Source organism: Anser anser (assembly GCF_964211835.1).
Source record: "Anser anser genome assembly, chromosome: 2".
Classification (NCBI taxonomy): Eukaryota; Metazoa; Chordata; class Aves; order Anseriformes; family Anatidae; genus Anser; species Anser anser.
The window spans coordinates 146,991,862-147,252,070 of NC_139721.1; the positions used below are offsets into that span (position 1 = coordinate 146,991,862).

Genomic DNA, 260,209 nt, shown 5'->3' on the forward strand with positions numbered 1-260,209 from the left:
AAGGAAGGAAAAGATCTTTTGAAGATGAAGTACAGCGTTGGCACAAGAACAAATGGGCATAAGCTGCCCATGAATGTGTTTTGACTGGAAGCTGAAAGGCAGTTTTCTAGCCAGTTGAGCAATCGACGCTGGACTTCCAACGCAAGTATGGAGGCACAGAAGGGGCTGTACGACGGAGAGCGAACAACTGATGAAAGGCATTGTGTGATGTGGCCTGGGGCTGGCGGGGGACTGGGCTCAGAGACACAGGGGGTCCCTTCCAGCCCTCTGTTCCTTTGTTTTAATTTTCCTCAAAGGTATTTGGAGATTCCGCATGGTGATGTCTCACAGCTGGGAAAGGATACGGCTCTGAGAAGAAAAAGAAATAAGCAACGTCTTAGCTCGCCAGATGTATGTTATTACTTTATTCCCAATTCGCAGGAAATGAACAATCATTTAGTACTGACAGGTACATACTGAAACTTGCTATCTTTCCTTTAAACCTTAAAATAATGTGCTACAGAAGTTTAGCATTAACCTTAAAGAAGACTGCACATTTTTGCCAAGGTTACTGTGATATCTTGTGAAACCTTTTGGGGAAAACAGAAGAAGAAGGAGGCAGCAGGCAGAAACTATATAAATTGCTGCCAGCAAGGCTGAAATGTTAGTAAGGTTAAGAAAAAAAAATCATCCAAAGCTCATAGAGATACCTTAGTGAAAGGTCTTCTGGGAGCCACAGCAGGTTAGGTATGTCTGACTTTAATTGGGGTGTAACCCAAATCACCTTGTTAATAGACAATTAGACCTAACACAAAAGTAATGGTAAAAGCAGCAAGTGCCTCGCTGAATCAAAGCACTCCGGATTGTTAACTGCATGAAATAAAGAGGGTTACAGCTATGCAAGGGGAGGTCATCGCAAGATCTAAGAAGAGGTCAGTATGTTTTGCATTTGTTTTGCATTTGTTTACGGGGATGATTCATTCTGGCTTTGCATATAACTTTGTAGCGTTCGCCTCGGAAGAGGTGAAGGTTATGTATGATATCGACTACACAAAAAGTCAGGCCAATACCTTACAGTGTTGCTAGAGAGTTCAGCGTGCCTCTCTTTAAAAACAGGGAAGGCTGGACTCCCCTCAGGAGCAGGCAAGTATCCAGCTCCACCAGCACTGTTTGTCTAAAGAAGGAATCTGAACGGCATCTGAAACCCAGCAGACCAGAGTACCACCGCCTCAAACTGGACACTTTATTTCACACAAGGTCCCACTAGGGCCACGCAGAGGGGAATAGTCAATTCTTTTGACCCGATGGCTGTACTCTTCCTAATGCAACCCCGTATGCCGATGGGCACGCTGCCAATGCTTGTTCAACGTGTTGTTCACCAGGGATGCCAGCTCCTGTCCTGCCAAGCCACCACCTACCCAGTCGAATCCATCCTGTCTTGCTGCATGGAGTTATTTCAGCCCCGGGGCAGGACTTGCATCTCCTTCTGTTGAACTTCATGAGTTTCCTCATAGCCCTTTTCTCTCTCTCCCCAGTTTGACTACAAGTACGCTGTGGTAGAAAATCTTCAAAATCATGCTAAAAGTTCAACTGAATGACATCAGTTGCGCTCCGTTCATCTACAGAGCCAGTCATCTCCTCAAAGAAAATGATGTTTTAGCACATTTTATCCTTAAACAGTATAACTTCTTTTTCATTCTGAACTTCACGATTAAGTTCTGAGATTATTTTACCACCTTTTTAACACCATCCCTCCAACACTATCACTATATATAATTTCCAGTATATCACTAACATGACTGGTTTTCATTTTTTGAGACAGGTTCAGCTACCCAAGACTTTCAGATCTCAGAAGGTGTCCTGAAAAATCATCCTGATCTTACGTGGTTCACAACTGCCTGCAAACACCTTTAAAAAGAAGGTAAGCAGAGGCCATAGCCCTTCTTTATTAATTCATTTTAGGTGAGCTAGACTAACAAGATACAGGTAAGAAAGCCAATTTTGCTTTTCGCTTTCCTTCCTTGTACTTGTCCCCTGTGTGTACTTACATTTGTTTCACTAGAATCTGTAGTCTATATTCCTCTTTTTATGCTGTGCTAGGAGGAATATAAATGGACTAGCACCTTTTTTTAAGCTTATGCACATTCTCATTTTCTTTTCAGGACTTTTTTTAATGGATATTCACGTGGCTTTAACCAAAATGCAGTCTTGCAAATAACTGTAAGGCTGAACTACCTGCAGGTAATTTTTAGTACCCTCAGAGGAATGCAGTTAACTTCAACGCATCTCCAGTCTGAGTTGGTGCTTTTTGAAGTAGGTCTTCATGGGGTGAACAGGAAGACTATGAGGGTTTTATTATAGTTGGCTTCCTTTACTGCATTAGCGTTTATATTTTCCCAGTAGAAATCCCCAAATTGAAAATATAGAGGTGTCAGCTAGCACCACTTTAGTTAAGGTTGTGTCAACATTTCCTATAAACGTTGTTTTTCTAGGGTTTATAACTAGACCGTAAAAATGTGCTCAGCACTGAAACTTGGCGCAGAACAGTTCAGCCTGGGAGAGAATTTTCACAATTAAAAAATTAAAAAAGTTGGTTCAGCTGTTTTTAACTAATATCCATGTAATTAAATAGAAATTAGTTGATTTAGAGATGCATTATTCTTCAGCATAATTCAAAGCCAGCTTTTATTTAAAAAATAAATTCATCATTGGATTATTCTATTGATGTTGTCTTGTTGTACTTGGTAATTTTGAAAAAGTCAGAATTACTGAGCTATTGCACACTAGGAAATGGTGACTACATCTGCAAATACTGGTTTGTATAAAATTCTGTGCTACACATAAGGAAATATTTTTAATAGGCGGAGCTAATACGGCATAATATGAAGTTTGCCCAATATTTCCTATTATAAAACCACATTTTCAGACATTGCCAAACTTTAACATTTGTGGATGAAACTTTATATTCCAGGTGTATGCCTAGGGCTGAATTTTTGGAAAAATTTTAGTCAAAACTCTTTACCAGATTCTGAGAACTGGAATCAAGAAAATGTTTTGTTTTGTTCCTATTACAAAAAAAAAAAAAAAAGCTAACAAACTGCTTTTCAGAGAAGTCTAATTTCCTGGGGTTTTGTACCAGTGACTCAAAATGCTTGAGCAGAGGCAAAGTGATGTCTTCAGTTGTGAGATGCCTCTTGTTTTCTTGTAGAAGACTGTCTTATTTAAGCCAAGTCAGAAACTTGTGAAATAAAACCACGTTTTTCCCATGCTCAGTAGAGACGTTTTTATTTGAGCAACTAACATCTCCATACATCCCGTCTTTCAGGAGCATATGCAGGTTTCTCAATGCTTCTGGAGCCAAGCAGAGAAAATGTTGATCATCCCCAAAGAGTGAGGGCACACGCTCTGTCCCCTCACAGCTCCTCCTGGGACCAAGCTAATGTGTCCATCTTCACCATGGGCTGAACATACTAAAGCCAAAGGCAAAAAAAAAAAGTGGATTGCTCCAGTAATGGTCGCTCCAGGTAGAAGTAGGGGATGGGTGCTTGCTCTCAAAGCAGCACTTCCAGTAATGTCCTTGCTGGCATCTGGGCAGGGTAAACAAGGAATTATTCATAGAAACTGGAAAAGACATAAAAACTTGACTGAGATAAAGAAAAAACACAAATAGATGGTGGGAGAAAGAAGCAGCAGAAACTGGTTGTGAATGGGGATTCACTGGCCAAAAACAAAGGGAGGGAGGTGATCATGAGAGCGTCAGGGCTGTTCCATTAAGAAGACTAAGGCTGGGAGCCAGGATCTTGTACTATACTGAATGTTGCATTACTTTCAAGAAGCCAAAACTTCATTAGAGCATACTATTAGTGTCATTTTTACATATGCAATTGATGTAACTGAAGTAAAGATATTCAGCCAACACTGAAGAAGAATTTCTCCACACCTGTGAGGAGACAAAGATGGTCTTCTGAGTGCAAGCAGAGGACGAATGCTCATAGGGCAGCCTCATATAAAGCTTAAGTCCAAGCTATGGATTGTCCTAGAATCTTCATTCCAGGTGAAACACCAGAATTCGGTGTCCTAAATGTCTTTCTTTTTTTCTGAGCAAATAGCAGAACAATAGCAGAGTGAAAGATCTAACAGAAACCTTCTTTGGTGTTGAGCTGTGTGAGTTGGAAATACTGTATATCCCAATTAAATACAGCCAGGCTGTTTGAACTGCTCTGTTTCAGTAAGCAAGCGATGTATCACAGCAACACCTGAGGGTACTGCTTTGATCACAGCCTGTCAGCATTTCCACTGTGAACTTTGTTTATTAGAGGTTGGCTGCAAAAAATCCCTATATCCTGAAATTTCAGTGCAAAGCCTGTGACAGTAACCAGTTAAGGGAATCAGGATGACAGCGGCTCACCCAACAGTATTCCTCTATGGTATTTTTGTTTTAAAATCTGAGGGTTTTTTCTCTTCTGAAAACTAAAGTTTCTATTTCATCCCAGAAGTGCATTAATCCTTACTGCATACTGACGAAGAAAATCAAACATCTGAATTATTAAGAGAAGTGCTTGAATGGATGAAAAAACTCCTCATCAAATTTTCATTCATTCATTTTGTACAGTTTTCAGGACACAAACGAAGCATTCCTCATCCTGTCTTCATACTGGACTCTAAGGTGGTTAAACCACATCTAACCAGCATAAAAGACCGGGTGGGGGAGAGAAGAGAAAGGAAGTGTCACATCCTCCGCTGTGAATAGCTAACACGCTAGCAGCCGTGCTGTGATGAATGCTTAAATCCTTCCTCTGCCTGCTTTGGAGCAGGGCCCTGGGATCAGGTCCTTCTGCTGAGTACCTTAATCAGTGGGTCTCACTGCCTGGGTCTCTCTCAGCCTTCCCTGCTGAAACTGCTCTGCTTTGTATGAACTAATTAAATATTCAGAGGATTGGAGTGAAAAGGGATCTGCGGCTTGGGGTGGGGGTGCTCATCCAAGAGGCCTGCTTCTAGTCCCTGTTCCCATGAATATTTAATCACTTTATACAAAGTGGAAGAGTTTCAAAAGGAATCCCTGAAATTCGTGGCTCAGCAGCTTGGGTATTTAACACAGGAGAACCTTGGGTTCGAGCCCCTTTTCGGTATTATGCAGGAGAAGGGATTTACAAGTAAAACCCTGAGAAGTGCTTTGACCACTACGCTCTTCTGGACACAGCTTCAGAGCCCATGTGTGAGATGTGCCATTCATCTGGCTTAGGTACCCAGCTGAGTGGAAGGAGGGATGTCATGCTCACCTCGAATCAGCCGTGCAGCATGTCTCCTGCAGGCCTGTGCAGGCGCTGCCAGGCTTCCTTTGCTGGTGCCCAGCACTGTGATACAGCATGAGGAAAGCAAGGTACCCACCCAGGCTGTGCATTGCAAAAGGGACAGAAGGGAGCTAAAATTTCAGAACTGCAGTACTGCTACAGCTAGGTCTGTCTGAGACTTCTGCGTTGGGGCTGTCATTTAGTGACGTAGTTTTGCACCTACCTGATGAGAGTTCAGCTTTTTCCCTCGACAGCAGTGATGTTGTTTGCTTGCTTCTAGTAATGCACTACTTGAGGAGAAGACAGGGTCGGAGTGGATCCCCTTGGATTGCATGGGAACATTGCACCGGGCAGCTGGTATTGCAGTATGCTCTGTACTGTATTTATCCTTAAGGGACTTTAGAGAGCCTGGGATCTTTTGTCACTGTAATATTCATGGAAAAATAAAGAAATATAGCTGTAGGTGTTTGGCCTCCTGTTCTGGGATTGCAGCAACCTTCCCAATATATTTTTATAACTGCACAGGAAAAGGTAACCATGTTATAGGCTGAGTCAATTCTACCTATACCTTAATCTGTATAGAATGTAGATACAAACATGTTATATATGTACCTGTATCAATGAAAATCTAGTGTTTACACAGTCTAGAAATGATCATGCCTTGACATAATAAAGCTTTCCTCCCTGGCTTCCTGCCAAAGATTGTTTATCCTATCACTTCAGCAATTAAAGAAGAAATTCATTATGGATGGAACTGTAGCCTGGATTCAGAGAAATACTTACAGATGTGCTTAACTTTCTATGAGTGAAATCCCGCCCCTTTTCAATAACATGCTCGATTTCAGCAAGTTTCTGAACCAGGACCCATATCTTGATGCTGGTGGTTTGCTGAAGCAGTCAGGGCACACCAGTATTACCTGGGGATTACTGGTTTTGTACCGGAGCTTGATAAAAGCGGACTATGGTTTTCTGCTGTGGGAGGCAGAGGCAGCCAGGATGGTGTAGGGGGCCCAGACGGGCTCCCCCACCCCGCAGTGCCCTGCCCTGCCATGGCACGATCCCTTCGGGCCATGCTGGGCAGCGCTCACAGCCCTGCCCAGCTGCAGGGCACGGCCTCTGTGCCACTCTGCAGACCCCCAAAATCTGGCCCTCGGGGAGCATCGTCGCCAGCCCTCACTCCTCCTCTGCCGGCTGCAAGTTTCTGTGTGAGAAAGTCATCGTGTTATCGGGTGAAACCGGACCCGTCGCGCCAAACGGAGGTGACCAGATGTCGCGGTCGTGCCAGGCAGCGCAGGCCTCAGAGGGGACTCGCCGGGACACCACCATGGCGCCCCGAGCCACCGGTCCCCCCTTGCGCAGATGGCCCACTTGGAAATCCCGCCCCGCCGCCGCCGCATGGGAGATGCCGGTCGCGAAATCTGCTGCAATCAGCAGAAGACAAAACCTCTCGCAAGCCGTGCGACCGGCGATAAAAGGGAGAGGGAGCGGGAGCGGCCCCACGGAGGCCCCTCAGGAACAATGGCAATCCTTCAGGGAGCCCGCGGCCAAGCGCCTGACAAAGGCGCTCGCTGCCCCCAGACCCCAGCTGCTGCCTCGCCACAAAACAAGGGAGCGCAAATTTGGTTACTTTCATCTAAATCCTCTTAGGCGGCGTGAATGTGAGGAGTGGGTGAGCACCCTCGCGCTTTGCACGCCCTCCCTCCGCCATCGGCGCGGGCAGCCCGGAGGTCTGGGTGACCATTTACTGAAGGTTTGTTCGACCATTTCACGCTGCAGCTTGGTAGAAACGAGGCCCTTTCTATACGCTGCAGCGGGCACAGAGCGGGGAGACAGGCAGCAGAGGGGCACGGAGAGAAATCTTGCTCGCTATGTGCTGTTTTGCCGGGAAGACGCTGAACTTTTCGTGTGCTGAGGAGCCAGATGAGCAGCACAAGTCATTAGTCACCCAGGTATTTACAGTGTTTTTCCTATTTCCTTTCTCCCATGGCCTCTGTGGTCAGCAGTATAAAATTCCTAGGCACTCCCACCTAAACACAAGTTTCCTGTTTATGCTCTCAGTGGCTTTTATGTTTAGCTGTTAAAACCCGTTGTCTAAAGTACCATAAAACAATATGAACAGAGTCTGCAGGTGAGCAAGTAAAAAGAAAAAAAAAGAAGGAAAAAAAGAAAAGCCACCATGACCAAGCTGCACAGACGCTCGCCCTGACAGGGAAGCCAGGGCCACGGAGAACAAAGGAACAAAGGCCGCACAGGCCGGGGCGAGCGCGCTGCCCGAGTGCTGCGGGACGTGGTGGCAGCAGGGCTCTGCCAAAGGGCTGGGGTGGCCGGGCTTCGGCGCCCCCGACAAGGTGGAAGTGCCTGATAAGAAAAACTAGAAGTATCAATGGCTAGCAAAAGTTAATCGATATTTGTGTTAACAACCAGTGGAGTTATTACACAGATCTTTAAGCATTACGTATGTAAGTCCCTCTTTATTTTTCCCAAATCTAGGCTTAAAGCTGCCAGTGAGAACAACGCTGAGATTCTCTGGACCTGGAGCAAGGGAGAAGCCCCAGCTAATCATCAAAGTTGTCCTAGGAGCCAGTGGATATTCCTCTTCTGCTGCAGATTTTTGTACAGCTTGGTCAGTCTGCAAGAACATTTTCATGTTGTGCTGACATCAGAACAGCCAGTTAAAGGCAGTTTGTTGTGATCGCACGTGGCCGATATCACTGAATACGCAAAATTTGGTAGCAGTCACACTACATGTTTAGGCAGCTCTTCTCAGAGACTTCAGGTAAATGGTATCAGAATATATATACATATATCATATTGTATATATAAAACAAGGTGATATTACACATTGATAGACGCATTTTTATTTTCCCCCGAATATGCCAACTGTTCAATAATAACATTCTCATTGGCTTTTATTGCCATAGAATTAAAAATAAATAATCATAAAAAAAATCAAAATAAACCCTAATCTACCAAAAATATCGTAATTAAGACTTACATGATTTCTGTGACAAACTTTTATTCATGACAGTGTGATGTAAGGGCAAAGTGTCAATATTGTCTTTGAATTTTTGGTTGATTTGGCTTGCCAGACACTTACAGCTATTTAAACATAGCTCTGTGTATTTAATTATATCATACATGATGTCATTTTTTACTACAGACACACTTGACATTTAATTTATTTCAGCCAGTAATTACTAAACAATAATTAAGCTTTTACAACTATAACTGCTTTTCACTATCCTTGTATCCTGTAGAGCAAGTTACAGCAGAAGCAGCAAAGTTTATGTTTCAGATATCAAGATTTATTTGCCTTCAGGTTATACATCAGTAATTTTATGGAGTTTCTATATACAAAGGAAGGACTGGGACCAAAACAACACGTTAAAGAATCTGTGTAATCCCTTACAGAGATTAGAGGGAGTAAAGAATAGACTGACTGTGTTAAAAATAATGACATACATAGGGAGGCTGTTTTATTATATATATGTGAAATGCATATTAGCTGTGTATTACATGTATATTATCTATGTATCAAATATAAATTTATATATATGTGCAGAGTCTAATGGGGTTCTGAGATGCCTAAGAGGGCTTCATATGCAATAAGGTTAGCATCTTTTGGACATCTCTGTAAGGGTAACTCATATAAGTGGTATCTCACATCACAATTTTATTTTCTTTTTTCTAAACGCAATTGTAGACAACAGATGATCTTTTTTTTCCCAAACATTATTAGGTTTTCTATGTATGGTGCGTAGTGGAGCAGTGGCTGTTCTTAGTTCATGTTGAATGCTTGATTTTTCCCTATGCTAAGCCTAAAATTGTGCCCCTCAGACACTGCCCTATGGAAATGGCGTGCTATCTGAGGCGTGGCATGGACTAAATACCCGTCTGTGGCTGGAGTGCACCAGGTGGGCTCCTGGAGCGTGTTTTCAAGCATGTGTTTCATCTGAAAGGCGTTGGGTTCATCTCTTCCAGAGCTGCTCCGCAATTCGGAACAAAGCACGGTCAGTGGGAACTACTGGGAGATTTGCTTTGAAAGTTGGTTCCTGATCCAAACTAAGTAATGCTGATGCACCAAAGTGTTCCAGCTTGGATCTTAGTGTCACAGTGGTTTGGGATCTTCCATTTAAGAACACTGACGTCACAACAGTTTCCAAACCTCAACTTTTGATAACTTCTTCATAGCCATAATCACATGAGTTCCTTCCCTGTCTTCCACACAGCGGTCCTCTGGTCCCCAGCTGGCATCGCACTCTCTAAGAGAGAAAAAAGTCTATTTGAAAGCACGTCTCTGGCCTGGCCATCAATGGAAAACAAACACAGACTCTGCAGACCAAGCTAATTTGTAGATGTGATGAATCATTACAAAAAGTGAGGGAGGAAAAGAAAAAGAGACAGGAAATTTTTAAAAAAGTCAACAGAAAGGAAATGCTTGAACACAGTCTTGATTCAGCAAATCCCTTTGGTTTCGTGCTCAACATCACAGCGAAGCCGTCGGCACCTCGGCTCTGCGTAGGCAGAAGGTAGCTGGGAAGTGACTCACGGGCACAGGAATACTGAGGGGAAGCCACTGAGCAGCGGGTGTGGGAAATTTTGCAGGGAAAAGAAAGTCTCTCGGCTCGCAAAAGGCTACAAAGCTCCATGCCTGTTGAAGGGACAGTTCTGGATATTTTCAAGCTAATAAGAAGCAGCTCCGCGTGCAGTGCTGTGCACATCTGAGCAGCAGCACCATTCTAACAGCAGCTGAGAAAGTAGGCAGGGAAAAGGCTACTTTAAGGAGAGCAATCAGAAAGCTATACTGAATTCTACAGGCAATAAAACTTTTTCCTGTGCTGAGCCAAAAGCAGACCTGACAGACAGCCTTGCCTTACTGCTAGTTCTCCAGAGAAAGCAAACAGGAGTTTCCAGCAGAGTGCATTTTGTTTCCTCTACGGTTTACAGGGCTGCTTTGTGGTGAGTGAGGACCCTTCTGGTGGCTCTCCCACTGGTACCAGTGACAATATGTGAGCACGTCCTTCACTCCTCAGCCCTTTAGAAAGCACGACCTGTCACAGAACTCCTAGTGCCAGTAAAAATACAAACCGGGAATAGCCAATCTGTCGTTTCTCTGTCAGGTCCCTAACGTGCTGCACTCTGGGGAGTCAGAAGGCCCCCTGCAACGTCGGGTGGTCTCCAGGTGGGCAATGCCAACGTGTGAGTTGGGGCAGAGGAAGGCAGACCCTGGATTACCCTGTAACCTAGGGTCCCACCTGGTTTACAGTGTCCCTGCTGTGGCCATGCTCCCCACCCATCCCATTTTCTAGGAGGGTTTCCTACCTCTCAGCGTGCTGCGAGGGCCCATGTCTCTCTTCTGTGCTCTGGGATGGCACTTCCATGTCCATCTCAGCCCCAGAGGTGCAGCAGCACCAGCTTGAAGGGTCCAGCCGTGGCCTCCCTGGAAAGCAAGCAGTTTAGAGGGAGAGCAACATCTTTTCCCCATCCCATATTCCCTGACGGTCTAGAGGCTCATCCCAGGTGAGGGGTTTGTGTGGGCAGGCAGGAAGGAGGTGAGGGGCAGCTCCAGCTAACGCTGCAGCAGACAGCCGCTGCACCCACAGAGGGGAAGCCGTGCTCCCCCGTGCGCAGGCACCTCTACAAAGAGGGCATTCATTCATCCACTTCCTCCCCAGGCGGCATGATCATCCACGGCAGCTCACGAGACTTCCTCCCTCTTCTCTTGCTCACCACAGAGCTGCTTCTCACAGCACCACGGCTGGCAGTTTCAAAGAAGAACATTGTTTTCGGTTCCACTGACACGGGAAAATGGAACACCAAGAGGGGTTTGGAGACAGATTGGATCTCCCCTAGAGGTGCTTGGCCTGGGCCCATTTTTTAACTGTAAAAAGTGAAATGAGTAAATACACATCCCCTCCTTCATATAGACACACTACCCTTTCATCCCTGAACTTCGCAGATAAAGAGGAAAACACAGAATTTCCACTATTCCCTATGATTATGACTATTATTTTCACATTTTGACTCAACTGATATTGCGGGTGGTCCAGCTCATACACGATGCTTGTCTTGTTCTACCCCTGAGCTACAGCTGGGAGGATCTTCTGCAATGAGACATGAAGCCAGGTGGACACCGATATGGAGCCAAGTTTGACTCAAGTTTGTAGAGTCACAAACCTTTCAGCAGACATGAAACAATTTCTGCTTCCAGGTGGGAGTCAGACAAAACTCTGTGGCTTTGTCTATTTTTCTGAAAATCCCCAAACAAGGCATAGCTCAGCAGTTTGAGAGAAGCTTGGCTCCATCCTGGTGAATTTAATAGGGAACAAATCCGTGCAACCCAAAACTTCACAAAATAGCTTCAAGAACCCCTGAAGCTAGGACTGCTGAGATTAATTTAGTGTCCCAGATTACTTCCCTAGTCTAAGCGCACAGTGGTGTCTGCCGGCCAGCTCCCATGAAGTCAATAGGAGTTTTGTAACACGTTCCATTGCTACTTTCCATTATCCATGGGTGGCTTCTCCGTTGGCAGATAAGCTGCATCCCAGGCCTGCGCCAGCTGAGCTGGCTCCAAGCAGCTCAGCGGAGCCGGGGCTCGCAGCTCAGCCCTGACCCACACTGCTCCGGGCAACCACGGCGCAGACACTGGAGCTGGCTGCTCCGCTCTGCTGTGAAGCCCAGGGAAGCTTTCAGAGGATTGGGAAAGGGGAAGGGAGGGTGACAGAAAGCAGTTTGATGAGAGATGGGCATGGGAGAATTCACTCTTCACTCAATTCACAATCGGCTGCATTTATTTTTAAACTGGAAGGAAAGGATGAAATGCAAAAAACATCTGTTGGCCAAGCTCAAGCTGATGCTGAACGGCTCTAATGTATACGGTCCTGCCTTGATAAAGGATACCACATACACTGTATATACATTTATACATACACAGCCACATGTTGCATGGCAGGTTATCTGTGGGATGGTGTCTTGGAGCTCTGTCAAGTCAAGGAGGAAAGCAACTGCACAGATCCTGTGGCAATTCAAGAAGAGATTTTATTGATAACGAATCCAAAGGAAAGAGTGCTAACAAATACTTGGAGTAAAGTGAAGGATAAAAAATAGTAAGCACAGAAAAGAGAGGAGCTCAACATGTCAAAGACATATGAAATAGATCCCTTTAATCATGTATTTTTATTTCCAAGCAGTGAAGCTCATGGAGCTCTGCACCTCCCAGCCTCCAGTCTCCTTGCTTTCCATGAGTTTGCATGACAAGAGAGCTGTCTCTACCAGTATTGCACAGACCTATTTTTCATGAGTGGCACTAGCAGCCTTACTCCAGTCCCCCAACTGCAGCAGTATAATGTTTTTTTCCCTCTAGACTTTTATATCATACAAGATTTTCCAAAGATGCATAACTGCTCTAAAAATATCAACCCACAGCTAGCCAACTTTCAAATGAGACAGACACCAAAAATTGCCTGGGCTAAGATATCCTGGCTTTTGCTGCATTTTACTGAGCATGCAGGAGCTCTGAATTGTTCCCCGCTGAATTCAGAGCCGAAGTGCCAGATCTGCACAGAGGTCCATTTTAGGGCCAGATCTGGCACCTTCTGTCTCTCAGAGATGTACAGCTGCCGACACTGGTGCCTTCTCAAACCAAATTGTGGGATAAAAGAGAAAGGCACCAGTGAAAGCAGGTCTCCCCTTCCAGCACGGTGCAGGGTTCACACCCTGGGGATGTTGTGGGGCAGGAGGAAGGGTTGGGAACTGCCCTGCGCCTGTGGGCAGCGGTGACCCTCAAAAGGGCTCCTCTTGTCATTGCTCCAGGCTTCAATCCACAAAGCTGCAAGAAAGCTCAGTAAAAATTCTGAAATTGCCTGTGAGGGAGCAGCTCACGATCCCAATCACAGACACCCAGGAGAAGACAGAGAAGGTGACTTGGGGCTCTGTAGCAATTTCACCAGCAGGTCCTGGGAGCGTGTTCTGCAAAGTGCTATTGAGCTACAATTGCTTTCTGCTTTCTGTGTGGGATGGGGCACGCTAAATCCTAAGAACAAGGGTGAGCCAAAAGTGTCCCCAGACTGCAGCAGCGAAAGATCATCCTAACAAAACCACTCCAAACTGAGTGAGCCCACAGGAGAAAGCTGTAACCCTTCAGTAACCTCACGTGCACAACTTATGTCAGATTTTTTGAACAGAAAGACTTAAATCACCTCGAGCTGAAAACTTAATTCAGGGTCAAGCAACAGACAGAATCCCTCTTCTGTCCCTGTTCTCTCCTCCCAAACAAGTTTCTCCTTAATACATGGCTCCCAAAGTATCAAGAGCAAGAGGGAGCACAAGTAACCATCGGCTCTAGGTGTGTGGGACAAGAGGAAAAAGAGCCTCAGCCACAGACGCTGCCAGAGAGCTGGCGGTGAGTCCTGTCAAGCAGAGTGAAAATTTCAGACATCAGCAGTTTGGTCTAAACCCACTGTTTTGCATGTGGGTTTTACAAACCCAAGCTTGTACAACAGATGTCACAAATAGTCCCCAGACATGTCTGAGAGACAATTCGCAGGCAGCTCCTGCCTTCCTACACATTTTATGGATTAAATCCATAATCCGAGAGTTTGATCTCAGTCGTGTAAATGTTTGAACTAAATGCTTGATTTGGACCTGGCTCCCCATCCTGTCTTATTTCTGCTTGGGTTTGTTGGGAATACAAACCTTCAGACTGTGGATGTGTCATCTATTTTGTTTCTGCTGACTTTGGCATGTGAACGTATCCTGCTTGTAAAGATGACAAGGCCGGCCCCCGCTGTGGCCAGCTGGATGTATCTCATAAGGGACTACCTCCTGTTGAAGTAAATTGTTTTTTTTCTTCAACAGAAGCCAGGAGACTTCTACAATAAATGGCCCGAAATATCGGAATGCCTGAAATCTCAAAGAAAATAAGTTGTCAGAGCAGTACACGTTGGGTCTGGGGAGTGAGCAGTGGCCTGCTGAATTAGGCCTCCCTAATTATGGAGGACCCATAATTTTGGACTGTGGGTTCATACTAACTGTTAGGGATAATTTTGACAAAACCCCCAATAAGTAAATAAGTAGAGTAAATAAAAAGTAAATAAAAGTAAATAAAAAGTAAATAAACCATCTGTATGTATGGACGTACTGCAAGGTGCTGGACCTACATAGATGCCTTGCAGAATGAAGAGCATGCTGAGAACCAAACTGTTGTGTTGGGTGTGGTAAATGGCTCCTGCATCCCAGCAGTCCTGCTCAAACCCTGTGTGCCTGGGAATAGCAGTGGCCATAGTACATTAATTAGTATAATTTCTAAATGTATAGCTACCATTTTATCTTAACAGAAACCACGACTGTGCACTCCTCGCTTGTATGTCGGACACCTCTCCGTAAGGGCAGTGTCTCTACATCTCAGGGCAAACAGCCCTGCTTTTGAGTGAGGTTTTGGGGAGGGAGCGGTGTGATCGTTCTACATGAGAAGTGGGGCCAGGCTGCTTCAAGCGAAATGGGAAGCGGCTGAAGCTCTGGCAGAGCTAGGTACTGCTGGTTCTCAAAGGACTCATACTCACAGAGGAAGACTGCATGGTCTCCTATGCACTGTAACCTGGCTGACCTTTTCTTCTTTGAAACCCACAGGGGCACATCAACCAGATATGCATCCCTGACCATGTCACAGCTCCAGGTAGGCCTGTCCTATACGAGTTTATATGGCTCTGAAAGCAGAGAAAGATGTTCTGCCTTGGTGGGACTTCCAGGAGTCTGGAAGAGAGCTAATGTAGCTACTGTAACAGAGATGAGCACCATAGCTCACCGTGCCTCAACTTCCCCAAGTCAAAAGCAGTACAGCCACCCACCAAATCAACAGTATGTTCAATACGTTCACATTTTCTCCTCTTCTGTTTTTTTTTTTGTGTGTGCTAGATACAAAATGCAAATGGCTCCAAGAGTAATGGCCCGGATAAGAGGCAGATGTTTAAGCCCATGTGCACATCCCTCTCATCCTCACTCTGTTTCATGGTGGCTATGTTACCAGTTAGAGGAGCTCAAGGAAGGTCTGAGAGAGTGCAAAGGATCCAGATGAAATTGTACTTAACGCATATTTGAGTAATTATTTCTGCAGTGACATGATTCACTTTTCATTCTTTGTAAATTCCTCCATGATGTACTCCTAGGAGTCCACTATCTGTTCCAGAAGCTTTTGCATCCTCTCTTTAATGAGGATCAGATGCATCCTTGTAATTTGGACCAGCTCATTCAAGTTTGGTCTGCTGCAACCCAACTCTTAGAAATATGTTCTACATTCATTTGGGAAGAAAACGACACAGTAATCGAAAGCACAAAGAGGACTTGGCCCATTGGGCCAGTGCCGCGTTGAACCTAGAAGCAGCTGAACAAAAAACCTAAAAGTTTTTTTTTATGTAAAGGGTGAAGGTACCTGCCCGAGTCACCTGTGTTTCAGCATGTGTCTGTACCCTGAATTAGTCCCGTCACTTTCTAAGCTGAGCTGGATCCCAGCTTCTCTTTCTCCTCTCTTTTCCTCTCCCTGGCGTGGAGCGGTCAGCCCCACGGACTCAGGCCCTGGAAGCCCTGATTTGTCTGGAAACAAACCAACCCTTCTTTTCTGCCATTTTGCCTCTAAATTTCCCTTCTGCATTGACGACCCGCTGTGAATACAGACATATGTTTTTAAAGAGACACAGTTTTGTTTTGCTGATCGCAATGTAATTAGAAAGCTATTTGGCACATACAGGAACTTCTGTACTAATTTGGCACTGTCCCATCCTGCTACTGGCAGCATTGGTTCTGCTCCCCGTTGGCGAGTCTCCTAGATGTCTTACAGCTCCTGGAAACATCAGCCATGCCTATTCAGGGAATAAGTCTGGCAGGATGCTGACACCTTGTGCAGTACATCCAGCAGCAATGTGTCTGTGTGATGTTGGCTCATTATCAGACTCCACCACTGTATCTTCTGACGGGGTATAGCAGCATAGAGACAGGTGCATGGCTTGCATTATGAAAGCCAGCGTGACATTTCCCATTGACTCAGCTTCAATTACAGTGCTTTATCTGAGTTATGCTTCAAAACGGGGTCCTATTTCAATTCCTCGTTATGTTTTTGCTAAGGAACTTCCAGGAGAAAGGCAGGATTTTCCCCTTGGTCCTTACTTGATTTAGTGGGACAGGACACGTCCAGCTCCTGTCTTATGATGTTTCAGATTTCAAAGGTCTCAGACCTTCATTGATGACCCATGGGGACATGGGTCCCTCTAACCTAATGCAGTCTCTGGCGGCCCCCTATCACTTAAACTAGCAATGAAAAACCATGCGTTGCTGTTTCCTGTGTGGCAATTCTGGAAGAGAAGAGCACATAACCTTCACAGGATAATGCTCATATCACGATAACTTGGACAATTGCTATTTTCTTCCTGCTATTTGGATATTCTAGCTGTCCCACTAATTCAAAGAGTCAATGCTCTCCATGTGAGCGCACATTCAACACATGAACTAATCCAGTGTGCTGAAGTCTTTGCCTGCTCTTCTGCAGGACCGAACCCTCCTTCTTGGGGTTTTTGAGTTTCACTGTCAACAGTCCCTTGATATCCATCTTCCCTGGTTGTCTGCTGGGTTATTTGAGCTTCTTCCAGAGAGTCCTCACTGCCTTCTTCAGAGAATTTTGGAACAAGGACATTTTGAGCTATTTTCTCTTTCCCAGCCCTTCCCTCCATTTTCCCAGTCTCAACTTGCTGTGATCACCTATTTGTGCCGCCTCGTGCCCACTGAAACACTCTTCTTGCAGCTCCCATCAGCTGCAGGAGCTTTTCTCAGTACTACCGACACCAACCACTCACATATCAAGATCTATCAAAACCAAACACATGCAGATTTCATTAGATATGTTCCTTTTGCCTTTTTTTTTTTGAGACTTTAGCAGTCAGATTTTCAAGCTTCTTTCAACAGGTATGAAAACAAACAATTTACTTCCTTCTTTTAATGAACTTTGATTTTCACACAGGATTACTGTCAATGGTAAGTGCCACAGCAACCAATACTGGGATAAGGTTGCTAATAAATGAGGAAGGTCACACAGTGGAGTTTAACTCCTAGCACCCCCCAGCTCAATCTAAGCCCAAACCCCTGGGCCGGGCCAGGCCTGTGCTTCTTCCAAGGGAAAGCACCAGTAACTTTCATCACCCAATTCTACAGGTTTGCTCTACCCTATATAATTCATGATTCTCTCTATCTGCTTTAAATGCACTGCCTTTTAAATGCAGGCGTCCCCTTGTTTGCCAGGACAGGCGGAACAGGAGTGTCTGACTTGCTAAGATGTTGATCCCCTGTGCTCATGGAAATGTGGGAGGAATTAGGTCCTTCCTGCAGATTTGACTGCCTTCTCCAGGAACCTAAGCTTTCATTTAAAAAGCTAATGAAGTGTTTAGCCCTTCTGGTTGCAAAGATAACCATGCTGCAGTTTGCGTTGTGAGGTGGTTATCTTGTTGCGTCAAAGCCAGGGAGACTGCAACAAAACCACAGAGTTATGAGCTTCCCCTATTCATCTTAAAAGCTGTAAAACGATGCATCGGGGATGCTGGCGCACCACAGACCTGGAGACGGAGGAAAACTTTGCAGAGGAGAGGCTGTCTGAGCGGTTGACACAGCCCGGAAGGGGCGTCCCATGCAGTTGTGCTCTCTCCTGCCTCCTCTCCGCTCCTTGCTCCTCGCCGGCACCACTCTCCTGCAGCTTCGTCCCTCAGCCCTTCCTCACATGGCTCCTTTATGAGGCCTGGCTGACACCGCTTCACACATGGGTTTATGAATCCAGACCATAAATATGGCAGCAATTAATAAATAGGAGAGGGAAGGTAGGCCATGACCCTGGTTGGAAAATGACAGAGGGGGAAACTTTGGCAGAAGCAATTGGAAATATCCTGAAAAGGGGAAACGGGGCCAATGCTAATGAAGAGTCTGAGTGCTCAGACACCCCTTATGCCAACCCAAATCTTTCCAGGCTCCCAGCTCCTGGTGCACCGCCAGAGAGACTGGCGGGCTCCTAGATGCAAGTGACCAATTTCATCATCCTCATCTCATCTACTCACTTTGGAAAGGTGAACTACTCAAATATCCTTTTGTCGCGCTCACATTTTACAAGCAGTATCCGAAGCCACGTGCAGTACCACGGCTGAGAAGTGCACGTGTGGCTACGCACGCAGCCACCTCTGCGCACCAGGGTAGGCGCACTCTGCTTCTCTTCTCAGCGTGTCTCTCCTCTTCAGCATCTCAGGCACATTTGCTGCTGCTGCTGCTTAGTATCTTCACCGAGCTGCTCACAATAATGCTCGGCTCTTTTCCCCAGAGATTACAGTTAATTCAGAAGCCATCAGTGTGTCAGAGTAGTTTAAATTATTTCTTTCAAATGCATTACCTTTTATTTCAAGTTCATCTGCCATCATGTTAGGACAACCACCGGTGGTATTAGAGTTGCCTGGTGTTTCAGACAATCCTTTGCAGCTTTTCCTTCTCTGATCAAGCTTTTATCAGCAGCATACTTTGACATTTCATCGTTCATCTAATTCTTAGCACTATTAGTAAATGCAGTGCTTAAACAAATGCACTGAAACTATGATCACAGTCTTGAGACATAGGAAATAATTCTAAAAATCTCTTTTTAAAAAAGCAAATTTGCATATTCCTTATCTGAAAGTCTTTACTTGCCTCCTCTTGGTTGTAAACAGATCTCAGAGTAACCAGGAAATTACTGCAATGTATGTAAAACATAGTCACCCGCATATGGATTGATACAAAATAGTCCTTATAGACTTCCTTAGGGCACTTCACTCCTAATGTTTTTCAGCCTCAGGCTTCAGACATTTATTCCCACTGCCAGCTTGTCTCTTCAGCAGTTGTTAATCCAGGACAAGACTTTACCTCACCTTCTTGTTACCAGACTTCTCACGTAGTCTCATGGGCAGAATCCTATTGAAGGCTTTTCAACACCCTAAATAAATTATATCCATCATCTTGCCTTAATGCACTTTTTTTTTTTTTAATTCAGAGAATTCTAGTTTAGAAGAAGCATAATTTACTTCTGTATATACTGATATTTTTCTATCAAATTATAAGGATTCTTCTGCTTACAGTTTTCTCAGTTTTCTATGTGCTGAAGAATTTGATTCAAAAATTATCCTTAGCTCCTTTTTTAAACATGGGCTTCCATCAGTAGCTCAGCTTCTACTTTGTGTGAAGCAAAATTCTTCCAGCTTTTTAATCCCTGCCTTCAGATATTACTGTAGCCTGGTCAGCTTTTGGAACCGACTACTGCGGGGAAAGATACATAAATTGAACTGAGGGCTTTCGATATTTTTTTTAACAAAAGATCATTTACAGATGACTATTATACTTCAAACGTTCTCCACAGTTTTAACAAATCTTGTTATAATAATTCACTGGGTGTTATGCACAAGCTGCTGTGGCACAGTCGTTTTTGTAAATGGCTTTATTGGGAACATTACTGCAAACTGAGGAAAACAAAAGCTCTGTGGGAACTTTAACTATACCAGGTAGAGTACTGTTCTTAGCTATGAGGACTATTATTAACCCAGTTACAGAAGCAGTTACTTGAATAATGAATGAGCTATTACTGCATGCTGTAGGCTGTGAGATTTGAAAAGAGAAGTTGAAAGTGTTCACTCAGAGCAGTGGAGGAAAAACAAGGAAAAGGGAAGGCTGGCGTTTTCTTTTGTCAAATATTTAAATTGTCTTTTAGGTTAGTTTTGGAAGGGTATTGATCACCATCTGAGGACAGTGATCTTCTTCCCAAAGACTATGATAAAAACTACTCCATGTGGGGAGCTGCACCACTGAGAGGCTAGGATATAGGTGGTTAGCAATCAAACATAAAACTCCTAAATTCTTCTTCCCTGCAGAAATGGACCCTCTCTCCTCTCCTTCACTTTTATCCCACACAAAACAATTTTTTATCCAACCCCAGGAATGCCACAGTCAGGCTGTGCCAAGGCAATCACTGGGCAGTCTGGAATTAGAGCTGGGTCTGAGCCCCACTGCCTAGAAAGATGCCCAACAGCACCAAAGTGTCAGAAATTCAAGAACTCCAATGCTCCAGCTGGCTCTGGGCAGAGCAAATGATGCAGAGGACCCAGGGATATCCTGACCCCAAGCCTCAGGTGCTCTCTTCAGGCCACGTCTGGTCACTTTTGGTTGCACTTTCCTCCCAGTGATCACCTGGCCATCCTGGTTCTGTTTCAGGAGCTGCCCAAAGGCTGTATATTTAATATTTAGTCCCATAAACCCTCAATGTGCCATTTATGAGAAAGGACCAATGCCATTTGCACCCGCCATACATAAACAAGTTCTGGCTGGAAGGCGATGGGCATTGGTGTGTCCTCCCACCAGGAGACGTTTGTTCATGCGTTTTGTGCAGAGTGACAAGACTCACCTGGGGACTGAGGGCGCCCTGCCCTGGCCATTAGCAGAGGGGTCACCCAAGAAGAGGAGGATCTGCATCAGCTCAGCTGGTGGCCTGATCTACAGGAGGAACGTGAATGGGATCTCCTATCTTGTGGCCTGTAACCCTCTCCAGAGATCCTCTGCTGCTGGTATGGTTCTGCTTCACACAAAAGTTTTAAACCATCATGGAGGCAGTGTGAGGATGACTCTTGACGTCTGGTCAGACATCCACCTGAGGCCTCAGTCCCACAGATCTTTCAACACAACAAGCTGAGAGTCCCCTTGAGTACTTCATGGCCATCTCTTTGGGCATTTCTGTGACGTCTGGTCTTTTCAGAAGGAGAAAGGAACTGGATCTAGAGCTCACATGTCCCAGACAGAGGCCAAGCTCAGGAAGAATAAGATGAGGATGAAATAACCTCTTACCTTTCTGGCTCCTTCCTTCCTTCACTCCTTATCCCTATCACCTAGCAAAAAAAAAAAAAAAAAAAAGAACCAAGGTGAAACAATTTGAGTGCCTCGAGCTAAATTCACAGACCTTTTTGGGGCATTCAAAACCACATTTCCACGTAAATTTACTCTTCCTACAAAGATTTCACCCATTTCTCACCCATCCCAGGTTTTTCTTCTGACTGGTTATGGCACATTTAAAGCCCACCAATGAGTCAGTTATTAACACTGCTCTGCCTTGGATTTTTTGGAAACCCTTCTTTGTAGGGCTGTCCTTTAACTGTCCTGAGATATTTCAAGCTCCATGCAATCTCATCTGCACCCTGCCTGCCTTTTACCTTTTGCCATCTCTCCGTTGACATCACTCATGCACACTGCAATCGTCCCTTTTACTAGCACAGCATCACATTTTAACTCAACAGTTAAACTTTTGCGCAGGTGAAAAATAACCGTTTACACCCATTTGTTATTTTTGATTAGGCTGAATTCACACACAGCAGTTTTGCACTCATAAAACTGTCAGTGAGGAGGAAAGTTTTCCTAACTTAAAGTGGCATTATAATTTCTCCCTTCCCTGTCCACATGGTAATAAAGTATCGTGTTCACTTCCCAATGGATTCACTGAACACCTTGAAGGCAGCCTGTTGCCAACGGGCTGAAAAAAAATCCCTTTTTAGTCTTTTTTCTCTGTGTTTTTATATCTAGGACTGCTTCTCCTGCAAACACTCCCTACAATAATTTCATATTTACTGTACTTTTTAATCCGATATTGTTTATGTTTCTTCTTGTGGATTCACAAAGGAAGGATTTCCACTTTCCAGAGAACACCTGGTTGGCCCCAAAAACCTGCTCAGTCTTTCTGTTTACCCGTGCGGCAATGGGAGCTGCAGGGACCCAGCCCTGCTCCGTGTGTTTATACCTCGCCAAATACGGTGCCTGCTCCTCTCAGTGGGAAACACCCTGCCATGTCCCACGGCCAGCTTTAGCTTCATATTTATGCTCTCGTAGCTCGTTCCCCTGAAGAGGCCGACATAAACATTCACCAAACAGGATGTGTTAGACAGCAATCTAGATCAGATCAAATGTGATGTAGAAAGCAGAGGAGCTGCACTGCACGTCACTGGGAAGACCTCATTGCTTTGAAACTTCTGGCTTCGATGCACATTTTTATTAGGTTCACTTGCCAGGTTTTTCTTCTCCCATCTAAACTCATCTTGCCTCCTAGAAAAGAACTCAGAGTTTATACAGTGACACAAAAGTGGTTTAAAGTAAGACTAGATTAATTTTTATATCGCAGTCATTCCAAGAAACAGCGTAGCTAATATTATGCCTGAGGGTAAAACATATTTGGACTGCTTTCATATTTTAATGAAAAGTATATTCCACTGAGTATTAACACTAAACAACATTACCTAGAGATATGTTAATAATAGTTTTGTAGCTTACCGGAAGATTAAGATTTGACAATTCCCACAGAAGCACAGCATTCTATGTAAATTCCTCTTAAACCCTGACAACAGAACTACAGAACTGATAATTTATTTATTTTAAAAATGTCAGCAGGGTATGACCACTGAGATGAAACATCTCATTTTCAAGAACATCTTCAGGGATGATGGCAAATTACAGGCACTCACAGTGATGCACTTGGCATTAAAGAATACAGTGTATGATCAAATATGACAAGTAGAGGACTGTGTTTTTTGTTGTTGTTGTGTTTTTTTATATAAACAGAACAATAAATTTGCTTAAAAGCTGGGTAAATTGTGATAGGACGCAATATTCTGTACTATGATGTTCTAGTCCAGTGGCTCAGAATAACCAAAGAATCTTATTTGGTTTTTACTTTAGATAATTTATATTCTGTCATCTTCACAGTTCTCAGACTGTGTTAGTTATCAAACACGATCTGGTATTGCACTAGACAAAGAAATAATAACCTAATAAACAGCAAAACAGTTTTATGCAACTGGATTTCTTTCACTCCTACCTCCTAGGGAAGCTGTCCTGGAATTTCCTGCTGCTACTTTATATAAGACATTGGTGTGGATTTTATATCTTTTCTCTTATATAAAGTACATTTTTTTCCCATTTTATCATAAATTTTTATTCAAGATTTTTTTTTTCAAATTAAAAATCTCAGACTTTCCACTGTGTCACAGAAATAATCCTGTGACCAAAACATACCAATGACACACATAAGGTTTCATTTGCTGAAATAAAAAACACAGACACTAAAAAAAACAATCCTCTTTCCATCAGAGCAACAATAAGCTGAGAATTACCCCTTTGGTAAATGTGCACCCAAGGATCACAGAAGATACAGCACCATTTTAGGGGCTCAGTGTAAGATTTCCCTTACGAAGAGTGACATACCCTACAGTTTTATTCCTTTTGGCAATACTGGCTTTGCAGAAAATACCTTTTTGCCAAAAAATTTAGACACAGAGAAAGAAGTGCACAGTGCTGTGCAGCTCCCAGGTAAAGACCCTCTCACATTTTAAAGGTTTTTGGGTCAGCCCTTCACTAGGGGCAGGTCGGCATGGCCCCACTGAGCAGTGCCAGATGGTACCCACTGGGGCTTCGGCTTTCCGTACTTCAGCGATGTCTCTATACTGTACAGGGGGTTACAGGTTAGAAATACTTTTAGCTTTATTGAGTACATGATTGCATGGAAAATGCCTGATGCTGAAACACAAGTGTGCTGCCTGCAGAATGATGTTTCCCTGTTAGGCCACCACCATGACACAGGAAGACGATTGCAGGGCTACAATAAAGATATCTTGGGTTTAAAATCCTGTTTCATTAATCTTTAGCGTCTCACGCCCACACAACAGCCAGGTGAACCTTGTGTACTCTGCCCAAACACTGCCTCGTGTACTCACACCCAAACACAGAGCCCAGACGGCTGAGAAAATGCTTCTCCATGGCTTCTGCCTTCATTTCAAGGCAAAGGGCTGGCTGGGACGAGGCATACACACCTGGGAGGGTGGCAGCATCCCCGTGAGGGCTGACTCCTTCAGCAGGCAGCTGCAGCAATTGCCTGGAGAACGGATCTGTACAATGAGTGGAGGGAGGGCCCGCATGTGAAGACAGAGGAACAGAGCTGTCTTAGTACTTCCAAAGACAATCTGAGATTGTACAGAGATTGATGCAAAAGAGCAAAACGTTCTTCAGCAGCATAAAACAGGGAAAATACAAGCGAGACACTATGGATCCAGACTTGACGGTTTCCCACAAGGGCGATGAGCTCAATCATGACAGACGATGGGAACAAGAGCTGGAAATCATGGTGGAAACAAAACTCAAGGAGTTCAATGCACTTGGTTCAGAGAAACTGGATGATCTCATCCCTGTGTTCTGAAAAATACTGGCACAAAAAAATGGCAAGACGGGTGCTTGAGAAAGAAAACAAAGTGCTCAGATCAAGTCTAGACTCATTAGTCTGTCTCAGCAGTATTCAGGGTTTAAAACAGATTCTGAAGAAAATCATAATTAAAGGCATGAATGTGAAGGGAAAATGTGATAAAACGCAACAGGCGTGATTTTAAGGCAGCTTCTGCCAGATTGTCTTTGATAAGACATTAAATCTACCTAAGAAAGAAAAGGTTCCAGTTACGTTCTCTGGAGTTCAGTGGGTTATTTTGCTATGGGTCGTATGGAAATTCTTTCTTCAGACTGGACAAGATGGGGTCAATTGCAAAAGCAAAAGGTGAGTAAGAAACTGGCTTAGAGATAGGAGCGTGGAAGGAAAAGGAGGCAATGAGTAATCCTGCAAGAAGTATGTGGCTGGAGGGAGGTTACTAGGCGAGACTCCAAAGCCTTAATATTTTGATAATGACCTTGTCAAAACCTTTGGAACTGTGCTGATAAATTAGCTAGTGACCTAATGTTAGGGAACATCATGAATACAGAGGAATAGCAGAGTGCCGTACAAAAAGACGTAAATGACTCTCGGGGCTGGACTAAAGGAAAGGGATGAAATCCTGTAGTACCAAAAATGAGATCATGCACTTGGGAACAAATTCCCCAGTCTTCACACAGACCCAGTGCTGGTTTCAAACTGAGGGATTTGCACAGTCATGCCAGCCTAACACAAATATTATCTAATTCTAATTAATAAGAGCAGGAAGGAGTCTCCAAACCATGCTTAAATTATGGAACATGAACCAGATAGACATCAAAACCCAGTTTCCCACCTCTAGCGTGCATGTTTCACTGGCAAAGCCAGAGGAGGGAACATGTGGTGCTCTGCTCCAGGGTGAAAGGGCAGCCCTCAGCAGCACCTTCATCAACCTCCTGCAGATCACAGCCTCGAACCCAGGACCAGCATGGCCACTGGAGCCCCAGCCTGTCACCACTCACTGGATGGGCACCAGGCAGCCATGGAAGACTTGGGGGTGTCGGGACTGCAAGGACAGTCTTACCCCAAGTTTCTTGACAGTTCTGCTCAGGAATAGGGGCTTTGGAACGGTTCAGTAACAACACGTGGTCAAAACCAGAGCTCTCACAAGCCCCCAGTAAGAAATAGCAATAGCTATTTTTCTCCCCTAAGTAGACATGGCAACTTTCATTGCTTGGCTTTTTTTTTTTTTTTTTTTTTGTTAGTTTTCGTGTGCCATGGAGGGCATGGGCACAGATGACATTTTGCAGAGCAGTTTCTCTCGAGGCCCTGTAAAGCCTCAAGGAGAACCACTAGCCAAAACTGAAGTGGAAGCAGACTCTGAATTTGTTCTGTTGACATATTGCCTTGCCACCACAGAGGCAAGCAATTGAATCCAGATCTAAGCATATGTGTTTGCAAAACAACAAATGCATTTCCCAGAGCTAGAAATACTTTGCATAAGCTGAATGGAGGCGGTTTGGGTTAGCTTAGCTATAGATCCACCAGAAAGCCAGAATTTGGGTCTTCACACATGTTAGAGTAGAGGAAAATGAGCTTCCTTTTAGCTTGCTGAGTAGCTACTGAATTGTATTTTAAATACTCTTTATAGAACATCTGTAATAAGTAAATCTGATTCTATAAAATAGAATATCAAGTTCTTGCAAGGTGTGGAAAGAATCAGCTGTGTACATGAATAAACCACCAAGGCATTTGTAACAAGTCACAGAATAACCCACCCAAAATTCTTGGGTCAGGAAAATAAATTTAGAGGATATTTTTCAGCTTTGAAGGGAAGAGCGTCATAGCTTTATCCAATTTCCACATGTTAAGACCTCAAAATTAGAGTAAAAAATGGCTGTGCGTTACTGCTGCAATACTAAGCCTTGTCTATAAAAAATGAGCAGAAAGAGTTTGTCTTAAGAACGGGAATTCTGATGACATGGTATCAGCAAGGAGCTTAGTAAAGACCCCGCCACATCTATAATACATGGGCTGAAATCATGGCTTAAATTTATTGTTCAATTACAGCTTCAGGCTCTTGGAGTTCACTGCTGCCAAGAAATATATATGACATTAAATTAGGGAATATTTTGTTAAATATTTTAATACATTTAAGTACTTGTAGCATTTTATTTAAGCATATTATTCAAAGAACAGAAAACATTGCTCTTTCCTAATTAAAGGTGTGAGTCAGCAAAACTAATGAAATGCTTACTCCGATGTTGGAGGAAACTGAAGAGGGAGAGAAATCCTATTAGAAAGTACCCTATTATCCTGGCAATGCCTGCCTGAGTGACATCTCAATGTATTTTTGCTGAGTTAAGCCCTACAAGGCCCATCCACTTATGGCACAAGATTTCATTTCACCATTAATTTATTTGATTTATCCAGAGATTAATAAGTGTGTGAGATGTTAGTTAAAATTTCAGAGCACATTGGGAGGCTCTGTCAACTGGAGGAAGGCTATATTAGCAGGAGCTTAGATGCTGTTTGAAGGGTGGAGGGCCACAAAATTCAGGTGGGACTGATTACCAGTGGCGTGGGATGGACCATTTTTGGTCAATGGAGCCTGTAGTGAAACTTATAAAAAAATAATAATAATAATAAAATATATACTGAGATTTTGAGGTTTTTTTGTTTTTGTTTTTGTTTTTTTACTTCTTATGATCGCAGAAGCAAGACGTGCAGCTCTGGAGAAGTATAAGGAGTGCTAAACTCTCAGTTTGATCTCTTACTCATTAGGTTGGTCACACACTGGAAGACCTCGACAAGTGTATGGTTGGCCAACTACATCTAGACTAAGCAGGTGTGCTCCTCCATGCACTCATGATTTGTCACCCAGAGCACCGAGATGCTCGTTACCTTTTTCTTCCTTTGGAAACCAGAGCAAACCAAGAGGGCTGGTGTGCCTCCAGGTCTCACTCCTGTATGGTTTTAGGGTAACAAGAGGCTGTTGTAGCTAGATGTGAGGGGTAGGAAGTGCCCTTGGTCCTGCAGCCTAGATGGAGGTCTATGGAACAGCTAAGCCAATGCACAGGAGTGGAAAAAGAGTTTCACAATTACCCTAGCTCTTTCAGTTGCTGGCTGAATCAATCATTAAAGCAGCTTGGATGGGATTTCTGAACGTTAATGATTTGCAAGCATCCAACTTCCTTCATGGTGTTCAAGGAGGAGGCATGGTGTTATACAGGATTTCTGCGATCTAAGCTCTGTTAATGGGAATCCAGCATTTAAACTGGGAACGCCTCTCACATGCAAATTTTTAATAGGACTTCCAAATGGCAACATTATTGTCATTCGTAATGAAGTACATACAATTACTGCTAAATGACCAGTCAATACAAATTAATAGCATCTCATTCAAACATTCAGGAAAGTTGCATTAGTTCCAGAACATATCCTGCAGGGAACAATCTCTCACAGCTGGGAGGCCAGATTCCCATCTTTCTCAAGCCCACACAACTGCAGGAACAACTCTGCTCACTTCTGATAGGCCTGAGAGAAACACATTTTCAACAACCTGCCCCAAACCGAGGCTCCTACCCTGTGTAATTGAGGAGTAAAACCACAATGCAGTATTGCCACTGGAGTGCTATGCACAGCCATATCTACTTCATAGCCTCCCTGACACTCTCCATAACCTGTCACCCTAAGCTATAATGGGGTTATGCTTTAAAGCTGAAGAGGATGGGCAGAACCTCTTCAGACAGAGACAAGCAAAAACCAGATTTCTCCTTCTTGGAGGGTTTTCTAAACACTACAACAGAGGGTGACACAACCACCTGATTCTCAAGCCCTACCCATTTTATTTATTTATTTATTTATTTGTATGGCACCACAGCACATCAGTGAGCGCCACAGACTTTTGCATCTACAAGTGCTTCATCTGCCTTGGAAGAACTGAACTCAGATCCTCTGCAATAAAGGACAATTTGAACCAGAGGTATGTTCTTTAATTGCAGTTACAGGCATCTCAACGCAATAAGTGTCTGGTTTGTGTTCAAGATAATCAGCTTTTGTGGAAAAGTGTGTATCTTTCCCTTGGGTTTCAGTAACACTCTCTTGACTGTGAGGGCCACATACAGAGGGGATGATGCTGTTCACTGTAGCCGTCCTTCTAGGAGACTTTCCAGAGTCCAGCAGTGTTGCTACTGTACAGATCTCCTCCTGAAAATAGCTATATTCTGAAGTTTAATTTATCTTCAAATATTTTATGAAAACCTTAAAGAAGCTGCTCCTGAAAGTAAAGCTGGTAGAAGAGTCTGGTAGGATTTGAAATGCACAATTCACTGAGAGTCGGGAGAGTCACTTGAAGCAAACCTCTCTGAAGTGGGTACGGCCATTGCTCTGGATGAACAGATGTTTGCCTTGTCCCTGTAGGAGTGGAGCACATTCCCCACCAACGCAAAGTCTCATCTTTCTGAAGAGGGATTTTCTGAACATCAGCAGCTTGTCCAAATGCTAATCCTGAAATTACTGAAGTGATTCTCTAAAGACTGTTATTTTTCCATGCATGCTAGAGTGTTGTCCTGAACACTGTTTGTCTTTTCATTTATCCACAAACCACACATGAGATTTTCCTGTTTCAGGCATGATTCTGTACTTTTGAACTTAGTAAGAATGTTATTATTGAAACAATGTATATATATTATATATATATATATAAATACATTTTTTACAGTGTAGAATTGCAGTGTAACAACTTAGAGTTCAGAAAATACCTAAAGCTGTAAAAATGTTGGACTAGAAACAGGCAGGAAGAGCTTCTGATTTGCTCAGCACTGACCATGAGTGCTGCAGTGACAGAAGATAGACATGGAGAGTGCAGTGAGAGACCAGAAATCTCTTTAGTGAACTCTTCCTCACTGTAACTGAAAATATTCCAGATAGCACGTATCCCCAAATCCATTTAGGCTGAGACATCGATCTCCTCCTCCTAGCACCAGAGCTGGATTTCTTCGCATTGACAGGATCAGTGTTAGTGCTATAAGCCATCATAACTGTTAGCATAAAGCCATATTTCAGATCTGAAGAAGGTCACCTTTATCTCACAGTTAAAAGACTCAGTAGAATGTTTTCAGGGGATCAGCAATGCAGGATTTACCTGGAAGTCAGAAGAGCCGATGGTAAATGCCACGGACTAGGCAGACGGGTCCAAACATCAAGGTTTTCACTGTATGCGTGTGAGCACTGCATCCCCGGTGCCATAGCTTCCACCATGTTCCACATCTTCCCTTTGCACCATGTTTTGCTTTCATAACCTCTAACTTCCCTCTTCAAACATCACCATTGCATGGACATGGGTTGGTTTTACACAGTCCTTGTAATTCCTCTGTTGTCCATCAGAGGAACACCAACACCAACACATTTCTCCATAATGGATTTTCTTAGGAGTTTCATTGAAGACCAACCTATCTATATGGCCAGACATCTGACTTGAGCTTCTCATCATCAGCATCAGCAGAATGTATTAGAACAAGGCAGGAAATATCTCAACATCTTACCTGCATTGCTTTTCTCACAATACAATGAGAATGGTGTGGATTCAAGACACTGTTACGCTCCATGATTTGCAAGCAGAATCCTATCGTTTCTGGAGTTCTGGTTTCATATGCTAAATATTGCCTCCCTTAATCCTGAAGACTTTCCCATACATTTTGTATGAGAAAATGTCTTTCAGACAGGTGAATTTACTTACTGCTTGAAGAATACATCTGTTAATGGGGTTGTTTTCCCATAGGAACCACCAGGATGCTGCTGCTCTGCACCCCCACCTTTAAAATACTCATAGTCTATGCTAAAGGTGAATGTGCAGGAAGCAGTGACCCATAATGATTCATAATTTTCTGGGAATAAGCAACCCAAGACAGAGTAATCAGCACGGGCAAATACCTCAAGCACAGCAGGTTTGCTAGTAGCCACCTGAAAGGTTAAATACTTTCCATCAGTCTTGAACCTCATCCAAGCAACCCTGCCACCACCGTGAAGCCACCATGACAAATGAGACATGTGAGTCCTGAGCTTTACGTGCTTTGTTCCTGGTGAAGAGTCAAGGATATTCCTTATTGATCTCATCACTACCCCAACATGAGAGTGGGAAAATTGGGAAATAATCAATGCGATGAATTTCTCAGAAGAGATGATCTGAGTGAAGAGCTTTTGTAGTCCTTCTTAACTGATAGGGTCAAATAACACTGCAAATTTTCCTTTGCATTTCCTGTTTATTCATTTATTTCTTTGCTCTTTTGCCGGTATTGGAAAATGGAAACATTTCCTGAGAACAAGAAGGATCCTAAAGGGAAGTAACTGCATTGTTCCTGCTGCTGGAACCTCAGAGCCTTCCACAAACATTTTTGCAGGCTGAAGGGGTAGCCAGGCAATAGGCATTTTCAAATAACTGCTATCTACCTTAAATCATCCAGCCTCCCGAGCAGCTCCGTGTACTCCCAGCCTCAAGTTTTTGGCCCAGGGCGTGGGTTTCTTGGGCCTCCTGGAGCGACTCCAAATCCTCGCCGAGATGACGGTGCCAAGGCCTTAAGTGCTGCAGCCCTGCTTCTATCCCTGCACAGAGCAGGGGAAGAAAAGTGATCTGGATGCTGCCAGGCAGACCACAGCGGCTTGCTGAGCCCACTGTTGTTTCATTTCCCTGAAAATAGGAGTTTGCTTGTTTTCCCAACTGTGTTTTGTACTTGCCTGTAACGCTGAGTTGTTCCCAGACATAAAAAGGAGACCCGGGGTGCTCCAAAGCTGTGGGGCAGGTGGCTCATCAGGAAAAAGGAAGACCTCACGCTTGCTTTCCCGAGCTGGCAGCAGTCCCGCAGCAGGTGGATCGCCTCCCACCCGATGCACACAGCGCCTCAGGTTTGGACATCCCTGGGATCCCGGCGCACTGGGGACGAAAACGACAGCAGCAAGAAGCATATCTTTCTGCTGCACTTTCCTTTCTTCATCACACTTTCCACCTCCCACTGCAACGTGTCTGTGGCACAAGCTTTGCCAGGCTGGATGAAGAGAGTGAAAGCATTAGGGGCACGTTAAAAATTACCGCCATCACTCAAAAACCTCAGAGATGGAACACTATCAGCCTTTAAAGGTTATTATGCAGAAGTAAACTGCTGAGTGCATAAATATTGTATAGACCTTAAACTATTGAACAGTTATTGGAGCTGGGATTTAATCTCTTTCAGCCTGACTTGACAAAATAACAAAAAAGGGATCGTAGTATGAAAACAGACTGCAAACCAGTATGATGAAACCCTGGAGTTGATCCAGGGAGCCCATTCTCCTCCCACACTGGTAACTGTTATCAGTGTAATTCGCTGACTTTAATGAAGTTGCTTTTTATTCACGCCCATAGTAAGTGGGGAAAGAATGGTGTGCGAAGCTTTTTGCTGATCTCTGAAAGGCAGCACAACTTGCAGTGGCTGGACCTCTTCACCTGGGATGCTGTTGGCATCTTCCACATCGGAAATATTCCCAGTGCCCTTCCTCTGCACATACAGGGTCCGAGAGATTTTTCATTTCATCAGAATGAATTTGATATTTGCAGTCCCAACAATCCCTGTGTATTTTCCCCCAGAATACACAGGAAAATTCCCTGTGTTTTCCTGAAGGAGTGATTTCTACTGACAATACAACCTTTTCCATCACAGTAATGGCTTTATTCGATGTGTGAATTCTCAGAAATGTTGGGGCAGACCCCAGTGTGGTTTTCCACCTCGTGTGGTAGAGCTTCTCCCAGCTGCTCAGAAATCCCCACACCATTTCTCAGCTGTAAAAACCTAGGACGAAGCCACTCATCTACAAACTGGGCTTTGCAAACTCTTCCCTTTTCTCCCTCTTTCTGTGTACCCGGGGATGAGGCTCTGCTGGCAGCCTCCAGACAGCTAAAATTTGCTGCCTGCTGCTAAAGATACTAAAGTGCTTCCACCTTCTCAGTGTAGAAGGAAGCTGCAGAACAGAAAACAGCCTGCTTTTAAGCACAGGCCAACAAATATATCTTTTTCCCCCCTTCCTCTTTTTTTTATTTTATTTTTTATTTTTGTTTTTTAATCCATGTGTAGTGTAAGCAGAAAGGTCTGCTTTCTTGGAGTCACTCTGTCAATGAGCTGACAAGCTCTGACCCTCTGATAGGAAGGCAAACTCCTCTAATCTATGAGAAAATAGTCTTGCTCAGGTTAAAATGAGGCTTGTTTCTAGTTCCTATTTTCACTGCATAGACAAACTGGGTTTTCTAATAAAAAACACAGGAGCAGACTTTGCAGTAAAGTTTAAAAATCCTTTTGTTTAGAAGAAATGTCCCGTTCCATTACTCTTAAGAGCTATCAGCCTTGGTCACGTTGAGGAGATGTGCCCAAGGAGCACTTGTAGCAGCACTGCTTGCAGAAACATTGGGCAGGATTAGACCACGTCTGTATGATGGTAGTGTAGCTTAGAGCTCATTGCTTGAAATTAGACTCCAACTTACTTCTTGGGTTCTCCTGGTAAAAAAAAAAAGGAAAATGAACTGCTGTGATTTACAAGGTGCTTCAGCTTGTAGCATCTTTCAGCCTCCTGATATGTAAGATATGCACACATTTAAATCTATGTAAACTGAAGTAAACGAAGGTGGGTTGAAGGATACACAAAAAGGATACAACTTTCACCAGCTTGTACATGAGGGTTGAATATGCCCCGTGGGTCTCAGCCCTGGCAAAGGGGAGAAGCCTCAGAGGGTGCAGCATCTCCACCCTTCCCCTTGCCAGGACAGGACAAATCCCTTCCCTTCTCTAGCAGACCTAGCCCCATTGCCACTTCTGGGTTTCTCTGCCTTCCCTGAGGAATGGGGAAAGGTTTTTATATTCGCCACCTCACACCTTCATCTTTCCTTACAAGGACAAAATAATATTTCTTTTAATACCACTGAAGAAAAATCTGAATATTTCATTTGCTCATTACCAACTTCTGGTGTTTCCTTCCTTCCTGTGTATCTCTGAACTTGGGTAAAGAGAGCAACTGCTTCATTTTGACTTTCTGCCTACTTAATATCCCTCTCCTGTTCTCATGCAACACAGCATTGAAAATATTAAGACATATTTTCTGCACTGGAGCGCCTGTTTCCAGAAGCAGCTGGTGCAGAAACATTCTGTTAAACTTAGGCTGTGTTTTATTTTTAAAGATACTTCTACCCAATGTAAATTTTGACTCTGGAAATTTCCTTCCAATGTTTAATCAGCCCTTGAGAAATGCACTCACAGCAGCTGTTCTTTTGAAGCTGGCACAGCAGATCGAGCTCTGCGTTAGATAAAGTTTGTTTCTCATATCTCCCTTCAAAATAGTCAACATTTAAAGGCTGAGTTAGATATCTTCCAGTGTCAGCAGTGCTAACAACAGCCCACTCAGCCTGTGCCTTCAGCTGTATACTTTCAGCCTTTCAGGACTTTATAGTGCTTGAGGGGTTCAGTACTGAATCATGTACTAATTATAAAATTGGCATGGCCTTACTATCTTGTTCAGGTTTTGCTTTTTGTCTGATTTTCCTTCCTTCGGTTTCTTCTTTTGTTCATAGACACCTGCTTGCTAATGTCTACATATTTGAGGGGGATGTTTCCTCTATGTCCACGTCATATGTGCTCAGGAACAGTTCCACGTAACACTGAAGTTTTTTGAAAAAAAAAAATAAAAAAAAAGCCTCAGCCCTGGGTTGTGAGAAATCCTACACTGCTAAAGTTTGTCTGACAATCCTGCTGAATCAGGCTCCACGTCAACGATGCTGGAGGCAGCTCAGTCTTCTTCAGGCCAGATCCCTGCCTGTGTAGGGCACTGCTGGGAGAGGTACTGCATGCCCACAACCTCAGCCCCAGGGAGCTGGAGGTACCAGTCACATCACAGGAGCTTTTTTATAACAGGTCCTCTGAATCACTCATTTTTTATACAAAAATCTGAGTATAATGTAAAAGACAGCCCTATGCTCCCTCCTTGTACTATGCTCTTTCATTGTAAAATAAGTCTGGTTTTATACAACATGGCATAAGGTTGGTTTACCTTTTCTGTAATCTTAAATTCCCATAGAAGTGGCATTCAGTAATATTGATTTCGTACTTTTATTTATATTGCCCTTTCCATATCAGAACAGCTCAGTGTATCTTTATCAGCAAGGGCCAACACTTTTGGTCCTGAACAAAGCAAAATGAGTAAAAGCAGTTTTACTTTTAGAGGTACAAAGATCAAAACGCCTCTCCTGGGAGTCACCTGGGGTGGAGATGTCCAGCAGCATAAGGACTTGGAAACTTTTAAGACTGTCCAGACTCCCGGCAGTGTGTCTCTTTTGAGACAGATGAATGTAAGTAGACTACAGGTGCCAGCAAATGTTAACTATTGTTTTAGGCTGAATTTCTGTTTGGCTGCTGATCTGCAAGGTGACCAGCCGATAAGTGCTGTCTTCTCACGTATGGTCCTGCAGATAACCAACGGTCCTGCCCCCTGAGTACACAAAGCAGAAGCAGAGCCCCTCCATGCTACCCCTACGGAGGGAGATAATGGCGATGGCTGGCGAGAGCATGCCAGAGGCAGCAGAGGCCAAAGGGATGATAAAAGTGGGAGACATGAGAGCCAAAGACCTTTGGTGCAAGGCACGATCCAGGAGGACACCCTGATATTATTTTGCAAGAAGTAAACTTGCAAAGTATCTAAGAAGTCTTCTTTAAGCTTTTTTTTTTTTTTTTCCCCTAACAAGTCTTCAAAATAAATATTATTCACTCAGTGTTTTTGCATTAGAATGACATACACAGTTTAAGAAACTTAATAGGAAAATGAAATTTAGTAAAACACACTAATTCTGTTTAGGAGCTTGGCAAAAAAATTATTGCATATATGCATTTAAAGACTCCTAGCTTGGGCAAATCACAGCCTAGGATGTAGCACATGAGGACACTTAATATGCTTTGTTCTCACTCCAGCATGTGTTTTAATGGTCTGTAGTACCCAATAATCTACTTTCTGGTTTCCTTCCAGGTCTCTTCATTGCTATCTCCACTTGCTGCAGAAATCAAGTACTTCTGCACGTGGGAGGCATGGTGCAGCACGGATTTATCACGGAAAAACAGAGCACTCCTTGCTGAAGACGCACAGCTAATGCCTCTGAAAGCTACAGGGCCTGTTGGAGGGGAGCTAAATCATATACTGGTATGTATTTCATCTCACAGCCATAAAGAGTGTGGTTTGATGAATCTTTTCCTGCACTGAAATGCATTATGGATCTCTTTTGCTGCTCCTCCTAGGAGATGAGCTTTGCAGGAGGTTCGGGCTGGGATAACAGCATGGCTTGAACAAACTGCCTCATGCAGGTGTGCAATGCATGATCTCTCTCCCCTCTCCTCCTCCTCCTCCTCTCTCCTCTCCACTCAGGGAAGAAACCACGAGTGGACATTTTTGGTTGCATACCACTGGCTGCAACCTTCAAGCTTGCCTCTCATGCCAGCCCTTTGAGGGGCCTAGTCTGCCGAGGCCAGAGCTGTGGGGTCTGGCTACAAAATCCAAGACAAATCCCTTGGAGCAGCCCAGGAGCAGGGCTCAGACCAGCAGGCAGCTTTGGCCAGCACCTGTCTGCTGCTCCATGGGCTCCTCCAGCTCTGCGTGCAGGCACAGGCTTCTGGAGATAAGCTGGGGGCAGCAAGTTCATTTCTTACTGCACATGAAGTGCTGCAAGTTCACAACCGTGAGCACATTTTTGGCTTTTCTGGGGAAGCACGAGTCCGCGGGTTTACCATTCTTGCCTCACTGCGGCGCGGTTGGGAACAGTTGTTACGTATCAGCCCAGATGCTTCGTTTCAGAGGCAAACGGTGTGATTCCTGTATACATTTGCTTTCTCAGTTTGTCAAGCACTTAAGTGCCTTTCATCCTGAAGTATCCTAAATGATAATATGCACTTATATATCTCAAGTTCCTCTAATGAACGAGGTTCTCCATAAACACTAAGTAATTAGGCCTCACAACAGCCCGACAAGCTGGGAACAATTCTTTGCAGTTGTGCCAGCGATAAGCAGAGGCTGTGTACAGACAGACAGGCAGACAGACAGACAGGCAGCTGCAGAGCTCCCAGGCCTGGGCTGCCAGCTGCACCCGCACCACCACCGTGGTCCCGGCATCCCACCCAGCAGCCACGGACATGTTCCTCTCCCAAACTGGGTGAGCTGCACCCAGGATGCTCTTGTCTGCAGGAAGCCTGGTGCTGGTTGAGGCCAGCACTTCCAGGCCTGCATCTCCCGACGGTTTGTGCGGTGCTGGTGAGTCCAGGAGCTGGAGGACAGGAGCTTCGTTGCCTTGTCCAGGCCGGTCCCCAGAGCAGCACCAGAGGGAGATGCGTGCTCAGAGGAGACAGCCCCAAGCTGCAGCCAGTGTCTGCATACAGAGGCTTTGTAATTATGTTTGTCACAACACAAAATCATCAAATCACAGAGTATCCTGAGTTGGAAGGGACCCACAAGGATCACTGAGTTCAACTCCTGACTCCACACAGGACCACCCCAAAAATCAGACCCTATGTCTGAGAGCGTTGTCCAAACACTTCTTGAACCCCGGCAGCTTGGTGCTGTGACCACTGCCCTGGGGAGCCTGTCCCAGTGCCCGACCACCCTCTCAGTGAAGAAACTTTTCCTGACACCCAGCCTGACCCTCCCCTGTCCCAGCTCCATGCCGTCCCCTCGGGTCCTGTCGCTGTCCCCAGAGAGCAGAGCTCAGCGCCTGCCCCTCCGCTCCCCTCGTGAGGGAGCTGCAGGCCGCCATGAGGCCTCCCCTCAGCCTGCTCTGCTCTGGGCTGAGCAAACCCAGGGCCCTCAGCCGCTCCTCATACGCCTTCCCCTCCAGACCCTTCACCATCTTGGTAGCCCTTCTTAGGACACTCTCTAATAGTTTTATGTCCTTCTGATATCTTGCTGCCCCAAACAACTCTAGGTGAGGCCGCACCAATGCTGAGTATAATGGGACAATTGCTTCTTTCAGCTGGTTAGCCAGACTGTGCTTGGTGCACCCCAGGGTATGGTTGGCCCTTTTGGTCAGCTCCTCACGGAAAATAGCCCTCAGGTAAGAAAGAGCACAGAAGACACCATGATTTGCACAGAAATGGCTTTCCACCTTAGTTATAAGAGTGAAAACTGAAAGGTTTCTGCTTCCTCCCTGCCTGCCCACTCCCACTGCCAAGGCGCACTGGGGGGCTGTGGGGGCCCAGCCCAGCCCTCACCCACAGCACTGGCGCTGCAGGTGGTGGATGGGGCCCTGGCACCACTGCTGGGTCCAGGGGGGTTAAGGCACTGGACTTGGTCATCACAGCCCCCCCAGGTAATTCGTGTCCATTTCTGCCGGAAAGGGAACTTGGCAAGAGGCTCCTAGGCAAGCAACCAGCCTCAGACATGTACTCTTCAAGCAAATGAAAAAGGGGAAACTTCAATACAGCCAAGAGAGCATTTCCCATCAGAAAACATTGCAGCTAAAGGGGAAAAAAAGAGTCCTAAGCAGGTCTGCCTGCAAACTTCTCTTTCCCTGGCTCTTTTTCTACCTTCTCAGCACTGCTGTCATCTGTGACTGGCAGCTCTACTGTGGGAATTTCCTTTCTCTCTGGTTTTCTTGTAGCACTTTCAGCACTGTCACAATCAGGGATTGTATGTACCAAAGCTGTAGCTTTCAGCTAAAGGAAAGGACCTCTTCTGCAAGGTCTCTCTTTGTGTCTCCTGTAGTCTCTCTTCCAAAGATATAACAAAAACTATTTTCTCAAGTTAAACAAATTGGCACAGCTCAGCAGCATGCAGCTGCTACTTTTCCTCTGGTGGCATCTCACATAATTCCCAGGTACTGTATTATTTGTTGGACATTATCGTCCTATCTCCGTGCTTCTGCCACTTGCTTTTTTGCTAACTCACAGGATTGAGGTCTCCTGCTGAAACGCACAGACCAGACCATGGCATTGCCTGCCTCCCTCCTGTGATGAGTGTGAAGAAATAAACTTATCCCTTGCTCAGTTTACAAAGCCCTGAAGTTAACCCCCACCTCCCAGCCCCGTACAGCAGAAGAAGGCTCTGCCCTGCCGATTCAGCAGCAAAGCAAATGTACCAGAAAAGCAGTGCAGGGGACCTGTCCCTGTGCACTTCCCAACTCTGTTACACCTTTGCTGGTGTTGTCGCGGTGCCTTTTTGGTGGCTGGCTCCCGACTGCTCTTCTGCCCCACGGGCTCTTTGGGAGCTCCTTGCTGCAGCTTTTAATTGAGCTTGCTCTTTTGTTCCCCTGCCAGCTCCCCCCTCCGTTTCCTTCCCTCTGCCGAGGGCTTTCCTGCCCTCCCAGCCCTGTTCTCTGTCTCCGCTCAGCTCAGCGAGCCCCAGGGGCCTGCCTCTGTCCCTGGCAGCAAGGGACACCAGCCCTGTCCCCCGCCCCCGGCACACGCTCAACAGCAAAGCTGCTCTAATGCTTTTTGTTGCCTCCTTCCTCTCCCTCCCCCCCTCCCTCTCTCAAGGTGGGATCTGTCTTTCCTTATAGCAGATAGTGTGAGCGGAGAGAAACCAGACTCAAGGCAACATTCCCATTAACTTCGGAGGGGGCAGGATTTCACCCCAAGTGTTTCATGTTCTGGGCGCTGGACAACAACATGAAAGGACTCCGCACTTGTAAAACCTGAACCGCTGCAGCCATTCGAGCCAAGCAAACGCAGATGCAGTTGCTGGTGCCCCCTCCAAGCCCCTTGCCACGGCCACGCATGCTCCTTCTGAGACCAGTGAAGGTCGTTAATCTCCTCCTAGCTGTTTATTGTGCCCACGTTGGCAGCTCTTGCTGAGCGCCGAGTTCCTCCTGCACAGCCTGGGCCGGGCACTGACTTTTACTGCTGCCGCCGGGCCTTACCTCCAGCCTCACTGTCTTTCAAGCGTGCTCCCCTTCAGTCCAGTCTTCCTCATCTTGTTTGTGTTGTTGCTGCTGCTGGGGCTTTACAAGCCTCTGGCTGCTGGGGTCCTGCTGGCTGGTGCCCCGCTGCTCCTCTGTCTTCCTGGGACACCTCATTTCCCCAGCACCGATCAAACCAGTTAAAATTCCTGAGATCTCGCTGTGTCCTCTGTGCTTGCCAGCTCCCTCCTGCTGACTTGTCTCCAGTTTTGTCCTCCACTGCTGCCCCAAGAACCCAGCTGTGCCCTGCTGCAGATCACAACGAGGCCTTTTGCCTGATGGCTGTTCTTCCCCTTCACCACAGCCCTCTAGTACCTCCATATCCTCCATTTATTGTGGCGAGCTGCTGGTCTATTCCAGGATCGTCCTCCCTGTGCCTGCTGACAGCCTGTCTGTCAGCTTCCCCTGGGGTCTTGATTTTTCTACTGATCGGTCTCTTGCTGAACCAGTGTTTAGTCCCCAGGAGGGCTGCTGCAGGAGCACAGCATTTCTGAGTAGACATCCCTTCTGTCTGTGCAGTTCTTGCTCCGGGCTCTTTACTGTCATTGCTGCCTTTCACTTGTTTGTAGGTACCCGGGGGAAGATGTCTTGGGCTCAGATTCCCCTGATACTGAGCCATTTGAATTTTACTTCACTGCATTGCAACCTACTGTCTGAGAATAGCGTGTCAGGCTTTGAAAGTGTAACTTGTGCTTCGTGATCTCAATTCTTGCTTGAATGCCCTCCATTTAGCCCATTTAAAAAAAAAAAAAAAAAAAAAAAAAAAAGGATTAACAGTTTACTACTGGCATGTAGTTCCTGTCCTTAAAATGGAACAAGTCACTTCTGGCCCTTTTTTAAGGCTGTATTACCCCTGTTTGATGTACAGCAGCTGAGCGTTCCAGTCTGGTGGCAGAGCTGCTCACTGGCCTGACTGTGTGTCCATCTCCTGATGACAGCCTGTCGGGACTACTGCTCTGCAGTAGTTCCTGGTCACGGATGGCCTCATACCAAGCAGCAGGGGTGGTTTCTTTGGCAGCATCCTCTTGCAACTGGCCACGGGTTGCCTTACTCTATAGCACCCTGAGTTCTTCAGTGTTTTGTTAGATGCCTAGGCATTCCCAACACACTGTCATCGTGTGTTAAATACTATTTATTTTCCTGAGATAAATGCATTTTGGATGTTGTTGCAATGGCAGTACCTTATATGCCACAGTAGTACTAAAAATAATCGCGTAGTTGCTTGGCGCGGTTACGTGTGTCATCAGGACTTCTCTGGAATACTTATCGTGAGGCCACCCATCTACTCCATGTCCAAGGCTGAAATAAAGGACCCAGTGAAAATAGAGGGTAGAAAATCTTCTCTCAGCCTTTTTCTTTCATAGGGAACGCTGGAACTCTGCCAGCAAATGCGCAGCAAATGCTGGATTTTGCTCTGCTTAACTGCCAGGCGTCCTCCTAAGGCAGCAGGCTGGAGCTCTGGTTGCCCCACAGGGGCTGAGGCTGGCACTTCACCAAGGAGGCCCTCCAGGTGCCTGTTCCTGGGCTTTCCAGAGCGAGGAAAGACAGCAGGTTGTCGGCACAAATGGCCAGATTTCTTCTTTTGGCTGCGGCTTGTCACTCAAAGTTCTTCAGAACTCAACAGGTGTTAAACGGAGGGGATTAGCCGCGAGCTAAACCCATTTTGCCGTAATATTCTCCTCCTGACCTTCATGCTGAGGTTGCAGAGCTCAGCAACGCTTTCCCGATCGCTTCCTCCGGCGTCCGGCGCTGTCTGCAACGTGCCTGCCATGCCTGGGAGCTGCTGGTGCCGGGTCAGTTCGTGCTGCAGCTCCTCCGAGCCTGGCCGGCCGCCCAGGGCATTTCTGCCAAGCCTCCCTTGCCAGAAGCTGCGGCCGGCGCTGGTAGGTGGCTGATGGCTCATCTGTCTCGGGAAGCCAGGACGGGCACTGTGCAGCATGGCAAATGCAGCTCCATGCACTACCAGGGAGCGTCTCCTCGGCCATTAATAACTCGCAATGCTCCGTTCAGCCGCTTTGGGCCAGCGCGGATGCTTTGTTTACCTGACGGCTTTCTCGCAGCCACGGGCAGCCCCGTTCTGTGCTGGGATTAGAGGATGAATGATGCCTGTTTTTGCAGGCCTGCACGTCCTTTTTCACCGTCTCACCAAAACAAATGGCCTGCAGCTTGGCAGTCACGGGTGCACCCTGCGGAGCGGGGCAGGGGAGGCTGTGTCTGGCTGCAGCACGTATTTCGGCCTCTCAGAGGCTGTGGTCCCCCAGGGCCTCCTCCCAGGAGGACCACTCGGACCCCGCCTGGCCTCCCACCTCCTGCAGAAGCTGGGGGTGCTCCAAGCCCAGGTGGCAGCAGTTCTGGTTTGGGATTTCTGAACGGTCACCTGCATCCCCTTACTGGTGACAGGATGGGTTTGTGGTACAGCCCAGCTCTTGGTCACCCTTCTGCATCTCACTCAGCTCTTCAGCAGTGCCCCATTCACCTGGCTGCACCACCAACCTTATTCAACCATTTTTCTGACTTCGCGGGAGAGGACAGACAACTTTCTGTGGTGTCTGACACTGCAGACTGCCTCCTCTCTGATGACTTCTGTTCTTGTTGCTGTTGCTATACCTGCTGTATTAGGATATGAAGCAATATGTTTTCTCCAGCCCTTTCACCCTTACTTAATGACTAGGTATTGGGTTTTGGTCTCTGTGTTGCTTCCCACAGCAAATATCTTGGACCATGACACTGCAGTCTCAGTCTGTGTCCTTGCTATTTCCTGAGGTCTTTTAGTATTAGGCTACACAACTGTCCTGACCTGGTGTTATTAATGCTTTCATTTTTTTCCCAGGACAGACTGGTGGCCCTTACTATTTTGAGGACCACACATTTATCTATGGTTTTGAACTGTTTCTTTCTGCAATCACTCCTACAAGCTGGAAGCACATGTATCTCGAGTCATCCTGTCATTAACTGGGGAGTCTTTATCGTCTCATAGAGGATGCCAGATTTCTTATCTATGTACTAGAAATCTCAGTTTTCTTCTTAGGCAGTCACATCTGCCTGGAATAGGCTATTCATCCATCGCTGTTATCCACTGTTTCTGTGTTTTGGGAATTATTCTTTGCTGAAGTCTCACTCACTCTTTGTCTTTTAGAGTGTGTACTGAGAACAAGAGCAAAAGCAAGATAAATAAATTAAAAGGCTTTACCTTTGATTTCTTCTTTTCATGACTATGGCCATGGCTCTGTACAAACATTCGGTTTTTACTCCCACTCACCCCCTACTCGAAGTATCTTTTGCCTGGAAATTCAGCACTAATGTGTCCTGACTCTCTTCCTGCCTACTTACACTGCTTTATCTGGCATCTGTTTGTGAACCACACTGCACGCTAACAGCGTGTATCAAGCGTTGGGGCCAAAGCAGGGAAAATACAGGGGATGATCTACAAAGATGTTGCACCTGTGGCAAACATGGGGCTGTGTTCAGGGACTGACCTTCTAGTGCCTTCTCCAAAATATTCTGCCTTGCAGGCTGTTTTCCTCCCCCAGCTTCCGTGCAGGTTCATATATCCTGAGCCTAGCTTGAGACCTCCTGCCAGCATGACCTCCTACCTTGAAATCACTCGTTTTATTAAAGCCTTCCTCCAAGGTATTCTGGGTCTATTTCACAACAGGGAAACCAAAAATTCTAGAAGTTCAACCCTTTTCTCCTTTTCTCAGGGGGAAAAAAAAAATTTGAATAAAAGCAAGTGCTAAGAAAGAGTCAATTGATGTTTTATTCTTATACAGTGGTTTAAGACCAGAGTAGAGAAAGCATTAGATGGTCTGGTGCAATAGCACATTAGCAAGAATCAGCCATTCCTGATTTCTAGTTCATCCCAAGCTAAGAGCAAATATCATAGTATAATTATTTTAAGGAAAAACGAGGATAATAATTTGGGGGGGGGGGGGGGGAGTGCAATTCTGGGACAACATGTAATTTGGATTTTGAAAATATAAAGCGCTTTATAAAAGTTGTATCCACTAGACATTGTCACTTGCTCCATCTGGGCAATGGAGGTGCTTTCAGGTCCTCCTCCAAGTGGACCTGGACTTGGACTTATTGCATGCCTGTTTTTAGGGCAGAACCTTACCTAGTGTCTTAAGCTAATAGAGTTCTATCTGTCTTCTGCAATGAGGAGAAACCGCAACTTCTCAGAAGCATGTTTTGGAAAAGTAAATAAAGAAAGAAAGAAGAAATTGTAAATAAGGAAAGAAGAAATTGAGTTTCAGTGAAGAACAAGGCTGGATATGGAGATTCTTTAATTATGTATTTTTCTAACTAGCAAGGAAAAAAAATCAATATCATAAAGAAAAAAATGAGTTTCAGACTGAAGGATTTGTGTCAACATCTGGACCTGGGGCTTGAAAACTCAGCAGCTGAGGTCATTCCATTTTATAAATCCAGCTTATGAATGGTACACACAGCATCTGAACAAGTGCAAAGCCTGGAGTCACATAAACAGTGTATTTCATTCCTGGACATTGAAATAACAAAAAGGGCAGAGTCAAAGGGCTCCTCTCAACATATGTGCTTTAAATATATGTGAAAGGCCCATGTGACACTCAAATAATAACACTGGGAATATGGAAAATGAGACTAAGCAATATTTATACTACCCTTTCTTTTTTACTGGGGTGAAGTGTTAAACGTGGTTAACGATAGGTTGATTGGGTCAAGAATATGGGCTCCATCAACTTTGCAAACTGCTCTGAATAAATAAACTGAATAAGATGTTTTCATAGGGTCAAATTCTCATTGTAATCTGAAGCCATTTCTACCAGAAAAAATATGTTTACTTGTTAAGGCAAGTAAGAACTAGAGCACACTTGATTTACAGTGCAAAGGTCCACTGAAAAATGGACTTTCCTTTCAAATCCTTGGCATCCTTCTCGCCCATGCACCCTCCCATCTCGGCCAGGAGGTGAGAGCTACCTGCTATTGCACAGGGATTGATGGTGACAGCTGTGTATTTCACCTCCAACTCTACTAGCAAGACACCTGCGCTAGTCTAAATATGACAATGGAGAGCTGTATCTGCAGCCATATACTGACTGCTGAATAAGCCTCGTGCTTTTTGGTTGAAAGTAGCAATCACGGTAAGTTTAAGGGTAGATCTACAAGAAAGTGCTCCTACATCTTAGCCGATGTGTGCAGGTCTGGTTACCTCATTTCAGACAGTGACTGCAGAACTGCAGATAAGAAGGCGCCACATGAATGCTTTCATGGTCGGAACATGAGCATGCAGACCGCAGTTATTGCCAGCTTGGTGGTGGAAGGAAGGAGAGTGGAGGAAGAGGAGCTGGCCTGTCCCTGTAGCTGGTCCTCCTACACCACCAGGCCTGGCCACTGATGAATGCTCCTCTTCATGGGGGCTTTGCGTTCAGCTCAGCTTAACCCACTTTCACCTAAGTATCACAGAATGACATGGAACCGCGGAGTGGCTGAGGCTGGCAGGGAGCTCTGGGCCCAGCAGGCCCAACCCCTGCTCACACAGGGCCACCAGGAGCAGGGAGCCCACGGCCATGTCCAGGCGGCTTCTGAAGGTCTCCGAGGAGACTCCACCGCCTCTCTGGGCAGCCTGTTCCAGACTGTATCCTCACTGATGATGATATTATGATGGCAATATTTCTTTGGTAGATACTCATTACCTTCAACTGGTTGATGATCATGACTTTTTCAAAGAACATGCCAATGATTTATACGATTCATGTCACAAAGAGTCTGTTAAGTTTGTTTCACCAAGCATTGCCATAAGGCAATCTTTAGCTGAGGCTGCATTTAAAATAAAGGCTATATTCTTGTCCACTTAGACTTCAAAGCAGTTTTTCAGCTTTGAAAGTAACAATAGGAAGCTCTTTTTCCTCCTCTGTATTTGTTGCATAAAACCATTTATAACCCAGTGTTGTCTTTTCGTCAGCTTGGACCATGGTTCAGATAACAGTTCTATGACAAATAAGCCTCCCAGAAATCATGGACCAGAAAGCAAATGAGATATCATACATAAGTGATGGATGAAAGTGTGTTACTAAATGGTTACAGCCTTCAGTCCTGGTAGAAGAACTCACAATTAGCTAACACAATTTTCAAGGTGTTAATCTGGATCTGCAGAGAGAGAGGCAACCTCTGTAAGATAAATTTAATTTACCTGCATCTTCCCCATCCCCTAATTAGGGCCAAAGACAAAGTGGAAGAATTGAATGACTTGGGGGATTGTTAAGGAAAAAGGAAATCTTTCACTTACTGAGGGCTGGCGGTAGTCAAAAGCTGTTTTCATCTGATGGCTCATTTGATGGTGAACACAAACACAAGTGTGCAAATTGCAACCAACATAGCCCAGATGGCTTTCCTTGGGTCTCTGGATAAAACCAAGGGTACGGACTTAGGCAGAGAAAGAAAAATTTCCCTGTCCATTTTCTTCAAAATGTCAGACTATTTCCTTAATTCATACGTTCAAAGAAAAACAATTCTAAGAAAGCTGATGAGAGTTTTTCATACAATTTGTCACTTGAGACCTACATGCTCATTCTTTGAGTCCTGCCAGTCATTTTGAGGGTTTCAGCACTGAGAAAAACATCTTGTCTCCATAACCACAACCAAATAATGTCACAGCAAAGGGGATACCTCTTCCAGTTTCAGATTTGGTCCAAGAATTTATCAGAGCTTTTAATAAGATTTCTGAGAGATTTGTTTTTAGTCTTTGCTGCCCTGAAAGCCTTTTGTTATTTAGATTCACGGGTTCAACTTTCCTGCTAATGTTAGATCGCAGTCACTATCTGTTAGGTGGATACTTCTGCCATCACCTTGACAATATGCGCTTTAGCTAGCTAAGCTTTTTTTCTTAAAAAGGTGCCACTTACAAAAAATCTGTCCTGCTTTTCCAATGTAAAGTAGAACATGCTTGCTTAATGCATGCCTTTATTACGGTCACAAAATGTATATGTCTTCCCTGGCCAGGAAAAAAAAAACAATGAAGCTTTATCCTGCACTCAGGAGGGGCTGTACATCACTGTGATGCTACTGAGTTCAGCAAGTGTGCAATGTACAATTTTGGTTCTTCTTTTCTATTATTAATTTGAATTACATTTTTTTATTTGCCTTTTTTTCTCCACAAATCCTTGTTATGACAGCTTGCATATTTTAATATTAAGATTTATTCCCTTCCCATATCTTAATGTTCCCCAGAGACAGCAAAATGGCTTGACTATCAGTTAACATTAATTTTAAAACGGAGTCCAAATATTTAATTGAATTGGTTGTGTCAGTGACTTAATCACCTAATTGCTGGGGTTTCTATTTCTGTGGTACAGATTGTCAGTGAGTTGGTAAGACCAGTTACAGAGCTAGAGACTGGAAATAATCTTCTTCCAAATGGCATAAATAGCTGAATAACACAGTCAGACTAGGCCCCGAATGTATATCCAAATGCAAACTTTGGCTTAAACCAGTCAGAACACCATGTCTGTTTTTCTTTAAACTGATTTATGTAGAATACTAGGTGTCTATTTGAGTTATACATTAACATGATGGCATTATTAATACTATCCTTTTGCATGCATATTCTCAAAACCACATTCATGATTTTCTTTCTCCTAAACATAGTCTTCTATTACTTGGATTAAAGATATGGGAACAAACAGCTCATTTTTAAACACATGTAATCAATATCACGATCTTCAACCATCTGCAGCGCAGAAACAGAGAGAACCTGGAGGGATGAGGCTTTTTAATTCCAAAAGGAAATGTCATAAGAAGAGACTGAATTCATCTTGGGAAACTTTACATCCTGTATCTTTGCCTTAAAGATGGATTCTAGATAAAATCTCATTATCCTTTCTATTTTGATTTAACGAAAGCCTGTTCTCTAATGGTTAATAACTGTTATCACTCAGAATCTATACGTTATTATCGTTATATATTACCTGCTGTAAATGTTTTTTATAATTGCCTGTTGGTGATTCTACATCAAGCTTGGCAAACTCCGTCAGTGCTAACCCAACCCCTCAGCGCGGCTGGGGACTAAGCGTGAGCCAGAACACACACCGGGGAGCGGAGCAGGGAGCTGAGCTGTGGCACCGAGCGGGAGCCGCGGGTGTCTGTGCTTGGGCGAGAGGTGCTGCACGGGCCCTTCCAGTGCCGCCCACCTTTTAACACATTAATGGCCTTGGAAACGGCAATTCTGGGGTACATCCAGAGACGTGGACTTACCCAAGTTATGGTGTTAGGGCATGAGGAAAAGCCTTGTGGTAACACCAGGAGGACAGGCTGAGTGGGGACACTGCTGGGAAGGGGGACTTCCACGGCTCAGTGGTAGATAACTTGCTTTTGGGGTGTCCATCGCAGGCTGAAGAAGAACACCTGGCCTTGGGGACTATACAATTGCACATTCTCAACAAGTCCAGAGGCATCGAAGCCCAGCATGTGCAGCACAAGAAGCGAGGGTGAGAACCTGCCCATGTCACCTTGTGCCACCAGAGTCACCACACCTTCTGCGAGGACAAACGTGAGGCAACGCTCACGCTGTGGGGAACGATGGCACTGTTGTGCCATGTTGGCGTGATGAAGTGCGAGTGGCACAGGCACCGCTCCTCACCGCCGCAGCTGGTCCTGACGGTCTGCTTAGGAACCAAAGCTGCCCAGCAGCTCGGCTGAGCTCTGCCGCAGGAGGAGCAATGGGGCAGACTTCTGAAACCCCACCTTTTGGGTTGACCTTACCGCGTGCATGCAAAGTGTTGTGAGACACTGTAGGCTTCGACACTCTTGGCTTCACGCATTTGGTGACCTTAAAAGGGAGAGGCTGGAGTGAGGTGTCGGCCATGTGGCTGCTTCGCAGGCTTCTCTGTGTAGGCCCACTCCTTCGCTAAACAATTTTAACTTGAACACAGCCAAACAGATATTGCATTGTTCTCACATTTTGTAAAATAAATTCATTGCCAGCCTGAGACCTTGTGTGCCAAGTTTGAGATGAGAGTGCATTTTATGGCTGCGTTATAAACCCCTGAAAGAAGAGGTTTATAATGTAAATGCTGACACAGGCAGAACTATAACTGAGTGAACGATATTGCTATGATATCTTATTTACCTCCAGCAAGGAGCATATCAGGAAAACTAAATAATGTATTCCTGTTGTTACAGATCATTTCATCAGTAAAACTTATCTCTGATTTTATTTGGTAGGCTACAACTACAAAGTTCATGCATTGACTAAGGAAGAGCAACAATAGCCTGTATCATCCTATGCATCATAAGGGTTACAAACTCACACATGATAAAGTGCTCCCATATATACTTAAAATTTATTAAACACTTTTTTTTAATAGAAAAGGACAATTCAGAAAGAACAGAAAAGCAGAACACTATTCAGTGTATTCAGCAAAACTGCGGCAGCAGCTCATTACAGCCATTGCAGAAGGGACGTATAGGTGCCTGCTGTACGTGACTGAGTACCCAAATATTAGCCAGTACTGTTTCTTTTTCAGATTTGAATAATTTACAGCAGAAACACCAGAAGTACTCTGCTGTAGCATGACATCTGCTTAATTGAACAAGAAAGCATTGCATTGAGCTAGCAAGTTAAAACCAGGACGACATTCACTCATAGGTAATATGCACAAAGCAGTCTGTAAAGGGTGGCCGCTGCCTGCCAGTCTCCGCCGGTAGCTACACGCACAATATGGGTGTTGTGGATGTAACCGGTGCAGGATTTGCTTGGCCGAGTTAGCTCTAGGTTGCTCCTGTACAAGAACCAGCACCTATGCTTTGGCATTTCTCTACTGTCTTCTTTCTGATGTCCATCACTGGGTTTGGAAATCGGGCTTTGGCAAGCTGCAATACAAAATAAACCTGCTAATTCTGAGAAGTGGTTTTTCAGGTACAACTGTCACGTTCGGCCTTGTAGAGTAGACAAATAAGCCTACCCATGCAATGTGTAATGTTTTCTTTTGTCCTTTATAAAACTGAAATGACTGAAATAATATTACAGGAGAAGATTTTGATATCCTCGTTCCAGTGTGCCTTGGCAGTCCCTGCACCGTGAATAGTTTCTGCAGCTCCGATGGAATGCCTCTTGGATGGAAGGTAGCCTTTACGGTGAATTCAGCTGGTCTTCTGCTGCTGCAGGAATTCAGGGGCACACTGTTACACGTTATAGAGGGAAAATTACACAAATATGTCCAATGACAAGTGTATATCGTCGACATTGTATCCAAGAAAAACTATTGCATACATTAAAGAATGTGTCTTTTTGGCACTTGCTGGAAAAAAAAAAAAAAAAGAAAAAAAAAAAGAACAGTCAGGACTTTGTGGTCTGGTCTCTTTTTAAATCTTTACATGATGAGACAGAGCAACAGTTTCTGAGCAGTTCTGCAGCACTTCCCTGTATCAGTCCCCTTCCCCGCTCCCCTTGCCAACAATTCTGTACAGCTTGCCGAGCGTTTGCTCGAGTTCAACAGTTACTGATAAATGTTGCACTTTTCCTCTTTGGCCTCTTTTTGCTTAGGGACAGGAATCAAACAATCAAACTGGAAAAGTCAAACTTATTTTCCTTTTAGTAACTTGTTTATTTCTCCACCTACAAAGCAAATGCATTCTTTGCTCTGTAATTTAATGTCTGCCTCTTTTTCCGCCAAGGTTGATTTGGTATTTCCTTTACAAACCTCAATTGTTGGCATTAAGAACTTGGCCACTTCAGCTCGACGGGACTAAAACTTGGCAAACAAATTGTCAGCTAGCAGTTAACTTGTTTTACTAAAATTTCTTTCTTTTTATCAGTAATCCATGACCAGTCTTTATCTCTGTAGTCCCCACCACACTTCTGGGTCCCCTGAAGGTGAATCACTGGAAGTGGTTGGCTTGGAAATGCTTCTGATTGCCCTTACAAACGCTTAAATGAGAGACTGCAGGACTCGAGCTCCATACCAAAATGCAGTCACCATTCTGTCTTGCAGGCAGCCTTTCTTACACTTCTCCATATCAAGGAAAAGTGTCTCTGAAGAAGCTACAAGGTAGGATCCTCAACAAAGCAGGAAGGGCAGAGAAGCAAGAAGGCACACGGTAAGTCTCAGTGCAAAGTCTGGGCTTGGTAATCCTGCACAGAGCTGGAGCTGCAGGTGAGCATCTTGTAGGAGACAGAAGTCAGAGGGCCAGCGAGGATGGGAGCAAAGGGGTGGCCATGGGAGACCAGAGTGGGAAGCCCATGCTGGATGGATGCTTGCAGCCCTGCCGACATGGGCAACATGGCCACACAGGGGGCTGCAGCCCACTCCTTGGTGCTCTGGCATCAGAAAGGTCTTGGTCCACTGTTCATCTCAAGAAGGTCAATTACTGGCCTGAACGCTCCCTTACCCCAAAGCCCTGGAGCAGGTTGGTCCTTGTTAGAAAGGGAGAAATGCCATAAAGAACAGTTTCCGCCTGTCTAACTCACAGGAGGTTGCACCAACTAACTGCTTAAAAATAGTGGAGTGGGGAAGGGGGGGGAGGAAGCCTGGTTTAACCCCTGGGGTGGGAGCTGGAGCAGCATTTAATCGGCAACTCCTTCAAACCCTCCAGCCAAGCCCTCCTTGCTGCTAATCAAGCCCTCCCAGCAGGATTACGCCTTTTATCTGCCTTTATCTGCTTCTTGTTGCAGCAGTGGCAGCAGGCGCTCCACCATGCTGGCTTAGCACCTCCTGCTCCAACTGGGAGCTAGAGCTGGGATTTCAGCAAACATCACCCAAAACCCGTGTGTGGCCTCACCACTGGTGATGGAGCCACGCAACGCAGGAACAGCAGCATTCAGCCCCTTGTCTGCTTGCTCAGGAGCAACACTGGTATCCCAAAGAAGACCAAGTAACTGTAATGCAGAAATATAATTTAATGGGATTTGAACCAGGCTCAAGAAGAACAAACAATTTAAATACGATTCTCTTCCCTCGCATTTCTCTCTCCTGTGAAATAGCAGCAAACGTGGTGCAGGAGTGTTAAATGAGATGCGGCTGGGAAACAGCTCTTCCAGGGAAATGCTGGTTCCCACCAGGATTATATTTTGCATATATGTGAGGCTGACTTTAGGCAACTGTAGGCAGATCTAAATGCCCGAGTGAAGCAGGATGCACCACTCTCACTGCTGCAGGAGAACTTGTGAGTCAGAAAAGCAGAAAAGCAGACCAGCTTCAGCAAGCACACAGCGTGCCTCAAACCCTTCAGCTCACAACACAGCCTGAAGCTGAGCAGGGAACACCAGCTCTGCTGAAAGCCTTCCAGAGAGGCTTTCTGAGAGGCTGAAAGGGGTGCAGAGGAGTTAACAGAGACCCCTCCTCGACACAAGCATGATGTACAGGCAAAGCTAAACTTCTAAAATTGGGAAGGTTAAAAATTATTGACAAAGAATATCTGATTTGAGATTACAAAGTTAAATTACATCTAAGAAATGTTTAAGCTTGGTGAATGTGTGTTTAACTTTTTATTACACGTGACCACTGAATCCCTAATACACCAACTAAAGGACCACAGCAATTAAACTGCCTTGCCAATTTTACTGTAAGGACTATTTGGTTTAAGCCACCATCTAACATGAACATCGAAAACTCTAAAATGTCTGTGGGGAGAGAAATATCGATGTTATCTTTATCTTTAACGCATTTTGATAGTGACTATTCTGTGAAATAATATCCATAACTTATGGCTATCTGGTGAAATAGTTTTCTGATATCAAGGCCATCACTGCACTTTTTTCAGGATGCAACTGCTTCCTATTGAAAGCCACCAGATAAGCCTTCACAAGAGATTTGTGCTCATCTTTTGTCAACCTCTCATGCAAAAATAACTTTGATATTAGGAAGATTTTTGCCTAACAAGCATCTTTATTATATAAAGATTTAGTACCAGGTTTTATCTCTGTATCTGAAGCTTTGGGGACCCTTGCTCCTTGGCTGAAGACACTAGCATGAGTGGGCCATTAATCAGATTGAAATCATAATTCTTATTTTCCTGTAGAATGAATTGAAGGGAAAACACAATTTTGCCTTCCCGCAGCAAGTAGCACTGATACCGCCCCTCAAATATACAATTCATAACTTCATGGAGAGTGTGCCCAAGCCTACTCCCGTGCTGGTGAGAGTCAGTCCTGACCTTCCCTGGCCACCAGCCGACATCCTACACGTGTGTCTCGAGGCGTGGGTGGGCACTCACCCAGCCCTCCTCCCAAGTGGGCACATCACGGTAGCATCCCATCAGCACAGGCAGATCCCTTATTGTGGACAGTCCCTCTGCCAACCAAAGGGCATGGCCAAGAGCAGCACATTTGCCCAGAGCCAGCTGGTAATTAAAATCTGATCAAAGCAAAGAGAAAAAAAAAAAAAAAAAAAGGAAAAATAAATGAAGTGTTTGTCAGAGAACCGTGGTTAGAATAGGGTGGAGCTTCTCAAAGAGGCATAGTAAAAGATAATACTTTTTAGTTATGGAAAAGCAAGCGCAAATCCTGTCCTCCCCACCTCTGACCGCCACCACTACCTCGCTGAGGCTGTGCGGTCTGTGGGAGCTGGATTCACTGTGCAGGAACACAGAAATCAGAAGAAAGACTTCCCAACTCTGATCAGTTACGAGACCCCGGGAACTGTAGCAGAGACGACTGACTGCGGGCAAATTCCTGACACAGGTAATTGCAGTTTTTAAGGAAGCCTCTTTTATAACCGCAAATTTTGGAGAGGAAGGAGATACCCAGAGGCCTGTGGTTTAAATTCTGGATAGCACCTCCATTTTTGGTCTGTTAGCAATGACTCCTGGGCTGTGAGCAGCGAAAGGCCACTTGGGTTTACGGTGCACCTTAAGTTCTCTCAGAGTGGCATGGGAAAAACTGTTCAAAGCCTCGTGTGCCAGGACGGATGACATTCTTTTTCTGAATCCAACTGCACTGTATTCCCTTAGGATAGGTGGCATAGCATCTGACTCATCTGCTGGTAGGGAGTGCTGCTAAGTGACCACAAGTTAAATAAACTTAAATTCCTCAGTCATGACTGAGGGATAATGAGGAAAGTTCCCTCCTGCCCTGCAAGGAGCTCCTGCAGGTGTTGGACATCTGGAACTCCCTCAAGACCTACTCGGAACAGACTGAGTAGATTACTGTGTTTTTGGATAAAACAAGAAATCCAGAGACCTTTACGACGAACAAACGCTATTTGTAAGTGCTAGCTCCAATCATTGTTCCTATGACAAATGCGTTTTCTTTAAGAGTTACAACAAAGTCTTTGGTTCTTCACGAAACATATGTAAGCTGAATAAGTTACCTGGTCAGGACGGTCCACATAAAACACCCAAATAAATTCTCAAGCATGTTAGTCATTTATTTTATCATATGTCAGGAAAACAGAACATATAAAGCCACATAATTCTGTAAAGATAGCTTATGCTGAAATCTAGCAAGGCATGTTATTTTTAGTAGTTGCAGATCATAAGTGGACATTTTACAGAGAAACCTACAAAAGTTAGTTGTGCTTTCTGGTAGTAATTACCTCCCACAAATATGACTCACTTCTGCAGTTTGAATGCAATGGTTTAGTGTCCCAAAATCAACAGTTTTATAAATAAATCTCTGAATCACAGACTGAATGCCTGAAGTGTTTAAATATTTCTTACTGCTCTGGGAAGTAGTTTTCATTTAACTTCACAACGAATTCCCAGCGAGCAGTACTGATACTAAAAGGGAATAAATACAGATCGAGCAGGTAGGCTGCAGCGAGATCTATATAAGGCTAGCATGAGCTAAGTTTTCCCACTTTTGGCACTTCTGTTAACGTCAGCCGGGATTGCCCGGTCAGATGTGGAGGGGACGCAGGAGGAATTCATTTTGCAGCTTCTCAGCATCCCCTTCGCAGCACGTGCATTTGGAGCTGCAAGGCGGCTTGCCAAGGGGACATGGGGGCAGCTCAGAAGAGGAGCCCTCGCGTCAGCCCACCGAGTCGCCACTTTGGCTAGTCGGATTTGATGCTGTAAAAAATCACAGGGTGAACTTTAAAGACCGGCGTGAGGGGCACAGAGGGTTCTTCGCCCGCTGGAGCACAGGAGGCCGCGCTGGGCCCTGAGGCGACCCGCAGCGCTCCCGCCGAGGGCCGCGGCCTGCCCCGGGGGGCACAGCGGGATGGCGGCCGGCCGCCTGCCCGCCCCGGGCTCCTGCGGCCGCCTCTCGCCGCCCTCGGGGCTCGCTGCCCGCCCGGCTCCGGCCGCCGACGCTCGGGGCTTCAGGAGCCGGGGGGCCCGGCCCGAGGCCTGCCGGTGGTGGGGCCGCGCCGCTGCGGCCATGCTGGCAGCCTGGCCCGGGGGTAGCGCTGGGCGGAGCACGGGGGAAAAAAAAAAATGAAATAAAAAGAGCAATCTTACCTGTAGAGCTCTACCCAAAGAGAAATAAGCTCTCCCAGGAAAAAGCATGATTTGTTTCGTTGATGTCTTTGTGGGGATTCTTCTAGTTTAGCTGCATATTGCACTCGGGTTTTCCCCAGTCAGAAAAAAAAAAAAAAAAAAATCACTCCTGTAGCTGATATTGCCACATAACACAGCTTTCTTGCAAAGATGTGACCTAAATAATACTAATCTGATTGGCTATAGAAGCAGAAACAATTCTACATGTTCACATGTAAAAGTCCTGATTTACACAGTTAAGTTTGCAAAAACACCCAGAAGACAAGAAGTGCAGATACGCTGTTGGAACTTAGAGAACTTCTATCTTCATCTAATTACAAACTGTCAGCTAAAGTCATTGCTGGTGAAAAGTTATACATCGCAAGTGACAGCACAGAACGTGCAGGCTTTTTTATTTATAATTAATTAGAGAAAAAAAATGAAAGAAAAGGGAAAAGGCAAGAGAACAGAAGGCTAAGGAAATAGGAGCTAAAAAAAAAAAAAAAAAAGAAAGAAGAAAAAGAGCAGGGACATTTCTGATGTCATCCTCCAGCAATTAATCACAGATTACTAAAAAGTTCAAGCACAGAACCTGCAGCCTTATCTTGGTTTCTAAGTCTCAGTGCGATCTACAGAACAGCCCACTTAGGAGAAAATGCATTCACCTCCTGGCTGACTCATCCTCAGACATTTGCCTTTCTCCTTTATTTATATTTCAGCTACTATACATTTCAGCTACTATGAAACCTCTACTGCTTTGCAAAATAAACCTTTAAGGACTCGTGTATCACTTATTTCTGCTGCATGACGAGAGGGAGACCTGCTGGCCTGGCCCCCTAAAATAACAAATCCTCCACCTGTGATTTTTTATTTTTTATTTTTTTCATTGGGATCAGAATGGGGAAATTATATTCTCTAAGCTTACTTCCAGAAATTGGAAAGTCTGGTAACTTAGTCAGGCTCGGAGTCATATCCATTTACATTTATTTCATCTAGAGATAGATGCTCCTCTGTTATTATGCAGGCAAAGATTAGAACAAAGCACATCATTACAGATATTAGGAAGCTCCATTTTGGATGACTATGCACTGTGTCATTTAATCAATTACGTGAAAAAAGTACGGTGATTCCCTGTGAGCTGCAGACTCCGTGCATGCTGCCAGCTTCTGCAATGCTTGCTTTCCACAGCCTGTGAGCCCCTGTGCAGTGTGCAGGCATGTGCTATCTAAGATTATCTGAATTGATGCAGCCCTTGAGAAAAAAAAAAAAAAGGTTTCATGTTTCTCTTAATTCAACTTAGAGTTTGACATTACTATTTTATATAAAACAGCAGTGCCTAGAAGATATTAATGAGGATAAAGTGGCATCATCAGTATTGCATATTTTTTTCAGAAGGAATCAGAAAGAGGGAGTGAAGTAATAAAAATGATCTGGAACTCAAAAGTAGCAAGCGTGAGATTAGCAGCTTCAACCAACAGCAAGAACGAAGAGGAAACAACAGAGGAAGATGATTAACAGAAATGTGCTGATCGATGGCAGGATTACCGTAGCCCACCAGACAGCATGGTCCTGAAAAGTGACAAACATGATCATGAGTGCAATGAGGTGTTGGCAGAGCAAAGGGGAAATAAAGGCCCTTGTACAGGACGTTGATGACACCTCATCTGAAATCTTTTAAATATCTGGGTTGCTGACACTGAGAAAAGACAAAATTAAATTTTCTTAATTGTTAAACTGGGATACGTGCAGAGGAAGGCTGCAAGGTTAAGCAGTTTATTTTGCGTGAGCTACCTTGCAGGACTAAAAACCTGCTAAATAAAGCCAGATAAGATCGATGTCTTTATATCAGAGGGTAAACATTAGAAAAGGAGAAAAGTTAGCGATGCTTAAGGAAAAAAAATGGCACAGATATGGAAATACTATAACGATGAAACATGTTTGCAGAACTAAATGGGTCTGGAAACCCAGGCTGGCTTTTCTGCACGCCTGAAAGCTGTGCAGGCACTCCAGCCTAGGAAGAGCCAGGTCGGAGATCTCTGAAGCTGCCCGTTCTTGTCCCTGCGGTGCTCCCTGCCCAGCTAGCTGGGTCTAGAGACCAAGTGCATGGCAAAAAGGGTGGGCAGAAGCCGCGTACCTGCTGTGCTGCAGCCACCCAGCAGCTCACCTCTTCTACCTATCTTCCAGTCTTACAATGCGTCTGAAGCCATGGGGGTACTTTGTCAGCCTACAAATGCTCCCCATTTACTGCCGTGTCCCTCTTTAAGTGGGTTGAAGCAGGCTTTACTTAAGTAACCCTGGGAAAGACTATTTACCCTCTCTTGCATAATGAGCGTAAGAGGTGGAGGCAAAGGGCTCATAAAATACAAGCACCCCGAGCCTTAGCCCATTAGGGAGCAGAGGAAGCTCAGATTCAGCCTTCTCTGCTGCTCTTGCAGATTTCTGTTGCTCTCCCATCGCCTCCAAGAACAAACGAGTTGCTAAAGGTCACGTTTCTCGTTGGGGACTGCGAGTTCCTGCACAGGTTGTGCCCCAGGCAGAACCACGGCAGAGCACCCTGTGTCCTCACCCGCTCTCACCTCCCTGCAAAGAGGCCAGATGTAATTGGGTTCCTATTTTTGCTCTTGCTACAGAATGCCTGAAAAGGAAGAAAATTTTAATCGTGGAGAAAACGGATTTGGAAGAGAAGAAATATGCCCTGAGTCTACTGAGCTTGGTGACTATAGTGGTATGCTGCATATACATTTTTAGACACTTAATGGAGATGCTCCAAATCTTCCTCCTACTGTATGTGCCTCCCCACTGCTCTGTATAGACGCTGATCTCCTAAACCCTTCGGCTTGGAATCCCAGTCATGAAGCGCTGCAAGCAGGGAGCGTGCTGTCCCCAGTGCTGGCTGCCACCGAGGCGGGGGCAGAGACGTACCCGAGGGAGGCACGGGGCGGGTGGGCGCGGGGACAGGGGGATCCGAAGCAGAGAAGAAAATGGAGTCTGATTAATGCATCCACAACGAAAAAATGGACAGGGATTGTCCTTTGTTTCTTTATTTGTGACTTTGCAATGTGGATTTGATTACAGCACTTGAACTCAGCAGATTTCCTCCCTGCGCACAGTGGAAAACATTGATGTCCTATTTACAAAGAATTTCTGGGAAGCCTGTTGCACATACGTATCAACAACTACTTGCTTGGATGGTTTCTATTTAATAGCGTTTTGAAAAGCATATGGAGAAAATTTCTACTGTGGTGCATTTAACTTCGAAATGTGTTGTGCCTGGAGGAACAAGCTTTTAGGAGTTACAGTGCTTTTGTATCTGTGTAAAGTGTGCTGATGTATGGATGTGTATTTGGGCTCTCCTTTTATTGTAATCTCTGGGGCCCGTGTCTGGATTGTACCTTGCTGGAGATTTCGGTTTGTATGCAGGCGAGGCTTGGTAGAAGTTCGGTTTGCTAGAAATTTTTGCTCACAGCTTTGAGTTTTATAACGTTGTTTATGACATTTGCTCTTTGGAACAATATCTGCTATATGTTCATTTTTCTTTTACTCCAAGCACCAGCAATCACCCTAGAATTGTATTACGTAACAGACCACATCTGGCCTTGAAAAGGACAGTTCAAACTGTCCGTATTTGGGTCACGATCATTATTTTAATGTAGGTGCAGTGAGGGGATTTGAAGATAGGCAATGTCTCTACATTTTGAAAATGTCCTTTTATGGTATTTGTTTTAACTAACCGTTATTTATTTCTAGATCACAGTAGAAGCCTTTCAGAGCTGGCACATAGGAGCAATAGAGAGTATAAGCAAGACGTGTCTAGATTCTGTGAGGACCCAATATATCCCGCATGAGTAGGAATTATAGCCCTCGGACCCCACAGCCTTTGGCTACACTTGAATTTCTGATGATTCGCTCCTTTCCAAATATTTTCTGAATTTTTTAGCATGCAATGGCAAGCTCAAAGACACGAAAAGCAGGACATGGTTATTTGGACATTTTTAATTTCAAAATAACCCAGTATCTGATGCAATTCACTTTAAATAGTACATCCTCAAATTATTCTTTTAAAAGCTTCCTTAAAAAATCATACGGGACTTTTCTGTTTCCCTATTGAAATTTACAGTGGTCTTTTCAGCAAGGAAGAAACTAATCAGGGTGCCAAATCTAAAAGTCTTTACACGGACAGTTAACCAAAATAAAGTTAAATATACATGTTAAGTCCTTGCAGGAATCAGACTCAACTAACCATAAAAGAGAAGTTATAAAAACTGCCTATGCTGCCCAAGGCTGAGAGCAAACCAGAGAAGTGTGACTAGTTAGTAACTTATCTCAATTTCATCAAGTTACAAGCACATAAAATACAGATTTCTCAGACAACACTGCGATTTTCAGGTGGGAGGCAATCCCTCCTGATCATGCCTAACACAAGATCTTACAAGTTACTTAACAGTGCAGCGTGCATCATTTGTAACTGAAGTGTTTCTCTTCTTTCTCTTTCAGTGAAACTCATGCTCAAAATCTTTGTAGGCTTAAAAACAATCATTCAGCCTGGTTAAAAAGCTTCGTTACCCAATGAGGACTGAAAAATACCATGCCCTCACGACACAGCAGGTAAATATGCAGGACAAATGCATACTCACTACGTGTAAGGCAGCGTATCTGGGAAACGAGGGGGAACTGAAAGAGAAAAGACTGGGAAGTAGGCAGAAGAGGAAAGGAGACAAGAATAAGCACTAACAACCTGAGTCAACATTAACAAGAAAAGACTCCCTGAAGGGAAGAGGTCCCTTTCTCATGACTTCTCTGTTTATTGATTCAAATGGAAGAAGATAGATACCACATTGTGAACCTGTTTTCTAATTAGAAAACAAGCTACAAGATATCATTAAAACATCTGATTTTAAGAGTGCATGAAAAGCAACCTTACTGTTTTGACTATGACCTGTTTAGTCTGCTTTGAGCTTTTTAGAAGCTCAATATCAGAGGTTGTGGAACAGATGGAAGAAATAATGCCAGCACATTTTTTTCCTGTTAACCCAAATAATAGGACATGCAGTAGGTAGATAACACAGGAGTTGTAGACAAAAACCTTCATTTAGCTTCTAGAATTTACAAGCACCATAGCCTCTGTGATTTTTAATTACTGAAGATCAGTATTATATGTTCAGTGTGCAAACAAACAAAACTTTGCAGAAATGTGTTAAGCCTTGCGCATCAAAAAAGTCCTAGTTCACATTTTTTATTTGTCTATATCTTATATAGGAGGGATGATATCAGCATATTGCAGATCAGCTGAATATGCACTGTCATCAACTTTAACGTAGGCTTCAAAAAGGTTTTGAAGTTCTGTGGCATCCCTGGCCATGCTCACAGCTTGCAGCAATCACAGCCAAGTGGCATAACATGCTCCCACCGCGCTCTCTAGGTCCAAGGAGGCCACAAGGACGTGTGCTCGCCCTGATCCCACACCAAAGCTCAGCGCAGGAGAAGCTGCTCGGGCTTGATCTGAGCCTGCAGTTCAAGGGAAGATGACAGATACCTCCAGGGCCTGACCCCGCACCCACCATGGGCTGCATTTACAATGATTTTGGGTCTCAGGCTGTATTTACAATGATTTTTACAGTCTCGGGCTGTATTTACAGTGATTTCGTTAGGCTGTCCATCAGAGCCTTTGGTATTAGCATACAGTACGCTCAGATCTAGGAGCCATTTCCAAACCAGAAGCAGTTCGTCTATTTAAAACCTGTTGGTTTGTGAACTTATCTCTAAACACTTCCACAGGAGAACAGTGAAGTGTCAAAAGCCCGTGCCTTGAGTGACTGGCACACAGAGCATCCTGCAAAGGGAAAGCACCACATTTGTTCTCCTACTGTGAAAAGAAAAGGTTGCCACTTTTCCTGTAAAAAATTATAAGGCCATTATTTAAACAGCAGCAACATAGGATCTACACTTTTTTTTTTTTTTAATCGGAAGATTTTATCGATGACAGAAAAAGCCTCTTGGAAGGAGGGTATGTGCACGAGTAAGAGCAGAGGGGATTTTTAGTGTGGTAGAGCTGTGAGGAAGCCCCAGAGCCAGAACCTCTGGGTGCAGCACATCAGCGACAGCCCTGTCTGGTAGCGACAGGCTAGGTATTAAAAGCAGAGTTGGTGGAGAATGCAGCTAAGACATAGAGCCATATGCAGGTAATGATTGATCTCCACTGACCGAGATCCAAAAATACCATCATCTTTACACATCACAGATATTTTTATTGACATGGTTAAAAATGCCAGTACCCAAAGAGCATTGGGTAATGCCTTCTAGAAAAGCACCTAGGAAGAAGTCGGTGAGTCAGAAGGTCAGATTTTTGTTTTTACAGTGATGTTAAAGACCAGGTTCATTTATAAGAGAGAGAAGTCTACACCTCCGAAATCTTGTCTATATTAGGGAATTTTACTCGTAAAACAGGGAAGCAAAATAACTTTACACATTCCACCAGCTAAGCCCCACTAAAGTTAAAATTGCTGGGAGGTTAAATATGCACATATTTCTGCTGCCTTTCAGCATTTTTGCTGGTGGATCAATCAAATGTTCCTCAGGCTAATTCTGTCCCTGCTTTGGAGCATGCTCAGAGTAGGTGGCTTTTTTTTACACATCCATGTACTTAAATTGAACAATTTTTTTACTGCCAACGTATCAGCTGAGATTTTCCACAGAAAGAAGAAAAACCGTGCCAATGGGTGTGTGGCTTCTTTGCCAAATTTTAAGCAAGGAGTTCTGAGCTTCTCTATATGGGCAAAAAGTTGTCTTTTTGCTTAGTTGCTTTATAGACATTGATGAAAAAATTCCCCAACTTCTCACTTTTTCTACTGCATCCAAAAAAACCTCAGATTTCAAGAGATATCTAGAAAAGGAAAATTCTGCCTAAACAGTTAAAATTTAAAACAACCACCAGCTGAAATTATAGCCAAGTAAAAGCTGCCTCTTATAATGGAAATGTCAGACATCCTTAATTATAGGTCACCACCAGTTCTGCCTACAACAGAGTACGTTTATTTTCATCCATAGAAATGAATGGAGTTTAGGGGGGGGGGAAAAATCCACATCTTAAATCCAAAATCCAGGCTGCTCCTTCACTGCCGCTCTGCTTTGGGCCAGCCGAGCAGCTACAGAATTCCCACCCCACTTGTTTGCTGTGGTTACACAGCCCTGTGTTATTTCCACTATCTCACACGCGGAGCCAGAAGAACTTGGAAGATGAAAAGGCTTTTGCTTTCAAATATTTTCCTTTTAAAAGCAGAAAGCTAAGTGTAATTCTATTAATGCATTATTATTTTGGAGGGACTGCTGAAGTCAGGAAATACCAAGTCAATGCTCTATTATATTCATTGTGCAGATGTACCACTTTCTATTCCTCTTTTCCTTGTTAAATATAACCTGTTGTGTCGTATTTTTATTACGGCATGTGCACTGTGACGGTTTCTGCAGCAATGCTGGAATCACCACCCAGGGGAGATTAGTTATAACTGAAGTGGATGGGCAAAAAATGAAGTGTAAAAAATGGCAGAAAGCAAGCCAGCTTGTGACAGAAAATGATGATCGTGATCTATTGGAGCTTCGTTTCAACAGACTCAGGACACTGCTCGTTTTCGGAGAATTTCTGGGCAGTCTCACTGATGTCGCATTACTGGTAGCTTTGTAATTTATTTAGTTATATTTTTGTAAAACCGTGTATCAAAAATTCTTACCCAAAACTTATGGGGATGATGGAGTTAAAATAGTTTGCAGTTCTCTTGTTCTTTACCTGTGCTTCACTATTCTCACACTTCACCCTAAGCCACTTAGGTAGATAACGGTGCTTTAGCAAAGCAAAGCAAACCAAGCGAGAGTACTGAAGCCACTAACCCTGACTTAAAGACTAACCTTTTCCTCCCAGGCACAGACCACTGTCTTGCCTCAAGGCTCTTCCTAATTGAGGAGCATCCTTACCTATGCCTGATGCTTTGGGAGGTCTTTCAACCTGATCTCGCTGCTTTGTTCTGCTCAATAGCAGGATAATGGGTCATTTCCCCGACCTGCTTGGAAGTGGATAACAGAGAGGTGTCACGGAGGCTCCCACGTTGTCAGTGTTAGCAGGGATTAAACACTAGAAGGCAGCTTCAGTGCTTGCCATTCGAAGCCTGGTTTTAGCCAGCACCTTGCCAACAAAGCTCAATTGCTGGACTTTCTCCCCAAAGCACATTTTTTCTTCTCTACTTGTTGGCTTTTGGTTGCTTGTCTCCGCCTTTTTGTGAGCAGCCTTGCAGGCTGTGCCCGTGACACAGACTTCCACCCACCCCTCCTTCCATCTGCAAGGCTGACTCCTCGCAACATCGCCTAGGGTTCAGTTTGGGGTGATGGATTTATTTCAGCTGTGTCACTCCAAGAGAGGAGGGGAACTGCTTTTTGCTTTTTACTGCCCTGAGATGACTGAAGGACAACTGCAGGCAGATTACTCTCAACAGGTTGCACTGAAACACTTTGATAATGACACAAAATATCACGAAATGCGAAATGCTCTGAAAAAAAGCCAGATGCCACGTACATCAAGCAGGGAGAAATGGAGGCTACTCACCGGTGACTGGGTGCACAGGAGACACAGCACTGATGCTGGCTACAGACAGCTCTGCAGGGACTTGATAGTGACTAAGAGGTCACCCCAAATTCCTTCTCCAAAAGGAATCCTTCAGATGAAATCAGTGGGGAAGTTGGTTAGGGGTGCAAGAGCAGTTTTCAGGTACTGTGGGTCACGAGTCTCTCCTTTTATTTTTCATGGATATTCAAAGAAAGAGGCTCTGAAAGCACTCCAGCCCTCTTGCTTCCCTCTATAACTTCCTCAGATCCTCAGCCGTAGCTAGGACTCCCAAGGGAGAATTTGTATTCACTTAATGCTGACTTGACTCAGCACAATGAGGTGAGGCTCCAGCCAAAACCCTCCCTGCGTCCATTTCGAAAAGCACAGCTTTCAGGGTGCAGCCTCCCCTGCCTTTTCTTTAATGCCCTCTGTGGATTCCCACTGGGGGCCCAGTTCGCTGAGCCCACTGCCAGGTGAGGAGCACTGACGGTGTGCAGCTCGCCAGCGGAGCGGCTGACAGCCCGTCAGACGGCCTCTGTTTAGTAAACACACGGCTAGAGCTCGGCAGAGCTGCACTGAAAATTTCATAATGGAAAATGATAACAGGGAGATTACCTTTAGCCTGCTGGAATGCGATCTAATCCCTAACGGGAGAGGCACAGAGGCAAGCCTGACACTCTTCCACATACACCTTAACCCTGAAGATATTAAGATATTTTAATACATATCTTAACATTTGTGGGTTATTATTATTATATTTATGTTATTATTACATCACGGCTCCTTATTATTTTGTGCATACCATTAAGGCAGTGATTTCCCAAACTCCTTGATTCTGTTCAGACAGGAAGGTTATACTTACAGCATCTAACACGGGAGTTTAGCTTTCAGCTGATACTGCTTTGCATCTTGCTTCAGTATGCCCTGATTAAAGTTGGCAAGTTGAAATATTCCTTCTAATACTGGAATGATGTTTTTCTTATAAAAGGATCCCAGATGGCCAGATAACAGAAGAGATGTCTCTTGCACTGAAATGAATAGTCAAAAAAGGGAGATTGCTGTATCCAAAATCATATGGCATCTTCTAACAGGAAAGGCACAAAGATGACTGCAGCGTATCATCATGAAACACATCCTCAGGCTTCAGATCAATGGCCTGATACTAATTAATCCCATGTTTTCTTTTTGAGGTCACATCTATGGTCAGGAGGTAGCAAGTGCTCTCCATAGTCCGGCCATACATTGCAGTCCAAGGAGCACTGGACCCTCTCAAAGGAGAATGACCCTTCTCGTGACTTCTGGGGAATGACGGATCTCTGTAATGAAACAGCACATTTACCTTTTATAAACTATCTCAGAAAAATCAGGGAAAGCCATATGGCTTAAGGAGGCATCTCCTAAAATTAGACTTCACTTAACACAGTACCTAATTGTAAGGATACAGAGCCTACATCTGCTGGAACTGGGCGTAGCATGAAATGTCAAATGCAGATTTAGATGCGAGTAGGACTGCAAAAGGGAAATTAAGTGTCTTCAGCTTTCTTTTAATTGAGAAAGAGAGAGGTTTCTGATGAATGTGCTGAGATCCTGATGGAGAAGAGCAAAAGGTTTAAAGAAATATGAATCTCCTCACAGAAGGGAAGTGGAATAAAAAGGATTTGGAGCTTTTCTGTTACCTATCCCCCCACATCACTCCCCCACAGAGGAGCAGATTTATACCCCTAGCTGGTGATTACCATTAGAGTAGATGCTGACGGAGCGGAGAAGTCCAAATGCATCCTCAAAAACTCTTCTTGGTTAAGGAATTTTCCATGTCATGATCTTGGTTAGTCTCTTAAAGCATTTGGGAAAACAACTCTGAGGGACTAAAAGTTGTGGGACTAAAAGTTGTGGGACATGATGTATGGCATTCTATATACTGTATGTCAAATAACCTAAAATCAAACTTAAATACCTGCCGAGACTGCCTTCCATGAAAATTCCAAGATTATCTTCATAGTGGAGGTTTGCACAAGCTGCAGGGTTTGGAGTTGGGAACTATTTAGAAAAAGGAGGAAAGAAAAATGAATAAATCACCGAGTACACATCTTCTCAAGGCACAGAAGGAGACAGGGTAACACAATTAACGTGATATGGGATAAAAGCTAAAACTCTGACTGAAAAGGGAATCGTCAATATTCCCGTTCTGTAATGTTGCCATCCGTGCTGGACATAGCTGTAGCTATGCAAACAGCATTGGCCATACAACTGGAAGCAGTAACCTCTTCAGCCACTTCAAAGAAACAGGATGAAGACTGAGTCTGCAGTTGCGGGTGCTGCACAGTACTTTTAATTTGAACTACTGCTGTTTTCAGTTTGCTAATACACTGGGATTTGAACGGCAGCCTCGGTGGCAATGGCAGTAATCTCCCTGGGAGGGATGGGGCAGGCAGATGCAGGTATAACCAAGGGATCATGAATCTAGGCCATAGCTTTGTGACCTTCCTAATCTTTAAAAATAGCTTTATGCATGTGTGCGTGTATACAAGTATATGCTATGGAATAACAAATATACGCTACAAAGGTTATATGAAATTGCTTTGCATATTTTAATACTCTGACATGTGAGAAAAGCTAGTGAAGGAAAGGCACTCTAAGCTCTGGTGTGGTAGGACATGAGAAACAGCAGTGAGCAGCAAGAAAAAGAAGGCACAACTGAACTTACATAAAACGTTTCAATTTCAGTTTAGCTATGGGTTTTGCTCTGGCACATTTGGTGATCCCTGGCTGGCTGGATACTCTGTCCAGTATTTTCTTCTGTGGGTGAAGAACAGCCTGTTTGCTGAATTTGGCATTTAACTCTAGAGAGTCGCGGCAATGGACAGGTCTGTCTGTTTGCTTTTTATTCTCTAGCCTTGCCCAAGTCAACAGAATGGGTAATCCATCATGACACCGCAGGAAAGTGACTGGGGAAACAGCACCAAAATTGCTTGTTTAGGATTCATATCAGTACGCATCAGTTGGAGGAGAGTGGAGACCTAAGCAATGCATATGTCCTTAAAATGCATTTTCAGAGGCTGTAAAACTAATGTAGTGCATCACCATTAAAGAGAAAATGTGACCAATTCAGTCTGACTCAGATTAAGACTACATTGTAGTTGAAATGTCTCGAAACAGACTCTGAAAAATAGTTGTGCCTAAGTTGTTTTTCCACCGGAGAAATCAACTGTAGTTGCAAACATAATTTTCAGACCTTCTGGAATTAACATTTAAGCAAGCAACAATGTTAAGATTAAAAATGTCAAAGAACCTATAAATACTATTTAGGAGCAGAGTAGTCTTCACAAAGCAATCATCAAGTAAAGATAAAACAGTCTAAGGTTAAGCAAGCAAGAAAGTGCAGTAGCCCTGCATTCACACTGAAGAGTGCTATTGTAGTGAAGAGCTTTTTTACTTTGCCAATTAATCTTACTCCTAAAATTAGCAATTAATCTATGAAATTCTTGTCATTATTTAGAATAAATGGCATGGCACCAAAGTACCATTATTAACAATTAAGCAAATTTCTTCTGGCCTCTTCTTTAAGATGCTACAATGAATCCAAAATACAAGCTCACCTGGTTGTAGGAACACACATTAAAATTTTAATTATACATCTTTGCAGGGGAAGCTTTGCACAGTTAACCTCTCTGTGCTAGGAATGCCATAACGTTTTACAAACATTTGGATGGACTACAGATACTTTTTATTTTTTCCGATGGCATAACAAATGCTTTTGTTGCCTTTGGTGTTGTGTGATACATGGTACTTGATGTGAAAATCCACAGATACATGGCCTTATCAGGGAGCAGCGTCTAAAGACACTCAGCAAAAATGACAACAGCTGCATGCAAGGCAACAAACTGTAGGACTTTTCACCCTACAAAATCAGGATTAGAAGTTGGAGATAATTTCATTCAACAGAGAGATGAAGTCATCTCCATAAACCTCAGCAACCTCATGACAGGAAAACCCATCACACTGACTGGTCTGACGTCAAGAGTAAGAGACGTGCAGATGCCTGTGAGGTAGGTTCACAGCCCCAGGCGCCTCAGGCTGTACTGCCTAGATGCCCACCAACTGCCAAGGCAGTCTGGAGTGACTACACCGAGTCTGACATCCAAGCTAAAGGTGGGTAAGTCCCACGCAGGATCACCTACTACCGTTATTACACATGAATTAGTCATCACCTGCAAGAGATCAACTGCTTCAATGAATGCCTACCAACAGCTACTGAAGTGGGTAGTGAATCTTTTAAATAGAAATAAAATTACCTAAAAGACATTACAAAATCATTTTTATTACTCCAGACAGCTTTCGTTTTTGCAGGAGAGTGGTCAATGACATGATCCTGCAGGTATCTAAATGCAAACAAAGCCCTCCAGTGCCACAGAACCGCAGGGTGGCTGAGGCTGGCAGGGAGCTCTGGGCCCAGCAGGCCCAACCCCTGCTCACGCAGGGCCACCCAGAGCAGGGAGCCCAGGGCCATGTCCCGGTGGCTTTTGAAGGTCTCCGAGGAGACTCCACCGCCTCTCTGGGCAGCCTGTGCCAGGGCTCTGTCACCCCCACAGCACAGAAGGGCTTCTGGTGTTCAGACGGAGCCTCCTGTGGGCCACTTTGTGCCCATTGCCCCTTGTCCTCGCTCTGGGTGCACTGACAAGAGCCTGGCTTTGTTCTGTTTGCACCCTCCCTTCAGGTATTTCCAGATGTTGATAAGATCTCCCCAGAGCCCTCTCTTCTCCAGGCTGAGCAGTCCCAGCTCCCTCAGCCTTTCCACATCTGTCAGATGCTCCGGTCCCTTCACCATTTTTGCAGCTCTTCATTGGACTCTCTTCAGTACGTCTCCTTTCAGCTTCTGGATGATCCTAGTTAATCAAGATTTTTCAGTTAAGCTCCCCATGCATGTGAAGATATGCTTCTGGTCATCCCTACAGCTGCCTAGCTCACCACCCTACCTAACCCCCTGCAGATCTTCAAGCGAGGCTTTTTCCTCCCTGTCTCCTCTGCAGAAACTAATCTGAGACCTTCATTACATACCTTGCATCTGTGAAATGTTGGGTGTAATTAATCTTTAATATGAAAGCCCAGAAGTCGTTAAGTCCCTCCAGGCTACCAAAAGCCAAGGTTCAATTCTATCCTCTCATCAAAGAAATGTAAATCACCATCATCCACAAGCTAATTCACCTCCCTAAAGACAACAATTCAGGGGTACCAGTGAATGTTATGTTTTCTATAGAATAAAATAGTCATTGAACCAGAGAAAGATTATTTTATAGCCTAGTGGCTGAAAAAATTATCTAAGTGGTGAGAGAAGTAGAGAGCATTTCAAAATACTTCTCTTGAGATGACGCAGTTCCTGTCCTTTACTTACACAGTTAGACCACACCAATAAGAGAAAATGAGAGTTCTTCAGAATATCTAAAGCCCAGTGATATAGAGGGATATCTGCCCACCACAGAAACCTCTGTTCAGACCTTCCCAATAAGAAGAGGGAATTTTAAAATCATTGGGTTCTTGGAAACCCCGGGACCACCTGCTTTTCTTGTAGCAAATGCTCAAATCTAAGCTTTTAATACTTGGGTTAGAAAGACATTTTCAATTTGATCCCATATAAAATCTTTTTAGGCTTTTATTTTCATGAGGGAAAAAAAATATAATTATTTGGAAGGATTTGAACTAGTTTTTCCTTGCAACCAAAAATTCCTGATATGCATAACCTTACGTGAGAATTATGACTGCTTTATCAACACGTGATCATTCGTGCACTGAAATGCTGCTCCCTGCTCCAGTACACCAAACTCAGATATAACTATACCAAATTTTACACAGCTCTATAGTGCCAACGAATTTGATCTATGCATTTGACTTTCAATTATGTTCCGGTCCGCTTTAATACCATACGTTTGTATCTACCAGACAGACCCGCACATTGCCAAATACAAGAATTAAACTCACCATGCTGAGTTCACCAATGCTTCAACTCACATGTATTAGAATATAACTGTGTTTCTCCGTATGGTATTGAGCAATGATTTGTTGAGAGTTCTTAAACAAAATTAGGCTTCTATTTGGATTTATTTGTTTGACTTGGTAGACTTAATATATTCCTTTTTGTTTTCTTTACGTTAATTCTGTATATGCAGAATACACACTGCAAGCTCCAAAACTGTTACAGTTCCAAAACAACAGCTTTCCTTTACGTATTGACAAACATTTCCAGCAGAAGTATTATGCACTTTGCAGGGGAAAAAAAAAGTGACAAACAAGACATAACAAATGAATGGCATTCAATATTCGAATGTTTTCCGACAATAAAAAAAAATATATGTATATATATAAATGAGAAGACTATAAAATAGAATAATTCAGAAATGCATTTTAAGTTGCGATTTAAAGAGCTGAGTGAGCCAGCTGTACAGATATCATAACGAAGAAAATAATTCCAAACGAGAGCCAAATGAGCCATCGCAAAAAACTGCGAGACAGTAAACAGCAAGAGGGGTGTGGAGTAGAGCTAAATCAGAAACAGAGTGTAAGTTACAGAAGGAAACAAACGTGAACCATATGGAAAAATATCCACAACACATTAGTGTTTAATTAGATAATATAATGGATAAGGACACTTCTGCAGAGTCATCATAAACAAAGATGAATGGAAAATGTGCTACTAATAAAACTGGGTAATCTAACTGCGCTACAACTGTAATTTGATCAGTCACAAATTTAAAACAAAAATAATATTTTGATACAGTATTTTGCTACTGCATTTAGTAGTAGAAAAGAAAGTACAGAAGGAGACAGTCTCAACTGAAGTTCCAGGTACTGTGAAAACAAACAGAGAAATCACCACAACTGTTTGCACTCTAACGCTTGTACCCAAATTCGCGTTCCAATTCACTTGGAACACACAAAGGAGCCACCTTTTGAATAAGAGTGTGGAATGGCCTTTTCCAGTTTCTTTTCTAAAATATATTTGACTTGTGTGAAGGCCCTATAACAGAGATAACATCTAAAGTAAATATTAGCATGGGAAAACGAACCTGTAGGGCCTGGTTATGTTTTCATACATTTACCTTATATAGGAAACCAACCTGACATAAGAAGCAGCACAGGTTAATTGCTTTCAAGGGAAAAACTATATGCAACAAGTAGGGCAAACAGAGAGCAAGAGAAACAAAATGGTTTTGAAGGCCTTTGTGATCTTCACAAACACTTTCTTAATAGGGAAGATTTTTGAGAAGTTCTTTGCATGTATGCACGTCATTATGGCTATAGATAGCTACGCACACACTGATGCTTTACGAGAGACTTCAGTAAAAGGATGCCAAGCAGGTACAGTCTGTCAAGGTGTGCAAGACAAGACAATTAATTAGGAATCACAGCTTCAAGCTTTAAATGAATAAATAAAACATGGTAAAATACAGAAACAAGAAAAAATGGAAGCTGAGGAGTGTAAAGAAGGGTAACTTCTCATTGTAAGTATCTACAAACTAAGCTCTAAATGAATGTGTGAATTTCTGCTGCCTTTACCATTTTTTTGAGACTGCGTAATATCCTAACGTACACCTTCAAAATATATTAGGTTCATTTGGAAGCAAAAATGGAAATCACAAGGCCATCTGGAAAGGTGCTAAGACTGCATGATGATATCTCTAAAATTCACTTTTTATCAAGATTACTTCCCCAGATAGCTGCACTCCAGCTGCACATTTCTGGGTCATTGCTCTTCCAGTAAAGTTTTCAACTACAATTTTTATAGAGGATCAAAAACATTAAAAAAAAGCATCAATTAAAACGTAAATGTTAGGAATTGAAATTCCAAGAAAATACATGGAAGTGAAAACAAAGTTTCACTGCTAAAAATTAGAAGAAAAAAAAAAGGAAAGAAAGAAAATCTCCACAAACCATAAATGAAAAAAGAAACTATTCACTGAGTCATTTTCCACTGTAATTCTAAATTGATTCAACTAAGCGAACACCATTAGGTCTAGAATACTCAAGATAGGATGTGAAATTTCATTTCATAAACATGAATAAGGAGTAAGCATACCAATAGAAAACTGATTATTTTTATCTAATAATATATACTCAAGAGATCATAAACCATAACAACATACACGGCTATTTTTAAAATGGCAAAACCAGTCTGTAAGAATCATCAGCTGAAAAAATTCCAAGACGCTGTGGTTTTCAAGCAGCCATACTCCAGCATGACTACTGAACTATTTAAATTCCTGTCTTCAGATGATGCAAGTACATTTCAAAAAAGGTGAAGTACAGCAGGTACTATATCTATCTAACATTTCAATTACATTATGCCTGTTTAGGTAGCCTAAACTCCCCCATAAATTATGTCACTAGAGTCAAACTAACTTAGGAATGACCACTGTCTTAGAACTCCCCCTTTAAAGAATATAGATTTCCAAGCCTGCCCCATCCAGGAGAACATAGAAAATATACTGCTTTGCCTAGTTTTACAAACTAGTGCATTAATTAATTCATGCATTGACTGAAATGTCAGATTGTACCCCACAGTGAAAAAAAGGATTTTTCATTCTCACTTGCAGGGAGTACGTGTAATTTAAATCATGAATACCATGTGCTCATATGTTGCAAGACACTACAAAGACAGCAGGAATTTTAACGAGTGGATTTGCAGCTAGGATTAGAAGAAATTATTAGGCCAAAACACTGTATTTGGCAGTAGCTGTATCCTTAACTGTGATATCTTTTAGCAGGGTAAATAAAGGGAACTTTGTATACAAAGATGGGAGGTGCAAAGTTACTTGGAATTAAACATATCGCACACACACCTCACTGACATACCCGTTTGCAAGTTGTGAATGAAAAGCTTTCCAGGGTGAATAGTGGGGTAACTATACCACTATATAATAATAGTGGGGTAACTATATCCCACTATATAATAGTGGGATAACAGGGAATTGGGATAACTGATAACATGATGCAAAACACCATCCTCTGCTTCTTTAGTTTCTAGACCTCCTTGGTATCAAAGATAACATATGCCAAGATTGCTTTGATTTTCTTTTCTCGTTTCTCTGACTGCAGCAGTAAAGAGGTAGGAACGCTCCTGCCAGCTTCAGTTCTGCTCTTCAGAAACTACTGGGCAGCAGGATTTGTCACTGGCTTCTCCTAGCTGCTTGGAAACCTCACGAGACCTGTGCTCAAACAGGCGCTACGGCTATCTGTAACGGAGCAATAACACCAGGAGACTGCTCCTCTCCTCATTCTGTTGGGAAACATCACTCGCTCAAAGTGAAGAGGCAAGAATTCCTATACAGAAGTGAAAAGTGACAGGACTGAACGGAAGCAAGCTACCTGAAAGTCACTTAAAGAGGGGCCTGAAATTTTGTATGTGCTTGCAGAGTACAATTACAGATCTACCAATGTATTTACAGTTAAGTTATTATTTTTGTTTTTGCATCTACCTTGTAAAACATGAGAAGTTTTAAGGAACTGAAAAACTTAGCATAAAAAAATTGTACGTGATATTTCAGTGAAACTTATCCACAGAATTATAAAAAACATTCAAGAATCCCAAAACAACTTAAGCCTTTGTTTGCAAGCAGTTTGACAGGCACTGCTATCTTCTACACAAGAACTCAAGAAGCCAAGACGTTGAACTCTTAAAGCGGGACAAAGCCATGATTCTGCCTTACACTTTGCAATTCACTCTCTCAAGGAAGCTTTCCTGACATCTCATTTTTATCTTATCTTTCATGTTGCGGTCCTTAGCCACCTGCGTATTGGGAGTTCAGAACTCCCAGCTAACGGCGAATCAAAAACTTCTACGTGACTCCTATTAGCCCCCGAGAACACTTTGTACTGTTTGGTTTGTCACTCTGCTTTAAGCACTCTCAGGTAGATAGATCCTCATTAAATTGAGGAAGTCAACAGCCAATTCACACTGCCTAAAGATAGATATGTAAAATCCCTAAACGTACATTTACCAAATTTGGAAAGACACTAAATGAATCATCGATACCTGTAAAGAAGAGCAACAACTGTCTCCATGCAAGTACCCAAATCTATGACTAGGGTACACTTATAAGATGAATTTTGAAAAAAATCCCCCAGAACTTTACAGAACTCCGTATCCGCTTCAGCCATATTCTCCTCTCTTCCAGGCACTTCAGATTTTACTGAATTCCATGGAAGCTTCAGATGTGAGGTGCTTCTGTAAACTGCTGGTGTTGAACAGTTTTATTTCTAGAGACATGCTATGCTGCTTCCATGAGATGAGGGGATATAGCACTGTGCGCGTACATAGAGCATGTAAACACAATGTACGATAGCTAAAGGGCCTCAAACTCAGTAGCGTATCACATACTTATTAAAAGTGTCCTATTAGCAAGACTGCTTTCACTGAAATCCAATTTATTTGGATAAAAGCATCCCCCGGTAGCACAGAACTGTGACTGCAACAGAGCCATCCCAGGACAGGAAGAGGAAAAAATAAATAAATAAACCAGAAAGCCTGGAAACAAATGGAAGCGTACAAAATCGTCTTATTGCGTAGCTAAGTGAAACGAAGGGAAAGAGTAAATAAACATTACAAGCATCTGACAGCAACGCGTTCGACTTTAATATGTTAAATAAGTTTTAGTCCGTTCAAGTTTAACGCATGAAGTGCGGAGGAAGGTGTCATCCGTCAGGGAAGGGTCCCGTCGCTTGTACGTCTCAGAAGCGAGACCGTTTCTCCTCTCACAGGGGCCGGTCTCACAGGAGCAGCTCCGACGGCCCGGCGAGGCGGCAGCGCTGCCCCCTTCCCCTTCCCCTTCCCCTTCCCCTTCCCCTTCCCCTTCCCCTTCCCCTTCCCCCAGGCGCCACCTGAGGGGGCGGCGGGGGGCACCTGCCCGCTGCTCGGGGCGCTGTGAGGCGGCTCCGTGCCGCCCCCCCCCGTCACCGCGAGCCCCCCGTAAGGGGCCGGGGGCCGCGCGCCGCTACCTGCGGCCGCCGCTTTCCCCCCGCCGCCGTTTAAAGGCGCTGCCGTAAAGCGCCCGTCTCCCTTAGCAACAAGGTTGGGGCCCGGCGCTAGGTGTGGGAAGGTGATGTAAAAGTACAGCCAGTGTCGTAAACCAGGTCCGGGCGGGGAGGGGGGGGGTGGGGGGGGGGGAGGAGAGGAGGGGAGGGGAGGAGGGGAGGGAGGGGGAGGGCGGGGGAGGAGGTGACTGGAGCATTTAGACACAGGCGAGAGGATCATGGCGGATGGCCCCAGGTGTAAGCGCAGGAAGCAGGCGAACCCGCGCCGCAACAACGGTCAGTCAGCCGCCGGGGCAGCGGCCGGGGAGGGTGTGTGTGGGGGGGGGTGGGACGGCGGAGCCGGGCCGGGCAAGAACAAGCGGAGGGGGAAGGGGGGAGAACGGGGAGAGGTGGCGGGGGAGACTTTGGGGTGCGAGAAGTAGAAAGTAATGCCCCGCCGGGAGCCGGCTGGCCCCGCACCGCCAGACCCGTTATATCCGCTACCTGCCTCCCTCCTCCGCCTAGCGGCGCCTCCCCGCGCCGCCGCCTGCCCCGGACCGTTAGGCGCTGCCTGCCCCGCGCCGCCGGGGGGGAGCTGCGGGGGGGGGGGGGGGGGGGGGGGGCACGTTTTTTTTTTTTTTTAATTTTTTAGTTTTTTTTTTTTAATAAAGGGGGGACGCCTGCCTGCCTGCTGCCGCCGCCCGGGCTGGCCCCGGCTTCTCCGCCCCGCTGGGGGGCTGCGGGGGTGGGCGGGCGGGCGGCGAAGTTTCTTCCCTTCCCTTCCCCTCCCTTCCCCTCTCCTCTCCTCTCCTCTCCCCCCGGCTCTGGAGGTACCTGTTTGTATAATAATGGGTGGTAACGGTTTGGCCGGGGGCCCCCCTCTCTGCGTGTGTGCGACCCAGTGCTGCGGTCTATATAAGGAATTACATTTACGTTTCAGACTTAAGGGCTGCCGGGCTTCTTCTTTCTTTTCTTTTATTTTCTTTTTTTTTTTTTTTTCTCTTTTGGGTACGTGTGTTACTTTAAGATGCCTTCTGGAGGTACACGGGGGGGGGGGGGGGAGCGCTCCGTACACCCACTCCGCACTTATTTTCTGGGTGGGGGAAAAAAAAAAAAATAGAGAAGTAGTCGGGCGCTCGTAGCGACTCCTCGTAATACGATGTACAGCAGGAGGTTTTGTAACCTTCCTTGGCAATTTTAGGTTTTATGTGGCATTTCCTGTGCGGGGTCACAGATAGGAAGGCTCTCGCCCGCGATCCGAGACGTTTCCATACGCAGTGGACGGCCTCTGAAATATATCCGAGGCACGATTCCTGCCTCTGCTCGCCGATCCCGGCCGGTTCAGGCATAAAGTGTTTACAAACGGTGGCCTTTCCAGGGGCTAACGAGTCGATCTGATTGCTTTGAACTTAGGAGGGCTTTCTTAATTTCGCCGTGCGCGTTTCACAGCGGGTATTTTGGTTTACACGAGGGCGTTATTAATTCCTTGTTGTAGTGTAAATATTTGTATTTAGCTCAGGATTTGGCTCCGCGAAAGGTAAGTTTGGAAAGTGCTTTTCTCTTTACCTTATTTAAAATGTTGATGATCAGAAAAAGGGGCTTTTCTTCTTGCTGACGACATGTGTGTGACATGTGAGTCTGAACCACCCAGTGTCTGTGCAGGAGCTGTAAACATGTTTACCTGAACAGGAAAGAAAATGGATTTTTCTCTTAAAGATCCAGTGATACGAATATCATACTCTTAAAACATATCAACAGATGACTGGCGAGAGAGATTCTCTGAAAACCTAGCTTTTGAAGTCGACGGGGAAAAAGAGATTCTTGATCGCTGCAGCAAATGGCAACTTGTGCAGGTAGAAAAAAAGATGGTGTTTAGTTTTCTCCTGCATGCATGTCAGCCCCCTCCTGTCTGCTGCTTTCATTCTCAAGGGAGGGATTTATTTACCACGCTTGCTGTCAGTGTTTTTCCTTTGTGCTTAATATTAGAAAAACAGATTTGAGGCTGTTTAAGCACAAAACGTTTTGTCTGCGGCATGTATCACTCGCAGAAAACAAAAGGTGTGTAAGACAGGGTAGCGTTCCAGGTATCTTTCATCTTCATCACTTTTGGACCTCGTCGTTGCACCCTTCTTATTATAAAATCCCTTTGAGTCCGTATCGAGTAGTTCTGCTGTGTAAAATAGATGGCTTGTTTTAGGCTGTTTCTGGTTCCTTTTTTTTGAGGAATTAAAACCAACTTCAGTCATTGTGCACTGAAGCATCAGGATCGGTTAGATAATAGATTCTGGATAATAGAGATTTCTCAGCAGTGGGTTTTTGTTTGACTTGCAAATGTTTACTAAAGAAAATGGCTAGACAAATGTTAACCCTTTAACCTTTAAAATAGGTGTGAGACTTATTTTTCTTCTAGATCTCTAAACGCACTTTGCTCTCACGGATTAGTATCTTCCGTTAATCCAAGATCAGCGTACAGGAGATGCTTCAGCAACTGCCTTGTTTGTAGTGCACACTAAATCAGTTTTGTACTGTTCCAGTTGCCTCGTTTCTCCCTCGTACACACAGAGGGGGAGATTAGAGGGAGATGGCACTCGGTATTCAGTGTGCCAGTTAACAATGCTGGGCTGTGGCATTAAGTTATTGTACTGTAAACTTTCCCTCTGTTTATCTGTTGATAAGCTTAGCACAGCTATTCTTGTACTGTAAACTTTTTCTTTTTTTTTTTTTTTTTTTTTTGTCCCTGTGTTTGAGAGCCAGAACTTATGGCTGCCATCCTGATGCGTTAAGTGGAGCTGGGAAGACAGTCTTACCTCCTTAACCGGAGAGCTGGTCCCTTTTCTGCCTTCTTTATTGGCCGCTACAGGAGATCAGCAAACGAGCCGATTGGTGCTACCATTAGAGCCTTCGCTAACGAGAAAATCTGGCACTTCTCATACCTGAAGAAAACTATTCTGCATCGTTGTCCTTACTTCTGGCCAGTACACGAAAACCTCCACTGCACTGAAGCAGTTAGCGAAGTGTTAAGACGACAGCACCAGGCTGATAAAGCAGGAACACGGTGCTGGTTGGGAGTCTCTCTTCCTATCTACCTTCTCCCTTCTGCTGTCAAAAAATGACAGAGAAAGGGGGAGGAGAAAAGAGGGACGTGATTTTGCCAGTCATCTGCACTGTCACGCTCTGCTAATACTGTGCAAACTTAATAAATTCAGTCTCAGCAAAATTTTTTTTTTATTCTATTATGAATTGGCTGGCAGGATCAGATCAGTTGCTTTCTCAGCATTTCTCGTATGTGTTATGATTATCTTAATTCCTATTAAAAAGCAAAACTAAAAGTAAGACATCTTGTTCTTCAGCAATACCGAGACGAGTAAAATGAGCAAAATGTTTAGAGTTCCCTGGCTTAAAAAAGATGTTACCAACTGTTAGTATTTATGTTCTGAAACTGTTGTAAATATACCTTCAGTTCTTTTTACCATAGAAAATATGTATGAAGAAGAGTGTATGAAATAGTAATTTCTGCATGCTGTCAGATAGGAGAGGAGAAGGTATGAGGCAGGCTTCCCCCCCCCTTGGTAACAGTAAGTCACTAAAAGGTTACGTAGGTTGACTTGTGAGAGTGCTATTTCAGTTGCTCTACACGTGAGTTTTTCCTCTTTTACTTTTTATTTTTATTACATAATCATTTCATACGTAGTGTCGTTACGAAGCTACGGCCTGTAAGAAGAACCCAAGTGCCTTTGAATCGGCCAGAAGTACGGCGTGTCTCTGTGAGCTGCGAGGTGTTAACTACTGGCAGGATGTCAGGTGTTAGCGGCGCTGGGGATACAGCATTCCTTGTCCTGCCTTTCCTCTCGTGCCCCCCTCCCTTTCTTCTTCGCTAGGTATCGCGCTTTCACTCCAGCATTAATTTAAATTTGCATTTTGGGAATTGAGGAATGTAGCTCAAGTTAAAATTCCAGGCACAGTGAACAGGTCTACATGGACAACTGAATTAGCTGTTTGAATCTTTTCTCGTAGAAGGAAATCTTTTCTCATAGAAACCAGTAATGCTTCTGTTTTAATTTTTAGCTACTGAAGTGTGATGGGAATACTTTTTAAAGTGTTGTAATCTTTATTTTTCTCTCAGTAATCAGTGCTTGTTATTTTAATGGTCGTGAAGCAGTGTTTGAAGGCAGTTAGTTACCTGAAGCAGGATTTTTTAAGGTGGTTACCTGCCTGAAACTGTTTTCCTTGCTTGCAGGACTATCGTAAATATGCTGCTGAAACAGCAGGTGAAGAGCAGTAGGTAGGTGGGACTTTCACTCGGGACACGGCCTTACGAATTGTAGATCATTCAGATTAGGTATTTTAGTTAAGTCTGGGGCTCTGACTCTGTGAATTCAGCTGCAGTGTTCTGTTGACAGCTTCCTGTTGTACCAGATATTCCTCCCCACCGAGCCTTTCTGCTGCCTTCTCAGGGCCTTACAGCGGGTCCCGCTAATATCAGCGTCACCGAGCTGCGTGCCTGGGCCCTGGCTCTGTAACCGAACTCCTGCCTTGGTAGTGCGGAGGGAAACGAGCCCTGCAGCCAGCTACGTCTCCTTCCCAGCTGCGGGCGAGGTGGTTTTGGTGTCCTGTGACTTATTCTTGTGGAAGTTTTGCGGTGTGGGGGAGAGGAGGGGAGAGGCTGGAGTAATCTAAAGGGAAAATATCCGCGCAATGCCTCTCCTCCTGTGGAAACATCTGTTTTAATAGGGTTTAAAATGCCAGTGAGGGGTGGCAGACATTTCTAACGTGCGTGGAACTGTATCACTATGTTAAAGAAATAAAGCCTGGTTTTGTGAAGTTCGGGTTGTGTTTTTTGTTTTGTTTTTTAACTGACTTTTTTTTTGAGCAAGTGCCCTGTAGGGCAGGGAAGCTGCTAGAACTGCAGGATCTAGCCACATGGCACTTACGGATCTCTATTTCTAAACTCAGTCATGATTTACCAAAAATATAAGATCACTGCTTTCAACTCAATAGCCGTTTATGGTCACTTCGAAAACTCTAGCAAATTGATATTGCAAGCCGGTGAGCACGTGGTGTGCTTTGGTGACTGTATATCCAGGACTTTCTTCAGTTTTCAAAATGCGGTTCGAAATGAACTCTAAGTGCCTAATATCAGATTCCTGAAGTTCTCCTCCTACTTACCTACGTTTTCCAAAAGGGCTCACCAGGTAGGATCCTCGCGGTTACGGGCGAGCAAGCAGGACCCAGCTTGCAGCAATGGTCTCAAACTTTGGTGCTTCGTGCTGGCAGCTGTTTGAGGCCTGTTATTTTTGAGGCCTAAATTCTCAAGTGACTTACCCAAGGTCACACAGGAAGTCTATAGCAAGACTGAATCTCAGCCCATTTTTTAATCCTTGGGACTACCCTTGCATTTGGCTTGATCTGGAGCCTTAAAGAGAGAGAACAGATTTATCATTTAGCAGTTACTATTCCTTTCGGTTAAAGTATGTAAACTTTTTCGTGTTTACTGTGTTGAAAAACATGTACTTTCAGCAAACAGGGCAATATGCGAAACTCAGTTTTCTCTTGAGTCATTTCTAAGTGGCAATAAGATAGTATCTGCAGTGCTGGTGCTTCCTGTCTGGAGCCAATGTTGATATAATGATGAGTTAGAGAACTAGAATTGGTATTTTTGAACATTTTGGTAATCTTATCTTACAGTGTAAGTACTATGATGTGCAGGTAGTCAAATTTAAAACAGAGAATTGACTTAGGACCTATGCTGTTAAGACTGGAATCCCTACTCTGATGTGTAGGGTGTTTCTGTGGGGTTAACATCTGGGCAGACACAATTTGTTCAGATGCTGGTTTTGTTGGGACAGTAATGTCTCAGGAGAGTCTCAGCGTAGAGCTGGTATTTCTAACATTTGAAAACGACTGCTAGGCAAATAAAAAAAAAAAAAAAAAGCATAACTCCTCCTTAAAACAAAAATTCCCCCAAAGTGTGTAAATAAAGGTCAGGCTTCGAAAGCCTGCTCGAGCAAACACATGCCAAGGCCGAGCCCCAGCACTGCTGCTGGGGGCGCGGGGGCTGCTGCCCTGGCAGAGGACGTGGCAAGGGAGGAGCTGGAGGTGAGGGGCAGCTGTGGGATGGGGACCCTCTTGCCAGCGTGCACTTACAGCTGTGGGATGCTGCCATAGATGAGTTGTGATGGGGACCTTTTCTCGTGTCGGGGAAAAAAAAAGAAAAAGCAACCCGCAGAGCAATGGCATACTTGTGGGTCAGGGATGCACAGGCGAGAGAAGGTGGAACAGGAGGGATGGTGGTCTTGTTCTTGGTGAAGGTCTGGCAGACCGTGGTGGCCTTTGGGGCAGAGATGAGCACGGGTCTGGTCCCCTTTGGCTGAACGAGAAAATAGCTTGGCCCTCGATTGGCTAGGTGATGCCTTGAAACTGTGAAATTCTTGGGGATTTGTATGCTGGTGGTTTTGTACGTGTGTTTTCTGTGCCTCCTGCTCCAATGTTGCACAAGTATTTCTCATTGGTCTCGATCTGCTTTTCTGGCTGTCTTGTGTCTGGTGTCTTATTTTTAAGTTATTGGAAAGAATAACAGAAGTTTGATATTTAAAAGCTGTTCACAGTTGTAGCTTTTAATCTTTGCTTGCCCTCTTCTTTTAAAGAATGGGATTATTTTAAGCTTTCCTCTTGTGATGAGCCTTAGTTTATTTATTTAGTAATCTATTTGGCCCTTTCTTGTGTAGATGAGAAGAATTCCTGTGTGACAGTTGAGGAGAATGGAAAGCCCACTCCAGAAGAATGAGACTTATAAAATACTGACTGCTGTTAAACACAGCATAGCTTTATAGATCTATTTCAGTACTCCTGAGAAAAATACTATCCCCCTCACCACCATGTAAGCACCTTTCAGGTAGTAAAAATAAATGTATGAAGTCTTCTCTTCCAGTAACCGTGCCTATACGTCCGATTCCTTGTACGAATGTCTTACATGACAGCTTACCTTCACATCCCACGAGGGTAGGTGGTAGAGCAGAAAGAAGAAACTTGTTAAGGGTGAGTCTTTGCATATGGAGCAGCTGGGCGGTGTTCGGATGTCTCAGTTGGCTAGTGCTAGCCATGTTAACCAGCCTCCTTTAGGCTTGTGTGCTCGTCCCCCCAGGGAACCCTGAACAGGGAAGAAAGGAGGCCTTTCTTTTCCACTTTCCCTCTCCTTGTGCTCGTTTCTGATGCCGTTAAGGGAATGTGATGGTATCTTTTATTTTAACACGTTTTTTCAGAGCAACAGAAGTTAACTAAAAATATGCTCTCTCATCCTGGAGAAGTCAATACTGTTTGAAAGCAGCCTGCTTCAGCTCGCTCCTTTTTCAGCTGTCATTCCCAGCTGTCACAATCTCCTTGACGGGAGGACTTTACCCTGTTGTTGCAAAGCAGTCTGGTTAACAACTGCTGTCACCCAAAGGTTAAAACCTGAAAACTGGTATCCTTTGTCACTTCCCTTACAAACGTTTGCTTTCTGTTTGGTAGCATCTCCCTTGTTCCTTGGCCTTCAATATGTTCCACCTATCCTATTTTTGGAGAGCTGTGTAAAGCAAATGAACGCGTGTGATGATGAATGTGTTCTTCTTGGTCTGTTAGGGGGCTCAATTAGGGGAGAGAGAAGTTTGTTTTTTATTTAATAAAACAATTCTGTGCTGAGATTACACTCCATCCTGTCCAGTTAGGGTCTCTAAGCATGATTACCAACCTTGAGGAGAAGGACTCATGAAACTACTTCTTTAAGCACTAAGGAACCCATATGATTTTGCTATGAGAGAGTGGCATGAAGTGTGCCAGGAAAATAAATAACTCTCCCTTTACTGCTTAAATACACCTTTCTAGTATGTTTTTTCTTTGGGAGAGATGAAGGGGGGAGTAAATACAGATATTCCGTCTTCCTCCGTGCTTTTCTGTGTGTGTGTGGTTTTTGTTGTTGTTTCTCATGAGTCAAGTATTAGAGCTACATTGGAGGAGCTGGCAAGAGCACCAGAGGCAAACGGATTATAAACCTGGCCTTGCACCATGCTCCTGAGAGGGACTTTCATGGACAGTGCTTGGAAAAAGGGGGTTGAATATCTGATGTGGTAGAGTATTTCTTGCCTATGATCGAGCGTGCCTGGCCTTGCTAGGATCAAATGCTACTTGGGCAAGTGATGCTAGATAGTACCTTCAGTTACTGTGATATGAAATGTTTTCATTACTTCAGCTAATGTTCATTTCCAAATTCTGTCTGACAGACGACTGACAGATACTGAGGGCAATTTTCTGTTTTGTAGAGACATCTGTCCACCGAGGATATATGGGAGAAAGCAAAATGAAATTACAAAACATCACAAATGTGGCATGATTGAAAAAGGCCTGGGGAAATCTATTCCATCTGAAAAAAGTGCGAACTAAAGAACAGAATATCATACCTTAATTACAGGGCTTGGGTTGCTTTTCCTTAAACTGGTGGGTTTGACCTAAAGGTTGGGTTTTCCTGTCTGCTCTTTTAACAACTCCCCCCACCAATATCTAACACTTATTTTTTTCCTTAATGTCCAAAAACATAAGGGAGATGAGTTGTCCGTTTTTCCTAAATAACACTTGCATTTAAACAGTTTTTCCTTGATACTTTGAGGAAATTCTGCCTTATGTCCTTTTGGGTATACATCAGATTTTCCTTCTTCCCACTTTCTGTTCTGCTTTATTCTTTCTCTTAAGTTCCTGTGTAATATGTAGGGCGAAGCATGTCAAGTTCTGGACTGGAAAAGGAGATCTCATTCAGAATCTGTAGCCTATTTAGTCTTCCATCCGATTTTGCATGTCTTCCCGTAGATTTTCCCGTGTTCCTAGTATTTACCGAATAGCTGTATTGGGAATTCAAGCAAAACAGAACTAGTCACATACTACTGGATTCATTCTTATATTATTGTTCACAGGAAGGACCTAGGTACAGTTGGCCCTGCAAAGAGCGTGAGGTGGTGAACGAGGACTTTGAAGCAGAGTTGGCGTTGTAATGACTGGCTTCCTTCCCTGCTGCTGTCCCTTCCCCTTCCTTGCAAAGCGTTTTCATTTGAAAAGCTAAGGTGTGGTCATCAGGCATATCTGTTTTCAACTTCCAGTAATTTTTAGCTCACTGCAGAGCTACACCATAATTACATATGCAAATGCAGTATTTTTTTTTTCCCCTCTCACCTTGAACATGTGGGAGAGAAAGATAAGGTTGCAGAGTACCACCAGGGATGGTGCTGCCGCAGAAGTGGAGAAGTACTTCCCTGGGACTTGTACCGCAGGGGGAGTTCACAGCTTCTCTGCTTCGAAGGCAACAAAAAAACCCTGCTCTTGCCAAACTTAAACTTTAGGTGAGAGCCTTCTGAATGACTTGCTCTAATACATTGTGATACATTCTAGCTGTTCTGGGTGCTGAGAGTAAATTTGTTTGCAATAGGAATTAATTTCATAGATGTGTATTATACCCAATAACTTAATTTTTTGATGATTAATCTACTGAATGCTCCCTGTGGTAATGTAGGGTAAACTTAGTAATGGTACTATAATGCACACAGACTAATTCTGTGGAAAAGACAGTTCTGACAAGTTTTTCTCTTCATAAGACTTACTTTTGCAGATTTTAAAGTTGTCTGACATACTGTAATCCTAAAACTCTTAACTGTATTTACAACGAATACTAGAAGTAACCTGGAATCAAAATGCTGGGTAGCTGTTTCTGCCTCAAAGTGGAATAAGAGAAACAAGAACCAACATTGAATGGGTACTTGTAGCATGGGAAAACAAGAATTGTTCCCCTGACATAATACAGTATAACATGCCATAGTTTTCCACACTTCACCACGTGAGATAAAGCACGCCTTCGGTGACCAGCCTGTGTGGCTGGGGAGGGACTTCTGGGAAGGATGAACCAGACTGGTACCTGAGCGTGTGAGTGACTAAAACTGGGTGGTAGACTTTCTGTTTCTGTGAGCTAAGCCAGTTCATGCAAAAATGAGAATTTTAGCTTTCAAATTGCAAAGGGTATGAGTAGACCTAGATGAATAAACCTCTATTGTATGTCATGATTTTTATGGTCCTGACAGAGGATTCTTACAAGGTTTGCACACTGCCTGTAGATCTGATGCTCAAAAATGTTTCTTTTGCCAGTCCTATATTTGACTCTGCTGAGGGACTTCCCTTCAGAAAAGAAAAGAGTAAGAATTCTATCAAATGTGGGCATTTTCTTTATTTTGGTATGCAATTACAAGCCTTATCTATTTACTTTACGCCAACTTAAAAAAACAATACACACAAACCCACAAAAACCTCCTTGTTTGCAGTATGATATGCAAATCACTTCGCTACATTTGTTCTTGCATATTATGTAAAAATGTTTTGGGATATAGGGAAACTTTATATTTTTTAAAAAATAAGTCTGAGTTATTTTTCAAGTAGGTAAGAAAATAGAAATGCTAGAATTGAAAACTTGCCAAATGTCTTGTTCTAGTAACTTACTGTTGCTTATCACATAATATTAGGGATTGGAAGGGACCTTGAAAGATCATCTAGTCCGATTCCCCTGCCAGAGCAGGAACACCTAAATCATGTTACACAGGACATATTTATATTATTTTATATTATATTTAGCTTGTATTTAGGCTTATCTTTAGCCCTTATTTAATCTTTCTAATTATAACCAATATTTGTAAGCATTTTGAAGTTGTTGTACAGCAAATCACAAGAATAGAAAGATATTTGACTTTTCAAGTTAAGATGTGCCCTCACCATTAAGGCCTTCCAAGTTTGTGCCTCAGTGCATCTTAAGAGGAATTCTACTTAGGCTTTTTTTAATTTCTACCCAGCCCATCAACCTCTGAAGAACTTGTATGCCTTAATTTGACCGCAGAAGAGTCAAATGTCTTCTCGTTGGTCCTTGGGTCTACTGTTGGAATATTTTGTAGCCGAAGTGTGTGCGCGTGTGCACGGCCATGTGTGCTGTTCCCCTGCCTTCCCTTTTGTCTGTGGAGCTCCTGGCTGACAGCAGATTAGCCATCTGAATGTGGGCAGCACAGAGTAATAGGCTGCGCAGAATGCCCGAGGCTTCTCGCATACAATAAAATGACTCCATTAGAAAGCAAAAAATGACAAGCCTGCCACGGAGGGCATCTGTGCTGGGGAGCTGGAGAGAATAGCCTTTGGTTTATGATCATGTTAATGGGTGTAAAATAAACCTAATTTTTTTCAACTGTCAAAAGTATTCCTAGGTGCTCTACCGACTAGCGCTGAAGATCCTTCTAGTGGGAAAATACCACGAGCTAACTGGATGATGTGCTTACCGCTGACTGCTCCTGCCTGGTATATACACGTGGGGGAAGGAAGGGAGTAATAGCGTGACAGCTTGGTTTCATTTTCACTGTGCAGGTGTCTCTTTTCTCCCTTCTTGTTAATCTTTCTTTCTAGTGTTTTGATTAGTTGCAGGATTAGATAATCTACCTTGCAGAAGTGTGCTGGGTTTAAGTCTTCTGGAAGATGTGCTAATACAGACTTGAAGGAAACTGGGCCAGAAATATGGCTGGCTGAGACAGAGGGAATCCAGATGCTGGAGGAGGATTTAAAATACAAAGCTGTAGTAATCTGGATAGAGCAGAGGTACAAGTCTGTGTGCAGAGCACAGTAGCAGGAAAAATAGGTAGGAATCCTGTCAAGATTTTGACAGCTACACTTATCTGCTGTAAGAATCTGGTGTTTAAGAAAGCTGTTTTTTCTACAGTTTACTGTTTGCATAAGCAGTAGTGGCTGCTGTTGCCCTCCTAAACTCCAATTACAGTTTTCAAGACTTTCTGGATTTTGTGGCATGCAAGCTCCTAAAAGGTGCTCTACAAAAAGGCGCACTGCTTTCATTTGTCCTAAATGGAGGATCTTCCTTGATGGCTCAGGAAATGAAGACAACTTCTGGTGAACACGGACTTGCAAACTAACGCAAAAATAATTCAGCATATAGATTATGGCGGAAATGTCCAAACAGGTTAAGCTTGTCCTAAAATGCTTAAGTTTTAAGAAATCTCTTGACTGACATTTGTTTTAGCCTGTCTTGCTTGTTGGAGTCTTCTTAGTATATCGCTGTAGATACAACTGATACGGACTCTGGAAATCTACACTTTAGCAACAAAATGTACAAATTATATGGAATTGTATACAATTGTAATATATTGTACTTTTAATAAATGGGAGTACTATTGGAATAACCCTTGTGTTACTTTTTGTGTTCTGCCAGGTCTTGTGGCTGTTCTGGACATGTATTCTGTGTGCTATGTGGGCTGCGTCCCTTGGAAAAACTCCTCTTTTTCTGCACTTCGCTTTTCATACCAGCTCTTCTTCAGCCTCTTCAATTCATTTTCTTTAAGGGGTTCCCTTCTTAAAGTTATTGATAGTGTCCCTTCCTCTCCATTAATAAAGTGCTTAAACCACCCCCCCTCCAAAAAAAGGAACAAATGAGGGTGGATTTTAGATTATTCTGCAGAGCTACACAGTTACTCCTCCCTTCACAGCAGTATTAATTCACATAAAATGCATTTTGATTTCACAATTAAGAACTGTTTCTGTGATCATATGAGCTTTTTATGGCACTGTAAACTTCAGCTGCTTATGAAGGAAGCTGGTGTTAAAACAAGAGCTCGGTTAACAGTCTCTAAGAGTGGATGGTCTGTAGATGGAGACAACTAAAGTACTTTCCAGGCCAGTTTAATACGAGAGGATCTGTGGGGTTTTTCTCCTCGCCCTTCCCTGTGCTCATGTGACTGCTGAGGTGTGCCGTGGGAAGTATCTGTTCCTGAGTCACCGGTGGTCAGGGAGGCAGTCGCTGGTAGGTGGTCTGAAGGCACGGGGGTAAAAGTACGGGATAGAGGGGAAGGAGGTGACTACATATTGTTCAAGTCCTCCAGCGTCTCTAATTGAACTGGCACTGCTGAAAGCAGTGTGTTGTGCACAAATGCAACTTCCCTAAGCTGCGTTAATGAATATGAGTAGAAATTCCAGAACTGTTCTCTTCTCTTTCGACTTTTATGATCACACACGTCCTGCTGCGAGAGGGGTTGCTGCATTGGGCTGACCTGGCCCAGCACAGCTGCAACGCTGAGCTGCGGCTGGTTTTCAGGACAGATTTTGGAAAGTTACAGAGTACTGAAGACAAAGAACCGTAAAGCAGATGAAAGCTCAACTTCACTTAGCCAGAGGGAGAAGTAGGAAATATGGTTCTTGTTGTCTTAAAGGTATTTAGGTTACAGAGAAAGAAGCGTTCTTCCTCTGGCAGATAGTGTTACTCTACTCCTCTTGGTATTTAGGCTGCAGTAGTGGAGTAGCTGGTTAAAATGCGGGCGATGAGAAGTTTGCAGGTATGAAAGGATCTGTTGAATAAACTTCTCTGTGCTGAATTATTCAAAGCATTCATAAAAGAAGTCTTGTGATGGGGTATACCTTGTGCAGTAAGCGATACGGTGTGTCAGCCCGGCTGGCCAAGCCGTGGGCCATTCCCAAATGTCCCTTGTAGATATTCACTGCAGATAAATTTGGGAAGTTTATCTGGATCTTATACCCGACAGCTTCAAAACTATCATTTAGTTGGTTAGTGTGGATAAGGTTCTATATTTAAATGTAAAATATAGTCCTAGTGCACACTGCATCTTTCCACTTTTCCATCTTTTCCTTTTTTAAGCATTCTCCCTGTTACAGACCCTCATAGCTTGCTGCTCTGTATTCCGCATCTGGATGTGAAATCCTCATGGCCAGCCCTAGCCTTCAGATTGACAAATGCACCGCTGTTAACGTGCGGAAGCTGAGGTTTTATGGTGATGTGCTGTTGGTCCCTAGTTCAGTCTAGAACCACGTAATTACCTTTGCTTGATTTGTCTGCTGTTACCTGTAGGTAGAGTGCTTAAAGGCGTCTCTGCAGTAGTGAACTGCTACATGAAGAAGATGGAGGGGAGGGGGGGCAATTTCCTCATGCCTCCCTCCCCCAAACCATACACTAGTTCCAGGCCTACTTTACAAACTGGATGGATGCAAGTTTCTTGTGTCAAGAATAAGTCTAACCTGAAATCTTCTCGTCTAACCTAAAATCTTGCCCGCTACAAATATAAATGCTGCTTCTAGGGAGGTGTTTGACAAATAATAAAGACTTATGATCTCCTTGAGAAATATCTTTATTTACTGCAGAAGTACTTTTTTTCTTAAGTTGACACTGAGACGTGGGACAATAATGTCATGTACAAGGAGACGAAAGTGAACCATTTAAAAAACAGCAGAAAAAGACCCGTTAGTAGAACTAATATCGTCTAAATTGCGTTAATAACTGCAAGTGCTAACTGCACTTTGTGCAAAAGACTGACTGATGCTCAAGAACTTCAGCAGAAGAGATGATGAGGTGTTATTGTGGCTTAACAGTGGTCTCCTGAAGATTTTCAGACAAATGTCCTGGTCAAGCTATCACTTCCATTCCTCGTGGATAGCTGGCTGTATGGCAGGTGTCATTTTTAGTTGTGTGGACCATAGCTGGCATAGATCAGTTTCTGTTAGGTTCCAGATGTTCTGTGCCACTCTGATAACAACTGAAGACTAAAATACTGGTTTTAGTTTCCCATGTTCTGTAGAAATGAGAATCTTAGGGACTGGTTTTTCACTTTGAGAAAGAAAATGTGTCTTCTAGTAGGCTTATTCTTTCTTACCTCCACTGTACAAGGGGCACCTAAAATCCCAGCTTACTCGTCACTTTCAGTATTGATATTTATGTTATTCAGAGGTACTACTTAAACTTTCTCATGGTCTAATGACTCAAGTCCTTATGCCTGTGAGATAAGTGTGTTGCAGTGGTACCAAAGTAAAAACATGACTGCAAAAAAAATACTGAAATCGATGAGCTGTTTTCCTAGGTAGCTAATAAAGGGTAGGGGGGAACATCACGAGTCTCTCCCTGTTTGTAGGTTTAAAACAGGGTTCTAGTAAAGATAGAGGAAAAATCGTCACTAACGCTGGCTGGAGCATAATGAAACTTCCTGGCTGGTTCATCTTCTGTTGAATGCTTGTTCACATGTCACCAATTTGATTTAAGAAAAGAGTTACTGTTACGCCTTTCCATGGCTTTCCATACCTTTGTGTTTCTGGCTCCAAATCATCTATTTAAAACAGTGTTTTCAGAAAACCAGGTCCCCTTTAGCTTCAGTTGAGCTAGATGTTCAGGTGCAAGTGTCTACAGCCTGTTCCAGCGCTGTTAGGCTTGTGTTACACCCACGGATGTGCTTTGTAGCTTTCTTTCAAACTGGAGTACTGGGTTCTCTTCAGACTCAGACTGAGAAATGAATCTTATTCCTGAAAGGTTTTGTGCTTTGGTTGAGATACTGATTCGATTTTTGTCATCTGAGGTGCTGTTTGTTTCCATCTTTTCTGTGTGTCGTAGGGCCTATTTGAATCCCCGCGACTCCAATTTTGTGGGATTTCTTTTCCGTGAGTAGGAAGAAGATTCTCTTGGATGCGCTTCAGAGGAAAATGTTAAAAAGCCTCATGTTTATCCTAAAACAGAGTAGTACTTATGAGAAGCTAAAGGCGTCAGTACAACGTTGCTCTCCCTCCTAGGTGGGGTAGTGAACTCGGCTATCTCATCCAGCTGACCGGGAACCTCAAGGAACGAGTTATCCACATCTCTCTCTCGGGCAGCTGTGAGTTCTGGTAACCGAAGTCATGCTCTGTGTTGTTCTGCCAGGAAGATGCTTCCTGTTAATGAGGCCCCGCTGGGTTTTGCCAGGAGACAGTCCTCTCTGAAGCTGAGGTGGCTGCTGCCAGACTCGGTGAGAAACATGAGACTTGAGGCTTGGTTCAGTTGCCTCAGCGTTTGGTTGTGTCTTTTTAAACAGTGGAGGGAATCCAAATGCATGTCACCTAGAGCTGCTGCTCGAAAAGCACGCACCTTCCTTTCTCGTACCTGTGACGTGGGGTACCTGTGTCACGGAGATCTGTCAGAGATCCGGAGACATCTCGGATGGTTGCTTTAGCAACTTTCTATGCTTCTCTTTAATATGTCTGTGCGAGCAAAGTATTTATTGGAAAGTTACAGCTATGCAAAAAGTCCGTGAATTGTGAAATACTGTGACGGGAATTTACCTGGCTACAGACTTATCCTTAATTTTTTTTTTCCCCATGATGGACTGACAGAATGTTTGGGGATATGTAGACCTACAGTATATTTTCATTCCCTTTCTTTCCCTCTCCTCTACTCCCAAGCAAGACTGTTTCGGGGCGAGGGGTGCAGGGGAGGGGGTGGGGAAGGGAGGAAGCCTAATGAACAATGTTTTTCAGCTTAAATAAGGCTTATGAACGTCTCTGCTGTAACAGGTAGTTTAGGTTTCTTGAAATAATTCACGTAGTCTGTAAAACCTACAGGAATTCTGCAGCGTACTTCAGTGAAAACTGTCCGTATCTTGTAGTCACAAACTCTTCAGCAAAGGTTGAAATGTAATCCACAGCAGACCAGTCTCTCTCCAAAATTTTTTAGATCCACTCATTGCGTGTCCTTAGCTTTCCTTTCGATTTTTAAGGGTGTTTGGGAAAACCGCACAGCCAGAAGCATCCTAATATTACTGCGTTGGATGCTATTGGTGATGTCTAATCAATACCTGCGTTGCTATTTTGTATTAAATCTTACTCCTCTGTATCTTACATGTTCTTAAACCACCTTGCAGCCATCGTACCCTGCTACACAACTCAGAATGTTCTAAAACTAGTTAGGCGCTGCACCAAGATGATGAATCTGTTCACTTCCACAGCATGATAAAATAGGAAGGATTTCCATAATGTCCTGAACATGATCTGGCAGTCATTAGAAAAGTAATGTGCTTTGTTCCCACTGGGGGACAAAAGAGATTTGGAGAGATGTGAGCCTTCTCTTGATTTATGGTGTCTGTGTCGTCATCCTAGGGGTCTCACCTTAGGACGGACAAGGCCTTTTAGTCATATCTCCTGTCCCAAACCTTTTTAGAAGCGTGTCCGTATTTTTTAATGTTTTTGTCCATTTCGGTAAGTGGGACACTCATGGAAAGCTTGTTACGTATGGGTTTCCACTTAGGCGTGAGGGCCCTGGAACAAAATATTCCATCTTAAGATGACATCAGTTTTCTATTTAAATTGGGTTCTTAGTTTTTCATGGGGGAAGGGTGTAGATGGAGAAGTCATATTGGACATCTGGACATTCACGAGGACCTATTTCCTTAGCCAAAAAGAACAAGTGAAAAAAACTCTCAAGGAAGCACAAAACCTATATCTATCAAAAGGAAGAAGGCTGTCTTCTGCCTAAAGGTTGTTTAAATTGATGCTTGAGCATATGAGAGGAGGGAATGTAATGCAACTAATTTGTGTCAGCTAACGGGGCATGTCCCACCAAAAACATCCTGTCCTGCTGCTTCCTTGAGAAGCAGACTCTGGTGGGTTTGGTGTATGGGGTCACCGGAGCCTGTGCCTTTGGTGGAAACCTCAAGGAGCAGGGGCTGCTGTTTGGCAGGTGCACTTGAAATACCTTGTCATGGGAGCTAGGGGTAGTAGTGAGACATTGCTGTTTGGTGTCTGGCATCATTCAACTTTAGGGAAGGTGCTAACAGAGTTAGCTGGCAAGTAGACAGGATTCTCTATGGTACCACAATCTTTCCGTGAAACCACCTCTGGAATAAAGTGGCTCGAGATTACCTCCAGTAAAGGAGTTTGCTGTTAGTCTACCGGCGGCAACGTGCTGTATTACACGTAACGCATACAGGTAGGTACCTGTTCAAAGGGAAGCATTGCCTCAGAAATGCTGCTTTTTAGGGAGCAGAACTCTTCACCTGGCGCAGATCCAGGCGCCGTGGCTGCTGCTCTGGGACCTGTTTTGCAGTGACAGTCGCCCCGCTCGCTGAATCGACAGCTGGGCTTACCGCTGCGCCGCTCCGAACGGAGAGCACGCCTCACAAAAGCTTCGAAAGAATACGCTTGTTTTCCTGCACCGTTGTTACTTCTCAGCAGGTTTTCTGTTGCTGCTCCCCCCTTTTTTTTGTAGCCCTGAAGCTGTTCAGCCTGCTACTGTTTAAAGTTAAGTTTGAGTTATCTTCTTTAAATATCCTTAATGAACGTTCGAAGACTGATGATGTTTGATAAACTGAGAACTTCAACGGGAAATTATTAAATAAAGCTTCTTGTGCTCTCTGGTTCAGCTATGTAATTTGAATGTGACTTCTTTATACTGGAATCAACTGATCAACTTTTAGGTTAAAAAAACAACAACACCTGGGCTTTTTCCATATAAACTCTTAGTTCAAGCCTTCTTTCTAATAGTAATTCAAAATTCAATATTCTGCAGATGAATGAGGTGAGTTGTCATCAAGAATCTGGCTAAAAAGGAAGATTACTTGTCCCTCTGGAGAGTGCTGTAGGGATGAAACGGTGCCAGTTGTGGCGTTTAAATGTTTGTCCAGATATTGTTGCTGAGCTAAACTTTGCTAAACGTGCTGTGAAATATAGATTGTGCCAGCCAAGAATATGCCTGTCTGTTGTGGTGGGGGTTTAAACTAGTTCATTTCAGACCTTAGCAAGCGGCAGCTGAAATACTGCGAAGTGACCTTTGACATAGGGACCCATGAATGCCCCAAGTATGATTTCACTTTCCCCACGTTCTTTGTGAATCTGAATGCTTGTCAAATCAGATGTGTGTTTAGACCTTTTCACTGAATGTGCTTGGAGGGGAAGAACAAAGCCTGGGGTCAACTTGGCATAATCCCTGCGTTTATCTTTATTCTATTATGGGGGCTTGTGGGGGATGGAGTAACTATTCTCTGCAAGGTGAAAGTGCAAGTAGAGTGTAGGTAGGCTATCCGTCTTTCCTTCCAGACTTTCCCAACAGCCCGGCCGCTCTCCCGTGATTTACTTGCGTTAACGTACGGCTGAGTGGGCAGGCTGCTGCCGGACCCTTGTGATCCGCTGTTTGTGCTGCGCCGAGCCCTTCTGTACCTGCCGCGCCGGCTGGCCGGTGGGAACAAACACCCGCGGCTTGTCATGGCAGGAATGGGTGGACCTATAGCACCTGGTGCTTGGAGGAACGGGTGGACCTAAAGCGGTCTGTAGCATGTGGGGCTTTGTGGAACGGATGGACCTACAGCGCCTGGTGCTTTGTTCTCCCCGGCGGATACGGGAGGGGAAGTAGCATGGGTTTCTGTACCACAACTTCTCTTGCTTTGGTGCAAATGGTCGTCTTATTTTAAGAGATGATCAGCTTAATATGATTTACTGTATGGTACATATATATATATATATATAAATATATCTTCTTTTTTTTGCCTCTGCAGGCTGTTAGTCATCCCCCAGTAAGGAGTGACTAAGTCTTTTATTACACATTCAAATTGGGAGAGCCTTTGTCTCTAAGGGCAGGATTGTAGAGTTCGACTAAACTATTGTTACAGACTTTTTTTGCAGTATTTTTAGATTTTACTCCTGTGGTAGATTCACTTCACAATAAAGGATTGTTTCTGCATGGAGCTGGAGTGGTCTGAATCTGTAAACGAGCTATTGTGCGGTAAAGTACAAGTGGGTGGAGGAACTATATGACAAAAGGCCTAGTTACCTTTACAGTTTGTTCGCTGTACCTCATACACTTTGTTTCAGAAGAAAAGCACTATTCAAAGGCTCGAGTGTAAGGAGGCAGTCTTTCACACAAGGCTTGTGGGAAATTTCTCTCCAACTTGTGGGTTTTCAGCTCGTGTCGATTTTACCCTGCACGTTCTGAGACTGCCCCAAACAGCTTAACGCTGCTCTGCAGGGGAAGAAAAAACACAAACCACACCTCTTGGGGTGAGCGTTTCCTAATCTGACACTTCGACCAGTATTTTCCGATTTACATGTGCGCTTGTTTAGGGCTCTTCTGTTTACTTTTTTATCGAGCTTTGCAAGTTGATTTTTAAGTGAAGATTTTTTTAAAGGTTTCCAAGATAGGAAGTAGCTTGGCCTCTTTTAATTTTAGAAATTAAAAACAACACTAAGCGACAAGATGTATTTCTTTCTTTACTAAATCTAGTAAGATTCCAAAAGCATTAGCGTGCTTTTTATTTTTTTAACGAGACTTGGAAACTTGATGTTCTCTGTGCTAAATCTGCCGTTGCCTTTGGTTTCTCCCGTGCATATTTCACTGTTTACTTTCCCTTCTCTTTGCTTAGTGGCTAAGTGCTTAAAATCCCTTCCCTGTGCTCAAAACCAAAGCTGCTTCGCTCGGCACCCAGTTTTCAGACGTGAAGCCCTTTCACCCAGCCTTGCAGCTCGGCTGGTGTGCATTAGGGAGAACAGGGTTGCTCAAGTCCACCATCGGCGCCGCGGGACGAGGAGGGCCCTGCGGTGCGGCCGAGCCGGCTGCTTTGGCTCCTCCGTGCGCCCTGCTCCTCTGCTGGGCACCAGCAGCACGGAATGGAGTCCTCGTCCTCCCAGCTGACAGCCCAGGAACGGAGATTAACAGGCTCCAGCCCAGCTGAGTAACTCTGACACGAGGAAGCCGAGGACTGGAGCCATGCCCACGTTAGCTGTCGGCGCTGCGGAGGAGGCAGCCTCTGGCAGGAGGGCAGAGCAGGTATTTGGTGTGGGGAGGCAGTCCAGCAGCGTGTCGGTAGCAGCTTTTCTTCCCTGTCAGTGGCGTCCTTTCAAGTCTTGTGTGTGTTGGGGAGAGAAATTTTCAGCCTCCAACCTGCTCAGGGCTACCAATAACTGATTCGCGAGGGTAATTCTGGGGAACTTACTGTGATGATCAACTCTGCTGCTTTAAGGAATAAGTTTAGCCCCGTTGTTAAGTGCTGTCAAGATAATGAGCAAAATTATCTCAGGCTGAGCAGCATGGTTTGTTGTAGTTTGTTTTTTTCTTCTGATTGTTCCCCCTTCCCCTTCCCATCACAGCCTGCCATTCTCTGCTGCTTTGGGTCTTGTATTTCTGTACGTGACCATCCCAAACCTGCTTGTGATAGCGTACTTGTCACTGTGGTGTCTTTGCATGTTCCATTTAGTTGTATAATGTTAATGGCAGCAACGACTTGATCTTAAAGCTCCCTTGTTCTTGTAAGCTGTATATAGAATATCCACATATAAATATCATATGCCACAACTTTTAACATTTCACACTGTATCAAAACTAAAAAATTCCACCGTAGTTAAGTGCAACTGATTCATGTTTTGAGCTCTCTTGGGTGCTTCTAAATACCAGAAACTCCTGAGCTTGTATTAGTCAGAAGTAAAAAGCAACAGTCAAAAGTCCTCTGTTGCAATATTAAGTTCTTGAATTGGTAAATCGAGCCTGCTCTTCTTAAAATGCTATTTATACTTTTATCTACTGCCAGCTCTTCTCCTCTTCTTTCTGCCAACCTCCTCTTCTGTCAAGCTATGAAAGAGTTGCTGTTTTTTTTCCCCCCTTCTTTCTGTTCACTCTTTCAAGACTGCTCCAGTCTTGATGTCAAAGGTTTCCCAGTAACCCATGCTCCCGTGGCTAGTCCTGTTGGCTGCCAAATGTGGCGTATTCTCCTGGTTTTTGGCTTTTAGTGCTGCGAAGGCAGGATTTGGAGAAGCAGCTCGACCAGCTGGGAGGTGAAAAGGCTGAACCGGGGGAGGAATGTTGAAGGAAACAAACCTGCTATTACGTATCCAGTTGCTAAGTAGTGTGGTATTAGTTGCTCTCGGGGCCTTCCAAAGAAGGTCAGAGTAACTTCTGCCAGCTTCAGGTGGGAAGACGTGCAAGAGAGATGAAGCTGGGGAGGAAACTCGTGGCAGAGCAGGGAACAGTCAATCAGACGTACCTACTAAGCAGCGTTTCTTTAAAGCAATATGAACACTAAGGGAGTAAGCAGTCTCTCACTTTTGGAAGATACACAATGCTAAAAACCCCTCATGGAAACTGCAAAGTATTCTAGCTGCGCGCTGCTGCTGTAACTGAGCAGTTGGTCACAAACGCAGTTCAAATAGGCACCTCCATAATCTAGTGCTACCAACAGATGACAATTCACAAATGTAAACTTTTAACACGGCTGATCTCATATTCCACTTACTGTCCTAAACACAAGTGCCTGGGGGAGTAAATGAATTCTAGTGTGCCCTGAAGGCTGTCTGATTCAGAGTAGCTCAGCCCATAAAGGCACGGGCAGAAATGCCCTCAGAGCCCCAGCTCCTTGCAGAACGGGTGACCAGAAGCCTGCCGTGTGGGGGTCCTTCGGCTCATCTCCGGCTGCAACTTTCCACGCTGCAGAGATGTCTTTGTAATTTAGAGAGCCTGCCTTCCTGGGGCTGGAACCGCCGGGCACGAGTCTGTAGTGAGACGTGTGTTTGTAGGAAGCCTCAGTGCCCCGCTGTGGTCTGCAGCTCTTGAAGGATATCGTTGTTGAACGTGCTAGTGGCCAAAACTTTAAATGAAAAGGTTTCCCTTTGTCTGGGGACAGCGGGACAGAGCACTCTGCCACGTCTGGCTACTGACAGCCCCAAGTTCTTGGGCTGAGCTTTCACTAAATGCCGTAATTTGGTTATGTTGTGGCAAGCTTCCATTCTGAAAGTAAAACTAGACCTTATCTGCCTAATCTGTTCGTTTAAGCGACTTGGATCTTATTTAAGTAGCAGCTACTGAAGGCTTAAATCAGCCGACTGAGCTCCGCACTACTAATTGTGGAACACTTTGGGAGGGGTGTTATGTACGTACACTATTGGCTGCGAGAAAGAAATGTGTAAGTTGTTAAGAGGGAGTAAAAGGCAGTCGAAGTAATTACAAATCCATGTGCTAAGGTTAAATAACAGAAAGGTTGCTGCTGGGAATGACTTGAAAAATGTTGGTGAAGGAAATATAATTCCATTAAACAAAGGTTTAGAGAAATCTTTATCTCTGATCTTGATGAAATCTTAGTAAAAGTGTGCAATCAACATCTTCTGAGAGACTTCAGCAAGACAGAATAATGCAGAATCAGTGTCACGTGCTTTAACACTATTTACAGCAATACTTCATTTAACTCCGCCTGCAACGGCTTCTTCAGTTTGTGCTTTCACATCCTGATTTTAATCCTCGATTGAAAATAATTCCTAGTCAAGTCGGCTGGCGACCCAAAGTGGAAAGAGCTAATGTGCCGTACAGAGAGGTGTGCTGGTTGTGCTGGAAGGCTCTGGTCACCCAGACAGCTGGGTGCGGATGGACCAGCTGTGACATCTCAGGGGTCAGTAATGTAGCTGTACTTCTGCTCTTCTGTCCTCCTTGAGGTGCACTGATATTGTGGGGCTGAAAGAAAGGAATATTAGGCTGCATAATTGTTAAACACATGGTCCCAGCATTATTCTGCGGGCAAACGATGCAGCCCTCGGCTCTGTCAATGAGTAGGTCTGTGGAAGGTGCAAGATGTGGAGATGTCCTCTGTAGTCAATTTCTGACTGTTGGGACCAATTAAGAACAATTCGCAGCAGGTCAGGGAAGCGGTACCTTGTTTAGATGTTGTCTCATTGTCATTTCTTAACATGCCTTAATTCAACTTCTCCTGGATTTTGTGGTGTAGGTTGGTTGTTTTTGTTTTGTCTGTTTCTTTCTTTTTTTTTTTCCAGAATGGATTATCTTCTTTCACCCAACCTTTATTTAGCTTTAGTTTTTAAGTCCAGGGCCCTGTACCTAGTAGCTGGTAAAATAAATAAATAATAAAATGTGGCACAATTGTGATGCTAACTTCTTACAAAGAGCAACCCTTGTCAGCCTTTCCCTGCTCCCAGAGCTCATGAATGAAGGATATTTTTGCTGACCAGTTGCGTGCTGGAAATCACTCAGATGTGTTGCTATTTTTAAAGACAACTCTCGTAGGGCAGACTCCCTCCCTTTTTAAGTATATCTAGAAACCATTCGCTTTTCATGCAAACTGAAACTTGCATGGAACATAGGTGAAGAATTTGACTGGTGCTCCGTGAGCAGGCTTTCTTACCCTGACTCTTATTTTATCATGACAGTCCTAGTCTGGAAAACCTTTTTTTAAAGGACCGTTCTCCCAGCAGTTGCTTACAGCATGTGTACGTTTGGCCTATCAGCATGCCTATGTACTTTGGCCGTATAAGCTGTAGGGTTGGCTCACAGACTGACACCTAAATTTAGATGCCAGGGTGTGAGCTCATTGCCTGTGCTCCCGTTATAGTCTGCGGAGACCGAGTCAGTGGACCTGAAGCTCAGCTGATTAAATGCAGGTATCTACCTTAGCATGAGCAGAATTGGCCTTTAGAGACCACTGATTACAAGAGGAACTTGGGCAGCTGGTTGATTCATAAATTCCTAAATCTAGATTTTATCTGTGAACTATATCCCACTGTAATGCTGTTTTTATCTCTAACAGTTGAAAAACTGACATTCTCTTTTCTGCTGTGCTACTTTCTCTGAAAAATGAGAAATTGAAGCTCCTGAATCTAAAAACTCAATATTGAACCCAGGTATCTGTCTGAATGCATTCTCTAGTAGACTCTGAAGTGTCTTTCGGTTCCCTGGGACTGAGAGGTATCTCAGCTGAGATGGGCAGTGGGCATCCTTCTGTCCCCTTACCCTCCGTACCTCCCTGCAGGGCATCTCCGTGTTGATCTGTAGCCAGACCCATCTGACTCGAGTGACGCTTCTGCTGTCTTAAAACGGGAAGTGAATGAGCTTCTTGTGGTCACTGTGCTGACTTCGAGTCGTGTTAGGAAGCAGCAGTGGAGTTGTTTTTATTCTGTTCAGTTGCATGTGCTATCTGTTGATCGCAACTAGCTCTAGCTTAACGTGCTCCTTTCTGGTGAAATTAGGATTTCTGTTTGCTTCCGTAAATAAGGCTTTCCTGCAGAACTGATGAGCTCAACCGAAACTGGTGTGTGGTGTTTTGGAGAGGGGAGAGGTTTGGTAATAGGAAGAGCTGCTTTAAGCGCGAGATACCGCTGAAGAACTAGGAAAGCTCTTTAAATAGCAGGGCGTTTTTTCAGAGCAATGGCCTTGAGTTCAGTGTGGTCAGAGTAATTGCTAGTTGTTTCAGATCAAGGAAGGGTCAATTGCATAACTGAGCAACTTAGACACAAAAGTGTCTTTTTCTTACTCCCTCTTTTCTTCGTATTATAAGGATATTTCCCTTTTAAAAAAGGTTACTTTATAGCCGGAAAGCATCTCTCTGGCTACGCAGGCAGCTTGGACTTTGCTGTGTCCTCAATATTGAGAGTGCTTGCTAACCACAGGCTGCGTTCTGCACTTAATTAGTGAAGTGGCCGGGGGAGGACAAAAACCTGAAGGATGATGCTTAAACAAATAAATGGCTTTAGTTAAGTCCTTCACACTGTGCAAAGCTCCTGTAGAAATTCCTCTGTCTTTATGCTCATACTGTAAAGTGTTTTTACAGCCTTTGAAACTTTATGGAGATGAAGAGACTTGGGTTAGAACAGGAGTCGTTCGTAGCACTGCAGTAAGTTAGCGGAGCACCGTACACAGTAGGTGTCCTGGAGCAATTCAGCCTGTAACTGTCAGGTGGAACATTTCAGGTTCTCAGGTCAAGTGGTGGGGTTGTACGGATGCCTCAAACAGGTGCAGCATTGGCACTGTAATTAGCTGTAATACCCTTTTCTCTCAAACCTCATGCTTTTTTCTTAAATATTTTGTTCAGCAGGTACTTGCCATGCGGCATGACCAGTACCTTTGTGCTTCCTTCCCATCACTGCTTCCTTCCCAGCACTGTATCAGAGAAGTATCTATCAACTCTCAAACAGCATTTTGTATCTGTTTCTGGTTTTGCAGCTTTTATTTTGGGAATTCTCAGGTGATTTTAAAATCAGATTGTGCAGAACTGTTAGAAGTTGCATGGTCACTTCTCCAAATAGCAACTGAAGAGAGCTGTGGTTTTGCTTCATGGACTAGCAATGTATTAATCCGTTCCTGTAGAAATCAAATCTTTTAAAGCTGTACAAGATCGGTTAGTCACCACATTTCTTCAATGTGCTGAAAATGTGATGTTTGACTGAAAGAGTTAGTGTTCTCTTCTGATCCTGGTATGTTTGTGTATATTTTAAGACATTGTTTGGAAATAACTTTACAAAAAATAGCTGTTCCAAATACACCAATATCCTTTGGAAGCGTAAGTCCATATATACCATATTTTGTAAGTTTAGCTATCAATTAAAAGAAACTGGTGGCCTGGAAGTAATTTGTCCAATATGTAGCATTAAATAAATGAGACTATCTGCTCAGAAGGAGCACTAGCTTTTCCTATTGACCTTTGAGGGATCTTGGTCTTGAATAGCTACCTTCAGCTAGAGTGTAACTACAAAAAGCTAAATGGTAGACTTTTTCAGACTGTAGTTGCACACTCATGGTAATATGTGCATAGCTTTAAAAAGGAGTGATCCTGAAAGCTCATAAAGTCATCAAATGGCTTGGGTTGGAAGGGACCTTAAAGCCCATCCACTTCCAACCCCCTGCCATGGGCAGGGACACCTCCCACCAGACCAGGTTGCCCAAAGCCCCATCCAGCCTGGCCTTGAACACCTCCAGGGATGGGGCATCCACAGCTTCTCTGGGCAGCCTGGGCCAGAGCCTCACCACCCTTGTGGTTAGTTTCTTCCTAATGTCTAATCTAAATCTCTAAAACTAAAAAAACTAAACTCTTTTAGTTTAAAGCTGTTCCTTCTTGTCCTGTCACTACAGTCCCTGACACAGTCCCTCCCCAGCTTTCCTGTAGGCCCCCTTTAGGTACTGGCAGGCCGCTATAAGGTCTGCCCAGGGCCTTCTCTTCTCCAGGCTGAACAACCCCAACTCCCTCAGCCTGTCTTTGTGGGAAAGACGCTGAGGTTTGTGGTGGCTAAGTGATGGTGAGCATCCAGGGCCCTCAGAAATGGATCCTTGTTTCTTAGCAGGAAAACCCTAAGAAAGTGGTGCTATGTCGCGTATGTCACTCCTGAAGATCACACCCAGAATCATCTCTGCTTCTTGTGCCAGCTCTTCAGGGTGCTTGCCAGCTTAGCGCGATACTCAGGGAAGGCTTTGTGTTTGTATGTATTATTTAAAAAACAAACAAACAAAACCTCACATAAAAATTGTAGTAAAGCTATTAGCGCTGAGAATAAATAAGTGTAGTTTGTTTACCCAAAAGAAGGGTAGGAAGTGATGCGGGAAGTGTGATAGCTCAAAGGAAGGAAGATCTGAAAGCTGAAGTCGGGTCGCTCTAGCAGGTGAGGGTGTGCGTGTGTATGCATACACACACAGTGCTTCTCGGTACTCACTTGTAGCATTACTTCTGCTTCTGTGTGCTGGATCTTGAAAGACACTTTAGAATCAGGCAATTTACTGAAGTTTTTTTTTTTTTAAAAAAAAAAGGAAAAGAAAAAAGAAAGCTCCATAACTTCAGTTGTCTTCCATTCTTTCCTTACACCTCTCCAATCACCTCCTTTCCACCTCAGTTTTCCCCAGCAGGCAAATTGGGAAATACATTAATAGATAATTCTTAATTCTTTTTCCATTTTTCAGTTGTCTGTGGTGTCTAAAGTGTGGTCGGAGGCTGTCTGGGTTCTTTAGATAACACGAGGAGAACAGCAAGTAAAACTTCTACTCAGGCAGAAGTGTCGAGTATTTGCGTTACTTATCTGTTCAAATATTGGAGCTCTGAGTCTGGAGTAACACACCTGGTCATGCTTTCTCTGGGGATTAGATGCTGCCAGCTTCACTTTCTCGGTCGCATGTGCAGCAGACGACTCACACTAAGCTGATGCTCTCGGTCTACACCTGGAATCTCTAATTTCTTTCCAACCAGATTGTTGTATTGGAACGAAAAAATAAATATTCTCTCTGTACGGTTCTAAGGGCAATGTACAGGTCACTCTTGGTTGCTTAGAAACTCAGCAAGGAAGGGATGTATAGTTAATGTCCCTCTGTTAAAAGGTATATATAATGTATTTATTTTCCTTAAGATGTTTGAGTATGTGTTTTAAAGCCAGCTTTAAATGTGACAAGCTGTTGACTGGAGGGGAAGGGGAAAAACATACATTGCTGATACGGCAGATTTTGTTTTCTGCTGTTTATTCAGTGTATAACTGATCCAGGTGATCGGCACATGAGCAGGAATCAAACAATCCACCTTTTAATTGCTGCCATTACCAAGATAAGACAGGAAACTGCGGCCTATAGCACTGTGCAGCTCTAATACTTGTGTTTAAAAAGAAACAAACCACCCCTCGCATTGGCTAGGTGCTGCGCCTTCCAGAAGGGAAGAACAGCAGTTGCTGTGCTTCAGACATACCAGCACGGAGAAGGGGAGTGTGTGGGCAACTAGCATCCTTCCAGCTCTCCAACTGCCGGCTCTTTTGCTAAGTGATGATCCTGCAAAGTCATATTTTCTCCCCTTCCTCTCCTGAATGTAGTCACCTATGCCTGTTGCTAGCACAGTTCGTGGCCAGCGTATGATGGAGGTGGCCGGGGGTGACAGCTGCTGCAGTGCAGTAGATGGAGCACGTTTGCTTTTCCTCGGAGCTGGTGTTTTGCTGAATGTGTGTGCTCCTCAACTGCACAGCCCGTGTTTCAGCATACCTGAGGCCTTCTGGAAGCGCAGCCCGACCTGACCCCATAACTGCGTGGCTGGCAGATGGCACCGACGATGGCCAGGAGCGACTCTGGAACACGGCCAGTCCCTGGCCCCTTCCCTTGTCTGGGGATGCCGTGCGGTGATGGTGACACTGTGTGGGGCTACTCCCCATGGATCAACTGCCGCTTTACTGCATACAAACCAAGAACGTCTCGTAGCTTTGGTTAATAACATCCTTCTGTAAACGAGAGAGAATTTGGGGGGGAGGGAGAGTTACCTGGTGAGGGATGCGGCCCACATGCAAGAACATCAGCCCTTTCTAACTCTTCTCTGATATCTGCAATTTCAGTTGTTGGTTGTATCTCCACAAATTTCACTTTGCCACAAGAAGCAGTTACCCTTACTTTGAGGAAAATCTAGTTCTTTACTAACTTTATAAACCCTTGAAAATAAAAGGTTTACTTGAGGTCTGGCCTGTCTTGCACAATGTACATCACAGGCTTTCCCTGACTACTCTTATTTCAGCTGGAGCATCTCCCCATAAAGCAGTAAGTCCTACATGAAATCTTCACTTCCCAGAGAGCGTGCCATTACCTTCCTATTAAAAAAAAAAAAAGCCATATGAACAGTGTAAACCAAAAATATCTTCAAGTTGTGGATGTTGTTCGGCTTTTTTAATGCGTTTGACCTTTCCCAAGTATAAAGACATAAACGATAGGAAAATTTTTTGGTGTTCAAGTTGATTGGACTTACTCCTGTTGCCCAGTGTGATTCTTCTGGTGTCCTTTTGTTGCAATAGCGTGTAACAGTAGCTGAACTCAGTGCTAGAGGTCTCTGTTGGTATGTCTCTGTAGCATCGAGATGTTGCTAGAAGAACTCAATGCAACTTTAGACTGGGCTGCATTCATTTCACCCCAAACTTTCTCATGAGTTCACTAAATAGTTCCTTGTGTCTCTTTTTTTCTCTCCCACTTCTTGCATTGTTGCTATGCACCTTCACTGGTTTTCTCTGTAGAGTGCAAAGACACTGAAAGGTGCATATTGCTTGGTGGGGGCAAGTGGACCTGCATGGTATTTTTTTTATTTTCTCCCCTCCTTTCTCTCATCCTCTTCCCCTTCCACCTTCCAAAAAAACCCACCACACACACACAGCCTGGAGCATTCAGGTTTAGCAGTGGTGTAACCTTAATTTCTGGTGAAGTGGGAAAAAGCTTCTGCCAGCTATGCAAATGTGGAAGATCTGCGTGAAGTACTAAATGTGATGAATATACCAGTATACACAAATAGGAAATTCAGCTTTGTTTTAGGACAGTGCTCTGCTCAGGAGTTAAGCCTGTAACATTCTGGGTAGATAGATAATAATCTAACAATTAGTAGTAGTAGATGATAGTCTGTAGTCTAGCAGTAATAACCACGTGGAATTGTATATTTGTGCGTGAAGGGCTGGGGACAGGGATGTCCATACTAAATAGCTGCTTGCATGTGAACTATGTAAGTCCTTCTCATGGCTTTGAACAGATTAGGAAAATGTATGTTTTTTTTAAAGTAGAATATAAAGTTGCTTACAAACTCAGTATTTTAGTGGGTTCCTTGCTGCCAAGTAAAACAGCAAGTTACTGCTGCTGTGGAATCAAGATTAAAAGAAAAACAAAACAACCAACTAACAAGTCTTGGTAACAGATAGGCATCTCTTGTCCTCCACCTGGATTCGTTTCCAGTGACATTATCGTACCCGTCAGTGACTTCCTTTCAAGTACGTTGAGTGATTTTTGGCAAATGAAAACCTCTGCTGTCGTGTCTGCTGGTGCCTGGACTTTTGGTTGCTGTCTTCTGGTGGCTGCCCTGAACCCCCAGAAGGGCAGTTACGTGATAAGGGACCATTTAAGAGCAGCTTGGTCTGCACTTAAATTAATAGAGCTGTTCAGTCAAGTGAAGCAGCTTCAAATGAGATCACCAGGTTTTGGGTAGTTTTGAAACATTTCTGAGGAGTAAATTCTGAAAAAGACCTGTAAGGATTCATTTATTTATTTATTAATGCTTAGCAATGCTTTTTGATAGCCTGAGCATTTTCTTAGAGTAGAACACAGGCAAATGTCAGATGCAGTTTGGAAAGTTAATGGATATTAAGGGAGAGGGAAAAGGGGGGAAAAAGTTTCATTCAGGTTAAGAATTTTATCTTAAAACTCTTAGTGCTATCTTATATACAGCCCCCTTTGTAACCAGTATAAGCAGCATGGAACAAATACAGTTTTTGCCCCAAGCTTAAAATGTGTAGGAGTTTGCAAAAAGTATTATGATGAGTACTTCTGTAGCTTTGAGTTCATGCAAGAAACACTCCAATTTAAAATGTGGTTGGGACAGATGAAGCAAACTATTGCAAAGATGTCCGACAGTCTGTTTTGCAGCTCATTTTCAGGCAAAATGTGTGGTATTTAGCTGGTGGTAAGAAATTGTTCAGACTCCAATTTAGGGTTTCAGAATCGAGGTGTTTACATTTAGAAATAAATGTCACTGGTATTAGTTTTGCTATTTCTGATTCCAGGTTGCCACATGCTATTGTTATATTAACAAATAGCACAGCCAACAAAATATATTAGGTATGGCAAGAGGTGCTATTAAATGCTTCCATGTTATCCGTGGAGGTGAATCACAGAAGACACGCTCAGCTTGGGTTCCAAAATGGAGAACACAGTTTTGCTGTTGTGCTCCCAGGGCTCCAAACCTGAAAGCTGTCACCTTGTTGAATTAGCTACTTTTGCAGGGTTGCAGTGCAGCTTGCTATCAAATCATGTTTGAAGTGACCAAACTTCTCAAAATGTTGTGATGCTCCTACATTGTTGCACTATATAAACACTTGGTGCTGTCTCCTTCCCATCCTCCTGCTCTCTCTCTGTAGTGAGATTGGCAAAATCAGTAACTGTCTGCTATGGTACTCTGCCTTTGCATATTCTCAGTTGAGAGGACTACGGCAGTGTTAATTACAATATCGAAAAGTTGATCTGGTTCTATTTTGGCAGTTCTGTAGAATTTGCATGGATACTTTTTCTGCATAAACAAAAGGTACCAAAGGGCTGCACTTTCAGGATGATGCTAGTCCGGACACGGGTGGCCTCAGATGTTTTCTGCTCTTCCCCCAGCTTATTCCACTTTCACGGATGTTAGTGGAGAGGGGAGAGAGAACAGCCTGGAAGCAAGGTTGTGTATGCTTTAGCTGTTGAACTCTTGAGGTGGAGAGATGATACTTAGCCTTATCTTGAGTGGATGCTTCTGTGGTTCTTTTGTTGTGCTCTGACTGCTTTTAATGGAGTGCTTAGCAATTTGGGCCAAACTTTCTGCACAGGAATGTCTTCAGAAGCCAAGTTCTGTCATTTGCTTCTGTTATTTAAGCTCAGACCTTTCCGTTAGAAATAAGGTAAGCAATTCCAAGAGTAGCTATGTCCCAAGCTGAGAGTCATTTTCTACAGATAACGGCTTGGTCTTGTCAAGACATCCTCCTTTTTGGGGAATCTTGGAACTAATGTTTGGCAAGATCAGGAAATCATACACTGACATTCGTATTTCAAGTGACTGCATAGCATCACTTGGACAATATGAAATAAAGAGTTGGTAGAACAGTCAATAAATCCAAAATCCAGAATCTCTTGCTATGTACCGCTATGTGTCTTGGTGTTGTCTGTCTATTGCCATAAGCTTTAGGGTTTCAAATAAGTTTGTATTCTGAAGACTTTTGTATAGAAGACTTTTGTATAGTGCAGTAAGCTCTGTCTTTCAGGCATTAGGTCACTGCTGTATTTAGACAAAAAGCTTTGAAACACTGCCACCTGCTCACAAGTTGCTTTGTAAAGTGAGTATTTCATATTTACATGCAGAGATCTAAACATACATATATATATACACATAGCCTATCCTTGTACTATGTAGTACCTAATACGATAAACTTGGAATTCAGTCAGGATTCCTGTAGTTCATCTAGGAATGATCAAATTCAGAGACACTGAGTACACAAGTTCAGTTTCCTTATTCCTGTAATGTTGCAATACCTGTGAATTGCACGTCCTGAAACTTCCTGGCCTTTTTCAGGGTATGGAAGTCTCCATGGATGACTTCTCCTTACCTGTAATGTACTAATTGCTTTTTTTCTCCCACAGTGTCTGGCCTAGAGGTAGAAAAAGTCCTTATCCTGATACCAAAGTATTTTTTGTAAAGCACCTGTCCACTGTCCTGTATGAAACAATGGTTGTTTTGGTAAAGCTTTTGGTGTCATCTCTCACAAATGTCATCTCTGTTCTGGTAATATAAAGGCTTATTCTGTATATGAATTCTTGTACATGTTAAATATTTTTGAATAGGAAAAGACTTCTGCTGTTCTTTGAAATTAACTCACTCTAAGTGCACCATTTAGAAAGGAAGAAGTCTGGCAGAGTGGAAGCATTTAAATGTGAAGCACAGAGCTTGTCAGTGGAACTGTGGATGGTGGAAGCAGTGGCCTGTGTGATGGAAGTGATGGAAGCTCTGGCCTTCTGTTGTCATGTCCCAAAGCACTACTGTGCTTGAAAGTCAAGACACCGAAGCCAAGATGCTAAAATCTTGTTCTGGTTCCAGTGGTTCTAGCTGTGTTGGTGAGAGGTATGCCAGTGTGACTTGTGACTGACACAGCTATGGCAGTAAAAGTTCCCGAGATGACCTATGAGTTTATATTGACAGAACTCATAATTTTACTGTAAGAAGCTTGGAGATGCTAAGGTACACCAGTAAATATTATTAGAGCTGGCCTTTCCTTAAGCACACTGCTTGGTTTGTCACTTGGCTGGTTGTATGATACTGCCAGCACCTTTCAGTTATAAGTCTTACGCTGCCTGAAGCGGGATGGGCCTGCTGAGGGCTCCTCGGCCAGGAGCCTGCAGGTTGGCGTAGCGTGGCCTCCCGTGTGGGGCTGCAGGGCCTCCTGCCCCACTGCAAGGACCCAGGACCATACTCCGACGAAACAGGATTTTGGAGAACCAGGCTTTTCTGGTTCAAGACTGATTAACGTTAACTTCTCCTCAGTTCAACTTCTGCTGTGTCATGGCCTTTATTTTAATAGCTGTGATCCCTGTATGTGCACCAGCCTGTTTTGCTGGGTTAAAATAAGTCTTTACTCTGTCATGGTTGCGCTTCTGTATCTAGCTCTAGTTGGCTGTTAGCAGCATTTGGTTACTCATGAGAGGAAGGGCGTGGAGGAAATGTGATATGGCTTGACAAATGGACTGTAACCCTTTTAGACTGAACCTGCCAGGACATTCACGCATAGTCAAGGCCATATGCTGCTTAAAGATTATTTTATATGGGAAAAGAGAAGGGCAGCTGGCATACATAGCTGGTGTGAGGTGGCTGGTGGAGGCGAGGTGTTCCAGGCCTGAAGCTTTGGCCTTCTGGAAACCTGCCTGGTCGCTAGAGAGTTGGTATGACTTAAGGGTGTTGTCGAATTGCAAGGGAGAAAATGAGTTCTAAGTTCTTAAAATTAGCTTAGGAAAAATAATCAGAAACTTGTGCTTTACGTACAGGTGGCTGGTGTGGTATTTTTTCTGAGGGAATAGTGGCTGATAAAAGCAGAATGAAAACACTCTCAGACAAATGCAGGAACTCGTAACGTGTTTGAGCACATACTTTAAAGCTTGAATGTGGAAAAACAGCCTTGAATATTTTAATACTGTCATTTGTTTTCAACTAATAGCAAAACAAACTCAAGCCAAGTGGATTCGTGCTCTTAAGTCTCTTGGAAATAAAAAAATAATCTCCTGCCTCTATGAAGAAAGGATCCGTTATGGCAGCAGGAGAACCTAAAGAAGGATATGTGGGTAACTGTCATTAAGTGCTGCCTTGAGAGGCCAAAGGCTTTAATAAAGTCTCAGATTTTTTCTCTGACAGCCTTGTTTGCCATCATGCTGGTCAAAGAGCAGCAAAGTGTCTGACATTATGAGGGTGTGACCATAAAAGCACTGGAAGAAGGGGCCATGTGACGGATCCGTGTTCTCAAAAGCACCGATTGTGTGCATTTTACAACCATTTCCCTTAAGCTTACATGGGCTGAAAGCTTTAACTCAGTTTAAGTTCATCTTCTCTTATCCAAAATGGACCTTCTTGTCAACTGCTCACCTCCTTCTGTATTTTCCAGAGTTTGGGGTAGGTTTAGCCAGAAGTGGCTTCAGGTTGTGTTCCAGAGCTGCTGCACCCTTTCTGGGAAGGTGAGCCTAGTGCTCAGAGAAGTAGGCACGAAAAGAGACGTGCCAGACTTTGTCCTCCAAGAGGAGGGACGAGGTGCATTGGTTTTCTCTTAATTTAATGTGAGGTGTGGGAGAAGGTTGTGGAGGGGGATTGTAATTACATACATATTCTTTAATACATACTGTATTACATAAAGCTATAAGATTCTGGAGCTTAGTTTTGTGTAAATGAAATGAAAAAAAAAATGAAATGAATCTCTTCCTGTGTGTCTTCTGTACTCATCTTTTCATCTTCAATCTATTTTCTTCCTTTTTTTTTTTTTTTGGGGTGGGGAAACACATGAAGAGTAGGGAGCAGGAGAAGTGAGGGGTGTGGGTAGGTGGAGGGGAGGCAGTACACGACTTAAGTATTTGGGACTGGTTTAATATACATTAATTTTTTTTTCCATAACATTTTGTAATTGTTAACTCTTCATGATGGCTTCCCCCCCCCCTCCTCCTGAAAATACATCTTACGGTTGCACAATCTGCTGGAAATTTCACTTAAGTTTTCTGAAAGTGATTTTTAATGCTTCATTTAACTGGGGAGAGGGGGCAGCCAAAGGAGGAAATCAGTTTAGCTGCACGTTCCATGTTGGATCTGTTTTGATAACAAAGGTCAGTGCATACATTTTCACTTCAAGAGTGTTTGGAACTTGTCTTTGCAAGACCTCTGGAAGAAGCAGTTTGTTAAGCTTCATTGCCTATTGAATAGGATTTTAGTGAATGGTTAAATTGCTTTGTACGTGAACTATGACTCTTTTATGACCTGTTTAAAACTAATTAACATGACATGCTTACTGGAAGCAACTTGTGAGTTTTGACTTTGAACAAAAAAAACTTCAGCAAAGACTACACTGACTCAGTTAGACCTCAGTTCATACCAAAAAGAAAGAACAAACAAACAGTGGAAAAAAAAACAGATGACAAAAAAAATCCTCTGCATCAGGAGTGTGAAACCAATACTTGCCTTTGTTATTTTATTCATCCTTTTTTCTCAGTCGCAGCCGGTCACAATAAAAGACTGTATTATATTCTGCTACGGGAGGAATGGCAGTAGCAGCACATGTAAAAGTTTCAGGGCAGAATCATATATAGTGCTGCTTCATAATTCATGTCCAAATAAAATTCTCATGCACAACTTAAAGTCAGAAGGCCTGTACTGTAAACCGCTCAATATGCTATAGACTTTTTGTACTTCCGTGTCAATAACATGATTTCTCTGAAAAGGGTTCACTTACTCACACTTGTTCCAAAGCAGTGAATCTGAGAAAGTTGCACTTGACTTACTTCAGCATGATTATAAATTACCCCTGTAAGTGTTGAATAGTTCTCCTATGGAAGTTAAGCCTTCTGAAGACTTCTGTGAACTTCCAGAGTATTTGCTGCGTGGATCATAACAGAGCCTCTTCCCTGCCCTCTCAACCCTGTCATTAAGCAGAGAATATAGTAAAGAGAAGTGAAAATTAGTACAAAGTGCCCCAGATCAAGGTGCTAGTGGGGATATTGTTCTTCAGTTGAGCAAAGATTTTCATCATATCTGGTGGTTTAAAGAAATTTGATTTGTAGAAAATAGTAAATGAAGAATTATTACCAGATTTGAAGTCACAGCTGATGCAGTTTGATTAATTTATTTTAACTTTGGATGTTGGCTTCTTATTTCTTATACTGATCAGTTTTGTAAACCATGCATGGCACTTCAGGAGCAGTACCAAAATAGATGCCTAGGGTTTCTTTGCCTAAAATCATCATTATTTCCTTTTGCCTACTACATATGTGAAACTTACTTGTATGATCAAAATCAAGGATGTCTTGAGTTGTCTTTCCCCTGTTTCAATGTCTGTTTAGGACACATAATTTAAAACAGAGCTTCTAGTCATAGGGCTTTCAAAGTCATAGGGCTTTCCTGAGCTGTCTGCCCACAGGCAATATAGGAGAGTCAGCTCTAATCACTAGAATAGTGGGCAGGCATGGGCTGCATTATGTCCTGGAACATGCAGTTGCAGCACATACTGCAAAAAGAAAGCTGGTTTCCAGTAGCTGGGTGGCAAAGTCTGAAGCCATTACAGCTGAAAACTAAGGAAACAGAGGGGATGAAGAAAACAGACTGGGTTGTGTCACAACGTTCACTTTAAAATGTTCTTCTGCAAAGAAGTGAACATAAGTTTGGGGGAAAAAAAGTAAAGCTATTTTTAATAAGTCTTGAGACCTCATTCCAGCTTCATTAATATGCAGCATCATGGATCACTTTTCTACTCCTGTCTCATAAAAAGCCCACAAGTCATGATACCATGCCTTATAACTTTGTGATGGGGGGGATGGGATGATATCCACCTTAAAGCAGCATGTGTGCGTAAGTTCAAGATGAAAATCTAGCGGTAGTATTAAGTAAATAATGAAGGGTCACAGTTCATGTCTGTCACGTCTGAAAAGGTGAGTAAAAATACTTGGAATAGAATACCAATAGGTAGGTCTTAAAAGGTGTAAGAGCCCTCCAGTGGCTAAGTATATCTTTCATTTCTGCACATGAAAACGCAGTGGATTAATGTGGTATTATAGAGGTGGGGCTGGATACATCCATAGGATTTTCCTTGCAGTTATCTGTCCAGGCTTTTTCCTGTTTAGTGCCCTGTTGTATCGCCAGAGGGAAGAGTGGCAGTAGTGTCCCTGTAGTGGGCATCTTCCTCAGCCCTCTCCCTGCGTGTTTGTGGTTGTAGGGTTTATTGATAGTGGTAGCATTTATCTAAAACATGTAATGTTATTGCTTTTTAAGAAGTAGCTTGCATGTATTGTTCTCTTCATGTTGTGCTAGAGTGAAGCTGGATCTCTCGTTAGTGTCCGAGTGCTGCTGTTACTGGTCCAACGCTGAGCTAGGGCTGTGACTGCCACTGACCGCCGTGACACGGTGTAAGGCTCCTGCTCACCCTTATTCAAGTGGTGAACAACAAAAATACAATTGCTCAAAAAATCACAGTTCTTGCAGTCTTCTTGTTGAGTTTTCTATCTTCCGGTCTCTTCTGGAAAATAATATTATACTTCCTTTGCTCTGGGTTTGTGTGTGGATAGGGTTTTTTGGGACTTGGTGTGTCTTCCAGGAACTTCTGCGTATTCGAGACGGACAGTGGAGACAGCTGGCTGATTGCTCCTCGTGTGCTCTTCAGCAGGCAGATGCAGCAAAAAGCATGTCAGTCTCCTTGGCACTATTTCAGCTACACTTGCCCTCTGCACAGAGGACTTTTGTATTTTCCGTTGTGCTGAGGATCCTTGTACAGCAAAACAAGTCATGCCAGGAAGATTAAGTATATGGGGTTATTTGCACCCCTTGTGACTCCCCACTACTGCAATCCTTCTGTCCAATTTGGGATATGCTTCGTGATGCCTCCCAGAGAATATTGCAAGGCCCCATCTTGCATTTTACAGCAAAACGTGCAGGATCTGGAAGCCTAGAGGTCCAGAATCCAAAAAAACATGCTTCTTCCTCGTGTGCTGGGGAGTAACATCCCTCTTATCTCTGAACAAAACCAGGCAAAGCAGCCAGGAACTTGGGAGCAAGGGCTGTTGGAGGGAACTATTTATGAGACTGAATATCATTACAGGGAGATCACTTCTGTTAGGTATCAGCCTGTTATTTGGGCTAGCAGAAGATAATACCTTGAAACTTTCTGAAGGTTTGTTGTTGTGTTTTTTTGTTGTTGTTGTTGTTTTTATTGTTTTCCCTGGCCCTGTTATGGTTTTTTTTTTTTGTTTGTTTTCCCTGGCCCTATTGTGTTTTAAACTCTGCAGATTAATATCGTCAAGGTGACAAGGTAAACCTGAGATAGCATCACACCTGGAGGAAGTTGAGACTTGTTCCTTTAACTTATGGTGTGTGTGTCTGTGCGTACTTTAATCACTTAAGATCTAGAAACTCTGCCAAAGATTTACAAGAAGTGGAGAGGGTTCAGTGACTATTATAGGCAAAAACAGAGGGGTAGAAGAGTCCCAGAATATTTCTGGTGTTACATAGAAATGAGATTTGTAAGGCTATGTGTTTGACAACATTTTTTTGACTGCCATCGGTGCATCCACTTGCTGTTAGAAACCTTTAGTGGGACCACTGGCTGCTCACGTTGCTGAGAGCCTGTTACTTTAGAAGAGCAGTGCCTGTGAAAGGGATGGGATGTATCCAGAACCGCTTTTACACATGCTGAGTTACACCATTTCCTGAAGAAACGGCGTTGTTTAAAGTTTCACAGGAGGTCATGAATAGGGAATCCGGAAGCAATTACACTTTTGTCTTTTTGCATGTTAACTACATTTTGTCTCACGGAATTCATCGAACTGAACTCACTGGAGGAAGAGACTTGGGAACTTAACGCCTGGCAGGCAGAGACCGGGATCTACAGACACTTGCTGTTGAGGTTTTTTTGTTTGTTTTTGTTGCTACTCTGTTTTGTATTTCTCACCAGAGGAAAGCTGATAGTATTTTATTTTGAATCATCTGTACTTAACCATAAGGCCTATATTCCAGTATAAGATATGGTGCTTCTTTTTTCTAGCCACCACCTCGTACGCCAACTGCAGAATTTAGCCTGGTAGTAATTGTACTCTTCCCTTCATTTTGAACGTGAGATTCTGGATCTCTGAGTTCTTTAGAACAAAGCTCAGAAAACTAGAACGGTTTCATCCTCCATCTGTTCTCTGTGCAATCTGAGGAGCATGCACGCACAAATTGTGCAAGTACACCAGCATGCATTGACAGCGGGGACTCCCTCAGCGGTGTATGTGTGCGCCTGTTGCAGGGGCTTTGATGCTGAATTAATGGTGGGCAGGTGCATTGGTTCCACCGGTCCAGAACATCGTCTTCACTGTGGCAAGTGTGAAACGTGTTCAGTCACGGGGTGAACTGCTCATGCAGTACATAGTGTAACCGAGTCTTTGGACTAGACAGATGTTTTCAGTAAATAATTGAAGTATACATGCTGTTTGTTATATATTGTGCAACCAAAAAAAAAAGTGAGAGTCATGGGAAATACAGCATTGGTGTATTTGTTAAAGTGGCTTTAAGCCTGTTTAGAAAAGTTGGTTCCGACTGCTCTTCAGAGCCCAGTCTTTCTTCTACATCAGACTAAAATGAGACTTTATATATATATATGTATGTATATATATATTTAAATATATTTCCCCCCCTCAGAGTTCTTGTTTTTGTTCCTTACATACTCCTGTAGTCCAGCAGGTGTTTCTGGTGCTGAATAACTTCAGCCTGAGGATTTTTAATATTATCTGTCTCTGTGTGGGCCTGCAAGTGGTAGGGTTGTACATGAATCTGTCTGGGAAGGGATGGTATTGCTTTAATCTGTGCGTTCCTCTGAGCTACTTGTAGTCATTTGAGTTGGCTAGGTTGTTGCTGCTTGTCAGCAAGCTCCTGAGAAACCCGTTTCTATTGCTTGTGAGCCTCTGCCTTGGTTAGAAGCCTGTCCCAGTGAAGCTGGTCAGCCATCTACCCCTGAATTTAGGTTTACAGTGGCTTACAGTGCTATTTCAAACACACTAAGCAGCCCTTGCCTCATGAGCAAGGATATGTGAAAGAAATGGCCATGTCTCAGAAAATGCCCGCTTAAATTACCTTTATTCTCAAGTTGTAAGAAATAAGATAATTAGTGATAGTAGGTATCACTGGAAAGTGAAAATTGCTCTAGCAGAAGGATGAAGCATGCCATGGCCTCAGTTTTGTAAAAGCCTCAAACTAACACATAGCCAGATCATGAGAACTCGAAGTAGGCTTTTTTTCCTTGTATAAGCCTGACTCAGGTTGTTAAGGGTGAGCATCCTTTTATTAGAGCCTTAACCAACCAGTCTTTGAATAACCTTGCTCTGCCTGGTCGAAGAAATGAATGCCTATCTTGTATTGCGCTCTTCTTCAAAGAATTTCACAAGGTGCAGAAGTTGATCTCAGCTGCCTGTAAGGAAGTCTGGCTTTTCGAGTTAACCACTTCAATATTTCCACACTGAATCTCACTACTGTTGCTGGTTGCCATTTTTCCGCTCTTTTTTTTTTCTGTCTCTGCCATGTGCAGTGTGAGTATAGAACTTGCTGACAAAGCAAACCCGGTGGCTGCTCTCAACCTTGCCGGCAATGTCTAATTTGAGGGAGTTAGAGGTTTGGTGTGTGTCCTCTTCATAATAAGCAGGCATCGTTTCCGCACAAATTACACTCTTGCTCTTCCTCCCTACCCTGAAAGAACAGTAGGAAGGAAAAAGCTATCTATTCAACAGGGCAAAAATAAATCTCATCTTCTGCTTCATTTTTCTTAATGCCTTTGACTTATGGGGTGTCACCCGATTTAGAGTAGCTTTGGTAAGTTTTTGGCTCTGCTCATCAGTGATTGGAATCTTCCTCTTCAGCATGAATAACTTCTCAGCAAAACGGTAGATATGGCTTTTAGGGTTGCGTGATGGTGACCGAGGAGTGTATCTTTGTTGCCTTCATTTTATGTAGAGTCGCAATGCCTTTGGATATAACTCCGTGACTTAGTGATTTGGATAATTTGCAGCCTCTGAGTATTGTCAGCAGCACCCAAACCCCTCGCAGCAGGTAGCTGTTAGGTCACTGCGGAGAGCTCTGTACTTTCATGATCTGCTTTCCGTATTTATCAAGAGCCTACCTGTCAAATGTTTAGGATATTTCCGCTTTTAACTGCCTTATCTATCTTTAAGAGTACCAAGTAGGTTAATGTGGACTCGCTTCCTGTTTTGTTGGTAAACAAAGGGTCACCAGTTTCTTGCATCACTGCAGATAGTGGAGGAAGTTTCGTGTAGTCTGGTTAAGGTCAAATTCAAAGACTTTCCCCAGAATTGTACAGAGAGCTCTTAAATTCTGAAAATTGATTATAACTATTTTAAGCTTTTTGCCAAGACTGCTCTTAATTTATTTTGTTTATCTTATTTTTTTAAAGGTTAAAGCATTTGAGGCAGGCTATTTACCAAATGAAAGAAAGCAGGAATTTGAAGGATAGTTTTTACTGGTATTAAATCCATCTGTGACACTGGAAATGCCTGCCGTAACAAGGATGCAAGCTATCAGAGCACACACGGGCTAACTGCAGTTTCAGAAGAGAAGTTGAATCAAATTATGTTCGTGGTTTGAGTAAACACTGAGTTGGAGTGCTTCTCTGAATGTTTTGTTGAATTTTTGTGGAATACTGTGCAACTCTAAAGTAATATTCTTGATGGAGAACAACTGTACGTTGTGAACCTAACTAGAAGTGGTTTTATTAATAACTGTGGAACGATGCTTCTAACTCAAATTCAGTTTATATTAGGAAACGAATACTGTATGACAGTACAAGTTATGGTAGTTCCTGAACAGAGTAAATTTGACTGAGAAAGGCAGCTTTTGTCAGTATAAGGCTTTCAAGGTATTCATATATCTAAATCATACCTGTTGATTTAAAATTTAGATTTTCATAACAAAACCACATCCAGAAATGCTCTGGCTTGAACAATATAAAAGTGGGCATGTGCAGAAATGTATGAACCCTTTGTGCATCTGTGTGCATTAGTAACCTTGTCTCACACTGTGCAGGACAACAAATAGTGACAGCACACTCAAATAAACTCCTGAAATAATGATGAATGAATTTAGATACTTGTGCTATCAAATCTGGCAGCTCTAAAGCTTTTAGTGCATGTAAAGGTCATTAAAAGCTGAGCGGCGTAGCTGTTCAGAAAGTTAAAAGAATAATCAGCTTATGCAAGTTCTTCAAGCTGTAGTAGTTTGTGTTTGTCGGTCTTTCAAGTGCCATACTAAGGCACTTCAATACGTGAAAGGAAAACACTTCCACAGTGGACTGTGTGGTCTGCCAGCAGAATCTTGCTCATCTGATGCACTGCCAGCACTGGTACCTGCAGACGTTCCCCGTGCCTCCGTGTCCAGCAGCTCCTGCTTGTCCTTCAGGCTCCAGCTCGTGAAACACATTAATGCTAGCAGTCCTCAAGGAAGGTCTGAAACAGGAACTCAAGTTTTGCTTTTGTTTTGTTTTGACCAATTAGTTTTCTGTTAGCTGAAGCTGCTGCAGTGCTTGGGAGGCTGCTGTTGAAATTCCAGGTGAAAAGCAGCCAAAGGAGCAGCCCCTGATTAAGAGCAGGGGCACCAAGAGCATGCAAATGCCCGCCCTCCTGGGGCAGAGTGGTGCTGGGAGGCTGGATGTGCCCCCGGCCTGAGCAGGTAAGGGGGCTGGAGCACCAATTGCACTCATCCGACCTAACGTACAGAGGATCTTCGTGTTCTGGGTATCTTCCCAGACAAACAATTAACATTAAAATAGCATCCAATACATCTTGCAGCGTTCCTTAAGGAAAACTCCAGTCGAGGAAGGGTCTGGATTCAAGGAGTATTGATGAGGCTGTCCTTCTGTGGCAGGGCTCCTGTTCAGGAAAACGCCTCCCAGCAATACTGATGCTGCCTCTTGTTATCCTTGCTTTATCCTTTCAGTGGTGCAAGGACACGAACAACAGCCCCGTAGCTGAAAATACTTCTCATGACACTAGACCCTTGTTGGCCAAATGGTGTGTGTATTTCTCACCGTACTGGAAGTGAGAGAAATTTCAAATTTGATGTGTGGAAGTGTCACCACAACAGCAGCCCGACAGCACCACATGTGAAAATGACCTCTGGTCTGTAACGGGATTGTCTGGGGTGTTCAGCTGAGGGGCCTGGTAACTGATAGGGTTACGTGTAAATGCCACCAGAAAAGTCCTGCTGGTATTTAGTTAGCACAGGCGAGCATGTGTTGTGCAGTCTGAAATAATTAACTGGGTTTGGATTGGTAGCTCCATCTTAAATAGTGATGATCTGTCTCTCCTAATTTAGATGCGATGCAGGAATGAGAGGGTAGAGCGAAGGTTAGTAAATAAATTTAGATACTGAATTTCAAACTGGTATTCGACCTTTTTGTTTTTTTTTACTGCTGCCTAATTATAATGTTAGGGTTGGTTTGGTTTGTTTATAAGTTGGGAATGGTGAGTGCTTCCTTAAAGCTGACGCTGGGTTCTCTGTAAAATTCCCTTTATATCAGTTAATATTTGTCAAACCCTCCCTATGGTATTTCTTTTGGTATGAATGCGTGTAAGTGTTTAACCTAGTATGCCCACTTGGGTATTTAGAAATAGCCATCTGGATGTTAACTAAGTTGTGGTATTCACGGGGAGATGAGGAGTTAACAGGATAGAAGATGATCCTTGGAAAATTTAGTCATCTCAGAGCAGGGTTTTGATCTTTGAGTGATGGTATTTATTGCTCTCTAATTTTGGTGAATAAAGCTAAATATACACTGTATTAGGGGAGGCTGTTCGTACTTGACGGGAGTGTTTTTTAATGGGATTATTCATGTAACGCTTGCTGCCTTTCACCGTTTATTTGGGCATCTTCTGGGTATAGGTACCTTACACTTGTATGTCTGACCATTTAGCTTTTTTTTCTTTGCATCAACTTGAAAAGTGCTACCTCTTACAGTCTTTTTGCAGTCATTTAAAGGTAAGAGCTTAGTTACGAGAACTGTGTGCGCGTCTCTCCTGCCTGCAGCAGTTCTCCACGTTCTTAAGGCAGTTGTCATTGCAGAGAGGAGCGAAGAGCTGCGTATTCATCACAGATAGCAGTCGCAAATCAAGTCCCTGCAGAAGGTATCACACGCTACCAAGTGTTTATATTTTAGAGAAGAACTTTAAAAGCAGCGCAGAGCACGTGCTGCAGTGTCCTTCCTGAGCACTTGCACCTGCTGCACACAAGCAAGTGCTGTTGTACTGCTCTTACTTGAACGGGGAACAAATCAAAATTACCTGAAATTATTTTAAAAAGCAAACCAAACAAAAAAACATGACTAGCTCCCACTGTAGCAGAAACACACGAACAGTTGCAGTTGGCCTCTATCTTAAATTTTACATGGATTGCTTTATTTTCAGTGGAGCATATGGACCGGTAATGAAGCACAGTATGAAGTAAATATTTCAACTTCACAGGCATTTCGTAGTAGTGTAATAGTTTGCCCCATAGCCTGTGAAATTACTCCTGTGGTAATACTCCTGGATTTTGGTTTTGGTTGGGTGCTTTCGTTCTTAGAAATTTTCAGTATCCCTGTTTTTACTCTTCAGCTGTCTCTATTGTAATCCTTCCTCTTCTGTGGGTTTGCTCTACTTTCAAGCAACTTACTGCTCACCTGAAATGCTTCCAGTTACAGTGCAGTTACTAAGGAGCAGCTGCACTAAACAGATTTATAGAATACATAAAAAGGTAAGCTTAAAGAAGCAAAAGTTCATTCAATTATGTAGCTCAAAAGAAAAAGGTTTTGAGTAAGAATGAAGAGATCGAAAGAAAAATAGACAAATGGCAGTTGTTGTCTTGTTTGTAGCTTCCTATTTTTCACTTTAGGTAGCACAACTAGTTCCTGTAGTGTGACAGTCTAAGGTAGATTTAAATGCTGAATGTTTTTTCTTCTCTGCCTATTTCTAGTACGAACCCATACCGCATAAAGCTACTGGGCCAAACTGACACTGTTCTCTCTCAGTTCTATAAGCATCTTCCTTCATGGAGCACAGTTGCATACAACAACCAAATGTTGCTGTGAACTGGTGATATAGGTCTGTCAGTGATTCAAGCCTGTCCTGTGCATGTTTGCTGTCAGCTTGATACTACGAGGGAATTTAAAAAAACAAGTCCTTTCGGACTGAACTGTATTTCTCAGCGTAAGCTGCCACCCTTTGCACTAGCCTCCCTTTCTTTTTTGCTTCTCTCTCTTCAGTGTGTGGAGCAGTGGCAGGGAGGAGGAGGAAAGGGAGCTGGATGTAGCTCGGTTGCTTAACCACTTAGAGTGTCCTTGTGAACTATTTAAAGAGGCTAAGCTCTTGCAAGATGTGGGCAAGTGCTGGTGCTAACAGAAACTGCTGCATCATGCTTTCTGCCCCGCATAACCTGCGGCAGTGCTTCCCAGGTTCTGCTGTACAACGGCTGTTGCTGCAGGACTTCATCGGGAGAAGATTGATGCGTAATTGGCCATTGCTGTCTGGGAATGGACTAAATGTACAGTTTGAATGCGTGCTATTCCAGGTGATCTTAAATCCAGTCACCGACACGTGATGAGTTTTTAAAGCCTACTTGTTTTCAATTAAACTTGTTAACATTTGTAGCAAATCATTCATTCTTCTACGGAACAGCAGGGATGCTGTTACTGCCCTTAGGTTTGCCATATAGAAATATTTAAAATGCATGAACTTGTAGAAAGTGTGTTCTAAATTTGCTGTTAACAGAGAAACAATTTTATATCATGCATCTGTGGCTTTAATGGTTTGTAGTTGAAAATAACTGGTGGCAATAAATAAGAATATCTGGCTGCAGCTTCGTGCACTGAGTAAAGAGTCTCTATAATGCTATTGTCATACCGAGGTTAAAAAGTGTGCTAAATAAAGTTGTTCCAAGTCCAGCGCAATGATGGCATTGATTCCTATTGCTCTGCAGACCAACAATAAACCTTGCCAATCCACTCTGCTTGGGAGGGACAAAAGGGTGGGGAAGAATATCAGGCTGTTAGCGTATCTTTCCAGTCCTGCTGCAGATATTTTTTTGAGCCTGCTAGCAAATGCAAAATGAGCTGGGGTCTTATAAAAGAGAGGGGTTGGTTCCTTTTGTTGCTTTTGTGCCACTGTGTAATGTTACACAGAAGCAGGTGAGAAAAAAACCTTCCACGTTCTGTGGTCCTGAAGATTCTTCACATTACATATTGGGGACTTAAACCAAACAGGCTTCATCTAAAACCATAATCCCACCCTAGCATTTCTCATATTAGCATTGTTTTGATGGCCTCTGCTTTTTTTTTCCTAAATAGCTGCCCTGATCAGTAATCTTACAGCCTTATGAAAGGCTTGGATCCAGGATGATTGCGGGTTCAAATTCTTGGTGATTTGGCTGGGAAGAACAATCCAAAAAAAGAACAGGGTGGTTGTAACGTGGTATGTCCTGAATTGCCTTCCTCCTTTTGTCTCCTGTTTGTGTTCTTCTGTCTGCATCTTCCAACAGCAGATAGATGTCTCTGAGCTGGGGACAGCATCTCAGTGGCAGCAGTGCAGTGGGCAGTGAGGATGGACCTTCTCTTACGCTGCTGCTGTTCAAATAATAGGCAGTACATCTCTTAAGAGCAGTAAGTGCTTGGTGAATTCTGATTGACTGTATTCAGAAATGTTTATTCTGGAAACACGTGAGGAGGAGAGGTGTCACTGCTTCCTGCTGGTTCTGGTTGGGAGGACACGCAACTGAGGTGTAACCATCTCCTAGTTTTCTCCTGCTATGCTGAAGAGGTTGGGGCTGAGGGAAAAAGAGCATCCTGCTAAGTCATAATGCAAAGTGTATGCAAGAAGTTGTTCTAGTCTTAAAAAAAAAAAAAAAGAGAGAGACGTAGATATTTATTTTTATTTATATGTAATTATACTAACCAAATTCTGTTCTAGAGAGCAAAATCCTAAGTAGGCAAATGCATGGGTAGAGCAATTTTACTGAACATGAGAAGAGTTATTTATAAAGATATCTCTATATTTATAAAGCTCATATACAAATACAATAAACAGAATTGCCGGAAGACTGCATGTGCGGAGATGATACAGGGAGGGCGAGCCCGCCTGTGAGCACCCTGTGTAAGTCGCTTTCTTGCGGATGAAAGGGGCTCCACTGTTGCCTGCATCGGCTTCCAAGGGATCTTAAACCTCTCAGAGTTAGTGGAGGTCTTTATGCTACGAACTGCCAATGTGATTTTTCTTTAATTACTTCTTGTCTTTCCCTGTTGGTCACTTCATCTGTAATGTCTTTTAAGGGAATATCGGTTTTCCCTAAATATTATTTCATAACAGCACCGACCAAAAGGGAGCTTTTACAGTGTTAGCCTCCTACCCTCTCCTTCTGGATGTGACTGCCTCGTGAATGAGGTTTGTGTGTACCGGGTGGGGTTGTAACACACAGGCTCCTGGCTCCCAGTCCGTGTGCATCTTGTTGGCAGGAGCCGAAAGCACGCTGCGCTGCTTGCAGGCCTGCTGCTGCCACTGCTGCCAGCCCTCTGCTGTAAGAAGCACCGTGCCCTGCAGCTGCTTCAGGAGTGCATCCGAAAACCAGCCACGTACAGGTCTTGAATCGTTATGCTCACTGGTGTTCTTGAGATACTACGAACTGAAAACAATTTTAGCCTGAGAAGTCTAGTACCAGTGCCAAATTATCAGTTGTGCAACGTTTAGCCTCGGTGTTAATGCTCTTACAGTTCTCTAGACTTAAGCATTGCAAATCAGTGCAATCTCTCCTGGCATTTTCCGCAGGGATGTTCAGCCGTGTTTGAATGAGCAGGTACAGGCAGAGTCACGTTTGTGGAAGTCTGCTCCTGCCATCCGCTGTCTCTTGGGAGAAAGGCTAATGGCAACATGTTTTCTGGTGGGGTGTACCAGAAGATCCAAACCCATGGTTTGCCATTTTCACTGATACAGATGTACTACATGGATTGATTTTCATTTTGTATTCTTAAACCTTCCACATATACATACCCGTAAAGAAAAAAAAAAAAAAAAGTTTTCTTGCTGCTCTTTTTCTCTGTCATAATAAAAGACAAAAGCTCGAGTGAATAAATCTCAGAAAACTTGTCCTGTGGGGATATCCTACCCATCTACTTCCTAAGTTTCAGCAGTGAGTAGGTGGTGTGAGGAGCTGCTGGCATCTGCATCCTGTGCAAAACTCAGCTGCTAGGGACTGTGAACTGGAGTTCCTTCTGGAGTTGCACAGAGGGTGAGTCCGTGATGTTCTCTGTTTTTCCTGTGATAGGAAAATTACTGAGGGATAAACCTGTAGAGGAATAACATTTTTTAGGGTGTAATTTAAATGGAGATGTAGTGCTCTGGCAGTCTTCTAACTGTGTATAATGAGTAACTTCATGTTCAGGTTGTGGTGTCCAGTGCTTAAAATCTTTGCCTCTGTGAGACAATCACAGCTTGTTTTAACTTTAATCCATAGATAAGTCTTTATAGCTTCAAAACGCATTTTCTTACCGCTGTGAATTGAGGGCAGCAAACTTGATCCAGGCAATAACCCCTTACTTGGGGCTCAGGAAGGAACTGGAATAGACACCAAGAGATGCTTCTTGCAGTCTAAGAACTCCTGAGGTATAATGCTGGTTTTTTGTGTGTTTTTTTTTTTTTTTTTTTGCTCCATCCGCTGTAAGGGAAGACCGTTGTTGTTCTTCCTACTGATGTTTAGACCCTTGTGTGATGGGAGTCTGGCATAGCGTTCTCCAGGCTGACATCAAAATAACATCTCTTGTGCTCCGCTCCTCTCCAACCACCTCCCTGCCTTGCAGCTCTTCCTCTTCCTTTTTCACATAACCCTATCTGCATAGATAATACGGGTTTCCATGGGGGGGGGGGGGGGGGGGGGGGGGAGGGCAGGAAGGATTGCTGTGGGGGTTTGTTTTGTTTTGTTTTGTTTTCCCCAAACTCATATTTAAAGGCGAGTTTAAAACTTGCGCTAGTCAATGACTAAGCCATCCCTGCAAGGACGAAAGCTTCAGCTGCAAAAGCCCGGCAGGAACTTGCTCCGCAGAATCACTGTGGACTCTTTGGATGTCTGTTTTCAGGTGGCCTAGTAGGACATGTGGAAGCCCTGTATAGCAAAGAGTAGAGCAAGAACAAGTTATGGTAAAATATGTAGATTGTCCAAACAGCAAACTCCCATTTACTTCCTGCTCTTTCAAAATACAATTTTGAAGACTTTTCTGAAAATTATTTTTCAAGACATGCAAACTTCTCTGTACTAAAAGGTGATTTTTTTTTTTTTGTGGTAAAATATAGCTTCTTTAATGTGTTACCTGAGATTCTTACTTTCTTGTACTTAGCGAGTTCAAAGCCCTTTCTTAGCCATAGGGAGAACTTGGCAACGTATTTGAAAGAATTTGTATACTGATAGCCATATCTCTGGGGCTGTTGTAGGCATGTTAAAGATTACAGCCAAAATATCTCCTGCATCAGCTGTTGAGTAGAGGGTTTTTTATTGTAAACAGTCTTTTAAATCCTCAAATGCTGCAGTCTTTCCACTTTGCTAATGGCTTATTGTAGAGACAAGTGTAGGCTACAAGGAGGGGGGAGAGCTTACCTGTTTCGTTCGCACTTAGAGCTGTTAGCATTGTTCACATCCTGGTTATATACTGCAGGAGAAGTTGTGATGTTTGTGTGGCTTTGAGGTTTTTTGTTAGTCAACAGCTTGCCTGCACGTAATTGTTTCAAATGCTATTTAGCATGTTTTCAGGTTTTTTTATTTGTTTGGGTGCAAGTTGTGTTCATTGTTTTAAGGTACTTAAAAAAAAAAATACCTCTGATCCTTCAGGAAGTTTCAAGCTGTTTCCAAGAGTAACTGTACATAACAGTGCTGTCTTGACCTACTTAAGGGATTGTATGGAAATATGTATGCAACTGTTTCCTCAGCCTATGCAGAGACTTAGCAAACTTTGCCACTGCCCGTCCTTGTAGCTGTGTTGGTGTTGCTTTCGGTGACTCTGCAGAAAGAGCTTCGTGGGAGCTTCCCTTTCTCTCTTTCTCATGTTGGTCCATTTCCCTGCATGCTGAGCAAATCCTTATATATTTGTTGTTTTTCTCCTAAAGCTAGTATGTGGCTTAAAAAGTCGTTGTTGCATCTGTTGTTTGAAACTGGACCTTTTATACCAGGTGCAACTCTTACCTCTGAAACCTTTTGGTGATGGGGCTGTTCTACAGCTGTATGTGAGCAGTGCCCAGTGCTGAAGGATGGGGAATTGTAAACTTGGGTGGCAGCAGTAGTAATGATTAAACACAAGTAAGGCAGGTGTTTTTTTTAAGTTGTTTATCCTACGTAATTCAGCAACCCATGATAATCACATTGGGAAAGCATTTGAGCTTATAAGGCCCTGGTGGCATTTTAATTTTAAAATAGCCTTCGTTTTTAAGATTTAATTATTATTATTTTTTTTCTTCAGCCTCTTGGAAACGCACATGCTGTTGTTTGTGTAATACAAGTTCAAGAGCTAAGCTGTTGAGGCCAACGCCAATGTAAAAGTACCTTGTGGAGGTGGCATGCGGGAGTTCTGCTGTCACACCGAGAGCCATGTTACCTTTGAGAAGTCTCACATGATGTCTATATGCTTTCTCTTTCTATAAAGCTTACAAAGATTGTGGTTTTGTATTCTGCATATAGAACCCTGCAGTTTACTTTAAAATACTTTCTTCTGTTTTTCATATGAATTCTTGCTTACTTTATAGACCTCAAACATAGTCCTCTAGGAAAAAAAAAAAGCTTGTATACACATTGTACTCTTATTTTAATTGTCACTTACCTGTGTGAAATAAGAGCAGATTTTATTCTAATTAAGTATTGTCCTACATTTTTTATTATTAAAGGCAAGTAAAATATTTGAGAATCAGTGTCACACTTCAGTACGCTTCTGTGACCTACATACTTCCTCCACACACATTTTTCCAGAGACTACAGAAACTTAAATAAGGTAATTCAAAGGAAATTGGAAAGGTCAGGTAGAAAAAATGACTTACCAGACTTTGTAGGTAATGAATGCTAGCTCTTTGAAAATCCCCCTCTGTATTTGTGAAGATGCAGGTATCACTGTAGCACGTAGATATTTTTTAGTCCTCTTAGCCAAATGCATTTCTTTTTAAAGCATTACTTAATTTATTTCTTACCCTTTCCCCTCCCTCCGATGCCCTTTCCAAAACTGTTCTAAACCTTTGGATATAAAATACTTTTCTATTATTAACTTGTTTTGAAACCTTAATAGAACATTTTTATAAAGAAAAGCCCAGTTGCTACTTGAGATTCTTGCAAAAGATCTCTTCGTTCCTTCTTTGCAAGCTGAAAGGAAAAAGCAGACAAAGTAGAATTTGCACAATCATTCTTTCTCTTCCTCCTCTTTCAAATTCATCCAAAACAAATCCTGAGAACTAACAACTTTAACCACAGTGTTTATTGATTTCTTGCTTTCAGGTTAAAGATGAAAAGTAATTTTGCACAGCTATGGCATAGCAATGGCCTCCAGGTATTTAGATAGGAATCAACAGCACTCACAAAACTACTATCAAAGGGAGTAGGTGTTCATGGCAGTAAGTAAAGTGTTACTAAATATATGTATCTATTTACATACACAGATGTAGGTATCGAAACATCCACTACAATTGTAAAGACCAGTACAATACAGCTGGAGCGTATATTGCAAGAATTTTCTGATTACATGACTATGCAATTATGTGGCTAGTAAATGAAAATCGAATGTACATGTGGGAGGAAGAATAGATAAAGTCAAAGTTAAGTTTAAAAAATATGTATCTCTAGCCAACCTTCTAAAGTGCATGATTCGTGTGAGTTTCCTTGTGGCTGGGGTTGTTTTTTGGGGGGGTGTTGTGGTGGGGAACAGCTTCACCTATTCTTGGTGCTGTATCAAATGCCCTGCAGCCTAAATTAAACACCTCCACTCGCTTCTTATGGAAGGGCCACAGGATGCTTTAGTATAGGCATCTGGGGCAACACCTTGGACTTGCATAAACTCTGTTACTTCTTGTTTTAGTACTCGTTTGTTGTTCTGAAGTGCAGTCATGTCGGAAAGGGGTACCTACGGACCTGCACTCAGCAAAACCTTTCCCCCTTTACAAGCCATTTAGATCCCTCCGTCACGAAAGGATCTCGTATCCTTCCCATTTTCCCCTCATACCCAATGCTTACAAATTTCCAGTTAACCAGCTTTTGGCAGCCTTCCTGTTTTGCCACACCAGCAGTTAAACTCTTGCGTGTCACATTTGAAGAATGCACTGTAAACTCGGGTTAAAACATCAGTCTAAAATGGGGGTGGGACACACCAACAACAAAATACAAAAACCCCTCTTTATAGAGATTTAAAAAAAAAAATAAAGAAAAAGATGCATTAATTGCAAGATACTTCAAAATCAAATGTACACTTAAAACAGAATTGATGAACTTTGGTCAACTTCAAAACTTTTTTTGTCATCTCTAAAGCTACGCTCTGATTCCCACAGCTGGGGAGTATCTATGATTTCCACTGAAGTTGATGTAACTACCAGTATTTATCATCAAACATCATCAGTTTCCTTATTTAGTAACTTAGCCACAAGCCTACCGGACTTTTCTTTTAACCAGTAAGAAATTTAGAAATGCCCTACTTGAAAACACACCCTTCAGAAATGGGAGGAGAGCAGTGTGACTTGGCAGAATCCAGGCAACTTGAATCTAATATAAACTTGAATCTAATATGATATTCTCCTAACCTGTTAATCAAGAAAATAGTTTTCTTCAATTGCAAATCATATTAGAGTTTTCTGTGTGATAAGCATTTCCTGCTGCTAATACGGGATTGCCGAAAACTAGTAGTTTTGGTAAGGAATATGGGGTTTAATGAATATAAAATTTGTCTCCATATTTATATTTTTCTATGATCACTGAAAATAATTAGTTGTCATTGAGAGTTCAGCAGAGCATTCAAGCTTTTGTGATTCACATCAGATATTTGAAAATACGAAATTCAGAGTTTCTTCAGCTTCATTATGTCCTTCAAAAATGGATGTGAAATATTTGTATATTAACTTCTGTGCATAAAAAAATGAATTTGGATGTTAATAGATTTATTTTTAGTGTCTATTTGTTTTACAGTGACATTGATTTGGGTGAGTTGTTTCTTGTGTGTTTTTGTTGGCTTTTTTTTTAGATATAAATAATCCCTTCAGATTTTACCTCATGGCTTAAAGAAACCAAAGGAAATAAATACTTCTGAGTAACAAAACCTTAAAACAAAGGTCTGTAGAAATTATAGTTCATATTAAATTTTATCACTTCAGACTTTTTTAGTAAAACCTGGCAGGCTGTTTTAGTAGTTTTTAATCTCAGTGAGTGCTATTGAGACACATAGAAGTAATTCTAATTTTATGACTATGGCTGTTGCTAAGAATTTTTGTTTAATACAGCTGTCCCTAAAGAATTTTTTTCATGTGTGCATGGATGCCTGTGCGTTGTCTCTAGAAGGTGACATGACCTTATACCTTTTTTTGACAGTACAGCCTGGCAGTTGTGGGATTAAGGTTAAGCACATATTTGCAATGAACTCATCTTGAAATCAGACTATAGTTGTGTATATGATAATGCAAATGTTGGTATAAGGAGCTTATTACTTTGAAAAAAATCCATTTTAATCATTCACCTCAGTCAGTACCGTGCTGGGTAACTCTGAATGCAGATGGCCCTTCTCATATATATATTTCTGATATGAAATTTAATAATAGTTGCATATCTCAGTAGGAGGCATAATTTTAAAGAAAATAAAATAGAAATGCAATTAAAACATACGAGTTCCTTTGATACATTTTCTGTACTTTTATTAAGTAAGAGAATAAACATTCCTTCTGAAAACAAATTGATTTGGGTTAAGTTTGGGCATTAATAATTTAATTTAATTGTAAACATTGCTAAGTACTCAAAAACAGGAAAATGTTTCAGCAATCTTGTTTTAGCACATTATACGGTGGGGAAAAATTATGACTTACTTAATTAGGTACTTGTAGTAGAGGAAGCAGCACAGGAGTGAGCTGCAGAAGTGCAAAAAAAAAGCTGTGTTTGAAGGGGTGTGATAGAGCTTTCGGTTCAGACTGCTGTTGTGTTCTGATGTTAAAATGTAAGTATATATGCATACACACAATATAATTGTACCTGGTTGAACTTTGTTGTCCTCTCAAGGTCACAGTAAAGTTACTGCCCGTAGTGATTTTATATCTGTGTTATTCACAGATAATATAATTTGAAGGCTTCGGCAGTGCCTTGCTTAAATTACACTGGAAGACTGTCAGGCTTCAGAAAAACTGTAGACACACTTGTTCTTCTTTTTTAGAAAGAGTGGTAAGTTTGTCCAAGAAGTTGTCAGTATCCCAGTACACAATTTGACGCTTTCAACGTTAGGCAGCAAAAAATACCACAGACCAGATTGCTGGGGAGGTTGCAAGGAAAATAGGTCTTGACTTGTCCTAAACAATGTGCTGAACCAGAGTGAAGATATTTGAAATGCTGCTGTTGAGGAATGCCTCAAACAGTGATCATACTGTACTCTAGTCCTGCAGGGATGCTGCGACTGTGTAAAACAAGTCCTTTTGATCATGTTGACACCTCCCTGAAATGGGAAAGCTGAAGAATATTCCTTTAACCCTAAAAAGAAATTAAATGGGCAGCCATAAGAGGTGTGCATGTTCTGAGCCTCAAAATCTCCATGTAACCTGCAAGTAGTTGACTTTTGTGAAATTTCAAAATACAAAAGCTTATATGATTAGATGGAGCAATAAATGGACCAGGATGATACCCTTCTTTCATAAAGTTGAAATAGTGGCTAATATAGGGAATGGAAAGTGTATTAGGCAAGCTTACCCTAAAAGCACAGAAGATGAGGCCAGAAAAAAAAAAAACAGCTTGGGGAACAATTTACAAGATGCATGAAAATTAAATTTTAAAAAAAACACAACTGTGCTTTCAAATACATGGATAAAACGAAAAGTAAGTTGCCTCATCTTTCAGAGACTAAAATCTAACATGATAAATAGTATTTCTTAACAGCCTTGTTGAGAAATTAAAGAGAGTCAAACTCTATAGCAGCTACATTAAAAAAAAAAAAAGTAGTTCTATTAAAACTAGTTCTATCTCCTTACAAATTAGGTACTTTTTTAAGCAAGATGTATGAAAAGTCAAATTGCTGTTTGAAGGAGGTGGAGTGAGAATCTGAAAACTGGGAATGGCGAATAGAATAGAGTGCTGATACAGACAAAGCAGAATGGAAAAACAATTGGACTTAGACCCAAGCAAAATGGTACTTTCAGCAAAATTTCTTTTTGCTTTAATTTTTGAAACTAAGTATTACTACATTCTAACAGTTAATTGTGAGATCAAGTATGTAAAATCCTTTTTGTTTTCAAGAGTACAAACTCAGCTGATGTAAGCTGTATAGTTGCTGCCAGTGTTAAGAAAAAATCTGCAAGAACAAAGTGAGAACTGGAGAGAAGAAGGAACTGTGAAGGAAGTGAAAGACGGTAGAAATTCTGTTAGGAAAACTCCTGACTTCTTAAATGATTGTGATCAGCCTCCATCTCCAAGTGTATGGATATCACAACGTGTGAGTAAACCGAAATTGTGATAAGGGCACCCTGAGAAGGGTTTTATACTTGATTATATATCAAATGATAATATTTACTACATCACATAAAGATAAAATACCAACAAGTTTTCATCAAGTTGGTAGCCAGCATAATCTGCTTTATAAAGAGCATGATATAAGAAAAAAAAATCCAGAGTGGGAAGGAACAATGGAAGGAAAAATAACGATATAAGAAGGAAGAGAAAACCTGGAGTATAGGTGCTCTTTGCAGCTGTTTCTACCATAGAATGACTTCTCTTTTAAGAAGCACCAAAAGAACAGATTAATTCACTGTCAAATCAAATTTTCCCCTTGAGACTACACATAAGATCTAAAACGGGAACAGTGGATTTTTAGTGACTCTTCATCTGAACCAAAAAGTTCCGCAGGCTCCAGAGAGTCCATCTAGTTCCCATGAAATCTTTCTTTTTCAAGACCAGTAAGAGGCATGCTTGCCTTCAATGTTATGTTTTCTGTTACCTCTTACACGAGATGGCTTTATATTAAATATATTCTCTGTTTGGCCTTCAGCTACGGGAATGGAAATTTTCGTTTTAAATGAAGCACGCCCACTGTAAATATGCACTCTGAGTTGGATTCCAGCCTTTCTTTGGATTTCTTTTTTAGGCAGGTTCAAACCTTTAAGATCGAGCCTTTTCAGTACAGTTCAAAAGAATGCATGTAGCAAAGGGGAGAACTTGTCAGCAATTCTGTCTTGTCAGCAATACCAAATAAATTTATATTTATTCTCCAGAAATGATTGACAAGAGTTGAGGTTTATTTTTTACAAAGGGTTACTATATTTTGCAGGGAGATTCATCCTTAATCATGCCTTTGATATGCATATAAAGTGAGTCACTATCACCCGGTCTTTATTCGCTGCGTAGAGGTAGAGGAGATGACCTGTTCCCCGTGCAGCAATAGTTTCCTCCCACTTTTTGGCAGATCCGTGTATATTCTAAACAAGAAACAGCAACTTGCATCTGACCAGAAAAAGATTGCCTTTAAAATCTGTGGCTTTTTCCTGTTAATCTTACTTAGTAAACTTCTGCAGCAAAAGAAGCTTTTGATGTTTTAAGAGGGCTGTGAACATAATTTGCCACTTTGGGTTTAATTAATTGTTGATATCCAAATCTTGTCAAATGTAATTTGCTTTGAAAGAAGCACTGCAGCAAATGGAGTACCTGGAGATTGTATTCTAGGACTCCAAAGGCATGTTCTATTAAAAAGAAAAAGTACTTTAAGCAAGCCCCTCTAAGTTCCTGTCCTTCTTCATATGTCTTTTCTCGTCTCAAACATTTTTTTGACATTAAGAGAGCTTTCAGAGGTTAAAACCAGCAAATTACCCATTCAAGGTGCATCTCACCACTTCTCCCCTCCATTCTGTCTTTCTCCTCCATGGACAGTTGCCCATATCATTCAGTGTGTGTGTGTGTATGTATACGTATAATTGCAGTAAATTTCCTGCCTGCTTTTGTTTTTTTCCACGGGACCCCAGCCTCAGTGCAGATGTGTGGTATATATTTAATAAAAAGCTAGTCACAACTTTTTCCGCAGTATTGTTCAGTATGTTGCCTTGTGTCTTACAGTATAATGTTAAATGCTATTCCAAAATAAAGATTGTTCAAGTGGGTTTTTATAAGACTTCACAATTCTTGTCTCTTTTCAGTGTTTCTTTGAGATGAGATTGTAAATAGAAGTTTTTACATCAATTTTGGGTAACTTTTTACATTCTTAGATACTTAAACCTGCTTAACTTGTGACTTATGCACAAAAATAGTGTGCAGTACTAATACCAGCTCCCACTGACCAAGCTGCAGCTGATTATTCAGTAGCCGTTTTAGAAACTCTTAAGAAAAAAAAAAGTTGGATATCTGAAAAAGGATAAATAATAACTTTTAAGAAGTGTGATCTGAGTGGCCTGCTTGGCATTGGCAGAGACTCTGTAGCAAAGACAGGATAGCATGAAGTTATATCCGCTGAGAGACTTGTACTTGTTGTCATTCCCAACTTCACCTTCCAAATTTTGCACTAAATGAGCCAAAGATGCTAGTGTCACATACGGATCCCCGTTCTTTTGCAGTGGAGGTGCATTCTCTACACTGAATAGTAATATGGATTTGGTAGAAAGGACTACGTAACAGGGGTTTCACGTTACTTTATTTTCATGTGGGCTAGGAGAAGTGGAGTTCAAAGCATTAACAGCTTTCTTCTCACTTTCAGTGTCATTCTGTGAGCCTGTATGCAGCTTATCAGCAGATTGGGGACCCTTAAATTCCACAAGAGATGATACAGCTTGGGCTATCGCCACTAGTTACATTGATCACCCTAGTATAGGGAAAGACACGTTTTGCTAGCAAGCTGTGTTAAAGTTTCCTAAGAGAAAAACAGTAAGGCTGAGGAGTTATGCATTCCCACAGAAGCTTTGGAGAAGTCTTTCTAGAAACATAGATGCTTCTGCTTGTTTTCCCGCAGTTTGGATCATGAAAACTGCTCCTTTCTGCCTTTCATTCCCCCCTACCCCAGCTTCATTTTTGGGATCTTGGGTTATTCTTGTTCAGGATTATGCAATTGCATTATTCAGATTTCCTGTACTGGTAACTCACTTGGCTAAGTCAATATCTGCTTCACAAAAGCTTACCCAATTCCCTTATCTCTTTTTCTGCCTACCATGCTTTATTTCCTTCCCTGGACCTTTTTTATTTTTTTTATCTGTTCCTTCATGTTGTGCCGCCATCTCACCTGTGTCTATCAGGAGAACGGGAAAAGAGCTACATTAACCTGTCTTCATCCTGCTACCTTTCAGCACCAGTGGTGGTACCTCCTTGTTCTTTTCCTTGCATTCCCAGAGTTTCCCAGCTCTGGCGATAGTCTCTTCTAGTGCCTTTCCTTCTTTTCCCAGAGTTTCTTTTCCCAGAGCTTCCCACCTTCTCGGTGTCCCTGTTCTCACTCTTCATCCAACTGCTCGCTAGTCCTTTATCTGCTGGTTTTCTTATTGATTTTCAGTCAGTCGCCTCTTCTGTCTTCCCTCCTCTTTGCCCAAGTAATGTGTTTTTCCACTGACCCTCCCTCCCGTTCCCACTCTGCCTGCCAAGTAGGTTTAAATTCCTCCCTTGCCAGCTTCCTGTAGCTTCCCACTCACCAGATCTGTTACAATCTACTTTTTTCCCTTTTCCTTGTTTCATTCATGCCCTTTGCATTCTGGTCACATTTTCCTTTCGATGTTGCCTAGGTGTCAGCACAGAAGAGTTGAAAGCATAAGAGAAACTTTCTGGCTTCTGGGTTGTATTTTCAGTGCTTACCTAACCAAAGGGCTAAGAGTATGGGGAAAATCCATTTTTTAAAAGGACAACTTTATCCCTAGAGTCGAGTTTGTGAAACATAGAATTGCAAAACTTGTTCTAAAACATTTTGTAGCATCACCATGGCAGTACTCTTCCAGATCAGGTCAGTGCACAAAAGGTACTCGGCTGCTCGGATGCTTTCTGTTTGCTATATTAAAACCATTTGGGTGCTGTAACTTGGAAACTTTTACTCTGGGAGAAATGGAGCATGGAAATCCCTGACGTTAATGGGGGGTATCCACAATTTTTAGGAATCTTAGCTGTTAAAGTCCAAAACACCTGAGCCTTGCTATAAGATACTGTGGTTCTGAGAAATTTTTAATGTTATAGCACGTGCAAGCTTTATATTTCCACTGTCCTCTAAAGATGTATTTTGGGCCAACTGTGGGGGACAAAGACAGCAAAGGCAAATTCCTACCATATAAGTTGAACACACTTAAACTTATCAGATTCCTTCTACGAAAAGTAGAGGGGCCATCATGCTCAAAGATGAGGATTTTGTGCATGTGTTCTGCTCAAGGTTTTAATTTTTTTTCCTGTATCTGCATTTTTTTAAATGGTTGGAGCTCTTCATGACTGATAATCTCCATGTTGATTATTTGCCTCAAATTAGATCATATATCAAAAGTCTTAACAGAGTTAGCTGATGTTACTGTTATAAGCAACTGAAAATGTAGTATTCTAATAGCAACTTGAGTATTGAGCAATCTTTAAATTTCATTCAATCCTGTATAATTTTAAACAGTTCTGCTGGAATGTCAACAACTGCCTTGGTTCAGCACTGGTCAGTCAGAGAGATCCTTCAACCATGATGACAAGATAATTAAAGCCTCTCTTCTGCCTCTTGACCTCAGCTGTCTCTTTGTTCGTGCACTCTTAGTGGTGAGACTGCAGTCCAGCCAGAGCCAAACTAGTAGTCTGCTCCAGGACTCAGATTTTTAGTGTCTCCTTGGATAAAAATTACTCATCAAAATAGTCTCTTTTTCTGCAACTCAGTCCTCAAATCTGCTCTTAAGGGCTGAACTAAGTCAGACTGGGGGTCTAGCTAGTGAGCATCCTGCGCTGGTTCTCTGTGTGATTTTTGAGCCTCCTCCTGGACGGCGGGTGGGAACAGGACCTGGTCTGCATCTGCATTTGCCTTCTACCTCCAGGCTCAGCTGAGGTTCCTGTATGGTGCCTGCGGTCCTGGATGAAGCACTCCGGCATCGGCTTTACGCTGAAATCTCTGAGGGCTCCGAGGTGCCCAGCAGCTCTTTACCATCAAATCGAAAGATCTTTTCCAACTCTATTCTGAGCTGACAGTCTTCTTCCAAAAACCTCTGCAGAAGCTGAAAGCTTCTCAGAACAACGGCATCTCCCTTGTTCATTAAGAGAATGTAATGCAGCTGAGGCCCTGCGGCACAATCCTCATTCCTGTGTCAAGGAGTGAAGGCCACCTTACTTGCCACGTGCTGGCACTGGCAGGTACCAAGACTAGGGAGCTCATGGACTGTATTTAGCTAGACTTGGTGGATCCCATCCTGCTTGTCTGGCCCAACCACTGCATCTCCCTCTGCTGCAGGAATTGAGAGCTTCCTTAAGTATTGCAGTCTTCTGTCTCATGCAAGTCCTACTAGAGAGGAGCTTCTGCTTCCCCCCGACCTGACAGCCTCCACAGACACCTCCTGCACACAGAGTAGGCTGCATATGTGCAGCTACACCACCGTTGAGCTGTGCTGTGCAGACCCTCTTGTATGGAGACCCCTCCTTGCTCTGTTTCTTCCCACACCATGTTCCAAAGGCACGGTGAGACTCCTTCCCACCAGGGGAGGAACTCATACCCCAAGGTCATTCCATGGCTAAAAGCTGGAAAATCCTCCGTGGTACAAAGAGCATGACTGTGTTCACAGTGCACCCCTCACGGTCCCCTGACTCATGTTCCCTCTGTGGGGAGAAGGCCCTAGGGCATGTGTGTTTGTAACGTGCCTCAGGCTGTGGCTTGTCTTCCTCCAGTACCTCTTGCTGAGCTTCTAACGGCACTTTTTTCTCTTCGGTTTTCATTCATATTCACTCACATCCTTTCCACCTTAAGTCCCTTAAGCTCACAAGATCTCCTTCGGGCCCTGGCCAAGCTAGCCATTCATACCCACGGGGGGAAGAAGCCTTACACGGGAATCTTGGCAACCGCTGGCCTCTTGCCATTCTCACGTCGCTGGGCAGGCCGCCACGGGGCATCATCCACCGTCTCCGTGGACGTCTTTAAGGATCAGTGAGTACAGTCAGGGCTGCTCTGCTTGATGTCTCCTTCCAGATCCCTTTCCAGTCCATCTTGCAGCCTGCCGGCTGTTTCACTCACTGTTCCCATACGCCCGTTGGACTGCTTGGTTTTGCTAGGGTCGTGCTAATGCTCAACCATAAATTTAGAAGAAAAAAAAAAAAAAGAGCAAACTGACCAAATTCGGCGGTGTGTGGCTCCAGCGACTTGCTCAGTCAAAATGTCTACGTGCATTAAAAGTCAGAATAGCGAGATTTATGTATCTCCTCTCTATATAATGTCTTTTATATGATCTAGGATGCCATACTGTGTCACTCTACCAAGTTTTCTCATCATCCTTCTCATCATCCCTGTATAAAGGTGTTGGCTTTTTATTTAGATCCGGTTTTCTCTCTACATTTCACTCTGCTTTTTCTAAAGTATTGGGTTTTTGCTCTTCGGGAGAGATTTTGTAGTGGCAAAACAACAGTAATAACAGATATTTTGTAGAGTAGTAAATTACCTGAAATTCCACTTAGTTTGTTTTTAATGGATACCAACAGTTACTTCTATCTGAACTGTCACACAAAACCAAATAGTTTTGTTTAGTGTGTAAAAATAAGCGGTGATTTTCCCATCTGTTTTCACTTAGAGCTCAGTAAACGTGAACCAGCTATTATGAAATCCACTGAAAACATTCTCAAAGAATTAAGCATTGAATACGCTTGCAAAGATTTTCATTCTCTATATTAATGTAGGTGTATGAAAGAAGGTTAGACACGGAAATCAAGTGTTTTAGAAACGTCATTAACATAGTTTTGTTTTTTGCCAACAGACCAAATCAATACTCGAAAGGCATTTGATGTGGTTATTTCTGTATACCTTTACTGGAATCACACTCGCTTTTACCCAAGTTTCACTATGTGTAAATTTAATTTAACATTTCAGTGTCCTGACATTTAAATTTATCCTCTTAAATGCACACATGCAGGTATATTTGAGTGTATTTTTTTTTTACAATTATGGCTCTTTAAATACCTGATTTCCATAAGTAAAACAGTTATCCCATGACAGAGGCAAAACAGTAACATGAACCATTACCTAGAAAATACTTTAGGAAAACTGCATCTTCTATTTTTGACATGTAAAATTGTTTCTTTTCTGGATTTCTCTGCCTCCTTTTCAATACTGTACAATGAAAAAAATGTATTAGCTCTTTATGGTTTCATTGAATCTGTAAAAAAATTCAATTTGTCTTGGTGGTAGTAATTTAGGATTTCCTAACATGACACGCTAGCTGGAATTGGAAATGACAATTGGTGTAACGAACAGTCTTGATGAAATTATTTGAGTTTGCCTCTTTATCAGTTTCATACTGTTTTAAATTAGCTACACCTGTAAAACTGAAATGGAGTATACTTCAGTGCGTGACAAAATACAAAGCAGTTTAACTGAGTAGCATGGTGACTAGTCAGCTTAATCTGTTCTGCTTGGAAATTTTGCAAATTTATATTTTTCTCAACACTGCTTCTTTCTTCCTTTTTGTTTGCTCATCATTAACCTGTACAGATTGCTATTCCCTTCCCTTGTTTTTTAGAGTTCAGTTCTACAATACAGCATTAAAACCCTGACCCTTTAATGATCCTTTTAGATCCTTCCTGACTAATATAGGCTGATGCAACAGATCACTTAGGCAAAAGGAGTCAGAAGGATCCTGTTTGGGTGTTTTGTTCTTGGTTTTGTTTTTTTCTTGGAAGAACTTCAGCTTGTGAAAGTTGTCATAGTTGCAGCCTCACCCTGCAAGTGGCACTTTGATGTAAACATTGTAAGTCTGGAAAGCAGCAGGAAGCAGCAGCTAAAAATAGCTGTAAATATTTCCTTATCTTCTCAAGTATTAATTGACAAAAATCTATACTGCCCTCATCTGTTCTTTTCCTTTCAATTCTTAAACATCTGCTTTACCAACTTTTTTTTCCTAACAGCACAGCTACAGCCTGAGATCTTGAGCTACAGTTTAATCTTAGAACCAACATCTGACTAATAGTTTAAAATATGTGTTAAATATATGCAGCACCAGGGTAACACTTGACCTTGTAAAAACATTTCTTTTCTTTTTTTGGCTGCTTATTACTTTGTGAAAAGTTCAGCATTCACCCTGGAGTTTGTGCTACATTTCCACCTTCGTCTGAGTGTCTTGGTATTAAACGTTCCTCCTTGCTGTGGAACAACTTTGCAAGTTTGTTGAAGTGAAATCTGAGCAAATCATTTGTCTTAAGCTCCGAACACAATGTTCTGGGTGGTTTGATTAAGGATTTTCATCTGCTTTTAACAAAAAAAAAAGTGTTATAAAAGGAGGGCAGATGCAAGATCAGGAAAGAAGGTACTAATATGGTTCGGAAAATGTACTCTTGATGAATTCCTCTTCGAGACTCAGGGTTTTTAATTGCAGTTTAAATATACATTCTGTTAAGGCTGTTATCACCAGGGAGCTCTTCGGTAGAGTATGTTCCACGTTAAATAGTTAAATGGTAGAAATTTTTGCTACTATTTAAAATAGTTCTCATAATTACAAGTGCCCCTAAAATGATTGTTTTTAGGTGTCCTTGGTATCTCTCAGATATAATCGATAGCTGAAAAAACAGTCTACTCAGCAAGATCTTGCCACTGACCCTTAGGGATAAGTGTAATTCTGTTTAACATGATTTCCTTAACTACTTATAGCATGGGGATATCATCAAAAAAGAAAAATAATATAACAGGGATGGTTTTAAAAATTGTGAAAAACTGGCTGCAAAGCCTTAATTCAGCCTGATGATGTGTTTATTTGAAAAAAAAAAAGGCTTTGCAAAGTATTTTTTTAATTTAACATTAAATTCTGTGTGTCACTCACATCACTTCTGTAATTCTGGTATTATGCTAACTTGTTTGAATTCCCTGGGTTTAAGTGAAAAGCAGCTGTAAAGAGGGAACCTGCAAACCAAACGCTGGCGAAGAGAAGGCTCTATAAGCAATCTAAGGGGCAGGCTGCTGCTGCTTCCAGGGCTCTGGTACAAACTGAGCTTGGGTGGACAGGAGGAGCATCTGTGTTTGCAGAGAAGGCTTTTAAAGGTGCCAGAAAATCCAGTATAGGTAAAGCTTTGTCTTTGTTCACTTCTCTTGAGAACTTAGTTAACAGTATCTTGTGAAGATGTCAGTGCAAGGGTATTTCAGGTGTCTGACTGGAAACTGCTGAGAGCCAAAATAAAACTGCCATCGTTACCAGTAGTGCTGGGAAGAAAGGAAAGGTGCAACTCAGAGAGCCAGTCTGAGGGCCAGGTTATTCCAGTCATTACCCAAAGCAGCCAAGACCCAAGAAATCAGGCCGGTCACCAGCTGAAGGAGAAGGGCGCCCATAAAACGTGAGGTGTGGCCACTCGGTACTTGGGGCAGTGGTGGTTACGACGGTCTTTAATTATAGCTGTGTACTTTCCGTCACATCTGTTCCTCATTCAGTGGTCAGCAAACAGAGGTGGTTCTGGCGGCGTAGCCGCTGCTGAGGTCACTTAAGAAGAAGTACTTACTGTTCGCAGGAGTAGCTGTGCTCTATTGAAATCCCCATCTGAATATTTACGTGGCTGTCAAAATGACAAATACTTTTAAAAACCTGGACCTAAGTGCTTCAAATTGAGCTTTTGAATTAGCGAGTGCTTGGTTTTGCTTTGTTTTTCTAAATTTGGTCTTAATTTCTATGTAGAATGGAGCCAATTCTTCCTACTGTCGGGGGATGTTACGAAGGTTGTGTAAGCAGGTGGATGCAAAGAAGGAATACAAGTCTTGCAGTAGATGAAGCGAACGATCGGACACTCAGTGATACCTGTGAAAATGAGAAGTGACCAGCAGCCTAGTGAGAGAGCATGGCCTGGCCTGTGCACTGAGACAGAAGTTGTGCAGTGCTCCCAGGTGATCGTCGAAGCGAAACCTCTGTAGTAAAGCGTATCAGGGACTCCCTCTGACACTGCAGAAGCAGCCATGATTTTCCTGTCGGCTAACCCGATTGTGCAGTAATCTTTGTTTAACTTCTGATTATGATTTTTGTACGTAATCTATGCTAAGTTATTTTTATATGCTGAGTCCACTCCTGTCTCTTCTGCAAGTCTCAGTGCTTTTCAAGTTACTATACATTAACCTATCCTATGCCACTCAGAGTGAAGCTGCCAGAGGCGTTCAGTGTTCAAAAGGATTTGTAGAGCCTTTTTCTGGGGATGATGCAGGTGACTATATTATGAATTCAAGTTCATTAATATATTTCTTAGATACTGCCAGCAGAATTTAAAAGGTGACTGATCTGTAAAATAAAACCTGATGACTTTGCTCATTCTAAATGTCTTGTTTCCATCCTATACATCCAGGAAATTCTACACTTGTAGCAACATCATTTTCTTTTATTGAAAATACTAGTTTAATCTGTCCTGCGGAAAACCTCAAACTTCTAAAGAGATCTTAATTAAAGCAGAGAAATGAAGCACTGACTGAAAGAAAAATTATTTAAGGTAGACTGTCTCTCTCTCTCTTTTTTTTTGTTTGTTTTTTTTTGTTACTAAAGCAACACCTCAGATTTGCTTAAACTTTCTTTTCATGTAAATGATTTTCTGATTTTCATCTCCAAAACTAGCAGTTATGCCTGGTCATATGCCTTGTAAAATTTGGAATTTAGTAAGCTATCATAATTAATGCATTTCCAGGTATGATATTTCTTTGGATGCTAAAAATTGTCTAGTGCAATTTTCAGTTTTTATTTTAAACTGCCAACTATTTTTTGCTTCTGAATTTTCAGATCCCTTCATGTGCAGCTTGGGACAGCTTGCTCACCTAATAGCTACAGCATAGCAAGTGGTTACATGATTTTGCTTTTAGTAAGCATCTAGAACATTAATGCATTGCTATAATATGCCTTAAAATAGCTTCGTACATGAAAAGGAACAAAATAAGAGTTATGTATTGCTGTTTTGAAAACAGAATATAACAATGTTTAAAACTCCAGGACCACTTCTGTCAAACACTATTTGGAGCAGGACTGTGGTTTCTTGTTTGTTCAGGCATGGAATTCTCCCCTTAATTCAAAGATGAGGACTGATATATTTATAGAAATTTCATTGTCTAAGGAAATAAAAGGCTGCTACACACTTTTTTTTTTTTTTGATATAATACATTCTGAAAATAGTATTTAATGAAAAAGATAGAAAACAGACAGGATGTCAATAGGCAGGAAAGCACAGATTTCACTGAACTGATACTGAAACACTGAAAAGCTGTTCACACTTGAAATTGTGACCCATGTTAAGAGCTGCTTAATGTCTTGGAGAAGATATTCAGCCAGAGGTCCAGAAATTGAAAAAAGCCAAAGTAAAGAGCATTTTACTTTCTTCATTCTTGCTCACTATCTACTTTGTAATCAGGGGAGTTTGTCCAGCTACCCATAATATGTTTTCTTCAGCTTTGAAGGAGTGTAGCGTATCTCAGACTTCATTCGGGCAGTAATCATTTCCTAGCAAAATATAGGAACAAATGAGACCCTGAACCTTTAATGATCCTAGAAAGAAGGAGAAGTTGAATGAATAGCTAGAGACTATCCTCAGTGTTGATGAAAGCCAAAAATTCTGACTGGCATTGGCTTTCTTGTCAATGGGAACTCTAACATAGATGTGAAGGGAAATGGGAAACCCCACTATTCTATTGGAGGGAAAGCAAGAGACAAAATGCAGTCATGGGGAAAAGGTTTATAATGAAAATGGAGAAAGTACACACCACTACCTTTTTTTCGAGAGGGATTTGGAGAAAATGAAATTGGCTCTTGGTATTGAGAGGAACAGAGTCCTTTGCTGCCAGCGGTGAGAAGTGGATCTGGTGTAGCAGTGCTACAAGAAACCCCTTCTGGTTTTGCAGTCAGTTGAGGATGTGTGCCTGTCATTTCACTGAACTTCAGCATTTAGTACTTCACAACATGAAAAGTTGGGTGATCAGTTTTCTACTCAAGTATCTAAAGCAATATTATTTTTCAAAGTCTGTTTTGTGGTGCTTTATAGTTTAGCTCTAAGGTATGCAGTAGAAGAAACGATTGCTTTAGGAGGGTTTCTCAAGTGTGTTGTGGTTTGCTGTCATAAAGACGGTGTGTGTATAGATGGTAGGACCTAGAATCATCCAACTTTTTTTTTTTTTTACTGTTTAAATTTCACTTCATTAGATCTAATTTAATCCTCTTACCAGCTGAAATCCTTAACTGATGACAATTAGAATCTTCTAACTATTAAATGTAGTTTTAAATTCTTGCAGTCAGCTCCACTAACTCATGAGCAAAAATACTTCTCCCTCTTTGAGAAAGGCGAATGCCAGGCCCCAGCAGGCCTGTGTCCAATAGGTCATCCCACGATCAAAACCAAACAAAACTCTGCCGGTGACACCAGCCTCAGAGCCCAGGTATCAGTAAGCTAGGTCTGCCTCTTCCGTGTCATTCCCAACATCAAGAAAGACTGAGAATATCTCCTGTGCTCCTTGATCCTTTTACCAACCTGTCCAAGGGCCTGAAGTATCTTTTGAGTACCCTTAGACTTTTCATTGTGGCATTGTTGCTACCCACATGAAAAAGCAAGAGCAGATAGTAATCTGAGGGGTGTACCAGCCTGGGAAGTTTTCTGATAATGTTCTTAACCCGAGCCCTGGGGAGGAAGTAAACCTGTGGGTCTGGTGAGCAGATCAGGTCCTCTGTTCCCCTCGGAAGGGAGTCACCTGTATAGTCACCTGTAGTCACCTATAACCCTAACACACCACTTTTATTTCACGGAGGTGGTCATCATGTGAGGGTAGTCTGTCCTGACCTTGGTGACTCTTCTGGCATACAGGGGTCATCATCCACCGTATCATGTCCTTCCGATTCCGAAGCCTCGTCTCTGTTGTGTAAGGGCACCTGGGAAGGCAAGGTGGACAAGGAGGAGCTTCTCTCCTTGTTTCTGTTCACCCTCAAGTCACTGCCTTCTTCCTAGAGCAAAGAGGGTACAGGATCCCCCCGTCATGTCTTTGTCATGCGAAGAAGCCCCCTCAGACACCCCGGGTACCTCACAAGCCTCGTGTTCCTCTCAGCACACGGGGGCTGCTGGCGGTGGCTTCCCCCGAGCCTGATGGTTTCAGTTTGCAACCATTAACCTACTCTTCCCCCGCCCCAGTGTCAGATTAGGTTATTAAATCTTCTTAAGGGTATTGCACTGAAATGTATTAGACAACTGAAATTAGTCTATACATTAACAAAATGTCTCTCACAATTTAACGTTATGACAGAAGGTGGAAGATTTCTGTAACGTTAATTCCTTCGAAGGCCATGAGTGTGTTTTCTAATGTAACTAAAAGTGGTTAGGATTGTAAGACGTCCGTACAAATACTGCATTTTTGAAGGTATGTGCACATATAAATAAATGGTCTCATTTTTTTCTTTTTTTAATGTTTTATGAATAGTAAACCTAATGTTAAAGTTTTCTTTATAGTATAAGTTTTGGCAATGTGCATTCCCACCTGCCAGTTTCTGTACTTTACCTTTTTTTTATTTGTATTTTTTTATATATTTTATATTTGTATTTTTTTATATTTGAAATGCCTCATCTCTGACACAGACAGGCACAGGCACTTCTGTATCATTTTGGTTTTGAGACTCACCTTCCTGTGCTGCTTGAAGCATGACGGTGTCCTTGACAAAGCGTTGAATTTTTGGAGTTTTGTCATGGTAATACTTCACCGTTTTTGTTTCTCTTTTTCTCAGAGAACTTTATCAGAGTTGAAATGACTTCTGTGTTACTTAACGTAGAGTTGCTCCTAGCAAGTGCTGTAAGGCTGTGTCTTTATCACCTGAAGTGCCAGTCCTGATTTCCTTTTGCTGCTTTAAAATTGCTGTCACATCTTAAGGGCCGTACCGTTAAGAGTTTTGTTTTTGTTACTATTGAAAATCTAAATGGTTCTTGTTTTTTCTCAGCCATGACTTGAAATTTATAAGTGCTGTTATGGTTTGTTTTCTAAATTTCCGGGCACGTGCATGCACGTGTGTTGGGTGTTTATTCAGTGGGTGGGCTGCACCGCGAGGAGGGAACGTGCAGCATTCGGCTGCTGCAGAGGAGGTGGTTGCAGTCAGGGCATTAATGCTGATTTGTGACTGCAATGTGTTACTCAGATGCTACCTGCTGAGACGCTGCTCAAAGTTAGATGAAATTAGAAAGATCAAATGATCGGGGTGTAGAGGCTATTACTTTGCTGGAAATAATCTAATTGGCACAGCTTACAGATGGCACATTGCTGCTGCTGACCTGCTAACTGCTTGCTACTTGATTCTGGAGGAGGAATTCATCTGTTGGTATTTGTTACCATTAATCTGCCGTTGGAAACGTTCTGTGGTTAGAAAATACTTGTTGTTAATAGTTAAAGTTAATTTATAAGTAAATCTTAAATAAAACTTTTAATTTCACATGGTGCAATGCAAAAATAACTTTCTTCTTCCCTTTCCACTTCCTCTTTGCTAATCTCTAAGATCAATTTTTAGTTCCAAGTTTAAAGTTGACTTTGTATTATGAGGACTTTTTTCTCACCTTTGAACCTGTTTGTCATTTACTTCAACGGGACTATTCCAAATTTGCTTTTATAGATCATTTTAAATGAGGTTATTCTCTGCACAGATCTTTGTTAATTGACTTTGGGGGAGGAGGAGTTGTCATGCAACTTCCAGAAAAAATTCCCCCAGAGGAAGTAAAAGGTAATCTTGAGAACAATTTTTAGTCTCCATATACAAGGCTACCAAATGTATACAAAACAAACTCTTAAGGTGCTGATTAATACAGTAAACATACATCCCCAGAAAGCGGCTTCCAGACTTTATTTTTCATCTAAGTCTGTCCGACCCTGCCACCTCCACCCCAGCCTGCCCACTTCCCGCTCTCGCTTCTCGTGCTCGTGCCCTCAGCGGAGGCCAGGTGCCCCAGGAGGCCGCAGGCCCCGATGCTGACCTTTGATAAAGCCGGCAGGGCTCCGGGGAACCTCGTCTTCTGCCTCGGTGCCCCTCGGTTCTCGCCTCACCAGCAGGGAGGAAGGATTGCAGGCTCATGGCTAATTATCTTGTACATATGCTGTTCTTCGTCATTGTTCAAAGGAGACAACCTATAATGTTAGAAAACATTTTCAAAAACAAGGGTGGGAAAAGTTGTCTTTCTCTGTAACACATTTTTATACACTCTGTAAGTAAATGCAGCTCATCATTTTGTATTAACACAAGCCTTGCAAGATTAAGAAGGAGGGAACCTTGTAAGACCCTACTCGTGAAGTAATCTCAAATGTGATTATTTAAAAGTTGTCACCAGGTTTGCTGTCTGAAACATTTTATTAGGTTAAATGAACAGAAATATCTTTTGGATAGGTTAGTTAAACCTATCTGGCATAGGAGTATAGGTGAACCATTATCTAAAAGAACTACTTTCAGTATTTTTTATATAATAAAGTCCTTTTATATTCATATCAATGGACTGTTTTCTGTTCCTCATGTAATCACATTATATGAATCCTAAAACACTTGCTGACGTTGTTCAGTTTTTCTCCAGGAAGCTGTACATTAAGTTTGAGTATTGTATTAATTCACTGACATTTTCCTGCAAATAATGAGCTTTTCATAGTCTGTCTTCAGTGTATGAGCTAATCATGAGTTAAAAGAAAAATAAAATGGGTATAGAAATCACCCTTTGATGTATTTTTGTGTTGTGCATTAAGGGTGATTGAAACATGGGTCTGGGCATACATACATTCTGAGAGAGAGAGTAGGAAAAAATTGTCTTGTCATATTCGTCCTCTGCAGACCTACCCACTGCAGCAGTGTGTAGCTAATTCAGAATGACTTCAGAAAGCAAAATGGACCTTTCTGTAGATACTTTCTGACAACTGGCTCATCTTTTCAGATTATTGGCAAGAACCACGTTAAGCCGTGCTGTCACCAGTCCTTTTTTCATCATCCTAATTCCTTTGCTCTGCAGAGTAAACTCCAAATTGTCTTGGAAATACCCCACTGGTGAGTTGATAGAGCACATAGTGCCTGGGACAGGACACTGAGCATGGGTTCCTGCGCACACAGCCCAGCCAGTCTTAGGGGATGGCCTCCGTGTGCCCCAGGTCAGCTTGTATGTAGCACAGAAGAGCAAGGTTCAGAACGGAAGACTAGGGGCCACCTTTCTGTTTTGTTGTACCTAGTGGCAAATTTAAGTTCTCGTGAAATAAAGATATGCCTCGAAGTTATCATTTGGTTATCCTGTTTTGTTTCTCCAGGGATTTGATAAAGCATCCCTTGTACCTGCGCTATCTACCTGCAATCAGCAGTGTGGACGTGAAAGCAAAAGAACCAGCATCCTCTAAATCCAAGATGAACGTGGGCACTTTAGTTACTTGCAGTAGGGAACACTGAAAGCAAGCAAGTTAAACTTTAGAAAACAAAGTTGGGTAAAGGTGGTATTTTTTAGCTTAAGAAGAAGCCTGCACTAGTTAGTTCTTCAGCTCCATTGCGCCCTGTATTTCTGTAGGGGCACTTTGGCAGCCGTTGCTGTAGGCAAGGACTCCTGATATCGCTGATGCAAAACACAGTAAGAAAGCACTGCAGAGCTCCTGAAAAGAAATGCTGAACAGCAATGATGGGTGGTGAATAAAATGTTTTACATGTGTGTGAAAATCGAGGTTATGGTCACAGATACCGTGCCATGCAAGTCCATGTAACAGAGATGTCTGGTTACCTCCCAGGCTCTACCTGGGCCAAAGTCTCACCTAAATTAAAACTTCCAACATCTTCTGGTTTTAGTCTTGCTAGGAATTAAAAAACAAGGCCTGTGGTTTTGAAGAACACTTTTACATTTTGATTAGATGTAACAGAATTGAAAAATGTGTGGTCTTGTCGAAATGAGGAAACTGGCTTTAGGAAACATTATTTCTAACCAATGTTAAAATTTCTAAATAGCAAATTTTTTTTTCTGAAATCTACACTCCTAGTTATACAACAGCAGTAAAGAAAAATGGCAAAAATATTGTCCTGCATGACACTCAGGTTAGGGTCTTCAAACCCTCCTTCAATTTTAAATATGTTCTAGGCTTTATGGTGTTTCTCCCACTTTTGTTTTTAACAGTTCCTGACGGGGTTAGAGACCCAAGCACAAATATACTTATGAGGGATGATGGAGGTAGAGGCCCTGGATGAAATTAAGCTTCCCCCTACACTGAAAATCTTTTTTTTTTTTTTAAGAAATAAGATTGAATGCTCCTTTGGTGCTTTTTTTTTTTCTCTTTCAGGCTGTAAATATTTCGGAAAAGGGCTTGGAGTGGCAAATTGTGGCTTACCAAGAGAGCTCTCTGCCCAGAGCACAGCCCCTGCAGCAAAACAGTGGCTGCTCTTTGCAAGCTTTAGCAGTTCCTAGCTTTTTTTTTTCCCTTAAGCTTATTCCTAGTTACATATTATTTTTTGTATTTCGATTTGCCTGCGCTACTGCTCTGAATTAGTTTAAAACGACAGGTCGTCTACACTTCTGTAGCAGGACATCTGAACTGATAAGCCAGGCTGAATAGCAGGAGAGGTTTGCTTAATATACATTTGCCTGTGAGTGTCTGAGCAGGGGCTCCAGTACACCTTAACCCTAAAAGTTTCCTTTCAAGTGATGGCTGGGTACCTTGTGGGTGTGTTCTTCAACTTGCTGACAGGAGTCACCTGTGCTAATTAGTTGCCAGTCTTTCAGATGCTGAACTGTTCTCTCCTCATCCCGCTGCCTCTGGCCTGCCTGATCTTGGAGAGACCTCGGTGCTTCTAGAGGGCAGCTCGGCTCTCCTGGGGCGGGCGGCTGTGAGAGTACACAGGGTGTCTGCGGAAGCACCTGCTTTGCTCCAAAGACTTACAAGGGGAATCTTTTTGTGACCGTCTCCAATTCAGGCATCTAGAATTAGGTGGGAAAAAATTGCACTGCTGTGATGGTGATTTCTGTTATTGTGGATATTAAAAAAAAAAAAAAAAGAAAAGAAAACAAATAAGAAAGTCAAAGATTAAGCCTTTCCTCCCTTCCACCTCCCTGAAGTCCACATTGTTAAGATGTCTTGTCATGCAAAACTTACCTTCCCTGTATCTGTTTCTTTCTAGTGTTTCTTACCCCTACGTTCTGCTGCTGTCTCTGCTGCTCTCTGCATCCTAACTTATTTCTTTACACAGTTACTCTGAACTAGATTGATCCTTATTATTATTTTATTATTGTTTCCTTTTTCCTTCTACTTATTTCCTGATATCTGTATTTTCTGTGCGTTCTGCACTGTGAATTCTCTGCGCTGTAATTCCTATATTGTGCTGTGTGTCCTTGCATCTGCTAAACCACAATCACTCTGTTCTGTTCCTGCAGCATTCTTGGTAGGACCATTGTGTTTGCCTTTGGACTGTGTCTGTTGCTCTGTCACCTGTTCTGGTGACCTCTCACTACCAAGGAATTTCCCCCACACTTCTTTCTTCCCATTGTGCACACACCTGATTTGCTTACTTCTCTCTCTGTGCAATGGTCTTGCCAACGTGGCAGAGCTTCTATCTTATATTGTATTTTTCTTACGTTATTTTCCAGTCTCACACAAACTTTATTTTTCCTTTTATTCTGTACATTTCTTTATCCTATAAATACATGCCTTCCTCTGATGTACACCTATATTCATTAGATCTCCTTCTATATTCTCTTAGACTTACAGTTGTACTGGTATTTATTGTAGGTATTTATTTATGTACATTTATATGGTGGAATCAGAGAGTGTGCTCTTACATCCCGACCCAGGAGTTACCAATTAAAATCTTTTGGCCACAGAAGTGTATGTGTATTGAGGGAAGGTTTTTTCTGTACGTAACTGTTGATGTTTGTCCATACACTTTTAACAGCCACTTCTGTAGATTCTGAAACTTTCTTCAGTTTTCTGACATGCAGTCATTTGTTATTCTTTGAGTTTTGTCTGTTTGTTTTTATTATTTCTAAAAAAAAAAAAAAGAACGGCTTATGCTTTCTAGATTTGCTGCAGTACTAAAATCGTAAAGAGGAAATTAGGTTTATTCTGTCAAAAAAGTGTGAAATTCTTTGCATAGTCACTGAGGAGGAAAATATAACAACAAAACACAATTTTAGTTGATGTTTGCTACTGATTCTTCCAATACCAACATATTGTATCTCAATCCAGGGATTGCATCATGGGAGATAATACTGGGAAATGTGTACTGACCCTGAAGTTTAAGGAATCATTTAGACTATTTATTTCCATGTAATGTGTGTTGCATATATTTAATAAACCTTCCCAAATGTGTTATAATAATGTAGACAGTCATTTAGCAAAGCACAAGTAGCTGTTACTGATGATGCAGACCACCTTGGCTTTAACTGTGCCAGCAGGTAATTTAATAGCGTTGATTTATGTAGTTAAAATAATTTTATTTTACTAGAAAAGCAGGGCTTTGGTTTTGGGCAGTGATACTATTGGAGTGAATTCATGTTCGTGTGCAGATTCCTGTTTTTGTATGCCCCAAGATCTTCTTTGCAGTATTATCTCTAAACTTAAATTGTACTAGATGAGATTTCACCCCATGTGGGCTGCCTGCCTGCTAGTTTTTGAAGTTTTTATTGTGTAAGTATTGGTTTTCATTCTCATTTACTGTTCATATAGGCATAGCCATTGTGCTACTTTGATCTGTGCATGTGTGTTGCATTCTTTGCCACATTTTGTGTCGTGGCCCTAGCCTACTGAGCAATGTTCCTCTGTTATGTGGGAGCTGGGCTTCTGCAGGGACCATTCTGTGTAACTCTTGGTTCTTGGCTGAGTTGAACCCTTTCAGTTTTGCTGTTCCTTTTTCCGCTCCTATTTCTGTCCTCAGCTCAGACAGCTCGATTGCAAACACAGCAAGGAGAGGCCTTCCTTGTGGCTTTACAATAATGCTGTGCCCCGTCAGTGTCTTGACTGCCAGATAGGTTGCAGCGCTTGTCAAGGCTGTTAGGCACTTTGCAAACAGTTGCAGTTATTTATATTTATGTACGTGTGTGTATTCTTTATATATATTTTGTAGAACTCAAACTATATTTTTCTTTTTTACTCTTCATAGAAGTGACTTCTGTAATTAACGAATACAAATAACAGATACAGTTTTACTGTGTTTTACATCGTTCCCTTTACCTCTTATTGTTGGTTTTTGGGTTCATCCTGTTCTAGGCCCCTTTTTACTCACTTTTTGCAGTATTGGGAATATGAAGCATCTGTGTTGATACCCAAAAGTCAAGTGATTTGATCAGTTTGCTTTGCAGGATCCTTTCATTCTCTCTAGTGGAGCGCCATGGGTAGGGCTGCAACTTTTTTCATCTCCGATGACAGTGCTGAGTAACTTCATGCTGAAAGGGCACAATTCAAATCTGTCACCTTTCTGGCTCATTGAGCTTTGAGGATCTCAAGGATGCTCTTTTTGGTGTCGGAAAATGTGTCACAATTCTTTCTTTTGTTTATTGGAACTTAGTACTCCTCCATGGCTCTGCAGGGTTGTGAGGCAGCTGAAAGCAGACTAGTGCAAGACCCAGAGTAACCACCGAAGCTGCTATACACCTGACTTCTTACCAGGTTATAAATCTAGTTTCATGTTGAATGAGAAAAAAGATTTCTGTTTCATGGCAGATAGTTCAATGAAGATGTCCTCTCAGTACTGAGAAGAGTTTGAAACCCACCTCCCAAATGCTTCTACAAGTCAGAGATGATGTGGAGTTGACTCTGCTTCTTCCAGAAAAGTCTGGTTGTAAGCACATTGTACGTGTGAGAGGCTTTGTCACTATCAAAAGCTGTTAGGATGGCAGTAATGAAAAACTCTTCTACAAAACGAATGGAAAAATTGGGAAAGGAGAAAAATAGAAGATTGTATTCTTAGTGCATGTGATACAGTGCAGTTTTCTGGAGGAAAGAAAAAGAGTTTCAGACATTCATTGATTTTCCTGATACAGGTGAAAAAAGGTCAGTTAATAAAACTTAAGGGTGTCGGAAATACTGTCCTATTCGAAACAAAGTAGGGAACTCAAGGTAGACAGAAGACACACACCTAAGAAAATGAAGTTTTCGGTCTGTGGGGCATGAACCAACTTCAGTATTTTTAGGGTTAAGAATGAGTGTTTCTTTGTGTAAGCTGTGCCACAGCTGCTTGTTGATCTGTTTCCTTTCTTAAGTGTTCAGTAGAAGCTGTTGTGAGGGAGATAGCACTGAACTAGATAAAAAAGTAACATGCCTAATGTTGTTATTAATGTGGAAATTAACGTGTTCCTGAGATGCCCGTTGATATCCAAACCTCTGCTACTTTCGGGTCATCTGGGAACTGAAATAGAAAAGTTTGCTCCTTGAAGTCATACCTCGTTTTTCTGTGGATCTTGCCATGTGAGGTGCAATTTTATCCCTTCACTGCATAAGCTGCTGTAATATGCTTTATTTAGGACACGGGAATCCAGAAGTTACAGCTGCAGAGAACACAATTACTGTCTTACTGGGGGAAGAGAACACAATGTTGATGGATTTCTCGGGTGTTTCTGGTTGTAGGTTGAAGGCTTTGGTAATTACAAAGCTCTTAACTGCTCTGAATGCCATTTTTCTGGGAGGTCACCCTTGCTTCATGGCGAGAACATGAAAAGGCAAGAGGACACGGCATGGCTTCTAGGCTAGGCCGGGCCCCGTGGGGGCAGCTCCTGGGCATGGCCTGCGCGGCGTGGGCAGGGTGAACTCACACCCGCCTGCAGCCGTTCTCATACATGAAGACTTAAACGTGACACTGCCACACCAAATATTAAGGTACGTTTCTGGGCAGGAAGGTTTAGGTGTGTTGGCTTCTCATGTAAAATTTTAGCTTTTTAAGATTTGGGTGCACAGAAATGTACGAACTAAACCAAGAGATGCCAATGCCTGCTGCTAGGTGATGCAGAGGGGTGGGGTAGGCTTCACCTCACTCCCAAAATGTCCTTGAGCTAAATCTAAGAAACAGTGGGTAACAGGGCTAAAAACCTGAGAGTGGTTTGGGAAGGGACGGCATTGGGGTTCTCCCTCCCTCATCCCCGGTCAGGAAATGTGTGTTCGGGGACAAGCTGCCCATGATAGAGCAGTGAGGACTATTGATACTGGGCAGATACAGCACAGTATCAGGAGGACTTTGTTTACTGATGTTGAAAAACTCTGTCCATCTGTGTAGATGTCAAGTTAGAAAAACAAAAGCTGTAGTGGGAAGGAGCTTTCCAGTGCCTATCCCAGTAACAAGTCAGTAGAGTGTCAGTAAAATGAAAACTATGTCATTATACTTTGCTTCTAATTCTTTCTTTTTTTTCTGGTATTGCTAAATTAACTTTAAATCGCTGTCAATTTCACATCTACATTTATTGCAGTATTTCTGACAAAAATGCTACATAATTATAAGTACTTCTAATTTTTGTCTTTTTTTTCCCCTCAAGCTAGTTTGTAAAGATTAGATGTTGCCATCATTTTCTCATATTCTTATCAAGTCTTCTTGAACTTGAGAAAAATTGGTGAGGAGAGAAAAAGAAAGAACTCCTATTTGTGTAATTCCTTTCTGTTTTTTCTTTATCCTTTTAAAGTGCTTTAAAATCTCAAGAAGAGTAAAAAACGGGGTTTCCCATAAACCAGGGTTCTACTAAAATCGTTTATTTGAGTTCTGCTTCTGAGAAAGCACAGAGGAGCTGTTTCATATTCATATAAAATCTTTGCTTACTAGGTTTACTCATGTAATGCATGTATTGTATCAACTTAATTTGTGTCACTGTATGTTTTTTAATAATGCTGTTGGAGCTGGATTTTACGAGCAAATTTTAATAGTTTCATTTCTTTCAAATCTGTTTACAAACTATCACATAATTGGGCTGGTTTATTGATCTCACAGAGATTACACATCTGACACTGTTTGCACCAGTTAATAAAAGGGTTTGTTGGCTTTCTTTAAACCGAGTATTTGAGAATGCACAGATCAGTTATGCTGTAGAATTTAAATTGCTTATGTACTGGAATATTTACTACCCTCTTTGTTGTTTCATTTCAGAATGACCTTATTTAAAAATGTATGAGGCTATTTATAATCGACTCTGTGGCAGTGATTAAAGAGGTGTGAACAATAGCTTATTGGAAGTTGACAGCTCCTTGTTTGCTAAACCACTGCTAGGACGTTTATGCTGCTCAGTTGTACCTCATTTTTCTAAGGAGAAGCTGCATTTTGACAAGTGCATAGAACAGGTATATGTGGCTGACATTTTTATTATTTAAAAAAAAAATCTGATCTTACTTCTTTCACTACATTTGGTTAATGAATTGCTTACCTGTGTCTAATGATCTCTCCGCAGTGTATTATTAAAATGAGTGGTAATAAAAATAAAAAGTCCATTTTTACTTGGAAAATAGATGTTGTTTTTCACAAATGGAAATAGTTGCTCCGAAGGAATTTGATCAAGCAGTCAGAAATGACATGATGAGAGTAAAGTCTGATGAGAGTAATACTTTTTAGACTGGTCTCTGATGTTTTTGATCATAGATTAGGATTCTAACTATCTCCAGGAAGGAGATCAGGTACTTTTTCATTGCTATTCGAAAATAAGATTCAAGGAAAAAAGGACTGTGATTTATTTGATTTCAAATGGTGTTTAAGTAATTCAGGTTTTTGTAACAACATGCACAGAAATCAATAAGCTTGTAGGCAATGCTGATAATCAGATAATACTGAGTGTTTATCCATACAGCTGATAATCACAAATAACTTTATGGTTTATGCTCTGCTGTTACTGATGTCTCATTTGACCTGGTGAACTCATTTTACACGTAAATAGTAATTAAAGTCCTTGTTCACTCTTGTGTCTTGGTTCATGGGATTAAGTAGTTCATTTTAGGTCTGTAGACACCATGGTGACAGTATAGAACCTAAGACTTTTAAATGATTTTGGAGAGGTTTGTCAGAACTTTGCAAGGGCTTTCATACTCATCTTGAGTTTCTCATAACCAAAAATCAGTAGTCATTTTTCTTCACTACAGCGTGTTCTTTATCAGTGACCTGAACGTACGTTAAATCTTTCTAGGCACATCAGACACTGTGTATTCAAAGTGCTTAATGTGGTGCAGAAATTCATCTACTTTTATATTTTCACACTGGCTTATTACTAAGGAAGTTACAGATATTACTGAGCTGACATGCTTAATGGTATCAATCCCAGTAGAATAATAGAAAGAATTTGTAACTTTTTCTAGATCTTTAAAAATTCTTAATGGAATAAGTGGCTACAAATAAAATGCTGTCATACAGGAGATCTAAAATGAGATAGGGCAGAATTTGTGCACTGAATTAATAGGCTACTATAGGTATTGTTGAAATTAAATATATTGTAAAAATCTACATTACTTCTGTTCTTAAGAACTAGCTTGTGCTCGTTACAGAGTAGGGATGCAGTTTTGTAGGTGTGCTGCAGTGTCCTGTCTGCTGGTCTAGTTGGTGATAAGAGTCTTCACCCAGCTTCCTCAAAAGGCAGCTCTGAGCCCACAAGGAGCGTGGCATTCCTCTCCTGAGCTGCTTGCTTTGCGGTGCTGAGTGTTTCCATCACGGGCAGGCAGTCAAAATGCCTGGGGATTCTCCTGGAGGAAGGAACCTGAATACAGTGTGGCTTGCAGGAGAGTATGTGGCTTTGCAAAATATACAGGATTTATTTAAAAAAAAAAATCTTTGGAATAATAAAATTATGGAACTTTGCAAGTTATTCCTAAGTACTTAAAATAATTTATATTGCATTTGTGTTGCTTATATATGGTTTATTCTTATGAAAATGCCGTAAGATCTCAGTAGTCACCTGTCCTTGTTCAAATCTCCTGATCACAGACAGTATAAAATCATTTTTGTGTCAAGAAAGTTTGGTTCGTTTTGCAGTTGCTAACAGGTTTAGGCTGATAGGGGTGGTGATACGGCGTCGTTACAAGGCGGAAAAGGAGGCTGGACTGAAGCCAGGGCAGGCAACGCTCACATGCGTTTCTCTGCCACCGCGTAGTGACGCTGAGGTTGGAAAAGTTTAATTACCCTCTCTACTCCCTCTTACATTTTTTTTTTCTTTCCTTACTGAATACTTGTGTGGCCTTGAGTTTGTTAATCAGCAGACCTCATAAGCGAGCCAGATGATGCATTGTTACAGTACCTCGTACAGCTGCTGCTTTCCGGAGTACAGTGATTACCTGCGGTGGCCAAAACTAGTGGCTTCCTATTAGGGTGCAGTGGTTACTAATTGGTCTAAATTTAGCTGCTAAATCCAGGTTAATTTTTTGCTTTTATACTTTTTTTTTTTAGTTCATGTCGTATTGAGATTGTAATATGAAACTTTGTGGGTCTGCTATCAATTTTTTGTTCTTTATCTCCCCGTGTTCCTAATCTTTAAAAAAAAAAAAAAAGGGTCATTTAGATCAGCTTGTAAAAAGATGGATGTTCTGAAGGCAGGGCTAAATGTACTAACTCATCTTTTTATGAAGGAATATTTATTTCACCTCACATGTCTCATGTTAGGCTTTAAAAAAAAACTGTCAGGAAGAATTTTTACCGGTCCACAACAGATGTCTCAAACCTCTACACAGTGTCTTTAATCACAGACGTTCAGCCTGGAATTTCTCCTCCTTAACGGTGCAGGAGCAGAGCGGTTGTTGGGCTGGCTTTGGATCCCAAGAGCAGCATGGACGTACTTGGTTGTTACTGCTCTTTACCACGGTATTTTCAGCTATTTCCCGAGACTCTCAGCGGGCAGCAGGTCGTGCAATACGTTGGGGTGCTGAACACTGCTGCGAAGGAAGGTCAGGATGACTGGTGGCCACGGAGTCTTTCCGCACCCTCCTCAGCATGGTGAAAACGGATCTTTTTCCCTGATCTGCCTTTTCCAGAAGTGCTATTTCTGTCAGGCTACCTTGCGTGGTTGTGATTTTCTTTGTAAGGGTTGCTCATCCCATCCTGCTACCTCCGTTTTGGCTGTTTGTCTTTCATGGGCATCTGATTGCCTATTCAGTGACTTCTTCTCAGTAGCCCTTCGCTGACTGACTGTGCTCATGTTGTAACCCTCGATATGCTTCCCTGCAGCTCCCTTCCACTAATAGCATGGTGGCTTTCAAAAATCTGAATTCCCCTGCAGAAGGAGTTATGGGGTGGTTTAGTCCCTTCCCTGATCCTGATCATTTTAGCTCATGATCGTTTTAGTTATACTTGTAATCATAAAGATGTCTCAGCTATTTTTAGGAGAACCAGAGTGTTAGATACACCTTGAAAATGGATGTAAGTATCTTCTTGGAAAACTTATCACTGATTAGAATAAGTATTTTTCCTGTTTAAGAAGTCCCCAAAATCAGATCTGATCACACTTTAATCCTTCATTCTTTTTCAAATTCCATGTTTCCTTGCACTTTTCCCTCAGGAGATAAAGAGTTGCAAGCCAAGAGAGATGTTTAGTATCTGAGATACCATCAGACAAGTGCTCATTATTAAGATTCATGAATGGAATAATTAGGTTAAAATGCTTTGTATTTATTAGCTTTATTATTATTGCTGTTGGTCCTTTTGGCAGCATGTGAGTGAATTGCAGTTGGGCTGATCTGATAGAGCATGTAAGATTCTTAAAACTTAAAATCTGCCAAAAATATACTGTATTTAAAATTAAAGGTTTACATATTCTAGAATAGCTACAGGTAACACCAGGCCTTTGTTATCTTCAGTATCTCTCTGGCTTGCAATTTTAATCAAACAGCTCTGGCAAAATTTAAAGAGACTGCCTGTGAAGCAATAAAAACAATTAGCGAGGTATTTGAAAGTTTTTCTCCCTTTTTAGAAGTTCTGTCACTTTATAATGCAATCCAAACCTATGCAGTTTGTTTGGATTATTTCTTGTCTTTGCATAGAGATCCCTCTTCACAATATAAGAGCCAGTGGAAGAGTGTAAGAAGGAGGAATCTACCCAAAAAAAAAAAAGAAAAAAACATTTTTTTCATCCTTCAGTAGAAGGGAAGAAGGTTGAGCTCCCTTTTGCAGCAAATTACTTGATTTCATTGTCTCATTTGACCTCAGGGAGAAGTTTAATGAAATAGCACTATATACAGTGAGGTTGTTGTAGACCACATACAGTAAGATTGAAGATCATTTGTCCCCTAAACAAAACATTTTTAATTTTAAGCCAGATGTTCCCATTGTGGTTTATTAGTGCTCAGCTGTTTGTTTTTTTTTCAGTAGCCTTTCCAAAGAGACAGCCTCTTGAAGTGCCCAGCAGGTGTTTCTTACTGTCTTCCTCAGTAGTCATCTGAAATCGGGCTTGTCTGTCTTACTTTCATACTGTCATTCCCATTCACTCAGGAAAGGCTGGCAGGATTAAATTTCAGAATGCCTGTAATGCATGTCTGCTCATTTATGTGAATAAATACAGGTCTGGGTATTTTCTCCTTTTTTGGGAAAGCAGTCTCTTTATTTAAGCTACCCTTAGGTGATCCTTCGTTAGATTCTTCTTCATTGCAATTCATTTACCTTACATATGAATTTCAATGTCAAATGGAGCTGATAAGCTCTTTTAAATTAAAGTCTCAAAATATCTAACTTCATCCTTGTGTAGACAGTGAGAATTCAGAGGTGTTGGACTAAATTTACTACAGCTACTCACAACCATTAACAAGTCTTGGAGCATGCCTGCCGTACAATCAATTCCAATATAATAGTTAAAATCTCTTTTATGCACTGGTATTTTAAATCATCTGCATTTGCTGGGCTCTTTTTTAACATACTTATTTCTTGGGAACTTTTCATAAGCTTTACAGTGCTGCATGTTGATCCTGTACAAACGAGTACCTGATTTCTTGGAAATACAGTGTAACATGTAGCTTCGTACTATAAAAGTTATTAAAAAGTTATTAAGAATATTTAAGACAAGTTTTAGCATTAGGTTATTAGCTACTACTCATTGTGCTCATATTGTAGTAACGTTACACTAACTGAAGGATGTTGTAAAAGTTATTTCTCACTTCTACTGTCATACCAACATTTCATTTGTCCTTACAAATAATAACTATAGATAGATAGTTTCAAAAGGGAAAGTGAGATTTTTTTTATAAATCATTGATTAGTATACAAGTTTTCAGAAGTTGATAAGAGATTCAAATACCAGTAGGACTCAGAAATACAGGGGTGAAGTTGAATCAGTAAAATTCAAGGGCTGACATTCGGAAAGTGATTTCATGTTCAGGAGGGGAACCAGTGAAGAGCTGGAGGCATACCTGGTGCTTGCTGCCGGAACCCAGCACTGCTGTCCGAGTCAGTTTCTTCTCAAGTTCAGCCCTGTAATACCTAGGCTCAAAGAAGTGAACTTGTCAAGTTTCAAGCACGTTGTCATTGACAGATCATCAAAGTGTAAGTGAAGATGTGGTTTTTGCTGTCCGTAGGTGTGTACAACCTTAAAGGAGAGCAGAAGGGGCACCCTTGGTTTGGCTTCACAAGCAGTGATGAGGAGTCGAGGAGCAGCGGTTAAGTGGAACTGCGTGCCTCTGCTCTTACACGCTTTTGTCAGTACGTGCGTGTTGAATTAAGATGAATGGTTTAAAAATGCTTTACCTAGGGATCATGTATACATTCAGTATTTTCAATAGTCAAGTAGTTTTAAATTGCAAGATCTTTTTTTCCCATAATAATAGCATTTTCTGGTATATAGGTAGTTCAGGCAGAGATAATATTATGCCATCATGTTACATCTGCTCTGAAGTTCCTGGCTTTTCCAAGCTATTCTCTTACTCAATAAGACTTTTGAGAGAGAGACTATTATTTTTAAAGGCCAACAGCGCTTATTTCTCAGGATGCTATTCAGCTTTTTAAGGAAAGTGGTCTGAAATAGTTCTCTAGTACATCTAATAGTTTGCTCGTTCATCTAAATAGTTACTCTATTGAGAAGTGAATGATTTATTTATTTTTTTAGTTTATGCTGGTGCCTGAATTCAGTATTTCTTTGTGTTAGTTGGATTTGTGCATCTGTATTATAACAAGGGGGTCTTGTATATTCTCCTCTTCATACCTGCAGTACTTTAGCAAGGCTATTTTGAATCTTCAGGTCTCTCTGATGGGGAGCAGATGCGCTCTCGCTGTGTCAGCACGGCTGTGCAACGCTGGAAGTTTATTTCATTCTCTCATCAGACCTTCTATGTGAACCTGACTTATACTGAAATGTATTAACTATATTTGTGAGATATTTCAACAGCTAGATGAGGGTTCTGCTTCAACATGTGGTCTGAAGAGCTAGCTTTTCAAGTTCTCTGTGTTCTAAATATTTGCCTCTCCATCCAAAAATCTGGATGTATTTGCCATTGCTGGTAGACTCGGTAGCTATATGTGGACAATCTGTGTACAGGAATGTAACAGTGAAAATCCAGATTACAGTTTTTAAAAAGTTAAATACCCTGCCTTTGGAACTGTCTATAACTTGATCTTCAGAAAAAATGAGGATCTTGCTAAAGTGTGCTATGGATTACAGTCACAGCCTTTTGAAGAGGTTAGTATGGCAAAACGTTTTTATTTCCCTAATCTAATGTCAGAAATATCCAATAAGCTTCATTCTGATATGTTCAAATATACAAAGTTTTAATTAAATGTGTAAAAATTCCCTAATGTAATTTCCTGTTGTCATTTTAGGAAGGTATACTTTCCTTATGGAACGCATCTTTTGAGTATTAAACTTTTCCTCAAGCTTTGTACTGTTCCATTTAAACAGGATAAACGAGACATTTCATAATCTCATGCATCCACCTGTTTAAATAGAACACCGGGGAATGTCTGCCCTTGAAAGCCAGGAAAATAGTGTGAATCCTTCACATATTTTTTGACTGTCTCTTTATTCATGCTCTTACACTGCAATAGGTTTCTGGGAATGATAGCAGTTCATTATCTTGCAAAATGAACAAGCTACACTTAGAATTTCAGTAGTGTTTTATTTCCCACTTCACACAAATACATTATATAAATTGCCTGTGATTTAATATTTTAAAAGGATTGAAAGTCAGTAATGTGAAAAATCTGTAAGGTAAAAATGAGTATTGTAAAAATACTGGAGATAATTAAAAATTGGAGAAACTTGGAACTTGTCATACCGCTCCCAGACAGTAATTCTCTACTGCCAACGTTTGGGTTGATTAGCTGTGAATATAAATGCAAAAAATTATGTACGTGTCATATATGAATATGCGTAATAAACTCATTATTTAAGATGCAAAGCTGCATGAAGCATACAAGATCATCCAAATTACATGCTAAAACTGTGTTCATCTACATTTTTGGTATACGACATCTCTTTGTCTTCTTTATTTTCAGGAAAAGTAAATTAGGAATGTGTTATATAACATATAATCTCTACGAATTAATTATTCTGAATCCAAAAGTCAGGACCTGCATTTTGAAAACTGAAATCTAGAGCACCATTAAAAATGCTCATCTGTTAATATGTGGAATCACAGTGAAACCAAAATATTGGTTGTCAACTTAAAGACAGTTTGGAAAAAAAGAAGTTCCCTTCTCCTCTGTCAACAGCAGTAAGTTCTAGCCAGGGGAGTTACCTGAATATTGGGGTGTTTAGACTGGTAGTTGGATCAGTATAAACAGCTGACCATTATGTACTTGACAAACTAGCTCTCTTTAAACAATTATATTTAAGAAATTAACTTGAGGTTAAGAAATATGAAGTGAAAATAAAATGGCACTTTCTAAATATACTTATTTGGATAATTTATTTAGACTATTTATGCAATATCTGTTCTAAGTTGCATAATTTATAGTTCTGTTAATTTAGGAATGAATGAGAAGTTAAAGAAAAATGTCAGAGCTTCCTGAGATGCGTGATTCATTACGGTGTATATACTATGTATATGAGCTTATCAACATTTAAGACTTTACAAATGACACTTCACGATAGATGTAAACTTCGGGTGCAAGAGAGAATTGCTGTAATAGGCTATTCTTATATATAAAATGTGACACTTGCAGTATCATTCTTCTACATTGCATCTAAGAGGATCTCAAAAATTTATAAACCAAACTAATACTCCTCTACCACAGTCTTTTTAGTATCTGTGAAATAAATATTTACTGCATATAGACCTAGGTAATGATGTTATATAAAATCACCAGTATGATCAAATACGTAATATGCTTTTCTGTAAACACGTCAACTATGTCTTGCTGAAAATGCCTAATGATACCTGAATTAATGCCACTAGACTCCGGCCAACTCAAGCACAAATGGATGGTCTATAACTGATACACCTGCAAGGGTTCCACAGGAGTGGAATTATTTCACACGGTGATTGAGTTGGCATCAGGGAGTGATTTTGTTTACAATTCATAATTTGTACTAACCTGAGTTTTTATGTATAATGCAAAATGGGCCAGCCGCTCCATATTAAAAGAAACACAGCTTTTGAGTGTGGATGAAGGTAATTATTCAGACTTGGTCATTAATTCAGACTTGGTCATTAACGAGGATAAATCTAAATAAGGCAGCTGTATATCGCAGTTTTATTCAATTTATGACACAGCTAAGAACAGAAATAAGATACCGCACTTTCTTAGAGCCTTTGTTAGTATGAGGGAACCTGTATGTAATTTTTAAGCATACTCTTAGGGTGTGTGTCTGTGTTTTATGCCCATATATCTCTAACAGTGAGCATCTCCACTTTGCTGCAATTGTATAAATTCTTGTCTTTGACCACGTTCTTCCAAGTGAGGTACCTAGTATCAATTAAAGATAAGACAGTTTTTAGTGGCTCATCTTAAACTATGTGGCATTTATCTGTGTCCACGTTTGTACTTTAGTAATAAATCATCTATTTTTTAAAAAATCTGCCTCTAAGAAAGTCATAATCTTGGCTTTAAAACTCTTCTTTTAACTGAAGTTTATTTTACATGTGAGGAATTTTATAAAGGAAAAAAACATTAAAGCATTTTGAGTAGGAACTGTGTAGAAACACTACGGTCATCATATAAATACATACAGCAAAGTGATAAAGTCAGCAGTGGAGAGAGAATTTTTGAAGAGTAAAACAGGCTAACTCTTCAAAGTAATGCTTTCTCTTAGCCTCTCCTCATTTTAATTCACCGTTTTCATTAGCTCTGTGATTGGAGGTACTAAAAGATGAAGGCTTCCCAGGTATTTGTACATCTTATGCTGAGTTTTAATGCCCACCATGCTTAGTTGCCTGTGGGGCAATAAACCACTGCAGCCATCAGGCTGGCTGTGAGGAGCGACAGGCGGATGAGCAGATTGTTCTTTCCAGCCTTCTGAGTAAAACAATGGACTATAAAACTAACACTGATGATGCAAAGGGAAACTTACCTGGAATGATATAGGACATGAGGGAAAGGTTTGTAAATTTTGCCTCTTTAATTTGGAGCTGAAGGTGACTAGATCATCATTGCCTACTCAGAGTTGGTCCCTGCAGTATATTCTTTGAGAGCTGAAATTTAAAAATAAAAAAATCACAAACAGCAGGATTTTCTCTATTTTATATTTATGTCAGTAAAATTTTATTGGAAACAACATATGTTTTTTAGGACAAGAAAAATGGACAGGGAGCAGGAGATTTAGTCAAAAGTTCTTGCCTGTAAATTTCCTGTATATCACACTGTATATCACACCTCGTATTTGATATTTATTTTGTCCACGTGCATTCACAAATATAAATAGTTGTAAAAGCTTCAGTGTTGTTTAGGAGAGTTTTTGTCACCCATAATGAGTGAACAGTTTTTTACATTCATGAGACTACCCAAGGGACAGCGTACACAGTGGGGGAGCTAAGAGAGAGAGAAATGACCCAAGGCTGGCTTCTGGCCTGCTGAAGGTTTAAAACTGCAAGGAAATTATGGGGCACTGCTTTTATTTCCAATATATTAAAACAAACACTGGAGGCAGGGGAAGGAGCAATATGATTCTTGCTGTTCTGTAAGTCTTTCTAAATACTTAAAGTATTAAACTTACTTTAAGCTTTTGTACAACTTCCTGACAGCAGGAGTTGACAAGGAATTACACAGGCAGGGGTAAGTTCCCATTTGCAGAGAGCTCTGCAACCTTGGGTTGTACAATGGTGGTAACGGGCAAAAAATACAGTTAATTTCCTCATGTATCTTCAGCTGTCTTGTTTCTGAATGTTATTTTTTTTCTTTTGGGACCATTTCTAATATTTCCAAACCTATAAGCATCTTGTAATAATACCATTTTTCAAATTATGCTGCCATTGAGAATTTTCCTATTTGCATGTAGAATTTACATGAATCCAGAGACTAGAAGGAGAGACTATTCGGACGATAGTTAGCTTTTTCATTACAAAAAGGACCATAATTTGCAAATCCAGTAGAGAAATTACTATTGCAAGTCCCTCTGTCTCAATGAAAGGCCAAAAGTGTTCATTTTGCAGAGCTATAAAGCTTCCATTTTTAGCAGGAAGAACTGCAGAGTAATGAGGAGAAAAGTCTCAAAGCAGTGAGCTGAATATCACATTTCTTCAGTTGCTTTTCCAAAGTAGCCCCAATAAGAGATATATTTCAAAATTAGTATTTTATATATGATGGTGTAGGTATACATTATCAAACCTGAAAATTTATATGTAAGTATGTATATATACATAACCATATATTCTCCTATATTTTAAAATTATTATTTTTGTTATTTAAAATTTAGTCCAAAGCTCAAAAAGCAACCTGAAGAGAGGAGGTGGTGTCACTCTGTCTTTTGCTGAGCTGCGTGCGCTATGCGTACCAACTTGGCACCAGTCTTAGAGCTCCATTGCCGTCTGCTCAGCTCCAACCCCACGCTGCAGTGCTGAGTGATTCGGATACAACAGGAACCCACGTCTTCTGCGCCACCCTTCTGCTGTCTCCCAGAGGTTCATTTCAAGCTCTCCTCTACGGCAGCTGTTGCAGTACGGTTGTTTGTTAGCGGTATAGATCCAGGCTATTTTTGATGACAGGCTTCAGTTCACAGGACTTGTCATGCATCTTCATCCACTTTCATCTAATACAAGGTTGTTACTGGTTCTGGCTGGCATCTGCCACCACAAGCTCTTGGCTGTGGTGGCACACGGAGAGACACGTGTTTCTTTCAGTGCTGCCATGTTCTGCACTCAGGAGTCTGTTAAGAATTTCCTTGATCCCTTCAAAAATTGTGAAAGAGAGTATATGGCCTGGTTGCTTGGAGTAGGGGGGAGCACAGTAGAATAGAGTTAGTAGATGGACCCAAGAGGTCCTTTCCCTCTACAGGTGTAGATTTTGGCGCCAGTCACATTTAATCAATTTTATAAAGGAATGAGCAAAGGAAAGTTTTATTCTTCAGACTCTGTGGGCAGAACTCTGTGTCCTTCCCGGAGACGTTTGGCTGCAGGTGCACATCCTTCAACGTCTTAGTTCAGATCAGGGTGGTGTTTTTGAAGCGAGTCTCCTTATTGTCCTCACTTACTGCACTTTGATTTGGGAGCACTCTTCAGTGTGTTGCAGCCACTAGCAAAATTTAGACCAAGACCAGAGGAGGGCTATTTTTATTAACAGCCCAATCTGAAACACAGCAGCCTCACTATCTATTGCTATATCTTCCACCACCCTGGCTGCTTGCATGGACTCAGCCTTGCTGCCCTTGCCATCAGAAGCAGAGAGATTCTTACAAACCCTTTACAGTCAGTGGGGGTCATTTTCAGATCCCTTCCCTGACTCGGTGTGGGGCTCAGCATCCCAGAAATGATACAGAAGTAAAATCCAATGTCTTAGGTATGCAGCTGAATAGTTTGGGAGGGATGGAGGAGTATATATAGACTTGTAGCCGGAGCTCGTCTTGGCCATGGGCAAAGCAGGTAGTGGGCTAAAGCAGCTGTGGCCAGGAGCAGCCAACGAAGCGGAGATTCTCAGTCCAGCTGCTCTTGACAAAGGAGCTGAGGAGGTGGCAGTGCTGCCTGGCTCTCTGCTCCCTGCATTTATTCACCTTGGTGTTCCCGCTGGGAAGTCTCGAGCTGCTTCTGGATTTCTAAACAGTAAACTACCAAACTTGCCCTGCTCTGATATAATTGTGCTTGTGGGGCTAAGGAAACCCTAAATTGAACTGACAATCAGGTGAAAAAAGGCAAGCGGCAACAATGTAATCACCGAGGCTGGAAGATTTGCCAAATTTGCTCCAAGTGTAGCTTATGTCATCTCGGCGTCTGGTGCCAGAGCTGGAGCCATTAGCGTAATGCTGGGGGACTGCTCGTGCCTTAGATCATCAGGCTTTGTTCCAGATTTCGCCATGTTGATAGAGAAATTCAACACTGAGGCCGGTTTGGTTTTAATGTCAAAAATTCATTGATTTTAAATCCGTGATTTAAAATCGTCAAGCAGAAAATTTGTATTTACACCATTGATTTTAACGTGTGTTGTGTAAGCACAACCCAACCGTTCAGCCTGCCTTCTGGGAGGCTTTTAGAGGACATAGCAGTATGCAGTCTGTTTGCAACGTATTTCTTTGAGTTGACCAAAAACCTGATAATTCAGTACATGTGTATTGGGATAATTTATATACCTTAGTGCACACTGAGTGACTTGGATTTTATGTTTTTTTATAGCGTCCAAATATTCACTCACAATGTGTGTCAGGCTGCATTTGACTGCAAATTGGCATTCACTTAGGAGATGTAAAAACATTTTGAAATAGATTTTTATTATTTAAACAAAGTTATCAGATATGTGCACAGTAGATACAAATGTTTAGTCTTAGATTTTAATAAATATTCATATATTTATATAAACACATGTGGGAGATGTACGTTTTATCCCTTCAGGCAGAGGAAGGAACTGAAGCCAGTTCCCTTTTTCCTGTGCGAGTACGCTCACATGTGTATGTATATAAATAAACAGTGAGTCACCCTTTTATATATAACATACAGTTCTGTTCTCCACAGTTATAGCACATATACTCTTCTTAAAAGCAGAGCGACTTTCCTGAAAATTACAAGTAGGTTTTTAAATTAAATTTAAAATGGATTATTTCAGAAACTAATCTCTGGCAGGTTTTTTTTTTTTCTTCTTCTCTTGAATGATTTAATTAACAGTATAATACAGTTTCCTCACACTTTCTGCATAACGAGGTTTCATTGTAAAGTGTTTTTACTGAGTTCAGTGAACTGCCTAATGCTCTTGTTTTCTGCTACCTCCACCCTGATGCAACCAGAGGTCACCCTACTGCCTGATAGAGCCTGGGGCGTGGTTGGGGAGCAGTGACTATTTTCACTAAGGGAAATAATGCTGATGTTTCCAAATAATAAAGCAGTACTATGGCAGGAAAAAAAAAAACTAGACGAAAATAAAGCAATATATGTGGAGGGAGGAGTGGGGTCCTAGGGTGGGTTCTGAGCTGACTGTTACCATTCAGGAACGCCTTGGGAGCTACAGAAAATAAGCTGGTACTGCTGTCAATTTAATTACTTAGAGCATCAAAAAAAAAAAAATCCTAGTATTTTACTTGCATTGTTAGAAAAGGGATGGAGAAGAAAACAGCATATTGTTCTGCTGCTGTTCCTATCCATGCTGCATCTGCATCCTGAATGCTGCATGCAGTCATCTCTCCCCCATGTAAACAGTGATGCAGCAGAACAGAAGGTCCAGCAAGGTGCACAAAAATGACAAACAACTTCTGTGTGAGTAACAAGTAGACGAGGACTGTTCACATTGCAAAGGAGGGCTGTGCAAAGATGTATATAAAATCAAGAACAGTATAGAGGAGACAAGTAGGGAGGGACACCCACTGAATCTAGTGCAGAGCAGATTCAAAGTCAGCAGAAGAAACTCATTCATCCCACAACACGTAGCTGTGGAACTGCTTGCCTTGGAATATTTTGGTTGCAAACATTTTCATAAATTCAAGAAGCAACTAGACAAATGGATAGAAAATGAGGCTACTAGGTGTGAAGGCCTTCTCATTTAGGAATTCCAGGAGCCAAAATCTACTGAAAATGGGTGGAGAATTTTAGAAAAGTCATCAACATATGCCTTCCCTTTTCTTAAGCTCTTCCACATTTCTTCTTCAGATGGTAACATGGTTCTCTATATGTTACTGCATGGAAGGTACTTATTAATTTCAAATCTGTTTATTAAACTGACAGGAAAAATGTGACAAGAACAGAAATGTCTAACTTTACCAAAGACATTAGGCAGCTTATCAGTGGAGAGGTAAACAGCATTTCGTTCAGTAGTAGTAATAAAATTAATAGTATACCATAAAATAGCGAATGCTAAATTATCAGGTTTCTGCCTTTGCAATATATTTTGCTGAAAATATTTTTAAGGCTAGAGTAAAAGAATGTATAGGTGCCGATTTTTGGTTGAACTGGTAAACAACATATGGTTTCCAAGATGTTATGGTGGGCCATTAGAGCAGTAATCTGTGAACCAAGAATGCACTTAATGCAGCTCAGGAACTGTTCCAGTTTGTAGAATCAAAGGTTTATTTCCTAACAGTATTTTTGAATAGTTTTTCAAAATTTATTATTAAAATTTGAAAAAGCCATTAGAAATAGGGATTTCAAAAAAATCAGAACCACTCACACTTGTTTTGGATCTCCAGCCTTTTCGACGTTGAGATACTAAGCCCACATGGCTCAAATGTGTTGGTTACATTTATCCAACTCCTTTAAAAAGGGTAGGTTGTTTGTGTTAACTCCCAAATTAAAAAAAAAAAATAATTAATTTTTTCCAAGTAATCAGGTAGGATTTCAGATTAAACAGAATGTTGAACCAGACTCTACATAACAGGCAGTGACAGTTTTTCCGTGCAGTTCTGTGCCATTGCCACCCGATTTCAAATTATTCTCATACATACTCGTCCACATACCTTCTTCCTTGTTGAGATGTGTAAATTCATGTCAGATTTGAATGTTATTACATTTGTTAGGTCATTCTATATGTTGAGAATGCTAAAGTAACTGTTAACACTCATACTGTCTAGTGATTGTGATCTGGTGAGTGGTGAGCAGGTACCTGCTGCCAGCTTTACTGACCTTTTTAGGGAATTTTCCAAGATGGTATATGCTATGGAAATAGTGAGCCCTATGGCCTTTCATCCCTGCAAGTCCTATAGTCTTTCTATCACCAGAATGTTAGTCTTCCCCTAAAACTTCCTGGGGTCATGGGTCTGAAATCAGACACCTAAAGATTCTTTTCCTTTCAAATACCATGTTTGAATTTGACTCAAATTACTTATTGTGGCTTCCTGGCCCTATTCAACCAGATAAATAATATATTTCTCTGTTTTAGCATCCTAATCAATACTCCATTTGAATATATATATATATATTTTTAATTAGAATTATGCAACGTCATATGTGTTCTCTGCATTTAGGACTACACAAATCCAGAAAGCAAGGCTCATTTTCTGCAATCCATTTTGCAGTTTTCTCTTAGAGCAATGAAAGCTTCAACTACAGACACTCATTTATAGTTTAAGAATCAGGGTACTGTAACGAGAAAGTGATCAACAACACCAAAAAAGTAATCATGGTTCATAAAATATATTTTTTGTGGTTTTGATTATTTCATCTTTAATACAGAACAGAGGTATTATAATGATATTAAAAATATGTGTATTGAATAAATATTTAGTTTCCATATAATGTTGAAAATGGGGCCTTCTTTTCTATTCATCTGTGGAAGTAAAGCTGAAATTGATAATGAAACTATTTAATTAATGTAATGATGTAAATGTTTAGGTTAAGGTGCACATCCCTAGGATGGATAGGATAGGCCCGTATGTCCATGACACGTTGCACATGCTGGTCTGGTGACCTGTTCTCAGCAGCTTGCAGCCAGGGCACATGATCCCTGCCAGACACAGGTTTTGTAGTCTAAGATGAGATGGTTGTGGTTGTCTGTGTGTCTCCCTGCTACTGCCAGCCATCCCTGCAGCCATGGTGGCAGGGCGTGATGGAACCTCTCCAGCAGTGGCTTCTCCTCACAGCCCCACGCACTGTTGTGGAGACGCCGAGTGCTGTGCAGGCTAGTTCTCTGTGATTCAGGCTGAGTTATTTTGTGTAGGTAGTGACTGCTTTTCAGTGGCATTAGCTAAAGGTAAATATGACTGAAGTTCTGAAACATTTGTAGTTTCTTCATTGAAAAGCTGTAACTGTTCTTCTGAGCAAGGTTTCTTACGTGTATGTGTTTCCTGCATGGGATATTTGGCCAAATTAGAGGTCTCTTGAAATCATCGTTTATGTATACTTGGTTGAATTTGTTTCAGAGGTTGTAAGAAGTAGTCTCTACATACTGCTTTTCCATTGAGTTCTGACCAAAAAAGGTTTAATTAAAATGTATTCCTCCCAACTTTAGTTGTCATTGTGGTACCAGGCACCACATGCGGCTAGTGAGCTTGTTTTCCTTTTCTCTTATTGGTGGTTCTTCTGAGGAAACAGAGAGAATGCAAGAAGCAAACACACAAAATGGTGTGCAGGTAGGGAAGACCTAAATTTGGCTATAGGATTGAAATGGAGAAGAGGCGAGAGCAGGGAGAGGGAGTGCAGCCACCCCTGGAGCCCAGTGGAGGATGCCCTCCTGCCAGGTTTTCTTTAATGTCTTCAAAGAGCTGTAAAACATGTTGCCAAAACATGTTTGAAGCAGATGAAAGCTAGCACGCTGCTACTGCCATCACTTTGTCTCCTCATTCAACAGGAGGAGATCTGCATTGCTGGTTTAAGCTTTCGTAGAATCACAGAATATCCCAGGTTGGAAGGGGCCCACAAGGATCATTGAGTCCAACTCCTGCGTCCAGGCAGGACCACCCAAAAACCAGACCCTATGTCTGAGAGCGTTGTCCAAATGCTTCTTGACCTCCAGCAGGCTGAGTGCCGTGACCACTGCCCTGGGGAGCCTGTCCCAGTGCCCAACCACCCTCTGGGTGCAGAACCTTTCCCTAGCACCCAGCCTGACCCTCCCCTGTCCCAGCTCCATGCCGTCCCCTCGGGTCCTGTCGCTGTCCCCAGAGAGCAGAGCTCAGCGCCTGCCCCTCCGCTCCCCTCGTGAGGGAGCTGCAGGCCGCCATGAGGCCTCCCCTCAGCCTGCTCTGCTCTGGGCTGAGCAAACCCAGGGCCCTCAGCCGCTCCTCGTACGCCTTCCCCTCCAGACCCCTCACCACCTCGGCAGCCCTCCCTCGGAGGCTCTCTGACAGCTTTATGCCCTCCCTGGCGCACCCCAGGGCACGGCTGGCCCTCCTGGCTGCCAGGGCCCACCGCTGGCTCGTGGCCAGCCGGCCTCCCCCAGAGCCCCCAGGCCCCTTTCCGCGGGGCTGCTCTCCAGCCTCTCGCCCCCAGGCTGTGTACAGCCGGGGTTGCCCCTTGCCAGGTGCAGAATCCGGCACTTGCTCTCGTTAAATTTCATGAGGCTGGAGATTGCCCAGCCCTCTAATTTGTCAAGATCTCTCTGCAAGGCCTCTCTACCCTCAAGGGAGGGCATGCCATGCAGGCATCAGTGTGGTACGAGGTAATGGGATTTTAATTTTAATTAGCTAAAAATACAGTAAATTACAGAGTTTGATTGTTTTTAAGCTGTCATTTCTATTAAAGAATATTAATATATTCTTTGAAATCAAACACTTGACTTTGAAAGTCAAGCGTTCGCAAAAAGTTGGAGAATGTCAGAATGGAGATTGTTCAAATGGTTTTAATTCGTCCCTTGCATGTATGCATAATGATAAGATCTTTAATTATGTGATCACATAAATTTTTCGCAGGAGGAATGGTGCCTGGAGAATGAATATGGGATGTTTATTAAAGGAAGCCGTTGTCTCCAGAACCCTGGCCTTAATTGCTGCAAAGCGTAGTAATTTAAGTAGAGGACTGCAGGAAGCAAAAGCAGGCTCTCCAAGGCACCTGAAAGCACCACTGGAAAACTGGATTTTGTTCTCGACTTGCAGAGTTGTTAGATGGATCTGGAAGATCCCATATTTATATGATCTCTGTTGCCAGGTGCTATCACACACTGACCCAGCAACCTGGGCCCTGAGCACAGCTGCGTCAGGAATGAACCCGAGTGTGCTTTGAATATACAAAATGCTATAAAAATGAAAAGTAGGGCCCAAAAGGCCTTAGACTGACACGGTAATGCCAAAATTGCTGAAAGAATCGTCTCATTTTTAAGTAGACAGTTTCTTGTCTGTAACATGGAAATACCATCACCCCGCTACTGCTAAATTAATTAAATGCTTTGAAGCATTCGTGCTGAATGCCTTGGAGGGAAATACCTAATGTATAACGAGGAATCTGATTTTGGCCAACTTCCTGTAAATGAGGCTTTAGGAACACTGCTGTAATGTGTTCCTCAGAAGGTATAATAACACATTACACAAATGTGTAATTTTTTGTCATCTGAAAAAGTGAGGCAGGATCCTACCAGCACTTCGGTTCACAGAATGGCTGAGGGTGAGGAGGATGAGTTTTAAGTTTTGCTGAATTAACACATGTGAGTGTGGTCAGAATGTATGAAAATGTTTCAAAGTAAATAGAACTATGATCAGTAGATTATATTTAAATGTTTAAAAATACATGATGAAGAAAAGAAGAGACAGTTTTTCTCTGTAAGTGTAATTCTTCAGGACAGACTTTCTGATTGTTTTTTCATCTTCCCTACAAAGATTCTACACTTTAAACCCAATATAAAGAATTCCACTTAATTTCCCAAACTAAACAGGGATTATTATTTTTTTTAATCCAAATAGTAGTTATCTCAGTAACTGAAGAATTCTGCACATAGGCCTGAAAATCTGCATATATATTGTGGATGAATTTTGATCCTTGCCCTTACTGATCTCCTTTACATGTGACAAAGGTAAATACGATGGTGTTTTATATTCATACTCCTCTACATCTAAGCGTCACAGTAAAAGCAAGTTAAGACAACATGATAAAACAATTTTTCCATTTCCTCCTTCTACTTTTTGTCTGTTCTTAACCTTTTTAAAACTTACATTTACCATTTTCCAGGCAAATAAATTCATAAATCTCTTCTTCTTTGGTGAGGGTATGTATATTTTATCTGTCACACAACGTTACCACATCTTTTACAGTACCTATTTTACTTTGCAAAATCTGTTACAGAATATTGAGTATCTATTGATAGAAATGGACCAAATACTAGTATTTAGGCAACTTGCCTAAATTTGTTGTCTTAGAAAAGTGTGATACCATCAACAGCGGTGTGTATTACGTTTTTCAAATAATGCTATGTGTATAAAATATGGAAACGTGGAATTATTATTTTAGATTCAAAAGGCTCTTTTGTCATGCTTATGCATATTTTAGATGGGACATTTTTCTCCCAAATGGGGAGGAAATGAGATAGTAGCTTGTCAATTCATAATGTTACTCACTTTCCCTGCTTAAATGCATTTTTAAATGACTAGAATATCTACTTAAAAAAAAAAAAAAAAGGAAAGGAAAGGAAAGGAAAAAAAAAGAACTAACTTCAGGAGAGCAGGAGTCTGGTGTCCTATTTATCTACTTTAATAGGTAGGATTTCACATGAAAGAATGAGTCTATCTTCTGGTGTGCTAACAGTGACAGTAGTCAGGGATTGTAAAGTAGCGTGACTGTGCATTGCAGCTCTGGTTCTCATAACCATTGGAGTGCCACAGCCAAGACAAGTCTTTTTAGTTTATTCCTCGGTAAATGTATTCTCGTTATTAAACTGCATTTTGAAACATTACAATAAGAAGCTCAAACTTGACATTGAAGAAGTAATGCATTTATAGATATTCCATAAATGTTTAATAGTTTTTTAACTTCCATATGAGTAACAAGACATTCCAACAGATTGTGAAAATATTTTTTTCTTAATACATAATCCTTACAGTTTAAATTGAAATGGTTGTAACTGATCTTTTGTGCTCACAAAAATCAGGACTATTTTAATAGTCATCTGCTCCCATATGACAGAGATGTATCTATCATTGTGCAATCCTTTGTCCAAAAGACTTTTACAATATGGTCTCCATGATGAAAGAGCATACTTATTACCTTTCTGTTGTAGAGGGTGAAAATGTTTCCTTTCTAAGTCCCGTCTGAGATTTTGGCATTCACATGATTACTGTAGTGTGATCTTTAGGTGTATCTGCAAGAGCATTTTAGCTTGGATCAGGAACACTTTAGCACTTCTGAATCAAGTCTCCTTATTGTTCCCGTTCATGTCTCCTTGATTCAGTTGCCTGGAGCCTGGGGGTGGAATTAGTTACAGGAAAAGCCAGGCAAGAAGATGCACTTAACTGCAGCCAGGAGCTTGCTCCCTGGGACTAGCTTCAGCAAAGCGTGCTCAGCCTGGGGTCGTGTGGTCTTCCGTAGCAGTCGTGTCACTACAGTTGTTCTCCTGCTGTACCCCATGGACTGCCATATGCATACAGCCCATCGTCCTCTGTCTGTGACAAAACGTGCAGTAAATGGTGCTTAGCAGTATCAAGTATTTCATAGACCATTGAGCAGGCCGTAGTATTCTTAAAGGCAACAGCATTGCCATCCTCCAAGCTGGAATGATCCAGCTGGAGGCCTGATGGTTCGGTGTGGCCCAGAAGGCAGCTCTGGAGTCGTGTACTGCCTTTCCTTGTGCAGCCTAATGCAGGGTGTGCAGGTGTGAGGGACACTGTAATTCCTGGCAGTACTGGAAGTCCTGCAGCTGGCAGATACCTTCTTGTCTGCCCCCGTTAAGTCCAGGTTGCTCTCAAGCTGCTGCCATCCACAGAGGGAAAGAAGAAGAAACTATGTGACTCCGCAGAGGTGCCCCAGATATAGCATCTGGCCACAGTACTGAAAGCTTTGAACCTCCGTGCTGTAGATTAAGAGTATATTGATCAGTATTTTGCTTCTTGTCTGTCCGCAGTCACCAATTATAATAATGTGGTAGAAGCAAACTCAGATTCAGATGACGAAGATAAATTGCATATAGTGGAAGAAGAAAGTGTAACTGATGCAGCAGACTGTGATGCGAGTGTGCCAGAAGATGACTTGCCAACAGACCATACAGTATTACCTGAAAACAGTGAAAGAGAAGGGAGCACAAACAGTTGCTGGGAAGATGAAGGTATGTTCGTTTTCACTGATGATACTATGTAGAGTGATATTTCTAAAAAGAAGACTTGATGGAATTTCTTGGTTACTTTATTACTGAAATGATTAGAAGAGATAAACATGGAATATCCACAATCGAGTAAGAATCAGATTTTCTAACATATTCATTATGTTAAATTTTATTTTCTTTATTCGGTATTTGAAGCAGATTCCAAGATACATTCAATTCATTTGCATTGTTAAGGAGGAGCTTCCAACCTGTGGATGCTGCATTCTTAAGAGTGATCAGAGAGTAGTTACTTGCGTACAGTTTTTCCAAGGCTTTTTGCATGGCAGGCCTCTGCCATAGTTCCCAATAAGAGCCGTGATTTTCGCAGCTGTGTCTTAGGGACTAAGGAGTAAGCCAAAAACATGAAAGAAAATAATATTCAGATGTAAATTTCTGCCTGTGAGCTGCTTCTGCCTTTTCCCTCACAAAAGACAGCTGGAAAAAAAAAAAAGTATAGATTATTGGTTTTAGAATTGGATATCTTACTCATAGTGAATCCACGTTTTGTAAACACCGTCAGGAGGTATACGTTGTACATATTATGCAGCAGCCTTAGAAGCAGAAAATTTGAAGCAAAGAGGAAATACACTTTTTTTTTTCTTCCTGTGGGATTTGATACTGAATTTCACAATATCAGACAGCATGCTTATGTTTGAGCCAAATTGGGGTAAATGCATGCATTTCTGGAATTTATTGTGGAATTTGTCCTTAATTCCCTGAAAGATACAGAATATTTTCAGGTATGTCAGTGTTTGTCGCTGAACTCCAACCACAATTCTTTAGCATCCACCTTGTTAAAACTTGTGATTTAAGATCAGTTTATGACCTCACATCTAAATAAACTGAAAGCAGTCATATGGTCACTAACTGCAGTCCAGCTGAGAGCGAGCAGCTGAGAGTTCAAAGAATAGCATCAACTCAGCCAGCTTTTACAGGGCTGCTGTTGCCAAGATATGCTGTGCAGCGAAATGAGTAATTTGGAGCTAAATTATTAGATAGATCATTTTCTTGGTTCTCCTGCAAAATCTTTGTTCTACTGCAGGTTATATATAAGGGGAATTGCTGTTATATAAAAATGGGCTGTTTGTATACTATTTCTTGAACCGCTCAGACATGGGTGTAGGAAGCCTGAAGTATGGACTGGGAAACAGCACTGGGGCCCAGAGGTGATGGATGAAGACCCCTGGGCTAAGGGGTGGACTAAACGTTTCATGGAGCTATACATACAGGTAGTTACACCACAATATCTTGCCTCAGGCAGCCTCCGGAGATTTTCAGAGCTCTAGATATGTAACAATATCTTTTTTTTACTTCCTATTTCAAATGTGTCATTTTTAACCTTTTAGAATTTGTCTGCTTAAAATGAAGCATTTGAACCAAATCCTACTGTAATTGTGTTGTGAGAATCAGATGGCGTTTTCCTTGCCATGGTCGTTGGTTACTCAGCCAGGCTTCCATCAGTGTTCAGACAGACAAAAGATTTAAACAATTGTCTTGCTAAAATTACCGTAAATTTCTGATGTAAAAATTATATGTTCTGAAGTCTCTTTTATAGCAGTCTGAAGGTTTTTTATTTGCTTCTAAGTTGTTTGTTTTTTTAATAAATTGTTTGAACTTCTGGCAAAGGCTGCATGAGAAAAAATGAGGGTTAAATTAGGTTTTATGGAGCTTTGATTTGCTATGGTAAAGCTCTATTTACTTTTTTATGGCTTTCATAGAAAGAAAGGTGCAAGCTGAAAATCACATCATCCGTCTTGGTTGTACACTAGAACTCTTAAGAGAAGGGTATTGAATACGTGATCTTCATCTTAAAGGGAAAGGTACTGGGGTAGGTGTCCGTGCAACACTAACACTGTCATCAAGACTGACGATTATTTTTGGAAAAAGTACTCTACAGCAGTCGTAGTGAGTTGGGTTTCATCACCGAAGTGGTACTGAAAGTTACTAGTTTTAGTTGGACCTGACAGAATGGCTTTTTTTACGTCTTTATTCTGTTCACAAACGCACAAGAATAGAAACAACACACGTAACATTTCTTCATCAGATTAGTTTCCTTCCGTTTCCAGTCATTCTAACTGAACTTCTCGAAGACCTTCAGAACAGGTGTTTTAAATATAAGGTGTGTATCTCCAGAGGTTTAACTGAAGCAGTCGTACAAGTTTGAAAAAGTGAACCACGTGTATCCGGCACAAGCTGCTGGCCGTGTGCCAGCATTCATGTGTGCAGCGATCCTCTGATGTGATCTCTTTTGCCTTAGTTTGAAGTAAAACCTACACTACAATTTAAAAAAGCAAAGGTCAAACCCTATTGACTTATTCTGTTAATGAGCTTGAAAAAGTATTAGTTATGTATTGTAAGTATTTAGGAAATCTAGAGATCTCAGGCCTGGAAGTAAGATAACTTTGAAAAATTGAACATTTAAAAAAAAAAATGCCCAGACCGTGAAATAAACTTTAAAAATTAGTGAAATTATATTTTAGGTGTAAGGTCCTTCTGGAAGTCAAGAATTCCTTTAACTTATAAAATGTTGTGCTCTCTCAGCGTGATGGATTGCTGATGAAGGTTGCTGTGCTATTTTAAAAAGTGTGGCATTTTCTTGATCAAGTTTTTACTCACAGGAGCAAACAGGAGCATAACTGTAAAGTGTAGATAGTGCTTGCTACATGCGAGTAGTACACCAGAAAATGAGCTCTAAAGAATTTAAATTAGAAGCTCTTTTGATGGGCTTTGTAATTTATTCCCTTCTCTGAAGATAACACTGTGGCAGAAATTTCAGCGAAGTTTGCCTTTGTTCCTACACCCCAAATTTCCATTTTGCTAGTAGCAGAAATATGATCGGTTATCTTATCCATATAAAGATCTTCACAGTCAGCCTGCGATGCAGTGGCAGCGCCCTGCATGTTCACCAGCAGCATACACTGGTGCCTGTGACCTGAAAGTTACTGGCGTTTGGCTGTAGGAAGTCCCACCGTGTCTCTAAGCAGCTGCTCGCAAGAAATGGTTAGGTACGGAGAAGAACAGAGCTGAGCAGAGCTGCGGTCCAGAAGTAGCTATGGGAGCTCCAGGCACTCCTCGCTGACCGTGAAGTGAAGCCTTGCCTCACCTGATCCTGGCTCCTGGATGACTGCCTAGGTCGGAGTTGATGACTCTACCAAGTGCTATAGAGATGTTTAAGAGCATGGCTGGCTGTCCTTACTTCCAAATAGCACAAGGAGCCTTCTCAGCGCCACCACTACTTCCCAGCAGCTGTATTTGCAGCGTGGCACTTGGGCTTCTGCGTGCACAGATGCGGAGCTGTCTTCCAGTGCCGAGCACACGCAGCTGTAAAGGTGGAGCTCTTCTTGGCAGTCTTCAAATTATGAACTGTCTGTACAGCATCAGGGAAGATCACGCCATGTGGAAAAGGTCTCCTCCCTTTTTTACACCCCACTTTTTGATATGGAGAGGAGACGGTACCAGAGTTTATGATTATTAGAATTGAGAGTGTTTTTAATTTCACTGAGATTAATCTTGAATGCCATAAATTCCTTGACATTACCTTGGGAAGCATCACTTTTATTTGTCATGAAGCCAGAGGAATTTGCTAGAGACACTATAATTTAAACTCCTATAAGTAATAGCTTACTGATAGTCCCTCTCTTCCACAGAGCCTATTTCATAATGGAGAAAAACCACAACCCTTTTTAGGGAAAAAAAAAAAAAAAGCATATTTTGTATCATGAATGTTTTTAAGAAATTAAATTTTGAACTTGAATTTTCATTGCCTGCATTCAGCCATCTTATAAATTCTGAACAAAGTCTGCGGTATCGTGAGCCAAAAATATAATTACTTCAATGCTTCAGTATTCATCAATGGACTATAGTGTGTGTTTTTTTAAGATACTAATTAAAATTAATGTAAAATTTAAGTGTTGCAGTTTCCTTTTAACCTTTTTTTTTTTGTTTCTGACTGTCTGCAGATAGAGCTTCCCCACCTTTCTGGGTCGGGTGGGTTTTGTCAAGGTAGACAGAATTAAGAGTCTTTTCCTCTGAGGAACCCTTTTGTATCTGAGAACTTAATGTTGCCCTAGGATTTATCATCTTACATATAAGAGAGAAATTGGCTTCTCCTGTAATTAAAAATCTGACATGTTCTGGGGTTGTGAATAGCCATACCGAATGATTTTTCCCTGCACCAAAATAGAGTAAAGAAAGGTAAATAAAAATATAACAATTACCGTTTCAGATCATGCCAGTCATGCATTCTAGCATCTAGATCGAAAGTCGTTCTCTGCACTATAGCTCTGAAGCACTTAAGGTCTCCAAAATAAAACTATGAAATAATACTTCTATTTCCATCAACTCATATCTATTGGCTGCTAATGTATTCACATATAGTAACATAGTCTTCTAATAATAAGTAAAGGGATGAAAAAAGCAATATAGTTTCCCTGCACACTCCCGCCATAAGCCATTTACTGACAAAAATGGCAGCAGTCACCTTTCCCATACGAACTGACTGGTACCAGTTACCCAACATATCCAAATTAGCAACAATTTCAGCCTCTATTGATTTGAACCAACAGTCTGCTGTGAGTGAAGGCTTCCGTGCCACATGCATGGACACCGCAGCTTTTCGGGAGCTGGTAGAGCTTCAACGTGTAGGCTCCATGGGGCCAGCTGTATGGATGTCCGATACAAAGCACGCAAACTCATACTGGGAGGTGTAATGGGTACGCGAAGCGTTGCTGTAGTACACAGCTGATCTGAAGTAGGGAGCATGTCTTTAAAATCAGTGTTTGTTGAAACAATCAGAGCCTGTAAGTGGTTCCTAGACAGTTTACAAGAAACAGAAAGCAGTATGTAGCTGTTTGGCAGGCATTACCCACAAATCATCAATCATTTCTGAAAACTGCTAATTGGAAAAAATAAATGTATTAGTTTTGTGATACTCCAGTTTCTGGAAATAGTACTGAATGTGTCAGATAGCTCTGTTTGTACATGGGATTATTTAAGTAGCTCACTCCATATTTGCTGGAGAAACACTCTGTCCCAGTCTTTACCTGTCTTCAAATAATGAGTAGTATGTGGTACAGCTTCCTTTTAAAATTTAATTTCTTTACCCATGGAATATCTCTGTGGTTCAACCAATTCCTGCTGGAGTCATGTGGAATCTGTATTTTGGAAAAAATGCTGTCCTTAAGTGCATTTCTTCTAAATACAGAATTGGAAAAAATGCTGAACAAAAAGCTCCTCAAATATATTAAGTTGGTGGGTGTGTGGTTTGTTTGGTTTTGTTTTTAATACTCGCTCTTCTTTTTGTGAAATGTAATATTTCAGCTGGAAAAGAAAAAAAGGAAATCCTGGGGCCTGAAGCTCAGACAGATGAAGTAGGATGTACAGGTATTTGTTTGTTAATCTGAGTCCCTTCCTCATAAAGTGCTATTGAATTTTGGCTAGGTTAAGTATCCCTGTGAAAGCCTTGAAGATTTTCACACCTCTTTATAAATTACTTTGCTCTTCAACACTTGAGGCCTTAACTTGTAAGTGCTGGTTTAGCCAGAGAAGTCCAGGTCTCCTCACCCTGGAGGTGCAGCAGAGCAGTGCCTCCACAGCAGCTTGTCTGCTAACAGCTTCAGCAACAAGAGCAAAAGGAAGTACAACACTGATCTTATTTGTAGAATGCAACTACAGGTCAATAGATAGTGTTTTAAACCTAGCAAGGAGTATAACAAAATAAACCCAAGCTAGTGTTTTTCTTCTTTTCAACTCCTCTATTTTTACTGATTATACAGAAAGCAAAACAAAATTTGGATCTTCAGGTTCAGGATCAAAACAAGACAGATGCTTTGTCATTTTATTATACTCTGCTTTGGTAATGTTAAAAAAAAATTAATATAAAACCTCTGCAGTTTCTTAAGATTTTTATGCATCATTTTTTAATGCCCTTAACACTAAGTAGTTTGATATTATCAGGGTAAACCTTACTTACAAAAAAAGGTAGATGTGTTGATGTGTTAGGCTAGTTTCACACATTCTTTTTAGTTGCAACAAAAGCAGGTCTTCTCAAAAAAAGTACGGAGAAGTACCGTATAGTACATTAGTCTATATATGAGAAAGACTGTCTTGTGTAATAAAATGATTGTGTCAAATTGCAAATTGAGTATGAGGCTTCACACTGAGAAATGAACCATAAAACCTCTCCTTCCTATTAAAAATATACCTCACATTTTTAATAGTAGAGGAGATCTGTCATGATTTATTGTGTCACAGACACAGCTCTCGCAGAATGTTCCACAATGGTAAAAGCAAACTCTATGAAAAATGTATTTAGGCAAACACGTGCTAGCAAATATTTATTGTACAAAGCATTAAGTAACATATTTAATGTATTATTTGTTAACTTTGAAATAAAGTTTTTTAAAGAAATTGTTCATTGATTTTTTTCTTAAGTTTTTAATTGGAAAATCTTGTAGAATGTTAACTCGATCTGAAACCTTTATGACACCCATTTCCAGCTCCAGAGAGCAAGCCACTCAAAGTTCAGGTTTGGTGTGTTTCAGCCAGCCAAATTGTTATGCAGAGTTTGAACATCCTCTGGGCTTGCACTAATGAACAGGTCTTAAAATAACACTAAAAAATTTGTCTTGAAGGCAACAAATTGACTTTTTCAAATGCAGGAGCCGAGACTTTAAGGCTGTCTTTCAAACTGCAAGGGCTAAATTGTGATTAATATTGCATTCAAGAATTTTAAGGAAGTTGAAGGGAGATACATGTGAAATGATAAAAATATAGTGAAGTAAAGAAACCAGTTGTATTTTCAGTCAATTTTTTAAAAGTCGTTATGCCACTGTTTCTCTGTTTTAAAACTTGGCATATTCCTACATCTTCAGGAGCTTGACCTATACTAGTATTTGTAAAGAGCTTTGTAATCCTTGCATAGAGTGTGATTTGGAAATGTGAGTTACTGAATCTCATTTATGTTCTTTTTAAAGTCTTCATTTGACATCTTGTATGTTGTTTTTGTACTTTTAGTAAAAGAAGATGAATGTGATTCTGATGCAGAAAATGAGCAAAACCATGACCCTAACGTTGAAGAATTCCTTCAACAAGAAGATACAGCTGTTATCTACCCTGAAGCACCTGAGGAGGACCAGAGACAAGGCACACCAGAAGCTAGTGGTCAGGATGAAAATGGTAAATATGCCACCAGCTCAGGTCTTTCAAAATAGGTTGTACTAAGTACTTGACGACAAGATTCTGTTGTCTTTCAAAATATAACAATGCATACACACATAGCTTTTGAAAAAAAAATAAATCTTAGTTAAATAGAACTGTAGAATGGTTTGATTGGAAGGGACCGTAAAGATTACCTAGTTCCAACCCCCCTGCCATGGACAGGGGTGCCACCCACTAGATCAGGTTGCCCACAGCTCCATTCAGCATGGCCTTGAGCACCTCCAGGGATGGGGCATCCACAGCTTCTCTGGGCAGCCTGTTCCAATACCTCACCACCCTCTGAATGAAGAATTTCCTCCTAACACCTAATCTAAATCTCCCCTCTTTTAGTTTAAAACCATTCCCCCTTGTCCTATCATTATCTGCCTGAGCAACAAGTTGCTCTCCATCTTCTTTATAAGCCCCCTTTCAGTATTGAAAAGCTCCAATAAGGTCTCCCCAGAGCTTTCTCTTCTCCAGGCTGAACATCCCCAGCTCTCTCAGCCTTTCTTCATAGAAGTCCTCCAGCCCTCTGATCATCCTTGTGGCCCTCCTCTGGACCTGCTCTAACAACTCCACATTCATCTTGTGCTGGACTCCAAGTGGGGCCTCACAAGGGCAGAGCAGAGGGCACAGCCACCTCCCTCCCCTGCTGGCCACCCCTCTGTTGATGTAGCCCAGGATGCAGTTGCCCGTCTGAGCTGCAAACTGCAAATACTGAAGAGATGATGGGATCATCTTGCAAAAAAAAACACTACAACTTGATTTTATGAAACAAGATGTGCGCTGTGATTCAGTAGTATGGGTACCTAAATGGTAATAATCTTCAGTAATTGGAAATAAAAATCAAGCTTTCATAAATCCATTCAGTAGCGTTATATGAAAGAACAGAACAAACATTCATTAAATACAATGAGACTGAATCAAGAGAGGATAGTTTTATGTAAGAATAATTTAGGGGGAGATATAACACGTTTCTTTTTATATTTCTGAACAAAATGCCCAAAAGAATGTACTAGGTAGAAGTTCTTTTATTAGATAGTTGGTCTGTGACAGGTTTTATTTTTTGTTTTTCCTTAAAAGACAGCAACAGACAAAAAAGAAATATTGCTTACACAAAAATGTTTATGTGAAATAAAGCAATGACCTGTTGTTATTCTTCTTAATGGAAGCCCATTAAGAAATACTGACTTTCAAGTAGACATTGAAAAAATTATTTCATATTGGAATAGGAAGTTTTTATTTTATTATGACTTTTCTTTGCTCTTAGTTAACTGTTCCAGCTTTATAATTTTATATGGTACAAATCAATGTTCTATATTTTGTTATTTTTAAATAATTAGGAAAACTAATAACTAGTAGTGTTTTAGATTTAGAGGAAGAAAAAACATCTACTTAAAGTTTAATGCTTAAAATGTGCTTCTGAATGAGATGTCAAGACAGACTTTGTTCATTTCTTCATCATGGAACACGTACTTGAAGACAAAACGTGTTCAGATTGGTTTTGTATTCTGCACTGCGCCTTTTTGACATGTTCAGCTTTCATAATCTGTGAAAACTCTGGAGTTTTAATCAGATTGTGTTTCTTTAGTGGGGGTATTTAGGATTTTCAAAAGAAAATAATATCTACATAAAGGAATTAGAGATGTCATTGTGGCTGTGTTACTGTACTTAAGTCTAAGGGATATCAGTGAAAGGGGCAATGCTAACAAATCTGTTCTGTTCTTTCAGAGAGTTTGTGGTAGAAGAGATTCTAGCAAAAAAAAATTAAGTAATTTAAAATATTTAGTAAATTTAGACTGTGTACCTGCCTACTTATATACAGAAACAGGACATGAATTTCTAATATTTTGTGTTTTATTTTTGAGGTTTTGCAAAATTCAAATAAGATGCATGCTCAACAGTAGCATCTTAAAATTATAATTTAATTAATGTAAAATTTTAATCTGTGGTTGCAGCGGCACAGATTGTCAAGTTAGTTTTACCGACTTGCAATATGATTTGCATGTAATCATAAAAAATACAAATTTTTATTAATAATTTAAATTGTACCTACCTAAGTAGGTTTACAGGAAAGTGTTCTGAAAATCATGATGCTGAACAATGTTGTTCAAAGTTTTAGTTATTTGGAAGAGAAAATGCCAAAAAATGTCATGATACTTGCTAAAGATTTATGCTTCAAAACCAGGGGACTGGACAAGTGAAGTCACAGAGAATTGGAGTCGTTAATAGTGGGCTTTGCAAAACCATTGCCATTTCGACATTTGCTCCAATGGAAGCAGAATTTAACGCACTTTTGACATTTCCCCTGACTTGGATTCATGCTGAAATGTAGTATTCTTTATATTATGTGGATAGACTTGTAGATGGAAAAAAAAAAAACAATTGAAGGGAAGTGTACTATATCCACACATACGGGGATGTGTTCATTTCTGGAAAACATACCTAATCTGGGAAAATAAGAAACTTAAATGGGTAGAACTACACCAAAATAAAAACAGTGAAATGTGAGGATTACCTAGCCGGTTCTCATAAGGAATGAAAAAGATCCTGTATGACAGAGAAGGTGCTGTTTTTAAGTATTAATGAAAACTGGTCTGACTCTTCCTTTTTTAGTTTTGTAAGAGCAATTGCAGTAAAAATAAAGTCAGTAAATTCCACACAAACAAAAGGAATTGCTACTTTATAGAGCATATAATCAATCTATGGTAATAACTGCTGGAAGAGGTCACAAAGATAAATAATTCAGAAGTACTTTAGAAACTACTGGTTAATTTTAGGAGTATTAATAATGCTTATAGTTCAGCAACTTAAAATGACAATCTGTACAAATTTGCCCCTCATGCTTCAGATCATAAAATGATAGTCTGTGAGGACATTCCACCTTCCCCTCCTGCTCTCACTTAGCACAGTGGATAGGTGCATCATTGCAAAATATGTTTTCCCTTGAAGCATGGAAGGTTAGGATGGTCATTAGAGGATACCACACCTTATAAATAGCACAGCAAGTACAGCAAACCCTGCTTTTAGGTAAGCACATTTTCATTAATCTGTAAAGTAAGATGTAAAGTAAGATTCTCTGAGGAAAAAAACAATTCTAACGTAGAATCAGTTACTACATATGGGGCATAAATATATGCTTGGTAAGAAGAGATGGAGTTAAAATTTCATAAATGGTGACTTCTCAGAAATATTCTTGTCAAATTAATATTCAGCTTTAATTTGATTTCACTTTTTACTGTACTGACACAGAAGTAACTTCATGAAAGCCAGTAGAGTAAAATCCATAGGTTATATTAAAATCATATTTATGGCATCACATTTGATTTGATCTCTCCTTTCTGTCACTTATCCACTTCTCTTGCAGACACTATGTCCTACTAAAGGGTGCGTATCTGTGTATAACTAAGATTATAAACCATGTTTCTATTCTCCTTCCTCTTACAATTCTGTGTTAAGAGAAAAAAAAATTGTTCTCTGCAGGAAGCAAATACTGTTTATTCCTTAGGGACTGAAATTGGATGACCATTAAATGTTTTAGTGCTAGACTTAATTTGTAAACATGATTTCAGGGTTGCCAGTGATTGGGCTGGCCAAGTCTACAAAGCTTACTGGATCTTCAACCACGTTTTACAGTTTTCAGAGTACTTTTTAATCAGAAGTACATATGCAGGAGCTCTGGTGCTGTGTAGCAAAGTCCAACAGACTTAGGGACAGAGGTGTGGCTTGGTTTGGTGTCATTGTGCTGACATCCTCCATAGCACAGTGGGACAGCTGCATCCTACTGCAGTTAGAAAGGTAATACCTGTGGAAAAAATATAAATGGTCATTATTCCTTTTCTAAAACAGATGGAGCTTCCTAGCAGCTGCATGTTTTCTTACAATTACAATCGGTGTAGGTAAATTCAGAGCTTACAGTTTATTTAAATACGGTGTGTTCTCTCTCCTGTGTAGGAACACCCGATGCATTTTCCCAACTGCTCACCTGCCCGTATTGTGATAGAGGGTACAAGCGTTTTACCTCTCTGAAGGAACACATCAAGTACCGCCATGAAAAGAACGAAGATAACTTCAGTTGCTCCTTGTGCAGTTACACGTTCGCGTACAGGACTCAGCTGGACCGCCACATGACATCGCACAAGTCGGGACGAGATCAGGTAAGTGCCACCGGGCTGGAGGATTTGCTGTCTTCTGCAGCAGCGCCGTGAGTTGGTGTGTGAGCAGATGTCTGTACAGAGCATGTCAGATACTCATCTCAGAGTATTCGCTGGCTGGAGTCCCAATCCTGGGGCATTTACTTAAGCTTGCTGATGAAGTCAGACTTCCTCCCTTGCTATCAAAGGATGAGATGTGAATTCCTGTGCTTTCATTCATCGACACAGTATAATTGGGTTTGAGTTTTAGTTTTCAGAAGTGCTTTATTGCATTTACAGGTGATTAGGTTTTTCTGTTCATCACCTAACATTACGTAAGAGTTGTGACTCAAATTTAATCTCACATCTTTAGTGAAATACTCATATTTTTCTTCCATATATCCTGTTTGGCCGATTCAAAATTGAGTGTAGCCATTTTTGCCCTGAAGAAACAATCCATTATGTTGATTCATTTGCCTGAACTGTGAGATATAATTTATAAATATGACCCATGCTATAAGACAATATACAAAAAATTGTTCATGCGTAAATTACAGTGTTTCAATACTAAATAAAGCAATAGAAAGGGCTAAAAATATTCTGAGCTTGTTTTCTCTGGTTCATTGATTAACCCAAGGGCATGGTTCCTTGAAATGCCCTGGTGAGTTGGCCACCTCATTACTACTGAGAGACCTGAGGTTTCCCTTCCTTTCCCTTCCCTTCCCTTCCCTTCCCTTCCCTTCCCTTCCCTTCCCTTCCCTTCCCTTCCCTTCCCTTCCCTTCCCTTCCCTTCCCTTCCCTTCCCTTCCCTTCCCTTCCCTTCCCTTCCCTTCCCTTCCCTTCCCTTCCCTTCCCTTCCCTTCCCTTCCCTTCCCTTCCCTTCCCTTCCCTTCCCTTCCCTTCCCTTCCCTTCCCTTCCCTTCCCTTCCCTTCCCTTCCCTTCCCTTCCCATTTTCATTAAACTGAAAATCTGAAAGCTGTAACATCCAATAGAAAAAAGGAGATGCTCTTTTACGTATTGCTAACCCCTGTTTGACAAGCTATTACTAAGTCAAAGAGTTCAACAAGGTTAAAACTGTAGTGTCCTTCTTTACATCTGAGCGAATACATTCAGGAAAAGTTTTTACAAGAAGTAAGGGCAATCTAGTGGCAAGGGTTTTACTGTTTCGCAGGGTTTGGAATAACCTTGCCAGCGTGTTCTGGCAGGGCAGCTCTTGTTTATTCACAAGTATTTCCCCTGAACAATTCATTTCTGCCTTGCTCTCTTATTGGCTTGGCTTCCACTTTAAAGCTATCATCTTATATACAGCTTATAATTCTGACTAAAATCGATGAGAGCTTTTTGTAAAGTCTTGTTGCTGTAAGCTACCACTTTTATTTTCCATTTTTCCAACCAGAAGCCTAAAAGTAGAAGAATGAAGTAGTTGGGAGGACTTCCCATTTTTGCATATAGTTTGAAAGAAAAGAGAAAAAAATATCAAGTGAATAAACAGTCTCAGAAGAATTGCTAGAAAATGAAGCATTGTGTTGCTGCAGGAAATGTTTGAGATATTTTAATGGGCTTATACTTCTGAAGGACATGACTGCATTTGATAAGCAGGAATATTGTTTCTGTGAAGTATCTGGAACTCAGCATTCACCAGGTTACATGTGATTTTCTAGAGCCATAGCCAGAGTCAGAACTATAGTAGTGCAGATACTTGGTAAATTTGAAATGCTTATTTGTTTATGTTATTGTCACAATGTTGTCGTGTCATCAGATTTGCTTCATGCACATGGTTACATCGTTTGTGTAATGGAAAACTGAATTTTATCTATAGTAAAGTATAGGCCTCCTGGCCATGGATCTTCAACAGCAACATCTTCAAAACTCAACGTTTCCTGTTCTTCCTTATTCATAAAGGACGTGCCCTGAAAGCAGATTATTTGGATAACTTTCTGTTAGCTGATCAGTGGCCAGCATGTGACAGTTTTATAACTGGAAGCAGTGAGCAAAGATAATTTCGAGTGTAGTGGAGGCAGCGGAAGAGGTATGTGCAGGCTGTGCCTTCCTCTGAGGAAGAGGCAAACATGGCAGGCTTTGCTGCTGCTTCTGCTCCGGTGGAGAGCTGAGCACTGATCCTGCACCGTCTCCTTCATCCCTCTCCTCCCTGTTCCCCCCCTTTCCTCATACTGCTGTACACTTGCTCTGGCACCAGCTAAGGGTGAGTAGGCGGCAGTGGTGGATGTGTATCACCTGCTTTCACATCTGATCCCCCAAAGAGATGCAGTATGGATAAATGCTTCCTGTGTTTTGTTTTTCTTCTCATCTATCTACAAAGCACCCAGAGCTAGTCTGATAAAATTCCGTATTGCCATGGACGCAGCTGACGAATGACCATTCAGAAGACCATTACCAAATTGTCTGTGAAAGGCCACCAATTTACCTGTGATTCCTATTTTCCAAACAACTTTTCAGGATTCCCATTAGTGGTTTCATTTCTCTAGTATGAAGAGAGTGGACTTCTGTCCAAAGCACGGTAAATATTTGATGTAGAGCTCTGTTCGTGGCTACTTACAGACCTTAAGGACGATGTTTCTTCTTTCAGTCCTAAAAGAAATGCAGAAGATTATGGTCTGAATGCTGAGGTTAACTCTTAATGAACAGAAAACAGCAGTTATGTACAGTGCATTAAACAATATATCACACATCAGAGGCACAAAAATACAGATTTAACAGTACTGGAAGAGGTAAAAATATTTGAATCTGAGAAAATGAAGGTGAAAGCCTCACAGATGGTACTTCAGAGAAGAGTCATGATTTCTCAGTTAGTTCTAAAGAAGATTCTGCAGTGTACCTCTTGAGGATATCCCAGATTTAAAATAAATAAATGAAGTGTAGGAGGGACAGAGATAAGAGAAAGCTGAATAAAGAATTACAAATATAAGAAGGTAAGGCAACACAGATGGAAATGCTACCTACCAGAAGGCTCAAAGCACTGAAAGCAGCTTATGGCTGTAACCAGGAAAACAGAAAGACTCATTACAGATTTGGTAAAAGAAATGTGAGCTTCCATGCCAGGGAAGCAGCACGTTGAATTTTAAAAACTGGAGCAGAAATATTTTGACAGCTTGAATAAATGCAGTAATATTTAGTATTAGTATGTATGTAGTCCAGCATCTGCAGTAGCTGTTTGCATGCTGAGATCCTTTAACTTGCATAATCTCAAGTCAAACAGCAGTAACTGATTCTCTGCAAGCTTAAGTAAATCCTGACACGGTTCCCCAGACTCAGTGAAGCTGGATCATTAAAGCGCAGTGAGTCAGCCACAATCTTCTAGAGCATCATCTTCAACGTATGTAGTGAAACAAAGCTCAGAAGATGTGTGGACTAGCAAAAGACAGGTGACAAACGGGGGAACAGGGGTCTAATCAGGGTAAATCGGAGTGGAGACCTCGCTGCGGAGACTTGGAGAAGGCTGAAAGGAGAGCGCACAGAGGTGGATCTGAACAGGATCTGCTGAGAGGTGAAAACTGCAGCTTAAACAAATGCTTATCCTGAGAGAAGCGCAGAATTAGAGTACTTGGAAGCAATTTAGATTATCCTTTTTCAATTTGTCTTTGGTTAGCGTCTGTATCATGTGAAGTAGGACAGGGTACAGAACAGGGGGCTTGAACATTTGGAGAGCACACCTCAGAGCAGAGTCCTCAAACTCCCTCAACCAGCAAACTCTCGCAGCTAAACGTTCTCAAGACCATCGCTCATAAATCAGGGCAGGAACGCCACCCTGCCTTCCTATCCATCCTCCCTTTCTCCAGCAGAGCCCTCGACCCCCAGCAGGCTCTCGGGGAGCAGTCCCAGGGCCGGGCAGGTCCCTGCTCAGCCGGTGGCCACCGCAGCCCAGCCGGGTGGGCAGAGGATCCCCGCCGCAGCCTCCCGCAGGGGAAGTGAACGCGCATCAGCTGCTGCGTGCTGGCTGCCCGCGCACAGGCTGTTTCCCCGGGGTACGTGAATAGCTCTGCTAATGAGTTTATGAAAATGCTCGCCAGTTACCGAAGGTCTGCAGCTGCATCCAAATGGTGGTAGGGTATCTCTCTGCAAAGTTAGCTCCGCTTAAAAAGGAGCTGCTGCTGTTATAAAGACACGATTGGTTGGAACAGCAAAAAAACTTCCATCGCTCTATTTTGTGTTGGCAATCAATCAGCTCCACGTTCTAAACCACATGCAATTTTTGTCTTTAAAAATACACATTCATAGATCTATAAAGTTTGTAAAAAAAATTAAATCGAGCATATATATTTCACATATACAGTCCCTATATTTCCCTGCCTTTCTTTGCTTTTGTTTTTTCTTAAGTTATAATGAAAAAGCTATATTAAAAGTAATTTGATTAAAATTTAAAAGTACTTGACAATAAATGCTCCCAAAAGGTGAAATATAACAAAAGTAATTACAGAGCTTCAATGCAAACAGTGAGGAAGTGTGATGTTGTGTACTTGGGAAATCTCTCGATATTTATTTTAATTTAGTTTTTTGCATTTATTTTGAGAATTAATTGTGACTGAGAGTGCCTTTGTTGTCACTGAGCCATCTTCTCTTGAGCAATCCTGTGGCACCATTACATAAAGGAATCCAAGGCCAACAGTAAGCACTGGAAGCATGTAAATGGAAAAATCAAGTCACCTGATTAAACTTTAAACAGGCTTTTATATGCTTTAATGTTTCTCTATTCTGTGTGACATATTCTGTGGTTGGTGGGCTTGGGGTTTTTCTTGGTTTTTTGCTTTCACAAATTGAATTAGCATACATCTTGGAACTTCTTACTCATATAGCATGTCAGTACAAGCTTCATCTGAAGTTAGGAGAAGGGGCAAATACTTTTTTTCTTTTTACTGTACCAGATTTATTCAGAAGATACACATGGTTCAGTTTTAACCTGACTTCTAATTTGTTTCTTTTTCATGCATAACACATACCACCTTCAGTCTCTTAAAATTATGATTGATTATTTTCAGTTTTGTATTGCATTTTCTCTGTTACAATGTGAAAACACGAAGTTTTTTCCAATATGCTGTTCTGTGCAATAATGTTATTTTTTTTCTTACAGAGACATGTGACGCAATCCAGCGGTAATCGAAAATTCAAGTGCACTGAATGTGGAAAAGCTTTTAAATATAAGCATCATCTAAAGGAGCACCTACGAATCCACAGTGGTAAATAAATCAAGCATTGAATTATGTACTAATGTTACCATTCCTACTTTCTGTAACTTTGATGAGATATCAGCCTTGTAAGTCTAAGTTTAAAATACGACGGGTGTTTCTTTTTTCTTCCTCTGAGATTCTGCACCTACTGACTGCAGCCTTCAGCTGTGTGCAGAAAGTAAGTAGGATGACTTAAGGATTTACAGTTGCAGCTTGAGCTCTGACACTTAAGGAAAACTTCACTTGTGACAGAAGAAATGGGGGCATCCTTCCAGTCCTTTTTACTGGTCTGGTTTTTCTCAGTGTTTGCAGACCACGCTGCATGTTATGAGCCTTGCTAGAAAATTTTCGTTGATAACAATCAGGATATAACAACTGTGCTTCCTACTGTGGCTGTGATTTTCATCATTCCACAATAGTGATATTAAAATAGCCTTAAGACACAGGTCTGAAATTGTGATACACTGTCACAACAGTTTCAATTTGCAATTAATTAATGTGTAGTATTGTATATTAATATTCATTATATTATATAATAAGTCACTCAGAAGAGCTTCTTATTTTCTCTCTTTAACCCAAATGTACCCACTAACAGTAAGTCTGAAAACAGGGTGTTAGGCCGTCTTTTCCCTTCTTATTGGTTGCTTGGCCATGATAATAGCAATTAAGAGCACCTTACTCAGAAGTCTTCCCTCAGCAAACATCAAATTCATTTCATTTCCACAGAGTACTGGCATCTGTGTCTGTGCATGGGAAAGCTTCAGCCAACGCAGTTTTCATTCTGAAGAAAGCCAGCTGTTCTGGCTTTTTCCTTTTCCTCTGTAACACAGATCCCCTGAAAAGTCAACTCCGTGGGTGTAACGATTGCATATTTGTATGCATCTTCCTGACCATTTAACCTGATACTCATCTCTGAAGGCAAACAGACATTGGTCTTACGCATGGTTCTGGTTTCCCTTTACCTAAACTTCGCTTGTTTATATTCAGCCGATGAGCATTACAGGAAAATACAGATATTTTGTATTTGTATTTGCTGCAGAAAAATGCAGCTCCGTATTTAATTATGATTTACATTTATGCCATTTGTATTTTTCTTTGGTTAAACATATTCTGCTTTTTTTCCATTCTGAAGTGTTTAATGCTTCTTCTGACATTAGTAATATTACTGCTGGAATGGAGTTTAATGAAATCCGCAAGTATCGTGTAGACTCATTCATGTGATATGTAGGCAGTTACTGGGAAGTACCAGAATGTATCATGATCATGTGGGTGCCATCCTTTGTCTTCTATTGGACCACAGTTAAACTTATCAGAGATCCTAGGATCAGAGCTAGAGATGATGTAATTGCTTTAGGTGTTCAATTCACTGTAAAGGATTTTTTTCTCTAGGACTCTTTGAAAGCTAATTTTGATGTATTCTTTTCTGTTTACTGTGCTTGATGAAGTTACACTGTAACCTGATGAAACATTGCATGCACCTTTTTTCTTCTTTCTTTTTTTTTTTTCTTTTGATCTTCAGGAGAGAAGCCATATGAGTGCCCAAACTGCAAGAAACGTTTTTCTCATTCTGGTTCATACAGCTCACACATAAGCAGTAAGAAGTGCATTGGTTTGATGCCCGTGAATGGTCGAGCTCGGTCAGGGCTCAAGACGTCTCAGTGCTCCTCCCCTTCCCTTTCTGCATCACCCGGTAGCCCAGCAAGACCACAGATACGACAAAAGATAGAAAATAAACCCTTGCAAGAGCAACTTCCTGTTAACCAAATTAAAACTGAACCTGTGGATTATGAATTCAAGCCCATAGTGGTTGCTTCAGGAATTAATTGTTCAACCCCTTTGCAGAATGGGGTTTTTAGTGGTGGTAGCCCATTGCAGGCAACCAGTTCTCCTCAGGGTGTGGTGCAAGCTGTTGTTCTGCCAACAGTAGGTCTGGTGTCTCCCATAAGCATCAACTTAAGTGACATTCAAAACGTACTTAAAGTGGCAGTGGATGGTAATGTAATAAGGCAAGTATTGGAAAACAATCATGCTAGTCTTGCATCCAAAGAACAAGAAACAATCAGCAATGCATCTATACAACAAGCTGGCCATTCCCTCATTTCAGCTATCAGTCTTCCTTTGGTTGACCAAGATGGGACAACCAAAATTATCATTAACTACAGCTTGGAGCAGCCAAGTCAACTTCAGGTTGTTCCACAAAATCTAAAAAAAGAACACTCTGTTCCTGCAAACAGTTGCAAAAATGAAAAATTACCAGAAGATCTTACGGTGAAGTCTGAGAAAGATAAGAACTTTGAAGGAGAGACCAATGATAGCACTTGTCTTCTTTGTGATGACTGTCCAGGAGATCTTAATGCACTTCAAGAATTAAAGCACTATGAAACGAAAAATCCTCCTCAGCTTCCTCAGTCCAGTGAAACAGAAGCTGAGAAGTCTGACTCCCCTGTCCCATCAGAAACTGGGGAGAACAACTTGTCTCCTGGTCAGCCACCTTTAAAGAACCTTTTATCGCTCCTAAAAGCATATTATGCATTAAATGCACAACCAAGCGCAGAAGAGCTTTCAAAAATAGCCGATTCAGTAAACCTACCACTGGATGTGGTAAAAAAGTGGTTTGAAAAAATGCAAGCTGGACAAATTTCTGTGCACTCTTCTGGACCATCTTCTCCCGAACAAGCTAAAGTAAGCAGCCCCACAGATAACGATGATCAAGCAGCAACTACAAATGTGAGTGAACCCCAGAACAGCACAAGTAATTCAGAAAATCCAGTCAGTACAACAAAATCTCAGACTTTATCAGGGGGATCAACTCTGAATGGTTCACGCAGTAGCACGCCATCCCCATCGCCACTAAACCTTTCTTCATCACGAAATTCACAGGGTTATACGTACACGGCAGAGGGTGTACAAGAAGAGCCACAAATTGAACCTCTTGACCTTTCGCTACCAAAGCAACATGGAGAACTGTTGGAAAGATCTACCATAACTAGTGTTTACCAGAACAGTGTTTATTCTGTCCAAGAAGAACCTTTGAACTTAACTTGTGCAAAAAAAGAACCACAAAAGGACAACAGTATTACAGACTCTGATCCTATTGTAAATGTAATCCCACCAAGTGCCAATCCCATAAATATTGCTATACCTACAGTCACTGCCCAGTTACCTACAATTGTTGCCATTGCTGACCAGAACAGTGTTCCATGCTTGAGAGCTCTCGCTGCCAATAAGCAAACCATTTTGATTCCCCAGGTGGCTTATACGTACTCTACTACAGTTAGTCCTGCAGTTCAGGAAACACCACCAAAACAGACCCAAGCCAATGGAAGTCAGGTACTGAAGTCTGTGTGTTCCTGTGCACTGTATATGATGTGTTCACTCTGTATCCATACTAAACTAATAGAAAATTGTTACATTAAATAAAATGTAAACACAAACTGTCCCGTTTATTCGGTTTGACTATTAACAGGTACTAGGTGTCACTATTAACACCTTTGCAAAGCTAGTCAGCTCAGTCAGCTGGAGTCTAGACTGACAGCTGCAGTCTAGTTCTGTGCATGGACAAGTCGATTCTTCACTCAATTGTGCCGTTCAGAAGTGTCTTCTTGAACATTAGTGCTCAGTATTTTAAAGACAGTTTAGTTCTCCTGATCAAAAACCGAAGTAAAGCCATGGCTTAGATTCCTTATCTCCTCTTTCCCCACATCCAGAAAATAAACCATTTGTAAGTTCTTGCTATTCTTTTCACTCTGCTCTGCTTTCTTAGCTTGCAGAGTAACTGAATTCATCCTACACAATAACAGCACTTTAAACAAAATTCGGAAGCATTTTCAATTGGAAGTAGGGTGGGTATTATCTTTGTCGTGCACCACTCCTGTACCCTGATCGGTTCCTCCCTGGGTACCGCTAGATGTGATCTAACCAGGGTTAGTTGGGCTGAGAGATACCAATGTATATGGAGGTAGGGACAGAGCAGAACTGAACTGACTTACGTAAAGACTTAGCATTTCTAATTAAATCGTAGAAATAGGCTGTTCAGCATTTTATGCAGGCTTCTGTATAGCCAGGGACTGGGGAGCCATGAAGATTGACAGGGCTGCTTATGTGTTAGAGTTTAGGAGGCAGACAAAATATGAGGTAACTAATACATACATTTTAATATTCAGATTTGATAATATATGACAAAATTAATTATGTGTGTTGTGATACTATCAGTAGAAAATGCTACGCTACTTACAGGTGAGCTTTAACACCTGAAATGCTTAGAAATAGGCAACAGTTACAATACATGGACAATTTTTTGTTAATGAAACATTTGAAATCCGCCATATCTTATTTTAACTAGGATTTTTGGTAGATTTATGAGGAAAACGGTGGTCAGTTATATAAATTCAAATGATAGATAGCTTTTTGTGATAACTTCGCCAAAAAATCTTCCGTAAAACCTGTGAAGTAGCAAAATGTGGGGGACAAACGCTCATTCAAAAATGCAGATAGGTATCTAATAGGCTCTTATACCTTCCAAACACTTCTTAAGGTATTTTACAGCTCTATAATCCTTTCCTTCCTAACATTGCACGTATTTTAGGGGCCTTAAAATGTGATGAGCCAGTGTAGCTGAGACCTGGCCAACAGTCAGGTTTGGATATGATTACAGTCAGTTGCCCTGAGAATTCTGCATCTGGATGATGGCAAGAACTGCAGAGCAGATAGGTGCAGTGAAAGATTTTTTTTGACAGTTTAAGTCTAAACAATTTTGTTTGGCCATTTACTGAATGGAATGAAAATAACTGTGTAGCTTCAGCTTACATTTTATAAATTGTGTGCTGCATCAGTGCTTTTTTTTTTTTTGAACTCAACCTTTTTTTGTAATTTTTCTTAAGGATGAAAGGCAAGACACTAGCTCAGAAGGAGTATCGAATGTAGAAGATCAAAATGATTCTGATTCAACACCCCCAAAGAAAAAGATGAGAAAGACAGAAAATGGGATGTATGCATGTGATTTATGTGACAAAATATTCCAGAAGAGCAGTTCATTATTGAGACATAAGTATGAACACACAGGTACGTACTAGGAAATGGAGTTTCAGATCATTATTTTATTGCTCATGGGTAACTGATAAGCTCAACTGGAATTCAGTTCACAGAAAACGTTGTAAGAGAAGTATAATAGTCCTTATTACCATCTGTGCCCAGACTTCTTTAAAAACCCATGTTTTGTATACTTGTTTGACACAATTGTAGTTCTATGTTTCTTAAATTTGTAAGATCTAAACCCTGAATAGAAAAATGGGGATTTTCTTCCATCTGTCTCATGGACAATCATCTGCACACCACAATCTGTAATCAAGGATTTATTATGTCTAATTTATTTTGTCTGGTTTTTAATTAAGAAAGAATATATATATACATATATTATTTACTTATTTATTTAAAAAGGACCATATATATGTATGATACTTCACATGAAAGCCAGGCTACAAAGGATTCTCAAAGTGAGCCAAATTTGTAGTTATCTGAAGTTAATAGACATTCATGATATGTAGAATCTAACCCCAAAGGAAAACCCTTGTGGCTTTCATTTTTATTTCGAATTTTTCATAATTGTTCCTTTTAGCTCCACTTCCGCTATCCTTAGTCTTTTTTTTTGAGTAAGTGTTGCTCTCTTATTTCAGTGATGTCTTCAAAAATCTCTTTTCTTACTGGTTAAGTGCCTACATTGTCTTTCTGCATATTAAGTTTTTAGTTCATCGTACTTAAATACAGAATTAAAAAGATAAAATGCTCCCCTTTGTCTTTAACATTTGATCAAGTTTCCCAAGTTGTGCTTGTTAAGATATCTTCTGTTTTCATACCTTCCCTGCTCTGAGACTCTTAACTTCTCCCTTTCATAACACAATTTTGCTTTCTGTTCTGCTTTTAAATTAAATGTTGTGTTCAGAAATGCTGCTTGTTTGACATAATTTGACAGGGAGCGCGACCAGAAAACTGCTGTCTCATTGTCTGTATTTTTTTATGTCTGGGCGAAGGCTGTGCAAAGTTGTTTTGCCTAACAACTTTGAGTGTTGAAATCAAAATAACATAACTAGGTCCGTGCTGCCTTTAAAAGAGTCTCTAAAAACAGCAGCAGAAAGGCAAGTAGTAGAGAGGCAAGTAGAAAGCAGGAAAAAAGAGCAGAAAGAGAACTCAGTCAAAGAAAGGAATTTTTTTTTCCAGTTGATATACTGGAAGCAAATTTTGTAAGTAAGACACCCATCTGTGCCAGAGAATATTTTAGAATGGTTTTCCTTTTGCCTATGACATGCTACAAGGACTTGTACACAAAAGCTAACATAAAAGCTTAGTTGATTTAAAATTTCCATCAATGTAGAAGTGTTAAAATGGTTTTGAGTTTGAATGACATTTATTGCAAGAAAAATTCCTCATTTTCTAATTTATTTATAATCATTTTTGTTCTCAAAATTGTATCTGAGAATCTCTTTATCTTTTTATGTTAGTTTTCATAGAATCATAGAATATCCCGAGTTGGAAGGGACCCATAAGGATCATCGAGTCCAACTCCTGGCACCACACAGGTCTACCCAAAAATTCAGACCATGTGACTAAGTGCACAGTCCAAACGCTTCTTGAACTCCGACAGGCTTGGTGCAGTGACTGCTTCCCTGGGGAGCCTGTTCCAGTGTGCGACCACCCCCTCAGTGCAGAACCTCTTCCTGATGTCTAGCCTAAACCTCCCCTGCCTCAGCTTGACACCGTTCCCGCGGGTCCTGTCACTGGTGACTAAAGAGAACAGATCGGCGCCTGCCCCTCCACTCCCCCTCATGAGGAAGCTGTAGACCACGATGAGGTCTCCCCTCAGCCTCCTCTTTTCCAGGCTGAACAGGCCAAGTGACCTCAGCCACTCCTCATAGGTCCTCCCCTCTAGGCCCTTCACCATCTTTGTAGCCCTCCTCTGGACACTCTCCAACAGTTTAATGTCCTTTTTGTACTGTGGTGCCCAGAACTGCACACAGTACTCGAGGTGAGGCTGCAACAGTGCAGAGCAGAGTGGAACAATCACTTCCCTTGACCGACTAGCAATGCCGTGCTTGATGCACCCCAGGACACGGTTGGCCCTCCTGGCTGCCAGGGCACGCTGCTGGCTCATATTCAACTTGCTGTCAACCACAACCCCCAGATCCCTCTCTGCGGGGCTGCTCTCCAGCGTCTCGTCGCCCAGTCTGTACGTATAGCCAGGGTTGTTCCGTCCCAGGTGCAGGACCCGGCACTTGCTTTTGTTGAACTTTATGTGGTTGGTGATCGCCCAGCTCTCCAATCTGTTCAGATCTTTCTGCAAGGTCTTTCCAGCCTCAACAGAGTCCATAACTCCTCCAAGTTTAGTGTCATCGGCAAATTTGCTCAAAACACCTTCTAGTCCTACATCCAAATCGTTTATAAAAACATTGAAGAGGACTGGCCCTAAAATAGAGCCTTGGGGGACCCCACTGGTGACCGTCCGCCAGCCTGATGGGGCCCCCTTTGAGCCCTGCCCGTCAGCCAATTGCTCACCCATCGCATGATGTTTTTGTTTAGCTGTATGCTGGACATTTTGTCCAGTAGGATCCTATGGGAAACTGTGTCAAAAGCTTTACTGAAATCCAAAAGATCACATCAGCTGTTTTCCCTTGATTGACTAGATGGGTGATCTTATCATAAAAGGAAATCAAATTTGTTAAACAGGACCTACCCCTCATGAACCCTTGTTGGCTGGGACCAAGGACTGACTTGTCCCCCAGGTGCGCTTCAATAACTTCAAGGATAATCTCCATAATTTTACCAGGCACTGATGTGAGACTGACAGGCCTGTAATTGCCAGGGTCTTCTTTCTTGCCCTTCTTGAAAATTGGTACAACATTTGCCAGCTTCCAGTCTACCGAGACCTCTCCAGATTCCCAAGACCGTTGAAAAATAATTGAGAGAGGTCCCGTGATGATGTCAGCCAGCTCTCTAAGCACCCTGGGATTAATCCCGTCCGGACCCATGGACTTGTATGGATCCAGGTGGAGCAGAAAATCTCACACACGTTCAGGGTCGGTTGGGAGTTTATCATTCCCACCATCACGGTCCCCCAGCTCAGGGCACCCTGGGTCCCGAAGCCCATCATCAAGCATTGAAGATGGAGGCAAAGAAGGCATTAAATGTCTCTGCTTTGCCTATGTCATTGTCTGTGAGGTGACCTTCCCCATCAAGTAGAGGACCTATGTTTTCTTTGGTCCTCCTTTTTCTGTTCACATATCTAAAAAAAAACTTTTTATTGTCTCCCACAGACATGGCCAGCTTCAACTCTAGTTGGGCTTTGGCCATACAAATTTTCTCCCTACAAACGCGAACAGCGTCCCTGTATTCCTTCCACATTGCCTGGCCCTGCTTCTAGCAGCCGTACATTTTCTCTCTAAGCTCCAGCAGAAGATCCCTGGTCAGCCAGGCCGGCCTTCTGCCCCACCTGCTTGACTTCCAATACTTTGGAATTGCCTGATTCTGTGCTTTTAGGAGGCAGTGCTTAAAGACTGACCATCACTGATGGATGCCAGTGCCTTCAAAAGCAGTTTCCCAGGGGACCTTGCTGACTAGTTCCCTGAGCAGCCTGGAGTCTGCTTTCCCCATATCCAGGGCTGAAGTTTTGGTGGCAGTTTTCCTTCTGTCGCCATAAATTCTAAACTCAACCACTTCATGGTCACTATAACCAAGATGGCTGCCAATTGCCACGTCCCCCACAAGACCCTCTCTGTTCTCCAGCAACAGATCTAGAAGGGCACCTTTCCTAGTTGGCTCTCTTAGCACCTGCACCAAGAAGTTATCATCTAGGTGCTTTAGGAACCTCCTGGACTTGCTCATGTCGGCCGTGTGGTAATCCCAGTTGCTGTCTGGCAAGTTGAAGTCCCCCATAAGGACAAGGGGATTTGATCTCGAGGCATCTCTTAGTTCTGCAAAGAATAATTCATCGGCGTTGTCGTCCTGGCCAGGTGGTCTGTAACAGACTCCCACAGCGGCATCCCCTTTATTTGTTCATCCCTTAGTCCTTACCCAGAGGCTCTCAACTTTGCCGTCGCCAGCTTGAAGTTCCACACAGTCCAGCGCCTGCTTCACATACATCGCCACCCCCCCACCTCGCCTACCCTGCCTGTCCCTCCTGAAGAGCCTGTAGCCATCTATTGCGACACACCAGCCACAGGACTCATCCCACCAGGTTTCGCTTATGCTGATGATGTCGTAGCTGTGGGACTGGGCCAAGGCTTCTAGCTCATCCATTTTATTCCTCATACTGCATGCGTTTGTGTAAAAGCACTTCAAATGCGCCTCCTTACATGCAGCACCTTGTGGAGCCGACCGAAGGACCTCACTAGCACGCAGTCCCTCTGATTCCAGCGCGCCATCCCTTAGCTTGTCACCGGCGGGCCTGGTTTTACCCTTTCCCCCTTCGACTCTAGTTTAAAGCCCTATCTGTCAACCCCGCTAATTCCTGAGCAAAAATCCTTTTCCCGCTCTGAGAGAGGCACATCCCATCTGGTGCCAGCAGGCCCGGTGTCGCGTAGACCTTCCCATGATCAACAAACCCAAAGTTCTGCCGGTTGCACCAGTCCCGAAGCCACGTATTAATATGACGAGTCTGCTCGTCAGCATCGATCCCCCGTATTGGAAGGACAGAAGCAAACACAACCTGTGCCCCTGAACCTTTAACTAGTCGCCCCAAAGCCCTGAGGTCCCTCTCGGACTTCTCCTTGCTACTTCATCATTACCAGCCTGAAAAAACAGTAGCAGGTAGTAGTCGGTGGGCCGTACCAGGCGCATGACTTTCCTAGCAATGTCTCTCACCCGAGCCCCAGGGAGGCAACAGACTTCCCTGTGGGTTGGGTCTGGATGGCATATTGGGCCCTCTGTCCCTTTCAGAAGGGACATGACGATAACCCTTCTTTCTTTCTTGACAGAAGATGTAGCGGTGCGGGGGTTTGGTTGCCTTGCCTTAGGCACCCTCTCCAACTGGGATGGGCTTTCGTCTACATTGTTATTTTGACTGTTATGTTCTAGAGCTTCATACCTGTTATATAAGGGTAGATAGGAAGGTGAGGTGGGCAGGGACAGGGCTCGCCTTCCACCCCGAACAGGAATCTGCTTCCGTTCCCCCCCCTTGGCCTAGGTCCAACATACCGTTATACTCTTATCCTTTGGTCTCATGCAAGAAACCCAGGCTGATAATACTAGGAGCAGAATGTCTTGTTAAATAAAGTTATTAATTGTTGGTAATACATACACCAACAGCATTTTATAATGAATGCATCAGTACAATTTTTTTAAATGTTAAATACAAAATGTCCAGTTGTTTGTGCTTTATTTTCTAGGTAAAAGACCTCATGAGTGTGGAATCTGTAAAAAAGCATTCAAACACAAACACCATTTGATTGAACACATGCGACTGCATTCTGGGGAAAAACCCTACCAATGTGACAAATGTGGAAAGCGTTTTTCACACTCGGGGTCTTACTCTCAACACATGAATCATCGCTACTCCTATTGCAAACGAGAGGCAGAAGAGCGTGATAGCACAGAGCAGGAAGAGACGGGACAGGAGGTCCTAAATATTGAGCATGTTGGTGCCAGGGCATCTCCGTCGCAGATCGACTCGGATGAGAGAGAGAGTTTAACCAGGGAAGAAGAGGAAGACAGTGAAAAAGAGGAAGAGGAGGAGGAAGAAAAAGAGGTAGAAGGACTTCAGGAAGAAAAAGAATGTAGAAAACTACAAGAAGTAGAGGATGAAGAAGAAGAAGGGAAAACTGAAGGTAACAAGAATGATGAAGTTGTAAATCAAGCAAGCAATGCAGAAACAGAAGTTATACAGAATAATGGGCAGGTGTCAGAAGAAAAAACAAATAAAGCTTAAATGATAGTTTTTTCTATAAGGAAAAAAAATTGGTAATGAAGTTCATTCTATATTATACATGCTTTTCATGGAAACGCAGTAGCCTGCATACTGTGATTTCTGTTCACTACTGTGTAAAAAAATATATATTTAAAAAAAGAAAAGAAAAAAAAAAAAGAAATCCAGGTGTGCCTGAACCTCAAACTTAGTAATTTTTCACACAGTTTTCAAAGTTAGGAACAAGTTTGTAACATGAAGCAGATTAGAAAAATACAGTGACTCTGGAAGCAAAGATTTAACAGGTTGTAGGAAACCTGATTTATTAGACAAGCATCTGGCATTGTTTGTTTTATCAGTATTAATTTTCATTCTTGAGTTGATTAATTTTTAAGCTGTACAATTGGGAGAGATTTTTATGATTTTTTTTTTTTATGGCAAAACATTTCCTAAATCCGCTTCAGTATTTTATTACGTTTTTAAAATGTGAGAACTTCTGCACTACAGAATTCCCTTTTGCAGAAACCTATAATGCAGTTGCAAACAGTGCTTGGCTACCTTTGTAAATTCAACCTAGAAGGTAGCAGTTTATAACATTAGATGTTGTAGTAGAGCATATTATCATTTAAAGTGTATTGTTAGCCTTAAGAAAGCAGATGATAGAAGAACTGAAGTTTCTTACTCATGTGGTTAAAAATGTAGTTGAAAAGATTGTTGTTGAGTTCTGATTGCAGGGACTAACAGTGTTAATACTGGTAAGGACAGCAAAGTCGTCAAAATCCGTGTTTGTAATTGTGTTTTGAGTATGTAGTAACAATATGAAGGATATGATATGAAGCTTTGTATCTCCTTTGGCCTTATGCAAGACCTGTGTGCTGTAAGTGCCATTTATCAGTATTACGAAGGCTCTAACCAGCCTTTATCCAATGTGTGGCCTACAATAACTAGCATTTGTTGATTTGTATCAAACTTCTAATCTAATCATGGGGAAAAAACACTTAACCATCAGAGAAGTAAGAACACTGGTATATTTCATTATTTAATTATTTGGTGGTATTTTGGGTTAATACCTGACTTGCAGAATTTCTCTACAATAATTACAAGGGAAATTTTCTAATCTGCTTTATTGCTTTATTGGTTTACTTTAATTTCAGACACATACATGACATGTTATCTGGCTCATAAGTATTTTCAAATGTTAGTTATTATGGACCCCATTTATTAACAATGTTAGCTGATTTTTACCTATCAGTATTATTTTATTTCTTTTAGTTTATAGATCTGTGCAACATTTTGTACTGTATGTCTTCAAACCTGGCAGTATTAATACCCTTCTTACTGACATATGTACCTTTTTAGTTTTAGAAAACTTTTATATTTATGTGTCTTATTTTTATATTTCTTTATTTATTACACAGTGTAGTGTATAATACTGTAGTTTGTATTAATACAATAATATATTTTAGTATGAAAATTTGGAAAGTTGATAAGATTTAAAGTAGAGATGCAATCGGTTCTCTTGCATTGAGATTTGATTTAACAGTGTTATGTTAACATTTATACTTGCCTTGGACTGTAGAACAGATGAATTAAAATGGGAATGTATTAATTTTACAATTGCAATCAATTCATTTTACCTTTACCCAGTTTTTAATATAAAGCTCTTAAATTTTGAAATTCACTGTGTGACTAATAGCATGATGCTCTGCAGTTTTATTAAGAGATTAGCCTAACCATAAAACTCTCATTTCCTTAGTAAGCCAAATTAGAATAATCTTATAAACAGTGTTGGGAACAACGTTTAACATTTTTGTGCCAATTTGTTCCTGTATTCATGTATGTATGTTACGAATCTGAAACTTCATTTTTAAGTTCCTTGTTACATCCTGGTCATTTTCTAGTTTTTTACCAGACTCCCCATCTCACAATAAAATGCGTCAACAAGTCTGACTTACTGTCATTATTCTGGTAATTTAAAATAATTGTTTTAAATTATTTCTGCGACGTTACTCAGACATGATTCTTGTTTCAGTATAGATACTGGTTTCAACTGGATGTAAGGAGCGTATAAGTGAAAGAAATGTTTGACCGTGTACACGTAAAGGGATCGCTACATTAATTTGTTGATTCTTCAAATGTTAGTAGAACAACTAAGTTTTCAAAACAAATCACGTTTTTGTGATTTTTTCCTCCTTGATCTATATAATATACATTTTAAGGCTCTACTGAAGACTGCTTTTCAAGAATGTGAGTCTATGCCTGTTTTCTTGATTTAGCAATAAGCCAGTGAAAAAGTTGATGTATGTTTTGCTGTTGAGTTTTTAAAGATACGGCACCAACATTACAGATGTAGGTAACTTCAGTAATGTAAGTATGAATTGTAGTAATGAAGTATGAATTGAAGTAATGAAGTACATTACTTACTTCAGTAATGTAAGTATGAAGGTTTGAAAGTTGTATTACATATTCATTGTTGCAATATTTTGCAGTTTAAGCGAAGTTTAGAGTGTTATTTAAACAAATTTCTGCTCTTTAATGATCCCTAAATAGGGATTTCAGTTGTTAATTTTTTTTTACACAAACATCATATACGTTAATTTATATTCACATATCTAAGCTTTGAACAATTTTCAATCTTGTTACCTCAATACTGATATATATAAAAGGTTTATCCAATATATTAAACGTGGGTTTTTTTTTTGTATTTTTCTGTACAGTATATGAAATATTGCACTTTCTCCTGACTCAGTAGTATATCATTGAGGTAAATGTAAGAAAGCTGTTTGGAAAACAATTGCCATTTGTATTGTATCAATAATGTTGCCTTGTAATTATTATTAAAACAGAAAATGATTGGGTAGTTCAGGATTTCTTGCAGGTGAAACTGGGTAGGCTGTAGGTAAAGAAATGTACCTTTTTTAACCTATATTAAGATGGAGATTTTCAGTTATTTCATAATTCAGCAACATCTTACTTGTCTGTAGCAATAAATCCGGTGAGACGTTTGTTGAAAGTGAGGTGGAAAGAATATTTGTGCTGCCCTTAGTGGTAGAACAAAGAATTTGAATAAATTCCAGGTTGCTCACGGAAGTGAAAGCTACGTGTGAAAGGCCAGTAACTTCGGTTTCAAGAACCTTAAATAAAGCAAGAGAAAACTGTGCTTGGACAGAGAACAAAGTCCAAGCAGTTTTGATTCAGGAAACGTCATCGCATTGGAGGAGAAAATTTATATTCATTACTTAGGCTGTGAACCCATTATTAACATTTTTATCTTCAGAATGGATTGGTGTATTGAATTTCACATCTGTTTTGCTGAGAGATGCCTCTGATGTTTGTAACCTTGTAACTTCATTCATTATCCATTTGGAAAACAAAAACTGTGATGCATCTTCATTTAGCAGGGTAAACTCAGCGGGAACATAGAGGTGCGTAGGAGACCTGGATTTTATTCCTAGCTCTGTTGGTGAGATGCCTGCAGTGCAGATAGCTGGGTAAGGCAGAGGCAGCCAGGGAGTGGTGAAGGAGTCTGCCAAGGCACCAGAAGCAGTTTAGCTGCAGATATATTGACTTGTGTAATTTAATGGCAAATCAGTTTCAAGGAGAGTAAGTTTCACACACGAGAAAACATGAAAGCAAAAGCCTTTGTTTTCTGTCCTTTAAATATAAAGAGTGGAGAGGAGAAGTGAAATCTGAATCTTGTTTTAATAAAAATTCATTGTCCTAGGACCTCTTCTGTGGTCAGAAGACAAAAAGTACATCAGTTGCTCTGTGTGCCCAGATTGTTATCTGTGCCTGCTGCTTCGTCGTACTCACCACGTGTGGCTCATCTCAGTTAACACAAGCAGGAGACAGAGGACAGTCGCCAGTCTGGGGAGACAAAAAAGGGGTCCTTTGGATGCAGTACAGGACATAGCGCTGACCTGAGACTGATGTTCTGGGTTTGGTTCTGCTGCTGACCCATTTAAATACTCCAGAATATAATTAGTTGCTATGATTCAGAAACACAGGTAGAGTTGTAAAATTGTTAAAATAGTATGTCTTCTATGTCTTCTAGTAACTTGAGAACAGGAAAATATTGTAGAATAACTATAGGAAGAAAGCTAGAGAAGTATTTATTAGGTTTCATGCTCTAGGATGGGGAATGCCCTGAGATCCTCAGAAAGCAGAAGAAAAAAATAAAAAGGCACTTAAGGCTACAGAGAAAAGTGGAAGGTATGTGCAAAAAAAGCAACTGCTTTCTTTTTTTTTTTTTTTTAGTAGCATTCGAATGGCATGCCAGTGGTGGCATTCACTCAGACCCTCCACAGACACATCTCTGTCTGCTTGTGGGTTATCTGGAGTAGATTATCCATATGTGTAATTAGTAATATAGCAATGCTAAGCAATGTTTTATGTATGGGCTTGAAAGCTTTTTGAAAATGGCACTGAATTACAAAGAATCAGATGAATTAATGCATAGCAAAAAAATCAAGAAATGTTATTAGTTTATCTGATCTCAGAGCACCCATGTGCTTCGGAAGGTGGTTTAAATTTTAGTCTGAGAAGAATGGACCATGGTGTCTGCCCACAATGCAACATAGTTATCCTAAAAAAGCAGTATTCTTCAGACAGACTGAGTAAAAATGGCTTCAGCTGGCAACCAAGGGTTGTGCTCACACCCTCAGGTACGGTAATTCCAATGCAGTTTTCGGAGGTAATCCCACAGGTCTTGTCTGTGCAAACTGGGCTCGGTGCTGGTACTGGCACTGGCGAAGTATGCCGAGGACAGCGGTGGCTGCAGCACTGAGCAGCCACTTGAAAGCAAAGCCATTTACACGAGAGAAAACACAGCACCACTAACAGCGTGGGTTTGGCCACTGCAGACTGCTACATTAAGGGCTTTTAGCATCAAAGCAATAAAGATCAGGCATCCACACTCAAAACCGGCATAGAAGTCTGGAGTGTAGAAATGGCCATAGTGGAAATACTTCCTAAGCGTATGGAAGACTATTAGAGGTTAAGATAATGATCTGAAGATGAGAAAAGTCCGTTTTGCTCATGGAGGCAGTAGTGAACATAGCGGATGGCTTTGGAGCAGTGAAGGAGGAGAAAGAAAAGCGCTTAATGTGTGCTGACCTGAGCACTTCTTGGAAGTGTGGTCTTTCTAAGTTATTTACTAACAGTTTATGTCTGCACACAACTCTTTGGATGGAGGTTTTGTTGTGACTGTTTTGCAGTTCACACTCTGGTACTTATGTAACTTTTTTTTTTTTCTTTCCTTGACAGAATAGCCTCTTTGATTGTCACTATAAAAATCTCTGAATTTGATAAAGAACATTCATTGTTAGCGTATCGATCTTCTGAGGCTGTATTTTGTCTTTTATTCTTCGTGTTTTTCTTGGGCAATTGTTCTAATAATATTCACACTGTTTGATTTTCACAGAGCAAATGAATACAAAAAGGTTATGATGATCAAGTTGACTTTTAAATGTGAATAAATATTTACATCTTCTGTTTTATCCCTCTGCCCTTTCATGATGTCTGGTCACTAATCTGCCACGCGGTCTTCTTAATTGTGTTTATTACACCTCTCATACATGTTGTATATGTGTTGCCTCTAGGGGATGCAATATATTATGATATATTTCCTTGTTTCACCAAAAAGATCTGCTCTTCTTTTACACTGTGATTAGAAAATAAACTGATAGTTGGAATTATACAAGCAATGTGCTGATGTAAGGTGCACTTTGATGGCAAAGGTTTGCTCCTAATAGTGTGCTGAACGTGAACATCGAGTAGCGTTCATCCACAAATAGGTGAAGTTCTCCAAGGCCATGCCCTACACTTGCAGATCTCCCAAGAGGTCTTCAAAAATGATGAGGATAGTAGGACATAAAATAAATGTATTAAGAATGCCATTTTGGTCTTTCCTTTTCTGTTGAATCTTAAATTCTGATTCTGATTTTAGATTTCAACCTTTCTGTAATGGGGACTGTCCTTGGTTTTTGCTCATCTTTGTGTAAACCAGGATTTGTGCTGTAATCACAAACTTTGCATCACGTGTTAATTCAGGAATTAAGGGAATAAATGAGTTAAAGCCTTAGAAAAATGAAATGCATCTACAGTGACTTTGTGTCATTTCTCATGAATTTCTGTTCCTCTTTTACCTGGGAAGTCTGCTCGCTTTTACCACACCGTGGGCCCTAGGACAGGACACGAGTCTGACGGCACTGCGGGTGGCTGTGTTCTGTTTCGGTCTCTTCAGGTTCTCTCTCTAGGCCAAGTCCTGCTGAAGGATATCACCAAAACCCATGAATCCAGTGAAGCTTCCCGCATGTAGCTGGTGAAGCACTTCCCTTAGTTTTAATTACATGTAAGTTATTGCAAAGATTTGAGTATTTTGATCATTCAGTTTGCAATAATGAAATGTGTTGGACCAAATTGTTGAAGAAATGTGTTCACGGGACAATCATGCAAAATTCTGAAAATTAAAATAGCTGCAAACAGCTTTGTAAGTTCACGTCTCTATACACAAAAATGGTACTTAGCTTTTTGTTTTATCCCTCTCAATCAAATCAGCACAAAATATTTACGTGGACAGCAGGCCTTGATTCCTTTTGCTGAGGCTGTGCTGTGCTGTCACTGTTCCCCTCCGCAGCAGGAGCTGAACAGCTGTCTCACTTGTACATGCTTCATTCTGAGTCCATGTGAGCAGTAAGCATCAGAGCGAGGGGGAGGAAGGTTTAACCTCTTCGATGGTTCGAGCTGGTCATGCCGCCAGCAGCACGGCACCTTCCTGCTCGCTGCTGGCTGGGGAGTGCTTGGAGTGGTCACGGTTACAGCCTGACCATGTCAAATGATCGCAGCTGTGGCTGCAGAGATAACAGGGGTTTCAATCAAGACGGGCTCACTAAGTTGACCTCGAGTCAGCTTTCTTCCTCGTTTAGACAGCTCCAAAGAATTCCTTTGGTAGGAGCCAGCAGCCATGCTTTGGGGGAGGTGCCAGCCTGCATCACCTGAGGCAGCAGAACAGCCACCTCAGTCTGTAAATCACGAAGTCTTGAAACTAGTGCGGCTCGTGTGCCCCAAAATATGGCGTTGTGTTTAGATTTATTTGTTTATTTATTTATTGGTCTTTTTATCAGGTTTCTTTGTATTGGCATTGTGGTCTCCAAGACGATCTAATGTGTCAAGTGCTCTTAAAATGTCCTGAAGCTTAGGCAGAAGCCCTCCATAAACCAAGGAACAAGGAATCCTAGCATTTGTCGCTGTGAAGAGTCTTATCACAATTTCCGTATCTTTTCCAACACTGGTTATGAGGCCAATTTTCCTGGCCTAGGGAAAAACAGCTTATAAATTAATTGATGAATGATAGTATAGCTTGCACAATGTTACTCAGGCGTGGTTGGGAACTGAACCGGGTATCTAACATGACCAAGACATCTGCTTTCTACTTTGGCATGCAGGTTTTTTTTCCTGTAGGAATATGACGTGGATCATTTCTGTGATTTCCAGTGGCATAGTGGAGCTCACCCTTTAGCAGCTATACCACTTGACAAGCTTATCCTGTTACACTGCAGCCAAGAATCCTATTCTTCAGCTCAGGCAGCAGAGACACTGCGTCTGCACGCAGTAAGGGTGTGATTCAGGGCCATCAGGTGCCAAAAAAGTGCTGGTGGAACATTTGGCTAGAAGGTCGGTTGACACTAGCAATTTATTTCCAGAGTTGTTTTCAGAAAACATCGATCTTTGTCCTCTCTTGCTCCCTGCATGGGCTAATGTGGGGATTGCTGCTAGAAGCAAAGCGGCAAGCGTGCTGTCAGTCTGCAGGCGAGTTCAAGTTCTACCAGTGGCTCTTAGGGAGGGAAAAGAATAGTAGCATTGCTGATTTTCTACATGCTCCTGCTGGCCCCAAATACCTTCTTGTTCCTCGTGTTTTTTTCATGAAGGTGACGTGTCAGGGACGCGTTGTCTGGGTCCTGATGGCTCCCCAGCAGGGCTTCCAGCTGCGGCCCCCAGGTGAGGAGAGCAATAGGAAAAAAACAACTACGTATGAATAATGATTGCTGATGTAATTAAAACCATTGTAGGATCTGCATTTTCACAGAGTCATGGATTGCTTTAGGTTGGAAGGGACCTCTGGAAATCACCCGGTCCAACCCCCTGCTCAACCTCCCTTTTCTCCTTCGCACTTAGAATATTCTGCTGTTTTTATTGATAAAGAAAACAAAACTTAATTCCTGCTTTGAAGTACTGTATTAGAGCATTTCATCTAGTTCCTATCTGTAGCCCTGCCATCTCTGCTTAAGAACAGCAGTGCGGCTTTGCTCTCGTATTTACTTCAGTGAAATCTGAATCTGTTCAGCTCACTGTATCTGAAACTAATTGAAAATAGCTGGAGAGTCTGATGCCAAAAAAAGTGCTATATATTTCATGACCAGAACCATGTATAGGTCAAAGATCATTTATGTTTCTGATTTTTAAGCAGTATATTGAAAAGCACTGTCCAAGCCCGTCCTCTGCTCCACCTGCTACCAATGTTTCTATCCAGCTGCCTCCCTGTTTTGTCCTGTAGGCCCAGTCCACCCAGCCATGTGGGCCCTTTGTCACTGCTGTAGATAAATAAGATTATACACATGGAGCAGCTATGCTCCAATGGATATCTCTACTACTGGAAAAGAAACCACTTGACACCTCCAGAACAGGAGGCAGCCTGACTTTATTGTCACAGCAGAAGTGGCTTATGCACTCAACCAGAACATTGCAGCTAATTCACCGTAGCCTGATCGTACGCTTCCTCCTAAACACAAATTTTAATCTGTGGGATTTCTTATGGCTCATACCTTTATATTTCACAAGTAAATTTATTTATTTATTTATTTGTTTGTAATTCAACTAAATGTACTGTCTTCTGTAGCTTCTGAAGTGCATTTTGTTCACCTTTCCAGCTTGGTCTGTTCAGACACGTGGTATCATCTGTGGCAGAGCTCCTGCGTGCATGCAGGTGCCCAGCTCCTTTTGCAGAAAGCAGAGCCTGTGCTGCCCCCAGAAGGTGCACACTCCTGGCGGTGTCCTGCAGCCACTGGAGATGCTCTGCTGAATGACCAGCAGTGGCAAGGGGTGAAAGAATGCTACTGTACAACCTCTTGGGTGTTCTGAATTTGGAATGACGATGTATTTGTTAATCTAAAAAAATAATAATAAAAAAATGGCAGCAATAATTTAAGAATCCTTGAAAAATACCATTACCTTGCTATCAATATCTTGTAATTTTCTACCTTGGTTTTGGCCTGTTTCTCATAAGCAAATGGGATTTGTGAGCCTGTGCTGTGTGTCCCCTTCTCTTGTCTTACAATACATTCTGTCATGATGACTACTACTACAGGCCAAATTTGACAGAAAAGATTACATGTCGAATAAATATGTGAAGTCCTGGCGTGTGACATACGTGACTTGTGAAAACTGGCCACCTAGGGCAGAGGACCAAACTAATGCCCTTGCTAGGCAAAGGCAAGTGTTATTCAGTACTTTCTATCATAAGTGCAGTTCAAGCACATGCCCCTGCTTGTCTGGTGAGGAAATGTGGGGAAGGTGATTGATAGATGGTTCTGTTAGTTCTGTATCTCTCTTGTTAACGCTGGTATTTGTGAGGACAGAAGAGAAGAGAAAAAAATAAAAAGAGCAAATATAAATTTGTAATTAGTAGTTGACTGATGCATCCCCTTTGAAAAGGAGATTTGAAATATGGTCCTAACAACTGCGTCTGGCCACTAATCACCGGGGACATTGCCAGCAGGACTGATGCCCTTGTCTTGATCACAGGCTAAGAATCACATGTATTTGTTCACTCTCCAGCCAAACAAATATGAAATTCTGTCATGCAAAGTAGAAATAACCCAATAATAGCGTCTTTGTCATCCAAGAGGGCCAGAACAGAGCACACTGCCTTTGAACCTTCTTGTGTAGATGGAAAAACTGAGTTCAAGTTTCATATATCCCTCATGAGTGCTGTAACATGGACATAATCATGGATAATCCTGTTATTCCCACACTAGTGTGCAGCTCAGTCCAAACAGTTTAAGTGGGTTTGAGCCTGTTTCACCACGCTCCCCAAGTGATGCAGGTGAAGGAAGACAAGGTCTGTGGGCTCTGATGGATTAGCCAGCATGTTGATGCTGGGGGACTTCTGTGAATGCCCAGAAGCAGATGTTTAAGCCTCCTGTGGACTGTATTTCCAAACACTGAACCTGCAGTATAACAACCACTTAGAGTCAGTATTTACAAGCGCTGCTGCTGGAAGGGAGAGTCTGGCCCCTCTCTTCCCATGGTCTCTCCCACTGCACTCTGACCTCTCCCTGGCTCATACAGCCCCAGCAGGACTGAACCAGGTAACAAGTAACCAGTCATTTTTTTCCCGTGTTATTTTTCAGCTGGATCGTTCACTGCATAACACAAAGGCTTTTGCCAGTGCAAAGGAAAGGCAGCTCAGGCAGTGCGGTTGCTCCCTAAAGCAGCCACTGAGCTTGTGCTGAGCTAGAGCCTGAGCTGCTCAGGGCATCACTGCCTCCAGAGGAAGGCAGCACCCGTGGAGTGCTTCTGAGGGCTGCAATTTCATATATAGCTGCTGAAAGTAAGAACCAGTTCAGATTGAGCAGCTTGGTCTTGTTAGATCTAGCTGAAATGTTTTGTAAAGCTGTTTCACACTTACTGGTAAGATTTGTCAGCTTCTAACTGCCTTTGATTTTGCCCTCCTGAAATGCTCTCCACTTTAATTTAAAGCTAGTTTGCCAAAGAGCAGCAACCTGTACAGAGTTTATTTGGCCAAAACCCATGCTCCAATAACAGAGCTGGGAAAAAAAAAAAAAAAAGGAAAGTCTCATTTCAGTCCGTAGCAGTAACAGTTCACAGTTAAAACCCAAGCTACCAAGTTTTCTGTGCTGTGAGTTCCTCACCAACATTTGTTACTCTGACGCTCAGTGTAACCACTGTCATATAAACAAACTTCTTTGTTCCCCGTATATGTGGCTGCACAGATTTTTATCTATTGCTAAAAGCTTCTTCATTTATTTTGTAATCCAAGCAGCTCATTTTGGTTTGGAGCTGAGCTCCCTCCTATGTTGGTTAACTTAGAATAGTGCTTTCCCCACTCTCCCCCTTCAATGCTCTGCACGCTGCTGCTTTTGGTAAGAATAATAAGCAAGAGGTGCCGAATTACAGACGTGGTGTTCTTCTGGGTTTGCTTCACCCATTGCAGGGTTTCTGTATGCGCTGGTGGAGTATGAGTGAAGCCAAGAGCAATGATGTTTAAGGTTATACCAATGGACAGATATATATATATATGTGTTACAAAGGCAAGCGAGAACATAGAGAGTAGTCTGTTGGCAGCACAGCGCTTTCTGTCAGAGCTCCGTGCAAATGCACAGGGCTGCTTTAGTCCAGGCTGCTGAGATATTGTCAGAGCTAGAAAATGTCCTTTGCCCTATTGCGTCATCTCTTTTTTACTTTCAAGCTGTTACAAGAGCAGAGGCCACAATTAGCTCTATTAGTCATTTAGCATATTCAAAATCAGAATAGGTTGGTTTTCCCTTGCTTACAAATGAGCCACTGGCAGCAGGATGTCATCGTGCTGAGGTGACGGCTAGACATAATGCAGGATTTGAGGGCCTCACCCTGGAATAAAGTCCAGGGATCTCTGATGGGGAGCTACACAGTGCAAAGGGGCAACTGGGTGCACCAAAAAGTGATGCCAATCAGCCAGCACCGCCTTGGCTCAGGGATTCACTTGGACCCCTCTGCCTATGCACAACCCAAAACACAGCTTTCTCCCTGCAAAGCTGTGTTTTATTCCCCAGACCTGCAGACCCCACTGCTGCCCGCATCCAAAAGGCAGTTATTCATGTCAGGACACATTTAAAGCATCCACCACCTCATGTGGTGAAAAATGAAAACCCAGTAGACACAGGCTGCTTCAGAGCAGGGCTGGAGTGCTCCCTTTCCTTTCATTGAAAAAGTTTTTCTCTTTAGGCAGTAATTTAGGACTTGGGATATAAGAGAGGATGGCGAAAGGAGATGCAAACAATGCACCAGAGGGAGCCTGCCTCTGATCCCATGGGCAGAGAAGTCCCTTGGTGGAGAACGTGCCCCTGTGCTGATCGTTGTGTCCTGAGGACTGGTCTATGGGCGTTCAGACACCATAAAGGGACAGGAGACAACAAGCACCTGAGCACAGCACAGCGTCCTTGTTGAGTGCCTCACTACCCGAGGGACAGGTTCCTCCTTCATCCAAGCTTTAGAAGAAAATGCTGGCTGCACCAGTGTTTCACAAGAGGCAGAAATTATCAGTGTGTGTGTGATAGGCTCTAGTCAGGCTTAGACCTAGCCTCTGCCGTCTACGTCCTGTCAGTGACTACATTAACTGTAGAGAAGAGGATGGCCCAACCATGTTTTCAGACCTGCCCCCACATAAGCCAGTTTATAGCTCTCTGCCGGTCTGCAACACTTCAAAACCCCCCAAGATCAGCATCTTTCCCTCTGTCTGAGCGTGAGCTGTGCAGCAGGTGGTGGGGCCTCACGGCCTGGCAGCGAGCAGCTGGCCTGCCCCGGCCGAGGCCAAGGGAGGCGGGCGGCCATCTGTGCGCGCTTGGGGCCCGCCGGGCCAGTCCCCGCTGTCTCCTCAGCAGCGGGGGGGGGATGCAGGGTGGCCAGGGACAGCACACCTCTCCTGTCCGTCGCTGGGTTTTCCACATGCAGGAGGAATGTCCTGCCTGGAGGAGGCTTGGCTGTGTGCTTCTCCAACTTGCCCAGGGGAGGAGGCCAGCCTAATCGTCCGCCATGCCATAGCTCACCTCACAGGAGCTGGGCAGGGGAGAAGAATCGTAAAGCTGGCCCGTTAACCAAGCTGTCCCCAGGAAATGTTGCTGGAGTCTGCCTTATTACTTGGGAAAACAAAATAAACCCAATGCATTGCACAAAGGAAACCACCGTATCTCCATTTCAGCTGGATTCCAGACAAAAGCCAAATACCAGAGAGGGCAGTAAGGGTGCTTTTAGATGAGATCTGAAGCTTTCGGGTGGGCAGCCCTAAGAATTTATCTCTCTCTAACTACAGCTTTCTCATCATTTAACCTAACCATTCATTCTCTCTCTTGCAGTTTTCCTCTGACAAATTTTAATTTAATACCTTTATATACCACCTGGATCTATAGTATGCGGTCCTACTGAAACAAACAAACCAACAAAAAGTCATATTTTGTGAATAGAGAGTCCAAGCAAGGCTTCCTGCCTTACTTTGTTCCTTTCTGTCAAAGGCAGGTGGCACAACTGCCTTCAGGGAGAGCACAGTGGCTGTCTTCTACCCAAGTGCAGGAATAACATTGGGGAGGCAGAAATCCTGGACCACAGATACTACATTCAGGGGTGAAAAAATTGAAACATCTTACAGCAGGAAAAATCTGTCTCTGATCTGGTTTCCTTGTCTACAGAGGAAGGATAAATATAAATCACTATCCTTGGGCATGCTGTGGGATTGAATTTCAGTACTGCCTAGCCGGTGAGGTGTAGCAGCTCGAGGAGAGCAGAGCTCTTGCGGTGCGGATGGAGCTGGAGCATCGCCTGCACTACAGAGGTCACCTGGTACTCAGCTGCCAGATGCCCTGTGCAGTATGGGCTGTCCTCTTCTTACAGCTCAGATCGCTGGCCTCATCTGAAGGGAACACAGGGCATGGCTTCCCTGCAGCACATTGTATCCCACATGCAAGGCAACTCTTCTGCATGGATACAGCAAGCACAGGGTATCGGACCTGAAGAGCTGGCACAAACCCAGATGTACATCTCTGGGCCAGGTAAACATTAACACCCTGATAATCTTGTGTGACTCTCCTGAAGCAAAATCTTTTTCGAGATGTTTACCTTTTTTGCAAATGCTATGTTTTCCATGTGAGGACTTGCCTCTGTATTAGTTTTTCAATTTTTCAAAGGAAGGGAGAGAAGAAAACTGTGTTGCCCTTTGAGGAGATAGGTGAGGAAGTTGGTAGTGGATTATCTTCATACTTGACAAAAGAAAAATCATCACTTTTGTTCCAAAGGCAGCAGCTACCATGTCTCCTTCCTTTTCTACCAAAGTGAGCAGCAAGTTGGCTGAGGTGACTTCTCTCTGGTCTCTTGGGACAGTACTAAGGTAGAGACTATGTGGATGGAAAAGGACCACTGTAAACCCTGTTAAAAATGTACAAGTAGGGGAAGGTCAACAAGGAGAGAGAGATGGGCATTTGCAGGCCCACCACCGTGGCTCCTTGAGGTTTGGGGCATCCGGGTGCTTCAGTTTTCTCCCACAGTGGCCACCCATGCTGGTCCCCCATGGACTTGCTCATGCAGAAATTTGGGGCTGACCATATGTAAGGCAGAAATAGTATGTTCTGCCATTTTATTCACCAAAATATACAAGTTTTATTCCTGTTTATTAATGCAATTAGCTAAACATTAATTTGCAAAAGTAAAAAGCTTACTTCAATTTCAAATGTTATGAGACAAAACGTGAATAATGACTTTAACATGTACTTCATGTGCTTATATGCACGTGGATTGCAGCCCTGGAAGGTGTTTGTTCTTCATAACCAACCTTCTGTGAGAAATAATGAGCTAAGGAGAAACATTAAAGCCAGATAAAATTGGAGGCAGTCACACTTCAGCATTATTTAAGCTTGTTGTGCAACACATCACAGCAATACCACTAGTCACAAAGCAGCAGTTTTTCACCTTCATTTCACAGAAGAAAATCTCTCCTGGAATCAACCTGGTATTTCTCTCTCTTTTTTTTCCTTCCAGTGTTTCCCAGTGAGTCACTGCTGGACAACTTGTTCTAGAGGCAGGAAACTGCATTTAAAAGTGACGGAGCACACTTGCCATCGCCTCGGTGAAGGAGCGTCACGCTCTTTGTGCAGCTGTTTCCTTAACTGATTCATGAAGAAAAATTCTCCCTCCTTGTAGCCTTTTACTTCTCAGCTCCGATAGTTGCAGTTCCACCCCCTGAATACCTTTGCCACTGGCAATAGCTGCTTGCTAGAAGAGCTGCCACTAAAACCTCTGCACATTGGCACAGGATTATCCTGGTGGCCTGCAGTAACACTCTGGTGCTGGACACCACCCCTCGCCTCCAGCACTGGGTGTTGTCGTGTTCATCGAGCTGTGTTTCCTTACTCTGTTTCCAGGATGGACCCAAAATACAGAAATAACGAGCATATTTTAGTGTGATAACTACAGAGACCCAAATGAGAAGAATCTTGCCCAAAATCTTGCACAAGAAATGGAGACAAAGGGTAGCTGAGAATCTGGAAGTTGCCCACATTGCCTTGTAGATCGCTGCCAGCAGTCTACATCTGTGCACCATATGAGTAAGTGAGAAAGTGTCTTTGAGAAGGGTGTAATGTTGGTCCTGTGTCAATAATGGATCTAGTCCAAGGTACCGAAGCATCTGCTATATATTTCAGTATTTTATTTCTTACACTTGTAAGGATATTCAAGTAGGTGAGCATCTACACCTAAAAGACTGCATTTGAAAGAGAAGCTCAGATGTGGTCACCACCAGCCAAAATACTTGCTATTCTAGGAGGTACTTTGGACTCTCCTTCAGGTAACATGTCAGCATTAGAATCGAATGATCACCACATGTAGGTCTATAAAGCTCCTAAATTAGCTGTGCAGAGAGCAGCTCTGCAACAGTTATTGCTGGATGGTTAAGTGCCAGTGCAGGTGAATTAAATTATTATTGGCTCCAAGTGTGACTCCCATATGCTGTTAATTCATTACCTGCATCTGAGTTGCCAGCAGAGTGGTGCAAAGCCCTTTCTCATCTCAGGGAGTATCACCAAAAATATGGTGGTTCCTCAGTTCCTCAGCAGAGAGACCCACAGAACATCTTGGATGTGGGATAAATGCACGTGAGGAGTGGGGCTTGGAAAGCAACAGCTGTCCTATACGCTCACCCCAAACACAAGCAGAAAATGCACTTTTACTTTATGTGACATGGAAGGGAGTGAATCTCAGCCAGTTTTTCCTTCCTCTTCTTCTCTACAGGCTCCTATTGACCCAAGGAGGGGAGTTTTCTTTTCTTACTTTTACAACATGATCTGCTATGCCTTGGGAGGGGCGAGATGCTCCTTTGTGCTGGGGTGTCCCGCCAGCAGCACCAGCGGAAGGCAGTTACGATGCTGGCGAAGCTCCCTGCGTCCCCGAAGAGTTAACAAATTCCATCCTCCTATTGTTGCTCAGCTGGGCTTTCCCCAGGACTCACGGTGTGGGGCAGGACTCTCCACACTCTGTAAAGGGTTCGCTTCCTGGTAACAGAGCCATCTATTAGCTCTTGTAGCTGTTGTTCTTGAACTGAAAGCTCTATGCTCTAAAGCCCAGCAGGAAGAGATAATTAGCACTAAATTGTGTATTCTGGGCAAAATCCATCCACTTCTGCCAAGACTACACAAGGCCTAAAATACAGTGGAAATATGTGTGGGGTGGATGCTTTTTGCATAAATGTGGAAGGAAGTGTGCATGATTGCATTCTTGGTCAGTGTGACCCAGAAACAGGATCTGGGGTCAATGCGATTCTGTGCCAGCTCCATGCTCTGAGTAAGCAGAAGGTTTGGGAGTCCTGCATCTAGCGAGGGAAGGGCAGGAAGTATATGTGGATGCAGTAACGTGCCAGGGCAATAGCCCCTATCGTAGCCTTTGTCCTGTTGCCTTCCTTGGCTTCCGCACGTGCACCCCACAGCCAGCCCTGCTGTGCACAGTGTTGCACTTGGGCTTTGCACAAGCTGTGTTTGTGGATGCTCCGGGATTTCTTTTGGGAGCCTGTGTTGCAGCATGGACAGGAACTCCCCCCCTGGCCCAGCAGTGTTGCTGCAGCGTGGTGTAATGCTTTATCCATGCACTAGGTACTCCTCTTATAAGTGATTTAATAAACACACTGCTGTTCCAGTACTTCTTTCCCTGCTTAGACAGCAGGCTCAATACAGGCGCTTGAGTGCAGGCTGGTTGCCATTTTCCCCTATGAAGTGCCGCTGGAGTCATGCAGGGCCAGAAACGTGGGTCTTCTGTAGGTCCTACCTATGTCCTACCTGCCAGCCCCAGTAGGTGCACCGCTGCAGATGTCCTTGCTGGAAATACCTCAAGCCCTGTGTGTCCAGTTTGGGTTTCCTAGAGCAGGAAGTCATTAGCCAGAGTGATGCTGCGCAGTAAGAACCACAGCGTCCCAGAGCTTGTCTCAGCTTAACCACAGCAAACTGTGCAATCTCTTAGACAGGCGATGTATTTAAAAGCAGTTGGTTATGATAAATGTCTGCTGCAAAACCTGATCCTGGGGGGAATCTCGAGGCACTTTGATCTGCGGAAGATCTGGTTCCTCTAAGGCCGTATTAAAGGTCTGCAAATGCTCCAACAGGTGGTGTAAGTTTGCACTGCAAAAGCTGGCCTGGTGTGCCCAGCCCATCAAACGAATGCTGAGAGTGGAAGACATCACATTTCACATTGCCAGTTTAAAATGGGCAGAAGGAAGTCAGGTTTCTGCCCAACTGTAGATGTCGTTAGGTTTTCCACATCTTCCCATTTCCATACCGAAGACATCCTCTCTGTCAGCCTTTTGTCTCAGGCTGCATCTTCAAAACTTTTGTCTTCAACGTGAGTTCTTTTGGGCCTCGTCCAAAAGAATTTTCCTTAAAGCCTGGTGCTGAGAACTGGACACCAGACTCCAGCTGAGGCTGCGCTGGTGCCAAGTAGAGCACAGTAATTTTTTCCGTGAGTTACGTTAAGCACTTCTGCAGGTGTGTCCCAGGATAACATTTGCCCTTTCTTGTGTTGCAGACGCACAATACCAAGGACTGCCACAGATTCTGGATCTCTGCAGGCTGTGGGTCCACCCCTGCCCACTGCTGCCTGACAGGTTCACAAGGGCTGCAGATAGGTCTTGTTTGCTGGCGACATTTTGCATTCGACATTTCCCTCTGAAGTGCTTTTTACTGTCATCTATTTGATTTCTGTCTGTTCCTTGGGCTTTTCAGGATCAATTTGAATTCAAAGGGGAATTTCCTAAGGGAAACTCGTGGACAAGATGATCATTTATCTTAGTTTGGGTACTAAAAGAGTTGCCAGTCGGCACTGGCTGCATGAACTTGTGCTTGAGAAGCAGGGAGAATTAGTTTACACAAAAGACCATAACACTTCAGCTAAACTACTATTGGTTTCCCATACTTATTAGAAGTCATGATGATTTGGATGTATAGCAGATATTCCTCAGATTAAAAAAAATATATATATACAGGTTGTTTGCTGCCTCCTGAGCTGCTCCTTCTGGTCTCTGGTTACCACCAAGTACTCGGACCAGCGTGGCCCTGAAGCTCAGTTCAGTACTGGGTTGGACTTTCGGGTTGCTGGGGCAGCACAGTAGGGGAGGAGCAGCTGCCAAGGCGTAGTGGGATCCAGTCTAGTGCCAAGACCGGGTGTTCTGCTTCCTCTTATGTGCATAGCAAACGATCGAGGGTGAAATCACCCTTGGGTGTGCACTCCTATGGGTGAGTACATCCTCCTCGTGCAAAGCATCATGCATTGACATTGTAGGTTTGGTTCGTGCCATAGCTTCCTGGCTGAGAGCACCACACCAAGCCACGCAGCCTCGTCCATTTCCGTACTCCATCGTGCCATTAAGTAAGCTGCCACTAACTTTCTTGCATCCAACTGTCAAATGTATCACTGTTAGATCAGAGCTGTGCTGTGAGGTTTCGTGTTTTCTTAGCTGATGCGTGACGTTAAATGCCAGCTTTGCCTTTTATAACAGCATTTGGCCTCTGCCTTTGCCTACTTTGCACCAGCTTTGTGACAAAACTTGCTGGGACATCACTTAATCCTCCCAATATGACAATGAGATATTGATTTAAGAAAAACCCACAGTCCGTTTTCCAACTAGTTTTGCACCTTTTTGATATTAAATCTAGACCTTTTTCTTCCTGGTTTCCATGTGTGATTGTTTTCCAGACTGCACTGAGGAAAAGGAATTAAAGCAAGAGGATGTGCTAACACCAGTCTCCAGCAATTGGTTGCTGCTTTAGTCCCCGAAGGGCTGCTTGTGTAACATTCCAGGAAAGTTAGACATTCAGCTTATTATGCAACAAGGTTTTTTGTTTGGGTGTGTTTCTTTTTGTATTTTTTGTTTGTTTGTTTTGTTTTTCCATTAAAAAGAATGGAAAAAAAAAAGTTATAGGAGAGCTTGCTTGGGAAGGGCAGTAAGAAAGAAGCAAAGAAACTCGATGGCAGAGGTGTGGGTGCTGTAAGCCTGGGGAGCAGTGTTAGTTCAAAGCACCTGAGTGGTACATAATAGATGGTCTTTCAGCAATGTAAGAGCCAACATGGCTCTTCAGAGCTATTCCTGTGGTAATGTTGTCATTGACTTCAAAGGTGCTGCCTGGACAGGGCTGCTGTTAAATTCATCAGGACCAGGCACCTCACGTCCCTTTGAGACTATAACCCCGAGTGCATCACCTCATGTGATTACTGAGTATCTCTCTCTCTCCAGTTACTTGTTGCTTATGCTGCTGGATTGCTCTGGGTGCTTGAAAATTAGAAAAGTGCTGAAGTTCCGTGAGGGTTTTTCTGTTTATTCCTCTACTTCTGCGCATCTTCCCTCCCCTCCACAGTTTCCTAAGAAAATTCCCGTGAGATTAACAGCACCCACGTGCTGGATTTGCAGCATCTGCCCTCAGATGGGCTGTGAGCATGTTCTGCGATGTACAAGATGACTCTGCAGCAGAAAAAGGATGGAAAAAAGTGACTTAACTGGGTCCTTAAGGATTTCTAGAGAAACCTTGCGCCTTCTCATGATAAGTCACAAGAGAAGGACTTCTACACTATTGGTAGTGCTATCAGTGTGACTAGTAAATAAGACTTTCCTCCAGCAATGAGATTTGTCCTCATTTGAATGACAAATCCTCATGAATTAACATGTGAGTAAGGAAAGTGGCAGCTCACTTTAACGCCTCCTCTGATTTCTCAGTGAGAAGCAGAAATACTGGTGTTTGCCCGGCTCCCTGGGACATGTCACCGTACTAGCTGAGCTCTCCCCATGAGGGAGCCCACGTGAGAAGGACTTGTCGTGAGATGATTTTCTAGAACATCATCTTTTCCTTCTTGAGGCTATTTGCATGGTAGAGATGTGCTCCTTTCTTTGCTGCACCTGAGCTCAGGCACAGCTCTGACTCCTGGGGACCAGCTCTGCAACCCCCTTGCCCATCAATCCCCCCTTCCTCCCATCAGCTCCTTCCAGCCCTGCTGGGGTTTGGAGCTCTTGGAAGGAGACGCTCTGTTTAACCCTCATCACCCTTTCTGCCTGGAAATTAAAAATGAAGAAAAAAAAGTTAATGTTTCGAGTAAACATGTGAAACTGTTTTGAACCCCCGGAGCTAAGCCGTGGCTCACAATTAATTATATTTCTCTACAAAGAAATGTGAGAGGTCAAAGGACAGCATGAAGTAATACATTACAGGGAAGCTGACAGGAGAACAGTAAGTTTGGGCTTAAGTGAAAAATTTTTTGCTTTGCTGGCTCTTGGTACAGAGCCAATAACAACAGAGCGGGAGCTGGCCTGAAATGTCCATGGCGAACAGGTGTGCTGCAGACATCGCTGCAACTACTGAAAGTAACGCTGTGAGTTAGTGCACTTCTGTTCAGTGTCTTCAAATAATAATAACATTAGGACAGTCTCGTGGTAAAGATCTTCACTTTGTGGGATCCACAAGCGCTGAAAAATGTTTTTTTATTAGCGATCACTTTGCATCCCTGGGAGGAGTTGTATGGGACAACACGTGGAAACAAAACTTGCATCTGAAGAAGTGTAAGTTTTGTTTTGCATGTTATGCAGTTTGCTGGGGGAGCCAGAAGGCCAAAGCCACCTGAATTAAGGGACTTGCTTCCCTCCGGAGAGCCAAGCAGACGTCTGCTCCCTCTGAGCAAGTCTGAGAGCAGCTCTTTCTGTCCCCACCTTGTGCGGTGCTTGGCTGTAGCCAGCGACTGGAGAGCAGGAGTCACAGCCTCCATGCCCAGCAGCTCCTGCTGTTACAGACCCCGATCCCTGCTGCACAGATCCCGTTTTGGGGCTCCAAAACCTTGCAATCTCCACCCAGTCTCTGGAGACCTTTTTGTTAAGCAAAAGCTTTGTGGCCAGCTCCTGAGGGCTGAGGAGCTCCTGAGGCCCTCTCAAAGTCAATGGGAGTTGCCTGTGAGGGCTTAGGACCTCTCAGGCTCCGGCTGTGTGGGCTTAACAGCCTGCCCACCGGCATGCTTTTATTTCCCCCTAGTGTCTATTATTTCAGACCCCGTGCTTGCCGCAGCATATGTTTCTCCTCCGGAGTCACGGCACATAAAACCACTTTGATTCCTGACGCGGCCCCAGCCGGTCGCTCACCACCGCGCTGCTGACAGATGCACCCAAAACCCTTTTTCCGTGCACTGCCAGGCCCAGCCCCGCGGGGCAGGCTCCAGCTCACGCTGTGGGGGGAAAAATGCTCCAGAAACCGCAGGGACCAGGGAGCTTTGCACTGGGAGAAGGCTGCAGTGGCTTTTTCAACAGTCAGGGCAAAGCAGAGGACTCCACGCGCTGGTAACAGCAGGGTTTGTATCTGTAGTTAGGTCGGGGAATATAAAACTTCACAAGAGGCAATCTTTCTCCTTAAGCACATAACCTCATTGCCAGGTAGAGAAAGGAAAAAATTGCCTTATTTCGTGCAAGCAAAGCTCAGAAGTTCCTCTGAAACGTCCAGCACCATGTATCACCACCGAAATCACCCTACTCACCCCCGAGTGGGACCTCCTGCGTACAGCCTGGGTTACACAGCAGCAGGTGGCTGAAAAGACAGGACGACAAGCTGATATCGCGATGGCAGGATGCTTGGTGTTCGGGGGGCTTTGATAACTTTTCTTGATATAATGGTAATCGTTATTAAATAAGATTATTAAGTGAGTGCAGTGCTAATTGCAGGACTGCTCTGTGTTTGTCACCACAAGCTTTTCACATCTTTTTGGAAGTGCTCCGCAGAATGAGGCTACAAACATGTAAGAGAAAACACCCGAAGTAATTCAGTTTCGTTTCACCTCTGTTTTCTTTTGTCTGGAAAGAGAAGCACAATGGCAGAGATTTATGAAGAAACATAATTTCTGCTAAGAAACGAGTCGGACTGATCTGCTGATACGACGGCAAGGGAGAGGGCATGGGAGGAGAGATGCGGGCAGTATCAGGGACAAAAAGGGAAGAAGGGATCTTGCATGGGATAAATAACAAGCCCGGGGAGACATGGTGAAGGAATAATTACATCAAGCCTGGCTGAGTCCAAGTGCGTGTCACAGCTGAGGCAGGGCCAGAAGGCAGGTGGGGTGCTTCAGTTTCCCGGGCAATAGATAAATCTGTTACAACATCTCTGAGACTAATCTAAATACGGCTCCGAGCATAGCATGCGAGAGGGAGGAACAAAAATAGGGGAGGAGCCCTCTGAGAGGCAAGCGCAGAGGCAGGCAGAAAGGCAAGAGCTGGAGGGAGCTGAAAAGGTTCCTAACGAAGTGACAAAAAGTTCCTGAGAAAATAAAATCAGGCCAGATCGAGAGGGCTGAACCATTCAAATTGGACTGAAAAATCAATTTGGGGCATGTTGACACAAAGTTTATGACGGAATGAGGGAAGAAGGTGGAGAAGAAGGAGTGGAAGGCCTGGCAAAGAGAAGGCCAGGTGGGGACAAAGGACAGGCTTCTTTCCCCTGTTTCCCTGGCAGTATCCTGTCACCTTCATCAGGAAACTTGCCATGACCATCAAAGCAAGCGAGCTGCCGAGGTCAGAGCATCCTCCTGCAGGATCCCCACCAAGCCACGGCACAGCGTGGCACCAGGACCAAGGGGCGGAGGTGAACGGGTGCTGTTACCCTCCTACCACACAGTGATCCCCGGAGGCTGTCACGGGGGGGACGTCTGGTGGCTGGAGGGACAGCAGGGAGGAACGTGACAAACCACAGGCAAAGAGCAAACCCAAAGAGAGGGGGAGGAAGAAACAGATGGGAAGGAAATCCGTTTTCACTAGCGGAGCAGCAGTCCTTGGCTGAAGGCATCAAGGGGCTCCTCGCAGGTGAAGCTAAGAAGCTTCCTCCCACCCTCTGGCAGGAGAAGTGTGGCCTGACTGTGCCGTGGGCTCATTTTCTGGGGCACGGATGGGCCACTGCGACCACTGCCATGGCACAGGGCTGTGACCATTCGTCTCCCCGTTCAAGTCCGTGTGAGGTACCTGCAGGAACGCAGCAGCAGCTACTTCTGCCAGCAGTGCAGCCACCTGAACCTCTCAGGGTGGGAGGAACAGCCACCGTGGCCACAAGGGGCCGGTGTCCGTGTGTGTGCCACGTCCCTGTGGGGACATCGCTGCAGGGACAGAGCAGCTGATTCCAGCTTAAGCAGCTCTGCTTGCCTCTTCGCTTGGTCCTCAACCTCTCCACCCTTCCTCGCTATATCCCCTCTAAAATGTGAAGTCACCTGCTCCCCATTAAGCCCATCCCAGGACTGAGCACTGAGCCACCCCTCCTGACCATCAGACGAGAGAGGCTTTAATCCCCCCCCATTTTTTGGCATCAGCCATAATATTTGCAATGGCAGAACAGACTCGAACAGGCATTTTGGGTAGAGGAACCTTCTTCTCTTGACACGTTTGCGCAGGGCAGGTTGGTGAGCAGTGGTTTCGTTTCTGCTTTCTGCCCCTTGTACCTCTGTGCACGTCAGCCTCCAGCCGCTGGCAGGCTGCAGAGAAAGGTCGTTGCTCACAGACGTTATGTGGGCAACGCTTTTACGGGAATGAAATTATGCTCCTGTCTTATGACACTGCCCCATAATTTAAAAGTAAAATTCACTTTAAGTGATTACACTCATCATAAGTAATAGCCCAACAGGAGGCACAGCCCTGAATTTTCAATTAAAACTCTCAATAAAAAATAACCTAGAGTTTTCAGGGACAGATTAAAATTTTGCTAAAGCTGTACAGTTTTGTGCAAAGATTGTTGGCTAAATTCCCCAGGAGTATCCCCCTCCACCTTCCATCGTTCACAGACACCCGACTAAGCCATGGGAGGAAGAGTTAGGGCTGACGCAGCGATGGGAGAGTTGCTGAGAAATGCACAGCGAAAGCACAAGCAGTGGGAGAGGAGCCAGAGGGGACAGAGCTGCAGGAGAAGCAGGAAATCTTTCAGTTTCTGCAATGGGAGGAGTGAAAACCTTTGTTCCTTGGGGTATTTCCACTGGGTACCCTCACCAGTTCCCCCTCTGCAGCCAATGCCTGACTTCATGCACGTGCTCCTTCCTTGCACTGCCTGCTTGGCTGAGGTGTGCTGCTGGGGCACAGCATCCTGGCCTCCCAAAGCAGGAGCCAGAAACAGGGAAGCCAATTCTCTGCATCACAACGCCCCGATTTAGCCTCTCCTGCTCGCAGGCCGTCTGCTCCCTGACAGCCTTGCGCTGATGTTACAGGCATCAGCAGAGCTGTGCTCAAAGGCTGCACCTTCCAGGCAGAAGTGGAGTCATGAGCTGGAAAAAAAGCAAATACAAGCTAAAATTGCAACTTCTTGAGGCAGGGGAGGAGGGGAAAAAAATGATGGGATGGTTGTAAAGCTCTGCATCATCTTACATAAAAGCTCTTTCTCAGCTGTCCCAGTACAAAAAGTGTGGGGATTTAGTCACTCTTTAAAACTGGCATTTCTGAGGCTGCCACCGTTTGTCACACTGCTAAAATGAAACAGTGATAATGGATTGGAGGCTCTGATAGTGACTGGGGTCCAGATAATCATAACAGAAAGGATAAAAGATTGAGAAACCACATAGATCCAAACAACCCTAATCACTGTATCAAACTGTAAAGCAGGTTTGCACGGCAAAATGTTTTATTGAAGGCCAATGTGTTCAGATGACCGAATGGTACTATTTCCAGAAAGCTGGGGTTTCCGGGTTCTAGGGTGACAGCCACTTGGTGCCCGCCTTTTGGCCCAGCATGGTGCTGGCCGTGTGGAGGCAGTGAAACCGAGCCCAGACACCAAGGTCTGCTGCCTTCCAGCTCCCGGGGCCGTGTCGGTGCAGCAGCCGGACCGCTGTGTGGGACCATCGGTGACCAAAACCCACCAGCCAGCCCACTCCGTCATAGTGCTAGCGCTGGTGGGACACCAGAGGCACCATTTTCCTCCAGCTTTATCTCTCCTCTCCCCTGGCCCCAGCAAAGGCAGCGCAGGGCTCCCCACAGCTCTCATCATAAGGATGGGGCAGCTCCTCTGTGCTGGCTCACACTGGTGCGGGAGCAGGAGGTGGAGCCCGCAGGGGGCTGCTCTCCTGGGGTTAAAACACCCAAAAACCCGAAAGAGAAGTGAAACTGCCCTTTCTAGAACGTGGAAATGCTGAGGGGGTGTTTCATGCTCCAGCAGCCAGCGAGGCGCAAAGGGCAGCAGAAATCCCCCGGTGCTGCCGCTAACCAAAACAGTAGGTGTGGGAGAAGGGGCAGCACCTCGGGTGTCAGCAAGGAGCAGCTGGGGGGGTGAGGAGCCATTTAGACCCTTCTGGCACTACAGAGGGTGGCAAGGGATGGGAGGGAGTCCTAAGACCCTGAGAAGAGCGGTGCAGTGCAGGCAGACACTGACCCACTGCCAGGATCCCTGCAGCAATTTTTCCGTGTTTCTACTTGGAACCTCCCTGCAAAAGGCGGTTCATTCCAAGAAATGCTGCAGAATACATCCATGAGGAAAAGTGTTTAAGGTCGGTTCTTTAATTAGTGTTTCCTAAATGCCTGAAATTCCTATGCTGTAACATAGCATAACATTTAGAAGTGAAGAGGCACCTAAAACATAACAAAGGGTTTTGGTAAAATGACCAAATTGCGATGACTGCAAGGGTGTGGTCCTGAGATCCTAAGATAAAATAAATGCTTATTTATTTATTTATTTAATAAAAAATAAAAGGTAGGAAAGGCAAGGAAGGGGCCTCTGGAAGGAATACTTTTTGTATTAAGAGATTATAAGTAATAACAACCAGCTGGAGAATGAAAGATCTCAAATTTATGTAGAGGTTGTCGAGCTACCCAGACACAGCATGCCAAGAAGATAAACCTCTCTCTTCCAGGTCAAGTTACTGCCAGGTAAATTATGTTTAAGCCATATTTGCAAGAGGCAATAGTGACCTCGCATGGCTTGCTAAATTATTCCAGCAGACTGTGATCCTAGGTCTTGTTATTACCTTGATGAAATAATCTGAATTCAAATCAGGGAACCAGATCTGACGACCAGGGCATCCCCATTCTCCTAGAAATGAACCTCCATTATGTTATGGGATTGTGGGTGACATGGGGCTGGAGACTGGAAATACTGCTCAGCCCTTGAAGTACCATGACAGGCCACGGATAGGGTCTGATCCATGGATCTAATACTTGTTTTTCATCTGAAGTTTTCATTACTGGTGATCCTTGCAGCTGAGCTGGGACAGGGAGGAGCGGTATCCAACATCTGAGGGGTTTCTATTGACAAAGCATTTGGGCAACACTTGGGGAGTGTCTATTTGGGGGAAAGCAATTATTGTCACAGCTCTTCTGACATAATTTTATTTCATCAGTTACCATGCAGTTCTGAGCACCAAAGCCAGGAACTCCTGGGAAAGCTCCTTTTTGCCCGACACGGCCCTGTGTGGGTCGCAGCTGTGACAGGAACTGTGCTGGGATCCTTCCAAAAGGGGAGCAGTGCTCTCCAGTACCCTGACCCACTGCAGTCAGTAGCCTTTTTCAAGGGATAATGTAAGTTGAAATGTCCCACTACTGCCATATAGCACTGCTACAGCCCCGGGGGCTGAGGCTTGCTGGCCGTGCAAGGCCAAGATGTGAGCAATGCAGCTTTCTCCACCTGAGTCCCCAGGCTGAGAGAGAAGGATTTTAATAGGTAGAGGCTCTCCAGATGGCTCTCCAGTGTAATCAGAGCTCACAGTCAGAGTTATTCGGGCTGACTGCGGTGATGGCGCTGATGCGGTCAGTGCTTCAGCCTCCAGCCAGGAAGCTCATACGCACAGAGGCGTTCAGCTCAGCACCAGCATGATTGCAGCTATCCCTTGCTTAGCGCTAAACCCTGCTGCAGCTTCAGCTGGGTCCTGCAGCCCTGGATGCAGAGTGGTGTTTGTGCAGGGGACGCTACCAAGTGGGTCTGCGTGTCACGTCCCACATGAGCCCCGAGTAGTGGGCAGCAAAGAGAGGGATCAAACCCCAGGCAGGATTTGTAGATGCTCGGATCTGCTCACAGCCCTCTGGCAGAGTCCACACACTTTGGAGCCACAACTCCACCCTGAGCAGGGCTCCTGTCTGAGAAACCACCTGCTGAGAAGCCGCTCACGTTGCAGTAAGTGTGCACAGGGTTCGGTTTGTGAGTTCTGTGTGTGACGGTCTGCAGGGAAGAGGAGAGGGCCCGAGGTCAGCCTTTGTGCAGAAAGGAAGATGCTGAAGAAAGCCCATGCTGCGTGTGCAGCTTCTCGCCACCTCTGCTCGTACATTCCTGAAAGCTGACACCACCAGTCATTTTTTGTTTTGTTCCAAGGTGCTCATACTTCAGATGGCGGCATCTTGACATCCCCATCCATTACGTGAACGGATTGCGGAAATAACTCGGCTCTGCCTCTCCCTGTGATATTAATCCCCAGCGGCTGCCTGTAGCACAGAGCCTGCCTTCCTCTGCCTCGGGCACCAGGCACCCCTGAGCTCCCCAGCCCCTGCCATGCTCGGCTGTGAGGACGGCAGAGGAGCATTTCCAAAATCTGGCTTTCCTGTGAAATTGGAATCCAAGTTGGCACATCAGAGCCTTCCTCCTTGCTGAGCAGCCACAGGTGCTTGTGGTGAAATATAAGGCCTTTAACAAGAGCATTGTGATAATATAAAATCACATTATAGGAGCCAGGCGGGCTTCATTAAGCAATGGCTGAAAATTGTACAATTGAGAAAGGAGCCAGCAAATTAAGATCCACAGCTCTTGTGCATACAGCAAAACATCATTAGCTTTGAGGTGGGGGACGACGTTACCTTCTACACCCTGTTGACTTTCAGTGCTTGTGTTCTTAATGCGCACACAGCAAGCTGGTTCAGGAAATGCAAACTGTGGTAATTGCTCCAAATCTCGGCTCATCATTCCTGGGAACAGATGTCACCAGGGAAGGGACCTGCGGAAGGAGGAGGGGAGGAGTGATGGGAAGGCCTGGGAGAAGAGAAGAAAATCAGGGTACTTTCACATTAGTGAAATGGGATACCCGTCTGGACACACAGAGAGGGCTGGCAGCACGCAGTTACTGCACAGGATCTGGCCATGACATCTTGTACTTGTTTTTACCAGTGGGCACTTGTGTGATCAGCAGCATTTAGGAGAAAGCACGTCAGATGGGGGATGCATCAAAGGCTGAAAAACAAAACCTTCCTTTGCTTAAACATTGCTGGAGCTTAAACACTTGCCTAGCTGTAAAAAGCAAAGTTGATTCATTCTCTTCTTTTTTTTTTTTCTTTCTTTCTTTCTTTGGGGAGAGGCAGGGAGAAGAAGGGAGGAAGCCCTGAAGTGGAAAAACAACCCCCCCAAAAAAGAAGCAGCTGTGGAGCTGCATGTGTGAATGCTGCAGAGGAAAGCAAAGACGCACTGACAAAACAAGCCAGGAATGCTGGGGCCCGAGCTCTGAAACACATACGGTTTATGTTGTTCTTACCACAAACCAAAAATATGTTCCCATTCGAAATGGTCGAATCCACAGCTGTTTTAAAATCCCTTGGTACTTCTGAGACAAATGATCCAAGTCAGACTGTGCTAACAGGGTCAGTTTGAGAGCCAAGCGAGAGCTGTGACTGATGCAGAATCACTGCAGCTCCATCCCTTTCCACATCAATCATTGCCCAATGAAAATCCTGTGGGGCTGTCGGACTCTCTTACAATATTGTTTACATTAGGAGATGATGTAAAGCTCCTCCAGCAAAACTGTACTGCTCGATGATGATCCTCACTAACAACAAGCGGGCTTAAGTTGCAGCTGCAGGACAGCACAGAGAGATGCAGGAACGTACCCCCAAATTTACATCTACAAAAGCAATCATTAATGTTTCATAAAATACACCCATTGATTCATCTCTGCAGGCAAATTCTCTCCCTTTAAACTGATGATTATAAAGCACCTTGGGGCGACTCTACATCCTAGGCACTCTATAGAGTAGCTGCACTGATATTGTCATAAAAGCCGAAATGGCTTTAATACATTTCCTCACAATAGCAGTTTTAATTCACTCTGAGAGGGCTGGCTGTCAGGAAAATAATATTTTTCTCAGATTCACACCTGAGGTCAAAACCTTGCCCTCCACGCCAGAGCTAATAAATCACACTTCTTTTTTTCCTGCTCCCTTTGAATTGCTAGGACGGTGTCTTGCGGAAAGACAAAAAAGGGTCTTTGAGGGAGAGCGGCACGGAGGGGGAGGGCCGTGGAAAAGGCCCCGGCGATGTACTGTAATCACGTATGGGGAAGGGAAGGCTCACAGCTGTTCCCGGCCTTGAAAAGAAAGCCTCGGCACCTGTTTAATCTTGACTGAAAGGTCTCAAGTTATGGCCTTTATGCTCTAATACACCCCCATTAAATATTTGCATATTGAACATACAGGAAAGGAGCACTGCCTGAAGTGACAGGGAGCGAGCAGCATGGCAGCCTCCCTCACTTGCCAAGTGTGCCTCACATCGGGCCCTCCTTTCCCCTCTTGGGCGCTTCGGAGCTGCGTGCTTTTTCCAGGCACAAATCCCCCAAGCGCACTCTGTCTGGAGGTGTCTGGAGCCCAGAAGCAATGGTTCTAGTGGGATTTTTTAGCTTGGCTTCCCCGGCACCAGCCTCCCTCCTCAGTGATGCCAAGGAGAAGCCTGAAATCCAGAAGCATTTCCTTCTACTTGCAGCCCCTGCCTGTATCCCCCCAAGACCCCACAGGTCCTGCTGCAACTGGACCCAGGCAAAAATGTTTTCTCTGCGGCTCATCAAGGCGCCAGGATGCTCACAGCACCCACTGCCGTGAGCCCGTCACCTGGGAGAGCAGTTGCTGCTGAACTGCTCCTGCTTCTCCACTCGTTTTGGGCCATTCCTCTCCACCTCCCACCTTACAAGCCAGCAAAGTGCCCTGCGCAGGCTGGGACACCGGTGCCATGCCTGCTGTCCCACCAGGGAGATGGCTGCCTGGCTGGGAAGCTCTCACAGTGACGGGAGCATTTGTACCGAGGTGCCTGAGGCTGCTCCATCCTCCAGACGGAGCTGCTGGTGATGAATGCTCTGCTTCATGGCACCACAACGCTCCGGTCCTGGGGACAACAGGAAACGTGGTCACATGAGCCATTTGGCCACGCACATTTGGCAGATTCAGCTTAAAACCAGGCCTTACATGTGGTTTTAGAGGTAGCCGATGTCTGGGTTGATATTCTGTTGACACGGTCTGTTTTTAGATGTGGTTTCAAGCGCAGGCCTCACAAGTGCTCCTGTCCTGACAGAGTGCTTTTCATCTGGGGAGGAGCGGCAGGAGGAGCTCCCTCAGCTCACGAGCTGGAGCCGGACCAGCATCAGAAGAAGATTTGAGCACAGGCGTCTCTGCAAAGGGTGTGAGCACTTTTATGGGGCCTTCGGGCTCTCCAGCTGTCATGTGAATTGCAACCTTGGCTCTGGAGGGTTCAGGAGAAGGGTTTACAAGCTGCTGGTGTCTCCGCCATGCCTGGCGTCCATGCCAGAAGGTCTCAGAACAGTCCTGGGTACACAACAGCAGCAGTTCCCAGCCTCCCCTTCCTCCTTCAGAGACCACCACACAGCAGCAGGGTCTCACCACATCTCCTGTCACTTGCCACCGACTGAGGAGAGGGGTGGGTCGCATGGACTGGGGGGTCTCCTCCCCAGGGGTGTCATAGCAGGAGGAGATGGAGGCTCCCTTCCCAGGCCTGGACAGAAGAAGTGGGTGCACGAGAGAAGGCCTCTCTTGGTAGCTTGTTTCTCCGGCCTCGATGCAGCTGTGTGTTTAGTGTCCCTACACTACAGTGTCCCTACAAGCAGTGTCAAAGAAAGGCGCCTCGTGCTGGGAAAGGGAGAAGGTGTAAGCCCGATGCTGCCTGATTTCTAGGGCTGTTCCCTCCACCGCTGCAAACCGGCCCCTCAAAATGCTCCGCTGCCCACACAAAGGAGCTTTATGCTGATGGGAGAGACTTTTATTGTGCCGAAGGAGCTTGTCAATACAACAGCCCTCTTTGTGTGGCTGCGTCACCCATCAGCCATATGCAGTCCCAAGGCAAGGCTTGCATACTGTAGAGGGCATTACATGATCCCTCTGCACAGAGATACATTCAGCTCGAACAGTGTTATTTTTGTCTTATTTTTTAATGACTGCTGGGGGGGTGGGGTAGACTTAGACAATGGCAGGGAAAGTGAGCATGAGCCCTGCAGATATTTTATGTCTTTTCACTTACAAACATGGAGAGAAGAAAAAAAAAATCACCGAGGTCCTGATGTGCCTAATTGCCCAGCAGTGGCAGAAAGCGAGTTGGCAGCGTCTGCTCAACCTGCACAGGCTGGTGCTTCACCTCACCATATGTCTGCTCAGCCACTCATGACTCACCCGAACAAGCCACATGGCGGCTTGGACACTCCATAAGGGCTGTGCATGCTGTTCTGGAGGAGCAGTCAGAAATAATTCCAAATGTTCAGCGTTCCTGTCCTTGCTGGAGACTAGAACTGGGCTATTATGGTCCTTTTCTATTACTTGCTTCATTATAAGCATTACAGATGTTGGGAATGTCAGCCTGCCCTCTTACCAGTCACAACTTTAAGCAAGCTGTTTATTTACCATGACCAGCTAGATTGGCATTTCCTATTGCTCTCTACTGACTGGATTATCTTTCAGCCTCAAAACATCTGCAGCCACATATTAGCTGATCAGAAATGCCCTCTCTGTCAGGCGTTATTGCTAAATTACCCTGAGCTGGAATGGTCACGGGCTGTCAGAGGTCTGCAAGGTTCAGCTATCACTGCCACTCAGCTGCAGGAGGATTTTCTGGAACAACACAGCCTGCAGACCCCTGCATCCAGCTGGCTCCTGCCCTCATTCCCCCAACGGAAGACAGCACTGCTGGGTGTTACAACAGTTCCCCCTCCACCAAACTGACATGTCTCAGCATCATGCTCAGCAGCGCTCAGAGGTCCCAGCTCCTAGCACAGAAGTACATCTTTACCAGGTTATATGTATTTCCACAGCCTGTGAAGAGGTCTCAGCTTCTAGGTTCTTGCTACTGAAGGAAGAAGAATGCCTGCAAAATTTTTTGTTGTTAGTGTGTCATTTATCAGTATAGCACAATTAGATGTTGCAGTATGGTGAAAGGTATTTCTGCCTGAGGTAGTGCTAGCAGTGGCAAGGGTTAACAAATGCCTTGGTGTGAGCATTGCATACATTTATCCCTCTTGGCATTTAGCCTCCTAGCAGCAAAAAGTTGACAAGTGCTTTTCTGTAAATCTGCTGTCCTGTTAGGGGCTCAGTCAGGCAAAAATCTCGATTCCTTTTCTTAAGGCAAAGAAACAAAACAACTTTACAGGGCAATAAGACCACTGGTACAATCTTAGACATTTATGTTATTCATTGCAGGCTCAGCATTTTTTCTCCTGATACATTTTTATACCCCATGATTGTCAGATATGTGAGCCCCTCTTCCGAATTAAGTCCAGCAGGGAGCAGTCCCCGGGGGCAGCAGAAGGGGCACAGCGGCCAGCACCACAGCTCTCTACCACCTCTGTGAGTACTGGGAAGAACTTGATCCTTACTGGATCCCCGTCCCTCCCAGCAGCTGCAGGCAGCACGCTTCAGTGCCTGAGACGCAGATGGAAATATTTTCCTCACAAGCACTTTGCAAACAAGCACGCAGCGGCCAGGCAGCCTCTCCCAGCACCCGTGAGGGGCCGCGTGAACCCCCTCCGTGTGTCCGACCAGGAGGGAGCCAGGCAAGGGCTGCTGACACCGATCCCTGCCCACCAGCAGAGGAGAGAGGAGCCTCCCAGGGACAGCAGGTGGCAGAGGCTGTGCTGTCACCAGGCAGCCCAAATCCTCCACGAAATGGCTACCAACCGAGGAGAAGTCAGCGCTGCGGCTGTCTGCAGAGCTTTGGGTCCACCCCTACCTCTTAGTTCGGCGTTTCAGCCTTCCTTCTTCCCTAATCCTCTCACAGCTATCTGCTCTAGTGCAAGAGTAGCCCTGACTGAGCTGCATTTTTTTTTTCTTAATCTTTTCAGGTTGCCAAAATCCAAGCTGTCAAATACAGGTTAGCAGACTGAAAACGCAGATGTCCATTCTTGACTGAGTTTTCCACATGGGCTGGATGTGTTCAGAACCGCTTTTAAGGTCAAAGCACCCGTCCCTTTCACCATGCCCATCCTCCTTGGCAGCCGGTCCCTCATTGCCTGTCGTGTTCACTGCACTCCTCTGCGAGCATCGTTGTTCACGCTCACTAGTTTCGTGCAGCTCTGGCACACGGCATACATGGCTACAATTGCTTAGGGCCAAAAGCAAGGGCTTCGTGACACACATCCCTTGTGTAACATAGTGCACAGGGATCAAAAATTTCCCAGCTGAAGTGCTTGAGACTGACCTGAGGCAGGGGGATTCAAAATATGAAGAAAGTGTGCCTGAAGACCCTTTGTGCTCACCTGGGAACAGGTGTTCTGCTTTCTCACACACCTAAAGGGACTTGACTGCGCATATGCAGCCAAAGGTACAGCATACTTAAACTCGTCATGTGTTACCTATGAAGAACAAGGCATTGGTGGCCTCTAATTTGCCACCCACGCCTGAGTGCTGAGTGCTATACGTCTGGGCTGAGAGCATCACATTCATAAGTAGATGTCGTCTGTCATTGTTCCAGTGTGGGAGAAACCTGTTAATTTTGCCCTGATTAATATACTAGTCCACCTCCCATCTTTCCTGCTAGCTTACGAGTTTCCTTCACACGCCACAATTTCTCTTCTGGACTCCAAAGTCTCTGAGGGCAAGGATTGTCATACCTGAGCCAGGCTTGTGCACGAGGCAGCACAGCGGGTCCCGTGCAGGGTGACACAGAGAAGCCTTAACACTGGATAAACTAGGATAATAAAAGCAAAGTCTAGCTGCTGGAATCAAACTAAACCTGCCAATCCATTTCTGCCAAGGCCCTCCAAGGTGCTGACTTCAGGACACTGCCCAGCTCACTGGGATTTAGGCTGCTGAGATATGAGAGGAAGGCTGTTTTAGCATGTCACACTGCCCGAGTCAAATCTGATTGATTTCTTAGACTCTCACCCACCAGAATTACCCCTGAGAAGCCACAGCTCATTTTCAAAGGTTTCAGGGAAACTCAAAAGCTGCATAAATATTAAACCACGGTCTCTCCTAATTAGATGATCAATAAAGTGCAGTCAGAATTATGTGAATAATCATTGTTCCCTACAATGCTGTATACAGTTATTTTGTCCTTAGCAACTCCAGACCCAGCTATGTCAAGACAAAGTAATAAGTCTGAGTTAAGTATCTGGGATGCATTTGCAGACAGGTGCATTATTATTTTATTTTATTTTTGTATTTTTTTTTCTCTTTTGTCTGAAGCGTAAAGAATGGGCCACTGCCAGAGGCAGGGTACCAGGCTTGACAGACCAGTGGTCTGATCAGGTCTGGCATATCCTTTGTTCCTCTGTTCCAATTTAATGCCTGCTGGGAGTGAATTCCAGTCATGTGGGGATGTTTTGCCAATGAATATTTACCAACATCCTGACTACCCTGGGAATACAGTTAAAAAAAACAACTTTCAGTGAAGTGAACACATACTAGAATTAGCACTCAGAAGTAAGTCATGAGCATTTTTCTTTAACACTGAAATAAACAACAAAAACATACCAGTTCAGTTCACATGTACATTCAGGACTAAACCAACCCAAGGGTGCATACTCTATATGTCTCTTTTACAAGACCTAAATTTCTAGCCAATTATAAACCTGTGTATCATGTTGTAGAAATGTATTATTTGAATGATGCATTGCATCCTTACAGCCCGGTAGTCCAATAGACAGGAGGCAATCTGATTTCTTTAATCATAGAGAAGCTGATGCAGTAAACGCATAGCTGTGTGTAGCTAGCCCCCAAATCCAAATCCTTGAATAGTGCCAGGAACACCTCACACGGGGTCCACGTGTATGTTAGTACACATCATCTTTATAGTGGCTTTCCCAGCTAAGGTTTGGGGACCACTTGCTTATCTGCGGGAACTGGTTGATGATGCAGCACTTGTCCTCACTCCTTTCTAGCTGCTAAACTCCATTAAAACAAGCAAGAAATCAATGACCCTCTTCCCAGCTGTCACACAGAGGAGTAAGTAATTGCAGCAGCTATGGGGATGGCATGTCAGTAGCTGAAGGCAAGGAGGTGAGTTCTGTGACCGTGTGTGGAGGTGGAGGACGTTGCCACCAGGTGATCTCTGCTCCAACCAGTTAATGAGTTTCAACCCCCGCACTGGATTGTTCCAGCTCCTGAAGCAATGGTAGGGGGAGGTAAACATGAGCTGTTCCTGGCCTCAAACACATCAAGTGAGGCCTGTGAGGACAGAGGGCATCCAAGGTCTTCAGCTTCCTCTTCTCTAAATGAGGTTCATGAGAAAGAAACACAGGAGCTGTGCAGCATGGCACCATTAACAGGGACTGAAGGGACAGACTTGGCCTCAGGGAGTACCAGATGCCAGGGGTGATTCATGGTCGGGGGGACATTCTACTTCTGCTTTGTAGACTGGGCCAGTTCCACCTCTAAGTCCAGAAGTACAGAAACGCTACAGCCTACGTACGACCTATGGTGCTCAACAAAACAAGACTGGCAGCCACAACATTTGGAAGGCCCATTTTCCTAAAAAAACCACACCATTTTACAATAGCATATGACAAATATGGGAGATCTTCTGAATTTTAAGACTTTTACATTGCATTCGATTTTGTTTTCTGGCATTTTTCTTTTAGTAGAAGGGTTATAGAGTCGATGGGGAGCTTTTTGGTGTATTTTTGTCTGTTTTATGCTGAAAACATCCTGCAAGCCCTTAATTCTGGAGTCTGTGACTTGGAGAAAAAAGAAATCAAAGACTCACGGTGAAAGCTCTGGCGACGTAAATGCTCTGTTCTGCTCTGTGGTGTTGACCCGCTGTCCTGCACACAAATCCCCAGCTTCTAGAGGGTAGAAAGTTTCACCTTCCCACTTTCTTGTGCAAAATGATGACAGAGTCAGGATTTTCTCAGACAGATGCTGTTTTGGGCAGGGAGCTGAGCAGAGATGCAGAATTGCCAGTTTCACCTTGACTCACAGCATTCTGGAAGTTTAATAAAACCCAGGCTCTTGGAAGAGCATGCCTTTTGCCATCCATGCCCTCGCTGGCACTGCCCCTTTTCCTTCCCACGCAGAGCCCTCACTGCAGGCCAGGAAAGAGGAACAGCTCTGTGCAGTTTCTGCTTCTTCCTCCACCTCATTTGGGCCTGGCGTGCGTGACTAGCGAACATCTGCATCTCGTTGGCACGAGCAAGTGAGCAGCACAAGCGAATTGCTAACGGGCAGCCCCGTGTGGGGATGTGTATTTACACCTCCTCTGGTCCTAGATTATTTGGGGTGTCGTGAATCTGACTGCAGTGAGAGTAAGAAGGAAGAGCTCGAATACTTATACAGGTCATCATATAACCACGGGAAATGTAGGACAGACATTTTTGCATTAATCGGTAATGTTAAGCACTTAATCAACAACTTAAATATTCTTCAAATTCCCGGCTTGAGTGACAGCATCTGAATAGTTTTGTACAAATTAAGTGGGCTTAAATTTAAGCATATTAAGGTTCCCTAATTAGTAGTGACAGTCATAACCAGGGTTTCAGCTATGTATATTTATGTCGCAACACAGATAGGGTGTTCAATCTAGATTTGGAGGATTTAAGAGCTTATAGAGTTCCAAAAATATATGTAATGGACCAAAGCATTGGAAATATGACATCTGCTCCAGTGCACGAAAAAGACTGTGGATCTGTACCTTTGAGAGCATTATCATTGCTAGAAAATATTAACTCCTTAAAAAAGTGTCAGCTATTATTTGCAAGCATGGAGCCACATTCCTCACATGGGGCTTTCGAGGGCAGCCTGTCTGTTTTGGTATCTGTCTAGGGTGCTCCTCTCTTTTTAGTGTCAGATAGCCCCACAGTCTTTAATGTACGTATCTTCACTATCCTGGCAGGGTAGCAGAGCGCTGTCACCAGTTTTTTAAAGATGGGGAGCGTGAGACTTTAGCTTGCCCACAGTCTCTGAGGTAAAGCAGGGAATAGAAAGACCGTCTTCAAAATCCCTGTTTCCCTTTCATCCTTCCTGCTGGATGGCTCTGCTGTTTAGGCAGCAGCTCCTTGATGTGTAGGTCTGCTGGTGTAAAGTGCACATGAAAGCAGTGGTTGGCTCTGCAGCCACAGCCGTCTGGCTGCATGCTCCTGGTTCAAAACCAAGGTCCATAAGGTTGTCAGGAAAGGCAGCGTCACTATTTTTGTTCAGTACTCAACAAATAATAAGCAACTTGCAAACCATTAATATTTTAAACCTGTTATTCATAACTTTGTCATTTACTTGGGTGCCCTAAGTGCTATTGCTATTTTATCATTCCCAAAGTGATCAAGTCTGAAGTCCTATTTACAGGGCTACAGCTTTGGCACAACCTCCACACTATTAACAACCAGGCTCATAACCAGCAGCAGAAAGGAACTGCACAGAGGGCTTTACAGAGCTTGTGAAGGCTGTTGTTAATGCCTTACACTCAGCTCCAGCTTGCCAGAAGATATGGTCCAGAGTTAAACACATTAAACACTGCCTCCACAGTGGCTTTCAAAGACTTTTTTTTATATGGATTTCTTCAGGACCTGAATGATAAACATTTGCTTAGTCTTCCTCTCCTCCTTCTACCCTAAAATTGCCACAAATATTTGATATTTGTTACTTCTCAAAGCCTAACCCCTGCCATATGGGACATGTGGGCTTAGAGACCCTGAACAGCAGTATGGATAATGTATTTATTTATTTGGCAGCCAAAATTGCTACAAAATTGTGAACCCCCAAATGCTTTCCTCAAACCAGAGCTAAAGGCATTTTATTTTTACTCCTAATTTTTCTACCCTTCCTATTCTAATAAGCGTAAGTGAATGTTAAAATAAAAGTTAAAGGTGTTTTTTTGTTTGTTTGTTTGGTTTTTTCCCCTCAAATATAGAAATGAATTACCCAGAAATTTCAAGGCTTTCTTCCTTGATGGGGAGATGGCTTGGCTTGGCTCTGGCCTAAGCTGTTCACAGATCTGACATTTCTGGACCCTGGCTCATTGAGGGTGGCTCAGGACAGGCTGCCTGAGCTGGCTCAGGACAGGCTCTGCTCCCCGGAGCACCATTTGGCAGTGCCTGCGCTCCCTCGCAGGTGCCTTTTAGGCCAAAGTTGGGTGCTATAAATACAGCACCTTTTATCATATTATTATATGGAAACAGTTATGCATCGGTCCTTAAACCATGTCCTTAAACCATGAGACCATGTGGTCAATCTGCATTGAGTGTGGACCCAAGAAAAGGAAAAATGTTAGGAAAAGGCTTATTGAATATCGTACATACCCTCTCAGCATCTCTGAAAATGCAAGGTATCCTATTTTTTTATTTATTTTTTTAATATCTAATACTAAAAGTAGCAAGTACGTTATGCATGACACAAAAGCGTCAGACTGGGATCTCTCACAAGGGGAAAAAGCAGCAGCAGAGTCCAACCCTTCGGGCTTAGACCTGGTCCCCACGATGTCAGGGGCGAGCAGCCTCAGAGGGGACAGGGCTTTGCTAGAGAAAAAGAGCATTTCCTGGTGTAGGTGCTAGCTGCCACTAGCAGGGAGCTGGGTGTAGACCATTTTAAGTCTAACTGAGTTTAGCACTTGGATGAGGTGCGTGCCGTTTAGAGGTAAGCAGTGCTGACAGTCCCTGGGGCCCGGCAGCAGTGGGAGCAGGCCTGCGCCTGCGGGGTGAAGCCTGGAGCCCGGCATGGCCTGCACTGCCAAAGCCTGGCGTGCACAGAGGAGGTTTAAGTTGTCTAACTTAAACCTTTATTAACAGGCGGCGTGAGCGTGTCTGCTTGGCTTTGTAGTCACATCCCTGGGAAACAGCATAACCTCTTGTGCTGAATAACGTTTACATGGGTGTTTTGTCCTTGCCTTTTGTCCTTGCCTGGTGGCTCTCCCTCATGCAGGGGAGGCTTTGGTACCGTCTGCTGGACACAAAGAGCCCTTCCCTGTGCCCACACAGGAGGGCACGGCAGGGCCTGTGCCGGCTTCAGGCCTTCCCTGTACCATCGGCTTCCCTGTCGTGACACTGGGACATCTAATGGATCCAATTCAGATTGGAGACATGGCTCTGGCCAAGTTACCCAAGCAGTCAAACATTGTCAGAGACCAGAATGGACTGAGAGCTTAGCCCGCCAGGTTTGGACCAGCTGAAATCTTGTGAGAGGAGAGCTGGTCCCAGGAAAAGAAGTCTGCCATCAGGATGAAACATGGGATACAGAACAGCCAAAATTAGGGGCAACCACCGGCTTAATTACAGAGTCTAAGCTACCTCTCATATACCATAGTTGGTAAAAAAAATTAGCAGTGCTGGCTGATGGTAAAAAGATTGATTAAGAAACAGAGCGACTTTTTATCTCCTGCTTACTGTCCTGATATTGGCATATTGCAACCATAAATGCTCTTAATAAACCAGAGTGTACCCCAGACTTTCAGTCTCAGCAGTCCTACGCTCCTGGACATCTAAAGCCTGACAGGCACTGAGGAAGACTGTCAGAGGTGCACAGTGACAGGTTGAGGGGCAACTAACATGAGGCAGAACTTGGGAAACCCGATCTTTCACTGGGTAGGGAGGGTTGGTGGTCCTGACACTGCAACAGGTTTCCTAGGGAGGTCATGGATTCTACACCCTTGCAGATATTCAAAACCCAACGGGTCAAGGCCCTGTGCTACTTGCTGTAGGTGACCTTCACAGTGACAGGTTGGACAAGATGACTTCCAGAGGTCCCTTCTGACCCAGGTTACTCCATGGCTCTGAGGCACAGTCCTGGCTAACCTGCTCAAGCCTCTCTGCCATTAGGGCCAGAAAGCGAGTGCTGCAGAGCACCGGTGAGGTGAGGTTCCTCGCGGAACAGAGCACAGGTTCCAGGTGAGGTCCTTTGAGGACCTAATTATGTTCTATGACACTAATACGGCTGTGAATGGCTAATTCTGCTGGAATGCTATTTCTACGTTTTCTTGCAATCAGGACCCGAACCTAAATCTTTTTGTTTCTTACAAAATGATTTCCAAAAGCCTGGGGTAAATACTGTTATTATTGCAAAGCTTTTAATCACATGTTCAACTTCATTAATATGGATATTATTGGTGAGACCAAAGCATTCGTATCATGTGCCATCTTCAGACAAAAGTCAGAAGTGTGGCGTACTGTATTTTTCACTGGGATTTTCTGTCCACTGCTTGTTTTTAACTGTCCTAGTTGTGAGAGTTTGCTGCATGCAGAACATGATGAGATGTGGGAATTGTGCTGGTTTCAAAACTGAAGAAAAAGACAGCAAATGCTGGAGTGAATAACCAATTTGAATTTCCTAGCTTTCTTTTTTATTACCTATCTCAATTTCATTTACTAGGAATTTTGAATTACTTGTCATGCAACTATTAATACACAAGCTAGCTGCACGCCAGTCCATGTTGCTAATTAGCTGAAGCCTGGACCAGGAGCCTTCTTATCCTGTGCTCATTTACACCTCAGCCCATAAACCTGGGTTATAGTGTCACTGCTAGCTAGGATCGGGAGCTTTCTACATCTTCGGGCTCACTGGTGAGTGGGCTTGTTAAGAAATCCTGAACTTTTCCCTTAGGTACCTTCTAAAAGAGTATTCTTCATATAGAAGCTTGTTTAGAGCTTTCAAGTACTTGAAGTTACCATGAGCTTATAAAGGCTCTGGCAAGTTCCTGTAGCTGCTTGTATGCAGTGTTATGTTGTGTTGTACAACAAACGTATTTTAAGGCCTCATCCTATCACTGTCTCACATGAGAGCAGTTCAGTCTGTCCTGATGGTGTCCCGAGAGCCGTGCTTTTCAGTACTTATCTGCAGGCTCAGGGCACAGATTATAGAAACCTCTCCTGCCCATCTTCATCTTCATCTGAAATTCATAGAGGCTGGCAGGTTTTGCCCCAAATTTTCTCTTTCTGGAATATATGTATATGTAGGAATTCACAGCTGTAGCTGGGTGGTGAAACAGAAAGAGATGAAGTGCCTCCAGAAGCAACCTAAATATCAGTTCGCATCCAGCTCTGATTGCCTTGAAGACCAGAAAATAGCCTCCTTGTCCATTAGCTTTCAAAGAGCACTAACCACTGTAAAGTACTGAGGTACCTCATGTGCTAAGGATGTTCTGAGCAGTGCTTTCATTCTTCCAGAGATAAGAGTTTGCCTGAAATTAGAAAATTATAAACCATAAAGTCCTGTTAGATCTTTCTACTTTTCCCCACTGATAAAAGGTACGGGATGGAGTAAAATAGCAGCATTATTTCCTCACTTTATTCTAGACATGATTGATTGTAGCACAGAAAGTCTCTACTTCAGGTTATCCAGCGTGCAAATGCTGGATGTACGAGAAGTGGGAGGACTTGTCAGCTCTTCAGAGACACTTTCTTTGTAGGGGTGAACCCTTTACTTGAGTATTTGACGCACGCAGGGAGGAAGGTGTTAATCTGTTCACATCCAAGGCACAGTCTGCAGGCTGCTGGTAATTGCTGCCCCATAAATGTGCCTGTCATGCCTCCTTAGTCTTTAAATATCCAAACTCAAAATAGATGTCTGTGCAACATGTTGAGCCCGGCACCATTGTTTCACGAGGCAGTGTTATTCATTTAGCTCCAGCCAGCTGCTCTCTATATTCAGCTTGGAGGAGCAGACTGGAATTTGTAACCAGACAGGCAGGCTGGGAAGCTATAACTTATTCCCTGGGCTGATCAACCAGTGCATCAAAAGTACAGTAAACAAACGCCCACTGGAAGCCCATTCCAACGCTGTGTCCCCTCCTTTCCCCTGCCACAAATAGTAGTGACTGGAAGGGAACCTGCCTTCATAAACAAATACCCTAGACCTTAATTCTAGTATCAGCTGCATGACATAGTGTTATTGGTATGTTAAACACGGCACAGAACAGCAGGATACACTGTTAGGTCACACACGGCAATATGAAATATGAGGGTAAGGTCTATGCCTTCTGCTGGGTGGGGACCTGGAGCGGGTCAGTTGTTTGTAACTATATTGCCCTCTACTGACAGATGCACAAAGAGGTTGAGACCCTACTTCTGTAAACCCCGCCTGGGGAGAGGCTGTCCTGTCACTTGAGGCGAGACAGCAGCATGAGGTGGTGTCTTGGCCCAGCCTGGCAGGAGATACCAGCTTTCATCTCCTTTGGTGGAGACACCACTTATTCTAGTCCCACAGACACGTGCTTGGCCATGAATTGACGCTCTCCACTGAGAGTCTCTTTCTTTTCCTTTTTTAACACAAACGAACAATTGTCTGAGGTGTTTTCTCTGCATTCTTCAACCTTTTGTGGACATCGGGAGCAGCCATGTGCACAATCCAGCTGCATCGAACAATCCTCGGGAGCGGGAGTGCCTCCAGCAGCTCCCTGCAGCTGTGAGGAGGCTCCGCACAGGCACGTCCCTGTGCCACACGTACGGGGGCTTTCCAACCCCCCGGAGGATGACCGTGATAAACCAGGAGGTCTGCCGCCCTGTCCCCCTCTGTAAAATATCAAAGCAGCTGATGACTTCAGGCCAACAGTTCTCAGTCCATGGCTGTGGCTCTGCCGGGGCCTGTGGGGACTGCCAAGGCCGACAGAGCAGCGGGCTAAGCAGGCACGGTCTTGATTTCGTCTGTAAATCACAAGCGTCCCTTTGGCCGGTTTCCTGCCTTCAGAAGCGGTGCTGTCTTCTCCTTGTAACTCCCTATATGTCTTTGAACCACCTCCAGCAACACGTGGGTTGCAGGGGAGATGGCATTCATCTGTGGAGCCGTCGTTCGAAAAGGCTGAGAGTTGGCATATGAAAATAAAAAGGTTGTGAAGCCCTGCTCTGGGGCAACAGTGCATTTTACCAAGGCAGCTCCCCTTCGCTGACCTCCATTTAGTTGAGGTGGCAGGAGAGCTTTAAAGAAGGCAAATTCCACAGCAAGGAAGTGAGGACAGCAAGAAGGGTTGTGCTGAATCCTCTCGATTAGCACTTCATACAATCAAGACTCATTTAAATATGCTCATGAACGCAAGGAGAAAATTCAAGTGCTATGCATTTTCCCAAGGGACATTTCCATCTGTGCCTTTTTCTACAACAACCCAAAGAATACAGGCTTCTTGTTGGTGTTGTGCAATACTTTTTGACCCAAAAAGATATTGTTTAATACCAGGAGTAACCAATAGAAAAAGCATAATAGCTACGTGAGAAAACGTTTATATGTGCATTTGTGCAAAAACTGCGTGCACAGTGCACGTGTTTGTTTAACTGGAGGTGTACGGACTGGACAGGAAGTTACATTTCAATATTTTAACAGAGTCTGGTGCTTTTAAAGGTGCTAGGCAGAGGAAATGATGTTGCCAGTTATATACGTCCATGTCTGTCTTCTGTGAGCAGCATACTCTGGGTGCACACTAAGGGGAGTTTCCCTTCAAGGGAAAATAACGATTAAAACCAGCACAGTTGCTTGGGGCCTGAATTATTTTCATCCAACAGTTGGTGGCTTAGAAATGTTTTCAAATATCCTACGAAGCCATCTGTGAGGCCGCTGCAGCGTGGTGCGTGTGGGACGAGGCGAGACCCGAGGAAGGAAGCCAGCCAGCGACCGGCTCACCGTCAGGTGTCATCTCCGTGGCTGGAAGTGCTGGCAAGGAGGAAGGCTGGACACGGGAAGGAACTGAGCAGAAACAAGTCGTGCGTGAAGCCCGGGAATAAAAAGAATAAAAACAATGAAGCTTAGGTAATGGGAGAACTCCTGCCATGTAGGAAGGGGAGCAGGCTGCGGCTTGTTCCAGCCCAGTCACTCCAGGGCAAGCGTGTACATCACGTGAGTGCGCACCCGAGGCGTTATTTATAGCTGGGAGTTGATGCCCCAGTTATTTATTGAGGTGTTTACACAGAAGGAAACCCCCAAGTATACGAAACGTGCCACTCCAAGTCCCCAGTTTTCCCCACGGCTTCATGTATATGCTTTCCCCAGCTTTATTTAGGCTCGTGTTCTTTATTTAAAAAGCATAGGGGCTAACGATGGCAGAGCTGATAAACATTTATTAGTGTTGGTGTGGCTCCCTCCCGGGGGCTCTGCCGAGGCTGTGCAGGGGCACCCCAGGCTGACTTGCTTCTTGTGCCAGGTCTCCATCACCACCGCCCTCGGGGGCACAGGTGCAAGAGGAAGGTGAAAGCCCCTTTTGGGGCCAGCCCCACTGCAACCATCCCGCAGTCCTTCACTTGGCAGCTCTGTGTAACGCTGTCCTGAAACAGAGACTTCAGTTCTGTCCTGAAAACATCACACCCGTCTTAGTGAACTGAAGGAAACCATAGCCACTGATAGCAGCAAAAAGAGAAGACTGTATGATTCCTTAATAAGCATTTAATGCATTAAAAATAAATAATAATAATAATAATAAAACACTTCACATACTATTTGGAATGTCATTGCTTTACTTTTAAACAAGACCCATTCAAGCAGTAAGTCCACTGGCTTTTTTTTCGTACAGAATTTCCCATTGTTGCCATTGCACACACTTGTTATACAAGGCTACAACACGTGCACTTCTGTACTTAAGTACACACATGTAAACATAATCATCCATCAAAGCAGCTTCCAGAGGTGTTTTTTTTTTTTTCTAGCACAACCATGATTTGTCCTGTAGCACCTGAATTCCTTGGACTTGTGGAAAAAAAAGCATCACCTTATTTGTTTTCTGAACACTCCAAAACCCTTCCAGCAAGTATTCTGGGGACTTTCACAACCCACCCTATTTCTCACCCTATTCTGCTGTTGCTACTTAACCAGCTCCTCCGCTGCAGTGAATCCCATGTCTGAGTCTTGGACCTATACCAATACCAAACTGTTTGGCCAGCTAGTGCACACAGGTAAATTCAATTCACACGTTTATAACCTGTCTCAAAGCTGAGGCCTGGTTGGCTCAGCTGTGCTGTGGTCGATAAATCCACACTCACCTGTTTAGTTCTTTGAGCAGGGTGAACCTCACATTGCTGCAGTTAGAAGTGGGGGAGTTTATTTACCTGGGCCCTCCCAGCTGAACTGTCCTGGATATCATCAAATATTCGAATAGACGTGGATCTTCTCTTTCATATGGTTTTTCTCCCTTCCTTTGCCTTTCCCATCAGAACATGATGTGTAAAGAAGGCGGGCTGCTCCTCACCGGGAGAACATTCAATTTTAGAACCAGAGAATAACGTTGTTTGGAAGGGACCTTGGGAGATCTCACCCAAACCCCCCTCACAGCAGGGGGGTCTATCTTGAACCAGAGAGCCGCATACTGGACATGGTCCTGGCCTCGCACCTGGTGGCTAAAGGGGAGTCATCGCCTTCCTTAGCCTCTGGCTTCCTCAAAACATACCTTAAACAGTGGGAGCAAAAGCAACTATTGTTGTGTTTCTGGGAATGGGGACATCATAAACAGGATTTAAAAAACTGTTACCTCTTCCTTTCCTGTCCCCAGCTGAGGCTTTAAGCTGAGCACCTGGGAGTTTCTCTTTAGTAGTCAAAACCTGCCCGGGAGCCACCTTTTCATCTTCAGTTTCCCTTCTTGACAGTCCAGGAGAAGACACAGCACAAAGGAGAGAGGAAAGCAGCCGCTTTCAACTTTTCTTTCTACACCTTCCTGGTCCACAGAAGCCAAAGCAATGCTCTCGTTTGATTTTTTGTAAGCAAGGAAGAGGCATTTAGCCCAGCTGCTCTGTTCTGTGTACATAATTTTAAATTGCTCGCATTAATAACTTTATGTTAGTAAAGAGTAGTTTGTGTAAAGAAGAAATTCAATCTGCTCTGCTCCCCCTTGAAGGGAAAACATTTCTCTCTCTGCTGGGTGCACCTCCCAGCATCTCACAAACATATGGTCTTTTAGGTGTAAGTGATGCTCAATTGCTTTATTGTCTTTAGCAGAAAAGAACTAAATATATAACAGATGCTCAAGCACCTTGAAATTAATGTATTGTGGAAACAGAACTGTCATCACACCCCTTGCAGACACTTTTTTCACCTGTTGTATGGTTGTTTACCTGTAGCTCGCTTTGATAATGTTGGGTGTTTTGTTTAATAGTTTGGAAAACTCCCAGGCTCAGTGCTGGGCTAGATTTTTTTTCCTCATGTGTGGCACTTTCCATTCTAGACTATTTATTCATTGTTTAAGAAACAGGTAAATATGTTCCACTGATCCTTCAGTCTTTTCTTCCTTTCTTCCTTTCTTTCCTGCGTAACCATATGCTTGGTAACAGATAGTTTACCAGATAAAGGTGTCTAATCTTCAGAGAGCAGAAGACTTGCTCCATTGGGATTTTATTTGGAATGGATCTGTATACAAAGTCTGCACCTGAATTTGAATTCCCTGAATTTCAGAAGCTCTCAGATCAGACTTCAGGTTTAGACTGTCACAATGCACAATCCAAAACATAAATTCTGGGTCCAGACCCCCAGTTGGTTTCCTTTCTCTTCTCCCCATCAGTTTCAGCAAGTAGGGCTTGGATTAGGATTTTCCCTGCTCTCCTGTTGCCCTTTGCTGACCTACAGCTGTGTCATGTCAGCAGGTGAGCAAGGTCCTCAGCACAGGAGCCTCAGGGAGTCTTGGATGTAATGAATATTCCCTGTTTTTTAGGGTATAAATATTATATATGTTCTTCTCCTGTAGATCACTTTCCAAGGACTTTTCAGTTGCTGGGATTGTAGTGTGAGAACTGGACCATCCTCTCCTCACCTCTTTTACAGGTGCTTATGCTCATGGCCATCAGCTGTGCTGCACACAGTGCTTGGCAGGCGTACCACAGTGCCTACCTGTCCTATTTCTGTTGTGGAAATGAAGAAAGAAAGAGGGTTTTTTTTTCCTCTCTGGATGTATAAAGGTATGATGGAAATGATGGGCTCACTGCTGGTTTGCTTGTCATTTCGTGGAGTTTGATCTCGAGGGGGTGAGCTTCCACACTGCAAACTGAAGGCGAAGTGATGAGCTCCTGGGAGGCGCTGCGCTGCTGGGGACTTCTGGGGCACGTCCTGCGGGCTGCTGGGCTGCTCCACAGCTCACCCTTGGAGCAAGATCTCTGTCTGTCAGGATGCCCAACAGAAACTGAGAGAAGGCAATGGGAATATGTTGATATTCAAGGGGTTTTAGACTCCATCCCCTCATTAGGATGCTTGGAAGCCTCTCACCAGAGCACGGACCAGTCGGAAGGACTCACCTCTGCAAAACAGTTTTGCTGTATTGCTGTCATGGGTGGTTGAGCTTCAGCCAGCTTCTCCCAGGTCTGTAGCTTCTGGGCGTGCCTTGGGCCTGCAGAATCACCTGCCTCTCTTGATACCTGGGTTCAACTACATTTCAGCTATTTGAAGTTGCATCTCTTGGGATTTTTCTGTACAACTTCAATACAGAAAAGAGACTCTGCATCCTGTTTGATTTTGAAGAACACGTGACACCTTGCTGCAGTTTTGCAAGCGGCAGTGTAACACCTCATTGTAAGAGCAGAACTGTGCAAACTTGGGAATATTTGAAAAGCATTCAGTGTTCTGGCTGAATGCGATTTCTAGAGTGTTTCTAAGTTCAAGTAACAATGACCTAAGTTAAGTTGACCCTCCCTCACCTACAATCTCCCACATTTTTCCAAATGTAGATTTCTCTGGCCATAGTTTAAAAATAAATCAATGCCAGCACTGATCAACAGAGTTTTGAATACCAGCAAAAATATACCTAAGCATAAGTCTCTGAAAACCCTGAGGAGCTGCAGCTTACAAGCACTTTACTATGTTGGCCTGCTGTGATTTACTGGCCTGAGAACAATTTCAAGTAATTAAGCCTGCTCGTATAGCATCAGCACAGGTGGGAGCAAAGCCCGGCCAGGGCACTGCGCAGCACCCTCTTGTGGAAACCTGCGCTGTTCCTCTGCTCCCTTCCCACACATCAGCACAATAATCATTTTCTTTGCAAACCTGGAGTCTGATTTTTCAGCCATAGCACGTCTAATTTCCAAAATCCATTATGGTGCACCTGCAGATGTCAGTATAGCCTAAAAAATATATCCCTAAAAATAGGGTGCCCAATTAGCGAAGGTGAAAGCAGTGCTTTGAACCATTCGCTCAAAGCTCGTGGCTCTGCTCAAAGACTGGGTTTTTTTGTAAAATGCTCCTGTGGTAAGCGGCTGTGGGTTTTAGCGTTATCTACTGCCAGCCAGGTTTGCAAAGGAGTCCACAAAATCAAGGCAATAGCAACGAGAGGAATGGGGCAGTGGCTGGAGAGCCTGCTATGCACAGCACAGGCAGGAGCGGGCTCTTGCCTTTAAGTTTGTGCAGCAGGGGCAGGCGGCTCCAGAAAGCGTGGGCTTGGCTTCCCTTGGAGATGCAGCGGTTGTCCATTGGTGCACCTGGTACTTCTCTTTTGGCCATGTTTCTGGTAGGAGCACATGCTGAAGTGGTATTTCAGGACATGTTATTTACTGCCAGAGCCTGCGCCCAGCTGGGTCAGCCTGCGCTGTCTCAGCCCCGTGCAACCTTTGCGGATAGAAGATGGGCTTTTTGCATCATCTTTGTATGTTCGTAGGAAGTTAAAAGTGCACCTTTGGGTGAGAGCCAGGCTCATTTTTATTGTGTATGATATCTGCCTTGGGGGAGAAAGCAATTACTGAGGTCAGGCCAGAGAGGATGCGAGAAGCAGCGCTGCGACGGAGCGGGCAGAGGTGAGGAGAGGGTGAAGGTGATGGCCACATCACAGCGTGGTCAGGGCACTGCAGTCATGCTCTTGCAGCAAGAAGGTTTGTGAAGAGGGAGGCATGAGATCTGATGGTCATCCGAAATACGGTCCTGCTTCTGTTGGGGAGGGCAGGGCACTTTGTGGAAGCCTTGCAGAGGCATCTGCAGGCTGAGCTGCAGGTCCCCAGGCAGAGCCGAGTTAGTTTGGTAAAGTAAAGCCACGTTTGTTTACATCATAACTTTGCAGCCTGCCCAATGAAGCCTTCCTGGAACCGAGCATCAGATGAATGGCAAATTGCTTTCCTAAAAGGGACTTCATGCTAAGCCTTTTAGGAGCCTGGCTTATAGTAAACACTGTTGGGATGTAACGTGGCAGCAGGCAGTGCATGCGGGGAGCTGGAACAGCTCAAGCGTGGTGTCTCCAGAGATTACTCAGAGGAAAAGGAAAAAGCCCTTATCTGTCTGAGCCCATGCTTGGATAACCGTGCGTGTGAGACTCCCTTTTCCACTTTTTTCTGCCCCTCCCTGCCACCATCTGGAGCTGAGGGCAGACCAGCAGGTGATGCAGGCACGGAGATGAAGAAGTACCCAGGTGGGCATGGGAAGCGACCGGGGACACCGGGCACCCTTAGCCTGGGGCAGCTCCCGGTAAGGCTGCTGTGCTGCTGGAGGTGGTCTCCTGCCGGGGAGGCACCGCAGCTGGAGCATCTTCTATAATGTATAAAGGCTTTTATGGTGCTTTTACAATGCACAGTCTGCTGTCATTACTGCGAGCGGGAGTACCACGGCCATGCCATCCACAAACCCCAAATCAATAAGTGACTGCTGAGCAAAACACAAGATTGTTTGGGTTTGTTTTGTTTTAAAGGTTGGAGCAATGAGTGTCACCCAGCACCCTGATCCTGCCACCTACCCATGCACCAGCAAACGGCTGTGGTGCCGGTGTACCTCAGCCCAGGGATGCCCATCAGGGGTCCTCTCATGCTTCTGCTCTGTCCTGTGCCAGTCATCTGTTGCTGGCTAAACAGGACCCCATGAAAAAATGTGAATAAAAAGTGCCTGAGCGTCCTATTTATAGCGTTTTGTGTCACAGGCCCTGGGCTGGGTTCTCCTCAGGCTTTTGCCAGGGCAGACGTCACAAGCGTGCTTGGATGGGGTCTCAAACGATGCCAAGGCTGTCCCAGCACCAGTGCCAACACAGACCAAACACAAACCCAGCAGGAGGTGGCTCCAGGCACACAGGAGCTGGCTCCCCTGCTGGCCCGGGGTGCCCGTGGTGCCCCCGAGGTGGCCGAGGCACAGCCACCTGCCCGGCACGGCCGTGTCCCGCGGGCTGCGCTGGCAGCGTGCGGCCTGCAGCCATCTGCTCCGGCACCGTGGAGCCTGTGTGCCGCCCAGCTTAGCCCCCTCATCTGTGCGCCTTAATCCAATAAACCGGGGCGTGCAGGAGCCAAAGACACTGAGGAGTGAAACAAAAGCTGTTTATTCCACCCCAAACGGTCACAGTGAGCAGTGTCAAGCTGACGGTGTAACAGTAAGCAGGCAGCCTCTTTGGCTCTGAGAGTCTGCCCTCCGCCAAGGGCAGCTGACGGAAATCCCCCAGGACGGGTTTGTTTTCGGCTTTGGCTGTCACCTGTTGGTGGGGCAGAGAGGAAAACCTTCGGGTTTCCTCTTGCTAACCTCCCTCCCGCTACGTGGGAGCGTCCCGCCCCTGCTGCTCTCAGGTTGAGTTACAGAATAAAGAAATGACTGTAGGAACAGGAATCTGAGCGTGCCTTGGCTTCTGATCTGCTCCAGATCTCCTGGCTTTGCATATGAATAACATCGAGGTGTGCGTCAAACCCAGCTCACACCCCGAGCCCCATGTCTAGATAGACCTGCCTGTGCTCTAAGTGCTTGTCGCTCATCCCTGCTTGCACTTCCCTCTGTTTGGAGTCCTCCCTGATGTCCTCAGAAAATTTTGGTTAAAGGACAGGCCCTGAAATCACTTTTCTTTTCACTAAACCGCCTGTGCTGGTGGTGTGTGGTGCTGAGCTGCCTCCCTGGTGGCCCGGGTGCTGACCGAGCACGGAGCTGCCCCAGGCCCCCGCGAGCGAGACGTCAGCCCTCAAGGCTGCAGGCAGAGAGAGCGAAAGTCCCCGGGGAGTACTTCCCGGCACGGGAAAAATGTGCAAAAAAAAAGACACTTCTAACTGCTTTCCTCTTATTAGGTTTTCGAACACCAGGTGTTTCCCTCTGACATTTCACAAAACCTCCTCCGTGAGGGTTTTGTTGCTTTCAAGACAGTTTCCAGTTAAAAGAAGCTTATAAAATCGCCTACTGTGTAACACCTGGTTAACATCAACCGGAGGGGAAACTCCTGAAGCCCGTGCTAGTGCTAAACGCCCGCTCTCTGAACACGTCACTCCCGGTTTCAGCTCCTGTAGGGCCGTGAAATGGGGCACGGAGGGGTCCCGGGTCCGAGGCAGGGCTGGGGCATGTACAAGGACGCACAGAGACAGGGGCTTGCGGGGGGCAGCCTGCTGCCGGGCTGTGCTCCATGCCTGCAGCAGCCGTCAGCCAGCAGCTCGAGAGGAATTTCGTAGCAGGTAATTACGGAATAACCTCACTAAGCCTTGTCACTCAAAAACCTGTTTAGGACTTCCAATATATAGGCTTAAATACCGTGAATGAAGTGGCCTTTTATTGCTTTAATGATATAAATATATAGCGTGTTAACTCGAAGGCTTTTGGCACAGCAAGCCCACGACTTTGTGGGCTGTGCTGCCGAGCACAGAAAAACACGGTGTTTTCAACCTGCAGCACGGGCTTGAGAGCAAAATGACAAAGTAATTGCTATTGTCTGCTTCGGCTGCTTCGGGTTCTGCTCGTGCTCTTTGACCCTTTCCAGCTCCATTTGGCTTTTGCCTTTTTCCTTCTTTGTGGCCGATTCTTGCCCACCTCCATCTCCTTCTATTGCTGCATTTCAGGCACTAATTTCTATGGAAAAATATGTCAAAGCCTTTCTTTAAGACCCTGTCTCTCAAGCACCAGCACCCTTTCAAAGAGCACCAGCACGCGGAGAAGTCTAAATCCTTCTTAGCTGGGCAGTAGGTTCAGTGTAAGCAGCCCTTTTCTTTCCATGGATTTGTTTCCCACTAAAACTGGTGAACCCGCAACCCTACAGTGAACCTTCCCCCTTTTCCTTGTGATTTTCCTTCCCGAGGCTGGTTTTTGGGTATGTGGAGGGGGTTTGCAGTGTTAAATCGCAGTAAATGCAAAGTTTCACAGGTTTTGTATTGCCCTTAAGCTGACACGTAGCCGTCTTCCTTCTGCATATGAGCTGGTAGATGGTAGGATGCTCGGTGGAGGTCCCTCCACACGGGCCCTTCTCTTCGTTAATTATTTTCTTTGGCTTGGCAGATTACTGCGAGCAGCGCTGTGCTGGCATGGCATTACAATGCTAAACTCGCAGGGAAAGACCAATTTAGGGCTTTGTGTATTTTCGGAGATGTTCCCAACAGCTGTTAACGGCTCCAGCAACCAACGAAGGGGAGATGGGAAGGGAGGTTTTCCTTCCTAGACCCAGCCAGAAGACAGGATGGCTCCAGTCCTGTGCTCCTGGAGGGAGCATTGCCAGCTCAAAACGGGGAAGGATGAACGAATGGGCTGCCCAGGGAGGTGGTTGAGTCGCCATCCCTGGAGGTCTTTAAAAGATGTTTAGATGTAGCCCTTAGTGATATGGTTTGGTAGAGGACTTGTTAGTGTTAGGGCTGAGGTTGGACTAGATGATCTTGGAGGTCTCTTCCAACCTAGATGATTCTGTGATTCTGTGATTCTGTGAAATTCCCCCCATCCTGGGTGGCTCCTGTTGCTCCACTGAGCTCTGGTCCCTCACAGGTGTGGCCGTCTTCTCCTGCTGAGGTGCCCCAAGCCTGGAGGAAGAGCTCCATGATCAGCAGCAGGAGGGACAAGGAGTAAAAGGAGGCTCCGGGCTGTGGGGCCCGTGAGAGGACAACAACAGTTCCTGCAGCCATGGCCACCATGTGCACAGCGAGGGGAGAGCATCCATGGCACAGGGGCCTCCTTGACCTCCTGAGCGCTGCAAGAGGGATCTAATGGTGAGGCTGCAGGAGCAGCGTGGTGTCATGCCCTGAAGCGATCATCTGGTGGGAAAGGGGACTTCCAGACACTGCTGTGTGTCCAGCAGGATCTGAACTGATCACAGAGCAAGCCTCCTGGGTGGCATTTCTGAAGAGCAGCAGGTGGAGGGAGAATGCCAAATTCAGGGCTTTGGATCAGATTATGCAGGGGCGAGGACTGACTTCAGCTCCAGGGACCCTAATGCCATGGCTGTCTGTGGGCAGGCACTGATGGCAGGCTTGGACCACAGGGCTGCCCTAGTGCTTTGGTGGCTCTCCAGAGCTTTTGGGGCTTTCACCGCCCCACTGCCAGGCTCACAGACATGGCAGGAAAGCTCTGTGATGGCCAGCAGTGTGGGTGGCATTTCCAGAGCAGCTGGAGCTGAAGGTGCCAGCCCGGGGCTGGATGTGGCATCGTGCAGGAGCGCTGCTGTGTCTGGGCCAGTGCAGCCCGCAAAGCTTTTGGTCCTTTCTCATTTCTGTAAAATGGAGAAAGCAAAGGAAGGTCTTGTTTTAATGGCCAATTTGTTGTAAAAGATCAGGAAAAAAGCTGCATATCTGTAGTTACTCAGAGGACTGCAAAAAGCCTAGAGGAGACTGTGCTGGGTCTGAGGCTTGTTCTCTTTCCTTTTAAAGCTTTTCCTTCTGCTCACCTTTTGAATTAAGCAGAAACGAATTAGGAAAGGCTGCTTGTTAGCAAGAAGCACAACGGGATATTTTTTTCCTTTGTAGGTTTCCTATAAATAACCTCGTGTCCATGGCATGGCGTTTCCTCCTGCTGCTCACGGTCGTTGCTCTCACCTGGAGCAGGATGTAGGGCTGGGCCGGGGCTGCTCCGGCTGTCCCCAGCCCCATTTGCCGGCACCGCTCCACGTGCACGTGCTTGGCATTGCAGGCTGCACTTTTTGCCGAGTTTGGCTTGGTTTGACACTTTTTTTGCAGGCCAGCCTCTGCCGCAGCCGTTGCCTCTGCAAGCTGTAAAAACAAGGCAGCGCCCGTCTGTCACCTCGGTTAGCTGAGGCGGACGTCGCGGTGTGTGAAACCCTCCCATGATCAATGCACGAGTTTGGTGGGGTGAGGGTTTTTTTTTTTTCTTGTTTTGCTTTTTTTTTTTCTCGTTTTTCTTTTTCTCTTTTTCCCTTTTGTACTGAGCTGTCTTATCTGCAGAAACGCTTCCTGAGCTACTCTCTCATCCGGCCTCAGAGATACACTCGTTTCCTGGCGCAGGTATTTTTGTTCTGTTTTCATTCTGTGCCTTGCTATTTATATCGCTCCCTTCACTGTTACACGGGGTTCTGCTGAGCCTTGTTCCTGGAGCAGCTCACGTCCCGCTGCACCCTTCCTGCCAGCCCCAGCCAGCTCCAGCCCGCTGCCCCCACTTCCCGTTTGCGCCCTGTCCCCACAATTTGGTATTACAGAGGATCGATCACGTAGCCCAGCCAGGATGAGGTTAAGCCAAGTAGGCAAGCATTTGACGCCTTCCTGCTCTTTTAAGCAGCTCTGTTCCTCGAAGGGGTGTGTAGATCTCGGAAACACGGTGTGGGGTCGCAAATTAAACAATGATTTTGGTGAAGAATAAAGACATTTCTGACATCGGTGGTGATGTTGGTGTCTTTCTTACAGAAGCCTTAGTTTTTGCACGCATTGAATAGTTACCAGCTTCTCCAAAAGGCCTGACTGCAGTGGAAATCTTTAACTGGTCTGAGCGCACAGCTTTGGGTGGTGTTCTAGAGCTGAGTGCTCAAAGAAAAGGATCTCTATAATAAAGGTTGCTAAAAAAAAAATCTTGAATTTGGCTCCTTTCTGGCAAATCCCACCATGTGCCTGGCAATGTCTCTTTCTCACATCCATTGGCCGAAGTCCCTGCAGCACAAAGCCACTGCAGCTGGCGAAGTCTAGCCCATGTTCATTGCCTGTGTGCAGGCTGAGGTTTTTCAGAGGTCCCAAAATTGGCCATGTTTGGTCAGGTTTGGGGTCAGGCCTCTGCAGAGGCCCATCCCTAACACAAAGTGATCTCTCAGCAGGTTTCTCACCCAAACGAGAGGTGCTGAAGCTGCCTCGGGAAGCCTCTGCAGAGGAGGTTTTCCCTGCTCCATGGTTGCTCATGGAGATTGTGAACCAAAGCAGAAATCCCACATGGAAAACCTTGCCAAACTTTTCAGCTTTGGGTGGCTTTATAATCCCCTGGAAAATAGGCTTGTACTAAAGAATTTTGGACAGCCTGAACTGTCACCAGTTATAAATACCGAGATGCTTCGGACAAGGGCTGAAGGGAGGTGAGCGTTTCTTGCTGAAGGTCAGGAAACACAAAATGAGGAGTGCGGGCAAAGAAATGTAAGGAGATGGAGCAAAAGGAGAATAATTAAAAAGAACTAAAGGTGAAAGTGAACTGCAGCCTTTTCCACACACGGAAAGCCCCAGCCCTGTGCCGATGGCTAAGCCTGTTGTTAGCTACCCCTCCACGCACCTCGCCTGGCAAGGTGGAGCTGCGTGTCCGTGTGTCTGTCCGTGTGCTTTGTGCGTGGCTTCACCTCCAGGTGTCTGTGAGACAAACTCACTCCACAAGCGTGCCGTGCATCTCTCGGCACGCTCCTTTTTCCTTCCTTGCTTGCCCCTGTCCCCCACCCAAACCTTGCCCACCACTCTCAGCAGAGACCCAGGGGCCTTTGATGAATACGAGACTTTTAAAGCAAAGCTCTGGAGCCGTCACGCGCTTCTCCTAGCCAACCGGTTGGTTGTCCGTGACTGTGACACCAGCACTGCGGGGTGCCAGCACTGAACCTGAAGCTGAATTCAAAGCTGCAAAGTGCTTATTGGGAAGGGTTTGCTGGGGTTTATTTTCCATGTGTACGGAAAGGGGTGGATTGACATGTCTTCAGAGCTGAGGCCGGGCAGCAGGGCAGCGCTGGCCGGACCCCTTGGCATCTCCCAAGGGCTTGAAACTTCTGCAAAATCTGCATTGCCCATGGGTGCCTCACATGCACTTGCACGCAACATCTGTCACAGGTTTCAAGAGGAGAAGGGGCCTAATTTTTAAAACATCCTCTGTTTTCCTCATTTGCTCTAGGAACGGACAAATATTTCACATTAACTATGTTCTTCTGCCAGGTTTTGTCATGAGAACATGGTCTCCGAATTGTAGAGACTGTGAATTATGGCAGCAACCCCTGTATTGCTCTGACCTTTTGAAATGCCTCCAGCATGATTGGCTGCCCGTCCTCCCCTCTCCCAGAGGTCAGGCAGGTTGTAAATATAGGCGAAATGGAAGAGCCAGATAATCAAATTGAACCTATTTCACCGCAGTGCGGTGCAATCACGGCACAGTGCAATTCCATCAGCGGAGGCTGAGTTTCAAGGGATGGGGAAATCGCTCGCTAACTGTCCGCACGGCTTGAGGAGCCAGGCTCACCACCCACGGCTACGTGGGCTCTGTGTTTCCAAACATCCTTTAGCAAAGAAAAAATGAAAAAATCTCAAATTAAAAAAAAAAAAAACGGAGTCAGGAATAGGCTGCCATTTAAAAAACAGAAGGACATCACCTGAAAAAAATTACCTTGACATATAAGATGATTGATAAGTTTTATTTGCTTTTTTTTTTTTCCCCTGCTTTAAAGACACTAAAATGATTTGTCTGTGAAGGAGCAGATAACGGTACTGCTTGCTGCAACACTTCTGCTTGCCTTCTTCGAGGGTGACAAGCACTTTATTAAGTATTTTAGCAATAGCACCGCAACACAGGGGTACAGAAAGTGCCGTAACTCTAGCTATGAGTGAGGATAACACTTAGAAGTGATGTCCTCTGTCCAAGCAGGAGGAAAGCCTGGGCGCTGAAATCCGGATGGTTTTTCAGCAGGAGGAGCCGAGCGCGGCTCTGCGGCTCCGCCGCCTGCGAGCACAGCGCTGCGAGCAGTGGGGTAGCAGGGCATAATTAATGTTTACTTATAATCAGCATCTTTCTGTGCCAGCAATCATGGCAGACTGAAACTAAGCAGGGGAACCAGCAACCCCGCTGCTTTCAGCTGTCTGGAACAATAATTACACAGTGCCACGGCACCTCTGGGAGTCTGGCACCATTTATCCTCCCCGACGCCGCGCGCTGGTTACCTGCCACGCAGCGATCCCCAGCGCAGCCGGGCCTCGGCAGCGTTTTCGTACAAAAGGTGGAGAGAATGCTAATGGCCATGCTATTGCTCTGCCTTCAGAAAGCGGGGATGATGGCTTAATTGAGGTTAAAATAAGCTCCAATCAGAGAGGTAAAAACCTAACGGGGCTACTTAATCTTATATAAATACAAGAGAGATACAAGTGCATGAGGAGAGAATAATAACTGACTCCGGTAGGGTTTCTATGGAGAATAATCATTAGCCAGGCAGTGAACAGATTGGACGGGGAGCAGGCTACTTAGCATTCATGCCCTGGTGGCGCAGGCTTTGAGTTGGAGCCTAATTTGAATTTTAGGGTTGGGTTTAAAAAAAAAAAAAAAGACAAAAAGCACCTTGTCTGGAGCACAGCAGCATCACGCTATTTATTTATTTATCTGTTGCCCAGGCCTGTGCTGGGGAACAATCAAATGACTTTAACTCTGCAAGTGAAGTAAACTTGGTCTAATCCAAGGGGGCCGTAGCGGTGTGGGGGACTCGGGCGCAGGGATTTGCCCTGCCCAGGGCAGTGTCCCCAAGCCCTGCTGCAGCCTGTTCGTACCCCCAAGCCCCCTTCTGCGCTCTGTAAGGTGGAAAGTGCCGTGCAGCCGCCGTCCTCTCCTCAGTACCGCTGGGAATGCTACCAGAGGAATACATGAAAAGGGCATTTAATTTTTGCCTGACGGCATAAGCTCCTTTATTCTTACAGGTAATGCCCGTGAAGGGCCTGGAACTAGAATGCTCTTTCTATGTCAAATCCTCGTGAAGGTTTGGCAAAATGTTGATGCTCTTGTTTTTCAGGCTTAGGGGTTGCTGGTCACCTGTTTCAGGGAGTTAAATTGTATGTTAGATTTCAGAAGTATTAGAAAACCCTTCTTGCGTGCAGCAGCATTTCAGCTCTGAGCTGCAATTTCAGCCCTTTTCTGTTCCGTTTGCTCTTGCTTGCAGGAGCTTTTCTGTGACAGCTGCCTTCTTTTCAGCAGGCCACAGGGAAAAACGCAGCAAGCGGCACGGTGGGCACAGGGCCTGCCCAAGTGCCCCTGGCCCTGCGGCTGGGGACGGGCAGAGCCGAGGCATGAAGGGCATCGTTGGCTGCCTTTGGGACTTCGTTCACTTTAGGGCAGCCTGACGGCTCGTCTCCCCTCTTACTTTTTATTTATAGTATCGGGTGAAGTGTATATTGTTACTGTACAATTTCAAAATCGTGCGAAATCACGCGGCTTCCACAACAATTTGCTTAATGGCTTCGCTTACACATCCCCGTT

At 43.2% G+C, this 260,209-nt stretch overlaps 2 protein-coding genes and 1 long non-coding RNA gene across 7 annotated transcripts; 2 read left to right on the forward strand and 1 right to left on the reverse strand.

Moving 5' to 3' along the window:
- Positions 1-778: 778 nt before the first annotated feature.
- LOC310894970 (uncharacterized protein) lies at positions 779-8,246 on the forward strand. 2 transcript variants are annotated; one of them, XM_083825706.1, is made up of 5 exons: positions 779-911; positions 1,802-1,900; positions 2,142-2,220; positions 3,305-7,219; positions 7,761-8,246. In XM_083825706.1, exon 4 carries the CDS (start codon positions 6,232-6,234, stop codon positions 7,180-7,182), a length of 951 nt encoding a protein of 316 aa, XP_083681832.1. In that variant the 5' UTR covers positions 779-911; positions 1,802-1,900; positions 2,142-2,220; positions 3,305-6,231; the 3' UTR covers positions 7,183-7,219; positions 7,761-8,246. The 2 variants fall into 2 exon arrangements, with proteins under 2 accessions (XP_083681832.1, XP_083681833.1); XM_083825707.1 differs by lacking the exon at positions 2,142-2,220 and having other exon boundaries at positions 4,592-7,219.
- A 40,383-nt stretch (positions 8,247-48,629) lies between these two features.
- Positions 48,630-55,763, reverse strand: LOC310894215. The gene is made up of 2 exons (XR_014579679.1): positions 54,833-55,763; positions 48,630-49,734 (listed from the first exon to the last, which is right to left on the reverse strand). It is a non-coding gene; the product is annotated as an uncharacterized lncRNA (long non-coding RNA).
- An 18,841-nt stretch (positions 55,764-74,604) lies between these two features.
- ZEB1 (zinc finger E-box binding homeobox 1) lies at positions 74,605-203,553 on the forward strand. 4 transcript variants are annotated; one of them, XM_083824319.1, is made up of 10 exons: positions 74,646-74,738; positions 76,200-76,294; positions 173,968-174,168; positions 179,524-179,586; positions 181,219-181,380; positions 185,356-185,558; positions 190,622-190,727; positions 192,238-194,048; positions 195,599-195,779; positions 201,092-203,553. In XM_083824319.1, the coding sequence occupies exons 2-10, from the start codon at positions 76,279-76,281 to the stop codon at positions 201,628-201,630; spliced, it is 3,282 nt and encodes a 1,093-aa protein (XP_083680445.1). In that variant the 5' UTR covers positions 74,646-74,738; positions 76,200-76,278; the 3' UTR covers positions 201,631-203,553. The 4 variants fall into 4 exon arrangements, with proteins under 4 accessions (XP_083680444.1, XP_083680446.1, XP_083680445.1 ...); XM_083824318.1 differs by lacking the exon at positions 76,200-76,294 and having other exon boundaries at positions 74,605-74,738; XM_083824321.1 differs by lacking the exons at positions 74,646-74,738; positions 76,200-76,294 and adding an exon at positions 90,738-95,052.
- Positions 203,554-260,209: the final 56,656 nt, after the last annotated feature.

What these genes read in the sequence shown, in the direction of transcription:
- ZEB1 (XM_083824318.1), top strand. Translation starts at nt 74,681, where the DNA reads ATGGCGGATGGCCCCAGGTGTAAGCGCAGGAAGCAGGCGAACCCGCGC. An exon ending in CAGTTGCTGGGAAGATGAAG is followed by an intron (nt 174,169 to 179,523) that starts GTATGTTCGTTT and finishes GTAATATTTCAG; the next exon opens with CTGGAAAAGAAAAAAAGGAA. An exon ending in ACATAAGTATGAACACACAG is followed by an intron (nt 195,780 to 201,091) that starts GTACGTACTAGG and finishes TTTATTTTCTAG; the next exon opens with GTAAAAGACCTCATGAGTGT.
- LOC310894970 (XM_083825706.1), top strand. Translation starts at nt 6,232, where the DNA reads ATGGTTTTCTGCTGTGGGAGGCAGAGGCAGCCAGGATGGTGTAGGGGG.